This window comes from Pipistrellus kuhlii, unplaced genomic scaffold (assembly GCF_014108245.1).
Source record: "Pipistrellus kuhlii isolate mPipKuh1 unplaced genomic scaffold, mPipKuh1.p scaffold_m20_p_5, whole genome shotgun sequence".
Taxonomy (NCBI): domain Eukaryota; kingdom Metazoa; phylum Chordata; class Mammalia; order Chiroptera; family Vespertilionidae; genus Pipistrellus; species Pipistrellus kuhlii.
This window is the reverse complement of record NW_023425551.1, coordinates 52819708-53072121: the sequence shown is the minus strand read 5'-3', so window position 1 is coordinate 53072121 and position 252414 is coordinate 52819708. Positions and strand designations below refer to the sequence as shown.

The following is a 252414-nucleotide window of genomic DNA, read 5'->3' as shown; positions in this document are numbered from 1 at the left end:
GCAGAGCGCTAAGGACCCGCACGGCCGACCTCTCATGTTCGAGGCATTCTTGCTCACATACTTAGATTTAATGCATTTGCAAATAGTTTGCTACAAAGGAATGTAGGTAATATAAACCCCTGGCTGCAAACGCCCTCTGGCCCTCAGAAAAAGGATTCCTACACAAAGTTTCCAGAGGAGGATGAGAGGAGGAGGGAGGGGACGCCTGGGTCGGGGAAGTCACAAGCTCCTCTAAACACATCCATTCCCAGGGGACACGCAAATGCATCCAAGGGGGCACCTTAGGGGCCTCCCCCCACCCCAACCCCTCCATGACGTCTGCATTGTTTACACTCCTGGTCACCTTAAACTGAACATCCAGTCTCGTAAACGCACCAATGTGTCAAAAATGCGTAAGCTCTCTTTCCAACACGTGCCCTTCAGTAGTGCGTCCAGTTCTTAATACCCCTTGAAATCTGTGAAAGAATGTAAAGGGGGGGGGGGGGAGGTAAAAGATGATATTTATCGACTGGGACAGAGAAGATTGCATTTATTCAGTTTGGCTCTTATTCTCGGGGTTCTATCCTGGGACCCACCCCCCTCAATGTCCCCAGCTACTACTCCCACCTCTTCTCCCTCCGGCTCCGGGGTTCCCGGCGGCTCCAGTGCTTCAGATTTCTTGTCCGACAGCGCGATCTAGCGGTCAGTGCGAGCTCTGGCGTCTGAGTTCAAAGTTACAACCTGGAAGTTAACGGTTGTTTTTGCAAAGTGTGTCATTGATCTGTCTGATACCCAGGACTGACCAAGGCAACAGGTTGAGAGAACCAGTGGGAAGGTGACATAAACTTTCTTTGTGCCCATTAATTAACCGCCTATAGAAATTACTGCCCCAAGGTTGCTGCGAGGTTCTGGTCTGGTCAGGGGTAGACGAGGGATGAGGTGCTGGTTTAGATGACAGCAGGACCTTCACCTTCCAAAAAAGCAGAAGGGGCCCCCTCCTTTGTTTGCTTGGGGTTGACTTAGTCAGCGTTCCTAGCGACCGGTGCCAGTGCTTTCTTTGCATGTTCTTGCTGATTGACCCTGTGGAGAGGGAGAGAGATAACCTGGTCTCAATGTGCCCTGATGGTTGAGCAGCAGTGGCTGTGCGTGGGCTGCAGGCAGAGTGGGCTTTAGGGTCTTGCAGAAGAAAGCCCTCCCAATCCCTTTGAGATAAGGATGTAAAGAGAGGAGGCAGTGACACTAGCCCTATTTCTCGGGCAGAGAAGCAGCGACCAGCAAGGGCCAGGAACACCGCATCTGCATCGTCTCCCTGTGGGCTAAGCAAGTAAAACACCTGTAAAGGCCACGTGGTAGGTGCCTGCGCAGTGCCAAGCGCAAAGCAACTGATACAAAGATAAGCTGAGGCTCTGCCCTCAAAACTCTAAGTAACACATGGGGCACCTGAAGCAACTTCACGTGGACCACCTAAATCTCCCAAGAGCTATGCCTTCAAGTGTTTTAACATTAAAAGTGAGAAGCAGTAGGCAACTAGTCTCTCTGTACGAGCAAAGCTAGGAATCCAGACACCAAGCCATCCCTAAGGAAGGAAGAGGGGTGCAGGGCACCCCCTCTGCCTTCTTGACTGATTCTGAGATTCTTCTAGAAGTTCTATTTCAGTGACACCCACTGGCTTCCATTCAGGTCTTCTCACCTGAACCGAAGCTACCTCTCCCCTCAGAGTGTGAGCAACTGTTTGGCAGAAAAGTGCATCCTATTTATCCTGCTACCCAAGGTGGCTGTTTACATCTTCTGTGACCTCAGCTGCTGGGGTTGCATGAAAAAGCTAGGAAGCTTTAAAAAAAAAATCGCATCTAAAGAAAACATCTTCTTGGGATAAACAATTTAGACTTCATGAAACTCAGGTGCTGCTAGGAGTTGATCATTCAGTGAGCTCTGACTTCCTGAAGCAAAGTGTGAAAGACAAAAGGAAAGAAATCCAGCTACGAGTTAAGAGGGCAACCCTCTGCTATTTCTTCCTTCGTTTCTGTAAGATTCAAGACTGTTCCCGTCAGGCTTACCGCTGCAGGGGACTTGGAATGTGTTTGTGTTGTAACTGTGCGTGTAGCACAAGGTCCAGGATATCTAGTCAGGCACTGCTCTGTGTCAGCAGCTGGTATGTGTGCACTGACATGCACTTTCAGGCTTTTGGAAAATGTGAAAACTCATAGGAATTCATTTTTCAAGATTTGATCTTCGACTCCAAACTTACTACCTAGTGCTCTGCAATGCAGTCAGGATGAAGTCATCGTCATAGGAACTAGGAAAAGAGGTTTCATTGTTCTCAGTCGAAGCGCCTGCGTCTGATGAAGTGTAACCAGACCAAGTCTCCACTTGACAATGAGTTCATCTGCACTAACGGTAATCCAGCTGCATCTGTGGAGCACTGACCTCCGGGCATTCAAAGCAGAGATCCCAGACTTCGGAATGCTCAGAAATCCTGTGTGCGGTGCGCACCCTGGTGGGGAAGAGGGGAAGGGCGGCCATTATCTGATCAGACTCATCGTTAAATCATTTTTAACTTGAGGATTGATTCAGGAAACGCTATTACTCTAATCTTGACGTTCCCTGAAAATATCGGGGAGGTGTTTTTTGTTTGTTTTTTTAAAGGCAAATCAAAAGAATCCCATCCCACTGTGTAGAGTGACCAGAAGTAAACATAAGCAAAAGTCAAATGATTTGAGATGTGGAGACAGTGTAATTGAAAGCTGAAAGATATGAAATGTGAAAAATAACATGGGAGCCCTAGCCCCCATGGTTCAGTGCATAGAGCATCAGCCTGCAGACTGGAGAGTCCCAGGTTCAATTCTGGCCAAGGCACATGCCTGGGTTGCAGACGGACTCCATACCCATTGGGGGTGCAGGAGGCAGCCAATCAATGATTCTCTCTCATCATTGACATTTCTATCTCTCTCCTTCTCCCTTCCTTTTTGAAATCAATAAAGAAATTGGAAGAAGAAGAAGAAGAAGAAGAAGAAGAAGAAGAAGAAGAAGAAGAAGGAGGAGGAAGGAGGAGGAGGAACAGGAGTAGGAGGAAGGAAAGAAAAGGAAGGAAGGAAGGAAGGAAGGAAAGGAAGGAAGGAAGAAGGAGAAGAAAAGAAAGAAAGAAAAAAGAAGAAAGAAAGAAAGAAAGAAGAAAGAAAGAAAGATGGGGGAATACATGGTAGAGAGAAACACAGGAAGCAATCATCTCAATCCACCATTCAGAACATTCCACAGGGGGGCGGAAATCAATTTCTCCCCACACCAATTTCACTATAAACCAGTCTCTCCACAAACCAATGGGGGTGGGGGTGTGGGGAGTGGAGATTGTTATAAAAATATATTTAGGAGCGATGGCAACCAAATAACAACAACAATAAAAGTTGTCAGGAACTCTGAAGGGTCTGAAATTTTATCCTATTCGCAAGCCAATAAATTACCATGGTACCATTGCATGAGTGCTGGCAGAATCCAAAGGAGCCAGAGACATGGGACTGCATTACTCACAGCAGTAGCAGCGGCCAGAGTGCCATCGTTTGTGCTGGTTCCCCAATTCCCACAGCGTGATGCGGAGAGTGCCCCATGACCCTTGCCTACACAGTGAGTTGCATTACAGGAATGGAATCTGAGCTTGGGGAACCCGAGTCTTTTCTAAGGACAGTCAGCTGGCTTGACTTTTGCCCTGAAAGAAAACATTCTCTTTGTTAGCGTGGGCAGTAAACAGACGTGCCCTTTGCTCCGAAGGGAGAAATTATCTCTGTCCTGCAAGGCTGCTCGTCTACAGATACCCCAGAAGAGGACATCTGGGACAAAAAACAGTGAGTGTCTCTGCTCACAGGACGTGCAGAAATGTGAGAGATCCATGGAGAAATGTCTCCCACCAATCAGAGCTGCTGGGTGTGCATGGGAGGGAGAAGGCTGTATGTGAAAGCGGTTCCGGGAGAATTTCCAGAGGAGGAAGATGCCTAAAGGACGAGGAGTGGGCATTCTAAGCCCAAGATTCAAAAGGAGACGCTGGAAAGTGTAGCAGAGGACAGGAAATGTCTTGGGCGATAAATAAAGCAGAGTTGTGTTAGCAGAAAGTTTGTGAACACAACTGGAATAGCTATGGAACCTGGAAGTGGCTGGGTTTCTGGAATTTAATCCTCTAAATATGATAATTTTCAGAATGGATTCCAGACACTGCACGTGGCATTTTACATACAACAACCCATGAAATTTAATTTTCTTGCCATAGATAAGGACTTGAGGCTCTGAGAAGTCAAGTGGTTCGCTGGTAAGTTTGGAATCAGGATCCAAACTCGGAGCTCTCTGCCATCTAAGTCCACGGTCTTTTCACTCCATTGAAATGAATGCCTGTTGCCCCGGCTGGTGTTAAGTGGTTAGTAGGGGTGTCGAACTCAATCAGAGAAGGGGCCAAAATCTAAAATCCAGCCTAAATCACGGGCCGAATGGTTTACTGAACAGTCATAAACTGTCATTGTGATGGAAACGCAGCGGAGTGCAGTGATGACAGCGCAGTGCGGGCCACATTGCAAGGCCTGGCGGGACGGATTTGGCCCGCGGGCCTTGTGTTTGACACATGTGGGTTAGAGCATTGACCCATGCACTGAAGGGTGAAGGGTCCGATTCCCTGTCAGGGGCACATACTTGGGTTGCAGGTTCAATGCCCAGTCCCAACCAGTCGTGTCTCTGGGACACAGCAGCCTGCAAGCAAGCAAGGACCCTGGGAGATGCTGTGCCAGAGCCCGGGTTGGGGACACAGAGGGTCAGATTAAGGTGACAGGAAAGCAGGGAGATGACTGGCTTTAGAAATAACGATGGGAAACCGTCTTAAGGTGACTGAGCAAATTCATGACTGAGAGAATGATGACCCCATGGGGAAAATTAGGGAAGGGGGCAGGCAAGCCAGTTTAAGGGCATGTGACAAAGTGGCTTTATTGCCTTATTGTGTGATCAATACCCTTGGGGTGTTTTTTTCCTAATAAAGAAAATGTATTAGCTAGGGGAGAGTGGGCAAAAGGAGGAGAGATCAACCAAAGGACTTGTATGCATGAATATAAGTCTAACCAATGGACATGAACACCAGTGGGGTGAGGACATGCGTGGGGTGGGGGGGAGGTAATGGGGGTTAATGGAGGGATGAGGGCACAATATAATACTTTAATCAATAAAGAAATTTTTTAAAAAAGAAAACGTATTGGTAACTTCCTATTATATAAATAAAATTAAAATAGTATCTCAGATTCAAATACTGATTTTTTTTTTTTTTAAGAGAGAGATGTACTGTTTTTTGTTTGTTTGTTTTAGGGGGGAGAGTTGCAAACTAAAACACTACAGAAGAGTCACATTTGCACTCTGCCCCCAGCCCTAATGCAAAGGGAAAATGACAGCATTGTTGTTGTTCCTTGGCTCTCCTGCAAGCTTGTTCTCGGGTGGCTGAGCACATAACACTGCCTGTGATACAGCAAGCATCTGGGAAATGCCTAAACATTTCTCCGTCCTCCCCCTGTCTATCTGCTGCCCGAGTGCTGGACTCATCAAGCTGAAAGTACATCAAGTCCTCGCTCACTGTTTAAATCAGGAAAATCCTTTCGACTCTCACACATGGTCTAGGTTTGTTTTTGTTCTTTAAGTATAAGCATAGTTTCATTTATCAAGTGGCCTCTTTTATTTTCTTCTTGCAGCGGGAGCTTTGGAATAAAACCGTTCACTGCCCCCATAATAAAAGGTTCTAGTCTCTGGTGTTAGGAACATGAAAGGCCGTGTTTGCAGCAGGGACATCGTTGGAAAACCAGGTTTTCTCCGATGAAGTCTTGTGCCTTTGCTGCTTTTATTACTACCTCTATAAGAATGAAGCTGGTTTTGAGCTTTTTAGCATGGCCTGATGCTCTTTCAGCTTTTTACACTGGAGCTAAGGTGGTCCCGGCTGATAACTAATGGGCTTCCACACTGTGGCCATGGTGTGGGCTCTGCCGTTGGCTCGGCGATATCCCTCCCACCTCTGCCCCCCTGCAAGCCACCATGTGGCTTGAGGTGAAACTGGCAGGTCTAAGCCGATGAGTCATGCAGCCCTGCCTACACTGAAGAATTGCTCACAGAGACTGTAAACATCTGTACTGGTGTCTGAGCACCACCCTTAGGCCATTTAAATCTGATCCCAGGATGGGGCTGAATACTTCTGATGGCCAAGGAGGGTTGACACAAACGCATCCAAGCCAAGCCCTCTTTGCTGTCCATGGAGTCTGTGCTAAGGGGAGCTGGGAACTCCACTGCCACTAGGAAGTCTGAGAGGGATCGTCCAGAGCTGAAAGGACTGACACCTTCTGGGCTGGTCCTCAAATCAATGGTCGAAATGGGCGTTTACATTTGGGTTCAGTCTCGCCAGCAGTAGTAAGGAACATCAGTATGAGGAAACCAGCAAACTGAGGGAACAGGGTCAGGGTAAGTGGAAGAGCCTTGAGCCTTCAGGACTCTCATTTCTGGGTCCAGCTGGAGGGAATCTGGTTCATTGTTGTCAGTGGCTTTAAAGTTAAATCAGACAAAAGTATGGGACAGTTTTACTTGCTAAATCAGTCAAGATGCTATTTATTTGTTTTCTTAACTAATGTTGATGCTAAAACATATATCCAAAAATAAGGGAAAAAATTTTTGCTTTATTTCTTCTGATGAAAATATTGATGATACTTTTTCTACTGTATTTATACTTAACAGATTCATGGAACACTTTCAGAGAAAGGAATAAAACTGTAAGGTAGGTCTCATTTATTGATGATAGGAAATATCAGAGTGATGGGACTAAAACAAATCTTAGAAATCATCTAACCTGCCAGCTTCCACATTTTTTCATTTATAAAACCTGAGAAGCGGAGCTGTTCAGTAGATGCCATGTTCCTATCAGCAGTGCCAGGACTGGAATCCCGACACCCCACTGCATGGCCGGTCTTCTCTCCACTGTTCGGTACCCTATTCCTGGCCCTGTCATTCATCTTGCAAACCATGTTAGGACTTATTGCCTCATTGTCTCAAGAATGAAACTGGACAAAAGCAGTGGAAGGCGGCCACCTTTCTCAATACATCTGCATCTTCCACATTCTAAAATTAAACCAAATAAAATTGGCCACATGTGCAGCTATACCTGGCCCACTCGGGATTTCCCAGGACAGCTGACAGAGCTGCTGGTAAGGAGATGAGAAGCCTCTGGGCCATTTGTTCCCGCTCTGGGGACAGTAAGGGAGGAAAGTAGTTCCGCTCCTTTTTTTTTTTTTTTTAATATATTTTATTGATTTTTTTACAGAGAGGAAGGGAGAGGAGAGAGATAGAGAGACAGAAACACATGAGAGAGAGACATCGACCAGCTGCCTCCTGCACACCCCACACCAAGGGATGTGCCCGCAACCAATGTACATGCCCTTGACAGGAATCAAACCTGGGACCTTTCAGTCCGCAGACCGACACTTTATCCACTGAGCCAAACCGGTTTTGGTGGTAGCTCCGCTTCTTGCTGCGGGTAGGAAAGCAGCACCAGAGCAGCGTCCGTGTGCTCTGAGTGCCGCTGAAAGGAAAGACCCGGCACCATGGACTCCCTCTCCCAGAGGCCACTGCTGGGAATCAGTGAGAACATGGCCACATCCACGAAAGTGCTTACGACTGGCAACCGACTCCTGCATCAGGAGTGCTCTGCTGCTGGCCACAGAGATCAGAAACACAAGGGACTAAAACAGTCATGGAAGTCCAGAGGTAGGTCATCTGTAGCTGATACAATGGCCTTGTTCCATGGAGTCCTCAGACACTCAGTTCCCTCCGTCTCATTACACCACAGGGGCAGCCTCTGTTTCAAGGTTACCACATGGCCCAAGTTGGTTGCTCCAGCTTAAGACGTGACATAAAAATGTTACCCAGAAGGAAAAAGCAAAGGGCAAACAAAAAGATTGGGGGAGATGGTCACATGGTGATCTTTGTCGGCTTCTGAGGAAGGTTCCCACAAGCTGCTCTTTGATGATTGTGATAACATCCCATTGGCCAGAATTTAATCACATGGGCACATCTTGCTGCAAAGATGGCATGGCAGTGTAGTTTAGTCTGCTCACCCATGTGCCCATCTAAACACCAAGGCAGTGCCTCTGAGGAAGGAGAGAAGGGATGATGGATGATGGCCAGCAGATTTGACCGCTGATAGATAGCATTCCAGTGGTAAATAGCCACCTCTGGTGGACATCTGTGCTGGCCACTTGGTAGCTAAAAAGCAAGCCAAGCCTATTGAAGGTGTCAAATAGTAACTGACATTAGACTTAACAAGACTTTCATTGGAACTTCGACTCATGCCATTCAGTCTGGAGAACAAGCTGCCAAGTACAGAGGAATCTCCTTTGCACGGCTGTCTTCAGAGAGTCCTTAGCTCCTCTTAACTCCTGGCCCTCACACTTCGCACAGTTCTGAGATGGCTTTACTTGAAAGAAAAACCATCCAGTGAGCTAGACAGCTTATGGAAACAGCGGGTCCCCCGAGAACAATGGGGCCATGGAACCCTCATCTGGTGACATCACTGCAGAGACACGTGTTTTCCCTGGAGAGCCACTTACTCCGTTAAAATCTCATTTCATCTTTCCTATCACAGGGGGCACTGAAAGGATTACATGACATCTTTTTTTATAAACAAACATTATGCTGGAACACAGAGAAGGCAAAACAAATGCAGTTATAAATAGAAAGGGAGTATAGGAAAATTTCCAGGAAAATGTAGGCGCTTTACAAATGACTATGACTGAACTTCTGCTGCCAAAGGATGCTTGTGCTTGTCTTAGAGACCACAGCAAAGTCACAGGAGGAGAACTATATCCCCTCAAAAATGAAGAAGGCTCCTTCTAGCATCTCAGATCTCCTTGAACCCCACTTTGAGTTCGTTGAAATGTAATTTGAGTTTTGGGGGGTTTTTTGTTTTGTTTTTTTTGAGACATATCACAGAACCTGAATGGCATGTCCCAGTCACATCTAAAACCTCCCAATTTTGTTCTCTGGGACTAAAATGAACTGCAGTGGAAAGAGATGTATGAAAGTGACACAGATCACCTATTCTACAGTGGGTAGGATGTTTTAAAGGGGCAGGGAAAGAGATCAAGTGAATCTGAAAGACTGATAGGTTAGGTATCGAGTAAAAGTCAAAAGAAGATTTAGCAGAAGGAGATTAAAGGGCAGAAAAGCAGTTTAAAAAAGATTGACCGAATGAAAAAGAACATTCATGCACCATGTATATTGCACTTCACATTACGTCTCAGTGCAATGCCCACAATAATCGCTTGACCCTGGTAGAGTTCATATTGTTTCTTCAGCATCCCAGACAGAAAAATAAAATGCTGATGTTTAGACGGGAGGATACATGATTTGCTTAAAGCCACATGACTAGGAAGTGGCATCCCTGGCTCTCAGATCCAGATGCACGGCCACAGCCGGCGGAGGAGGAGCGGGCTTCCTGCTCAAAGGGCCTTCCCTTCCCACCTGGCTCAGACTCGAGATTCAAAAAATCTCAAACACGTTGTTCTTTAATACACTTTTAACGTTAAACTTACTGAGGCATAACACATGTATAACGAATGTTGGCAAACGTATCAAGTCCTGTAACCACACCACAATAATGATATAGGACATTTCCATCACACACACACACACACACACACACACACACACACACACACACACCGCCAAGTTCTATTTGCTCTTTGCAGTCAATCTCCTACTCCATCCCTAGCTTTTTAGTTTTATAGTTTTGCCAGTGGTAGGCTGTCATATAAATGGAATCATATGTAGTGTATATTCCTTTGTGTCTATCTTTTTCCATAGAGCCTAGTAGTCTGTTCTCGCCCTCAGCATGGCTGTCTGCTCCTCCTGTCTTTTGCTCGTCCCTGGACTTGGACTGCCCATTCTCAGCATGGCTTCCTCGCCCAGCTCTTAGCTACACCTTCACAAAATGGTCCTGATAGGCCTTGATAGAGTGACCATATCAGATCAGCTTCCTGGGGCCTTTGAATCTTAGCATAGTATTGGGGGTGGGGCAGGGAGTGACACTGCCAAGAAGGCATTTCAAGCATTGCTAACTAAAACAGAGGATGAATTGTTTGGGGAGGAATGGGTCTTATTCAACATTTTTTCTACTCTAGCATCCAAAAAAAGCAAAACCTCTGAGCATCTATCCATTTATTTTGTTTTAACTTAGTAATATCTGACAAGTATAAAACTGAAAATCTAATACAAGTATACTTTGATAGTCAATTTAAAAGCACTAATAAACTGAAAAATGCATATACTGCTGGTAGAGTATAAATAAGTACAATTGCTTTGTAAAAGATGAGCATTTTGTTATAAAGTCAAACCCATACTTACCATACAACCCAGAATCCCACTCCTATATATTGATCCAGGAAAAGTGAAAATATATGTTCATATAAAGACCTGTAGATGAATGTTCCTAGTAGCATTATCCATAAGAGTCAAAAACTGAAATCAACTATAATGTCCATCAAATGAATAAATACTTTTAGACTATGCATAGACAAATAGGAAACTATTTAGACATAATACTACTTAGACATGAATAGGTAGAAACTATATGTGCAGCATGAATGGAATTCAGACTACTATGCTCCATGGAAAAAGATACATTTATATGACGGCCCAGCACTGGCAAAACTATAGAGATAGAAATTAGAGCAGTGGTCTCCAGAAGCTAGGGATGGAGTAGGAGATTGACTGCAAAGAGCAAATAGAACTGGGGGGGGGGGGGGGGGGGTATCATTATTGTGGTGTGTGTGATTACAGGACTTTATACATTTGCCAAAATTCATCAAACTGTACAATTTTTAAAAAATATATTTTTATTGATTTCAGAGAGGAAGGGTGAGAGAGAGAGAGAGGGAAAAAAAAAACATAAATGAGGAGAGTGAGTCATTGGTCAGCTGCCTCCTGCACACCCCCTACTGGGGATGAAGCCTGCAACTCAGGCCTGTGCCCTTGACCAGAATCGAACTTGGGACCCTCCAGTCTGCAGGCTGACGCTCTATCCACTGAACCAAACTGGCTAGGGCCAAACTGTACAATTTTTGAAGTTAATTTCATTATATATGTGTTACTCCTCAGTAAATTTAACTTTAAAAGTGTATTAAAAAAGAAAAATGTGTTTGAGATTTTTTGAATCTCAAGTCTGAAAAAAAAAATGTTTAAAAAAGAATTTATGCATCTTTATTAGGACAGGCACTCTGCTGGGATCTAGGAATACGGAGATGAAGGACTTCACGGAGCTTATAGTGCAGCAGAGGGGAGAGGGGAGACAAAGCCACTGCTCCGAGGAGTAAGTGCATTGGTGGAGATACGCACCGTGGGCTGCAGCCACAGTGGAGTGCCTACATTCAGTTTCTGAGAAGGATGATCTCCCAGAAATACTTGAGCTGAGCCAAGATACTGGCAGTCTTAGCCAGATAGGAGAGAAGGAAATCCTTACCTAAGGAAGTAAAAGGTACAAAAAGAGAGAGAGAAGGTTTTAATGGATCCGCTCTAGTTTTGAAAATGAATAATATAATGAATAGGAGAAATTTTAGACAATATGAGCCCTGGCCAGGTGGCTCAGTTGGTTCGAGTGTCACCCCATATACCAAAAGGTTGCAGGTTCAATTCCTAGACAGGACACATACCCAGCTTGTGAGAACCTGTATAAGGGGCAACCAATCTATGTTTCTTTCTCTTAAAATTAATTTTTAATAAAAGCATATCCTAAGGAGAGAATTAAAAACAAAACTTAGACACTGCATCAGAAAATGAATGCCATGGCAGTGAGACATATTAAAATGTGAGTTGTTCTTTCTAAGCAAGTATAGATGATCTTGATAATTCAGAAAACTGAATTCATAAATAAAAAGGACTGTTACATATAAGAACATGCATTCTTTGCTTTAGCATAGTGATTTATCAATTCTTTAGTGACTCAAAGATCAACACAGACTTTAGTGATCTGTTGCATTTCTAATATCTACTTCTTCACTACTTCATGTCCTAACTGTTTACTTCAATTTGTTTGAATAGCCTGACTTCAATTTTCTTCTTCCTATTTTTTTCACTTTTTAAAGAAATATTAAACGCGCAAAAATCTGGTTGTCTGCCATACTATGTCATTGTGGAACACACAGATATTATTTAGCATAATGGGTTCCTTCATAGTACAAAAGTCTCTTCCCAAAGATGCAACAAGAACAGTACAATCTGACCATCTAATAAAAGCATATACGTCGCCTCACAAAATAAGTACCTGCAAGTTACTCCATAATATTCCCATTTCTATTTCATTGGCCAGAACTTAGTCACATGGACATACCCAGCTGGAACGATGAGAAATGCAGTTTTTATTCCAAGCAGTCAAGGGCCAGCTGCTAGAGATGAAAAGAAGGGGAACTGTAGGGTAATCAGGAGTCCCTGAATCAAAGAAGAGATCCCTTATTCCTCAGAGTACTGGGGCCATAGAGATAAGGCATTTTCTAGTTAAAACATGAACTCTAGAATTTACTTATAAAAATTTTCTTCTGATTTGGAGGCATTTAAAAAAAGATTTTTTTTAAATCGAATATAACCCTGGAGCATTGCAGATTACTTTACAAAGTACTAAAGTCAGTTCCTGGCACAGAGTAAGTGCTAGATAAATACTGGCTTTTTGTCATGAAGCCATAAAACTTTATTGCGGCAAAAATGATAGTAATTGAATCTAATCTTCGCCCCCTCTCCCGAACTCTCACTGACAGTCTTGGTAAGCTAGTTAAAAATAAGGAAGTGAATTTGGTACAATAATGCTATACAAAAGCAAAAAGCATTTAATAATATGTAGAGTATCCCCCAAATATGTGTACACACACTGTGATTATAAAAGCAGTGTATATTAAAATACATTTCACTTTCAAAATTGAGCTATCAGCAGTTAAAATGTGTATACATTTTGGGGGGAACAACCTGCATTTCTAAAATGGGGGAAATGTCTTTGATAGAGGTGTGTTTTCTTTTAAAATAGTTTTTCCCATTAAATTCCACCTCTGAGGCCTTCCTTAAAGCTTCCAGGGCAGGTGGCTTATCAAAGGTGCCTCAGGGGCTCTGCCTCTAACAACTGCAGCTTTTTGTGTGAATTCTTTCTTCATTTGCAAAGGTTAATGTTTGTATTCCTGCACATGACAGTGCCAAAACTTTCCAAGCAAAAGTTCTATCTGTATATATGTTTATTTTCTAATTGTTGATCATTAATTTGTTATAACCTGGCACATCTTTTTTCTTTTTTTCTTTTCTTTTTTTTTTTTTAAACAAATTGGTTACATTCTTGATAACAACAACAACAACAAAAATTAGTTGCCTTTTTGGGGCACTTATCCAGTAGTCTTTCCAAAATTTGCACAGCAATATATCAACAAGAACTGGCTTTCTTTTATAAATTCAGGTTTTCATAACCAAGAATGTCACTAAAAACTGGGTGAGAAAATGCATTTAAAGTACAGCTTTCCGTGCACCTTTTGCTCTGAACCACATTTCAAGGATACTATTTTGTTGCATATGTACTGTTCTATTTTGGTAGACATATCCTGATGGCTAATTTTGCAAGACAGACCTGAAAACCTAGATAAGATTGTTGCTCTGTTATTTTATTTTATTAGAAAACATCCTGAGTAATTTCCATAGCATCAAAATACCCTGGGGAGAAAGAGTAATAACTACATGTTTCCATTAATTGCAATGTAATAACAAATAGATACTAGCGAGGACATTTCCATTGGATTTTATTTTTCTAGAAAATTAAATAGAAAACAGCATTGCAATTTACTTAGGAACAAACCGTTCTGAGAACTGAATTCATAACGAGGCCAAAGACTAATCACCTGAATTATTATACAAAGGAAACAAATTTGCCTCCAAACAACCTTAAAAAGGAATCAATCCAATAGAACTTGGACCACTTTAAGAAACGAATTTACCTTCTGGGCACTCTCAGCAAAAATAAAATCTTTCAAGTGTTTCCTTATCCACTAACAGGTGTAAAGCATTAGCAATGTTCCTGACATCTTTGTCTCACAGCTAAGCACAGTCTGAAATCAATAACTCGGGTTTTATTCCATCTCTTCTCCTTCCAAAGACCTCATTATCACAGGAAGTAGCTCCAAGGTCTCCTTCCAAGAATAATCCTTCTCTCAGTCTCCTTTCCAAGTCGCTTATTCTTTCCAAGGTTAGATTGGGACCTGTGGGCAAACTGGAAGCCAAATAACTTAATGCCACCTTCAAACCGCAATTTGTAAATATCTATTCAGCACACAGTGTCAGTGGTATGAAGCTGATGACCTAATAAAAACGCTATGCCCTTCAAAAGAAGTGGCACTGGATAGGACATAGCACTTTAACTTATTTGGAAGTGTTTCTTGAGTTGCGATTTTCTTCATCCCTTCATTTATTGGTGATGAAAAATATGTAACGAACATCACCAGAAATCAAATGCCATACACCTATTGCATGGTGTTTGCCAGGGCTTCCATACAAAATACTGCAGAATGGGTGACTGACATAACGGAAATTTATTTTCTCACTCACAGTTCTAATGGCTGGAAGCCCAAGATTGGAATGTTGAAGGTTTGGTTTCTTCGGAGGCCTCTCTCTTTGGCTTGCAGACAGCTGCCTTCCCACTATGTGCTCACATGGTTGTCTCTCTGTGTGTGCACCTAAGTGGTGTCGTTCTCTGTATCCTAATTTCCTCTTCTGTTCTGTTTTGTTTCTTTTCTTATAGCCATTTTCAGAGACCTTCATGACTTCCGAGTCTTTAAGGCTTGTCACATGGCTTGACTGTTGCCAGCTTTCTCTAAAATTTCTGCAGAAACACATTCAGGTCAGCAGACTCACTGGCTGGCTTCCAGTCTCCTCTTTTTATAAGGACACCAAGTATATTGGACTAGGGCCCATCCTAGGGACTCCACTATAATTTAATTAACTCCGTAAGGCCCTATTTCCAAAATTCGGTGACATTCTGAGGTGCTGGCAAGGAGATTGGTTACCAAATCCTAACAGTAACAACCTGACAAAGCATTTCATACTTCACTTTTGGATTCCAAATTATGTTCTTCTACACCAGAAAATTTGCAGAGACAGAAGGAACAAAAGACTCATTCACTAATTTACTTCTGGCTAACACAGTGTCCTGAGAAAGGGGGGGAGACACACCAGCAAAATAGCCCTTGCTTTTGTTAAGTGCTCATTCTCTCCTGAGCTTCCTTTGGGACTTTTGGAAGGTAACCTCTTGGGAGATACTCAAAAAGCTTTTTAGAAATGTTTTTATCATTCATTCCTTGGAAGCAGCATTATGTCATGTGCATCAGCTATGTCTGGGGCTCTAAATAACAGAAAATCTTTACTAAGAGGAATTTAAACAGCAAGCACATTTGTTATCTAGCAAGAAGTCCAGTGGCCGGCAGTTCCACGTCAGTGAGTTCAGCAGCAAAATGAAGATAGAACCCCATCTGTCCCCTCTGCAGAGTCCGGAGCTGGTTTCTGTCGTCTCCTGGTTGCAAGGTGGATGCCAAGCATCAGCCCCTCACACAAGTGCACTCAGAGGCTGGGAGGGAAGCCTTCATCCTCCGGTTGCTCTGCTCACCAAGGAGGAGAGCTTTGCCCGGATTGCCCTTCTACCTTCTGGTCCTCGAGGGCAGCAGACTATGTCATCTCAGATTTCAAGGCAAACCACCCCAAGGTAGGCTGCTTCCATGTGCCGATGTCTGAGCTGGATGCACATGAGAAGCAACAAATGCAGGGAGAGGCTTTTTCTGAATACGTCTTTTCTGTCAAAGACAGACCCTCCTAAAGGAATTCGATGATCATAAATCTCATCTGGGAGTTTCGTCACCAGGGAAGATTGGTTCTTGTCACAGGAGAAAAGACTAGAAGCCTTTAAGACACCATACCCAGGTAAAACTTGTCACAAACTATCCTACCTCCCATTTATTCTTCTAAGGGCCTGTTTATCTTTCTTAAAAATCATTTACTCTCCCCAAGAGGCCTACATCTCCCCTCCTTTTTTCCTGTTAGGGTGGTATTTTAAGCCTTAAATTCTAATCCACCTCAGGAAGCTAATAATTTTCCCCTGGGTATCTTCCATGTATACATAAGGTAAATTTATTAATAAACTTATTTGTTTTTCCCTGTTATTCTGCCTTTTATTGCAGAGATTTCAGACAAGGACTCAGAAGGGCAGAGGGAAAGTTATTCTTCCTCCCCTACAGTTCCAACTTCCCCTAACCATTCCCATTAATGGGAAATGACATTCATTCTCTCGCTTTTCATGCAAACACACAGCAGAGATGAACACGAGCTAGAGAGAAGTGCTTTCTAACTGTTGGCCTCACAAGGGCACAGCCACTTCAACAAAAATGTAATTTTTTTTTTATATTTTCCCAGAATTTTCATGAGGGAACTTGAGTTTATCCGCATCATTCTTTCCTTGTATTCTGTAATGTTCTCGTGCCATGTTTCAATGATCTATTCTTACATTTAAAAAAAAGTACTCCGCCCGGCTGGTGTGTCAGTTAGTTGAGCGTCATCCCATGAACCAGGAGATCATGGTTCAATTCCCAGTCAGGGCACGTGCCCCCGTTGCAGGCTCGATCCCCAGTAGGGAGTGTGCAGAAAGAAACCAATGGATGTTTCTATCTCTCTCTCTCCCTCTCCCTTTCTCTTCCTGAAATCAATAAAAACATAGTTTTTAAAAATTACCCCTAAACATGGCTTAAAACAATAATAGCTATTTCTTTTGCTCACTGATCTTGGGCTGCATGAACTCCACTGAGCAGTTCTCACTTGGAGAGTGTGCAGTGGCAGCCAGGCAGTAGCTGGGACTAGGTCACCCTGAAGGCTTCTTCACTCAGATCTGGCACCGGAGCTGGAACCACTTACACATCTGCAGGCCAGAACAGCTGGGGCTCCTTGGACATTTCCCTCTCTTTCTCTCTAGGAGGTCTCCCCGCTGGGTGACCTCAGGTGACTTTTTACATGGCAGCTGAGGCTTCATGAGCGAGTGTCCCACGAGAAACTGCGGGAAGCAATGTGGCCTTTTCCAGCCTCGCCTTGGAGGTCACACTGCATCTCTTCAGTCATATTGGTTCATCAAGGCAGCCACAGACCTCCCAGGTTCAGTGGGGGGGGGAACACAGACTCCAACTCTTGACATAGGAGTGTCAAAGAATTGGGGGATGTATTATTTCTACTGTTATCGTTGGAAGTATTACAGATGTCCCCTTTTGCTCCCCGGTTGACGGTGGATAGATTTTAAAGCACCACCTATCCCTTAAAGGTTGGCCCTCCTGTCATCCACTCAGCTGGACCAGCCTTTATTTACCTCTGGGTCCACAGAGCTTGCTTTCCATAGTTATCTGAACCTCCAGTCCCTCATCTCCCATCATTCTCCCTGCGGTAACTCCCACTCTCATTCCACAGGCCTCCTTCCCCAAGATGAACCGTTTACAGGGAGTAGCCATGACCTTTGTGAAAAAGGACCAGGACTTTCAGTGAAGGCCTAGTTATTTTGATAAAGCCAAAATCAATGCAGCTAAGACAAAGACTCTCATAACCAATGTTTCAAACCAATAAACGTATGAATCTTATTTTCTCTCACACATTTGAATCTCCAAAGGAGAAGGAAAATACAGATATCCAACTAGCAATGGAGCAGGTTGTCCTACAGAAACCTGGCTCAAGGCCGCCTGGCTATTAGATGTGTCCAATGGACAAGAGCAGAGAAACAAAAAGCAGGCGGGCCAGTGTGGAAGGCCTTTCTGAGCTGCCTGTTCTTTTATCCCTCTGAAGGTAGAGGATTGATTTTATATTGTTTTGTCCACATAGCAGAAAGGATGAGCATCTGGAATCTTCTCTCTCTCTCTCTCTCTCTCTCTCTCTCTCTCTCTACCCCCCCCTCTCCCCACTCCCACATCTGCTCCACTCCCCACCAAAGCCTCTCCACTCAGTATCAATCAAACTGACCAAATGAGAGCCTGGAGTAATGAGTATTCCTCAAAACAATTTCACACACAAAAATAAAGTTTCCAGCTTAACTATTTGGGAAGAAGGAGGACCTTATATATTTTATACATATTGGTAGAAGGAAAGGAATTCAATGGTGCTCAATTTAGGACACAGAGTCCACTATGTGGAAAGAAATTATTCAAGTTCCAAATATCTTTCAGTTTTAATTTATATTAAATTTATTTTGTGTTCACTAGTTTTGGTTTTGTTTTAAACAGGAAATGTTGAGGGAAATTTTAAGAAGTTATCTTTGTAAGTACACTTGAGAATACAAAACACAAGTTGTACAACTCGCTTTTTATAAAATGGAATGGAGATCTACCATAAAATATAAGTAAAATCTATGCTTATTCTGAATTTTATCATCATAAAATTGAGTTTCTATTTAACTCTGTGACTAAGATAAGGAAAGAGTTTTTAAAAAAAATTGTCTCACTATTTTTTAACATTTTTACTTGTAACCTTGATGTTATAAATATTTGTTTTTAGAAGCTGCATTTGTTGAAGTGTTGTAGGAAACTGTTCATGGCAAGTTGTAAACTCTGTTTTCCAAGGAAGGTTTATTTTATCCACCCACCTTGGACAACTGGTCCATTGATCTTTGACTTTGCAATCTAGTTATCAATAACAAACACACTATGTATAGGGTTTTTTTTTCTTAAGTTAGGAACATGATTGAAAGCATTCCTACTTATAAAAATTTTATTTACAAAAGAACATTAACAGACCAATTTTAAAACACAATGTAGAATCCCGATTTGCCATAACCATGGTCTGGACCATTTTATCAGGTGAGCCCGGGTGGAATCCCCTGCCGCTTTAATTTTATGACATTCAGCCTGGTAGAGGTCAAACTCTGAATAAGAAGCATGAGTGGAAGATGATTGGATGGCCAATCTCAAAAGAAAATAGTCTGGGAAAATGTTAGAAACATGATAGTAAAGGAAGAGAAATAATATAGGGAATTGTGAAAAAAATGTCACAATCCTATTTTGTGAGAATGTAACATTTACATCAACATTGAAACTGAAAACAAAGGAAATCCATAAGTATCTCATGAAGACTCTCAGTACCACCCATCAGATGATGCTCTCCACTTCCAACACGGAGCACTGTAGTTACAATGAAGTTCAAGTACACAGGGGTGAGGGTCATGCTCTAAGATAACAGACTTAATAACTTCTCAAATTGACAAAAGAAAATGGAAGGAGAAGCACTGTTTCAGCTTATAGGAGCCTTGGATATAACAAACAGATATACCCTGTTTCCCCGAAAATAAGACAGTGTCTTATATTAATTTTTGCTCCCAAAGATGTGCTAGGTCTTATTTTCAGGGGATGTCTTATTTTTCCATGAAGAAGAATACGGTACACATTTATTCTTAAATGAAAATAAAGGAAATTTATTACCTGTATACGGTACGGTAGTACGGTAGTTGTCAACACAAACCAGTATCAAGAATTTACTCATTTATTCAATGACAATCATGTCATCTTCTGGAACATCATCATAACAATCCAATTCCTGAATTTCCTGTTGAATTTCCTGTGACTCCATTTCTTTCAGAATCAGTGGACCAAATCTCTCACGTTTAGCCTAGGGGGACATTATTTTTTGGGGATGCCTTATATTTCACTCAGAAGGAAACCTGTAAGTAGGTCTTATTTTCGGAGGATGTCTTATTTTCAGGGAAACACGGTAGTATATGGTCTGTGATAAGAGCCTGACTTGAAAAAACAAAAACAAACAAACAAACAAAAACAGATATTTGGCGGAGGTTAGTTGAGGCAATTGAATATATGGCCAGTATATTGGGAAATAATGTGATAATGCTAGTATGTTACATTGGATAATGTGCTGAAGTATTTTGGAGTGAAATTTCATAAAGTCTACAATTCCAAGTGGCTTAGTGAACAGAAACACGCAGATAAAGCATATGTGCAAGAATATAACAATTTTCTGATACAGATGGTATCTGAAGCAACTGTTGATTACACACATTTTTTTCTAATTTTCCCTGACTTGAATTTCAAATCTAAAGTTTTTTAAAAATATTATTCCTGTCCCCAAATTTTAAATATTATTTAAGTGAGAAGAAAGGCATATTAAAGCTAGCTTAAGAAGGTAGGTCCTGTAACTTCAAACAAGAGTTAGCAAGTATAGTACATTGCTCTTCAGATCTTAAGGGCTCATCACTAAAATAAAAAGAGGAATTTTGGGTACCCAACAGATTTCTGTGCCGGACAGCGCTATGCCATCAGTGCCTTCCTCGTGAGTATCAGGCTGAAAGGACAAGGTGTAGTTACCCTAGAAGCCAAACAAGTCCACCCAAAAGTGTTAAAGACTCTATTAGTTTCAGTGTTTCTGACTCCTAAACTAAACCAAACAAGTGGTCAGAATAAGCCTCTACTATGAAATAACAATGACTAACGTTATAACAGTAATAATAACGGCTAACACTTATCAAGCACTCAGTGAGAGGCAATGACAAATTGGCAGGGACATGGAAAACGATGCTTCAGTAGTAATGACAGATAAGGATGTTCCGTGCCCATTATGAATAGTCTTTCCCTCAGTAGGTGCCATCACCTATACGTGTGAGCGGTGTTACAGGAATTCAGAGGTGATCACTTTTGATTGGCTACAGCTGATATTTTAAATTTAGGTTTACTGAAATATTTAATTTGATGGTAATAAGTGGATGTGACATTTTCCTTCTCCCTACCCAATACTGCCCCCTAGTGGTGCCTTGGCCCCTTAACAGCATCTCTCAAATCCTCAAGGGGGCACAGAAAAAAATGGAAACGCTCCATCAACAAATGGCTACTGAATCTGGATCGAGTTGTGAACATTGATCTCAAGTTGAGCCATTTGAAGTAAAGTCTTTATTTCCTTTTTTTCCCTTTCAGGAAAACGATGCCCTACCATAACAGTATCACATCCTAGGGGCCTAAGCCTTCTATCACAAGTTGCACCGTGAGGGAAGAGGAAAAGGAGACCTTCCACGAGCTCACGGAAGGGCCAGTTCCTGTCCCCAGGCTGCCACTGAGAGCAGCTTCCTTGTAGGATGGAAAGGGAAGAAGAAAGTCACAATTCCCTGACCGTGAATCTAATGGAAACATGGTCCTAAAAACCTTGAAATCTTGAAGCACGCGTCAAATGCCAAAAATCAGGGTCATGTCGAAAGCGGAACTGTTTTCTGTTTTGCAAGAGGTGACAACGTAGGTACACCTTTGGGGACAAGCTCTTCACTTGTTCTGGGAAGCTCCTCCCAAAAGGCCAAGTGACTATTCAAGGACAAAGCTGAGGCTCTAGGACAGCGATGTCCCCCTGGTGTGCCCCGGCTTCCTGCTGTGCTACAGGTTCTTTTGAGACATGCAGTACCAGGCTTTTCAGTCAGGGCACGGACTCTTTTTCTTTAGATCGTCACATAAACAATGCCATTAGCCAACACAACCATAGCCGCCCAGTGTGAATAAGCCAAAATTATATCCATGTTTGTCAGATCGGCAAAAAATTTATATTTGTGGTGTGCCATAGAATTTTAGCAATTATTTTGCGTGTGCAGTGAGGTGGGAAAGGTTGAAAGTTGCTGCTCCAGAATCATGTAAAACGTTGAAAATGCAGCAGGCAGAGTTAAAGCTTTGAATACTTTGTGTTCTATCAACAGAACAAAAATGTCAATTCTTTTCTAAGTACGGGTTGGGCCATTGTGTGCCTAAAAATTATTACTTCTTTTGTGGCACATGAGGTTCTTATGGGAGACATGCTAGCAGAAGCCCAAAGCTGCAATAGCCGTCTTCACCAAAATCTTAGCAAGGCTTTGACTTCCAAAACTGCTGTTTCACCGTCTATGAGGGAGCATAGCTGAGGATGTAACACTGAGAGCAGGGATTGTGTCTGTCTTATTTATGGAGATACATACACCTCACAGCCTAGAAGCTTTCCAGGCTCATAGTAAGCATTTCAATGTTTGTTGAATAAATACATTTAAAAAAGTGCTCCCCTTTCCCTCATACAAACCAGTTCTGCCCTGGGACACAGAGGAAGTAGGCTTGGGAGTATGCAAAGACAGAATCTTGGACAGAGCAGGGCCTGGTGAAGTTGATTTCTCTTAGTGTTGGTGAAGCAGTTTGACAAGAAGGGAAGAAGAAAGGAATATGGAAAAACATGTTCCTTGGCATATAGGATGCACCAATGACTCACAAAAATGAATTAGGACACCTTGAAGGACAGCAGTGTTTGTGGAGGGTAGGTAGGAATCAGAATCATGGTTACTTGGACACTAATGTAAATTGACCTTGACTGGTTCCCAGGTTGGTGAGAACTTCAGCGTAATTAGCACAAGACAGCATTAGCCACTTCTGTCTCCTGAGCAGCTCTTCTCTCTTCTACCATTCTCATATTCTTACCTGTGGAGATTGGGTTCACTTCTTGAAGAGAAATGCTGCAACTGAAAATTATAATGTCTAGTCCTAGGTCATTTCTGTCATCAATTGTTCTTTTTCGTCATTATTGAAAGTAGAAATCTAAGAATAATGCATCAGACTGTTTACAAATTTACCCATTCTTCTCTTAATTCATCTCTCTTTGCAGCAGACATCCCATTTCTCACACAAAACATAACTTAGAAGACATTAGGTTATTGTTGTTTTTTAAAACATATTTTTTATTAATTTCAAAGATGAAGGGAGAGGGAAAGATAGAAACATCAAAGATGAAAAACATTGATTGGCTGCCTCCTGCACACACTCCCAACTGGGGATTGAGTCTGCAACTAGGGCATGTGGCCTGGCTGGCAATCGAACCAAGACCTCTTGGTTCATAAGTCGAAGCTCAACCACGAAGCCACACCGGCCGGCGACATTAGATTACTGTTAAGTAGAGCCTTGTTAGCTCCTCCTGAAACCCTTACTCTTACTCAAGAGGACAATTCCCTTCCCCAAATATTTTTAAACCTTGCTTACTTAAGTATAACATCCTCCTCAGAAGCCATTTTATCTCCACTCTGGTCCATCTTAAATGCAACTGCCTAAATCTTCTGAATTTCTCCAATCATATTTCCTCCTACCCTCAATAGCATCCCATTTAAAAAAAAAAAAATCAAGAAATGCTGAGATTATTCTTCAGATGCCAAAACTACATAAATTTCAGATCCCTTATATTTCAGAATTTCTATTTCTCCTGACACTAAAGCCTTGAACAGGATATTCTGTAATTTACTAATTTCTCTCTTCTACCAGGAAATTTTCCATGTTATTCTTGGGGGGAAAAAACAAAAACAAAAAAACATAACCTTCATGTATGTTTAACACTTACTACTCACCCTTGAATGAACACATTGAGTGCTTGCAGTATATTTTTAGATGTTTAACACTGTAAGTTTATAATACTATGGTATATATTTAACATATGAAAACTTCTCAGAGCATTAGCTCCTTAAATAGAAGCCATGGATTGGCAAGAAGTAAGCTCTGAAACAAGTTGGGCCAATAATGGTACTTTTCAGTTAATGATCCTAGGCCAGCCAAAGCCTTTTCATGAAAATTTTAAAGGTAAAAAAACCACCTCACTTTCAGGTGTGTTCCCTCAAAATCCATAGGTTAAAACCCTGAACCTCAATGTAACTGTACTAGTATTTGAAGATAGGGTCTTTAAGGAGGAATTATGGTTAAATGAGGTCATAAGAGTTGGGCCTTAATCCAATGATATCCCTGTCCTTATAAGAGGAAGAGACACCAGAAATCTATCCCTGGTGTCACAGAATAAAGGCCATGTAGGACTTAGCAAGAAACCAAGAAGAGGGCTTCATCAGGAACCAAAGTGGCTGGCACCTTGATCTGGGACTTGCTACCCTCTAGAACTTTCTCAACATGCTTAATAAATCATCCATAATAAACACCCATTTTCAGCAATTAAAAAGCTTGATTTGGAAACTAATTATCACAAATTTGTTATTTAAGCTGGCTGCTGCCACTTTGAGAAACAGGCATAAGGTATCTTTAAGTGTGGAGGGGGGTCCTACAGACTGTGGACCATATAAGGCTGGCAAAAATCATTTGGTCTGGCCCTGCCAAGGCATTAGGGGTGAGTTAATTAAATGTTTAACCAAATATAGCAGGCTAATTTTTAGGCTGATAATTTTGTATGGTCCATGAATGATGTTATGAGTACCCAAATGGCTCTTGGCAGATAAAAGGTTCCCCACCCCTGCTAAAGACTTAAAAATAAACTGATATTCAAAATTTCTTCTTGAGAAATATATATTTTTGTTTTGTTTTGTTTACTTTTCTATCTTTCAATCTTGTGAAGGGATTCTGCTAGTTGCTCTTTGTCTAGACTTGTATTGTTAAATATCAATAGAGGCAAATAAAAATAAGCCTCCTAGCTCCTCATCCAGGACAAGAACTTCTGGTCTACTTCTTCTTAACCATGCCTTAAAATGGAAAGAAATCTTTTTTTAAAATCATCATGATAACATTAGGATAGATTCAAGGTGGAAAAGTTATGAATCTATTAAGAAGTTCTGTGTTTTCTTACTGAAACAGTCTGAATTGTTCATCGCATACCGATTTCCCAAAGCAGATGCAATTTTAAGAAAAAGCACGAAGGGTGAAGCATACAATATTAATGGCCATAAACATCTCAGCTAAGTGCATTTATTGAGGTAAAATGGCCTGGAAACAGATGTAAGAAGTCAAACAAGGACATCAGCCTGTAATCATCAGGAGAATGCCAAGAGAGCATTTTTGTTAGCAACTCTCCAGAGGGAAGATAATGGCCTCCTACAAAAGGTCAAGAAAGGTCATGTAATCTCCAAGTTCAAGGAAACAATACACAACACACACACACACACAATCACCTATACTCCAAAATCTCCTTTAGCATACTTCACATATGCTTTGAATTCACCGTTTCAACAGGCAGTTTTCAAACAATCTGATTGTAAACACTTAATCATTCCCCCTCCCCCGTGTATTATATACTAGGATAAACTTTTAGAACGTGTCTTGGGTTTTGATTGGTTTTCCTCATTAATGAGATGAGTCCTTCAAAATATATTCTTGACTTTAAAAAGTTTCTTTTAAAAAAAAAATAAGGTCAACCGAAGCCAGTTTGGCTCAGTGGTAGAGCATCGGTCTGCAGACTGAGAGGTCCCAGGTTCAATTCCAGTCAAAGGCATGTACCTTGGTTGCGGGCACATCCCCGGTAGCGGATGTGCAAGAGGCAGCTGGTCGATGTTTCTCCCTCATCGGCGTTTCTAGCTCTCTATCTCTCTCCCTTTCTCTCTGTTAAAAATCAATAAAATATATTTTTTAAAAATAAAAATAAAAATAAGGTCAGTAGCAGCTGTAAAACTATAATTTCAATAGAGATGGGCAATCATAGTGGGTACATAGTCAGTTTCACGGGAGTCAGAAGACAAGAGAGAGAATAAAAAACTGCCAGTCAAAAAGATGAAGATTTACCAAACTTAACCAGTGACACAACAGTACTCAAACAGAATAAAGTCTGTGGGGTGCCAACCAGAAAGGTTGTCCTAAGTAGTTTTATGTTTGTTTGTTTTTTCCTTACCTAGGAGGTAATCTAGGTTTCAAATTAAGACAGATCTGGTGGGGGTGATTTAAAATACAGTTCAAAATAAGTGCTGTTTGATTTACCAATAACTCTATTTCCTCAGCTTCCAATTCTTGATGATAATAGTAACAACTGGCTGGTATAGAATATTCACATGCTAGTTAACATTTAAATATCTTGTTATAGATGTGATGCATAATATGAAACCAGAAGAAATCAATCTAGACCCTGTGCCTAGGGCTGCGGCCATTTGTTGTGCTGGTCTCCGGAAGAGATAACAACCGCTGCTTTCCTCCTCCAGCCCCCTATGCTCCAACGCTGGTCTTTCTGTGAATCAGCCATGCAGTGCAATTTCCCTTCCCCTGAAATGCTTTTCTCCAGACTTTTAGCACAGCTGGCTCCTTTTCTTCTAGTCTCAGTTCCAATGTCACTTTCTCCGAGGCCTTTTCCAGCTTCCACGCCTCTTTTTTCCTGAGCTCATATACTGTTGATTTGTTTACAGCAGTTCCCACCGTAGACCATTATCATGCTTGTAAACTTGTTTCTCTCTACTGACTAGAATGTAAGCTCCACAAAGAAGCTGGTAGGTCAAAATCACAGTTGTGTTCTCACAGCCTAGAACCATGCCTCACACGAAGTAGGCTTTCTGTAAGTGATTGTTGGGTGGATGGATGAGGAGGGGCAAAGTCTAGGTGGTTGATGAAAATCCTCCTTTCACGATCTGACTTTTCATGGCCACCAGCACTAATATCTGCTCTTAGCCTCCACTGTTTCTCTCCTGGACTGCTGCAAGTCTGCCTGCTTCTTTCCTGGGTCCCCTATGGTCCATTTCAACGCATCTGCCAACCTAATCCTCTTTAAAACATGCCTCTCTTTGGTGAGAAACCCTGTAACGGGCTCCCTATGTCACTCAAAGTAAAAGCCAAAGTCCTTACAAACAGCCTACAAGCCCTACTTGGTGTGATCCCTCCTTTCCTGACATCCCCCTCGCTTAGCCAGCAACGACTGCTTTCGCCTTCTTGTTCCTTGAATATGCCAAGCACCACAGGGTATTTTTCTCTAAGCTGTTCCCACTTCCTATAATGTATTTCCTCCTGTATCTGACCAACCAGCTCCCTCACCTAGTCTATTTGACTCTGACCTTCCTATTGAAGCTTATCCTCACGCCTTATTTACTACTGCAACCCATCAGCCCACCCCCATGTCAGCTTTTCCCCCATAGAGCATGTTATCTTCTAACACACTGTACAGTTTATTTTTACATTTTATTAACTGTCTTCCCTGCCACCCTTCACTAAAATGTAAACTCTGAGGGCATTCTTTGTTCACCAATGATTCCCAGGCACCTACAATAGTGTCTGGCACACAGTAAGCATTCGGTATATATTAACATGAATTTGTCATCTTGATCCTATATAATAAAAGCCTAATATGCAAATTGTACCCTCAACTGGGAGTCAGGCTGGGAGTCTGATTGCTCGACCAGTCGCTATGATGCGCACTGACCATCAGGGGGCAGATGCTCCGACTGATAGGTTAGCTTGCTGCTGGCGCTGGTGGGCTAGACTGGAGTCAGGTGTGAGGTGAGAGCTGTCAGGAAACTGCCAGAGTTTGGCCGAGCCCCGGTGGAGGTGGACGGAGGCGGGGCAGGAACCAGGAGGGACTAGGAGGTGTGGGAGGCTAGTACATATGATCCGAGAGCCGTGGACTGCGCAACCCCCCACAGCCTGGGGCATTCTCAGTGCACGATTTATAATTTTCAGAGCTGCTTCTTTTTATTTAATAAGTTTCACTAACTACTCCAGGAGACTGGATAGCACCATTACAGGGGACAGGCCAGGGGACAGGGGGCGGCCTCAGGCTCCCTGGGATTCAGCAGAGAAGGGAGCGGGGCTGAGTCGGAGAAACCAAGTCCAAAACTTGAAAGGAAGCGGGAGGCAGCAAGGTGCAGAGAACGACAGCTGCACAGGGGCCTAGGAAAGCTGCTGGGTGGGGGCAGCCAAGGAACCCGGTGCCTCTCCCACAGGACAGGCTCCACGTCCCTCCCTCCTCCTCTCTGTGACCCTCACCCCAGCTCTCCTCCAAGGCCCCGCCTGGGCTCACCCCACAGCCACACCAACACTGCTTCGCCCACCCTGCCCAGCCCCCTCTTCACAGCCCTCCCCATCCCACACGGCCTTTGGGGAGCTCCACACCAGGAGGAGGAAGAGGGAGGCTGCACTCAGGAGGTCACAAGAGGGGGCAGAGCAGGGCCTGCCAAGTTAGATGGAGGGGAGAGAGGGAGGGAGAGACCCCACAGGACTGGGGACAAGATGGACAGGGAAGGAGGGCCATGCGTAAGTGGCGCCCTTGGTTGAAGCAGAAATCCTGACCCCATTTTACAGACCCCAGCAGTGTGTGTGTGTGTGTGTGTGTGTGTGTGTGTGTGTGTTTGTTTGTGTGTTGGGGGATGGGAGTGAAGACAAAAGAGGGTGTGAGAGGACTGGGTGGAGAGCAGCAACATTTGATTCATGGCCTATTTATTTTTATTAATGTATTTTTATTGATTTCAGAGAGGAAGACAGAAACATCAATGATGAGAGAGAATTGATCTGCTGCCTCCTTCATGACCCCTACTGGGGATTGAGCCCACAACCCAAGAATGTGCCCTTGACCAGAATCAAGCCCAGGACCCTTCAGTCTGCAGGCCATGTGGATAGAGCCAAACCATCTGGGGTGACCCATGGCCTGTTTAAAACCATTGCAGTAGGCTGAGCCGGGTCCTTACCATGATGGTGTTACCTGATAATGAGGGTGTCTCTCCTTATGTTGGGGTAATCGGAACTTCAGCAAAGTAGTCCCGATGGAGCCTGCAAAGGGTTTCCACGCACATGATGCAATTACTTTGTGTGGCAGCTGAAGAGGGTGAGCAGAGCCTTAGGACATGAGGTCTCTAAGACCAGGGGCTGGAGGGAAAGTGTGTGCTGAGCATTCCGCACTGTGAGTTACAATCCTGAATAATAAAAGCTAATATGCAAATTGACCAAAAGGCGGAATGACTAGTCGCTATGATGTGCACTGACCACCAGGGGGCAGATGCTCAGTGGAGGAGCTGCCCCCTGGTGGTCAGTGTGCTCCCACTGGGGGAGCGCTGCTCTGCCAGAAACCAGGCTTATGGTTGGCGAGCCCAGTGAAGGTGGCAGGAGCCCAGTGGAGGGTTCAGGCCTAAACTGGCAGTTGGATATCCCCTGAGGGGTCTCAGATTGGACATGGTGCAGGCTGGGCTGAGGGATACCCCCTCCCCCCCACACACACACACACACAGTGCACAAAATTCGTGCACCAAGCCTCTAGTCTATACATATAGAGGTAATATGCTAATTGCCATTATGGTGTCCCATAACCAATTTGCATGTTGATGTGCACACAGCAGGGAGTGGGCAGCTGGAACCAAGTTTGCAGGGGCCTGAGGAGAGCCTGACAGGAGCCCAGACTACAAAGGAAGAGGAAGTAGCCACAGGAAGCTCTTCCAACCCCCCTGCATGGACACCCTACCCCTGCCACCGCACTCCCAGGGGGATGGGGCGGCTGACTGGATGGGGAGAAGACCCACCCTAAAAACTGGTATTGGTGTGGGCATTCGAAACAATCAGAGCTAGGACCTGAAATGCTTCTAGGTTTTGAGTGCTCATTGTTGGCTTCATTAAGGACAGCAGAGCCAAAAGACTGGTCACCTAGGACAGATGAAATTGTGAACCTGCCCTACCAGCCCTGACCAGCTCATAACCCTACTCTGTGCCAAGTTCATAGGGATGTAAGTGAAAAAACATAGTTCCTGTATCAGAGGTAACAGATGTGCTAACATTTTTTTGCACACTGGGCTTGTGTCAGAAAACATCCTTTATGCTTTATATATATTAGAATGACTATGTGCTCTAGGTATTACTTCATTCAGAGACTGAGGATACAGGCTTAGCAAGTTCAGCTACCCATGGTAATCCAAGGGTGGAAGCTGGTCTTGTAACTCCATCATCTGTGGGATTAACTGCAGTGCTATACTGGTTCCCAGTCTTATCAAAAATTTTAATTAAAACTTGAATTCAAATTAAAAGGAATGAAACTTAATGAAGATGAGTACAGGGCACATGGGGTTCAAAGAGAATGCCACAGGTTCCCACAGAATCTCGGGAGCTTCCCCGGGGTGTGAAGAATGAGTGTGCATGCACCAAGCAGTAGCAGAGCCATCTGGTCAGTGATGAGCGCGCTGAGGTGGGATCTCAAACATAAAGTGGGAGAGACAAATGTTAAATAGGTAACAGAAAGTTATGTAGAGAGCAACATAAAACTGAATAATGGAACTAGAGACGATACTGATCACTCTTTTAAGAAGCTTCACTACAGGGGATGCAAGTCTGTACATGTTTACACACGCTGCTATTATCAGTATACTGAAGCTGAAATTTTGTGCTGCCATTTATTTGTAGTTTTGGGTAAACTGCATACCCTCTTTTCATCTATAAATACGGTTTAACTTCATCTAAAAGAGCTACAGAATATAAACTTTGTGCATAGTACTTTTTTTTTTTTCCCCTGAACCCAGAAAAAGACAGATGCTCATGTATATTATTAGCTACAACTGTGCCGGGCCCCATTTTAAGTGCTTCTCGGGTTTTGTTTTTTCCCCCAACAGCTTATATGCACTATTTCTAAAACTCACTTTTCAGGCGAGAAACAGGCAGGTTAAATGCATCTAAGAGCACATTGACAGTTAAATAGCAGACTCAGGATTTGAACATCCTGACTCCTGAGAATACATGACTCCCAGTAACTGCCCTCTGAAATAATTCCAACATTACCACACTAGACCCAATTCTAATTTTCTGAAAGTCAATAGTGACCCACTCAATATTCTCAATAGCGCCGTTTTATGTTCAAATAGCAGATATCCATGCCACAAAAACTATGTGACATGTTCACTCTTAATGGAGTTGTGCTAGAACTACCTACTTACTGTTATCTAGAAGTTACTAGAGCAATAACAGCTCCACAAACTTTAAAACTACATCCCTCCTAAGCTTCAGTTAAATAATAATCTACTTATTATGAGACCAGTGTTTCTGATCTTTTCCCCTCCAAGACCTAGCAGTTATCATCTTATGTGCCTCAGGCATGGAACAGCTCTGGCCACCGACACAGGCATTAAGTTAGGATGAATTAAGGACTGTATATCTGCTTTGCCCGATTGATATAAGAGCAACACCACACATCAGGTGTCACCTTGGCCGTTGCCAGGGGGTTTGTGCATAGTGCTTTTAAAAAAATTTTTAGAGAATGGGGAGAAAGAGAGCGAGGGAGAAACATTGATTTATCTGTTGTTGTTGCTCCACTTATTTATGCATTCAGTGGCTGATTCTTGTACTTGCCCTGACAGGATCATAACCACAACCTTGGTGTTTTGGGATGACGCTCTAGCCAGCTGAGTTACCTACCTGGCCAGGGCCTGCTTAGTACTAATTTTAACAAAATTTTACTTCCCGCCCTCCCATAGTGTTTGTATTAGTATCTACAGTACAAACATAGAATTCCTTCTATTTAATAACAGAGACTATTCTCAAAGTATAATGTGCGGTAAGATAAAAAGACTAGAATGATGTTGTTTTTATTTCCTAAAGGCTACATTTTCAATATAGTATTTCTTAAGGACTTTGTTCTATAAACTTTCGGTAAATCCTTGAAATCTATCAGTAATAGTAACTACTACCCTGACCAGTTTGACTAAGTGGATAAAACGCCAGCTTGCAGACTGAAGGGTCCCGAGTTTGATTCCGGTCCAGGGCATGTGCCTTGGTTGTGGGCATATCCTCAGTAGGGGGTGTGCAGGAGGCAGCTGATTGGTGTTTCACTCTCATCGATGTTTTTAACTTTCTATCCCTCTCTAAAAAATCAATAAAAATTTAAAAAATAATAGTAACTACTAATGCAAAGTATAGCAGACATTTGCATAGGATTCTATTCAGCAACCCCTCTCCTGCAATCTTGCCCCTTGCCCACCTTCCCATCCCCACCCCTGCTTACAAAGCAGAATTTTAGGATAAAAGACAAATATTTAATCTTAGCAAGAAGAATTTCTAAAGTATCATGAATTTAAACTACTTTTACTTTATCTAAGGTTGCCTTGTTAACAGACCAAACATTTTTGGCATTAAAAAAAAATGTGTTGATATGAAGGTTGTAGAGGGTATAAGTTTTGTCCTTTATTTTTAATATTTTTATTAATTTCAGAGAGAGAAAGGGAGAGGGAGATAGAAACATCAATGAAGACAGAGAATCATTAATTGGCTGCCTTCTGCACACCCCACACTAGGAATCCAGTTCGCAATTTGGGCATGTGCACTGACTGGGAATTGAAGTGTCCTCCTGATTCATAGGTTGACGTTCAACCTCTAAGTCACACCAACAGGGCCGTTTTCCTTTTTTAATATATAACAGTATCTCCCATATGCCATAAAAGCATTTCCATCAGGTTTATGAAATTCTTTGTAAAATGCCATCCTATATAATAAAAGCCTAATATGCTACGTGTCCAGTCATCTGGTTGGCCTTTTCACCAAAGTGTAATGTGCTAATGATATACTAAGGCCGCTTAACTGCTTACTATGACATGCACTGAGCACCATATTTAAAGTATCTAATGTGGCAGACACTCTGGTAGGTGAGCTTGCTGCTGGGGTCTGGCCAATCGGAACTGAGCTCGAGGGGCTGGACACGCCCTGGAGCCCTCCTGTTGCCCCCCTCCCCAGCTGGCCAACCTCCCGCATACCTCCCCAGACATGATGATGCAATGGTGGGGTCTCTTGGCCTGGCCTACACCCTCTCCCAATCCGGGATCTCTCGGGGGATGTCAGAGAGCCAGTTTCAGCCTGATCCTGCAGGCTAGGCTGAGGGACCCCACTGGTGCATGAATTTGTGCACCAGGCCTCTAATTTAAAATATTATCAATGATTGCTTTATAGCTTTGAATCACTGAATTGAACCAGATTCCAGACCATCTTAAGAACTTTCTCAGCATTTAGAAATGTCTAATGCTATTTACTCCAATCCCTTCAAAAGCAGTGTTCTCTGCTGATAGAAATAAGATTTGTGCATTTAAGTGACTGGTTTAATAATATAGCTACTAAGAACCTTTTCCAACCTTAAAGATTCAATACTGAAAAACCTTTCCTTAAGTACCTTTTGAGATGCATTTGTAGCCCAAGTCTCAATGTTTTAATAGGAAAAGGCTAAGTTTGGCTATTTCAAATTTGACTCAATTTTTTAAAATATTGAATACATTACTTTTATCCACTTCATCCAAACACTGAAATTTATTATACAGCCCTAGATCTGATGCATTTAGACTCTAATCTTTAGATAGTTTTAAACATACACCTTGCAGAGATGGCAAAGTCTAACTCCTTAATCTCCTCTGAGAAGGTAACTTTTAAAAATGAACTAAGTATTTAAGGAAAGTTACACTTTTTGTTATGGTTAAAGAAACATAACAGAAACCCATTCTGAGTATGAAAAGAAATAAATACTAAATTATTTCACAGTTATCTACTAAAGCCTAAATCTAAACTGATTACAACCAATATTTAACTATACATTCACATAGCTAATAAAGGAGAGAAAAAAAAAAAAACTTGAACCCCATGTGCCAAAAATAGTCTGCTTCCACTAACCTTGGGTTCTAGCATATCCCAGGATACAGTAGATTGGGGGCAGGACTTCAAGCTCAGTTATAGCTGAAGGTCATTCCAAAGCTGAGCTGCTAAAAATAAAATTTCACTAAAAAAATCACAATGGTACTTTATACAACCTTAATGACAAAAGAGTAATTTTTTTGTTCCTTACCTAAAATTTATAATACTGACCAAAAGCTGAAAATTATTGGTATATGTACATGAAAGTGTGATAAAATAAGACAAAGCATGGTAAAGACTGCTTTATTGGTGGCAGTTAGTACAAGTCAATAAATATTGATCCCAAAGAAGAACTCAGCTATCGTCAGCTTACTGGTCCATAGAGAGCTGAATGAAACTGAACCAGCTCATTGCTGGGAGGATAACTGATGTCAGTCCTGCTTCTTGGGAAATGAAGCCAAAGCCAGCTGATACAAGGCATAAATTGTTCCTAAAAAAATTAAAAAAACAAAAAACAAAAACACAAGAAGAACTTAGAAGAAATTCTAAGATTCAAATGTATAAACCAAATATTCCAGCTAAAAATTTTAAGATAAAGGCAAGGTTGGCAGTAAGACTACTTTAACGGGTACTGGCAAATTTTTTCAAAAATAGGGTGACCCAAGAAAATATATATGCATATTTTGAATAATTACACAGGCAGTGTTTATTAAAATACATTTCATTTTCAAAATTGAACTACTAGCTATTAAACTATGTAAACATTTTTAAGTCACCCTGTATATAATATTTATTCTGGTTTCAATATTACTTAACTTCTACACAAAGTGTTAGAAACAGCACAATAATGTATAATATTTGTCATCTTAAAAACAAAAAATTTTAAGTAAAATTAAGAACATATATAATTTCCATACTTATCTAAGATTGCCTGAGAAAGCTAAGAACAATTAAAACATCAACAAGAGGTAAAAATACACAAGCTTTCCCTAAAATGTATTATCAATGTAAAACTAAGGAACATGATATATAATTTTAAAATAACCAATTTTAATATAAGAATAGCTAATAACTAAAATTCATAACTCTGCTCCTACTATACCAATTTGTGTATTACACTGCTAATACTGAATAATGGATCTGCCCACATAAAAAAAGTCAAAGCACTTCACATATAGTATTAAGTATTGGTCTATACTGGTTTTTTCATAAATAAGGGTGTACAAAATTGAGATGTAAAATGTTTTTATTATGTATCACAAAATATTTAAAAGCCCATTATAGGAGATGGGGTAGAGTAGATGCCTTCGATTCCTCCAAAGGCCTACAGGGCCACCAGTGGCACATGGAAAGCCAATCATCAGACTTTACTGGTACATTTGTTAAAGACATTAAAATGTTCTTATACAATATGTACCAATCACCCCCTTGAATCCTTATAGCAAAGCATTATGATCTCAGATTCTGGCCGAAACCGGTTTGGCTCAGTGGATAGAGCATTGGTCTGTGGACTGAGAGGTCCCAGGTTCGATTTCGGTCAAGGGCATGTACATTGGTTGCGAGCACATCCCCAGTAGAGGGTGTGCAGGAGGCAGCTGATCAATGTCTCTCTCTCATCGATGTTTCTAGCTCTCTATCCCTCTCCCTTTCTCTCTGTAAAAAAATCAATAAAATATATTTAAAAAAAAAAAAAAATCTCAGATTCTGGAGAAAGACTGCCTGTGTTAAAATACTGGCATAGCATGCTATCCACAGACGATGTATTATAAAACTGTATACTTGAAATATACATTATTATTAATGAATGTCATCCCAATGAATTTAATAAGATAATATTTTAAAAATACTGGCATAGTAAAAGCAATGAAATTGTTAGTTATCTTACTATTACTTTCCTATAATTTTCAAATGTCTTACCACCAACTGTAAGAATCATGGTAGCTCTATACAGGAGGGCATCAGCTACCCCACCTTTTAGATGCACTGGAATTCCATTGTCTTCCTAAATTAAAAAAAATAATATTAATAAAAAGACTAACCCATTCATATAAAATTAAATGGCTGTATAAACCCCTAAAATTTAAATTTTAAATTTCAAAATTAAAAAGAACTACAATTTTCCTGATTTTTTCTCTACTACTACTACTGCTACTCCTACCACTACTTTTAAAATAAGAACTTCTAGAGTCAACACTCTTTCTTTTAAAGTTAATTTGAGATCCAAAAAAGATGTTCTTTTCATGGAATATATAAAGTGTCGATATGAAAATGTACTCATTGAGTTTATCAACTTAATTATAAATATTAGTAATCATCACATTTTAGACTCAGTCCAAGAGAAGGTTTTTGGTTTTTTTTTAAATTCTTTAAAATAAAGGGAGAGATTAAAAATGGTGGCAAAGTAACTGGATGCTACATTGACATGCTCCCAGGACCAAACTGGAATTACAACTAAAATACAGGAAAAACTTCCTGAGTAATTAACAGAAGACTCTTTGGAGAAGGGTTGAAAAAAAAAAAAAATCACTCAATCAGAGAATTAAAAGGAAAAAACTGAAAACAGGAGGACAGCTTAAGGGGAGCTGTGGGACAAAGTGAAACGTAAAAAATACTTGAATACCAAGTGTGCACGAATAAAGAGATAGAGGACGTGTTTGAAGAAGTAATGGCAGAAAACTTCCCTAACCTGGTGAAGGAAAAAGTCACATAAACTCAGAAGGCACAGAGAACCCCAAGCAGGCACACACCCAGACACATCATAATTAAAGCGCCAACAATTAAAGGCAAAGAGAGAATCTTAAAAGCAGCAAGAGAAAAGGTTATCTACAAAGGAATTCCCATAAGGCTGACACCTGATTATCAGAAACTTTACAGGCCAGAAGGGAATGGTATGAATTACTCAATGTAAAGGAAAGCAAGGATCTGAAACCAAGATTAGTATATCCAGCAAGGCTATCATTCAAAATAGATGGTCAAATAAAGAGCTTCCCAGGCAAAAAAAAAAAAAAAAAAAAGGCTAAAGGAGTACATCACCCACCACCAAGACAGCATTACAAGAAATGCTAAAAGGGATTGCTGTAAGTCAGGGAATGTTGAGAAGAGCCAGAGACAGAAACCTAGCCATATAGAATTAAAATGGCAATAAATAAGTACCTATCAATAATAAACCTAAATGTAAATGGATTAAATGCTCTAATCAAAAGATGTAGGGTAGCTGAAAGGATACAAAAACTTGACCCAACTATATGCTGTCCACAAGAGACCCATCTCAGAACAAAAGACACACACAAGTTGATAGTGAAAGGATGGGGAAAAAATTTCCAATCAAATGGAAAAGAAAAAAAAGCTGGAGTAGCAATACTCATACCCAACAAAACAGACTTCAAAATGAAAGCCATCAAAACAGACAACAAAGGTCACTACATAATACTAAAGGGACGATTCAACAAGAGGATATAACCGTGGTAAACACATAGGCACCCAATATAGGAGCACCTAAATATATAGAAAAATACTAAACACCCCTACTTCACTAGATAGATCTTCCAGACAAAAATTTAACAAGGAAACAGTGACTCTAAAGGATACACTGGATCAGATTGATTTGATATTTATAGAACATGTCACTCCAAAGCTGCACCCAAAAATTGATGGCTTTTTTGTACACCAACAATGAATTCTCAGAAAAAGAAAATAAGCAAATAATCCCATTTACCATTGCAATAAAAAAATTAAGATACTTAGACAATTAAAATTTGACAAAGGAGGCAAGAGTACACAATGGAATCAAGACAGTCTCTTCAATAAATAGTGTTGAAAAATTGGACAGACACTTGCAAAAAAAAGAAACTAGACAATAACTTACACCATACACAAGAATAAACTTATAATGGATAAAAGACTTAAATGTAAGTCAGGAAACCATAAAAATCCTAGAAGAAACCATAGGCAGTAAAATCTCAGACATCTCTCATAGCAATATGTTTACAGATATATCTTCTAGGGCAAAGGAAACAAAGGAGAAAATAAACAAATGGGATTACATCAAAATAAAAAGCTTTTGCATAGCAAAAGAACCATTAACAAAACAAAATGGGAACCCACTGTATGAGAGAACATATTTGGCAAGGATACATCTGATAAAGGATTAATATCCAAAATATATAAGGAACTCATAAAACTTAACAAAAGGAAGATAAACAATCCAATTAAAAAATGGGCTAACGACCTAAATAGACATTTCCCCAAAGTGGACATACAAATAACCAAGAAACAAAAGAATGCTCAAAGTCACTGATCATTAGAGAGATGAAAATTAAAATGACAATGAGGTATCACCTGTCAGAATGGCTACCATCAACAAATCAACAGGTGACAAGTGTTGGCAAGAATGTGGTGAAAAGGGAACTCTAGTACAGTGTTTCCCAAACTTCTCTCATGATGAGAATCACCTGGTGGAGTTGTTAAAATACAGATTCCTGAATCCCAACTAAGAAGTGCTAAACTAGAATATTTGGGAACACTCTGTATACAATTTTACCTATATGTTCCCAAAAATTCTAGTTTTGGGAACACTCTGTATACAATTTTACCTATATGTTCCCAAAAATTCTAGTTTAGCACTTCTTAGTTGGGATTCAGGAATCTGTGTTTTAACAACTCCACCAGGTGATTCTCATCATGAGAGAAGTTTGGGCAACACTGCTCTAGTACACTGCTGGTGGGAATACAGGCAGGTGCAAGCATGATGGAAAATAGTATGGCGTTTCCTCAAAAAAACAAATATGGAACTGCCATTTGACCCAGTGATCCCACTTCTAGGAATATTGCCTAAAAATCCCGAGACACCAATCAGAAAGAATGTATGCACCGCTATGTTCATAGCGGCGTAATTTACAATAGCTAAGTGCCCATCAGTAGGTGAGTGGATAAAAAGCTGTGGTACATTTATACCATGGAATACTATGCATCAGTAAAAATGAGTAATCTGTTGCCCTTAGAAACAGCATGGAAGGGTCCCAGAGTGTATCATGCTAAGTGAAATAAGCCAGTCAGAAACAGGTTTGGCTCAGTGGTAGAGCGTCGGTCTTCAGACTGAAAGGTCCCGGGTTCGATTCCGGTCAAGGGCATGTACCTTGGTTGCATCCCCAGTAGAGGGTGTGCAAGAGGCAGCTGGTCGATGTTTCTCTCTCATCGACGTTTCTAGCTCTCTATCTCTTTCCTTTCCTCTCTGTAAAAAATCAATAAAATATATATTTTTTTTAAAAAAGATAAGTATCACATGATCTCACTCATGTGTGGAATCTAAGCAACAAAATAAACTGATGAAGATAGTGGATCCCCAGAGACATGGAAGCATGGAACAGAGGGTGGAATCTCAGAGGGAAGGCGGGAGACAGTTGGTGAGTGGGGGTTAATCAACCAAGGACCTTGTTTGCATATATTCATGGCCTATGGACAGACAAAGGGATGGTGAGGGCCTGAGCAGGGGTGGGGGCAGGCTGGAGGGGGTCAATAAGGGGAAAAAGGGGACATGTGTAATACTTTCAACAATAAAGAATTATTTAAAAAATAAGGGAAAGGGGTTTTGGTTTATAACCCTAAATCTATAGCCTTAATGCCTAGTTCAGCACCTGTCATAGAATAGATATTTAATACATTTGTTAAATGTAGCTATTCTATTTTTATGTAGTATAGATGGTCCAACTTTATATTTGCAAAAATCCAAAGATCACATTAAAGAAAACAAAAAATAAAGTAGATTACTTACAAAAGTAAATTATTCTATCCCATCAGAAACCCCTATTAACAGTATGGTGCATAGCCTTAAAAAAATTTTAATGCTTGTACTGTCATATCTAATTTATATACCTACGTGCTTAAAATACAAAATGAAATGTTATATAATGATCTGTCACATACTATTTTTTGCTTATGATATCTTTTTAAAAAGCATTTTCTCTTAGTCTATTTAAATAAACCTCATTCCTTTTAATAGTTACTAGCATTCCACTGTACAAAAATATAATTTAATTAACCAGTCCTCTATTAATGGGTAGATTATTGGGGTGTTTTGATATTAAAATTCCATTATGAATAGCCTTTTTCCTACTTGTAAATATTTATGCTACTATGTTTGTAGGAATGATTCTTAAAAGTGGGAGTCTTAGATGACAGGTTATATAATTTATTTTTAATAATACTTTCAAATATTCTCCAAAACATTTGTATTAATTATACTACTATCTAGCATGTATTATACATTAAACATCAGATTGTACACCTTAAAAAAATCAGGTACAATCTAGACATATAGAATTTTAGTCAATCATATCTCAACCAAACTGGTGGAATGGAAAAAAATATCTCCTATGTTTTCTTCTAATTTTTTTGAGAGGAATTTACATCTGAAATTTATCTTTTAATATATAATATAGAAGGGATGAAACTTTTCTTCCTTTAAAATAGCCAATTTTTCCAATACTTATTATATCACTTTTTTTAATATCTATTTTTTTTAATATATTTTATTGATTTTTTAAAAATATATTTTTATTGATTTTGTACAGAGAGGCAGGGAGAGAGATAGAGAGTTAGAAACATCGATGAGAGTCATCGATCAGCTGCCTCTTGCACACCCCTTACTGGGGATATGCCCTCAACCAAGGTACATGCCCTTGACCGGAATCGAACCCGGGACCTTTCCCCAAGCCGACGCTCTATCCATTGAGCCAAACCGGTTTCGGCTATTTTATTGATTTTTAACAGAGAGAAAGGGAGAGAAATAGAGAGCTAGAAATGTCGATGAGGGAGAATCATCAATCAGCTGCCTCTTGCACACTCCCTACTGGGGATGTGCCCGCAATCAAGGTACATGCCCTTGACCGGAATCGAACCTGGGACCTCAGTCCACAGACCGACGCTCTACCACTGAGCCAAACCGGCTTCAGCTCATTATATCACTTTTTCCACTGATTAAATTCATACATACATATTTATCTTTATTTATATTTTGGGCCCTTCCTTACGTCTATTTGCCTATTCTTGTGCAACTACACAATGTAACTCCTCCAAAGAAAGTGTCTCTGCCCCCTTAATTTATTATGCTTTCTCAAGGGCCTCCTAGATATAGAAAATGCTCAGTTAGCTATCAAATGACAGTTTCTTATTATACTTTTGCTAAATACAACAGACATCTCCAGATTTACTTCCTAGTTTTACCTTTTGGTAATCATACTATTATAAATAAAAATATCTTATAAAATATTTCAGTACCTGAAATAACTTCTGTTTCTCTCGAACTTTATTTTCAATCTGCCTGCGTGAAGCAGTAGTAATGGTCCTCTGGGAAATCTGACGAAGAGCCTGAAATTAAAAATTCATACATATTAAACAGATGTAGGGCTTATAGAAACCTTTAAAACCATCCATGTACAATCTTCACAATTATAGAAGAGGGAAAGTGAGAGTTAAAATCTATCCAATTTGTCAGTAACAAAGTTATAAACCAACATCCAGGATTTCCAATGTGTTGGCCATCCTTTGCTCTTTATACTATACTAGAGGCCTAGTGCACAAAATTAATACCTGGGGGGAAGGAGGGCCCCTCAGCCCAGCCTGCACCCTCTCCAATCTGGGACCCCTAGAAGGATGTCCGACGGTTGGTTTAGGCTCAATCATCAGCAGTTGGACATCCCTCTCATAATCTGGGACCACTGGCTCCTAACTGCTCACATGTCTGCCTGCCTGACTGCCCCTAACTGCCCCCCCCACCCCCCGCCCAAGCTGGCCTGGTCACCCCCAACTGCCCCTCGCCAGTGTAGTCGCCCCCAACTCCCCCCCCCCCCCCCTCACTGTCCTGGTCACTCCTTACAGCTCCCTCCAACAACGTGCCCTTTACTGCCCCCCCCCCCCCCCCCCCCCCCCCCCCCCCCGCTGGCATGGTTAACCCTCACTAAACCCCCTGCCAGCCTGGTCGCCCCCACAGCCTGCTGATCAGTCGTTTGGATGCCCCTCACTAACCCCCCTGCCAGCCTGGTCTCCCCACACAGCCTGTTAGGTTGTCCGTTCAGTTGTTTTGGATGCAACAGTCACTTAGCCTTTTATATATTGATTCTGCAGTCTCCAAAGACCACATTCAAGAAGCAATTCATGCCTGGCCAGTTTGGCTCAGTGGATGGAGCATCAGCCTGTGGACTCAGGGGTCCCGGGTTCCATTCCAGTCAAGGGCATGTACCTTGGTTGTGAGCACATCCCCAGTGGGGAGTGTGCAGGAGGCAGCTGATGGATGTTCCTAACTCTCTATTCCTCTCCCTTCCTCTCTGTAAAAAATCAATAATATATATATAAGCAATTCATGTGAATTTTTGAGCACAAACAAACATGACCTTGACCTTAGTTCAATCAGTATTATGTAATCCTTGAAGAAAGCATACTGATATATTACAAAAATAAAAAATGATAACAAAATACACCAATAGTTAAAATGTTTTCATTTAAAACTCTATCATTTTAAAAATCTATTACGTGATCTCAAAATAAACTAGTAGGGTTCCTAAGATACTTCTCTTTACATTTTTTCCTAAATAGATCTTTAATAATATATAAATCATTTAAAAAGGAGACTTGCATTATATACCCAATTGAATTAAATGAAAACTCCACTTTCTAAAATATATTACAAAACTAAGTAAAACCTTTTTTATTGTTACAAAACATTTGGAGAAATGTTTCCCATGCTCAAAGTCGGTGGAAGGCTGAAGGACACTGCAGAACCGTCTTCAGGAAGCAACGCCGCACGGCCACCACGACTGCTCAAGTCCCATCCAAGACTGGACGATCTGCTTTTCTAGCTGAAATCCGATGCCCACGGAGCTACTGAAACCTACACTCTTTCAGTAATAGAGGAACATCTTTCCGTCTGAGGCGGGGCATCAGAACCGTCCCCCCTGGACCTTGGATTTACTCTCTTCAGAGCTACTAAACTCACCCATCACCCCAGAGTTAAGGGTGGCGAGGGGGAAAAACAAAACAAACAAACAAAAAATGCATATCTAACAATCCTGTGCTCACTTCCCCAGCTTCTCCGCTCTCCCTATGTACCCAGCAGAGACTGGGGCAAAGGGAAAGCAACGTCAGGCAGGAAAAGGACGCGGAGCAAGGTGACCCAAGAAGCCGCCCGCCTCTCCCTCTCAGAACAGGCTTGTGAGTCGGTCGTGGTCCCTTAGCTTCCTCACCCAACGCTCCCACCCCACATCGCGACCACAGGGCGAGGAGCGCCTCACCAGCAGATTCCGCAGCATGTTGGCTCTGTTAGTGCCCACCAACCTCGACTACTAAAAGCCGGGACTGCGGAACGTCACGCAGGAAGCGGAAGTACCTTCTGGGCATGCGCATAAGCCGGGGATCATAAACATTTCCGGTTGGGCGGGGGAGGGCTGGCGCTCCCAACCATAGAGAGCGGAAGAACAGCAAGAGCGGCGGCGACACGGTGACCGCTCTAGCCAGCTGGCTGTTCGGGTTCCCTCGTCTCGTTCCCGGCCGGTCGGACACCTTTTCCCCCCGGCCTGCTGGGGATAGCAAACGACTTTTGAGACCAGAGACGCGGGGAGTTGGGTGTTACTCTCTCTTGTAACTCGCTTGGACGAGATTATTGTGAGACCACGCTATCCTAGAAAGTGTGTGTGGTTTGAACGGGAAGGCGTAAAACTTGGAGCAACCTTTGATCCCGTTTAGAGGCTGAATGAGCACCCCTTTCGCCGAAACTATAAGATGTGAAGGTGGATGATTTTGGGAACAAAAAGGGTAACTCCTCTTACACAGTTTTCTCCTTCGAAGAAACTGTGAGGGCGTTCTTGTTCCTTGGGCTGAGAACACGCTGTGAAGGCCTGCGTCGGGGTACCAGTTTTTACCTTCTTGTACCTCTGGATGCTGCAGAACCCCCATGCAGAAAGGCTCTTCCACGGCGCCCCAAAAGTGTGGAGGATGTTCTCTCATTTCTCTGTGCAAGGGGAAACGCTGACAAGACGGGGAGCTTTTTAATCGGGGACAAGGAATAGGATGGCAAATCTGAATTCAAGTCTTGCTGTCTTAGGTCCAGCAGGGCACTTTCCATAACTGGAGTTGTTGGCCAAAAGAAATCATGGAACAGGTAAGTTGTCAGTGTGTCCTGCACCAAATTTGCTTATATAATGCTATTAATACATTGCAAGCGTCTTCATTCTTTGTGCCCACTTCCTAGTATGTGTACTAGTAAATGTAAAACTGCCCTATACTACAATAAAGATCAATAAAGATCTTTTCACTTTTTTACAAACTCAGTTCTAATTAATCTATTGTCAATACAAATAGGAAGCTGATGACATATGTGTTCTGCATAAGGTGAAATGTGAGGACAAACAATACTACTAAAATTATTCCAATCTTTGGTGCTAGACCCACCAAGTTACCTGTCCCCAGTTCCAGTTCTCTCCACTAAGATTTATAAATAATTCAACTCATCTCTCCCCTGGATTAGGACGGAAAGGACCGGGTTTCTTCCCCCTCTGCATTACATAGTGTAAACAAATCTTGGAGGACAGTTACAGGTACCAATAGCTGGAGCATACAAATGTTTAAAAGTGGATTGTCTATAATTTGAATTTGTTAAACTTGTATGTGCTTTCTTATGTTTTCTTCACTTAGCGAATTAGACTGTAAACTTCTCAGAAGAGATTATGTAAATTTCTTACTAATCCCCTATGACTGCTTAATGAGGGTAAACTGTTAACCAACAGAAAACTGATATAGGGTGACAGATCTAGGACACTTACAGCTCTGTCCAAAAAGAACAAAAGATTCACATAAAATAGATCCTAAAATAGATGCTGATCCTTATTTTCATGTCACTTAATACAGTATAATTTCCCCGTTTACTGGATCATTCCCTCACATGCCCAAATTAAACAAATAAACCTTTGACTTCAGTTATCATCCCATTTATCTTAAAAATAAAACATAGATATACTTGTCTTTCCTTCCACTTCTAATTTTTATTTACTTGTTTCATTTGGGGCAGGCTTTTACTGCTCTTATTAGGATCACCAATGGTTTCTATGTTGCCAAATAAACTGTCAACCTCAATTTTCATCTTCTATGAATAACATTTAACATACTTGGTCACTCCCTCAATGTTTATCTCCAATTTCTTTTTATTTGGAAATAAGCCATAAATACAATACACTAAAACATGTATGTATACTACATTGTCTTAATGAGCCTTCCATATACAATTTCTGTCCTTTTATTTCAGCAGCTGCTACAGTACTTCTGGTTTCCTCATCCTCACAATCTCTAAATTTGAGAATACCAGCTTTTTAAAAAAAACATTAATTCCTTTTGGGATTCCATCTGGCACCACAAAACACCATTTGTGTTCGGACAGCTCTCCACCCTGACCTTTCCCTTTAACTCCAGACACCTCCACTTAGATGTCTAATGGGCATCGCAAAATTACAACCAAAACAAAATTCTTCTTTCCACTCATTTCCAAGTGCTCTCCTCTGAAATTTCCTTCAACTCCCAAGGTATGAGCTGCACCTTCAAAATATAATCAGAGTCTGATCGCTTCTCATTTTACCACTCCAAGCCAACCCATCATCATCTCTTGAATGCATTACTGTAAAAGTCTTTTTAAACTGGCTTCCCTCCTTTCAGCTCTTCCACTCAGTTTATATTCCACACAGCAGTAGTCCTTTTAAGAACTTGTTAGATAATGACTCTGCTTGAAACTATTTTATTTTGGTTATTGATGTATCCCCAGCACCTACACTAAGTAACTGGCACATAGTAAATACTGGATAAATAGTATGCTATACAAAAGAATACACTGAACGTGAAAAATCAAAATCTTTCTTAATACTCATTGTACTCCTAACAGTTTTAAGTCCCAGGGTTCCTTACTTCATTGTCTCCTTGATCTTGCTCTGTAAATTGTGATTACCCTGACAAAAAATATGGCTGAATGTGCCTGAGAACCTATTAAACTTGACTACATCTCCCAGACACACCTGAAATTTGTTAACAAGTCTGTAAATTCATCCTCCTGAAGTAGAATAGTTATTTTCAAAATGGGTTCCTTTCCAAAACGTAGGTCCTTTTTTAATATTGAAAAATTATCAGACATTGCTCTTCTTTTGAAAAATATTTTCTCCAGAGGGTTCTTGAACATTAAAACAGAACTGGCAGCACATATAGATATGTGGTAGGTGATAACTAATTTAGGTGTTGTCGGCAAGATAAATTTGTGGGCATCAGATGTAAAATCACTAAGTGAAAATATTTCACAATTAACTGATAGAAATTACCAAATCACAAAGGGACTCAACCTTTCTCCCCCCCACCCCCCCAAAAAAAAGTCAAACCCTTACTTTGATCCTGTCTTATAGCATCTACAAAAAAGACAAATGCCTGAATAAATTTATGGGAATGTGATGTGTATTTTTTTTTTGAACCATGCTTAATCCACATTCAGTTTTATAAAAACAATATAGAACCAACATCATGTGAACTTTAATGTATCAAAACTAGTTAGCCCTGGCCAGATGGCTCAGTTGGTTGGAGTGTCGTGTCCCATATACCAGGTTTGATTCCCCATCATGCCACTTACCTAGGTTTTGAGTTCAATCTCTGGTCGGAATACGGGAAACAGCCTATCGATCTCACATTTATATTTCTCTCTCTTTTCCTACCTCTATAAAATCAATAAGTGTGTGTCCTCTGCTGAGGATTAAAAACGAAAAACCTACTAGATAAAAGGTAATATTTCTATATAACTCCCTATTTTAATTATGATATAGTTAGGAATCAGGAAACATTTGGTTGTCAATTAACTGCTATACTATTTTACCATTAAATAATTTATCTATCCGAAACCGGTTTGGCTCAGTGGTCTGCGGACTGAAAGGTCCCAGTTTCGATTCTGGTCAAGGGCATGTGCCTTGGTTGCGGGCATATCCCCAGTAGGGGGTGTGCAAGAGGCAGCTGATCGATGACTCTCTCTCATCGATGTTTCTAACTCTCTATCTCTCTCCCTTCTTCTCTGTACAAAATCAATAAAATTATTTTTTTTAAATCAATAAAATATACTTTTAAAAAAAAGTAGACTAAAAAATTAAAATAATAATAATTTATCTAGTTGCAAGCCCCAGTCTTTTCATCATTAAAGAGGTTGATGAAAACCGCTAATCTTTATCTCTGGTTCTAAAAATCCTTATATATGAAAAATACTTTAGGACATCCTATATAATAAAATGCTAATATGCAAATAGACCGAATGACTCATGGAGTGACCAGTTGCTATGATGCACACTTACCACCAGCGGGCAGATGGTCAATGCAGGAGCTGCTCACTGGTGGTATGCTCCCACTGGGGGAGCGCCACTCAGCCAGAAGCCAAACTCACAGCTGGCAAGCACAGTGGCGGTGGTGGGAGCCTCTCCTGCCTCCATGGCAGTGATAAGGAGCTGCGAGCTGAGCAGTAAAGAGCAGCAAGTAGGTGGGCGGTAAGGAGCGAGGGGTATTGGATGGTGAGAGGGATCCCAGACTGCGGGAGGGATTTCTGACCGCCAGCTTAGGCCCGGTTGCCCCAGGGCGATTGGGCCTAAGCCAGCAGGTGGACAGCCCCCAAGGGGTCCCAGACTACAAGAGAGTGAAAGCCAGGCTTAGGGACAACCCCTCTCTTCAGTCAGTGCTCAAATTTCGTGCATTGAGCCTCTAGTATGACTAAGTTCACTCCTTGTTGAATTATAACATACTGAGGGCCTACTATGAATGTAAAATTTTCCAATATGATCAGGAGAAAATGTTGAATCCCTGACGTTCTGGAGCATATACTCTCACTAGGAATATAATATACACATAGTAGTAAGTTATTATGCAGACATATATGACTCTCTGGTAACTGCTGCAGTAAAAGGTTGCTATGGGAAATTCAAGAAAGGTAATGGTCATTGGGAAGGTTATGAAACACACTAGATTTTAGCAGGGTTCAGTACAATTAGAATAAATGGTGTAGAGATTAAAAGGTTTTCCAGACAGGGCAAAATCATGATTAAAAACCTGGATTCAGAGTCAAGCATGATTTACTGCAGAAACTGAAACAGATATTTTAAAGTGATGTATGATGAATTCAGTCTTCTTCCACATTACCCTGGAAGAAAAGCTTGTAACACACAAACAGACAAGTTCCCATTAATGTCACTTAAAATGCATAAAAATTACGTTTTAAAAAATGTTATGAAACATATTTTTGAAATCAATATGATTTTATTAATCAATATCACTATAAAAAATTTTAAGTATTATAAAAAAAAGATTATAAAATGTTATGAAACCACAATGTGCCTCAAGATGTTTCTGGTTTGATAGTGAATTGGCCCTAAGAGTCTTTTCTCCCTCTCACCCTAGTAAAATGAAAGAAAAGAAATTGAAAGGTTATGAGGTATTGATAGATCTTTAGATGAGTCTCAAAGGTATTGTGCTGAGTGAAAGAAGCCAGTTATTGATAGCAACAACACCAGGGCATTATTTTAGGAAGACACTCGGACATAGCAAAATTAATTTCATTCGTTTTTATTAATACAGTACTAATAGAAAGTTATCTTTTAACATAACCAAGGTTACAAATAAACTTACTAGTCAATAAATAATATTCATTTGACTCTCCTCTTGGTTGAATAATTCTCTTCTTGATAATAGTTATTACCAACTTATTTTTAAACTGCCTTTTTCTGTATTATTTCAATGATATTTCTTAGTTTTTACTAATAATTCCTTCAATTGAGAAACTTCACATATCAAAATATTTCCTGCAAGTTAATGCATTCTTCAATGTCTTCTATTTAACTTAGTTATCTTAAAATGAAACATAATCCTTTGAAAGTTGAATATTCCATTGTTTCCAAAAAATGAGCACAAAGCCCACAAGAAAAAGGCCATATAAATGTTCCACATTCTTCATATTTACCAAAAGGAATCTCTTAGAGCTCAACTGGGAGGAAACAGGAGAAACTGAAGCCATCAATGTAGTTATAAAATAGATAAAACTCCAAATGTATTTTAATATTTCATCTTCACCACAGACGAGAAAATGTTGGAAGGGCTCTTCAACACTTCTTTAGCAGCACCTTTGGTCCCTCAATTAGAAAAAGGGATGCGGGATGCAAGTCCTCCTCAAACAGAACAAACTCAATCTGGACAACTAGCAGGAACCCCTCTTCCCCACTAATGTATCCCAGAGGATCAACTGCCATGGGTAAGAGGGTCAATGATCAGAACAAATAATAATATTCTAAAAGATGACAAAACCAAGACTATTTTTAGACAAAGAATACCCTGTGCACTCAGAAATTTCAGGATAATCATATATTAAGTAACTCATGCAAGTGATATTCTACAAATTAAAAGTCACGCTGTACAAAACTTAAGTGTGGCACATTTCTACTATTATGTTATTTTTTGGTTTTGGTTTTTTAAAAAACATATTAATCAAAATTGATATATTTCCCGGACCTTCTAATTTAAAATATAATTAAATTGATAATTACACAGGAGGGACAAAATTACAAATTCTAAATAAGCAGGCAATCTTCTATACAAACATATGAGAAGGAAAAAAAAACAATTTCAATGAGATTAAGCCCTCTAATTAAGACATACATTTTTATGAATGTGAAAAAAATAAGTTTGCATTCAAGAGTAAGTTCTATAGCAAACAAATTACAACATTTATTCAATTAAGAATATTAAAATAATTTCAGTGATAGAACATACAATAGCTTCAACCATATATAATTTTATCATGTACATACTCAAAAATCTCCATAATTTAATAAGGAAATTAAAAAAAAATCCACTTTTTAAAAATATTTCTTAGGCCTAGCCAGGTGACCCATTTGGTTGGAAGCATCATGTTATTCACTAAAAAGTTGTAGGTTCAATTCCCGGTCAGAACACATACGTAGCTTGTGGGTTGGATTCTCAGTCTGGATGTGTGTAGGAGACAATCAAGCAATGTTTTTCTCTCACATGGATGTTTCTCTCTTCTCTCTTTTTTTTCTCTCTCTCTTTCTCAAATAATTAAAAAAAATATATCCTCAGATGAATATATATATATATATATATATATATATATATATATATCTCCAACCAAAACAATTGGTGCATTAATTAAAGAGAGTGTGCATGCACATCCATATTTGACCTATATGCAAAAATTGAATGAAGTATAGAGGAAATAAAAGTTACTATTTTCCAAAATTTCTGCAATGTAATGTTAGTACTTAAGTCAAAACACTTACCTGCAAAGTAAAAAACAGCTTGAGGTATTTCCATGATCACATGTAAAAACATACCAAGTGAATTGGGGTTCCTGACTGCAAATGTTAACCAAATGGAAAGAGGAATTTTAAATTTTCCTACCTGACCTATTCAGACATGAGCATAAGTAAGACTTCAAAGGTGAAATCAAAACTAAGCTTAACAAAGAACTGTACTGGATAAATTAAATACATGGACCACCTCACCAAAGATGTTACTTTACACCTTTACACATGACACATGACAATGATGAAGTGTTTTATTTAGATTTGGTCTTTCTTCATTTCTTCATAACTTTGAATTCCGAAGGTTAGCAAATCATTATACTCATACATCTTGCAATTCCTCTCTTTACACAATAGGCACACATATACAACACATATGTCAATATAATATTTATCAACACAGCATAAACATTTAAGCAGCAGATACATATCACATGATAGAGGCTCTATGCATCATATGGGCTGTCCCATCAAAAAGCAAACATTAGAATGCCATTTCAGTAGTGACAGTGCTGACATGATCAATAAAGATAATTTTATACTCATCATATATTTTCATAAGTCATCCATAGGAAATAAGTAAAGGACAAAGACTGTATTTTTTAAATAAAAAGTTATATGCCAACTTAAAAAATGACATACTAACCAGACATCGGCATTCAAAAGCTAGGCTGAATAGAACTGGCCTTGATGTACATGCGGTAAATTTGTTTTCAGAATATAAAATTAAATGGTAATGTCAGCAGTATTACTACTGTTTCTATATTTATGATTAATTACTAGCAATACAACTCCCAGAAGGAAGGAGATGGATCCAGTGGTGATATAAGCAATCCCCAAAAATGGATTTTTTCCTCCCATCCATGAAATAGTGCTTAAGATCATCCGTTTTCGTCCATCAAAAGAATGTACAGGGTAATCTGAAGAGTGAATAGGAAAACTTTTCCATGTTCAGTGACTTTATTTTTAAAATATACCTTAAAAAGTTAGCATTTAATTGTTTGTAATTCATTGGCACAATTCTATGATACACAGGCACCTTACTCCTATGTTCTGAATCATAAAATAATTGTGTAATATTTATCTTGAAGAACTGGTTTAGCAGATTAAATGTTAGTAGTATAAGCCAATATAGTTTGCAAGAAAACACAACCAAATTTAACAGTTGTATCATTTCTCAGGTACTTGTGCCCTCATTACACAGGAGGGGCAAAATGCCACAAATAAATGACTAGAAGGGTTAATGGAACAGAAGGGGTCTATGTAATATTTTCAACAATAAATATTTAAAATAGAAACTAAAAAAGGAAATACAATGTGAAAAAAATATTTCAAATGAATACTAGTAGCAGTAAATCCTCAAAGAGGAGGTTGACAGACCAAGAGACAAGGAAAAAATGAAGGGATCAGAAGTCTCTGCGAGCTCAAAGAGCATGTGTAGCAAGAATAGTTAGGAGAATATGAGAGGACTCTAAGCACAGGGTAAAAGAGCATTATACTAAAGTCTTAACTTGCTGATTTGGAGTAATGATAAAACTCATGGTGTGACACAGAGAGGTGTTGGCTAAAACAGAGTGGAAGTGAAAGGTGGATTGTTAAAGAGATTTAAGAAATGAGACACCGGTTTATTAGATGAGCATGGACCAGCTCTAAGATTTTACCTACAGGTCAGAAAATGAGACAATTAAGACCTTATGTAAAAGATTTACATTTTCACAAATGTCTTGAATCAAGTACTGGGTCCCATCTTTTTCTCAGGGCTTCTGCAACTCTCCAAATGACCCCAAATGGCAGGCTTAACTCTACTAGTTTTTTAAATCAGTTCACACTGATTGAGGTAGGACTGATTATGAGAGCTCTAACTAACTCAGAGCTCAGAGGAGTATGGTCTCAAACCACTCATGCTAGTATCTCCTGGTATCACAAAGCTAAAAAATGGGCTTCTGCCTTAATTCTAATATCTAGTTCCTACTTTATACCTAGTTTTGATAATTAACCTTTGATATTTTGCAGGTTCATCTTGTCTATCTTCAAAATATCCTGCATTCTCCTGACAGTTCTCCTCTCCATTCCTGGGATGCAAATTCTCAGCTGAGAATTCCTGAGTGCTCACGCCAAAGGCTTATTATACTTTATTGCAGTCTGGAGGCTTCAGGTTTGGATGCTGTGACCAAGTTTTTGAAACTGGGTCCACGTAGGAGCAATTCTGGGCAGACAGAGTCAGTTCAAGTGCCAGTAGAAAGAGCATTATCTTGCTATTGAACGCTGCCCTGTACTTTGGCTACACTGGCCTTCCCATTTAGCTCAATTACAGTCACCCATGTAAAAATATCTAGCTTACAAATAAATCCAGAACCTGCATTTTAAGCAATTTTAAAGCATTATCTTGAGACTGTAGCCAAAGCAAAGGGCTGCTATTCAGTATCAAGATAATGCTCATTCTACTAGCACCTGACTGGGTCTGTCCGCCCAAAATTGCTCCTAGGTGGACCTAGCTTAAAAAACTTGGTAACTTTTAATCTGTCATTAGCAAACATTTAAATGTTAATATTTAAGAAACTTTTCGTTCATAAGATACACAATGAACTAGAGATTTAAAAATGTAAGGACTTTGTTTTGAATAAATGGTAATGCTCAACATTTCCATCTTAGGAAAAGCTGCATCTAGGTTGGTATGGACTGGTCTAAACGAGCTAGGGATGGTGATGGATGGAAAAGTCATGGCCTTTGGGGAGATCAGCTTGACCATGAGCCCCAACTCTTCTACTTATTTCCTGTGTAATCTCAGGCAAGTCACTTAAATGCTCTATGTTCCTGCAGCCTTGTCTATAACATGGAGATGACAATTCATAAAGCTTGAATTTAAGTAAAATAATGGAAAATACTTAGTACAATGCTGACAGTCAGAATGAAATAAATTATATTTATCAACACTGAAAATTACATCTCAGTTATTAATGTGGCAAAAGACAGCTAATAATAAAAATGTCTTGTACTATGAATAGAGCAATAGTTAGAAACAATTATGTTGATATTAGTTAACATATCTGATTTTTAATATGTAAAAATATATATTAAAACAGCTTGTAGCCCAACCACCATGGCTCAGTGGTTGAACGTTGACCTATGAACCAGGAGGTCACAGTTCTATTCCCAGTCAGGGCATATGTCCAGGTTGTGGGCTTGATCCCCAGTAGGGGAGAGTGCAGGAGGCAACGGATCAATAATTCTCTCTCATCATTGATGTTCCTCTCTCTCTCCCTCTCCCTTCCTCTCTCTGAAATAAAAATATATTTTTAAAAATCAGCTTGTGCCACCAACACTTATTTATTAGGTAAATTCACTGGCCTTCCCATTAAGCTCAATTACAATCACCCATGTAAAAATATCTAGCTTACAAGTAAATCCAGAACCAACATTTTAAATAATTTTACCAAATAATATGCTTAAACCCTAGTACGAGGTATATAAAAATTTAAGATATTTCTGGTAGGTATAAAAGATACTACCCCATACATACACTGGTATAAAAATGCAGAGATCAAAACTCAATACAAAGTAGCATACCACATAACTAAGATATGGCTGGATTACACTCCTTTCCAATTCTACGAATCTGTGCCCATGGCCAAAAAAAGGATACTGTATGTGATATTCAAAAAGTAGTCTCCAGCTGGTAACGTTGGATGTAAATTACTTTTCCTCTCTATAAGACGATATAACTTACGAAAAGTAGGCAATGCTGCAGTACGCATCCAAACAATAAAATCTTCATTTATGAACCCATTATTATCTTGGTCAGAATCCAGCAAGTATACTGGTTTAACCCAGTTTACTGGCTTTGTTGTATCTTAAAAAGGAAGGGGTGGGAGTGGGAGAGACAAAATATTCTATTCTATTAAAAGTTTCACTGAAAATTCACACTCTAATAAAACAAAGATATACATTACACAACCAGAATTTTTTTTTATTTTCAAAGGTTTGAATACATTCATATTCTAAGGAAGTCTTACATCAAGAGAGAAACCAATTCCTCATGTAACAACTTAACATAATTACAAAGATTTAATATCTCAATTAAGAGAATACTAAAAGTAAGCTGTTGAGTATAAACCAAAAGGCAGATAATTTAATGCAAAGATATAATGGTATGAAACATTACATTGTGAAATTGAGATATAGAAATAAAAGTAAATTTGGATCTAAAGTTATAATAAGTAACAGGTGTTTGTTAAAAAGAAACTTTGTTGCAGTTTTCAAAGATTATGGATAAAATGCTTATAAGAAAATACTAGAGAAGTTTAAGATTAAAAGTTTACATTTCCTTTAGGATTTCAGTATATTAGAACAGACTACATACTTTTACCTTACTATGTATGAAGCTAAGAAAATTAGCTGTTTTTCAAAAAGCATAAACATCTTCTAAGACTAGAAAGACAGGAAATTGTAGGTACTTTGTTAAAACCTCCAGCTTCTGTCATGTTTTAAATGATATCAGTAATACTTTACCTTTGAATCGTTCTTCCAGGGAGCCTTCTCCAGGGGGGTTTCTAAATTTCACATTTTTATCTGTCCACCAGGCAATACCTTTCTTTTTCAAAGGGATTGCCGCTGAATAAGAGCCATTGACCACCAGAAACAATTCTAATGTATCTAAACATAAGAAAAGAAAGATACTGCTAAATATTGGAAATCCATAATACCCGCTTTACTCTATGAGAAACGAGGATCTGGAATTTGCTCCCAAAAGTGGTGGTAACAGCTTAGGTATATGATGTATATTTGCTCTTGATTATTTATATATGAATTAACAATTAAAAATTTATAATCCCAGATGGATTTTTCTTTCTTCTCAATACAGTTCTAGGTTACTTTCCTACCTGGCTAGCTAGTATGTGATAAAATAAAATGTTTTAATATTAAACCAAATAAAACTATTTGGAAGGTAAATCTGCCTTTTTTTCTTTTAAAACATGCATTCATAAATAGCTAATGGTTTATGCATTTCTCTATCTGCACTGTCCAATATCATAGCCAGTTGTTACATGTCTACAGAGCTTTTGAAATTACAGCTGGTCTAAATGAATGTTTTGTAAATGTATAATATACATCAGTTATCAAAGACTTAGTATTAAAAATAAAATATAAAATATCTCATCAACAACTTTTATATAATGCATATCATTTATATGCTGGAACATTTCATGTTCAAACTGAGCTGTTAAAGTGTACATACATTGTTTTGGGACACCCTGTATTTATCTTAAGGTTGTTGAATTTCTCAATTTCATTTATGTTTACTAGACTATCAAATCTGTAATCCTATATAATAAAAGCATAGTATGCAAATTGTCCCCTCATCTGGGAGTTCGAGCAGGGGGAAAGAAAGGAGGCCTCAGCTGGCAGCTGGCAGCTGGCAGCCACTAGGGACCCTACCAGTGCACAAATTTCATGCACTGGGCCTCTAGTAAGACTACATAATGTTTCCTAATTTTATGTCTATTATCTATACCTTTGTATTTATATCATACCATTAAACATGCTGTTGGCAATAGCTCCACAAGGAGCAATTGGTTTGTCTTCATTTCTTCGATAAGGTTCACATTCCTTACTGGGATTCTGATATTTAGAAGGAAAAAAAGAGAAATTATTGCCCAGGCCTCCAAGAGAACTATGAGCTAGGCTCCTATTGCTGATTAAAAATCCAATCCCTACTTGCTTCTCACTTGCAATGTATACAAAAAGAGACTGTATTGTAAGTAGACTATAAACAATGCTACATTTAAATACTAAAGTACATTCCTTAACATTACTGCATTATCATTTTAATGTAACTTTTCCTTGCATATTTTGTCATACAGGTATATACCAAACTGACATTTTATTTCCATATCAACACAGAAATCATAACCACAAAAAGTTTTCTGACCAAGAAAGATTAAGAAGCAATCTACTATTAATCTACTTGTGACATAATTTAAGGGATCTTAAACTGGAGGTAAAGAGACTAGAGATTCTAGTTCCAGTTGTGTACTACGTGACTTTGGGCAAGTCCCTTAATTTACCTGTGCCTCACTTATAAAATTAACAGGATTAATTCAAAATTTGTGATTCTGGGTTAAATTCCCTGTCAAGTGAAGGAAGAAAGAAAAGAGGGAAGGAAGGAGGGAGAGAGGCAGTTGGCTTAATGCAGATTCCTAGAATATAACAACCTTTTCTAAATTGTGCATTCGGGTATAAGGAAAATGAAAATGCTGGGTAGGCAAAAACCATTGGTCCCTACTGAAGATCTCAAGGAGATATGGCAGTTGCAGTGTTAAATGGAGATTCTACCAAGTAGAGAGATTAGATGTATATATGAGTTGTTTTGGGACTCCAAGGCCACATTAAGTTATTTTGCAAAATAATTTCACATCGATGCTTCTCTCTTCTCTCTCTCTCAAATCAATAAAAACATAAAGTACAAAACAATGAGACTAAAGTATAGGTTGATATCATATTATGAAGTCTTACACACAATGTTATATAACTTGGACTTCAATCTGCCTATTTTTTTAAATCTTTTAAGATTTTTTAAAATCACCTGTCTTAAATTTACAGTTTAGCCCTGGTCAGTGGTTAGAACGTCAGACCATGGACCAAAGGTTCACAGGTTCAATTCCCTGGGCAAAGGCACGTACCTCAGTTGCAAATGCCCTTCCCCATCCCCAGTTGGGGTGTATGCAGAAGGCAACCAGTCAGTGTGTCTCTCTAACATCGATGTTTCTCTCTTTCTGTCTCCCCTCTTCTCCTTTCCTTTCTCTCTCTGAAGATCAATGGAAAAAATATCCTCAGGTGAGGATTGGGAAAAAAAACTCACACATGTTGGTCCAGACCAGGGACCAATAAATGATAGCATGCAGGCAAAATCCAACCTACCACCTGTTTTTATAAATAAAGTTTATTGGAATACAGTTACACCCATTAATTTAAGTATTGTCTATAGTTGCTTCCATTCTACAATGGCAGAGGTGAGTAGCTGCTACAGAAACCATATAAACTACATAGCTCAAAGTATTTATTATCTAGCCCTTTAAAATAAAACATTTCATCCCTAATCTATCAATAGTCTAAAATCTCTGCTTGCAGTTTGTAAAAAAAGAATCAATCTCAGCTTCTTTCACCCTCAGTGAAGTGAGTAGATATCTAAATAAAATAATTATAAATCGACTACCACTTTGGGTCTCTGAACACACACAACCTATGTTCCCAATCAACAAATTGAGAGAAGCCTAGGAAGTTGGTGTCTCAGAGAACATCACCTTCTCTGGATTTGAGTTCTAAAAATTGGATCCCACAGAGTAAATCCCACATAAATTATAAAATATTACAGCCCTAACTTGAATCTTTAAACAGTCTTGCTATTTCTTAAGAACCCAAACATCAGAAACTAGCAATAAAACCAGTAAGGATTGCCTAGGGCAGTGGTCAGCAAACTGCCAAATATCAACAGTACGATGATTGAAATTTCTTTTGAGAGCCAAATTTTTTAAACTTAAACTATATAGGTAGGTACATTATTATTAACTTAATTAGGGTACTACTAAGCTGGCCTTTGCTAAAAATTCAAGGGGCCAAAGAGCTGCATATGGCTTGTGAGCTGCAGTTTGCTGACCACTGCCTTAGGACAGCTATATGTTTACCAGAACCAATCTAATCACATGATCCTAAATCACCTTTTAAGAGATCCATCGTTTCTAAGAGATCCTAGATTGTTCTGGGACTCTGATGGTTTGTTGGACTGGCAACAGTAACATAAATACTTGTACACCAATCACTACTATGAAAAGCTAAACAACAGTCAGAACACTAAGATCCTCTAGTCTGCCGATTCCCAAACCAGGCTGAGCATCAGAAAGGGAGCTTGTTAAAAAGACACATTTTAGAGCTCCGCCGATGCAGAAACTAACTTATCAGACAGAATTCTGGAATCCATATTTTCAAAAAGCTCCTCAGACCTTTTTCAGTAACCCACCCTTTGAACTTCACTACCCAGGCTTCCCACAAGTGAAAAAATGAAGAGCATATATGTTTAATTCTAAAACACAATATCAGAAATTTAAAAAGGTAGCTAATTTAGATATTCTTAGTGTGATAATAATGAATAAACCCAAACAGAACAAATTACATAGCCAGAATGCTAGACTCATCAAAATTCCATTACAAAGAGATTAATAAAGCAAAAATCCCAAGTACACTACTAGAAACAAGCACGTAGTAATTTGTCTTCTGGCTATGAGAAATCATTAATCTTTGTAAATTCCAGGGGGAAAAATTTTTTTTTAACTAAAAACCCTCACTAAACAAACTATAAATGGCAAGTAAAAGTTTAATATATCCTAGCATTATTAAAATTAACATTTCTGGCTGCTCTGCCTGTGGAGTAGCCTTCTCTCTGTTCTACTGCTTTACCAATAAACTCTTTCACTTTAAATTCTTAATTGTTTTTAACATTTCTAATTAAACAATTAGCAGATTGTTTCATATTGTAGAAATCACATTTTCATATTTCATCATTTTACTTACAAGTAAAGCAGTAGGGTCTCCATTTAGTTGACTATCATCTCGAGATTTCACATAACGACGGTGGTTTTGATAGAAATTAGACAGTCCATAATACATAAACACATTGCCCTAGAGGAACAGAAAGGGAAATTTTTTTTCATATAAAACCATTATATATAAAATTGTGTTATGCATACATAAAGGCTACATAATTTTGAACTGTACTATCGATAGTTTAATAAAATTTGTGAAAACTTAAAAAACAGGTACTGGGGTGAACTCTACCAGTATTTGGCAATCTAAAACAACACAAATTGTAAGTAAGGTTAAAGAAAGTATGTTGCAAAAATCCAAGGGTAAATTTTGAAAATATCCTTAAAGACTTCAAAAAAGTGCTATTTAGATTTAAAAGAACACACACACACACTTATTCTGATCTACTTTCAACTTAAAATTTTCTCTAATTCAGATTGGTCTTTACCCAATGAGCATTTATCACCCAAGTAATTCTGAACTTGAGCTGAGTCATAATAAATTTCTTCACAGAATACTACATAATAGGAGCAATTAATAATTAGTCAAGTATCTAAAAGAATGTGTCACTTTGTAAAATTCAAGAAAAATACTTTAATGTATTCAATGGAGCCAACTTGGAAGTTGAGTAAGAACAGTAACCTACATACACTACCATTATTCACAAGATGCCATTTTAAATGTAAGATTTTTTTAGATAGCAAAAACATGAAGCGATTTTCTACTTTCTGATTTCTACCTCTATCATCTATAATCTTATCCTCAATTAAGAGAAATTAAAGAAAAGGAAGGATAATAGTGACAGATGGAAAACTGACTTTGGGTGGTGAACACATAATACAATATACAGATGATGTACTATAGAATTGTACACTTGAAACCTATATAACTTCATTAACCCCAATAAATTCAATAAAATTTTTAAAATTAAATCTAAATAAAAGGAATTAAAGGATGAAAGGAATCCAGAAAAAAGAGAAAGTCAATAACATTTCAAATATGCTTTATTTGATTTGCTATTTTCATACATATATAATCATTTATTTAGAGCTTGATTTTCAAATGTCAAATGTTTGCAAATTCTTTTATTCTATATAAAGAAAATGTTTACATGAAAACTACTGACTTTATTTTTGGTTATGAAAATTATATCACAGCCCTGGCTGGTTTGACTCAATGGTTAGAGGTTCAATTGCCAGTCAAGGGCATATAATTCAGTTGAGGGTTTGCTTCCCATCCCAGGTGGGGGTGTATGCAAGAGACAACCAATAGATGTGTCTCTCTTACATGTCTGTCTCCCTCTCTTTCTCTCTCTCCCCCTCTCTTCCCCTCTTCCTCCCTTCTCTTGCATATATTTCAATCTCTCTACAAAAAAAAAGAAAAAAAATCAATAGAAAAAATATTCTCCAGTGAAGATTTAAAAAAAAAATTATATCACGGAAACAAAGGAAACGTTTAAAAAAAAAAAGTATCATCTCAATTAAGAAGTACAGTAAATTCAACTTACAAATTAAAAAGAAATCATTTTAAATGAATACTGAGACAAAATAACTTACTTGAAGTTCTCTGAAAAGGCTTTAGTGCAATTCAAATGGTTGGCTTGCGAAAGAACACGGAGCCCACAAAAGAATGAATCTGAAGATTATCACCTTTGCAGAAGAAATGTTCTAAAATAACTTACTAATGTAGATTGTAGCTTCTAAGTCATTACAAGTCTCTTTCAATGCTTTAATTCTGCCTATGCTGACAAAAATGACTTAATGCACCTTTATAATTTGTCCATTACATTGAAAAAGAGTAGAATTTCTATGGTGTTTTCAATTTATTTGTTATTTCAGCTTTTGACACTGAAACAAAGTAAAATAATCTGTCTTCTCCCAAATTCATTTTCTTGTTTTTATAAAAAGGCGACATTATTTTCCTTTATGTTAGTGTAAGAGCACCTACAACCACTAGATGGCAATCATCTGCCAGAGACTAAAAAACTCATTACCATCTTTCAGAAAATTCAAGTGCGGAAAAATCTAAGAAGGTGGCATGTATTAAAGCAATTTTGCTCCCTAAAAAATAAAAGAACAACTTTTAAGTTCAATTTTCAGGTAGAGAAGAGCACAAACTGGACTTGCCATTTGTCCTTTATGCTCACTTTCCCAGATTGCTAGGTAAGTATAAGTATAAAAGACAAAGACAGACCACACACACAGAAATGTTGTTCTGCTTATCTACATTATAAAAGGTCAGGGACCATCACAACCTAAAGGCCCAGGTGGACTGAAGGATGGATGAACAGTCACCAGGAAGTGCATGGAGCACCTCTTGGTCCCTCCCCCGAGGCACACAGGCTCCTGTCACAGCAAGGCTGGCAGCAGATGGAAGGGGGGATGGGGGGGTTTGGGCGGAGCAAGACAGGTGCAACAGCTTCGGATCAGGCCCAGAGAGAGGCCCAAATGAGAGAGAGGCGCAGGGCCTGATCCGCAGCCTCCAAGGCATAGAAACTGACTAATCAAAACCAAATCTAGATGAACTGCAAAGGCAGAACTTAAGGTAAGGGCAGAGGATGGGTTTTAAGGGCAACAACTGTTTGGTATAAGGTGTGTAAGAAAGTGGTTCAACTTTTTAATGACCAGTTTGACAGTATAGTGCATATTGCTGGCTATCAGTCCAGATGTAGGATTATGTATTTTTGTCTGTCCAGAGCATCTCCTCCTGCTAAAAAGGCTTCCCTTCCCCCACCCATTTAAGCAATCCTATCATATATAATCTATCTATACTAATAAAAGGGTAATATGCTAATTAGACCGGGTCAACCAGTCATCTTCCAGATGTCCTACTTCCTTTTGGACAAAGCCATAGTGGTGGGGGCCAAGGCAGAGGTAGTTAAGGACAATCAGGCTTGCAGGGGAGGGCAATTGGGGGCGAGATCAGGCCGGCAGGGGAGGGCTGTTGAGGGCAAGATCAGGCAGGGGAGGGCAGTTGGGGGTGACCAGGCAGGTAGGCAGAGAGGTTAGGGGTGATCAGGCAGGCAGGTGAGAGATTAGGAACCAGTGGTCCAAGATTGTAAGAGGATGTCTAACTGCCAATTAGGTGGGATCCCCAATTGGAGAGGGTACAGGCTGGGCTGAGGAAAACTGTCTCCGTGTGCATGAATTTCATGCACCGGGCCTCTAGTCAACATATAAAAGGTCAATAGTTTCACTGTTTGTATTTAATGATTCATATCTATTAGAAAAATAATACTGTAAAATAATGGGTGAATTAGTATGTATGTATTTTGTTGTTGTTGTTAATCCTTGCCTGAGGATATTTTCCCATTGATTTTTAGGGAGATTGGAAGACAGGGGGACAGACGGAGAGAAACACTGATAAGAGAGAAAGACATCGATTGGTTGCCTCCTACCAGGCCAGGGTCTGAGGAGCCTGCAACCGAGATACGTGCCCTTGATCAGGATCACACCCAGGACCCTTTGGTCCACAAGCTGACGCTCTATCCATTGAACCAGATCAGCTAAGGCAGTATTTATTTTCTAAAAACTTGTTTTAATATTAGAAGTGGGCAAAATAATTTGAATAATTTTAAAAATACAAGTGTAGATATAAACCATGATCAAAATTGATTTGTACAATAAGATTTTCTTATAATATAAAATATGTTTTACATTTCGATTATAGAGTGCTATCTAAAATAAAATATCTAAACACATGTCTTTAATTACCAGACAGCATTAATTCAATAGCAAAAAAAAAAAAAAAAAAAAAAAAAAGCTTAGCATAAGAGCATCTACAACCAATTAGTTACGGTGACTTCTCCAAACACACACAAAAAAAATTGTAAAAAAAATTAACATAATACCAACACTTTTTAAAGCATGGCTTCTTAAACACATTACTTGGGAATACAGACCTCAAATGACTGTTCCAGTGTGAAGTTAATTGTACAAATACAAGGTGTCACGTTCCGGGACAAACATTTATTGCAGGGACTGGAAGGGTCTATTCCTGTATAATCAATCTGCAAAAGAAAAAAACAGAACTAAGTACTTCCTTGGAAAAAGTGGATACATTCTAAAATAACTTGCTCTTAAAGAGGAAAGTGAGTCCAATGAAGCAACCTACAGCTCAGGAAAAAAGCTTTTTAAGGTTATCTGTTTATTTTAGAATATTCATACTAAGAAGAAAAGAGGATCTGAAATGAGCCATAAAAAAAATTAAAAAGATAGGCATATGAAGCAGCAAGAAGGTAGAGAGCACAGGCACCTTTCAGGACATTGAGCATAAATACTTTGGATTTGTGGATAATTTTCATGAGACAAGGAAATGAAACCAGGCTAAGAAAATAAACTAGAGCCCATATAACACACAAAGTTTGAATATTGTTTACTGACTGTTTACTAAGGGCCAAATATTATAAACACTTAATACATATCATTTCATTAAAAAATACAATAGTTCTTGCAAAGTTTGTTTTCACTTTCCTTATTTTATAACTAGTGTCCCAGTGCACAGATTCGTGCACATTCAAAGAAAATTAATTAGAAAGTGGCCAGTGAGACTGGGCAAGATGGGCTGGACACTCCCTGGATCCATCCTCCCACAATTCCTCCCTGGCCGGCCACACCTGGGGTGGTGCTGTGGCTTGAAGGGCGTCAGTAGAGTGAGCGAGGTCCCTTCAGCAGGTGGTGTCTCTCAGCCTGGCCTGGGGATTGGACCAAAACTGGCTCTCCAACATCCCCAGAGGGGTTCCTGAATTTCTTGGGTTCTCCTGCATTGAGCACCTATCTCCTGGTGGTCAGTGCAGGTCATAGCTACTGGTCAGATGGACACTTAGCCTTTTATATATATATAGGTAGGAAACTGCCACTTAGGAAGATGTAGCAATTTCCCCAAGATCATCTAGCTAATAATTAGGAGCAAGTATTTGAATCCAGCTCTGCCTTTCTCAAAAATCTATACTCCTGCCACCATATTATGCTCTCTCACACAATGGACATATAACATTCTTTTTAATGTACAAACTCAAGACCTTCAGATTGTAAGAATGAAGAAATATCATTGAGATATAATCATGATTTGTTTTTGTTGTTATGAAACTGCCCAGCTTTGCAACTCTCTCCGAAGTATTGCGGAATTCTCCATTTTGAGAATTTAGTAGGGAGACAGGACTTAGTCTCCCACCACAGAAGCCGAAGGGGTAAATGATTCCTCCTTCTCCCTAATCCCAGGCAGCCAGTACAAAAGCATAAAATCTGGAGCAATTCAATTGAGTCGAGATGATTGAGTCTCCATATAAATCACTAAATCTCGGGAGACAGACCAGAGTGGGTGTGATAAGATTAGTAGCCACAGCAGTAGCAGGGAGAACTCAGCAGCAGCTACAGTTTTAAAAAACTGTTTCTGCTTCCAAACTTCCATTTCTGTCTCCAAACATGCTTCTCTCAACTTCCTATCCATTTTATGTATGACCTACTCAATCTCACTCTAAAAAATTCCTTTCCTGTGTAAGCTATTCCTTTCCTGTGTAAGAAACCAGAGTTGGTTTCTGCTTCTGACAACAAATTCTCTGAAAGCTCAGTCACCTTGAGTGTTAAAAATGTTCTGCAGGAAATTAAGAAGCTGGAGAGATTTCTAAGGAGGCTAACATAACCAAATATTTGTGTAAGAACAGATTTAAAGTGTCTAGGAAATAAAACTTTCATTTCTTCCTTAATGCCCCATCATAAAGTAATCATTCCTTAAGTTAAACTGTAGAGAAGGAGGAAATTCTACCCCCCTAAATTTTTCCAGCTAGTCTAATAATTAAATAAACATGTGATAGATTAAAAAAGAGACAATAACCAAATTTAATACATACCTACACATGTGCACCTACATGAGAGGTTCCAGGAAAGAGAGGGAAGTGAGGTACATATGACATTCTGAGCTAAGGATCACCTAGGGGCTTCAGAGGGAAAGAAGGTCACTGCAGGACAATAAGAACAGAAGATGTTCAGTAATTAGAAGTTTGCCCTGCCATGTAGCTAGGTCATAAAGTTATTTCTGGTTGTAACACTTACTATGGACAAGACCCTAATTTAAAGTCCTTAAGGAAGAGGTAAAAGTTTCTCATTAGCCTGCAGGGTCTTGAGATAATACACATCCCAAAGAGGCAGGTTTTGTAACTTTGAGCCACTGCAAACTAAAACAGGGTGGCTTTTTAGCCCAGGGGACATAGAGCTATGGAGATGGCCATTCCAACCCTATTCTAGAATTCTTAATAAAGGCAGCATTGAAAGTTTTAAGAGACACTGAGGTACAGCAACACTAGTAGCAACAAGGAAATTCATTCAATTGACATTAGGTAGGACAGTCATCAGATAGGCCATGGTTGGCAAACTGTGGCTCGCGGGCCACATGTGGCTCTTTGGCCTCTTGAGTGTGGCTGTTCCACAAAATACCATGGCCTGGGAGAATCTATTCTGAAGAAGTGGCGTTAAAAGAAGTTTAAATTGAAAAAATTTGGCTCTCAAAAGAAATTTCAATCGTTGTACTGTTGATATTTGGCTCATGAGTTTCCGACCACTGAGCGAGGGGAGAGGATGGGCATGGCATTACCCCTGCTCTAGGTGACTAGAGCAGATTCTTCAGTTTTATGAGTCATGTTAGTGTCACCAGTGATACCACAGCAGCAAGCAAAAAAGGGAAGTCTGTAGAGGCTGAGCAATTGTCCACATTCTTGCTTCAGAGGAACTAATGCAAGTTACATTGCTTCCTACTCATGGCTCAAATATAAGGGATAGCACTAAGTTTTCCACAGAGGCTACTGTAATTGTAAAAGTCATTTGTTTAACTCAGGCCCTCATAGGAAAGAAGATGAATGTGGATTATGAGAGTTAGAGGAAATGTATGTAAGAGGGGCACAATGAGGCAACAGGGTGCCCTGGAGTACAGTACAACATTTTAAAAAGTATTTTGAATGCTTCCTTTTTATTAAATACCGTATTTTCGGACCATAAGACTCACTTTTTCCCCCCAAAAGTGGGGGGAAAAAGTCCCTGCGTCTTACGGTCCAAATATAGCCTACACATATACTTTAAAAAAAAAGTTTTTTTACTTGCCCGGCTCTGTGTGCTTGCCTGGCTCTAAAATGGTTCTAAATGCTGCTGTTTACTTTACAGGGTTGATTACATGTGTTTATGACTGTGATGTTGGGTTTTAATGCACATAAAATATTTTTAGGACACTATTTGTTTCAGAATCTTTTTTTCTTCATTTCCCTTCTCTAAAAACTGGTGCGTCTTATGGTCCGAAAAATACGGTAGGTAGTAAACCAATGTAAAAAAAAACTTCCCCTCAAAAATACTCATCAGATAAAGGGGGTGGAGGAAATAAACATCGATATTTAAATTATTTAGACCCTCTTAAAACTTAGCAGTTGACTTTTTAAAAACTGAGTCATTCTGGGTTATGTTATTTTTGAAAATTCATTTTAAAAAATAAAAAGCTAAATTCTAAATTTACAGGTACAAAACAAATGTAATCCTTTATCACCTAGTAAAATTCTATGGGTCATATGAAATCTGTTGTATGCTTATGTAAGTTAGAGACTGAATGGGAAGCATAGACAAGGTTTTTACTCCTAATTCTATGGTAAGCCTCAATTTTATAATTGTAAATATAAATTATCTTTGAAGAAAGAACAGCAATAACAAAGCTTACAATGTCTACTCCATGCTGGAACTGTTCTTAATCTGTTACATAAAGGAAATTGAGATTCAGAGGTTAAAGAACCAAAAAACCAAACACCTGGTATATGACTATATCCATTTCCTAGAGTTTCCCTAACAAAGGACCACAGACTGGATGTCTTAATACAAGAGAAATTTATTATCTCATGGTTGGAGGCTAAAAGTCTGAATTCAAAGTGTCAGCATGGCTACACTCCCTCTGTGGCTCTTGGCAGAACTCTTCCTTGCCTCTTCTAGCTTCCTTAGCATTCCTTGGCTTGCAGCTGCACTGCTCCACTCTGCCTTTGTCGTTACATGATATCTGTCTTCCCATCATCTTCCCTCTATGAGTGTCAGTATCATCTTATAAAAACACCAGTCACATTGGTTCGGAGCCCACCAAAATTACCTTGACTACATCTGCAATGACTCTACTGCCAAATAAAATCACTTCCACAGGAATTAGAAATGAGGATTTCAACATATCTTTTGGGGGAGGAAGGGAGATACAATTCAATACATCACATGATAGAATCATATCCTGTCCAGCTCCAAAGCTGCTGTTCTTTCCATCAGACTGTACTCTTTAATATACTAGAGGCCTGGTGTACAAAATGCATGCACGGGGGGGGGGGGGGGGGGGGGGGGGTGTCCCTCAGCCCAGCCTGCACCCTCTCCAATCTGGGACCCCTCTCACAATCTAGGACTGCTGGCTCCCAACTACTCGCCTGCCTGCCTTCCTGACTGCCCCTAACTGCTTCTGCCTGCCAGCCTGATTGATCCTAACTGCTCTCCTGCCAGCCTGTTTGCCCCTAACTGCCCTACCCTGCAGGCCTGGTCCCCCACAACTGCTCTTCCCTGCAGGTCTGGGTCCCTCCCTGCAGGCCTGGTCGCCCCCAACTTCCATCCTCTGCAGGCCTGGTCCCTCCCAACTGCCCTCCCCTGCTGGCCTGATCGCCCACAACTGCCCTCCCTTGCAGGTCCCTCCCAACTGCCCTCCCCTGCTGGCCATCTTGTGATGGCCATCTTGTGTCCATATGGGGGCAGAATCTTTGACCGCATGGGGGCAGCCATCTTATGTGTTGGAGTGATAGTCAAGCTACCATTTCTGTTTGGATTTATGTATCTTCTATCATTGGAACTTTGTAGCCTTGAGTGGAGGCCGAGGCCAGCAAGGACAGGCGTAAAACTTGACTTCCTCCATTGCCAGAAAAATCCAAGCCTCCCTCCTGCTCTCTATGGCTGCAGCCATCTTGGTTGGGGTTAATTTCTTCTGACACTCAGGACTCAGGCCAGAGTCTGCCATCTTTGTCTTCAATGCAGACTCTGGCCAGTTCATCTTCACTGCTTTGATGCAGACTCTGCTGGAGTATGCCGTCTTTGTCTTCACTGTAGACTCTGGAGTCTGCAGTCTTGTCTTCACTGCAGCACTGTGCTCCTGTAGATCCCTTCAACCCCCCGCCCTCCCTCTTATAGCAGCTGTCCTGCCCTGCCTGGCCACTCCGCACCTGGAGCAGCTGGGCAGCCGCCATCTTTGGCCTCCTAATTTGTATACTCACTCTGACTGGCTGTGGGCATAGCAGAGGTATGGTCAATTTACATGTTTGTCTATTATTAGGTAAGATCAGCAGCAGCATTAGGCATGTTTGTTCACACACTCTTCCTTGAAACAGGTTTCCTGGACACTACTCTCTTTGCTTTTCTCCTACCTCCTGGGCTGCTGCTTTTCAGTTTCCTTTGCTAGTTCCTCATCTCCCTAACCTCTTCAACAGAGTAACTTAGAGCTATATTTGGATGTTCTCTTTTTTTTTTTTTTTTTTCCTATAATCATTCTCTTGAAGGGAGGGTAGTTAGGGGTAATCAGGCCTGCAGGGGTGAGCAGTTAGGGGCAATCAGATTTGCAGGGGAGCGTTTAGGCATCAATCAGGCTGGCAGGGGAGTGGTTAGGGGTTGATCAGGCTGGCTGGCAGAAGTGGTTAGGGGCAATCAGGAAGGCAGGCATTTGGGAGCCAGCAGACCTGGATTGTAAGAGGGATGTCCCAGATTGGAGAGGGTGCAGGCTGGGCTGAGGAACACACATCCCCGTGCACGAATTTTGTGCACCAGGCCTCTAGTCTATAATAATAAAAGTGTAATATGCCAATCAACTGAACAACCAAACAGCAGTATGACCATCCGGAGGACCACTTATGACATGCACTGGTGCCAGGTCAGCCAAGGAGGGTGTGATGCAATTGGTTGGGGGGGCCACATAAGAGGCGATCTGCAGGGCGATCCATAAGAGGGCTCTGCAATCAATTGCCCAAATGAGGGAGGCCCAGGCCACCGGCCAGTAGGGAGATCAATTGAGGTAGGGGGGAGCTCTACAATCATCCCAAAGAAGGAGGCTCAGGTGTGCAGGGCCAGCCAGCAATCGCCCCACAGAGGTAGGCCCAGGCCAGCCAAAGGATTACACTCCACGTCTGATGCCTGCAGAGGGAGGTGACCAGTGGTAGGGGAGGAGGGGACAGCGCTGCACAGATGGCAAGCAGTGGCAGTGGCAGGGCCAACTGCCGGCAGCCGGGGAAAGGAAAACCCCAAAAGGCCCCAATCTAATTTCATGCCCTGAACCTCTAGTTATCAATAAGTGTGCACATCTTTCTTTTCAAAGGAGACTGAGTGAAAAAAGAGAATATAGACCAGCACTTAGAGGAAACAAAACAAAAGGTCAGAGTGCTAGGATTTGAATCATAGCTGTGTGACTAAGCAAATGACTTATTCTCAGATTAACATCCAACCTCTAAAATTAAAATGCAGAGAATAGCAACATTACCCTTATAAGTGTACCTGTATCAAGTGACATGTAAAATTCTTAGCAGACCAAACACTCAAATAATATTGGTCATTATTAAACTTTTAGTATTAAAGTAAATCAAGATAGGATATTTCTCTTTTTTTATTGATTTTTAGAGTGTTAGGAAAGGGGAGAGAGAAACAGCAACCAGCTGCTTCCCACATACCCTTCTAAGGATCAAGCCTGCAACCCAGGCATGAGCTCTGACCAGTAATTATTATTTTTTTAATATATTTTATTGATTTTATGCAGAGAGGAAGGGAGATAGAGAGTTAGAAACATCGATAAGAGAGAGTCATCGATCAGCTGCCTCTTGCACACCCCCTACTGGAGATATGCCCGCAACCAAGGTACATGCCCTTGACCGGAATCGAACCGGGACCCTTCAGTCCCCAAGCCGACGCTCTATCCATTGAGCCAAACCGGTCCCAGCGTGCTCTGACCAGTAATTAAACTGGAAACCTTTCATTGCATGACATCTAACCAATTGAGCCACACTAGCCAGGGCCATTTTTAAGAGAAGAAATTAGAATGCATTTATATGTTGAACAAAGAAGGAAAAAGACAGGCAGAACAAAATTCCTTCTATAACTTTTTAAAAGTCTTAACATCAAAGTCTTATGCCTGATTTGCTTTTCACATACCAAAGAGCACATATCGGCTTTTTACCATGAAATCAAGTTCTTCTCAATACTATAATCAATATTAAAATGTAACCATTATTCAGTGTCTAACTACTAAACTCTGACATCTAGATGACTCAGCTCCCATCCAGCCAACATAACATATTACCACCAGATAAATCTTCCCAAATATAGCCCTGTATTACAAACTATTACGGACCCCTCCCCCCTATTTGTACCACCTTTCTTCCATTATATAAAATTCTCAATTACTATCTAAATACTCCCTTTCTCAGCCTCCCTTATAGCTAGTGTGACTGGTGTTACTAACACCTTGCTGACCAGTCACAAGTATACTTGTGTTTCCACGTCTAAACATTACTGACCGGTCATGAGTTAACTTTTGTCTTTTTTTCAACTCATCAGTCAGTATTTCCAGAGATGTGACAAATAATACATCTAATTCTTTCTATCCATCTTTTATTCTGGCAAAAGATTTTTAAAAGACACTGCAGCAGAGAAGAACACTTGAGCGAATTATGTGCAGACACTTTGATTGGCTGAGTGGCTTTAGTAATCAGTTGGAAGATAGGATTTTGTCAGAAGATAGCAATGAATCTAGCATTAGACCATCATGAAGGCAAAAGAGAAATGTAATAGTATCTGACAGTGAAAGTGATTCTAATGAATGAGGGGAAATGACATTTTACCCGTGTTAGAGAATTATACAAATATTTCAGGTGTAATTGTTCAATTTGAAGACCCACAAAGCTAAAATTTAAGGGTTGCCTAACCTAACCTAATATCCAGGTTGCAATAAAATCTGTTGGGTATAAAAACAAAGTTTTCCCTCCCTTTGAATATATACATCTAGATAGATAGATAGATAGATAAAAGCCTAAGCAACCATTCTGATGGGCTGACTGAACAACTGGTTGATGAGTTGCTATGACATGCACTGACCATCGGAGGGCAGGCACTCAATGCAGGAGCTGCCCCCTAGTGGTCAGTGTGCTCCCACAGCCAACCTTCCACAGTCCCTCCCCCCACATGGCCAACGCGATTGGCCTTGATCACTGGTCAGGCTGAGGGACCCCACCCATGCACAAATTCATGCACCAGGCCTCTAGTAGTATATAAAATCCAAAGGTTTCTATTTGTTTGGATTTCTGGATCATATGGTAGTTTTAGTTTTTAATTTTTTTAGGAACTTCCATACTGTTTTCCATAATGGCTATCCCTATTTATATTCTACAAGGGTGCCCTTTTCTCCATACTCTCACCAACACTTATTATTTCTTGTCTTTTTGACAAGAGGGTAGAACTTAAGTGTTTTCACCACACACACACACACACAAGCAACTATGAAAGGTGATGGATATGTTCATTAGCTTGACTAAGGAGATTTCAATATATGTATATCAAATCATCACAATAAACATTAAATATATACAATTTGTCAATTACACTTCAATAAAGATAGGGAGAAAAAAATAGTTTATACTAAAGATAAACTATCCAAGAAACTTATCCAAGAAACAAAGAGGCTACCAAGTGGGAGAGGAACTACAGTTCTCCTATTTATTAAATGTCAAAAGCATACATAGTACAGTGTAAATTACAGTAAATTGGAAACCTGCCCATCAGCTTAAATACAAAACACAAAGAACCAGAGATAAAACAGAATAGATGTAAATAGATTAAGAATTATATTTCTTAGATTCATTTTGCTACCATTATGAGTGTTCCCCTAAATCAAACTGGCATCTCTTCTTGGTAATCCTAAAAATACATCCTACTCTTAACCTATTCCTAAGAACAGACTGAATTTAATGCAGTGGGAAAGGAGGAATTTGAAGGACATGCAATTTTCACACTGTCCAAGGACTGGAAAACTTCCAGTTTGAATGTCAATCTGTCTTAAAGGAAATCAATAAAAGACCTAAACAGATCACTCAACAAAATGCTGAGTAATAAGGTAAATCATTTTAAGTATTAACACCTTAAGCACCCAGCCTGTTTTGTCTTCTGGACAGAAAGTATAGTGTGAGTCACAGGTGACTGACAAGGTGAGTAATGTGTTAATTAAATTACATTAACAATGGCATTTTAAGTGCCTCTTTGAACTGATCAGTAAACTCTCAGGAATTGGGGGGGTGGGGGGAGGAGGAGGGGGAGTTCCTTTCTAGAGACTCTACTGAATACAAAAGGTAACCTAAGTAAAACTTTCAAAAGCAATTTTCTTTAGTTGCTTAAACTTTATCTGTGACAATGAAATAAAAAAGGATATTACCTGAGCTAAGATTAATGGTAAATTTAGCTAAGGTATTTAAATTTGTACAAAGAAGAAAGAACACAAACAATTGTCAGGGATCATTATACCTAACTAAAAGATTATTGAGGATTAGAAAATATAATTAAATAGTGATATTTTTGTAACGAATGCTAAATTTATCTGTATGTTTCTTTAAAACTTGAAGTTTAGGGCAGGAAAGTATTGTTTGTAAAGGGCCAGAAAGTATTTTAGGCTTTGCAAGCCAAGAGGCAAGGCCGAAGATATTATATAGCCTCTTCTATACCAAAAGAGAAAACAAATTTGTACTAATTTTTATTGATGACATTCAAAATATAATAACAACTGTGTATAATTTTCTGGTAACATAAGAATGGAATTATTTGGGGGTGGGAGGAAACATTTCACATAATTGGGTGTTCAAAGTTCTCTGTCATCAAATCAATGGTAAATGTTCCTCTGTAAAACTATTCTCAGTTCCTGGGCCTTACAAACCGGTCTGGCTAGCCATATTTACTTTGTCATGCCTTGATCTAAGTACTAAAGTTACTTGAGTAACAAATTAAAAAAAATAATCCCAAACCTCTTAATTTCCAAGAGTAGGCTTCTAAGCAACTGCAAGTCATGTGAATATTAAAAATCTTTAAAACTTCTTATCATAAAGTGCTTATTGTTTAGCAATCTACAAAGCAACTTCTACTCAACGCAGAAATGAAATTTAATCATCTTAAAAATCTTGGAATCTAAGAATCCAAGTTGTACAGGAGCAAAAACAATAAAAAAAAAACTGTATTTTTATCAAAAACAAGGGAAATAAATAGGATTAAATATAAAGTAACAAAAATAAGATTTGGAGTTTTCTATCAACCGTGGGAGGGGGTGCTAATCCACCACAATTTAATGAAAATGTATTATGAACACTTTTGGCAGTACATGGTACATTAATGTTTAGTTTTTTAATTTACTCTGAATAATATCCTCATCAAATTCTAACTATATAACTTCACACTGACAAATGCCTTTGGACAGAATACCTATTTTTTTCTAGTTAGCTCGATTCAATTAATATTACCAACAAGAGCCTTATCACTAGAAACACATTGTCTTTGCGGTAGAAAAATCTGCCTGACTCCTACAATTGCCAAATTAAAGAAAATATTCATTTACTGCTGCTAATAACATATGAAGATAGTAAACCTTAGGCCCTAGCTGGGGTTATGAACCTAATTGGGATGGAAGGGAGATATACTGCCTAATATAAGCATTAACATTTAAAAACATCTTTTATACATCTTTGTCAGGTGAGTCCAATGTGCTGTACAACAGTAGTAATTTTTTAGTATAACATTTCTGGAATAATCATAAAGGCCCACTGATTTTTATACTTAAAAAGTTTGGATTTTTATAATACTTTAAGCTGTATTATAAAGGAACTATTGGCAAGATTCCTTTGGCCTAGTGATTTGACTAACACAAAAAACAAATGTTCTTAATTTAAAAAAAAAAAAATGAGGAATAAGCTAAGAGGTGCGAGCAATTTACGGTATGAAAGTAAATGTCGGCAAGAACTTTTCATTGCTCCTTTACTTTAAATAACCCTCAGCATATTGTAAACTAAACTACCCTGTTTCCCCGAAAATAAGACAGTGTCTTATATTAATTTTTTCTCCCAAAGTTGTGCTAGGTCTTATTTTCAGGGGCTGTCTGATCTTTCCATGCACTAGGTCTTATTTTCAGAGAATGTCTTATTTTCAGGGAAACACAGGTAGTATCTAGTAAAGGGCGGAGAGCATGCTGAAGAAAGCATGTATGTTTTGGGAAAGCTCCCTAGGTTTTTCTCATAATAAACTCCGGGCTCAATTCAGAGTCAATTTTCTACATATTTAACAGCCAAATTAAAAAAAGAAAATTGATTAAATTCCCACAGTTTATTTCAGTGTTGATTACAAAATTCCTAATCAGTTCCACTTTTCATTTCCTCTAGTTCCAAAGGTGATGCAATTTGGATATGCAGCATTTTTTAAACATCATATTAAAGTTGGAAGTCATACAATTTTAGAATTACCGTATTTTTCGGACCATAAGACGCACTTTTTTTCCCCCAGAAGTGGGGGGGAAAAGTCCCTGCGTCTTATGGTCCAAATATAGCCTACACATATACTTTAAAAAAAAAGTTTTTTACTTGCCCGGCTCTGTGTGGTCTCTGTGTGCTTGCCCGGCTCTAAAATGGTTCTAAATGCTGCTGTTTACTTTACAGGGTTGATTACATGTGTTTATGACTGTAATGTTGGGTTTTAATGCACATAAAATATTTTAGGACACTATTTGTTTCAGAATCTTTTTTTCTTCATTTCCCTTCTCTAAAAACTGGTGCGTCTTATGGTCCGGAGCGTCTTATGGTCCGGAGCGTCTTATGGTCCGAAAAATACAGTAAGCATCACCTTAGAAATCATCTAGTCTGAATCTTTTGATTCTTCAAATAAAAAATCTGAGACTGAAAAAATATGCTTAGGGTCACTAACAGAGGTGGAACTTCAACTCTAATGCCTTGACTTTTAACTTCAGTGTCCTCTTAACTAGACCAAGCTGCAGTAGACTCTTCAAGCCACTCTAAATCAGAAATATATACATAAGAATTAAGAAATTTCCATGTCACCAACTACTTAGTATAAAGGTGAAGAGCCTTATTTCATTGCAAAAACTAAAAGCTTTAAATAAATATTTATTTTCAGCCGAAACCGGTTTGGCTCAGTGGTAGAGCATCGGTCTGTGGACTGAAAGGTCCCAGGTTCCATTCTGGTCAGGGAATATACTTTGGTTGCGGGCACATCTCCAGTAGGAGGTGTGCAAGAGGCAACTGGTCAATGTTTCTCATCGACGTTTCTAGCTCTCTCTCTCCATTCCTCTCTGTAAAAAATCAATAAAAAAATATATTTTAAAAATATATATTTATTTTCATAGTATAATAAATATTAACAAGAGGTGAGTCTGATAATAAATACCAATCACATAAAATTGCAAATTATTGCCTCTTTCATTATCATCATCTTAAGAAGTTTAAATAAGATGATAAAATATCTAATGTTAAGTTATTTTCTTCTTACCTCCTAACACTGAGTAACAATCCTAACGTAGTGAAGAAACTTAAGGTTGGAAATAAAAGACATCTGGGTTTGGGTTTCTGCCTCAATTTTACAATATTCTTCTAGCTTACCACCAAATGTCAACCTCTCTGTCTCCATTTCTCATCTCCTGATTAAGAATCATAATAATATAGTAGCTATTATACAAACTTAATACCAAGAGTTTTATCTACACTGACTCTAATTCTCATACTTTTAGAAGATAGGCATTATTTATGTATTTTACAGATAAGGAAACTTGAAGCTCAGAGAGACTAAGTTTTCCAAGAAACTGAGCTAGTTAGTGACTAAGACGGAATTTAAACCCAGCTCTGCCTGACCCCAGCCCAGACAGAGCCCATGGTCCTTGCAATACATCACTTTACTTATATCCCTGGTCCTAGTGTAGCTGGGAGAACAAGAAGTACTACATTTGAAGGACTATTAGGGAGATAGAAATGATAAAACAAGTAAAAATGCATACTGAAAAAAACAGACTGATACTTTCTCTAGTTATCAAACTGAAATTTTAGTAAAATATTTAAAAACGATGCTATAGGTACTATTCTCATTACTGATAATCTAGAAGTGTACAATTAAACACTATACAATTAAAAATATATATATTGATTTTGCTTTCGGAGGTAAGGTAAATTAAATTGGAAAACAGGTATTTTTATGCCTATTGCTGTGGTTGAAAAAAAATGACTCTGAAAGCCCCATTAAATAACACGCATAAAATAGAAGGGGAATGACGACAATATAACCTAATAGAAGAAAGAAATCAAGGTGCCAGGCATTACCCCTTCAAACGGATAAACATACCCTCAGATATTCAAGGAAAAAGATGACCAGACACCTAGACAAAGTTTCACATTCTACTATCAACCCATCCTCACCACTGCAGATGGATGCATATCCTATGATCGCTGCTTTGACAATTCAAGATGCTTCCCCAAGTTTCTCTATCCTGCCTTACAGCAGCAAAATACTCAGTCGTCAGTGTACGACTTATTCTGTGACCATTCACTCTTTTTTTTTTTTAAGTTTAAAATCTAGGAAGAACAAAAAAACGAGGGCGAATGGAGGGCATGATTATTAATAAACACAGCCTAAAAGCATACCGCGGAACTGAAGTTTCAGGTTACCTTTTAACCTCTATACGTGCCCTACCACTGAAAGCATCAATTTGCTCGAAACAAAAGGTCCTTGTGCACACTTCGGTCACTTGTCCTAATTGTGACCTGGAACATACAACGTCTTTAGATAAGAAAATCACCTATATACCTCATGCCTGACTCTGGTCCTCCGCCCAACAATGGCCCGGGTGTCCACCTCTCATCATTCATTCCCACACGGGTCACGACCTTCTGACTAGGTCCATCCTCCCAGACTATAATCGCCAGATACAACTTTTTCTTTCTTTCTTTCTCTCCCCCCCCCCTTTCTTTGTTGGTTAAAAATAAAAAATAAAAATAAAAATAGAACCCCTCACGGAGCCACATGAACCGCGCACTACAGGGGCGTTCTCCCTCTGACCCACCCTCCGCCCTAAACGTCCATCCCGCCTCTAATCGCGCGAATCGGAAGAGGAAGCGCGGACAGCACTGCGCGTTGGGAAAGCCGGCGGAGAGAAAGGAGAAACTGAGGCAGCGGGGAGGTGTGGGGAGGCGAGGACCGGGGTCCGCCTCCCGAGGGCCGAGGACGGAGCGGGGGGCCCGGCGGCCGGGAGGGCCCCGCGCCAGGCAGCGCCCCGCCCCGCCCCGCGCCGCCCGCCGCCGCCGCCGCCGCCTCACCTCGATCTCGCGGATGTTGTTGGAGGTGACGAAGATGCCGATGCCGATGGGGATGAAGATGAGGCCGATGATGAAGAAGGTGGGCAGCACCGTGCCGGCCGTCAGGATGGGCTGCCAGGCCGGCAGGCGCTGCTGCTTGAAGGCCGTGTTGTCCGGCCTCCGCGTCTTGGCGGCGCCCCCCGGCGCGCACGGCGGCCCGCCGTCCACCTCATCCTTGGGCATGTAGCTCATCGCCGTGGGCGCCCCGGGCGCGGCTCCGCCGGGCGCTGCTCCGCCGGGCGCTGCTGTGCGGCCCAGGGGCTCGGCCTGCTGACCCGGGCAGTGGAGGCGCAGGCGCCGCTGCGACCTCCGGTGTAGCTGCGGAAGAGGCGGGGCGTCCTTTCGCAGGCGGCCATTGGCCGGAAGCTGGTGTTCGCAGGGGACTCCGGACGGCGGGGGAGAGGGGGAGGAGGGAGAGGACCGAGGGGGTAGGGGAGGGGAGAGGGGAGGAGGGTAGAAAGGTGAGGGGGAGGGCGGAGGCACCGTGCTCATCTGCCCTGTGACGCCAAAGTGAGGGTTCCAAAGCCCGCCCCCACTCCCCCCCAGCGGGAAGCTGCAACGGCGCATGCGCAGCGCCGAGGCCGGGGCGCGCGGCCATTGACGCGTCTCCGCTCCATCGCCGCAGGTTCTGTTCCCACCGGCCTCCCCGCGGCGCCGGTTGCCTTGGCGACGGCCTCGGGGGGCGCGGATGGGACCCGCGCGGCGCGGACCACCCTAGGCGGTCCCGGGGCTGCAGACCAATGGCTTTCGGTGCTGGACACGCTTTGTTGTGTCTCCGAGCCCTCTCGGAAGGCAGGCAGTCGGAGCATTTAAAAGGAAGGAGGCCACACGGTTGGCGCATTGCTTGTGTTTATATATAAAACCTCGAGTTTCTCTAATGAAAATAAATCTCCATTCAAAATGCAAATAAAAACTTAAGAGTGAGATGCTTGCTGGATGACCCTTTTGTCCTAAAGCGACTCGCTTAATCCTATTATTGTGCCTCTACTCGAGCCATGATCACTTTTTTTTTTTTTTCTATTAATGGGCTTATTTTTCACGATCTTCTCTGTGTCCGCGTTTCTCCTTTGCTCGGATCTAAGGAGTCTTTTATAATAAGGTGTAGCTCTTTATTTTACACGGGATGCCAACCAATTGTGGCATTACTGCAAAATGAGATGTTGTGTAGACAGTTTAAAACTGTCAAGTATTTATTTATGGGCAGTTATATTCGTGGTGTATAAAGTGACTAAATCTTGACACCATGGTAATATAAGACCTAATTGAAAAATAATGGTAACCTCTGTTGACTGCATGGAGGGTTTTTTTTTTTCTTTTTCTTCTCTACTTCTTTGTACTTTTTTCTGTATTTTCCAAATGTCTGCAATAACCATAAATTTGTAAAAATCCTTTTAAAAATTATATACAGTCCACATTATATTGGCATCTTTGAAATCCAGACCAGAGAATAAGCCACATCATCTGAAACACAAATACCCAGAGTTTACTTTCTTATAAGACTTTGTCTGCAGTCATATTTTTGGAAGATAATTCAAGAAAAGGGAAACGAAAGAGTGCTTGGGCTCATAATTTACAATTAAATGTATTTTCAAAAATGACTACAAGTCTCAGGATGTGAGCCAATTGAATATATGGAAGATAACTAACTTGCCTGGCTTAGCTCTTAGATAATATCTATTATTTCTCAAATTCTAAGTACTGGTGACAGGACTACACATTTTGTTTTGATCTATTTAAGTTTACTTTCAACCTGACGCTCAAATGGAAAATATTTGTTTATCACAGTTAATGGAGAAGCCATGGGCTCCTTATATTTTGCTGAATTCTGTTGATCATAATGCATAAGCGTAATTTTTTTCCTCCCCATTTCTAACTATATCGTCACACGTACTAAATGTGATCGTTCCTTATGTGACTTGCAATTCTAGCATTTTGTGGAAGTACAGTCAATATTTTGCCCTCAGTTTTTGTTTGTTTTAGTGGTCTGAGTGATCATGATGTATATATCTGCTTCCTTGGTCTTTAGTTTGTCCATAGAAAAGATTATTTAACTCCTTGTCTCTTTTTTTATTAGAAATTCCATTTTGACTTTTTGAGCTGAAAGCTTTCTTAGATTCTTATCTAAAACTTACATTTCAAATGAGAGCCAAATGGATTAAATAAAAGCCTTTTCAAGATCTCATGTCATCCTTCCAGTTCCTTTCCCTTTACTGTTCCTGCCATGACAACATGCTGCTTTACTTCCACATTAGCTCAAGAGACTCAGAATTTCATTGGTTATACACATTGTTTTATGATAGTCCTTCTCAGGTAGTTTTTTAATGAATCTGTTGAAGTAATAATTTTAAAACAAAAATTTTGTTCAACATTCTGGGGCAACAAAAGAGTGGTTGTACTCACAGTGGATTAACAGTATATACATTTTTAAACTGTGGTTGCTAGGAGTGGTTGTGTGTGTGTGCGTGTGTGTGTGTGTTTTGATGACATTAGATAACATTGATGTCATTTAAATGATTATTCATTTGTTGATTCCTGGTTTAAAAAATGTATGTGGCTCAATGATATTGATTAATGCTGACTACCAAGTCAACATAGTAAGTATGCAATGAATACCTGAACCAAAATGTGTAAGTAAATCCGAAATAATAGAGCAGATACAAGTCCATGATCTGAAGAGGTGTATATAAATAGCTTTTGGAGGGGAAGTTTTATAATACATTTTTAAAATAAAATTGCTGTGTTCCAGACACTGAACTAGGTAACCAGAAACATTGAAGAAAAAATAATAATGAATAACTGATAGATCCTCTCTTCCTCCAGTTGATGGATGGACTTAAACCCCACCTGCGGCCAGACATTCCTGAGCTCTGAACCACCAATCAGCACCTGCCAGGCTTGGAGACTGAAGCCTCACTTTCTTGCTGAGAGCCTTTCATTTCTCTGTCTCTTTTTCCTTCTCTTCTCCATCTCATCACATGCACAAACCTTCACAAAAACCTTCACAATTTCAAATTAGCCTTTAAACCTTCTTTGTCCCAAACCACAGTCACCTACCTCAGTTTCACTCTCTCAACCCACAAGGCTGAGCCATTCCTAGGACTCCTCATCTCCTCATCTCCTCTATCTCTAGGAAGAATGCAGGGCAGTTTAAAAACTCAAGCGGCTAGAGGCCTGGCTAGCCTGGGAAAAGCTGCGGAGCCTGTTCCCTCCCTCCCCGCTACCCAGCCTTTTAGAAATATTTAATAGAAGGTCTGAAGCATGGTTATGCATTTTTGAAGGACATAGAAAGAAGGTTTAAACTTTAAAGGCTAATTTGAAAGAATCATACTGCCTTTTGCAAGCATTTAACCAGTACTTTGTATCCACTATGAGGAATATGCAAGTCCTGCATTTAAGAACTTATAATACATGCAGCCCTGGCTGGTGTGGCTCAGTGGTTTAGAGTGTCGGCCCTCGAACCAAAGCATTAAGGGTTGGATTCCTGTTCAATGACACATACTTGAGTTGCAGGTTTGATCCCCAGTCCCAGTTGGGGCACAGGTGGGACGCAACTAATCAATGTGTTTCTCTTGCATCCATGACTCTCTCTCTCCCTCCCTTCCACACTCTGGGGGGGGGGGGGGGGGAATAAATGAAAAAAAATAATCCCCCTGTGAGGATTAACAAGAAGGAGAAGGAAAAGGAGGAGGAGGAAGAGAAGGAGAAGGAGGAGGAGGAGGAGAAGGAGGAGGAGGAGAAGGAGGAGAAGGAGGAGAAGGAGGAGAATGAACTGGGGAGATAACTTTGTATACCAAGGCCAGTCAGTATAAGGCAGAATGGAATAAATGGACTACCGAAGAGAAACAGAAAAAGATTTTCTCATTAGAGGTATTTAGCTCTGAAGAAAATGCTGGAAATAATGCCTGGAGAAACGAAAGGAGGACTTATCTTTTTAAGAATTCATCTCTGAACTCCAGGGAACTGGGTTCCAACCATTCATTATCTGTGGAACCATGCAGTCACTGAGGGGGGCCCTGTTGAGGGGAGGAGGCCTGAGTGTTTGAAATCCTTCATAGGTTCCATGGGATGCATTAGATACAAATTTCAAAAGATTTTAAGGACAGGATATATATATATATATATATATATATATATATATATATATATATATAGAGAGAGAGAGAGAGAGAGAGAGAGAGAGAGAGAGAGAGAGAGAGAGAGCCAACAAGCATGGGGCTCAGGGAAGCAACTGCAGTCTCTACCCTAAGGAAAATCTGCTGCTCGTTAAAGGTGACTTTAGCCCAAGGCTCAAAGGGACAAATCCATTTGAACAAATCTGGTGGAAAGCTTGAGGCTCCATGCTCCTAGGAAGTCATGAAATAAACAATGACTTTTGGCCAGTGCTTTTATTCATTTGATTTTGGGCCAGTGATTTTAAACCATGCACACTGAAGGGCTCCACTCCTCCAAGAACAGAAGCCACAGAGCTGTTCTGTGGGCAAGATCTCTAACATCGGCACTTTCCCTTGGAAAGCATCACTTTGACATCTTCCGTGCCTGCTTTTTTGATATGTGTATATTTAAATAATAAACAGGAGAAACCTATTCCTTTGTCCCAACTAAGGCAAAAATAAGTTAGGTTGGCTATGGCCCACCATCTCTGGCACTAGGCTGATAAAAGAGGTCGGAGCATAACCCCACTATCACCCTCATCCCACTTTGCTAAAACCCTTACCCAACTGCTCCTGTAGAAGCTGAGCTGTGGACTGCTGACAAAACCTCAGGAGTGTTTGCTCTATTAAGTAATCTACCTTTAGAAAGTGGCAAAATAGCTGAAACCATTTTGGCTCAGCGGTAGAGTGTCGGTCTGTGGACTGAAAGGTCCCAGGTTCGATTCTGGTCAAGGGCATGTACATTGGTTGTGGGCATATCCCTGGTAGGGGGTGTGCAAGAGGCAGCTGGTCAATGTTTCTCTCTCATCGATTTTTCTAGCTCTCTATCTCTCTCCCTTCTCTGTAAAAAATCAATAAAAATACATTTAAAAAAAAGTGGCAAAACATTATTTGAATGTTTATTGACAACTAGAGGCCCGGTGCATGAAATTCATGTACTTGGAGGGGGGTCTCTCAGCCTGGCCTGCACCCTCTTACAGTCTGGGAGCCCTCGGAGGATGTCCAATTGATGGCCTAGGCCCGCAGTCAGACCTTCTTAGCACTGCCACAGAGGCAAGAAAGGCTCCCACCATCACTGTTGCATTCACCAGCCTGTGGGAGCACACTAATCACCACAGGACAAGCTCCTGCATTGAGTGTCTGCCCCCTGGTGGTCAGTGCACATCATAGCGACCAGTTGTTCCACCATTTGGTCAATTTGCATATTAGCCTTTTATTATATATTGTAGAATGCCTTTGGGGAGGATAAAAGGGTGAAGGGAACCCATAGCCAGTTTTCATCTCTTGGTGTCTTACAGTTTTTATCTTGTTAAAGAATCAAACCATAATGTAACTCAGAGGAAAAGCATCTCTGATTTTAGCTGGTCTGCTATACTGCTTCTGCTTATTCACAGTGAAAAGTACCAAATTTTTAACAAAATATGAAATGCAGAAGTGAAACTATTTTAAAGCAAATAATTTAAAATAAGGTGGAATGCTCATTTTAAATGATTTTAATTGTATAATATTATGTTCCAACTCAAAAGAAGAATATTGCACAATACTTTTATATCACAATTATTATTTTTCTCACTCTCTGGTGAGATTTTGATAAACAAAGTTGGCTTTGGAAATAACAGAGAATGTCTTAATTGGTTAAATTTCAGTAACCTGTGATGAAATGAAAGCAGGATATCACAATCATACAAAAGATAAGTACATATTCATAAATTCACTTGACTGTAGTGAAAAATAAACTTCTCATGTACTTAATAAAACTTAAAGAAAAAATTGTGAATGCTGTGAAAATAGACTGCAACTCCAAAAATGTTTAATGTACTCTTTTGCTATTGAAAATCCATTACACCTGCAAGACTTCTAAGAATAGCTGATCACATATGAAGAAGCTAACATCTGACATTTTAAAAACAAAATCTAGATTAAATAAATATAAGTTTGTACTGTTAACAAAATCTGTGAATGGTAAGGTAAAATGAACCAAATAACATAAACACACAAAAATAACCCACCAGAAAAAAAAAAATGTATCATGTCATGGCACCTAGAAATATTTCTGTTCAAATGTATGAATCTACAGCATTTTCCCTATGTAACAAACATAATGTCATCATACAGTAAAGAGGAAATGCTGAAAGTTTAAGAAAATGAAATATTGTCTGGGCCAGGTGAATCTGTTGGTTGGAGCATCGTCCTGGCACCAAAACGGTTGCATGTTCTATTCTGTCAGGGCACATACCTAGGTTGTGGGTTCAATTCCAGTCTGGGCACATATGACTGACAGGAAACCAGTGTTTCTTTCTCACATAGATGTCTCTCTCTCTCTCTCTCTCTCTCTCTCTCTCTCTCTCTCTCTTTCAAATCGATAAACATATCCTCAGGTGAGTATTAAAAACATAATAATAGTAAGATAAATAAAACAGTGGTCACTAAGCAACATTAATTGCATGGTATTCCCAATCTTATGAATTTATTACAACAATTTTTATTGTTTTTCCTCTTTGCCTTCTAATTAGTATCTTTAGCAGAGGCAAAGCACTGGAGGTCAAGAGGGAGAAATATGCCTCAGGTGCTAGTTGTGTTTTTTTAAACTTCCTTTATGTGTTTTTGTTAATTTTAGAAATGTTGCTTGTCAGATGCATGAACACACCCTACTTTGCTCTATTTTTTATTTATTTCCAGGAAAATTCAACCACATCATAAAGAGAAAAGACACAAACATATTACAATGTCTGACACAGCATTAATTTTTGCTCTGCTACTGAGTTTTAGAAGCTGGGAATTATTTCAGAATTGTTGGTATCTCCTGTTAATGCTTAAGTTAGATATTCCACACCATGAATTGATTTATGGTTGTCCTAAGATACAATTAATTGTTCACATTTGTGAACATTACAGGTATCTAACCTCTGGAAATTTGCTCTATGCACTATTTTCATTAAACCCTAATATTTTATTAAATACTTGAAAAAAATCTTTGTAGAGGATATACTCAGAAAACACTCCTCTCAAAAAGAAAAGGGTAAAATAATGGATTAGTTTGTAGTATCTTAAACTGAAAACACTGATTATGATCATACATCAGAAAACAGAATTATTCCATTCAAAACTGATTCTCATTCATATTGATGATTGGAGCTTCACTTACACTAAAAGATAGAGAAATTATGCAGCCTACAATGATATCAGACTTGTATGAGGGACAATTTTTTCAATTGAATGTGAATATTGGGCTATGACTATTTATGATCTTGTTTATTTATTCATGAGCTAAGGATATGACTATTTGTTGTTTTCTGTTTGCTGTTAATTTTTAATATTGTGTTCTATTTCAAAACAAGTTTTAAAATTTTTAAATTAATTGTAACCATCTGTCACTTTCATTCCACTTAGGTTTCAACAGAGTCTTATTCATGGCATGGGCAGAGAAAAGCTCAGCATCCATCTAAATGACCAGTTACACTGTCATCCTCACTCAGCATTGCAAGTACCAAACGTCATTATAAACTCAGGAAAAATAAAACTTCAGATCCAAATATACATAAATTACTTGTAGCATTTTAAATTAAAGCCAGGAAATATTTAAAGTCTCATCTTTAGAAGCCTTTTTCAAAATTAGTGTAATAACATTCCCACAAGTTGAGAAAAAGTTATTTGCTTCAAATATAATCTGTGATATATCTGAATATTTTTGCTGTCAAAAATATTGGCAAAAAGGGAACTTAATTGTGAGTGAAATATATATAACAATACTAAATAAAACCCTCCCCTAGTTGAAATGTCATTCAAAAACATTTGCAGAAAACAAAACCCAAAACAACAATTTCTAAAATCTTCACTCAAATACATCTAAGTTTTCTTAATCAGTAATTAAAATCCTGCAGGTTATGTGACACATACACAATCACGCGAGCTAGGGCAAGCCCACTATAGCATTTCTTTTACTTACAAAGGTCAAAACTAATTTTACATAAAATATAGTAATTTCATATATAATACTTATTGACTATAATTTGCTAATTCCACAAGGTATACCTTAATACCTTACAAAGTTACATAGGGGAGGAAATCCAATATCAATTTTTCAATGCAGAGACTTAGTATGGACTCCCCTTAATGGGCATATAAACCTGGGTACAGCCTGTGGTCTGGAGAAATGGGCCAACAGTATTATTTGTGTGGTTTTTAGCTATGCTTGTGACACCCAGAGCATAGTTTCTTTAATCTAAGTAAAGTTACATGATAGATGATTCCTGCCTTCAGAAACTGATGTGTCAAATATTTATTTATCTTAGTTACCTTTTAAAGACTTTATTGACAACATGTCCACATTGACAAAGTCTTTAAGAATAAAAACCCTATATTAAGGCTTTCAAGTAGACTTCAGATGCACATTTTCACATAAATTTAAGTTCAACAGCAGCTGTGACATTGAGATTTAAGTAATTCATGTGCTTTTTATCTTTAAAAAATATATTCTTGCCCTAGCCGATTTGGCTCAGTGGATAGAGCATCATCCTGCAGACAAGGGTCCCAGGTTCGATTCTGGCCAAGGGCACATGCCTGGGTTGCAGGCTCGATCCCCAGTAGGGGGCGTGCAGGAGGCAGCGATCAATGATTCTCTCTCATAACTGATGTTTCTTTCTCTCCCTCTCCCCTCCTCCCTAAAATCAATAAAAATATTAAAAAAAAAAAAAGAATGCATTCTCTAACCTATATGTGATTTTTGAAAAATCTGTCCAACATCTATCTACAAGAAAAAAAATTATCTAGGCATTTCTATTACCATTTTTTAAAAAGATGCTGATACTCTCTAGGTCAGTTTTTATTTTCAGGTTTTCACTTAGGTAGATTGTGAGAACTATCTTGATATCCTTATTCTGAGTCCTGTACATATAAGTAAATAATGCAAACAGAAACATAGTTGAACTACTGGTTGAAGGTGTTTCTATAATCCTTACATGTTAAACTCATACATCTCCTTTTATTTATTTGTTCCATATTAAAATCAATTCATTCAGGGTTTTGGCACAGAACACTAGAAAGAGCAACTTTAAAACTGTCTTTAAGTGTTAAAATTAAACTTTAAACCAGACCATTATCTGTTAGTATTGAACCGTGATCAGAACCACAGCATTGTGCAAGCAACAATAAAAACTCTTCTAGAAGCTCCTGCTTCTGTTTTACCTCTTGAATTTCCCCCAGGAAATATATAGTGTGGTATTTTCTGTTCTTCAGAAATAACAAATTGATCAAATAAAATTATTATAGGTTACTATTGTAAATTCACCAATACCTATGCTTTGAAGAACTGACAGTGTATTCTACGGATATACTATATGTGCCATAGACTATGAAAAAGGAAACACTTTAGGGGAAAAAAATCACATCACAAAGTGTATTATAAAAATAAATTACATAGCATGTGCCCATGGACCTGAAAGCTTTGCAAAAGGAGGAGAAATTGCTTTTGACACAAAGATTAAATTGCTCTTGCAACCTATTTTTATATTATCAGCAATGCCATTTTCAGCTTTTACATTATGTCCTCAAAAAAATTCACTGAAGTAGAAAGTTATTTTCAGTAGTGATCAGTAGCCTGGAGGACCTTAGTGATGATGGAGGGCTGTAGTAATACTATCCATTCAACAAGGATTCAGAGGCAGTACACACACCCAGTATGTGCTTGATTTACCATTTCATCGGGAGTTCATGCGTAACTGGTGAATGATGATGCTTTCTATAAAGAGAAGAAAAACACAGCATTTTCAATTACACTGACACTCAAATCAATAGTTTGTGTGAGGATCAATACCACATCATCTCATTAAAAGACCATAGATGTTAAACAACACAACAAACAAAAACAGGTGCATGAGCCCAATAGCTTTTCCTGCAGTTTTTTACTAATCTTGGGTAACATCTTTGTATTGGCGTAGGTGCTTTCCCTCCAAAATTCTTAAAGCTTTTCAGAAACCAAGTCTAATATTCTAACAATATTAGATCAACGTTACTCAAGCAAAGAACTAAATACAAAGACAGTAATTACTATATATTGTACAAGCCCCATGGTGGGAAACCAGACTATTTCCTAGAAGTAACTCTCTGTTCTGAACAGTATTCATATACTTTTAATTTCTTTTTTTAATGTGTCTGAATTTGAGTTTTAATAAGGAAATATTCATTATATATTCTTTTTTTCTTTTTTTTTAATTTGGCGATATTGGGGGCCAGGCAAGAGCCCACCTCTAGGGGGAGGACTACCACACACTCTGGCCTACATTATCTATTCTTAAGAAGTTAATAAACACAAGTAACTTACTTTTGTCTCTAACTGCTTCTTTTTGCATGATTCCATATATGCTTTTAAATCTAAATTCATTCGTATAAAAGTAAATAAAAAATAGATCAAGATAGCAATTAGAACAGTATGAGCCACATTGTGGGTGTGTGATATTTATATTTATTGATTGATTTTATCTTAATGTATATATCTTCATGAACAAGTATCTCTTTTTTTTCATTCTATCATTCAAGGATTGTTTATTGAGCCCCAATTAGGTGCACATCACTGTGTTAGGCATGGAACTACCTTGGTGAGAAAAATGACAGAGTCTTGTCATTGCTGAGATTATAAAGAGCATAGGAAAGAAATAATTAAGCCTCAAATGGTTCCTCTGTCTGAAAAAAACTATTACCTCCCCATCATATATGACAATGTTGTAAATGTAGAAAATAACATCATGGTTTATCAAGAGGGTGAGAAAAATTCCACTCATTTTCATTTTAATTTTAAATACTGGTTTATTTTTATTTTTACTTGGGTAATTTATATCTAAGCATTAAATAAAGTGCTTTATGTCATATACATGTTGGTTTGTGCTGATTATATTCAATGGGTCAAAAACAAAAGGTTTCTTTTTTTTTTTAAGAGAAGAAATTTACTGAATTGCAAATCACACAAAATAGGTGAGAAATTCTCTTATATTTAGAATCAAAATATCCCTTAGAATATTTACATTTTACAATAAAAAGGATAGCAAAACACAAGATCATGCACAGCTTAAGTATTCAAGTTCCTGAAGAGGCAAAAGGAAAAGGAAACTAATGGTCTACCACAAAGCTGTCATATACAGGGTAACAAGTGCCTTCAGGAAGTGCAGATCAAAGCAGGAAATGTTCTCCTCGGGCTTCTGCTTCTTGGTCAGAAACTGCCCAATAAACTGATTAATATAATCTGATTATGAAGTTGCTTGTCTTTGTGTTGCTTCTCTAGTTTCTTTGAAAACAGTGCAATTTAAAACAAACAGAGTACACATTACTCTCAAATTTGTCATAAAGAACATTCACTAGTGGCAGTAAATATCGCTTTCGTTAACTGACCACTAGGGGGAAATATTTCCATTCCTTTCTTCTATCTATTAAATTTGGGATAAAGCAGGTAAGAAAGCAAAATAAAATAAAATATATAAATGTTTTATGTATTTAATAATATTTAAATATAAAGTTTTTGTAAAGCTTTTAAGACATACGTATGATTTTTTCACTATATTACAATAGAAATCTTTAAGAATCATCCTTATGTTTTTCATTGAAAAACTGTTCTAGCTTTATAATTTTTCAGTGTCTAAAGACATATCAAAATCTTAAGGCAAAAACTTAAAAACACTAATTCAAATATTATGTAGTTAAAAATCACTAAGATTAAAATGCTATTTCCCACTCAACACTTTTTTTTTTTTTTTTTAAATTTCTGTAGCCCTAACTGCTTTGGATCAGTGGATATAGTATAAGCCCTCTGACTGAAGGCTCCCAGGTTTGATTCTAATCAAAGGCATGTACCTTGGTTGCGGGCACCATCCCTGACCCTGGTTGGGCATGCAGAAGGCAACCAATCTATGTGTCTCTCTCACATTGATGTTTCTCTCTCCCTTCCACTCTCTCTAAAAATCAATGGAAAAATATCATTGGAAAAATGGAAAAAAACATGAAAAAAACAACAACATTTCTGTAGTAATTTTCCTAAGAGTGAAAATACATAGTTCTCAAATCTGCATAACACAATTTAAAGCATTTTCCCATTTCCCTCTTTTAAAAAATAGAAAACATAAATTTTATTGAAGTTACAAAGTCAATGAGCAAATCTTACTCCACCTCCTAATCTCAGACTAAGACCAATAATAGGTCATTTAGATCCTCTAAACTAGTGACCTAAGTAATAAGTATAATTCTATAGTAATTTTTTATGAATACCATTTTTCTGACATTCAGAATTTGTAGAGGCAGATTAAGACTAAAGGCCATTATTAATAACCACTTCTATTAACAAATTCAAAATAGCAAAGCACTTAAATTTGGGGCCTTCTGATATGCAGACATTTAATAGCACCATTTCCTTTTGTCTAATTGTAAGAAGGAAAAAAACTTTAACAGAACACACTTGGAGAGATTAGATTTTTATATATGTTTGATATTAACAGTTTACCAAAAACACTTAATGGTGTTTTCTTTTATGTGTTTCTCTCTGGTGTGATCTTTTTTTTATTTTTATTTTTTAAAAGAGCTTTAGGTAACATACTAAATCCATTATTTATTATTATGATACATTGTGAAATGATGTAAAGTATGAATTCATGCTTTTAGTACACTAGCTAAAATACCTTCCATGAAAGGAAGTTTAACGTGTTATCAATTCCTAATGACAGTTGACTCCTGAACTCACTAGCTAGTCATCCTCCTTGGGTGGTATCTCAAAACTACTGGCCAGCCAGATGACGACATCCAAGATGGGATCTGGAAATCTGGGGGAGTCTATCTCTTCAGTGACAGAGTGGGGGCAACCTGGCAGCAAATCCGAATTCTGACTCCTCCCAGGAGAGCTCCTCGGCTGTGGAGGAGGAAAGATGAACTCCTTGGAAAGTCATTGTCTTCCTCCCAAGCAAGGCATATGTTCATGCTCTGCCAAACTCTCTGCAAGGCAGCACATGAGCACTGAATTTTAAAAATCTCCTCTAGTAAATGAGATCAGATCACTTTTATAGCGAGCCTCTCAGCTCACACACAAAAGACAAAACACAAACCTCAGAGGGAAAGTAGGGGAGGGTGGGGGTAAGGGGAAGAGATCAACGAAAGGACTTGTGTGCATGCATATGGGCCTAGCCAGTGGCCATGGACAACAGGGGGGTGGGGGTATGTGTAGGGAGGGGTTTGGGATGGGAATGGGGGGATAAGGACAATTATGTGAGACCATAATCAATAAAATAAAAAAATTAATTTTAAAAAATTAATAGATTTATAAAAAGAGAGAGAGACAAAACATAGCAGAAGTTCTATTTACCACAGGACTTTGTATCCACAAAGGAGGGCTGCTTCAGCCATAAGAAACTGCATACCAAGTTACAGAAAACATTTGCTCTTGAGTTTTGCATCAGTTTGTCTGGCTTATGGCCTGCATCCCAGGTCTCATAGTCCCTATGCCCCAAGGGCTCTGCCTGGAGAGCAAGGCACTCATTTAAAGGCTATCTGTTCTTCCTGCCAACCAGGTACCAACCCCAGCTTTGAAGTTGCTGTCCGAGAGGTGTTTTATCCACCTGCAAAAATGTCCTACATTCTGTACCTTTAAGAAATAAGAGTGCCTAGATATTGTTTACTTTTACAGTTTTCATTTTAATAAACTGCTTCAACATTCAGTCCTATTATGATTGCATTCATAAATTAATCACTTCTGATAAAACATCTGTTTTAAATAGGAAGTCCAATAAACTTCCTCTGTTGACTTGGGCTTGTTCCTTCTTTTGGATTCAGCTCAGCTAATTAAAAATACTTCCGTTAATCAGTTCTGTCATTTTTCTTCAGGAAACTTTTCAACCAGATGATATAAATTCTCTTGGGTTTTCTCAACCACCTAATAGTTATTTACTTCCTTCCAAAACATTTCCCACTCCATCATCAGCCCAAATCACCCCTTTCCTCCTCAGGTCGCACAAGTTACCAATAGTCACAGTCATACCTGGTAACTTTTTCAGGCAAGCTAATCCTTATCCCTCATAGATTACTATTTCCCAGACACAAGCAAATGGGAGCTAGTTCTCCTACATATAACATTAATTATTTTTTAATATAAATTAAATGGTGGAAAAATAGGTAAATATTTGAGCCACAATACCCAGGTTTTACCTTTTTGGAAACAGATGCTTAACTGCCTAGTTTGAGCTATTCTAGTCACACAGAATAGCATGGAAAATAGCATTGTGGGTGAAAATTGAAAAGGACATTGTGCTTTTTAGATAAGCTCATCAATATTCATCAAAGTAAGTATTATTATGAAAACTTTGTCAAGATCCTTTGACAATATTATTTTGGGCATACATATATATATATATATATATATATATATATATATATACACTCATATATATACTTTGCTCACTTGAAGTAGTTTCATATGAAATAATGAATAATGTACTGGGAGAAACTGAAGACCTGGGTTCATCATTTAATAAGATGGTTAGACATCTTTAAGCCTTAGAGTTTTTCTTGTTTTGTTTTTGTTTTCATCATTAATACTAGACGTAATTATCTTCTGGACCTCTAATGTCTCGTTCAGCTCTAACCAGCCCTTGACTCTGTCCATCACATGTTAGTATAAGTAGAAAGGCCAAAACTACTTTTACCAGATAAGCAATTTACCATTAGTTCTTAGGAAAAGTGTTATGGTAGAGTCCTTTTAAGTTTCTTGCTAAACAATAGTGAAGCATATAACATTATGAGTATAAGAAAGAATGCCAGAATCACAAAATTATAACTAAATGCTAAGCCAGACCAAGGTGAGGTGATTTGCCAGAGGTTAGACAGCCATATTCCAGTCTCTGGTATCTAGTCCACTGTTCAGCAATCCATTCTTTCTGGAGATTCACTATTCTAAACCTACACCCTGCTTATTGGTGGTAGTGTTGGGTCCTCTAAAATGACAGCATTTCTGATCTGTTTTAGAGGGTCCTTCATGAATCTAAATAGCATGATAATCACCTCCCCCCAAAAAAATAAACTTCCTCTTTCCTGAGTGTCATTTGTGCTCCTCATTCAAATATGTTTATATTTCACAGTAAGCTCTCAGCCCCCTTCGTTCTCCATGAGTGTGAGGGCTTCAGAGGCAAAAACCTTTCCAGTCCCAGACCCTTGGCTGTTTTGTATTCATCATGTGCCATGGTGCCTCTGCAGGGTAAGAGAAGTAACTTACGCTCTCCAGAATGGCAGTACCTGGATTTCCTCTAATTCCACCATGTCTGTCACCTCTGTGTTCTCACACATGGCATGCCTGCACCCTCCATATCACTCTCTCGGGCTTGCATGGCAGACAAAGGGAAGAAGCAAGAACCTCTCCTTCTTCCCCAACTTTCAGTCATCCTTCAATTGCTGGTTTTCTTTTTCTACAGTAAGTGCCCAGGTTTTACAGCAAAGGACAGGCTTTAAACCCTGAGACAGACTCTGAAAGTATGGTTTGTCTTTCTCGTGGAGTCAATGTTTTTAAAAAGAGACTTTGAACATGGAAGGTCACTTCCACCAGAAAGAAAGGTAGGAGAAAGGACAATCAAGGGAGAAGGAACAAGTAGATCACATCTACCGTGTTTCCCCGAAAATAAAACATCCTTCGAAAATAAGACCTAGTGCATGGAAAGATAAGACATCCCCTGAAAATAAAACATAGCGCAACTTTGGGAGAAAAAATTAATATAAGACACTGTCTTATTTTCGGGAAAACAGGGTAGGAAAGGTGCCTGGCCTGCTATGCAAGCCATCCTCTAGGCATGGGCGGCAGGAGTCCGGACAAGGGAAAGGGTGGGATGCTCAGAAGACTGAGGTAGAGAGCTAGGTCACAAAGAGCACGGAGTGCCATGCCAAGGAGTTGGCAATGTATTCTACAGGAAATGATGAACCTTTACAGGGTTTTCAAATAGAAGTGTGATGTGACCAACTTGAACGTTGGAAAACAAAATGGAAAATGAAGCAGAGAGTTTTCTGGCTGGAGACTATGAAGCCAGTTACGAGAGTATCAGAACAATTCAGACTGAAGAATCTCAGAGGACTGATGAATCTCAGAGGGAAGGGGTGTGGGGGTCAGGAAGAGATTAACCAAATAATTTCTATGTATTACTTATGGACACAGACAGTAGAGTTGTGAAGGTCTGGGGCAGGGCAGAAATTGGTTGGAGGGGGACATGGGGAGAAAAAGGGGGACATCTGTAATACTCTCAATAATAAAGATTTTTTTAAAAAAAATTTCAATTAGCCCATAATAAAGGCACAAAAGATGAAAAAAAATAACTATTCAGATGAAAATTAAAATTGCAACTCAGGCAGTGGTGGGAGAAATGGAGATGTGGGTTCAGCTGCTTGAGGTGTTAGGCGCAGGGGTCCTCAAACTTTTTAAAGTGGGGGCCAGATCACGGTTCCTCAGAGAGCTGGAGGGCCGGACTATATGAACTACTAATTCCTACTGTAACACCTCGGCTGCGCTCACTGCCCAAAAAACCTGGCGGGCCGGATCAGACTCCTCTGTGGGCCGCATGTGGCCCGCGGGCCGTAGTTTGAAGATGCCTGTTAGGGGGTAGAATATGAGAAACTTGCTGAATGAGTTTATTTGATGGATGAAGACCACAGAGGAGCCGTGAATAGCTCCCAGGTTGCTAGCTTGGGTCATTGGGTGGATCAGGAATTCCCTGCTGATGTGGAGAATAATAAGAGGAGAAGACTTGGAAGGGGGTGGAGAAGGTGTTGAGATTACTTTGAGACAAATTGAGTTGGAGACAGTGGCTTGGTAGTTTTCAGCATATAGGTGATAGCTGAAGCCATGGGAGTGCATAAGATAACAAGGACTAGCGGGTAGTGTAGGAAAGTTGCTTTTGATAGAGACAAGGGGACAACAATCCTTAAGATGTAAGCATAAAATGAGGAGCCATCAAGGGAGACTGAGACAGAGCAGCCAGAGAGGTCAAAGGAAAACCAGAAGAGATTAGACATCTTGGTCACAGAGGAAAAAGAACATAACCTCCTTCTGTTTTCACCCTTTCCAGAGACTAGAAATTTATTTCCTGAAAAACCAACCTAAGAAGTTCTGGACCTTCGTAAAGAATTGGCAGCACAGACTGAGTACAGGGGAGTGGAAAAGTTGATACAATGAACTATGAGACTCTCCATCTCCCCTCTCCTGACCTATTCCCAGAGAGGAGAAGGAGAAGGAGAAGGAGAAGGAGAAGGAGGAGGAGGAGGAGGAGGAGGAGGAGGAGGAGGAGGAGGAGGAAGGAGGAAGGAGGAAGGGGAGGGGAGGGGGAGGAGGAGGAGGAGAGAAGAATGAGAGGAGAGAGAGAGAGAGAGAGAGAGAGAGAGAGAGAGAGAGAGAGAGAGAAAGAAAGAGAGAGAGAGAGAGACAGAGAAACAGAAAGAGAAACAGAGAGAAAAAGATGAGCGAGGAAGGAAGAAAGAAGGAAGGAAGGAAAGAGGGAAGGAAGGAAGGAAGGAAGGAAGCAAAAGAAAGTAGTAGAAGATAAGAAATCCAGAAAACAGAGGGTTTGACATGGAAAAGGACAGCAGGACAGCTGTGCAGCAGGCCTAGAGGACAAGCAGACAGAGTAAGCAGGGAAGCAGAGGACTGAACTAGGAAGGCCTCCAGGGAAGAACATGAAACTGATGTGTTTCAAGGTTTGGTTGGTGTTTGGCAGATTTATTGGAGCATTTGGAAAAGGTAAAGATGGATACATAGAAAACCAAGTAGATGAAAAATTAAACAATTATTCATACAAAAAAGGAAAGTGATAAGAAGGAAATAGCTATTTCTTCCCTCTCTTCCTGAAGATATTCAGTAAGAGATCTTAACACCGTACCCTAATGAACACAATAAAATCTACTATCATGCATTAACTTGTCTTCAATGAAAATCTGATAAAAATGCAATACTAACTGAATGTTTAAGCAGGTGACTTAGGAAGGTCATTTTGAAGAAATAATAAATACTCTCAGGGCCATGCCCCATACAGAAACGTTTGTGCTGACCATCATGCATGCTAAATGGTCAGCACATAATTATTCTCAGGAAGGGAATACCAGGGCCTCCTCTGTCCCACCCTGTGAAGACAGAGCCCTGCACGTCCTCTGGGGGGCGTCGTCACATTGAAATCTGTGGATATGATACTCCTCCCCCACCCCCTCTGCTTCCCAGGATGGGACTGAGCAGCAGCTGTACACAGCAGCTCTGGTGAGACGCCTTTTATTTTACTACCTGCTCCGGGACAGGGAAACAACGCTAACCTTTTCATCCCATTCACTCTTATAAAAGCACATTAAACTGCATCTTAAAAACATTATACTCACGAATGGTAGCTGGAGTTGGAGTGCTTTTAATCCTCCACCTCCTGTCCCCAGTGGATTTCATTTGTGATATGTGGTTTAGAACAAAGTTATCCAATAAATGTAGAGTTGATTCTAAAATTACAAAGGTAAACTGCCATGGCAGTTGCTCTTTATCATTTCTGAAAAGTGAATATGTGATGTTCTGCCAGGTTTTCTTAGTAGCTGTGCTTTGCAGGTGGCTCTGTTCCAGGGTCCAGATGTATAAACATCCTGTACATGCACCGCTAAGCCTTTAGGAGTGCTCTCCCTGCAGATGGTATAGACTTCCAGGCAGAAACGGCGAAAGCATGATGTGAGCAGGTAAAAGCAAAACAGCAACAGGGACAATAAGATTATGATAAAAGCCACTGGAAAATGGCAGGAAAAGTCAAAAGGAATGCAGTGTTTCATACTTTTGACACCTTCAGTTGCTTAAATACAGTATGTTATGGTACAGTAGCAATAAATAGCCTAAATGCCATAGAATGTCCTTGATTTTGAAAAGGATTGTGCCCACTTTACAAAAGGGGGGAAATTCCCTTTAAAAAAAATACAAGGCGGTATTCAAAATGAAAAGATCTCTTATGTAAACTTATTCAAAGTCAGATTTCATAAAAATCTTCATTCTCAGTCTCTCTGGTTTTCTACCTTGAAATCCCATTATTATGGCATGTCTCTCATGGTTGCTCAACATTTTAAAATACAGATGCTGAGAACTGAAGAGCCGTAGGCAACAGAGATGGGATTAAAGTGTGTAAGCACTGTGAGGCATTTACCACCATCGTGTGTAATTCAAGTCCAAGTTCAGCAAGGGATAGGAAATCTGATGTGAAAAGAACTTAGAGAAGAGTTCATTTATCATGAAGCATGATGAATCAAGGGCTAAAAACCAATCATCTGGGTTTGTTTTTTGTTATTTTTTTTAATTTACCCACTCTCCACCCCCAAATATCAAGATCAGGATCTATCCAGATATAGTCCTCACAATTCAAAAGTGGAAAAATAACCTGTAACTTTGTAGTTATTGTATTTTTTTTTTTGAAGTTCACCCCATTGAATCAAAAACCTTGACAAATCTGCTGCTTACGTAAGACCTCATATGCTACGCTGCAGGTTGTTAGCCTTGAGCTCATTTGTGGTTATTTGACTATGAAGCAGAGTCTGCTTTAACACGGTTAGTCTCCCCACAAAGACACCTTGCATTTTGCACCCACACACTGCTTCATGCTGATTAAACCATGCTTATATTTAATGAAAATGATACAAACACAAGTAAAAATGACAGGAATAATAATCCCATCTCTACAACACACACACACACACACACACACACACACAATGATGAACTGGTTTTATATTTGATAATAAAGTTCACAGTTAACTGAGGAAAATGTTTCAATTCAATTAAGCTCTGTGTGATGTCATTTTTTTCTTGGCATTAACTTATCAGAATTTACTTCCTGCTATTTCCTACCCATTACAGCCTCTATTGAGCCATAAGGGGCCGTTCGGTGGCTCTATTCAAATCGCTCCAGGATTTAAATCAATTGCGAACTTGAATAGAACAGGAATATGACAATAATGGTTCTAAAACTGTCTATGAAATACTCTAATTATTGTCTATGAAACTCTGGAAATGTTTTTGAGATGGCTAAACCCTCTATCTACCATATACACAGACACACACAAATAAGTAAAACTCTGTTTTAGGACTCTGTATTTCATTTCCATTTTATTTCACATTCAAATTATTTCCTGAAATCATCTCAGAGGCTTTTGTTTTTGCAAAACTTGGAGCTCCAGGCCCTGTGATAACTAGATGTTTCTTCCAGCACGAGAAGCAAATTCAGGATTTGACAGAGGCAAATGGCAATCGTTAAACTACTTCCTATTTCATAATAGAGTTTTTGAAAAATCAATTATTGTGGAACGAGGCTATTAAATGTGATTTGCCATTAAAAAATATGGGAGCAGGCTTTGGAGAGGAGTTTATTCAGCGCCCACATCTCACTGATAAAGAAGCTGAGGTTAGTTGATGGATCCATTTTCTAGAAGCAAAACTGGGACCAGACATCAGGCTCCAGCCTGAGGCCCAGCTTCCTCTATCACGCACACGGCAAACAGTAGTTTCCTTGGTTAGTTCGCCAGCATCAAAACAAATGTACAAAATAGGAAAGACACATGGCTATTAGTAGATTACTTTATAAACAAGATATTCAAAACTTAAATTAGTACAGGTAACGAGTTGGCACGAACGGACGAAGGTTTGTTTTCACCGTAGCAGTAGCATCTGCACAACATACCCCCTCAGCCACTGCCCTCAGCCCTTCCCCCCTCCAAGAGAGGTAGCGCTGCCGGCTGCAGATTTCTTCAGCTCTATTTTCATAGACTGAGTCTCAGCTCGAGGCTCGAATTTGGTCAGATTTCCTGCTCCTGGGGCTGCCACTACAGGCTTTCCTGCTTTCATACCTTTTGACATGGGAATGCGGGTGGGTGTAGGCCGCTGGGATGACCCATCTTGTCCTGACTGTAAGAGAGAGAAAAAACAAACAAACACGGAAACACAAAGGAGATGGTCGTGAGTTTCCCCCTGGATGTGCTCACTCTGAGCAAGAGCAGGACTTTTGCCACAGACGACCCCCTCCCCAAGCTAAATTATCATTAGAAACTTGGAGGCAGTACCTGATCCACTCTGATTGCCTCCTGCTCTCCTCTCCTGAAGAATCTATGCCTAACTTTCTTCTCTTCTCAAGCTCCCACCCCACCCCATCTACCCTTACTGAAGATGACCTTGCCTCCTGTTTCACAGAGAAAATACAGGCCTGGTATAAACTCAGGCAGTTTTATTCCTACTGTCCCCCCAAATTACCTCCGCTTTCTTCAGTCTGCAGGCCAACACTCTACCCACTGAGCCAAACTGGCTAGGGCTCCTCCACTTTCTTATAACTAGTCAGCTCTCCTTTTACCTCCTAGAAATTCAGACTCTTCTCATTTTTTACTGTCACTGATGACCACACCCTCTTTCTTGAAGTGTTTCTAACACTCTCTTGCTATAATTCGTTACTTGAATCTCACCCATCACATCCGCTTGTGATGACTGCTCTTTAATCTCTTGCTGGCTTGGCTCCTTGTTCCAGCGTGGCTGCCTGCAAAATGTGGGCATCGCCATATTCCATTCTTAGCCCTCTCTTAAATTTTTGCTTTCACGCTGAAAATCACCTCAGCTATCACCCCAGGTGTTGACAAGTTCCAGACCATAAGCCTTCAATGCTGTCCTTGAAACAGATCCAGGTTTCCAACGACTTTGCCAAACATTTCCAGGGTCCCTCAAGCATCTCAAATGTAACACCCCCCAAACCTTACTTATCTTCTCCTCCAGACAGTAGTCTTCCCATGTTTCTTATCCTATCCACACATCCGTCCAAGCCAGAAACCTCAGAGCCATCCTTCATACTCAATTTGTCATGAAATCTTCAATCCCGTCTCCAATATAGCTCTGCCCTCATTTTCCCTACCATAGTTCAAGCCCACACCATCTCTAGCCTGGAGAATTGCTACAGTGTCTCTGCCCTCAGCCTCTGCCCCCCTCCAACGTATCCTTTAAACTGTTTTATACACATATCTTTCTAAAACATAAATAGTGTAATGTTTTCAAATTGTTTTTACCCTTTCAACAACCTTTATCTACTCGACGAGATTAAACGCAAATTTCTTAGTAAGACCTGCGCCTCCTCTCTTCACTATCTGCCCCCAGTTAGCCCCTCCTTGCATTCTGTCGCCATGCCTCACTGCTGCTCCACAGTGGGGCTGCTCGCCCTTCCCCAAACACCGCAGGCTCCTCCACACTGCTCTACCTTGGCACCTCTGTTCTCACTACAGGCACCGTCCCTTCTTGGAAATCCTTGTCTGTGAAAGCCTCCTTCTCTGTGCAGCCTTCTCTAGTGCTTCCTGTGTACGCCCTTCTACCAAAGAACCAGAAGGTAGGTTCCAATCCTCACTCTCCTGCTTAGCTGAGAACTTCTAAAGGCCCTCTTCGCAGTCAGCACCTAATCCAGTGGCTAACCTGTAGCTAGTACGCAATTAATTCAATACCTCAATCATAAATGAACAAATAAACTAGCCTCGCTATTTGATTTCCCAATCTTCTTGTTCTTAATTTAATGGGATCAGATATACCTGAAGTAGGTGGGCCATTATTCAGGTCTTAGAAATCTTAGCTGTTTTGAAATCCTATTTGTCTTTGGGGTTTAATTGGTCGGCACAAATGTTGCTACAGAAGGAAGGCCATCTTGATCTGACCCTTAAAATGAGAATAAGATGTTCCAGCAGAGAAACCTGCTCGCAATTACAACTGACACCTCCATTGTCTCTTTATAAAAATTCAAGCTATACTCTGTATTGCCCAAAAGCAATATTGAATTTTGACAAGGACGAGCAATTCTGAATGCAATTCAGCTTGTACAGAACTAGTAATGAAAAGCTTTGCTGGCAAAGCAATTACTGATTCACATATGGAACTCTGTCTTGAGTCTATGCTTGTACACAGAGAATTAAAAGTAAATTGTATTGAAGATATGGGGAAATAAACCATAGCCTCTATATTTAAGTAAATAGCTTTCTTAAGAGTTTCAAATATATATTGCAGAATTTGTTCAGAGTCTAGGAATCATAATTTCTAGTTTGCTTAAATTAAAATCTAAATAGTGCATGATCTTCTATAATTTCACTTACCAATTTGTCCCCAATAAATGAAGACAGTCACTGGAAGCATTTTGAAAACTAGAGTTTATTTTTAAGTTCTGAATTTTATACTTTGGACACACTTTTTTAGCCTTCCAGCTGTCTATTAAGTAATATTTGTCAAGCACCTGCTCTCTGCAAGACACTATTAATATAGTATTTAGACATATAAACTCACTTCTATTTTACTTCAAATTTTTTAATATTAAAATCTTTTAATTTCATTTTTTGAAAGCAAGTATGACTATGATCATACATAATCACATATTGAATAGTGTAGCTTATAGAAATATAACCTGGGAACAGTTTAAATTTTTCTGGCATAATGACCATTTCCCCCAGTCTCCATTTTAAAAAGCATTTTAAACATTAAAAAAATCAAATTTTAAACATTATTACTGTATGCTGACATTGCAAAGAGGCCATCTTTGAAAGTATTTTGGAGGGTCTCCATAATCTACATGAAAAATTTCCCCTCAAAATTAACTCATATCTAGCCTAGTGGCTTTGTTGGTTGAAGCATTGTCCAGTACACCAGAATGTGCTGGGTTTGATTGCCAGTCAGGGCACATACCTAGTTTGTGAGTTCAATCCCTGGTCTGGGAACATATGGGAGGCAACTGTTCAATGTTTCTGTCTCTCTCTCTCTCTTCTTTCCTGTTTCTCTAAAATCAATAAACTTATCCTCAGATGAATATGTAAAAAAAAAAAAGCTCAATTTACTAAACTATTAGGCCACTTTTTATTTTCATTTCCTGGTGTAGCTAGTCCTCTAGGAAATATCTGCTAGTGGGTTCAGGTGGAGCGAGAGGCATCTGCTTTTGTTTCATTTGGGTTATTCTCACCCTCACTTCCTGCTCCCTCTCTCGCCCTGCATATTCGAACCTCTTCTACTCACCACCGACTGAGTTCCTCGCGTGGATGCAGTTGTGACTGGAGTGATGGTGATAGTGCTTGTCACCTTGTTTGCACCAGGCCGCGAGGAGAGGTGGTTCCTGGGAGAGCGGAGGACGGTGCCGGTGGAGACCTCCTTTTCCGCGGTCACGCTGACAGGTCGGACCGTGATCACTGGACTCGCTCCTTCTGCGGAAGCCCCGGGGGACCGTTTAAACTGAGAACCTAAGTGAATGTGAATTTTATTGTCTTCTGTGGTTATGATGTTGGCATTGGAGTTGTATTTCCGTACTGGCGTTGGAACAGTCTGTTTCTCTGGGGTGACTTTGAGGACAGTCCTTCCCATGGGCATCTCCTGGGCATCGGGCATCTCCGCCGGGGCAGCTGATGTAGACACTGTCATTATCTGAATGGGGGAGGTGGGCCTGTCCACAAACCCACCTCTTCCACTGTCCGGGGTTTTCTCTCTGGAGTATGTGGTAATAGTGACCGGGGACATGGCTCGTTCTGGGCCGAGAATACCATCTCCGCTTTTGGTTTTTTGAGACATAACATTTGGTGATGGAATAATGGTTATCCTTGGCTTCTGATTCCCTAACGTAGGAATGACAGTGGTGCTGGAGAAAAATTCTTCGGATGTAGGGCTTGTTATCTCCAGCGTGGCAGTGCTGTTCTCGTGGTCAGGTGTCACTCGGATATGCAGGGGCTGGCCCTGCTTTGGTGAAAGAACCAGTTCTCCCGGGTGCCCTGGACTGGAATTTGCTCGGGGCCCTTTCTCTGGAGCAATCGAGGGCCCGTTTTCCCGTTTCCTCATCCAGGGAATCCACGACTTTCTCATGGTGAGCTCATTTGCTGCAGGAGGATACCTGTCGAGAACGGAGGATCGTTCCATGGGTTTTTTCAATCCCACCTGTCGAAGGTTGCTCATGATATGATTTTCTTCTTGAAAGGATTTCCGGATAAATACTGCTGGTGTTTCCTCCTCTGCTGCCTCGCTGCTGACAGCATCGGTCTGCACTCCAGTGGAGGTCACGGGAATATCCACCATTCTTCTCCCATTCATACTGGGTCTTAGCGCTCGGCTGTAACGCTTAGAAAGCTCCAGCTCCTTGGTCAGACTGAGGACCTCCTGTCCCATGTTTTTGTTCTTATTTTCTTCCTCCATAAATCTTTGTTGAAGGACAGAATAGTCCACTTGGAGCTGAGAAAGCTGATCTTCTTTGTTCATTAATTCATGAATCTTCTCTTTAAGAGCTTGCACTTCGGCTTTTAAGTCCCGACTCTTAGCCTCTTCCAACCGAAACCTATGTCTCAGCTCAGCTTCCTGGCTCACAGCCTCACCTTTCTCGATGGCTTTGTTCTTGGCAATCTGGTGTTTTATCTCCTCCAGTTGCTGAGAAAGGAAATTGGCCTTATCTTGCTCAGTTCTAAATTTCTGCTCTAGCTGGTCATACTCATCCTCCGTCTTCATCAAATCCCCTTCGATTACCTCCAGCTGTTGGAGACGTTGCTTCAGTCTCTCAATTTCAAGGTTTAGTTCCTTCATCTTGTTGTCTTCTGGGCAGGTGAGCTCAGGTGCTTTTCGAGACCTTCCTCTTGTTATTTCTCTCTCCACTTCCTCTATCCCATCAAGTCTCTTCTTTAATAGGTCAACACTGCAGCTTAATTCAGATGACTTTTCTTCTTCACTTTTCAGTTTGCCTACTAACTCGTCCCTCTCTTTCGTCAAATTGTATACTCTTTCCTCCATTTCAGATTTCAGTTTTAAAAGCTTCTTACTTTCTTCGATTAGTTTTTCGGTTACATCCATAACCTTTCCTTGTTCCACCTTAAAATTTTTATTGAGTCCATCCACTTTTCTCTCTTCTTGCTTTATTTTTTCCATCATATTTTTCCTTTCATCGACCAGCATCACAGTAAATGACTTCAGCTTGGTAAGATCATCTTTTAGGCTTAATTCGGCCTTTTCCAATCTACTCTCGGAACATTCCAGTTCTTTGACTCGGCTCTTGACAACCTCCAATTCATTTAGCAGATCTTTGGTTAAGTTCTTTTCTTTCTCTAGATTTAAATGTAGCTGGGTGCATTCAGATTTACTCTTGCTAAATGCTTCTTCCAATTTCTCCAGTTCAGACATTCTCTTCTGTAACTTCTCAACTTCAATTTTGAGCTCCCTACTATGATGTTCTTCCTCTTGTAATTTCTTCCTCAATTCCCTGCACTGGGATTCTGTTTTAGTGATCTCCTCATCTTTACCCTCCATTTCAAGCACGCGCTTCCGCAGATTTTCCACTTCCGCCATGAGGCTGGAGTTGCCACATTCCCCTTTGGCAATTTTATCTCTTAATTCCTGAAGTTCTTCCTCTGCCTTTTGAAGATTTTTGTTGGTCTCTTCTAGCTCCTCAATTCTTTGCGTTAAGCCAACCAGCTTGAGTCTAAGTTGCCTGTTGTGAGACTCTTGATTAGCCAACTTAGCATTCATCTCTTCATGCTCTTGGGAAAACCTCGAAGCCTTGTGTTCGAAATCCACTTCCAACTTAAGCAATTTCTGCCTGTCTTCTTTGGATTTGGAAGTAATGGCTCTGAGTTTCTCTTCTTCTTCCCTCAGCTTCTGAGTGAGGTCCTGCACTTTCTGGCTTTGCAGGCCAAGTTGCTCAATATGCATTTGTCTCTCATCCACCAGCATGAGTGCAAAGGACTTCAGTTTCACAAGCTCATCTCTTAGCTTATTGAGCCTCTTAGCATTTTCCTTTTCTTTACGGGCTTGGTAAGCCTTTTCTTGTTCAAGCAGCTTTTTCAACCTATAAAACAAAATACATTAAAATGTTAAATTTTATTATATAGTACTTTTTCTATTTATATGGATTATATTTATTAAAAATACTAAATGATTAAAGCAAATAGGTTTGTCTTAGATGTTAAATAAAAATTAAAATGCTATTACAATTAAGTTCCTTATCAATTGCTGCAATATTAAGGTTTAAGAAACAGTCATAAATGAAACTAATCAGAAGTCAGAATATTAGTTACCCTTAGAGAGGTGTAGCGACTAGAAGTGGGCATGAAGAGGTACTGTTTCTGTTTCATGATTTACCGTATTTTTCGGACCATAAGACGCTCCGGACCATAAGACGCACCAGTTTTTAGAGAAGGGAAATGAAGAAAAAAAGATTCTGAAACAAATAGTGTCCTAAAATATTTTATGTGCATTAAAACCCAACATCACAGTCATAAACACATGTAATCAACCCTGTAAAGTAAACAGCAGCATTTAGAACCATTTTAGAGCCGGGCAAGCACACAGAGACCACACAGAGCCGGGCAAGTAAAAAAACTTTTTTTTTAAAGTATATGTGTAGGCTATATTTGGACCATAAGACGCAGGGACTTTTCCCCCCCACTTCCGGGAGAAAAAAAGTGCGTCTTATGGTCCGAAAAAAACGGTATGTGTTGGTTACACAGGATTGTTCAGCTTATAAAATTTCTGTAAGCTGAACATTATGATATGAGTGCTTTTCTGGATATGTATTACACTTCAATACCATCATCACTGGTAATACTTAGGTAATGCAAGAATAATGACTGGCCGAAACCGGTTTGGCTCAGTGGGTAGAGTGTTGGCCTGCGGACTGGAAGGTCCCAAGTTCGATTCCGGTCAAGGGCATGTACCTTGGTTGCAGGCACATCCCCAGTAGGAGGTGTGTAGGAAGCAGCTGATCGATGTTTCTCTCTATCCCGCTCTCTTCCTCTCTATTAAAAATCAATAAAATATATTTTTTTAAAAAGAATAATGACTGTTTATATAGTGCTTTCTATGTTCTTTATGCTAGAAATTGTTTTATCGTATGAGCCATGTACTACTACTATCATCCCCATAAGGAAAATGAGACAAGGCACCTGCCACAGGTCACAGTCAGTAAGGGACAAAGTGAGGATTCAAACTCAGGCAGAAGGGTCTCAGAATCCTAACTCCTCACCTCTGCTCAGATGACTTCAAAAAAGAAACTTACTTTAAAAAAAAAAAAAAAACTTTATTTTTATTATTGACACGATTAAGAAATTTTCTTTAAATGAAAAAGGAGGCCCAGAAAAGAAGCTTCGAATTTTCTTATTTCATATGTGACTATCACCTGATAGGGACAAATCAAGACCAGCTATCTGACAGAAAGTTCATCTATATAAACTGATTTTAGTTAATACCACAACTGGCACTGGATTTTGTCTCAATTTTCTGATTTAAAGTTTTTTTAAAGTAGAGAACTAGGTTAGGTAGGAAATCTGAATTATTCTTATACAAATATGTGGCAGCCACAGGAATTATTATGAAATACATTATCTCTATTGTGTTTATGTATAACTTTAAAAACTTGAAATATAAATATGCCAGCGTACCTGTTTGCCATGCTTATGTTGGTCAGTTAATTTGCACCAATTTTTTAAAATAAATCTTTATTGTTCAGATTATTACAGTTGTTCCTCTTTTATTCCCCCATAGCTTCCCTCCACTTGGTTCCCATCCCACCCTCTGCCCTTACCCTCCACCCCCACTGTCCTCACCCATAGGTGTACGATTTTTGTCCAGTCTCTTCCCGCACCCCCCACACCCTCTTCCCCCTGAGAATTGTCAGTCCACTCCCTTTCTATGCCCCTGATTCTATTATATTCACCAGTTTATTCTGTTCCTCAGATTTTTTATTCACTTTATTTTTAGATTCACTTGTTGATAGATATGTATTTGTTCATAATTTTTATGTTTACCTTTTGCTTCTTCTTCCTCTTCTTAAAGAATATCCTTCAGCATTTCATATAATACTGGTTTGGCGGTGATGAATTCCTTTAGCTTTTTCTTATCTGTGAAGCTCTTTTTCTAACCTTCAATTCTGAATGATAGCTTTACTGGGTAGAGTAATCTTGGTTGTAGGTTCTGCTATTCATCACTTTGAATATTTCTTGCCATTCCCATCTGGCCTGCATAGTTTCTGTTGAGAAATCAGCTGACATTTGTATGGGTACTCCCTTGTAGGTAACTAAATGTTTTTCTCTTGCTGCTTTTAAGGTTCTCTCTTTGTCTTTTGCTCTTGGCATTTTAATTATGATGTGTCTTGGTGTGGTCCTCTTTGGATTCCTTTTGTTTGCACTTCCTGGACTTATAAGTCTATTTCTTTCTGCACTTCCTGGACTTGTAAGTCTATTTCTTTCACCAGGTGGGGGAAGTTTTCTGTCATTATTTCTTCAAATGGGTTTTCAATATCTTGCTCTCTCTCTTCTTCTAGCACCCCCATAATTCGAATGTTGATTTGCTTCAAGTTGTCCCAGAGGCTCCTTCTACTATCTTTACATTTTTGGATTCTTTTTTCTTTTGGCTTTTCTGGTTGGGTGCCTTTTGCTTCTTTGTATTTCAAATCTTTGACTTGATTCTTGCGATCCTCTCGTCTGCTTTTGGATCTCTGAATGTTATTCTTCAGTCAGTGTATGCTTAATATCTAGTTGGTCCTTTTTCATATCCTTGAGAGTCTCACTAAATTTATTGGCAGTTTCTAGAAGATTCTTGAGTAAACTTATAACCATGGCTTTGAACTCCATATCCAGTCATTTGCTTTCCTCCATTTCTCTCATTTGTGACCTGTTTCTTTTTTTCCACATTTTGGTTGCTTCCCTGTGTTGATAGAGTGGCTTTGTGTGCTAGGTGTCTTAAAGGGCCTAGTGGCTCAGCCTCCCCAGTTACATGAGGTGGACACTCTTGGTGCACCCCTTTGTGGGCTGTGTGCACTGTCTTGTTGTAGTTTTAAGCCTTGGTTGTTGTTGGTATGACTGGGAGGAATTGACCTGCAGGTCAATTGGCTGTGAGGATCAGTTGTGTCTACGATAGGAGAACTTCTGTGCTGGGGAAACCCTTATGGGGCAGGACTTGCTTCAGTGGGGCTTTGGTGCTCACTGAGTCTGCCCCCTGAGTGTGTCCCTTATGGATCTGAGGAGTTGTAATCTGGATGGTCTTACTCTGACCACTGGGTACACTGGCTCTTGGATCTCCAAGGAGGTGCAAATTTATCCTCTGCCTGAGGCCATCCAGTAGGAGCTATGGAGAGATATGCAGATTCCTCTTCTTTGTTTGGGATTTGGAGGTGCCCAGATGAGGCCCCCCGCTGTGAAGAAATGCAAGCTGCTGTGGAGCGTTGGGCCTTCTTTTGGAAGTTCTAGGACTCTCTGATCAGCTGGAGTTTGTTAGGTAATTTTAGATTGCAAAGGGCCAGGCCATTCATATGCAAAAGCCTCTGTACACAGCTGGGGTGGAGTTGTAAATTGGGTGGGGCGTGGTCTCAGGGAATCGACAGGGCAGAGCAAACAGCAATGGCTGACCATCAGCCCTGCCCTAAGAGGCCCCGGGTCTCAGTGTCCACGGTAATTGCTGCAAGCACCTCTGAGAAAAAGCCACCCTCATATTCCGGCCCAATGCCAGACAACCCAGTTTCTCCCCCTATGAGTCTGGGTCCACAGAATCTTACCCAGAACTGGAGTTCAGAGCAGTCGGGAGCTTGTGTCTTCCACCCTATTGAAAAAGACAACTGTGTCCTTAGTTGCCAGCCTGCTTCCACACTTGGGTGCCTCTGTACTTCACTTCCTCTGAGTCTCAGTGTGCTTTTCTCTTTCCTCTAGTTGTAGAATTTCCACTCATCTAGCCTTCCTATGGTTCTGGATGATGTCTGTTTTGTCTTTTAGTTGTAGTTTTGAAGTGGTTGTGCGAGGCAGCAAGTTAGGTGTTTACCTATGACACCATCTTGGTTTCTCCTTGCACCATTTTTAAAAAAAAATATATTTTACTGATTTTTTACAGAGAGGAAGGGAGAGGGATAGAGAGCTAGAAACATTGATGAGAGAGAAATATCGACCAGCTGCCTCCTGCACACCCCCTACTGGAGATGTGCCCACAACCAATGTACATACCCTTGATCGGAATCAAACCTGGGACCTTTCAGTCTGCAGACCGACAGTCTACCCACTGAGCCAAACCGGTTTTGGCTCCTTGCACCAATTTTTTTTTTTTAAATATATTTTATTGATTTTCCATATAGAGGAAGGAAGAGGGATAGAGAGCTAGAAATGTCGATGAGAGAGAAACATCGACCAGCTGCCTACTGCACACCCCCCTGCTGGGGATGTACCCGCAACCAGTGTACATGCCCCTGACCGGAATAGAACCCGGGACCTTTCAGTCCGCAGACCGACACTCTATCCACTGAGCCAAACCGGATTCAGCCTCCTTGCACCAATTTTTAATAGTTATTGACAACTACCCATAAAGAAGTTAAAATAAAAATCATATTCATCACGGATGTAAGAATGCATTTTAGTAATTTATGTTTATAAGAGAGGCAAGTTATAAACAACCACTAATATGTACTTGCTTAAGTATATTTTTTAAAATATATGTTGTGCCTTATTTATTCTTAATGACTTATTTCATGTTTATGACTAATAGCTAATCAGCTGTTAGCCAAGTAAACAGAAGTTAATAGTCTCACATTGCATTGTGTAAGAAATGATGGACATACATATAGAAGCTCTTTATAATCAAAGCCAGTGTCAGATAATTACTATAAAAATACTTCTGATGATGTCATTAAGATTTTTTAATAGCATTTATTTTTAGAAACCATATCCTGTGACTAAGTGTCTATTAACTAAATACATAACTTCTAAAATCCAGTATGACTTTATTCCTAAAATAGGAGAAAAATATTGTTTTCAAATCCTATGGACTTGCTTGAGCAATACTGTAATGGCTTCACTAAATTTGGTTCTTACATGTATAAAAGGGCATTTTGTTGATCATCTTCTCTTTTATTTGGGGCCAAAACAACTGAAGTAATGTCACAGAACTATAAAGTATGAGAGACTTTAGGGGATGTTTGCAAATTCCTTTACCTAAACCAGATTGTCAGAAATGGATTCACTGAGACCATCAATGCTTTCAACTTTAAAATTAAATTTAAAACTTCTCAAGGTATTTGTTTGAGTATTCTATGCCTCTCTGGTATTTGAAGCAGTGGTTTGAAGTGGTTAACCATCTTAATTCTAGCTCTGCCAGTTTCCTAACTGGGTTACATCCGGCCAGTCACTGAAACTCTCTAACCCTGTTTTATCACCTCTTATCCACTCTCCTCTCTGCCCAACTTGCCATTCTTCAACCACATGCTGATTCTAAAAATATTAGCATAAAAAGGAAATAAACCAGAAGACCAAGAAAAGAAGATGAATTAGTACCTGATTCTTATCAGCAGCTGAAGGCAGAGAGTCAAGTATCCTGAAACCAAATTTATTCTTGGCAAGTTCTTTATTTTCTGCAAGCATTTTATCTTATTTAGAGGACAAAGGGAAGATAAATAAATGATCTAATAGATTTTTTTAAAAATCCTCTTGCCTTTCTTAATAACTATTAAATATATTCTTTACTTTTCTTTTAACCTAAATAAAACTATTTTCTAACTTGTAAGTGTTTCATTTATGAACATGTTAGGAAATTCAATTGTTTCAACTAGAAGACTTAAAAATGTAGGCACAAATGTTCTAGTTGTTTATGGTGCATACATTTGTCAAGACTCCTCATATATTCAAAATTGGTGAATGTTATTAAATATAAATTATATATCCATAAAAAATCATAGTAAGAAAAGTAATTAAAAAAAAAAGTTTTGGAAAGTATTCCAAGATATCAAATAAAGAAAGTTGTAAACAAATATTATGAAAGAGTGTTAAATACTTAGTCTTCATTTCATTTTTATTTTTATAACAACTTTTTGAGCAAGATATTTTATGTGCCATTTTATAAATAAGGAAGTTGATTTAATCAATGAAGCAGGACTAAAAGAGAAGGTTGGGATTTTGGACCAGATCTGTTTGACCATAAACAATGCACTTTTAACAACAATGCTCTTCCTCAAATAGATATTGCTGGAATGATTCAAATTTTTAAGACATTGTGCTTATTTAGCTTAAACTTTATCTTGCTTGATTCATTCTATCCTTATGGAATTGTGAAGGTCCTCCTTGGACTCTGTCTTATCACCCAATAGATCAACTTACATCTGAAAATTAAAGCATTCAAGCATTGGGTCAATGGCAAAATGACCCCAATCACTACTAAAAAAAAGACAGGTCAGTGCACAGAGGCCTTCAAACACTCTCAAGATCTCCCTCCTGCTGGCACCAACCTATTCAGTAGCATGGACATTGTCATTCAATTAGCTATGAACCCACTGGGCTGTTATTCCTTATCTCTTTTGAGCTCCCAAATCCTCCCCAAGAACCTGTTTTGACCAGATCTTCCTCGTGTCAATCAACTACAACAAAATTCTTCCAGATACTGGGGCCCAAAATCTAGACATATTGGAGTCCTCTCCTCCCACATCCCCACATTCAATTCTTCAGCAGATTTTGTCTACTCTACCTCCAAGCCAGAGAAAGACAAGTACCATATGATTTCACACATATGTAGACTCTAGAACAAAATGAACTCACAAGCAAAATAGAAATAGATCAAGCTCCTATAAGTAATTGCTACTTTATAAGAAAGACAGGGGCAAGAAACATACTAAATGACATTGTGATGACACAATTAGAAAAAAACCCACAAAATATAGGAAACTATATAGGATAAAAAAAAAAACTAGTAGTTGTGTGTTTTTCCCCAAAAAATAAACTGCAACAAAAAAAGAGTGGGGGAGGGAAAGTTAGACTAAAAGAAATTAGAAAACATATCTACTAACTGTAATCTATTTGGGTTCTTATTCAAATATTTTTTAAAATGAGACAGTTGGAAAAATTATGTTAAAAAAAGAATTTTGGTAATATATTTTTAAAATCTTTATTTTTTAGAAATACATATTGAAATATTTATGAGTAAAATGTTATGTATGGAATTTATATCAAAATAATTCAGGGGTGTGGGGACAGGTGAAATCAGACTTGTCATGAATTGATTAATTATAAAAATTAAGTGATGGTTCATTAAATGAGGGTTCATTATACTATTTTCTTAATTTTTAAAAAAATATATATTTTATTGATTTTTTTTACAGAGAGGAAGGGAGAGAGATAGAGAGCCAGAAACGTCATGAGAGAGAAACATCGACCAGCTGCCTCTTGCACACCCCCTACAGGGGATGTGCCCGCAACCAATGTACATGCCCTTGACCGGAATTGAACCCGGGACCTTTCAGTCCGCAGACCGACGCTCTACCACTGAGCCAAACCGGTTTCGGCTATTTTCTTAATTTTTTGTTTTTTTTTTTTCTTTTGTTAATTCTCAATGCAGGATACTTTTTTCATTGATTTTGTTTTTTAGAGGAGAAGAAAGAGAGAGAGAAAAAAAAACAACCAAAACAAAACATGGATGTGAAAAATACAGATTTATTGGTTGCCTCCTGCACCCTGACCTGGGCTGGGGATCAAACATGCAACCCAGGTACGTGCCCTTGACCAGGAATCAAACCCACGACCCTCCAGTTTGCAGGCCAGTGCTCTAACTACTGAGCCATGCTGGCCAGGGCCTAGTCTCTTTATTTTTGTAAATGTTTGAAGTTTTCCAAGGTAAAGTTTTAAATCCTCTTTTGTAATCTTTAGCTTCTCTCCCCACTCTCTCTACTCTGTCTACTCCCCAAGTCTCAGCAACTTTGGTATCTGCTTATATTTTTACTTTCCTTTCAGGGCCACGCGACTCTCACATCTGACTGTGATTGTGGGTGATTCTTTTGTTCCTTTCCAAGTTTATGAAATTAAGATTGCTAGAGATTGTTTTCTTCCCCACTGGGATCGACTTGATGCTTTGTCAAATTTATCCTAGGGAAGGCATCTTCACACTGTTCTGTTCACAGATATTTGTTAATATATCTTTCCTTTTAGAGTATAAGGACACATTTTTTTCTGTTGGGAAACAGGGGAAGTGAGGGTTTCTTTAACCTTATCCAGGTTCCACCCTTGAGATAAACACCTTCTCTAGAACAGTTGTCAATCAGGGCCACATCTCTATTCATTCTCACTTCTCTTCCTTGAAAAGCAAACCACAGATTCACAGGTTCTTTACCCCAACGTTCCTGACACTCCCATTTCTTCAATCATTTCTCCAAATTTATCAGCATTAGCCCTAGAGCAGCAATTTTCTCTCTGCTTCCTTTAGATGTTGCCACTTGTCACCATGTCGGTCTCATTTTGAAACTCTTGCTGACATCATCTTAAGGACGACTAGGTTTGTTTCTTAGCCAGACTATGCTAATATCCTTCTCATTATTTCCCTTCCTTTTCACTATATTTATTCTCCTTCAGCACTCCCTATGTGTATGCCTTCCTTTCTGTCTTTCAAGAGAAAAGGCAGGTAAAAACTAGCATGGGTATGATAGCAATTAAAGATGAATGACCCTGAAAAGAGTCAAGCTTGCATGCAGTTAGAAGTTTTGAATCACAATGCATTTTTTCCCAACGAGAGTATAGGGCAGAGCTAAGCAGCTTGGTAACATGACAGGACATGGTTTCACCAAATGATTCAGAAAGAAGTGCTACTTTTCCATAAATCACCTCAGTTCCTCACGATGGAGACTAGTACAATAATTATCCAGAATTAACCTAATATCCCCAGTATACTGCACAGGGCTAGGATTAGGGTGTGGTGGATAAGGCTGGGTCATACAGCTACAGAGTAAGATCCCATTCTCATTTGAAATTTTTATGTTTTGTCCAGTATGGGGTTTTTGCACTAATTTTTATTTTTATTTTTTTAAAAAATAATGCATTGAAATATTGTATATCTTGATTAGTGAGTTTTTTATGAATCCCCTTAAATTTTGTGTCCAAGATAAGAGCCGCCTTTGCCTCACCCTAGTCCCAGCCTGAGCACTGAATGCTGGGTAATCGTCTTATACATATGAAAAAGAGAGTGGATCCTTCATAATAGACGCAAACTTTTGAGCAGTATTACAGAGTGTCTGATTTCAAACGTTTTGACCCTGGTCCAGAGTAGTGGGGCGAGGTCTATCTCACCTATTCTCACAATAAAAAAGAACTTGGTGATAAAAACTGAAAGAGAATAAAATAAAAATCAGGAAACTTTTTGCCAGCAGTTTTCATAAACTGCTTTTACTTCATAAGAGAAGACCCTACAGTTAAACACACGATTATCTATACATATAAAGAGGTAATATGCTAATTGACAGTTGTGGTGTCCCAGTAACAACCAATTTGCATACTGACAGACCAGCAGGTTCATATGCAGCTGCGGGGCACTGTGAGGTTTGCTTTCCTGCCCCTGGTGCCGGAGTCCTCTTTTTCCCCGGGTGCATGCACCCGACAAACACCCCCGGGACACGGCGCCCCATTCAAGAGCACCAGCCCCACCTCTGAGGTGGGGGGAGCCGAGGGGTGACACTGCATGGCAGAAGGCCGGTTCTTGGAGCACGGTCAGCAGACATCAACCGCGGTGGGGAGGGGGAGGTGCACATTGGCCGTGACCCCCGGGAGGAGTCACACACACAAATCGAGAGGGTATAGACCCAACACCACAAAGGAAGGGCCCAGAGAGAGTGCACAGGTGACCTTCATACCACAGGGAAGCCGCCCTGGCTTTCTCCAGCCGTCCATTCATTCATCTTCCTGGTCTGACCCGGATGGGGGCTCCCAACTTGGGTGAAACCTCCCCACCCCTGCCCCCAGGACAAGCCAGGCCTGACTGTGCCTGGGCAAGCACTCCCGTCACCTGCGAATTCCGGAGAGCAGCTGGAGGCATGGGAGCGAGCGGGCATGGTGGGGGGTGGAAAAGGCCTAAGCGTCCCTCCCTCTCCAGCACTTAATGGGAGAAAAGCCTTACATGCACATGTTTGCACACGAGTGTGCACATAACGCAGTGGTCCCCACGATGGACACCAGCCCGGCCAGCTGGGCCCTCCCCCAACTCAGAGATGGGAGGCGCGGGCCACAGTAGGCAAGACACAGCTGCACCGTCACTGGGCCCCTCAAAGCCAAGCTTGCCCAAGGGCCCAAACAGAGGCGGCTGCAGGTTCCAGAGAGGAAAGCAATCAGTACTGAGGACAAAAAGCATAGAGTTTATAATTAGCCTGTAAAAAAGAGTAAAAGAGTGAGGGGGGAGCAGGGAAGATGAGGAAGAAGGGAAGGAGGGAGGGAAGAACTTTCAACCACCAGTCAGTAGAGAACAGAGCTAAAGAAGGAAAGAGGAAGTGTGAGTGAACTGTAGGAGCGATAATGAAAATCAAGTATAGTTGTGGACAGATTTTAAAAGTAGGAGTCAGAAAAGAAAAAAGATAAGTGATCGTGATAATTAGGCAAATAGATATTAAAACAGTGGAGGTAAGTAGAGAAGAGTGTATGAGAAAGGTAGGATGAGAGAGAAAGAGGGAGGGAAGAAATGTTTTAAAGGGGAGCTGGTAGATCTTAAAAGGAGAATGGGAAGAAAGAAGAAATGGGGCAGGGAGCAAAGCAGGTCCGAGGGAGGAAGTGAAGGAAAAAATTAAGGTAGGAAGAAAAGAAAAGTGGAGGAAGGGCGGGGGGTAAAGATAAAGGAAAGAAGGAATGTGGGGAGGGAGGGAGGATAGGAGAAAGATGGCAAGAAGATTGATGGAACAGAAGTAGGAGATAAAGCGGAAAGTTTATAAATGAGTCAGTAGGAAAAAGTGTGACATAGAAAAATTGTGTGAGAGGGAAAAGCCAATATGGAAGTCAAATACAATTGTATGTGAAGGGGATAAGATTTAAAAAAAATAGTTATAGAGGTGACCAGGCCAGCTGGGGAGAGTAGTGAGGGGGATCAGGCTGGCAGGGGAGAGCACTTAGGGAGATCAGGCCAGCAGGCAGGCAGATGAGCAGTTAGGAGCCAAAGGTCTTGGATTGCGAGAGGGATGTTGGACATCCCCCAAAAGCTCCCACATTGAAGAGGGTACAGGTTGGGCTGAGGAGACACCCTCCCTCCCAGTGTATGAATTTCATGCACCAGGCCTCTAGTATATTATAATACTATGTTTTATACATTTTAAAATAATCTAGCAATCTTATCACAGTTACTTTGATACTATAATCCAAGTAGCTGAAATACACACATACACACACACACACACACACACACACCCCAGGCAAATTATCACAAATGAAAGTTTTAGTCTTCATCAGATTCTGAGGGGATTAGATATGTTTCTGCTCTAGATCAGGCACACTGATGATGTACCTTGAAGTCCAGTTGTTGAAAATTACAAACCAAAGATATTCATTGTGGACCCTCTGTGGCTTAACCCAACAATCCACAACACAATTGATATTGAAGTTTCAACAATACCAATCTATCTTTAAAGTCACAAATGGTAGCAAATGAAAACTGCAGGGTAGATAACAAATTCTCTTCATGAAGATTTGAGGATTTTCTACTGCCAGGTGAGCACATACTCAGTGAGTGTTTGCCAACATTTGGAGGTGGCCTCTGTAAAACACCGAATTCATCTTTAAGAAAAGCTAGTCACATGCGAATATAAAAAACCAAATGCCACGTTTAAAAAGAAAGCACTTAGGAAATTACTAGTAAATAGCTCTTAGTCATAATAATTAAAGTCTAGGGAATTGTTTGTCATTTGCTCCTAAAACCATAGAAACAATTATTTTTTTTTCCCCTGATAGTTTGCTGCCCATCAGGAGACACCTAATTGAGAATCATTGCTTAAGAAGGAGTCCTGTGATCACAAACTCTAGTATGAAGCTCTCTGACTCACACAGAAATATAACCATGACACATTAAGTCACTCAATAATTCAACAAAAACAGGTTGAATAATTCTCCCTGCTCCCCTCCCCACCACCATTGTCAAATACATTGCTAAATACAATGCCTAGAGGTCAGCCTCCTGGAGCAGAGAGCAAATTTGGTGTGGTGGTATTAGGTACTCAGAATAAAAAAATAAATTACAACATTATATAAAAAATGCCATTTATGCTTAGAATATAGTCTACCAAGAGACAAACACACATGGGGATGTGAATGGAAGAAGTAATTGCTCAAGACTTCTGCAATGTTTGCTCCCAAATGGTTCCCTTACCTCTCCAGTTCCTCTCTCCACCACACCAAATTTGCTCTCTGCTCCAGGAGGCTGACCTCTAGGCATTGTATTTAGCAAGGTCCTCTGGCTTCCAGTTTGGTTTAATCAATAGCAGGCACTGATAGTAGATTGGAGAGCGGGAAATTGATTCCCTCCTGAGTCCTGGATATTTGGTTTCATTCCTCTATGAGGGGCCATACTTCCTGCTAGGCAGCCCTCTCCTTATATCGGGCTACAGCTACTCTTGAGAGTTCTGGTAACTACTCCCTCTCTTCCCGTCAATGGGCGGTAAGAAGTACACAGGCCCACACTCCACCGGCGACCCACCCTGACACCAATTACTAGGACTCTATGGAACTGCAGTGTCTCTTAGCTTCCCAACACTCCAGCCACACATATACAAAGCACACCGCTTGAGTCATCTTGAGTTTTTGCTGTAACCCTGAATAGATCATGCAATGCATAAATTTCAGGGCTCAGAACCACTTCCCTTCTCTACACCCAACAGGCAACTTTATATGCATCATGATTTCTCCTAAGACAGAGCTGGAGCTTGGGATAACAGGACAAATCCAAGAAGAGAAGAAACACAGATAGTAATGATTGAGAGTGGGTCAATAAGGAATTGAGGAAAAAGAATTGTTGTGGTAAGGAGCAGAAACAAGAATACATGTGAAGCTGAAGAGAGAATGAGGGTAGGCAAGATGGTATCCCTCCTCTCCCCCAGACCAGACCCGAGATTTCACCTGTCCCCGCTTTTAGGCAGGGCAGCAGGAAAGGGCCTTGGGTCCCATGGCAAGATCCTGAACCCAGGCTCTCTACCCTTTTCATTTAGCACTGCAGGGTTTTTAGAGCTAGAAAATTTCTGGTTGATAAAGGAAAAAGATCACAAGTACTGAAAGCTGGATGGGAATAGTCAGGAGGTAAAGAAATGGATCAAATATAAAATCATATCTAATAATCTGTGTAGAAAACTAATCTCTAGTAACTACATTATTCCAATAATTTTCATTGGCAAAAAACATATGTATATTTTTGACACATGTATAATAAGTTCAAATTTATCCTTCAGTGTTCAGTGTAGTAATTCAGAATAGGTGCTAAAGACAGGCTTTCTGATTTGAGTCTAGTTCTGCACCTACTGACTGGGAAAGTTTCTTAATTTCTCTCTTCCTCAGTTTCCTCCTCTGCAAAAGTGGGATAATAATAATACAGTATCTCTTCCCAGGGTCATAGTCAGAATCCCATGAATTATCATATGTACAGGGCTAAATACTCAATAAATGTTAAGATACTACTATTAATAATAATCCTAAATTGAAACTTACTGCCAATTTGTATATTTTTTCCAATGATGAGAATAAATTCTTCAAAAAAATAGGGAGAGAAGTGTATCTACTGGTATAATGAAAAATAACATTTTATTCTTGAAGCATGAAGATGCTTATCTTGTGGGCATGGGTGAGTAGTTTCTATGTACCATAATATGCCTTTTACTGTGTTTTCATATTTCTAAGTTATCCAAAGTACTTTCCAAACACTCTCAGATTGATCAGATGCAATATGTTTAAAAACAGTAGGAAGAAGATATTATTTCTTTTTTTATATGGTTTATAAAGAATTAGCCAGATGAATAAATTTACTTAACAATTTTCATGAGGAGCAGAAAAAGCCAGGAACCAGAAAAATGTGCCACCTAAATGGGTGGCTTGGGCATTTGCTTCCCTCACTCTAACACAGAGACCTTTCCTATCCCAGTCCCAAAGAATGTGTCACCCAGGTTCATCACACCCAATTTTCTGGTCAACTCCTGCGCCTTATCCCTGGGACCCTCTCTCTCAGAAAAGAAGCTAAACAGTGGGGGAGGGTTTTTTTTTTGGGGGGGGGGCATTCACTAGGGAAGCCATGGAGCAGGGAGGATATCTGAGGCAGGTGGGTTTTTAGGTCCCTGTAACAGTGTGAGGGTGTCCTTCCACACACACACTCACAGAGAGGCCTCTCTTCTGTGGCTGCACTTGTCACACAGAACATGAGAGGAGGAGCTGGGATCATGAATCAGATTTCCTGAGACTGTTCAAGCAAGTAGAAACAATCCATAAAGGTATAAATAAACCTCACTTTACTTGGGAAACATGCATTTATTGAGTGCTGGGAAAAAGTCATATTTTAAACTTCTATAGTATGGGGGCTCACAATATAAAAATAAATCCTTTTCTAAAGTCTTTTGTTAAGATGTTACAAAACATCTTAACAAAAGATGTTTTTTGTTGTTGTTTGTTTTTGTCTCTTGGTCAAATTTGTTTTCATAAATAATATTTGTTTAAAATAAGATATACATGAAATAAGTCACAAATTAGCTTCAGTACATAAATCACTGATATTAGCGCACTTATTTACTTAGAAAAATAACCCTCTCCCTCTTTCAAATGGCAATAGAATTTATTGCGATTATATCTAAAGGGCTTTAAAAAGGTTTTATATATAAGCATAGTACATGAAATGTCATTATGTACCTTTAAAATTATGTTAGCATGTATCTAATGATTATTTTATCCAGCTTTGGAACAACTTTAAATCTAATGCTAAAAATAAAACATCAAAACAATAAACAAAACTCCAAGAACCGAGACTTCTTTTTGTATTGATCCTGACTATTGTTAATCTGGGAGGGATGGGGGAGAGGGCGGATATGAGTGCCCTCTGCTGTGGAAGGACACTTAGTTTTACAGTCCACAGAAGCTCATCCAGCCACATGATTTTCATCACAGTTGAACTCAAGATTTTTGTTGTTTAAACAGAGACAAAACAATCAATGCTACACAAAATTAAGTCGACACAAATAAAAACCATACCATCTGCCCTTTTGTCCAAATTTCTATAAAACGGGTCCTGTGAATCTAAAATCACTCTATTAAAATTTGGTTTTGGCCAAGTGAAGTTCTTTTTGTAAAAGAAACTACCCTCCAGCCCTACTGAGCGCTAAATACAAGCTATTTGTTTTTGATACACCCTGCTGAATTCAGACAATGTTTCTATGGCATTTTGAAAAATTACTAAAATTGAACTTTTTGCACAATTGTTGGAGTCCAAACTCGAATCCCATTCTCACTTTGAAATCAAACCTACTCTTTGCTTTCTTCTTCTCCTCATCACTGCCACACTGTTTCAGAACAGACACAGCTGTCTTTGGCTCTCTATGCATTCTAATTCATCGCCAACTTTTCACAAGCTTTCTCCACATATGCAAAGAGAGATCTGCAGCAAATCCACACCAGGACAACAAAGAAAACCTTAACAAGAGTATTTTTACTTCCCATTAGTTGTTGATCATCAAGTAATCATGAAGTAGAAGATACATTTACAGTCCACGAAAGGCTGCTTTGCTAAAAGCCTTCCAAACACATTAAAACTGACAGCAGCAAGGTAAGAAATTTTTCCTTTCTTATTTACACAAACTCCCCAAGTTTCTGTGGAATCAATTACTTTTCACCTCTAGAGAAGAACAGGAGCATGCCTCCCACCACAAGGTGCATCTTGGCCAGTTCCAAGCAAGGATTCCGAGATAACAAGTCAAGTCAGAATAAGCTGATCACTTTCAAGGGCTGTCACCATCCACACTCAGTAAAACCTATAGCTGAAAACTGAAAGACTGTCGAGTTCTCACAGCCCCCGTCAGATTAGTCAGGGCTCTGCAAATGTCCAAACCCAGCTTCCAAGATGCTCTTTGCAGTAAGACTTAGAAATGAGTTGACTGCCAAGTAAGCCTATTAACAAATGAAATGCGCATGGACCGGGAGTAACTAACAGTTGCTTAAATCAAAGCAGATCTTGACTTCCTTACCTTAACACTAGGAAGCATGGGAGCTTTAGTTTTTGTTTTTGTTTTTTATAAGGGGGGCACTGAAGTTGGTTCCACAGCAGCAGGCCCTGCTCTGCCCCCTACTCCGCAGGGAATTAACCGTCACATTCCAGCCCTGTCATCAGGACAATGAAAGGTGGATGTTGTTCAAAACAGCTTGGGACCAATAACTGATGATGTCATCCCTCCCTTATATGGTTCATTATTGTGCAGATTTACTTTGGTCTGTGAAAAGGGGTGGAGCTGCCCAGAACTGGAAGGGAAGGCAGCTCAGCTCTTAAGAAGCAAAACAATGAACAGGAATTATGCTCTATACTGAGACAAATGCATGGGGAGAAGGCTCAAGTTGAAGAGGAATGAGATTAAAAAAAAAAAAAAAAAAAAGATATGCATAAAATGTCAAATGGGCCTCACTCCTGATTTTTCAAACTAGCTAAAACTCTGCCCAGTTGTATTCAGCGCACGCTGGAATTTCAATAGGGAGCCCACTCCTCATCTATGATTCAGCCCACAGGAAGGGATTCACGGTTCAACCACTGTGCTGGTTAATTTATGTGTTATCTAAATGAAAACACACACTGTGGGCTACAGAATGGCAAATGCCCTTTAGTTGAAGAGTCGATGCGTCTTTAAAGAATTTTTTTTTTTTGCCTAAATGTCTTTTTTAAAAGTGTGTGTCTTTTTGTTATTTATAATAAAGTAAATATCAATCTTTCATATTCCACATAAACAAAAAGTTTTATGGGAGTCCACCTATTTTTTAGATAAGAGGTTTTAAGACCAAAAAACGAGAAAAACCACTGTGGTTCAACCCCAGCAGAGACTGGTACATTTCTTGCTTGGACCACATAAGGTCCCGTCACAAATACCTCCTGTGTACAGCCCTGGCTGGGCTGAAGGTTTTGTCCTTTAGAGCCCAGGAAGCTGGTTTGTGGTGACCTGTTGCATTTGGACTCATTAGCTTGTTTTTCTCCACCACCCTCCCCCCCATTTTATTTCTTTTTTTCTTATTTCTTTACTCTTTTCAATCTTCTTCTTCTTCTTCTTCTTCTTCTTCTTCTTCTTCTTCTTCTTCTTCTTCTTCTTTTCTTTCCTTTTCTTTTCTTTTCTTTCTTTTTTTATTACTACTTCCTTTTTCTTATTGTTTTCTCGTCTCATTTTTTCTCACATTTAAAATTTTGTTTTTCTCAATTTTTCTTTTATTTGTTCTGTTCTCACTTTTAGATATTTTCTTTGCTCTTTTAATATTTTTTAGTTAGTACTGTTAGTATTGGTATAGTTAGTATAGTTAGCATTGTTTAATAGTATTATTAATTAGCATTGTTAGTACAGTTTGTATAGTTAGTATTGATATAGTTAGTATAGTTAGCATTATTTATTAGTATTGATTATTAACATAGTTAGTATAAGTTACCCTAGCTAGTGTAGTCATATTGTTTGCTAGCATAGTTACTAAGCAGAATTAGCACTGACAGTATTGTTAGTTAGCGTAGTTAGCAAGTCAAGGCTACAGATGACACATGGTGGGCCCACAATAAATCATTAATATATTTGTGCACAGTTTATTCACTTTGATGATGGTAGATACTTTACAATAAAGCAAATTTGTGGCCTGCCTAAAAACAGACTAAAAACCGACGTTAAAAGGGGAATGGAACCCAATGGACACGGACACTGGGGGGGTGGGAGCTTGTCCTGAGGGGGCTAGAGTGGTGGTTGTGGGGTCAATGGGGGGAAAAGAAGGATGTAATACTTTAAATAATTATAAAAAGAGAGAGAGAATGGTTTGGGGTTGGAGATCAGGATTGATTATCAGTGGCATATTGCATGCAAGGTGTTTCTGGTGCTTCAAGCTTGAGTTAGCGTCCCTGGCAGGCACTGTTTATGTTCAAAACCATATCAAATCAATATTTAAAGACAAATGATAATAGCAAAAGGAAATATTTTATCACCTTTGAAAATTCTTTAAAACAAATGCCATACATGTCAGATGTGTTTTTTTGTTCCCTGCTTAATATCACTAAATAGTTACATTCAAAATTAACAAGGCCCTTCTATTAAGACCCTCTTAAAATAACTGTGTTTAGCATAATTAGTTAAGATCCCTTAGATAACTGACATTACCTATTAGGAGCTTCTTGGAACCTAGAAAAGATGTTTAAATGGGTGATAGAACCCTCCTTAGAGTCACAGTAACCAGAAATGTCCCAACTATTAGAAAGACAGGGACCACATCTTTGTGTCTTTCTGTCTTTAGAATGTATTTTCTATTCATTCTTTTTTTTTTAAATTTAATTTCAGCCTTATTGAGTATAATTGACAAATAAAACTGTAAGGTACTTAAAGTATACTCTGTAGTGACTGATATACATTGAGAAAGGACCCGCCCCCATCTAGTAAAGTAACACACCATCTCACCTTAGGTTCTACTCCCTTAATACATTTCAGTTATCCAATATAGTGTTATCAACTATAGTCACCATGGTTCGCGTTAGATCCTCAGGCCTTATTCATCTTATGCCTAAATGTTTGTATTTATTATTTTTTCTCTATTCCCCAACTCCTGGCAACAAATACCTTTCTAATTTCTGTTTCTATGAGTTTGACTTTTTGTTTTTTTTAGATTCCACATATCAGTGATACCATACAGTATTTGTCCTTCTCTGTCTGGTTTTTCTCACTTAACACAATGCCCTCAAGGTCCATTCACACTGTTGCAAATGGCAACTTTCTTTCTTTCACATGGCTGAATAATATTCAATTGTATACATAAACCACATCTTTATTTACCCATTGATGGACAATTAGATTGTTTCCATATCTTGGCTATTATGAATAATACTGCAACAGATATCTCTTTGATATCATTTCCTTTGAACATATTCCCAAAAATGGGATTACTGGATCATTTGGTAGTTCTATTTTTAATTTTTTGAGAAACCTACATACTGTTTTCCAAATTGATCAGGAAAAGAGGAGATAAAAAGGACATGTTTCCTGAAGACTTCTGAGAAAGATCTTGTTTAGCATATGGTGAGTGGGAAATTTCTCAATATGTGGGTGATCACTGATGTTGCCAATTCAATGTGCTTTAATCTCAGAAGACTTTTTTTTTTTTTTTTTTTTTGCAGCAAAAATGGTTATGTTCCATAACTGTGCGAAGTGGATGCATTAGGGTGGTCTGGAATAGACAGGCAAGGAGAGGAAAGGCATAGGATATGCTGCAACCACTGTACTTGCATTCCTTACTTGGGGCAGGATAATGTTCTTCCAGGATCTCCCTGTAGGTTTGGTAATGGTGGATTAAGTCTGGGCAGTAGTTCTTCACACAATTATGCCTCCTTCCTGGGAGTAATATAATCCAGAATTTCTGAACTGTTAAAAATTCCAGAAGTCAGGCAAATCTCTGAGCACTGGAAAACTGAGCAAATCAGAAAGTACTGGGGGGATGGATAGTGGGTGTAGACAAGAGGGCACAGTAAGGACACTTCCATAATTAGAATACAAGATTTGATGACCTTGTAATAAATGACAAAGGCTAGGTAGGCCAAAACATTCTGTCTTCTAACAACACAATGGATGTGGAGCAGTCACAATTCACCAATTTTCTTTACATTTCAGATCAGACATGCACTTCCTTAAGCATTTAAAAATAAAATAAATAAAAAGTAATTTTCAGTAAACTTATAGGACATTAGGAGTTGTGCAAAAAAATAAAAATAAAGAAAATCATTAAGGCATAGCATTTCTGAACTTCAGAGGAATAAGCGAAGATTAAGTAAAATTGACCTCTAGTTTGTTTGCAGTTAAAGCTCACATTTCAGCCCCTGAATATTATTTGAATAGTTTCTTGGCTACGAATTCACATTCAAGAGCTGGATATGTTATGCATAGAGCATGAAAGACCCAAACTTTGATTAATCTTTTCTGTTCAAACTTTTCACCACCACAAGCATGAAGTACTTTCCAAACACAAGCATTCTTGGAAGAGAATATACACTCAGTCAAGGAGCCAGAAAGGAGCAATCTCCAAACACTGAAAACACCACCTCCCCAAGTCCAAGTCCTTCCCTGGAGTCCAGGATTTGTAATGCTAATCTGAGCACCTTCTTCCGTCCTGGAAATATCAGAGTAATGGAGTTATTCTCTAAGGTGGTAGAGACAACACATTTCTCCAGCAATTTCCTGTCTTAACTCTTTCTTGGTGTTTGAATTTGTGCAAAACCATTTGCCTGGTGTTTATTGTGATAACAAAAGGCTGCCAATTTAGGACAGCATTCCCAAACTTTTTCATTTCAGAAGAATAATCTCACTTATTACGTTTGAATACCTGATTCTGTCCATGATGCTGAAACAACCCATCAGCTCATTTAAAAACTTGATTCAACTAGTTTGGAATGTGGGAAACAAAAACTCACAATCAGTTGTTGGAAATTTTCATTCTTAATCCAGTTGTTTTTGCAAACTGAATTCAGTTGTTTTCTATGGAACTTATACTAGTACATCTCACTAATGCTTCAATTAATTTTTTTAAAGATGTAGGATACTTTGATTTTGTATTTTCTGGCATACAGAGTGCCTGTCAGCATTGATAAACTGTCTGGCATTACAACTGCCTGGATCATAATTCATAGTATCAGTGTATTGATATATCAAAAAGAATTTTAAAAAGTAATTTGTCAGTACAAGGCACTTGTTGATCACTGTATTTCATTTGGGTAGACACTGAGGCTGAAATTATTGACTTAAAATTTGCCTGTTGAAGTACCATTATTTCCAGATGATTCTGGCTTGTTATTTCCTAATGATTTTCATTGTTCTTAAAACTTCCCATCTGCTCTAGTGCCTAAGGGCTCTCTGGTTAACAATAAAAATAAGCATGAATTTTTATTTGCATACATATGCTGCATCAATAACAATCAATGTTTTATCTAAAAAATATAAAGTAAATCTGCACTAGACTAACTAAAGAAGTGAATTTGTATCTGGACTCCACTTAACCCACAATAACTTGTATGAAAAATACATGCATTAAAATAACCCCTTAATTTGGTACACTATTATGGTAGGTACAATTCTTTAGTCTAGCTTTAGTCCAAACTGGGTTTAAACTTATATTCTTTTGAAGATATAAAATGTGTTGTGTCAATTCAATTATAATTTGTTTTAATATACAAATTATAGAAATACTATATAAAATAGCAATATTTATCACCTCCACAGTAAAGTTACCACAGTAGTTTTTCTTCAAAAGGATTCCCATAGTTATCACGCAATTTACTTCCCATAAAATTTTATGTGGCTAAAATAATAATATTGCTTTTTTAATAGAAAGTCATCATTTTCCAGCTATATATCTTATAGTTATATTTTATTTTTCAAATATAATTTTTTGTTACATAGAACTTATCAATCCTTTGGAAACTTAAAAAGTCAATGCTAAATCTTCCCTTAGCATAAACCACAATTGTCATATTGATGGTTCTCCTGGAATGGTAGAAACCACATAAGACCAGAGGGAAATAATGCTAACTAAAACATGGCCAGTTGTCCCCCATGTTTACAAATAAATTATCTGCACTATACATAAAAACAACTATAATAATAGCCATTACTAAGGGCCTCAACTTTTTAAACTGAGATGGAACACCATATCAAAAGTATGGTAGCAACCATACTTAGGTAAAAACTGCTGTTTGAATTTTAACCCTGCTATTCTGGCTTCTGCACTCACTTACTTGCTTAAACAATAGGAAAGTTACCTCAGATTCCAGATTGAGACCTGGAAACTCGCAAAGGCAACTTTCCTGTGCCTGTGGACCAGGACCACAGGAGATTGATTCCCATTGACTCAGTAGCTCCAGGAGTTGAAACTGCAGATAACCTTTAAAGATTAACCGCTCAGGTCTGCTTCCGTACTATCTGCTTTCGCAAAATAGTTCCACATTCCAACGTCAAGCAGGATTTGGCTTGGAAAGACCCTGCAGGCTGTTCCCAGCCTTTAGATTTAGAATTTAGAACAAAGGAAAATTTTTGTGGTTTAGACCTTTAAAAGGACTGCCTACACCTGGAATGGCAGGGTCTTGAGTGTAGACTCCACCTGCATGTAGTGCTCTCACGGCAGTCCTGGCCAGTTCAATAAATCCTTGCCTGCTTTTTTTAAAAATCAATTAGCAGCCTCCAATGGTCTTATTTTGACTCCAGGGTTCAACCCCACAATATCTACTTTAAATTTCCATATCTACTATAATCTGTTTCCAGAATTTCTATCAACTTTATTGATCTTCTATCCATATACCAACATTTTACTTACTGTAACTTTTAAGTGAGTTTTGTTTCTGGTAGAAAGTATATATACTACTTTTCATTTTTAAAATTTGACTCTTCATACTTTTTCATAGTTAACTATGAAAACATATTCATATTTTTATATGAACTTTAGAATCACTTCATTTAGTTCCTATATTTAAAAAAAAAGGTATTCTTATTAGGATCAAACTTATAGATTAATAGGGTGAGAGTTTATATTTAATATAATTTATATTATTTTTATATTTAAAATAGGAAAACTTGATTTTTATTATCGATTCTATATAGTTTTATACCTTGACAACTCACTTTATTTAATTTTCTAATTGTTTTTTTCCAGTTTTTTCTGAGTCCATCTACAATCTAAATATAATATCAACTATGCTGAAATAATAGAATTTACTTTTTCAATACTTTGCATTTTTTCAAAATGTCTTAGTTTGATAAAATATTAATTGTAATTTAGTGAAACTTGCAGTCTTCTTAGTGTATAATACACAGATTAGCAGAGGAAATGATCAACTTGGGTTGTTTGTAAAGGGTTTATATTCATTAACTCATGAACATAAATGACTCTATGAGATAGGTACTCAGTTATTCGTATACTATAGTCAAAGAAACCAAGAACCAGAAGGATTAGATAACATGTCCAAGGTTACAGACTAGTAAGTGGCAGAGACAGAAATTGAATTCAGAGCTATCTGGCTTCAAATGAAATGCAGGAGACTGAGAAAACAATAGTCTCAGGTTACAGATTTTGAGGGAGGTTCAGCACTGAGCCGCTCGCAGGCATCTTCAAACTACGGCCCGCGGGCCACATGCGGCCCGCAGAGGAGTCTGATCCGGCCCGCCAGGTTTTTTGGGCAGTGAGCGCAGCCAAGGTGTTACAGTAGGAATTAGTAGTTCATATAGTCCGGCCCTCCAGCTCTCTGAGGGACCGTGATCTGGCCCCCACTTTAAAAAGTTTGAGGACCCCTGCCTAGAGTAATCCAAAGGAGTTAACTGCAGTTGAAGAGGTTAGACTTAGCTCTGAAGATCACAAAACATTGTAAGCACACCACCAGATCTCTGGGATAAGCCACAAAACCACTTTATTTCTCCTTAGTACATACATGTGTGGATTATTTTACCAATATATGCAGGGAACACAATGATTTTCATTTTTCTGTATCCCTTATAATTTATCTTATGGACTCCCATTCCACTTTGTCTTAGTTTATTCTGAGTAAGCTCAATCAAGTCCGGTTCCACTTAGTAAACTTAAAGAATCTTGAGTCAAGACAGAGTCCCTGAGTTAATTTTAGGGCTTCAGAACCCTGGTTCTGGAGTTGGAACTAAGTTCTGGGGTCACCAGGAAGGTGGGTGGGAGGTCATCTAGTCATCATCCTTCCATACTACCATCCTCTGAGAGGCACATGGTGGTCTCTGGTCTCTGCTGTCAATTTACTCAGGTTGCTGATCCAAGTGGCTCACAGTTCTGTCCTCTTGTCCAGCCCTGTCTCATCTATTCCCATGGCCTTTTAGGGATCTGGGGAAAGTCTAAATACACTTTTAGTGTTGCTGAAGATATTGAAGCTATGTCAAAACATATCAGACACTGATTTTTACTCTATTTCTTCTGAATTATAAGAGGGAGAACCCTTATAACAAGTTTTTCCATGCCCTTAGCTATGGATTGCACCGTGTCCTTCAAAATTCATATGTCAAAAATCTAACCCCCCCTACCTCCACCCCAATGTGACTATATTTGGTGGTACAGCTTTTTGAATGTAAAAATGGTTAAATGAAGTCATAAAGGGAGAGTCCTAATCCAATAGGTCTTATAAAATAGTTCTCCATGTACATGTATGAAGGAAAAGCTACATGAGGACACAGCAATAAGGTGGCCATCTGGAAGCCAGGAAGAGAGGCCATTTCACTTTTGGGTTTGTATCTTGAAGAAACACAAAACACTAATTTGAAAGGATATATGCACCCCTAAGCTCATGGCAGCATTATTTATAGTAGCCAAGATATGGGAGCAACTCAAGTGCCATCAGTAGATGAGTAGAAAAAAAAGTTATGATACATACATAGAATGGAATATTACTCAGCTGTAAAAAAGAATAAAATCTTACCACGTGTGACAGTATGAATGAGCCTAAAGGGTATTATGCTAAATGAAATAAGTCAGAGAGAGAAAAAGAAATACCATTTGATTTCACTTATACGTGAAATCTAAAGAACAAAGTAAACCAATAAACAAAATAGAAATAGACTCATAGATACACAGAACAGACTGATAGTTGTCAGAGGTGAGAGGTGTAGGGGGTTGGGTGAAAAAAAAAGTGAAGGAATTAAGAAGTGTGAATTGGTAGTTACAAAACAGTGATAGGGATGTAAAGTACAGCCTGGGGAATACCATCAACAATATTTTGATAAGTATGTAAGGTGCTAATTGAGTACTTGAACTATCAGGGGATCATTTTGTATGTGATTACATAACCAATTTGTTGTAGACTTGAGACTAACATAAATTAATATAGAATATAAACTGTAACTGAAAAAATATTTTTTTAAATCAGAAAAAAATAAATAAAATGAGTTCAATCAGCCTGGGCTGAATTGTGGATTTTCTTGGTGGTCAGAGCTTGCTCTCCCCAGCCTAGCAGTCCCTACCACTCATGCAATGTGTGTCGAAAATTTGGATCTGCTTCATTCGGTCAAAGCCTTGGCCCTGGAAGCATTAGAATTGTGAACTTTGACTATGACAGATGTCAACATCTGGTCTAATTGATGGTGACCAGTATTTAAAGAGTCATATGACAAAAAGAATGACAGTTATATGAATGAAGCTTCCTCTGTCTCTACGAAGATGACTCTTCAGTGTATCAAGTGCTGAAAGTTTCAGGAACTGTCTGACAATTTCCTGAAATCTTCCTGAAAGAGAACACCTAAATGATTTGTTCAGATGATAGAGAGACTGGTAACCTGACCAATCCCCTTTACTGGGTTCTCACTTAAATTCCAAATACCATCTTCCATTCTCACTTCTCTTAGACTTTTCCATAGTAGGAAGTATCAAATAACAGGACCGAGGCTTTCTTAATATATTAAAATCTTAAACAGCAAAGTGTCTTTCTTGCACATTGTCTCTCAAACTCTCTTTTTCAAAATTTGTTTTCTTTCTTGTGGCCAGTTTTCTTTTCTTCTTATTATTATTCCACCTCTTTGTATAATATTAAAGTCCTTCCTGGTTCAGGTTCTGTTGTTGTTCTTAAAGTCCAAATACATTGAATCTAATTAACTAAGACTCTCAACTAGGTTAAGCCTAAGATCTAGAAAACATCTTTATCATCCTTAAGTACAATTAAAATGCAACCATAACTGACATTTAAATATAATCTAATAGCCTCTGAAGTTGTATAGGCGGCACATAGCATCACTACATGATGCTGAATCATCAAATATGACTTAATTGGATATTGTGATATATTTTTAGAAGTTTAAGGAAAGTAAAATACATCTGAGAAATATTTTCCTTAACAGTAAAAGTAAATGAATTCATATCAAAACCTTTGGTTAATCAAAACATTTTATTGATCACATATCTGTTTTCCTAGGCATAGCTGTTCAAGTTCTATTACTAAGACATGGAAGAGTCTTAGATGAAAGGCTACTAACTCAATGACTTTGAGAATGTGGTCACTAAGAAGCTTGAGGAAAAGATCTACTTCAGACCCAGATTTTTGTACAGGTGGGATCTAGTGAAAGGAACCTCAAGCCATTTTTTTCATGGGCTAATTGCTATTTAATCCATTGAGTGTTTAGTTAAGGATGAGTGACATGCTCCTAGTTACTACAGTGTTGATAGTAGATATATTAATATCCTGGGTCTTTTAGGAGGATCAACTCTCCTTAAACTCCAAACATCCAACCCTAGGAAGCTGTGCTTGAGTCACTCATTGCCTGGTCCCTTTAAGTAAGATGTAACATCACTTTTTTTTTTTTTTTAATTACTCCCACCTACCCCATCCCCCAACACAAACATCCAAGCTGTGTTATAGGGGTAGTGTCACCAACTCAGCCTCCTTCATCTCAATTGCATTTTCCAGTAGGAAGTGTACAGTGCAAAGGTAAGAGAAATTGAAAGGTATAGTTTGATCCTAGTGTTCTTTCAGAAAAATCAACTGTAAAACATTCTTTCTGTGATTGAGACTCTGAATTATAACCACTCTCCTTTCTTAAAAACTTTATTCCCAGCAATTATTTTTTTATCAGTAGGATACTGGGAGTGAAAGGAATTTTAGAGACAGGACAGGCAGGTTTAGGGAAAAAGGGGTGGGAGGCCCATGGGAGACAAATGCATATGTGAAGGGCAGAGATAGCTCCAAGAGGCCAGAATGCTTATCTTACTTTCACAGAGGATAGAAGAATGTTGCAAGATGAAGGGAAGATAAAGAAGGGGGCATCATGTGGGCTTTGAACTTTGAAACTGATACTCTGCAGAAAAATGGCCAATTAGGTAAACACAGGGACATACATTAAGGAAGGGTCCAATTAGAAAGGGCCATGTTCAAAAAAAGAAGCTACCAGCATACTATATAAACTAGAGACAAAGTGACTCAGAAAAGATTTAAATTTAGATTTTTTCCCCATTTTAGAAAAAGAGAGCAGGCTTTTCTTTTAGAGAGAGCAGGACCCCTCCCCAAGCAGAGTTGGCATATGCTTCCAGTAAACTTCCATAATTTTACTAAAGAAGCCTTTTAGTCCATGAATTTATTATTCAAACTCTGTAGGACAAGAACCTGCAAGGAAAGTCTGCTCGCCAAACTCCACAAACAATAGTAGGTGGCATATCTCATGACCATGTCTGTGATTTTGAGTCCTGAACAGAATGGTTGCGGTCTAAGAAGTCACTAAGAGAAGGCATCTTTTCTTCTAACATGCATTAAGGAAATGAGGTGTTCATTTTAAACAGAACATAGAATTTAGAAGCAGAAATTTATTTATATTTATTTATTTATTTATTTATTTATTTATTTATTCATTCATTTATTTATTTATACTGTGAGAAGCTCGGTTCAAACATTGATTCTTTCAATTAACTGTTGGCAGTGGACCTTGGTGGAAGGAATGTAACCTGTCTGCTTTCCTTTCCTTTCTACAATATGCTAGACACATACACATCTTGCTTAATCCTTTGTACAAGGATTAAGCAAGATGTGTATGTGTCTAGCATATTGGGGAGGTCAACAAAATATCTAACTCTGCTACCAAACGCCATCTAGCAGAGCGCTAACATAGAGAGAGGTTCAGTTGTTTTCTGCTGATATGCTCTGCCTATTGCTTGATAAGACGTGATCATTTACACATCAACAGCAATCTTTTTCTACAGAGTGATTTATTGCGATCCTCTAAGCTACCAGTGAGAAAAATCAATTTCATTGTCATATTTTAGAGATAAGTCATCTAAATTCAAGAAACTTCAGGAAATTATGCCCAGGAAACAGATGTGAATCTTTTTCTATAAAGCGAGCCAAGGATATTTCCCAAGATCCAAGGCAACTAGAGCCAGTTTACAAACATATGCTCTGTCTGACTGGTCATTCCCCTACATAGGCAAAGATAATAGTTCAGCCTGTCCCAAGGGACACCAGGCAAATACCCAATTCCCTGCCCACTGACCTAAACAATAACAAAATGGGGCTCGAAAGCTTCCCCTCTGTTCCAGCTCCTGCTCCTGCATTCTCTGCTTCCCAAGTTCAGAAATTTCTCTTGAGATGCTGAATTGTACTTAAAACAACACACACACATTATACTTGGAAGGCTTGCTGCAATATTATATGATGATGTAATTATTTATGCAGTTTCAGCTGAGTCTATAGAATCCAAAAGCTTTAAAATCCATATCTACAGTTATAGATTTAGACAGCACTCTCTAATAGCATTTACACACCTAAACACACATTCATTCCCCTCAAATATTTAAGCTCAAGACCATTTTTTGATGTCACTGTGCTCTCTCTAGTCTGACATTCTTGAAGTAGTGCTAGTGAAGCTTAAGATTAAAATCACAAGTCTTGCAGTTCAGACAAGGAATAAAGTATAAGCTCTAAAGGTACTTTCATGCATCCGGATTATGCCTTTAAAGATCAAGTTGGTTTAAAATAGGAACCAAACAGAATATAACATTTACAGAGAGCTTTTCTTTACCCAATCTTAATTAATGCAATAAAGGATATTTTCATCTTTATTATTAACAATGCCAGGTAAGCCATTGCAGTTTTCTGTGCTATTTTCTCCTTTTAATTTGGGAATATGACTATTGATAAAATAAACATGCAGCAAATGATGGTAATAAATTATGATTACAGTCTGTTGACTTAGTATAAAGGAAGCCCAGAAAAATATCTTGCCCATTTTAGGCACTTACTCTGTGGGATTTTTATTCAAGAGGAGTTAAACAACTCCTGAAAGGTGACAAGTAGTTTCTGCTTCTATAGTGTTTACACTTGCATTGTCCAGGTCAGTGATCCTAACAAGGAGTTACTCGAAGGAAGGCTTTATGTAGCCTTCCCATAACCATCACCTGCCTTGCATCAAAACTACCCCAAGCAGCCTAAACCGGTTTGGCTCAGTGGATAGAGCGTTGGCCTGTGGACTGAAGGGTCCCAGGTTCAATTCTGGTCAAGGGCATGTACCTTGGATGCGGGCACATCCCCAGTGGGGGGTGCGCAGGAGGCAGCTGATCGATGTTTATCTCTCATCAATGTTTCTAGCTCTCTATTCCTTTCTCTTCCTCTCTGTAAAAAAATAAATAAATAAATAATAATTAAAAAAAATAATATATATACACACACACACACACACACACACTACCCCAAGCAGAATGCAGCTGAAGTAGAACACTGTACATCTAGTCACACTTGGCTCCAAAACAAGTCCCCAGGCTGCTTCTCCAACAGATGCCATCTCAAAGCTTCTCCTATCTCGACTGTCTAGAGACACCACTGGTCCTAATATGGCTGTGTTGATATCTTCACAATAAGCACCACTCTGCCTTTTAAAGATGTTGTGTCATAGTTTGGACATAAGAGCATGGAGGTGGGGAGCCACACACACACACAAAAAGAAAACATAAAACAAGCCATTTTGTACAAAAGACTCCTTTGCATAAAAGTGCTAGACCAGTGACCTGCTTTTATGGGCCTTAATTTCTCCACCTGCAGAATGAGGGACTTGAAATGGCTGATCTCAGAGTTCCTTCGCAATGCTCAGAGCTTCAGATTCCTGGGTTCATCAGACATCTGAATCTGGATTGCTTATCAACACCTGCTACTGATCTTGTATGCCTGGGTTCTTTTTGTTACCTTTAACCACTTTTCTGGATGTGAGAACCCCTTACAGAGCAACATAATTACAGAGAATGGAGCCCAGATGCTACCTTCCATAGAGTCTTCTGGCTCTGGCCCCCTCCCCCATCACCCCATCCCCACCAAATGCAAAGCTGTCTGGGGTGGAGAAAGACTGCGGAGTCACAGCCCAGTGCAAGAAGAGGAGTAGAGGGGTGATTATAAGAAGCAAACTACTTAGGCTTTTCTCAAGTCTCACTTCCTTCTTTTACTCACGCTCACAGAAGAAGCAAAGTTAAATGTTTTGAAGGAAAATTCTTGGCTCTGGTTCTCTCTCTCTCTCTCTCTACACACACACACACACACACACACACACACACACACACACACATACACACACACACAGGACTTTTGCAGAGAAGGGAAATGGGGTGCAAAACAAAGAAGCAAACAAAGGACTTGGAACGGGCTGTGGCTAGTGCTGAGAAACGCTGGTTCTTTAGGAGTTGCAGCTCCGCTTTCCCTGTAGGTGTCAGGGCGCCGGCCACGTGGCCTGGCAGAGGCTGCCAGCGCACCTGGGCCCCCAGGAACTAGGCGCCAGGCCCGGGCTGAGGTCTTTGCGGGGAGGACCTACCTTGCCATGTGGCCCATGGGAAAGCCAGCCGGTCAGGAAACTGCAGGCCCCCTTAAGTAGAACTAATTATGACCGCTTACTTCAAAAAGAGGATTTAACTCAAAGCAGATCTAGCAGGGCAGTTTCCAAAAAGCAGCAAGAATCCCAAGCTTCATTGCCCCTGAATGCCACAGACCAGTCAGCGTGGACGCCTCAGACTGCAGAGAAATTCAGAGATGCCAACTCAAGTTACCAACATCCTAGCAGGTGTTTAATTTAATAAAACAAGGGTGTCAGGGTGTGCCCACAGTGATATACACACTGGCGGGCAGTCAGGGAACTGATGGGGGAGGACATTGACAGTAAAAAATATATAACAGTCAAGTATAACCTGCTGAGTCAAAAACATACTATTTCAAAACCTTAAAGTGGTTAGATATTTAAGTGAAAGTCAAAGCTGTTTAGTGACTTCTTATCTAAAACATGAAAATTTGGTGACATATCCCAGTTGTGCTGATCAAAGTGCAAAAAGCATCTTGGGATAATTTTTTTAAAAATTTACTTTGATTTAAAAAGCCATCTGCATAGCAATTTGCTCAAAAGATTAGTTTGTTGTAGTTGTCTTAGTAAAATTACCTCCAAAAAAAAAAAAAAAAGGGAGGGGGGAAGTTGTTGTAATTGTTTATCTAGAGTTAATTGAGCAACATGGAATTAGTAGATAAACACATCTGGCTTATTGTACAACTGACATAAAAGTACTGTTTGAACTAGAAAGCTCTCCACCCCCTGTTATCATTTCCATTGCTCTCACAGAACATAGAAATTAGGAAAGCAAAACGGAAAGCAAAAGAGACCGCCTGGATAAGTACCATCTCTCCATCCACACACCTCATTTAAACCAACGCCTCTACGTGAACTGGTGCCACTTTAGGCATTGAACTGGGGTGTAACATTTTAGAAAAGGCATATTGGTTCTGAAGGAAACAATTTACAAAGTGATCAGAAGATATCTAATCCACACAGATGTTCCTTAAAATAATTTGATTTCAAAGTTTAAAAACAAAACAAAACAATATCCAACAAGTTGGTACTCTTTTGCTTGACCACATTCTGCCACAAAATATGTAATGAGGGTCTGTTGTAGATACATGTAATTTATATTCTCATTAGGACCTTGTTTGCAATACCTATGCTTCAGTTGGAAAGTTTACAAAGGTTGAGGAGATGGAGTTTATTCTCACTGTTTGGTTGCCAACATGTCAGATCAGACAATCTGTTTGTTCAAACGTGAAGCTGATACACCTGAGTGTACAGAAGTGGAAAACAGGCTTCAGAAACCATCAGTTGAGGGTATTGCACAGCCATTGTTCATTCTCTTGTCCATTTTTGGTTCCCCAAGGAACAGGCCAAGTCTAATAATAAGTAAGCATTACCAATACTTTTTTTTTTTTTTTTTTTTTTAAAGCTAACACCAACCTACTCTGTTTCATGTTGTATTTCCTCTCTTATTGTGATAGTTTTTTCTGGTAAGTAAACTAATCCGGGAAGACCAGATCTCTTTTTGGTAACTAAGTAGATAATAAAGCAGGGATTGGTAAAGCTGTTCCTGAGTGGCCCTCAATTTGCAAGTCCTATACACAGAAGCAGACACCCTCAGTAACTCAAGTCATCAGGATTCAAGTCATTGTATTCAAAGCTTGTGAAATTCACAGACTTAACTACTCAGCCATGGGAAGGAAGAAAAGGAAGAAAATACGCTAAAAAGAAGATGCCAAAATAAAATGGGATAGCATAGAGTTTGTCGATCTGGAGTTGTCTTCAAAGGCTGAAATCCCTGAGAAAAAAGACCTGCAAGGGTAGGTAAGCAAGGCTTGCCCTAGCCAGTTTGTCTCAGTGGATGGAGCATCGACCTGCAGACTGAAAGGTCCTGGGTTCAATTGCAGTCAAGGGCACATGCCTGCGTTGCGGGCTCAGTCTCTGGCAGGGAGTGTGCAGGAGGCAGTTGATCAATGATTGTCTCTCATCATTAATGTTTTGATCTTTCTTTCCCTCACCCTTCCTCTCTAAAAGCGATAAAAATATATTTAAAACAAATACATTTAGATAAGCAAGGCTCAACACACTGAGTTTTTGTTTTGTTTTGATTTTTTTTTATATTGTCTTAAGAGTTTTGAAAAGAAAAATAGGTAGTTCAAGTCATTGAGTAATTTATATATAACCATATATTACGATTTTTTATACTGGTATTAAGAATAAATAGGGCCCTCGCTGGTTTGGCTCAATGGATAGAGCATCAGCCTGTGGACTGAAGAGTTCCTGGTTCGATTCACAGTCAAGGGCACATGCTTGGGTTGCAGGCTTGATTCCCAGTAGGGGAGTGCTGAAGGCTGCCAACTGATGACTCTCTCTCATCAGTGATGTTTCTATCTCTCTCCCTCTCCCTTCCTCTCTGAAATCAATTTAAAAATATTTTTAAAAGAATGAATAGGTTTCATTTTAAACTAAATTTTAAAAGTTGCCTTCCTGAATAAATGTATTTCAGTCCCAAAGAGAGCAAGTAGATTATGTCAAACAGAAGGCAATTAGTAGAGAGGCTTTTCAAGTAGGTGCTTCACGGAACAAGTTCAAATAGAAACTTCCCAAGTTGGCTTATAGTATTTGGCTTTCAACATCTTAGTGCGGATGTAGAGTCCTACTTACAGGCACCCTCAAACATATTCCCGTGAATAGTTCCAGGTAAAAGTCTGTCTCCCTCTCTAGGACCAGAAACCATTCAGAAATTGGAAGGAGCTGGGCACCCCTCCGTGGTGTCACTGGAACAAAGTCTGGGCCCTGCCTGAAGTGACCAGGAGGAGGGCTGCGGGCACCTGCAGTGGCAGGGACGCGTGCGCTGCTCACCTCTCCCGCTCCTGCTCCAGCAGGTTGGTGAAGTCGTCGCTCTTGTTCATGTAGTCCGTGTGCTTGTGCTTCTCGTTCTCTAACTCGTACACCGTGCGCCTGTGGCACTTCTCCGCCAGCAGCAGTTGCTCTAACATGCGCCGGTAGGTTTCCTTCTGTTTTTCCTCAAGTCTGTCCAGCTGAGTAAGCAAACACGGAAAAGAGGTTGATATTTTACTTCATTTGTATATGATTCTAAATAATTTGTTTACATTGGCCTCATAATTTACTACCTGGAGGGGAGAGCGTTTCCCCCATTCATTCCTTCATTTTCTCTGGGCCACCTGGCTTTATAAACTGGTCAATAGGAAGACTGCAGTAACTTCCGGCCTTCTGGCCCTTCTCCTGTGAACACGTGTACGGCTCCTACACTCTCAGGAGAACAAACTCTTTCACTATTTTCATGAGATGCTACAAAACCCTCTGGTCAGAAAGAAAGAGGATAATATCCCTCCTGATTGCAGAAAAAAATAAGAGCTCAGCATGGACATGTACCAAACTTCTCCCCTCAAAGGTTATTATCAGCATCACAATCTTTTTTTAAGGTTTGCAATTAAAGCATTTCTAGGAAAAGTATAAAAAGACCTATGGTCCTTTTTCCAAGAGATGGTAAATATAGGGAGGCTTTCAGAACCTGTAGAGAGCACGTTTCTCAGACTAAAAGAGGTCTTATCAAATATTTTTACAGGGCTTTGTGCCTATTTCTCTGGCCAGGCTATACGATCTTAAGGGGTCATCTTTTTACCATCTTTTTAAATTCCTAGCTCCCAGCACAGTGCCTAGAACAAAGTAAGGGTTTGGTAAATGTTTGCTAAATTGGATCAAATCTTATAATAATTGGTAGTTCCCAATCCTGCTCTCCTCTTCAAATTCTAGTCCAGGGTTTCCCAACCTCAGGTCTACTGACATTTTAGGCCAAATATTTATTTACTTTGGGGGGTTGTCCTGTGCATGGACAGTAGTATCCATGTCAGTAGTATCACCATGAGTTGTGATAAAACTATTCCCAGACATTGCCAAATATACCCAGTGGGGAAAATTGCTAACCCTCCTCCCATGGAGAGCCACAGCTTTAGATATGTTGAATATGACATATTTAAAATGCATTCTCAATCCCACAACCAACTCCCTAAAACCCAAGAGGGTAGCTCCACAGGGCAAGGGCATCAGAGCTGCTCCTGCTGGGCTTTCCATGTTTGCCTTTCATTGTAAGAAGGACCCAAGGATCTCTTTACAGTTGCATAGAGTTTGTTGGATAATTTCTAGGGTCCAAAATAAAGGAGATACTGCACCCATAATACTCAGTGCCTTCTGCCTAAATCTCCTAAAAGCAAGTGGCCAGAGAGACTGGTGAAGAAGTCCATGTTAACTGGAGGCTGATAATATCTGAGATCATTAGGGTTGGCAAATTGTATCTTTATTGGTTCTGGGAAATTTCTGTCATCTTAACGGGACAGTTTGTAGAAGAGATTTTTCTCATAGCTTCATATTACAACACATTCTCCCCAAGGACTCTCCCATTCTTTTACAAATATGATGTTCACCATATTTTTTGGAATTTGCCAAGCATTGCTGAAACATCCTCCTCCTCATCATCATCCGTCTCGTCATCATCAGAAATGTAGAGGGAGCCGAAACCGGTTTAGCTCAATGGATAGAGCGTCGGCTTGGGGACTGAAGAAATGTAGAGGGAGCGACTCCTTTTCCTTTTTCCTTTATGATAAAGTAAGACTCTCCATGCCTTTTGAAAGTATTGGAAAGAGCAGCCTCTGTCCACTTCTTCACACCCTCCCCCACTCCTCACTAAGGAAGGAGGGGTGACTTATTTGAAGGTTGTGCTTGGGATTATGAACTGGAAAGGAGCAGCTCAACCTTCTCATTTCTTATTCTTTACTCTGCCTGCCACAAAATGATATATATGTGTTCTGTAGGCCCAACTCTCTCTCAAGTGGTTTTTCCAAAGTCTAGGAGGGAAACCATAGAAAATCTGCTGAGGTCATTTATTTATCTGCATCAATAATAAAGCTAAATATTTGAAGTCATCTGTCAGACTTTTGTAGTTATTCCTCAATCCACTTTGGAGGGGCAGATGGGAGCTTTATTAATTTGATAGTTGAATGAGATATCCAGACAGACATTTTAAGGTCATCTGGAGAGAAAAAAACAGCACATATTGTTATTAAATGTTCTGGAGCAGCCTGGACAGGAGGTGGGCCTTAGCCTTAATGTGTTCTATCCATGTGGGTCTTTGGAGCAGCTACAGTCCTGGGGAGAGGACACTGGAGTTGCTCAGCTTGTCCCCAGCACTGATTACATAATCAGTGAGTGCTATTGAGTAACCCAGCTGTGCCTAATTTGGTATGGATATTTGAGTGAGTAGCAATTTTTTGGCCTGAGGTGTAGCATGGCTTCTAGGAACTCTTTAAGAGCTCATGGTCCCAGGAGGTTAATGGAACAGTGAGGTATTGGGATTTTTGCCTCATGAAGTTGGAAGTAGGACTCCTGGCCCTGGATAATATGAACTTGATTGCTAAGCCTGAAGGCTTCAGAGACCAAAAAATCTGTAGATAATGGAAGATAAATATTTCCTCTTCTAGTATTCTATTTCTCTCACAAGCAGGACCTCACCATTTTGGCATCATTAGGAAACTTAGCTTCCGTCCTTTTCTTTACCTCCTCACTCACTCCTCACCAAGGAAGAATAACTCTTTAGTTTTTTGAGTTGAGGAGAGAAAGGAACCAAGATTCATGCCCAGCTTAGCCAGTTCCAAAAGGACAACCCTCAGGGTGGGTGGTTTTCTAGTCTGCCCTTCTGTCTCTAAGGTAGGAGCATTTGGGTTAGGTCTACTATCTGAAGGCGGGTCAGAACTCCTTTATTTGTGTACTGTCCACAAAGCTTGTGCACTGGTGCCAGTGGTTCTGGATAAGTACGTGTGCTCTGCAGACCTACCTCCCCTTTGAGGGGTCATTCCAAGCTGTAACTTGGGAGAAAAGAATCAGGAAGCTCAAATGATACCATTTATCCAAGCTGAGTTCTCCAATCCAGGTGATTATAACAATAACATAAAACATATTTTGACTTCTATTTGTCATTTCCTCCTCAAATCCCTCCAAGTTTTGGAACTAATTAATTGTGTGAGCAATTATCACCCTCAGATCCAAGCAAATACCAATGGTTATATTTGTTGAGTACCTAGCTTGTACCAGACATTATGTTAAGAGTTTTACAGGCATTGCTTCCTTTAATTGTATTATATGTGTACTGTTGTTTCTCCCACTCGACAGAGCAGGAAATTGAGGCTTAAGGAGCTGAAATGACATGACCAAGGCCACAGGCAGCTAGTAACTATGGGTCTCAAAACAAGAAAGTGGAGCCAGCCTGTTGACTGCATCCTATCATCTCTTAGCATGTTAGGAAAAGATGAGAACAGAGCTTCCGTTTATCTTTGTTGCAGAAAATAGAAAATTGTAAGACCATCAATCTGTTGTAAATACTGTCTGAAGCAGATCTTGTCTGAGATCTGTCAAAGTGGCCTGTGCAAAGGCTCGACTAGCTAAATTATAATACACTGCTTCAGACTTTAAATTTCTGGGTTCTTTTTCATTTATAATAGTTATTTCACATATATGAATTTTTTTACATGAATTCTGAAGAGTCAATATGGCTAGATCCATCAACTGGTTCCCTAATTCAGCATCAAACTCTACTACAATGTGACAGTATTTTTAACATGTAGTAAAATATGTAATTAATAATAATAGCCAATAGTTCCTAATACAATCTCATATATAATTATTAAATATAGCCCTAATAGATTTTATCTTAAAGAATTGCTTTAAGCATTTCTTTGGGATTTTGCCTCCACCATTGTATTTAAGTTACTCATATGATATCATTTTAATTATCACAGAGTTGATTAGACATAAGATACCAAAACACAGTGGCTATAAGCCCATAAGTATCAATAATAAAAATCAATGTAATTTTAGGTTATCAATTTGGTAATGATCTTGACAACTCAATGCTAAAACCGATAAGCACTTCACATTTTACACACATAATCTCTTAGAGAAATGAAAGAATAACAGACTATAAGAGCATGTATCTATCATAATCACATGAAAAATACCATTTCAGGCTTTAAGTGTATCCCAGGAAACGCTTCTAAAATTCTTATCATTGAAATGTATCTACAATGATTCACGAGCTGCTTAATTTAGCTTCATTCTACATTCATGTATCACAAAAATGTTGCCTTCGAAAGAAAACATCACAGCATGTACAATGCAAAGACGTTAAGCTATCACTCTGAGGCTCCCTTCGGAGGGGATTGCTGGTGCCGTATTTTTACCTCTGAAATTGGTTTCTCATAGACATCCTCTCCGATGGATTTTTCCTGGGCGAGGATGGCGTCCCGGTGCAGGACCCGCAGCACTCTCTCGGGCTCCGCAGACCCGTAGTGAGCCTCCAGAACCTCCGGCTTGGTTTTCTCCGTCCTCAGCATGTGGATCACATCTTCCCTGGCCTGTGGTGGCGAGTGCAGCAGGGTCAGACGGTTGGCAACATAAATCACATGCCGGGCTCTCAAAATCAGCACGGCGCTCGCTGAACACATCCCCCACCTCTCGGGGCGATTGGCAAAATCACTGCGTCTTCTGTTCTTAATTTCCACCAAAAGCAGATTGGTAAGCGTATACTCTGCTTCAGGTTGCTAGGAAGCAGGAAGGCAGCAAAGGATGTGTGCTAATATTAACTACATAAAAATTGCTTTTTCTAAGTAGCAATGATTCTAAGAGGGGGTAGGACTGATGCCGGGATACCTACCCCCTGTTAGTGCAGAGAAGATCAATGACAATTTAAAGTTCTCTAGTTTTTTAATTTATGCTCACTGTTAATATGTAAACCCGATTTAAAATGAAACGCTGCTCTTCCCATTCTAGTTATAACTCCATGTGTAATTAACAACAACAGCCTGTACTAGTGATTTCCTGTTTCCCATCAAGTGATTTATTTTGCACAGAAACACATGGTTGAGAATTCACATGTTGCTGGACTGGGCTTTTCAAACGAATGCATTCACACTGAAGGTGAAATTTAACTCCTTTAGCATACAGACCGCAAATCAGATAAGTTAGGTTGATATGGTCAGAGTTGTTTTGTTCTTGTTTTTTAGCAAAACTTTAGCATCATGTTGAAACTCTTGAGAAAATCACATACTTATAGGTTTTAAATCATACTGACTATGGTCCCCATCACATAAGGCAAATACATCTGGATGTACTTTCTACCGGTTAGTAGTGATTATCTCTCTGGTCATAATGACACTTGCTGACACTTGCTAAATGTACTTCCATCTGGTTATATACTTGCTTCTCCAGTAATGGGGATGGGTTTGAAGTATCCTGACTACATTTTAAATTATACTAAAGAATAAACTGGTTGGCCATGGAGTTCAGACTGTGACAATAGAATAGTTTCTCCTTGTGTAATGCTCAGTATTGAAGTTATAAACTTCCTGATATTCTAAACATGGAGGTGCTGACTAGTTAGCCCTGACATAGCACCATTATACAGTTGGTCATTCTTGAGGTCCTTCACTTTTATTGCTAATTCATAGTCTCCAAAAAACTCTAATTCCAGATGGTCAAAGACTAATTTATTACAGAAACGTCAATGGATTGGAATTTGCAGATTTTCCCATGTTGTTTCTGCCACATATAATGTGCTCATTTCAAGACAAAAAATGGAAAATGTTCATTTTGAAGAACCTAGTGGTTTGGAATTAGTGAGAATGTCAAAGTCACAAATACTCCAATGGAAAGGCACTGTGTCTCCGTGTAGGGCAAAAGGACATAAACACAGATGCAGTGTCTTCGTGCAAGTGAGAAAAGGTGCCAGGAGATACCGCCCAGAGCCAGAGTGCAGCTTGCCTCCCGAGCAAAGAGTGGGCTGTGTTTCAGCCCCTATTTATTCCCTCTGCCAGGCACCTTTGTGCAAGGCATAACTCCATATCTCTATATGGTGGCCCTGTGGAGAGGGGCCTAAGGTATGCTGATCATTATTGGTCTTCAGGCAGGAAGTGCTCCCTGTTTATCACACAGGTGTATATATTGCAATAGATAGCATCTTCTAAAACAATGGTTCTCAAACCTGACTGTATCACCTAGGGAACTTTAAAAAATTCCAATGCCCGAACTATCCCAGACCAATCACATTCAAAACTTTAGAAGAAGGAACTAAGCATTAGTACTTTTTAAAGATCTTCAGGTGATTCCAGAGTTGAGAGCACTGTTCCACACTAGTCAGTTAAGAGACCTAGCAGCCATACTGAATACAAATCCTTGGCATTATCTAAGCAAACTTCCCCGTTCCTGTGCATCTCCCATCTTCAAGTGCATTTCTTTTGCTTTGGCCAAAGGGAAATGAGTTGTCTTAAGAGAAAAATAAATAAATAAAAGAAACATAGGCCTGTGAATTCATGGAATGGCAGGAAGAAAAATTTGGAATTGCATTTGGAAGTGAGAAAGAAATGGTGACAAAGGAAGATTGTGACCTAAAAGTCTCCATAACAAACAACTGTCTCTTTTCTATATTTAAATCAGATGAACAAGGTTATGGATTGGATGAAAAAGGCAAAAGGGTTAAGAAGTACAAACTGATAGTTACAAAATAGTGAAAGGGATGTAAAGTACAGCATAGTATATAGTCAATAATATAGTCAATAATATTGTAATAACTAGGTATAGTATCAAATGAGTACTAGACCTATAGGAAGGATCACTTTGTAATTTATGTAGCTTACGTGCTGTACTGAAACTAATATAAGACTGAATGTCAACTATAATTTAAATTTTTTAAAATTCTTAAATCAGATAAAGGCTCACATTTTAAGAACAGACATAGAATGTACTGTTTTTGGTATAATAAATTGAGATGCTGACTCATCATAAAATGTAAATATTTCAAGTCATCAGTTCCTCTGCTCTCTGAAATAGACTATAGTAGACTAGAGTCCTGGTGCACGGATTTGTGCACCAGTGGGGTCCCTCAGCCTGGCATGTGGGAATAGGGCCAAAACTGGCTATGTGACATCCCCCAAGGGGTCCCGGATTGTGAGAGGGCAGTTCTCGGATGACACACCCCAGAATTGGGCTCCCTCCTCTCTGGTTCTGTGTACATCACTAGAGAACCACAGCTGCCAGTCACTGCAGCTCAGCAGCTCCTGCACTGAGCACCTGCCCCTTGGTGGTCAGTGTGCATCATAGCTACTGGTCAGATGATCGAACGGTCAGACGGTCGCTTAGGTGTATACACACACACACACACACACACACGTATATATATATATATATATGTAGACACGCAATACATATACATACATACACACATGTACACGTGTGTATATATACATGTATACACGCAATACATATACATTTATACACGTGTATACACATGTATATGTGTATGTATATGTATATGTATGTACATGTGTATATATATATATAGAGAGAGAGAGAGAGAGAGAGAGAGAGACTGACTAGAGGCCCAGTGTACAAAATTCATGCACAGGTGTGATTCCTAGGCCTGGCTGGCAATTGAAGCATGAGCATCTGGCATGGAAGGGCAGATCCTAGCTGACCCTGGGCTCTGAGCAGCATCTGGGTCCCCGGGCCCCCATGTGCCCCCTCCACCTGAGTCACAGTGTCTGAGTCCCCACACAGAGATGAGGTGAGCACAGCTAGATGCCACAGGCCAGGGAACAGCATGGGTCTCTGGGCCACCCAGTGGCACCGCACAGAAGCCAGGCAGGCAGCACATTCTCTTCTGACCAGCCTTGCACACAGGCTCCTACACGAACCCAGGGGAAGCCCAAACTGGCCTCTGCAGCTATGGCTTGGCTCACCCGGAAGCAGCCATGCAGGCGTGGGGCAGGCTCCTCTCCTCCTCATGGGTGCCTGGCACTTCCCTGGCTACCCCGGGGTCCCAGTGGAGGGTAGCAGTGGGAGTGAGAGGAAGCTCAGCAGACACCCCACATTCTCACTGCACCTCCATCCCCATCACCTCCTGCCAGGTAGCCAGTAAGAGGTCACAGTGCATCACTGACATCCGCCATGTTCCGAGCTGCCCCCTAGTGGTCAGCACACATCAGAGTAAATGGTCGAACTCCCAGTCTCAAAGTTGAATGACCACCCGAGAGGACAATTTGCACATTAAGCTTTTACTCTATATAGATGATTAGTAAAGGAACAGAATAAACACAGAACTCAAAATCTTCAGGAAAAATTTTTTTACTGAAGCTTAGAAAATAGATTCGATCATATTCTTGAGTAATTTAGAAAAAAGTTAAAACACCAAAAGAAAGTGGCTTAAAAAATAGGCACTAAAACATTGTCTTGAGACTAGAGCTGCTTTTATTCATTCATTCTCTCTCTTTCTTCCTTGCTTATATGTATTTTCTAAATCTTTTACAGTGAACAATCTTTAATTTTTTTTAAAGAGAAACAAAGTTATACTTTATGAAGAAAGGAGAATATAAATGAAGCAAAGGTAAATAATGAAACAGAAAGTGCTTTTTTTTTTGTCATACCAAATTCTGAGAAAGCTGCCTTCATTCTGTTTATAGACAAGCCTGTGATAGTGCCTCTGGGGTTTAGCACAAAGAAGGATGTAACACCAAATCTGCTCAAATGATGATTCTATACTTTTTCTGATATTGTCTTGATTCCTTTTATAATTATTTCAAACATAGCAGTGAAGCCACAGATACAACAGTCACTAGATAAGTGTACTAAAAACAGAGTGGTATAAAGATCATAGGTTTTCCCACCTAATATTTATTCTGATTAGTTATATTCTGACTAGAACAACAAAGAAATCACAGTAGAACTATTCCCATATGGCATTTCCACAAATGACATCTCTGAAAAAAAAAAATGTTTATCTCTAATTGTGGATTGAGGTAATCAGAGAATGACTCTCAAATGTAAATCAAATAATCTTGAGTGTATAAATTGTCATGCTAGTTAGCATAAACTTACATGATCTGAGCATAGAGAAAATTAAATAAAGCTATCGGGCAAATAAAAATTTGAATTAACATGGAAATAATATTTACAGCATGGAATAATAGAGTGAGCCCGGCTTTGAAAAAACTCAGAATTTGTTTCCAGTCCCAGCTGTGCTGCGTAATTTGTACAAGTTGCTGACATTACTTTGACCTAATTTTATTGTCTGTGAAATAGGATTATAACTTCCTTAAACAATTGTTCTTAGGATGAAATCAGATATCAGTATATAAAATACCTAGTATAGAACTTGGCACACAGTAGATGCCAAGTCAATAATAACAATTTAGTTTCTATTAGGTCCCCATCATTAGATACCTTTTTGCTGCAAAAAAAAGAAATTTTATAAGATACTAGAGGCCCGGTCCGTTGGCCTGGCTGGCGATAGGGACCAATCGGGGCAGTCTCGCCCAGTCCTGATCACGGCTGAATGGGACCGGCCTGCCGAAAGGAGGGACAGTGGGAGGTTGGCTGTGGGAGCACACTGATCACCAGGGGAAAGCTCCTGCACTGAGCGCCTGACCCCTGGTGGTCAGTGTGCATCACAGTGATCGGGCAACTGGTCCTTCAGTAGACATGTGGTAATGGTTGCTTAGGCTTTTATAAATATAGATATTTTTCCCTAACAAAATATAACTCTTAAATCTGACATAGTTTAACAGCGTAGACACTTTACAATTTGCCAAAAAGGAATTTTTAAATCAGAACACTCTCTTTCCAAAAGTTACTTACTCTCCCTGTTTCAGTTTCCTTGTCTACAATGTAGAGACACTGACCCCTTTATATCACAGGGAAATTCAAGGCTCTAACAAGATAATGTAAATAATGAGCTTTTAAAACTGAAAATAGGTAGCTATTTCAGATTAAAAGTTTAAGCTATTACAACTAAGCTACAGAACAAACATTATTCAGTAAATATTGTTGGTATTTATCTTCTTGACCAAATCTTCCTATTCTATTTGAAGAAAATAGCTTCTTTCTTTTCAATTGATGTGAGACACCTATTTCTTTTCTCCCTAAAAAAAAGTGCTTATGCTTGAACTTATTGTAATATGATATTGCTACATACACTTCACATTTCATTCTTAGTTTAACAACCATAGACTAATTACCAAAGAAAAAGATGCTATGGTGGTGTAACACTGTGCATTATATATTTAGAACTACACTATTCATCATGAACTTACTAAAAGCTTTATAATTGATATAATAATTATAATAATGAATGAAAACAAGTGTTACTATAAATTACTGTTAAGTAAAATGGTTTAATATGCTAAACCAAGCATTGATATTGTGGTACCTATTTAGTTAATGGGTTAAGATGGTGGCATTGGTAAACACAGTACTCAAATCCTCCCACAACCACATCAAAATTACAACTGAACTATAGCACGATGATTATTCAGAACCACCTGAAATCTGGCTAGATGGAAGTCCTACGATTAGGGAATTAAAGAAGAAGCCACGTTAAGACTGGTAGGTGAGGCAGAGACACGATATGGGTCCTATTCCCACATATAGCAGATAAAAATCAGGAGAGATATCTTAGCTGTGGAGGTAACCCCTAAAGAGTAAGGGGTCCAAGCCCCCAAACCAGGCCTCCCAGCCCAAGATTCCTGTGCCAGGAGGAGAAGTCCCCAAACTTCTGGCTGTAAGAACCAATGGGTAGCCCTGGCCGTGCAGCTCAGTTAGTTAGAGCATCACCCCAGTATGCAAAGGTTGTGTATTCAATCAACCAATGAATGCAACAGTAAGTGGAACAACAAGTCAATGTTTCTCTCTCTTTCCTCTCTTTAAAAAAATCAACAAATTAAACTAAAAAGTAAAAAACAAAAAACAAAAAAAACACACAGCAGGATTGTGGCTCAGTGAGACGGAGGGCTGCTGAAGTCCCAGGCAGTTCCTCTTAAAGGGCCTGACATGGACTTACTGGAATTCACTCCCTCTGAGCTCCAGGAACCAGGAACATACAGGGAGGAACTGAATTGTCTGCCATCAGGGCAAGAACTGTTGTGGGGGGTATAAGGGAGTAAGGGTGGGCATGGGGAGGGGGGCTATTTATGTGTCTCTCACATCGATATTTCTCTCTTCCTCTCTCCCCTCCCTATTTCTCTTCCACTCTCTTTAAATAAATAAATAAATAAATAAATAAATAAATGGAAAACATATCCTTGGGTGAGGATTAACAACAACAAAAATGATAACTATAGATCACAACAAATTTTTACAATACTTTAAAAATATAATTCAATCTATATAAATAGGATCCTACATTTTGGGGACAAAACCACTTTACAACTCTACTTTGAAAACCTTGTTAATTTTTGTATAAAAATAATTCAAAATGTAAGAAAGTTCCTGTCCTCAAACATTACTATTTTTCGCACAGAAGCTTTATCAGAAGCAAACGGTTAAAGTTCTTGGATTCTGGGAGCTGCTCAGTAGCTGCAAAGTGAAGAATACATTAAGAGGACTCAAGAAAAGGGAGAGAAAGTGGGGTGGAGACGTTGAAGGAGACGAGTCTTAATAAAAATCTTTAGTCCTGATGATGGAGGATAATAAATATGAGACAGGGGTAAGTGTATAGACACAGACACAGAGGCATCACACCCCTCTCTTCTTTTCTACATGGTTCCTCTATGTGCCAAGGGGGACACCGGGAAGTCAAGAGCAAAAGTGTCCCTGCAGAACTGAAGGTGGACCAGGTGGAGCAAGGGGTTGTCTCAAATGGCTGCATGAGGAGCTGATTCAAAACATGTGGGGGCAGCAAAGAGCTACTCTGCAAAGCCCAGGCCCAACAGATGAGTATGCTTCGTCTTTTAAAGTCAGGGCAGGGTATCTAGGGTTTGCTGGGAGTTAGGGATGGAGGAACAGGATAAGACACAGGTGGAGGCCACCCAGTAGCATAGTTCAAAAGAGGGCTAAACCCAGTCATGCACTGTATTTAGTATTGGGGATATAATTTCATCCTTAGGGATTATAGTCTACAGACATATAGACAAATAATTGAAAAGACATTTACACTATCACATGATAAGCCTTAGGACGAAGGAGTTACAGAGACCTGAACCGAACTAGAGATTTCCTGGGGGAAGTGACTCAAAATCTCACAAGTACTTGAGCCGAGAAATAGAGAAGTAGTTAGGGCTAGAGTGTTCTTGTCCAAGAGAAGACTAGGCGAAGGCCAACAGGTTTAGATGCTGGGGCTACATGAGGCTAGAGTGATAACCAATGGGTGATGCATGAAAAGCCACGTGAACCACTGAACGGCAGTGAGTTTGCATTTTATCATGGAGCAGCAAGAAGCTTTAGCATTGTTAAACAGTAGGACAGTGACATAGTCAGATTTGTGTGGCAGATCATTCACCTACTGGGTTAAAAAAGTAGAAATTCTGAATCGGTTGGTGCAGCCCAGAAATTTGAGAAGGTGGGGCGAGGCCAGCTCTTGACTCCATTTTGTACTGTGGGGCAACTCCCGACTCCATTTTGTGTAACTGGATCCTAGCCCTAACCCAACCAATCAGGGTCAGCCAAAGCAGTGACATCACCACCCCTATAAAACCCATTGATATGTTAAAAAGTGGGACCGAGCTCGGACTAGTCCGAAATAAATACAGGCTTTCTGCAATTGCATCGGACTCGGCTCCCTGGTAGTCTTTGGGGATCATGAAACCTGGGCACAACAAAATTGAGATTTAAAATATCTGTGCAGGTGATTCTACCGTAAAGCAGAACCGACCTTGGAAACCACAGCTTTAAGACAGATAAACCAATTCACCACCATGAGCACTTAAAGCATTGGCTACATTCGCTCAAGGTTCCCAGCAGGGTGTGGATTCCTAGAGACTGCCTCACCCCAGAGGCTTCTCCTGTTCTCACTGTCTTATCAGTCCCACTGATCCTTCTTCACAGAGGAATCACAGTCACTTCAGTTCAGAAGGGCTCTGGGAAACTTGGAAGTGTTTGCCAGTTCTGGGAAATAAGGGTGGCCAACTGTCCCAGTTTGCCTGGGACTAAGAAGAGAGGGATCCCATAAAGTAGGGCTTTTGAAAAGCAGAACAGTCCCAGGCAAAGTGGAATGAACTGGTCACCCTAGGGAAAACACCAAATGGACAGAAGACTAGATATTCCAAAATGCCCCTGCATCTAGCTAGGCAGCCATAGTGGGTTTAGTGTTCTCAGGATCCGAGTTTCACTGACATATTTCCAAAACTTAGCTTTCTTTAAAGGCAAAATGCTATCAATCATGATTATGCCAGGTGACAATTTAAACTGTTTTCTAAACTTGTGGATTTTTTTTTTAATTTTTTTTTTTGGCGGGGAAGGGGGAGACTCAAAATGAGTAGAAGAGAATGCTTAGTTTTGTTTTTGTTTTTTAAATATATGTTTTTATTGATTTCAGATATTAAGGGAGAGGGAGAGAGAGATAGCAACATCAATGATGAGAGAGAATCATTGATCAGCTGCCTCCTGAACACCCCCTACTGGGGATTGAGTCGCAACCCAGGCATAAGCCCTTGAGTGGAATTGAACCCGGGAAACCGCCTATTGTCAGCAGAGAGGTGTGGACAAGGATCCCGGAAGGCTGGTGACCCTTGAGCCCTGGCAAAGGTCAGAGCTGTGCACCCACTGTTTAGTCAAGACAATGGTAGCTGAGACAGTCATGTAAATCCTTACTGATAAGACAGTCTGCCTGTTACTGGAAATTGCCTGCCCTAAGAGCTATAGGTGTATCCCAAATTGAATAAAAGGATGGCGAGGCCTGAGCCGGAGTCTTTCTTCTTGAGTTGGGCTCCCACCTGGTCCCCCAACATTTCCAAATTATTATTTCTTGTCTCATCTCTTTCATTTGTGTGCGGTCCTCTTCCAGAGCCTGAACCCTGAACCACATGGGACGTGGGTCTTCACACGTCGGTTTGCAGGCTGATGCTCTATCCACTGAGCCAAACTGGCGAGGGCTAGAATGCTTAGTTCTTATCTCATGTGTCATAGCTACACAGGGTGCATCCTCCTGAAGCATTCAGATTATTTAAAGACTTAGGGTGGGGTGGTAGTTTAAAATTCTCTCAATACATGAATGCAATTTTAATACTCACTTGAATGTTTAGGGGGGAAAACACAAGATTAACAAAACATTTGCTTGAGGCAGATAGCTTGGCACAGATTCTTCAATGATGCCTCCATGACCCCCAATATGGTGGTCCACTCACCCAGATTTGGAGGGAACGCATTCAGTTGGGAAGTTAGAGAAGCCTGCCCCTACTGTCTGACACTGCATACCTCGAACAAGGCAATTCTCTGCCAATGGCTGCTGACCTTAAATGGTGGGAGCATTTGGAGGAAAGAATAAGTCTATTTCTATGCTTGGGGAAGAACAGGATGTCACAGTTCCTAAACACAATACTTCCTTTGTATTATTCAGTTCACTCCCTAAATATGGCCTTATTGCTGCAGTGAGCCAAGGGATCCTAGAAAAGGTGACCTAGGAAGACCAATGCATGCTCATCTGAGAATGCTTTCCCATTCTGGAAACTCAATGTTCTGTACCTGTTTAAATAAAGTGATTTATTAGTTTACTTGTCTGTTTCTTTATTAAGCTGTGAGCTGCTTTGAGGACGGGGTGGGGGGTGGGTAGGCTGTGTCTACACTGTTTACTAAACAAGTGTTTGCCCACATGATAGGCACTCAGTAAATATTTGGTGAAATAAAGAGAAGTGAAATAAATGATGTGAAGTCAGAGAGGCATAAACCAGCTCTGAAATCCTCAGGACAATCTTAACTGCTTAGCCTTGTTTAAAAGATCTAAATAATTACATTTTGTTAACTTCCATTCTTTCATCTGACATTCTTGTCTACAATTTAGGAGTCACTTTGTTCTTCTTAAGTTTATTCCAAAAGAAACTATGTAAACGGAGTAAGAAAAAAAATAGTACATTCCAGAATGTTGTCATAAGAAATAAACTTATCTTTAAATCTCAGACAAATTGAATTATCCTATTTATCCAAGTTAGGTAAAAATGAAATTATAAATGTGCTGCATGAAAAAAAAAAAAAAAAAGCTATGTAGTTTATGGTGGTATTAGCTATTACTATAGAAATAAAACCCATATTTTCTCCCAAATTTTAGAATACAAAGTTAACATGACTAGAACACAACATATGAGGAGAAGATGCGGCATGGTTAGTTTAATGGATCATTGAAGCTAAAAATGTGTCTTTTGGTTTCTTTGGAGAAATTTCTTTCCTCAACTATATAAATGGTCAATAGCAGCCTAACAGTCTTTATACAGCTTGTTCATTAAAGACCATTCTTTTCTAGCATTTCAGACTGAAAATCATCCAAAAGAAATCTTTTCTTAAAATATCACAGACAGATGCTATTTTTCATGTTAAAACTTGCTTTTATTATCACTTTGATGCTTGAATTTTTTAAAGTAAAATTCCTCAAAATCCCAATTGTTATAATAATGTAACTCCTCTAATGTGTGATATAATTATTGCATGAAATGTTTGCTGTATGAAAACCCCCAATACTCTGTAACTTCCAAAATTAATGAACACCCCAATATCTTGATGCAAAAGCTCTGAGCGCTTAAAGTGTAAACGCCCTTCTCCTAGCATAAGGCATACCGTCTGGCCCACACTTATAAGGACACAAGTTGTTTACCACGATCTATATAACCCCGGGACCAGCTTCAGTTGAGGTCTCCTGCCCAATAGAGGAGGACTCCACGTCGCTCAGAGAGACAAGCCCCTGCTTGCTCTGTTGTGTGAGCCTGAACCAACTGTGGCCGCCTGCCTATCTCTGTTTTCGTCCTGTGTCCTTCAGTGTGCATTGCTGGGTGGCCTTTGCTGGAGCCTAGGACACAGTAGGGATAGGTAAATAAACCCTGTGTGATTGCATACTAACTCTGTCTTGTGTGTCATGTGTTCTAGTTCCGCTCAGCTATCTAAACATTGAAGTACCAGGGGATAGGTCATTATTGCTGACTGCTAGTCACCTGAGTTTATCCCACGAAGTCTAGACAGATAATCATAATTGGGACATCAATGGTATTTTTTTATAGAAATAAAAAAATCCATCCTAAAATGCATGTGGAATTTCAAGAGACCTTAAAAAGCCAAAACAATCTTGCAAAAGAATAAAGTTTGAGATTTCAAAACTTATTACAAAGCTACAATAATTAAAACAGTGTGTTACTGTGATACATCAAACATACAGACCAGTGGAATATATTATTAAGCCCACAAATAAACTCTAGAATATATGATCAAATTATTTTTCAATAAGCATGCCAAGACCATTTAATGGAGAAAGGACAATCTTTTTAACAAATTATACTGGGGGAACTGGATATCCACATGCAAAAGAATGAAAGGTAAGAACCTGATACCATATAAAAAATTAACTCAAAATGAATCAGACCTAAATTTAAGAGCTAAAATGCTTAGAAGAAAAGATGGGGGGGGCGGGGAGGGGGACTTCATGACACTGGATTTGGCAATGATTTCTTGGATATGACACCAAAAGCACAGACAACAAAAAGAAAAAAATAAGTAAATTGAACTATATCCAAATTTAAGACTTCTGTGTATCAAAGAACACAATCAATGGAGTGAAAAGCAAACCACAGAATGGGAGAAAATATTTGCAAACCATCTATACCCAGGCTATATAAAGAACACCTACCACTCAGCCACAACAGAAAAAAACCCAACCTAAATAAAAAATGGGTAAAAGACTTAAATAGACATTTCTCCTAAGAAAATATACAAATGGCCAACAAGCACATAAAAGAATGTACTCAACTTCACTAATCATTAGGGAAATGCCAATCTAAAGCACAGTAAGATACCACTTCTTACTCATTAGAATGGTTATCATCCAAAAAAACAGAAAATAAGTATTGGCAAGGTTGTGGAGACATTGGAATGCTCGTGTCAGGTGCTCAAACCTCAGAGGGAAGGTAGGGGAGGGTGGGGGTAGGGGAAGGAGATGAACCAAAGGACTTGTATGCATGCATATAAACATAAGCAATGGACGCAGACAACAGGGGGTGAAGGTGAAGGCAGGAATGGGGGGATCATAGGGGTGGGGTAAGGACTCATTTGTAACACCTTAATCAATAAAGGGGGCGGAGGGGGGGAAGGGAATGTTGACATGCTGCAATGGGATGAGCCTGGAAGGTAACTATACTGAGGGAAACCAGCTAGTCACAAAAGGACAACTGCTATATCATTCTACTTATATTTCCTGTAAGTACTTAGAATAGTTAACTTCACAGCGATAAAAGGTAGAATGGCGGTTTTAAGGGTATAATTATCTCCAATCTTTTGCTTAGAGATTACCGCTTAAAAAAAAAGATTCCACGTAATAAATCATAAAAGCGCAGTCATATTTTTCTAGTGGTTAGCTGAAAGTCACAGTCATCCATGGATTTGAACACGCTTTCATTACTTACATGGTTTTCTTCGTTTTTCTTTTTTACACACATTGGGATATTAATAGTACAACAGCTGCTGTGTCCTGGATTTGAAATTAGATACGGTCACAGGGTCCCCCATGCAGTGCTATGATTTTACAGTGTGTAATTTCTTAAATTCCAAAAGACGACAACCTTGGTGTCCTGAGCTAATAAAGACCTTGGGCAGAGCCCTGAAACTGCCCACCCCCTGTCTGTGATCAGTTTTCTGTGAACCAGCTGAGAAGCTGAATTCCTTAAAACATGAGACCAGCCATTGCTAAGGCACAACAGTTTTCTGTGAACCAGCTGAGAAGCTGAATTCCTTAAAACATGAGAGCAGCCATTGCTAAGGCACAACAAGGTGATTATTTTCTCACTAGAGTTGTTTATCCAGGTCCGTAAATTTAATCCCATCAACATAAACCAGCTAGACCGATCCAGGACAGATAAAACACCCGTACCAGATCTGGTACCAGACATCTCTCTCTGTACAGACGTCTCTGGTATATACAACTCTGCTTATTCCGTTAAATTTTCCTCACCTCCTTCCTTTTCCCCAGGATTGTCTCCTTTTCAGATGGCCCCTGAAAGCTTTTTCAAGCACCAATGAAATCCTTCCATGTAATCCTGTCTGGAGGATTGACTAGCAGGCTGACCCTGCCACACGCGATTTGCATGAGGAATCAAGGCTCTTCCTGAGAAAGAACCCATCCCGAGGGAGGAAGGGCACCATTCTGCTGAAGGACAATGGAGCTGGGTCAGAGGGGAAGGGTGAGTCTGAGGGCAGCACAGTGTCTGTCACTCAGACTCCCCTCCAGCCCACCCACCCCCTACACCCACGCCTGAGTCCCAGTATGAAGGACTGCCATAAAAGACTCAAATAATAACTGGGGGAATTGGTATATTAGAATCCAAGACGTCCATCCTCAGTAGAAGGGGACAGGCAGGAAAGGGCAGCCCTCTGGGTATCTTGCATCACGCTCTCCGTGTAGACACCCGCCTGAGCAGCCCTCAAGTAGACACCAACAGGCATACACAGGAGAGGGAGCTGTGCTGGCCGTGCTTCCAGCAGGGGCTTGCAGGGGCAGCAGTCATTACCACCATGGGTTGCAGCAGGAAAAAGGGCCAAATGCCAAATGCCAAATGGTAGCCCAGTGAACAAATGTGGGTCATCCTCTGAGGACTTCCAGCCTGTTCCCACAGAACAGGTGGGGGCAGAGGCAGGAGAGGAAAAAGACAACTTAGTTTCTTTTTATCTATCTATCTATCTATCTATCTATCTATCTATCTATCTATCTATTTATTTATTTTACCTGACTGGTGAGGGCTGAATAATATGAGTAATACTTTTCCAAAGGAGAAAATATTTCAATCAAAGAAGATAAGACTATATCGTCTAGATAGAATTATACATGGTGTGGCCCACATAACATTGAATTCCTTTGGGATTTGTTGTGTGTATTCACTTCAGCCCCTGACCTAAGGGAATTCTATATTTATAACATACATTTGGCCAACTTAAAAGAAGTAGGGTTCAATTTCTTTAACAAGAATATAAGAAAATATCAGCCATGATGAACTTACAGGGAATGTGATACTTATTATTTACTTTTATAATTAATCAAGGGTTAGTACTTTAAATATTAATGCTTTTTTAATTTTAAGGATTTGGGAATAAGAACATCCTGACATGACTTATAAAATCCCTCCCCTCTTAAAAAACATAATGTACATAAGTTAATGTTTTGAGAACTCCTGGTGGTCATCTAAGTATCGATTTTTCTGGTGTACTCAAGATGTGTATTGTTATGTGGCTCCTTAACCTACTTGCACTCTATCTTTCTCTTTAAACAAGTTTCTGATGTTTACTCAGAGCTAGTTTCTTGCTTATTTTTACTCGTCCTAAAGGGAAGTTATGTGCAGAAAGAGCATGTGCTTGGGATACTTGAGTTAGAAGCACGCATCAGTACTCCCACTAGTGTGACCTTGAATCAGTGAGGTAGGTTCTCTGACCTCAGTTTCTTCATCTGTGAAATGGGCATAGCAGTAGCTACCTTATAGGTTTTACATGGGCTAATGTATACAGGTTCCTGAAAAATGTTAGTTGTTCTGTGCTTTGAGAGTCAAGTAGGTAAACTATGGCTCTGCCATTCACTATAGCTCTGGGCTGGTTAGTGCTGAACTTCAGTTTCCCCACCTGCAGAAAAATGAAATGCATGTGAAGTGACTAATGTGATGCCCAGAATACTGTCGATGGCCCATCAGAGTCAATTTCCTCTTTTCTCATAGGAGTGAGTTGGCTGATGTGGAACTGCTGGATCTACTGGGCAACCTAACCAAACGGCTTTCCACAGCCTGACTCAGAAGGTCAAAGGCTAAGGTTTTCCTCATCCCCGTTGCTCTCAGTATCCTGCAACTGCCCAAACCAAATCTGAGGTTCCTGTACCACAAACCCAACAGACACGGGCAACACAGGTCGGCTTGCTTTGTGCTTCTGAGCCTCCTGCACTGTTTATTGATGTGATTTGAAGGTGCAGCTCCCCCACTAATTCAAGAATTTGGACCACACCGTTTAATCTAGAATCTGTAGTTTTTCATCGCCACTGTCAAAAGATTGTATCGCAGCAGAAGTGACTTACCATTTTTTTCCTAAAGTTTTCTGAGTATTCTATTTAAAACCTGGTATCAGTAAGAAACTACATTAAAGCGCACATATTGTGCCTCACACATGCTGGGTGCAGGCATTATCTGTAAGTGAAGGTGCAACCGAAGTTAAGCCCTTCGATTTAGGGAAATAAAGTAAAAGTAAGTTCAAAAGAGGTTTGATAATTTTTAAATTGCATCTTTGATGCTTAATAAAATTTCTACCAGTGCATCCACTTGGAATGTTCTTTTTTAAGGAAATGAGATCCCTGAAAAGCCATAAAACTTCTATACTATTTGTTATTTGCCAACTGCTTTTTATGAGCAATATATGGCCTTCTGGTGCCATGTCACAATTTGAGATGCCTAATCTACCCTTTCAAAGAGAAAATGTGGTTGATTATATCCACACCTGCAGTTATTTTTCTTTTTCACTATACTGTACCAGAGGTGGGGCACATTCAAAAAAATTTTAAATAAGAAAATCTCACGTATACTAGTATTGTTACCTACATGCTGGTATTCAAGAGCTATGTAGTCCTCTGGAATTTGAGAATGGGCATGACGGGTATTTCTGATGCCTGACATGTCCCTGTACTCAGCACTTTGTAATCACCATTGGCCTTTTTCTCCCTGAGAGCTCAGTGAGGGCAGAAGCCTCTTGCTCTCATCTGTGTCCTTAAACCCTAATACAGTGATTGGCATAAGTAAATGCTCAATAAACATTACTTGTATAAATAAAGTGTGTCTGTGTTGTGTGTATATATTCTACTTATCCAACAACAATTTCCTCTGTTTTCCTTTTCTAAGCATGTACATTTTCTCCTTTGAGGAGAATAGCTTTTGAAAAATCTACCTTCTACATTTCACTAGAGAAAGCTTAGATCCCAAAAGATATTGGCTTAGTACTTTCATGAATGTTCATGAAATTCTTATCAAATGTCTCCTTGACTTCAGGTTCCTTATTGTATATAAGGAAAAAATAGAAATCTAATACAGTTAATTCCCATTACCTGCAATAGTTATTTTCTGTAAAGTTACCAAAAACATTGAATTTAATAATACTGAATGAATCATTGCTCCAGAGAGAAATAAGGTTCCCACAAGCCTCTCATCATGACATTTTCATCAACTAATCAAGACATAACTTCATTTTAAGTGTTTTTCTGTTTAAAGACAAGTGAGTGAATGAATGAATGAATGAATGAATATACATGGGTGGTTATCTGACTTCTGGATGAGGGAAAACTTTCTCTAAAATGACAAAAAAGATTAGACCTTCTACAAGAAATATATATCTCTATTTATGATATTTACATATCATAAATAAAATATTTTTAACAGTTACAAGAGATATACTAGTAGAGTAATTAACCTCAGTTATAAGGAATTTATGTACTAGGTGTACCCATTAATAATGAGGGGTTTTTTTCAATAGATGGAGTTACACATATGTTGATATATATGTGATTTGATATGTATGCTATTTTGTTGTATTGACAACAAGCTTCAAAACTTCATATGTCAAATTTTCTGAAGGTGTTAACACCATAGATATTTTTACACTTAAAAATATTGAATTTCATGCCAAAAAAAAGAGCATTTGCAGGAAGTTTTAATTCATTATTTTTAAGAAAAGTGCTGCTGAAAGTTATCGTATACTTCGGGAATCTTATGATGAACATACTCCAACTCAAGATACTTGTGAATGCTGGTTTAAACACTTTAAAAATGATGAATTCAATGTGAAAGACAAAGAATGTCCAGGTCAACCAAAAAGTCTGAAGACCAGCAATTACAAGCATGATTGGATGAATTGTGTCAAACTCAAAAACAACTTACAGAAAGATTACACATTGCTCAGCAAACAATTTCTGATTGTTTACAAGCAATGAGAAAGTTTTAAAGGAAGGAAAATGGGTGCCACATCAACTGAACAAAAGACAAATGGAAAACTGAAAAGTCATCAGTAAAATGTTGCTTCAACAGCACAAAAAAAGTCTGTTTTGCATTGAATTGTGACTAGTAATGAAAAGTGAATTTATTTTGAGAATCCCTCCCAAATGCACAAAATTATGGGTTGATCCAGGTCAACCATCAACATCAACTGCAAGGCCAAATTGCTTCGGAAAGAAGACAATGCTCTGTGTTTGGTGCAATCGGGAAGGTGTGGTGTATTATGAGCTTCAAAAACCAGGTGAAACTGCTAATACTGATCACTACTGACTACAAATAATCAATTTGAACCACGCTTTGATTGTGAAATGACCAGACTTGGCCAGAAGACATGGCAAAGTAATTTTGCTTCATGATGACGCACCATCATACACTTCAAAACCAGTTAAAGACACATTAAAAGATCTTGCCTGGGAAGTATTAAACCACCAGCTGTATTCACCAGACCTTGCTCCTTCAGATTACCACTTGTTCCGATCGATAGCACACACACTTTCTCAGCAGCACTTCAAAACGTATGAAGTGGAAAAGTTGGTCTCTGAGTGGTTTGCCTCAAAACAAGAGAAGTTCTTTTGGGACAGTATCCACAATTTACCTGAAAGATGGGGGAAATGTATAGCCAGCAATAAACATTACTTTGAATAAAGCACTTTTGATGTTTCTCTTGTAATTATCATTGTTTTCTTTGGATTACAAAATCCGCATTATTAACTGGTTAAGAGTTAATTCGCATTATTAACCAGTTAGGCATTAATCCACATTTTTTTAAAATATTTTTTTTATTGATTTTTTTACAGAGAGGAAGGGAGAGGGATAGAGAGTTAGAAACATCGATGAGAGAGTCATCGATCAGCTGCCTACTAGGGATGTGCCCGCAACCACGGTACATGCTTTTGACGGGAATTGAACCGGGATCCTTCAGTCCGCAGGCTGATGCTCTATCCACTGAGCCAAACCGGTTTCAGCATTAATCCACATTTTAAATTCGGCAAATAATAGGGCTGAAAGGGGATGGTCAGAGCCAACCTACTCATTTCACAGAAGCAGAGACTGAGTCCCTGAAGTGATTTACCAATAATGCAGATTTTGTAATAAAAAACAAAACACACACGATAATTTTCAAGAGAAACATAAAAAATGCTTTATTCCAAGTAATATCCATCGCTGGCTATTTATTTCCCCTATCTTTCAGGTAATTTGTGGATACTGTCCCAATAGAACTTCTCTTGTTTTGAGGCAAACCACTCAGAGACCAACTTTTCCACTTCTTTGTATGTTTTGAAGTGCTGCTCAGAAAGTGTGTGTGCCATCAATCAGAACAAGTGGTAATCTGGAGAAGCAATACAACAAAATAGCATACATATAAAATCATATATGTATAACTCCATCTACTGAAAATAATCTGCATTATTAACCAGTACACCTAGTATATCAGTAAGAAAAATCCTAAGGTTCAATAGAAAAATGTACAAAAGGTATAAATAGATAATTCACTTATATATAACATGTTCATTGGGAAATAGTTCAATTTAACTAACAACTAAAGAAATGTAAATAAAAGCAATAATGAGGTACCATTGCTCACCCCTAAAACAGGACAGAATTTAGAACTATAAGAGTTTAACTAATGGGAATTCTCATAATTTTGTTGGAAAGTCATATGAATTCTGGAAAATAATTTGGCAATAGATGCACATAAAAGACCTTTAAAATATTCATATCTTTTGATTGAGAAGTTTAACAAGAAGGACAAAGATTAGTACCAAGTATGTTCATTACAATGCTGTTTATAACGGTAAAAAATTAGAAACAACCTAAACATTCAGTAACAAGGATATATTTGAGTAAAACATAATATTTCCATAGGATAAAATATTTACAGACTTTAAAAATTATGTTTTAAGGGATGTTAAATGATGTAGGAAAAGCTTATTAACAAACTAGAGGCCTGATGCACAAAGATTCATGCAAGAATGGGTCTTCCTTTCCCTGGCTGCTGGCACTGCCTTCGCTTGGGAGGGAGCCGCCTTTCCACCTTCCCATGATGCTTAGAGGCCTAGAGCGGCTGGGACAGTGCGGAACGCCTGTGTTGTCACCACAACACAAGCATCCCACCCTGTCCCCAGCTGCTCTGCACCTGTATATGCAAATTAACCTGCCATCTTTGTTAGGTTAATTTACATACTCACTCATGATTGGCTGGTGGGTGTTATGAAGGCACAGACAATTCCATGATGCTCCTTTATTAGTGTAGATACATATTCAAATTTGTATGTACACTTTCTTGCAATTATGTTTCTCAAAATTTTTCAGTTTTAGTTTCCCAAAGAGATTTTCTTAGATATGTTTTTTATAGTGGCCCCTCTTATGCAATTTTAATACCTCAGATATTGTATATCTGTTTGTTTACTGTGACCTTTTTTGAGGGTCGAAAATCATTGTAACATCTGAAATTTCTTTAACTCCATCTAAGAACAAGTTTTTACACAGTTGGGAACAAAAGCACCCTCATTGAGAATGCATGGTATAAATAACCTATATTGAATTGGTTTTGCTTTGATAAATCAGATAAGATATTTTTTAAAAGAGAGTTCTGAAATGGGTAATTTCAAGTTAGAGGAATAAATCTCTAATGGCAGAATTTCTGTGCCTTTGATATCTGAAATGTTGAAACATTGATCTTTCTATCATTCCTAAAATTGTGTGTGTAGGTAAACATCTAACCTAATGAATACGCCTGGCTCTCTAAGTGCAATATATAAAACAAACATATTTTGTGATGAGGACAGGGCTGAATTTAGTAACCACTACTTACCTTGCACCCTAGTGTGAATAAAATTCTTTTCAGGGGTATTATTTAGCTGATTTCTCAATTCCATTTTATAAATTTTTTTAAAAGTCTCAAAGAGCCAAAACCTGTTTGGCTCAGTGGTAGAGTGTTGGTCTGCGGACTGAAAGGTCCCAGGTTCGATTCTGGTCAAGGGCATGTACATTAGTTGTGGGTACATCCCCAGTGGGGGTTGTGCAGGAGGCAGCTGGTCGATGTTTCTCTCTCATCGACGTTTCTAGCTCTCTATCTCTCTCCCTTCCTCTCTGTAAAAAATCAATAAAATATATTTTCAATAGCTTGTCCAAGGTCACATGATTCATTGGAAACAGGGTTATTGGACTTCAAAATATTTCCATTAGCAATTGCTGTGGGGTTCAGTAACAGTTTTCTGTGAAAATATGATACAAGTACAAAGCAAAGGAAGCAATGAAATTTGCTGGGTAATGTTTCCTGTACTAACATTCAACCACAAATGGTACCGCCACCAACTGGTCCACTTTCCCCATACAACATAGCTTCATTGGCTTGCCATGATCTTGCCAACATTTTTTAGCAGTGTCATCTCATTAGTAACTTCCCTAAAAACGCTGCACTTCTATCTTCAGGCCAGAGCATGTGAGGCGGAGAACCCCCTCCTGCACACTCACTTCTCTGACTCTCCAAGACCCCTTGCCAAGACACTGCTGCTGGAAGACAGCCCCAGAGCATGACTTCTGCAATGCACTTTGAAGTAGATAAAATATGCACTCATGGACATCTGTCTGTTATTTCCTGCACTCACAGCTTTGTTCTCCTTTATTGCCAGAGAACTCCATGGATGATGTCACTTCTCTCTGAAGAGAACAGGCCATCGGAGCTTTTCACTGACATAATTAATTATCTGTAGCTTGATTCTGAGCCAGAAAATTCTCAAGGCACAGCCCCCAAAAGAATTAACTCTACTGTGCTTGCTATTCTTAAACTTTTAAAGAGACAGGGTACCAAATCTTTTTTTTCCTCAGACACTGATAATGGTAGTTTTGTTTAGTGATATCAAGTAACAGAAAGTGAACTGGGACACTATTCTATGATTTCACAAGGAAGACCTTCGCTTCAATGGGCAGCAAACTCTAAAGGTCGCTGCAGTTCAAGTATACAAAGCAGAGCTTTTAGGGCTTAGTCTCAGTGCTACAGGAATGCATCACAATTACTGAATGGACTCTTTGGGGGATCTTGTGAATCTGCTGCCAGAAAAAAAAATGAGATCTCAACCAACGCTAACCATGTTAAATTATCTACAAGGTGAAAAGCTTTAGTCTACCAGCAACAAAAGTCTAAAACATGAATATATTTAAATTTTATAAGCTATAAGAAATTGCCAGAGCCAAAACCGGTTTGGCTCAGTGGATATAGCGTCAGCCTGCGGACTCAAGGGTCCCAGGTTCGATTCCGGTCAAAGGCATATACCTTGGTTGTGGGCACATTCCCAGTGGGGAGAGTGCAGGATGCAGCTGATTGATGTTTCTCTCTCATTGATGTTTCTAACTCTATATCCCTCTTCCTTCCTCTCTGTAAAAAATCAATAAAATATTTTTAAAAAATTGCCAGAATGTTAACTATGTATTTTGAGAGTTTTCACCTATGTCTTTATATAGGTCTGAAGCAAATTAGCCAGCTCATCAGAAAATGTCACCTTCTACTCTGCTAGGTTTCAAGGTTGTGTTAATGAGTTATTATTTCTCTCTTTATAACTGGGGCTCAATGGGGAATGATGAACACTGTGGATGTCTTAAAGTAGAGGAGGAGCCCTGAGGAATCAGGGCACTTGAGTTCCAGTCCTGCTCTTCACTAGGTGAGTGGTAAGGTAATCTCTCAGCTTTTTCAAGTCTGGTGGAAATTTCAATAGCCTATCTAACATAACGGATTAACTAAGACTCTAGATTTGAATGTGCATAGAAATATTGTTCACCTCTCCCAAAAGAAATTGCTATTTATGGCTTCTGCTGCTGCTTTGATTCTGAATAAATTTGTATAAATTGCACTCTCTTTGGATTACTTTTGTTGGATAAATTTTCTCTTTAGATCTACTCTGGATATTTTTAAAGGTTTAAAATTATAATGTAATAAATATTGATTATTAAAAAAGTCAACATTACAGAATCAACATTTTTAAAAGGTAAAATTATATGCCATAGCTCCAAATTCCACTCTCCAGGGCTAATTCTATTAAAAAACGTAAAAGTGAAAATTTTTCATAAATTTTAATGATCTCTCTCTCTCTCTCTCTCTCTTTCTTTCCTTCTCTCTCTCTCTTCCTCCCTCCCCTCCCCCCCAATATTATTGATAGTAACTGGAAATGTGCAAAGTGCTTTGCAAACATTATCAGATTTCAACCTCATAATAACCTTATCAGATAGGTACTATTATTATTATCATTTTGTAAATGAGGGATCTGAAGCAGGCACAAAAAAATTCAGTGATTTGCCCAAAGTAACACAACTAATAAATGGTGGTGTCAGGATGCAAATCTAGGCAGAACTGGGGTTATACTATATAAAGTCTCCATATATATATATATCAATATAGAATATCTCAAGTACATATCACTTTATTTTTACTCAAATGTAATGTAAAGCTCAAGAAGAATGAAATACATTTAATACTAATGTTAATTTCACCAGCTCTCAGGATTATGACTTATTTGTTTTTCAATAAATTGACCGGTTGTCTCTATTTTTTAAGTTTATCTCTCTCAATTTAGTCTTTTTCTGTTTTCCTTTTCTTCTTACTTGAATCTTTAACCCAAATTTTGATAAAAATCAAATACTGAACAATTTATTTAATTCCAAAGGAGCAATCAAATAATTCTGTTGGACTAGAATTTTACATTGTTGAATTTGTTTGAAATAAGGATCTCTACTGTGATTTTCCCTGTAGTGATTAAATAAAATCTTTGATTTGTCCTGTTCCCTTCTTTAGATGAAAGTTGAAGGGCATAGCTGCTGCTTCTCTTTTCACTGGTACCAGTATACACCATACATGGAACAGTAGTTATCTCCTTCCTTGTTCCTTCCTTCTTTCATTTAGCAGCTGTATGTGAAATTGCTATTCTTCTGGTTGTTGTGATGGATCCCAAATGAGTAGGACACAATCGTGTGCTTGTATACATTATAATCCAGTGGAAATGGGATTTTGGAATGTAATCCCTATACCTATTGGTTCATCAAGCCACCTTTTGAAAGAAAAGATGAGAAAAAAGTCCCAGAGCTTGGAAGAGCACAGGGAAGTCATTAACATTAGTTCTAGTTTTTTGACCAACCTAAATGACTCCAAGCCTTAGCAGAACATATGATTCGTGGAATCATAAATATTTAGAGTATGAAAAAAACTTAAACAATTTAATTTACTGTTAAGGAAACAAGTTTCAGAAAAGTCAGTGATTTGTCCAAAGGTTTGTAAAACTAATTGGTTGTTGATTATATGTTAGAGCTCAGGTCTCCTGATTCTCAGAACAGAGATCTCTCCATTATACTAAATCTCTAGTAAATAAATTGCAACAATCCATATGCTAATTAATTAGTTTTTTAAATGTGAAATGAGCAATTTTTTATGCCAGGACAATTTAAAAAAAATAAATATTTGAATGCCATTGGGCATATTTGAAGGAATCCTGACATGTCATTAAATCAATGTCCTAAAAAAAGAAATTGACATTTCACTGAAATTTGTGTATGCAAATACATTATTTGTAAAAATAAATAAATAAATAAATAAATAGTCTATTAGCAATAGAAATGCAGTTGTTGAGATCAAAATTTGTAATTCAATATTTTTACCTAATTTTTAGATCAGTGCATATGTAAAGCATTATTTGCAAGCATAATTTTTCCCCATATGCAGTTCCTATAGTCAACCAAGTTTTTTACAATCTTCTTGAGAGAAGATGTTGAACAAACTTGATTTTGTTATAAGCTTATCAGCAACTACTGCCAATAATCAGTCATCATTTAAAGTGGGATCACACTGGTTAAGCAGGTTATATATCATTGTCTCATTACTTGCAGGCCCTTAGGATTTTTTTTTTATGACAGCCTAAGCTTGAACTTTATCAGAAAGTATGACACTGGTTCTGGTTTTTAAAAATCTCTGTTTTACTATCTTGTATAATATTCCCAGTGCATCAGCTTTTTCATAATAAATGACTAAGAACCACTGGCCAACACTCATATTAATAGCTGGAAACTTTCAGGGAAAGTGCTTTCTTGATTATAGTAGAGTCTTGATTATAGTAGAGTATAAAATGGCTCATGGTCCCCTTAGTTATTTCAAACTCCTGCTGCTTATTTGTGGTTACCAAGTTGCCAAATATTATTATTTCAGACAATTGATATGCATTGACCTCTACTGAGTTTTTGTGGTTAGGCACCTTAACTGAGCTGTCATTATCTTGCTTCATCGTCCAAAAGGCAATGGTCAGATGAAAGCATGGTGAAGATGACTCAATAGAAGAGGCAGGTGGATGAGATCAGACAATCCGTGTTGCCAGATTTCTCAATGCTGAACTCATCATTTTATGTTCAACAGTGGCTGGTCTTGAATAATATTATGGGAATATCCCTAGATTTCCTTCCAATTTCTCCAGGACCTTCAAGGCCAATAAACATGAAACCAGAATGCCCTCTTTTTGCAGCTACTCTTCATACATGCTTAATCCCAGGGGCTAATTTAGCAAGGCACCATGGAACTATAACAACATAGGCTCACTCTTTCCAGCTCAAGTTCTAGTGGCCATGGCACAGATGATGTCATATTCATGGAGGTCATTTCTGAAGACTTACATCCCTAGACGACTTAACCATAGCTAAACCATTTGAACCTGACGAGTCTAACATTTCTTTTTCTAGCTCTGGTTCCTAAGAACTCAACAAAGCCATAAATAAAGAAAACAATTGTGTATTCTCAATACTGCAGCTTTTAAAACAAAGGTATTTGGCCCTTGGTATAAGTACAAAACCCAGAGAAAACTCAGACCCCTCACCTCTGAAACTCAAATTGCATTTGGCCCTGACGTCATCTTTCCTAAACTTTTATCTCACCCATCCCCATCTCCTGAAATTCTTTCACTGTGCTCTCTGAAACTCACATTCAAAGACAAGCCCGTTCTAAGATCACAAACTCTTCTGGAAATGTTCCCATCACCCCCTTGCTCTAAGGCAGTGATTTTCAAATTTTACTGAACATTGGAATCATGTAAAATTTATTTTAAAAAATACTGAAGCCCATTTCCTACTTCCAGAGGTTGTTATTTGATTGGTCTGGAGTGTGGCACAAGCATTTGCAGACAACTTTGAGAACCACCTCCCTGACTCTCTTCTAGAACACTGCTACCCCAAGAGCTCACCCTTCTCTGTACCAGAGGGCCTGGAGGTGGAGTAGATTTCCACCTTGCTTTGCATCACTGCTTTTGGATCATTCTCTCTCCCTCTTCCCTAAAATGTCCTAGCTTTGAATCTCATGACAATATCAGTTTTCATCCTTTCTTTTTGTATCCAGGTACCATTCAAATCCCTGGGATCATTCACTTTTCTTTCTTTCTTGAAGACATTAACTCCTGGATTGCTATTACTCCCTCTAAATTCTGTCAAATTTCTTGGTGATTTCAATATTACCTTATATTCTGCTATCATGATCTCCCAATTCCCTGAACTTCTCTCTTGTAAAAATTCTCTCCTTCAAACTACTTCAGCCTTGGTCATTATTCTATGGACATATACCAAAAATTGCAACCAACTAAAATTTCAACTCTCAACTATATCTCCCATATTTCCAGCTCACTTCCTTTAGAACCCCAACTCTAACAATGCTTTGATGGCAGCAGAATCTGCAATTCATTGATTTTAATATATTTTCACTGGCCTTCATGTGAAATATATTTTCCCTATTCCCATGTGCTCATTTTCCTTCTCACCCACCTTCAATTTTAATAACATACACCCTCAATTTCATGTCTTTTCTCTCCCTTGCTTATATTTACTTGGTCAAACCAAAGCCTTGGTTAAAGCCAACTATTGGTTAAATCCCATCTCAAATGATTATACTCACAGGTAAAGAAAACATATCATGCCAACTGATGTCACTTTAAATTCATGATCACTAACCTTAACTGGGTTGGTAATGCTACAAATAAATCACACTATATTCTTCTATTCCACACTCTCATATATTATTAGTTTATAAGTTCTCTGTTATCAAATCTTCCCTCTTGCTATCTAGCATTTCCCTTAAGATTAGGAACAAGACAGAGATGTCCATTTTCACCACTCTTATTCAATACAGTACTGCAAGTCCTAGCCACAGCCATCAGATGAGAAGAAGAAATAAAAGGTATCCAAATTGGGAAGGGAAAAAAACCTGTCATTATTTGCAGGTGACATGATATTATATATATAATAGAGAACCTTAAAGATTTTACAAAACAAAACAAAAAAAAACAAAAAAACTACTAGAACTGATAAATGGATTCAGAAATGTAGCCGGATACAAAATAAATATTCAGAAGTAGATTGCATTTTTATACACCAATAATGAACTATCAGAAAGGAAAACTAAGAAAATAATCCCATTTACAACTACATAAAAAATAATACCAAAGAATAAATTTAATTAAGGAGGTAAAATACATGTGCTCAGAAAATTATAAGACATAGAACAAAGAAATTAAAGAAGATAGAAATTGGAAGTATATACCAAGCTCATTGATAGAGAGAATTAACACCATTAAAAATGTCCATACTATCCAAAGCAATCTATATATTCTATTCAATTCCTGTAAAAATATCAATGGCATAATTCACAGAACTAGAATAAATAATCCAAAAATTTGCTTGGAATCACAAAAGACTTGAATAGCCACAGCAGTCTTAAGAAAGAAAAACAAAGTTGAAGATACCACATTACTTGATATCAAACTATACCACAAGACTATAGTAATCGAAACAGCATGGTATGGGTATAAAAACAGATCAATGAAAAAATAGAGATCTCAAACCCATATGGTCAATTAATATATGACAAAGGAGACAAGAAGACAAGATGGAGGATAGACAGTCTATTCAGTAAGTGGTATTGAGAAAACTGAACAGATACTTGCAAAAACTGAAACTAGACTACCTTCTTACACTGTATACAAGAATGAACTAAAAATGGATTAAAGATTAAATGTAAGATTGATACCATAAAATTCCTAGAAGATAACATCTTACATAATAAAAGAGAAATATGCAAATTAACCATCACTCTGCTATGCCCACAGCTAATCAGAGTGAGTATGCAAATTAACCCAACAAAGATGGAGGTTAATTTGCATATGCAGGCACAGAGATGAGTGAAACCTGCTTTGAGAGGAAGTGGGGCGGCGGAGGGAGCTACTGGAGTGGTACTCCAGACAGAAGTGGGGACGTGCCGGCTGCAAGGCCTCAGGTGGCCAGGGAGCAGGGACATGCCTGCTCCCAGTCAGCTGGAAGTGAAGCCAGGGGCCTATTCTTGCACGAATATTGTGCAATGGGCCTCTAGTAGATAATAAAATCTCTAACATTTTTCTTAGCAATATTTTTTCTGGTATAACTCCTCAAGCAAGGGAAACAAAGGGGAAAAATACATAGGACTACCTCAAACTAAAAAGTTTTGGCACAGCAAAAAGTACCACCAAGAAAACAACCAACTGAATGTGAGAAGATATTTGGCAATGATACATCTGATAAGGGATTAATATGCAAAAATTATTTTTTTAAAAAAACCTCATACAATTCAATTAAGAAGTACAGATTAGTAGTTACAAAATAGTCACAGGGATGCAAAGTACAACATATGGAATATAGTCAATAATATTGTAATAAGAAGGCATATCTGATGTCTGAAAAGACCAATGGCAGAACAGTGTATATAATATGCTCTATTTGTATAAAATATAATTTTTTACATATTTTTTCTAGTTTTTCAACCATATGTGTGAATGAGCTATTCAAATTTTTATATAAAACATTTGTAAGTTAACTAAATATTGTGATAATCATTTATAATATATACAATTATTGAATCATTACATTGTTCACCTGAAATTAATGTTATGTGTCAATTATACCTCAATAATCCTATATAATAAAAGGCTAATATGCAAATAAACCAAACAGCGGAATGACCAGTGCATGTAGGCTGTAGGCTTCCTCTCTCAGACCAGATGCAGGTGGTTAGTTGTAAGTTCTCACATGTGTGTTCCCCCCTCCTGTCCCTCCCTCAGTTTCACTGCCTCATTGTAATGATCTTCACAGATATCACTGTTGTTTAACTACGGCAGAGAGGGGATCAACAACCTGGCCATTCCTATTGATTTGCACCAAACATGCACTGACCACTGGGGGAAGACACTCAATGCAGGAGCTCTCCCCTGGTGGTCAGTACACTCCCACAGGGGGAGGGCTGCTCAGCCAGAAGCTGGGCTCATGGCTGGTGAGCTCGGCGGTGGTGGCAGGAGCCTCTTCCACTTGCTTATGTGGGAGCCTCTCCCGTTTTCTCAGCAGCACTAAAAATGTCTGACTGATGTCTTGCGGGGAGTGGGCCAAAGCCATCAGTGAGACATCCCCTGAGGACTCCCCGATTACAAGAGAGCACAGGCTGGTCTGAGGGACACCCCTCCCCGCAGAGTGCACAAATTTTGTGCACTGGGCTTCTAGTAAAAAACATGAAAGATAATGAAACTGTTGTTTTAAATCACACAAAAAAATATTTTTAACAATACATTTTTAAAAAAATATATCAGTACCCCTATAATTATATTTTCATGTTTGGACTCAGATTTATCCTACATTTCCCTTGTCTTATAATTACAGCATGATTTCTGAATATGTAATTACAATAATACTCCACCTTGGAACAGAATGATACTCTATCAAAATATAAAAACACCTGGACAGGACGGAAGTCCTCTAACATGAACTCCTTAAGCAAACACGTGAGCATGTCCTGACAGGTAATGGAAAAAGCTTTTAAGCACGAGCCAAACAGTAGGTGTTTGGAAGAAGAATTGCCTCCCTGCCTAATGACCTTCACTTGATGTAGAAACAGCATAAAAAATAAAGTAGGACAGAAGTCAATGAATACAATCAATGCACTGGCTCTCATCAGCCCACCTTGAATGTGTGGAATGTTAGGGCCTTTTGTTTTAAAACATTTGCATAATACATAATGAAAGAGAATACCCGCCCCACCCTGTAGGAGGCTCTCAACACCATTTAAGACAGGAAATGCTCAGGAGATTGCAAACAAGCCAGGCTGACAAGACACGGATTGGGGTAATTCACTGATAGATGAGGCGGGAGAGGTGAGCAGCCTGCAGTCCATAAAAGCCTCTCAGAGCGACAGGGAGCCTCTGAGTGTTCTAAGCAGAGGAAAGATGTAGTCAATGTGTACTTTAAAAAAAGCTAACTCTTGCTGTCATGTAGAGCATTACTGGTAACAAAACTGTGGGGAGGGCATACCAGGTAGGAGGCTATTGCAAGAAAACATGTGCAAGGCGGTAAGGATGCCTGAAATGAGGCAGTGAGAGTGGACTCTGGGCTTCTTCTCCCACCACCACCACCACCACCACCCTTGCATTCCCTCCACTAACTAGCTGGCATTCCATAACTGTCTGCCAATTATTCCCTTGTCAATTAAGCAAACTGTCATATGGCAGAAAATCAATATGAATGGCCAGGTTGTTGATCCCCTCTCTGCCGTAGTTAAACAACAGTGATATCTGTGAAGATCATTACAATGAGGCAGTGAAACTGAGGAAGGGACAGGAGGGGGGGTCACACACGTGAGAACTTACAACTAACCACCTGCATCTGGTCTGAGAGAGGAAGCCTACAGCCTGCATCTCCCACTGAAGCAATCACACTCCGGAGAGAAGGAAATGAATGTTCAGAGTTTTTTGTGCTTAACTCTTCAGAGACCCTGGAAGTGTCTCCAGCTCAGAACATGTAAGTCTCTTTTCAGGAGAGGTCTTTGCCAGGTATTTTGCAGTCAGCATACCTGGCACTTCAAGGCTGACATGTTATGCCACAGCCGCCTATAAACAAGTCATGCCAGATATCGCAAAGAGAAGATATATCCAGGGCTTAAGTACTGTATGCAACTGTGATCTTATCTGAGGTCAAATGATTGTCTTTGTCAATTCAAAGCCCAGAATTTACATTCCATTAAAGAAAAAAAAAAAATAAGTGTGCACATTCTGATTGTTTCAGAACACAGTTCATATTATACTTGTTTTCAGGTTTTAAAAAAACCTGAAAACAAGTGTAATTTTTTTTTTACTAATTAAAAAAATCATATATATGATTTTTCTAATTAGCAAAAAAAATTATATACATATATATTAGGTAACATACACACACACATATAACATATAAAACATTTTTCAGTGCTAGGGCTATAATATGTTGATACAGGGCAGATCCATTTACATTTAAAAAACAGTAACACCACTACTCAAGGGAGATTCACTTTCATTGGTGCAAGTGTTGCTTTTCAGCCCTTGAGACCATTTTCTTCATCTGCTTAGGAGCATACAAACCTTTGGTTTATCGCGATTTACTTCATAAATCAGCTATTCCCCAGAGAACCATGAACTTGCAAATGTGTTCTCATTATTACTACCTTTAAAAAGCAGGGGGAGAGCAGGGTCTGCTAAAATGTGTGCACATTGTGTTTGGTTTCCTCTCAGGCTCTTGATCAGGAAACGTTTAACGTGGGACAAAGTAGTATTAGTGATTAATGGCTGCTGTTCAGAAAGGTCCATAGAAGTTCTTTCCTGCCAATACAAATATATACATTGTTGAAGAACAAGACTGTGTCCACAGATAGCATTACACGCTAGGCAAACAGATCCAAATGACAATGGTCTTTGTGAATCAAAGTTTACACCCTTTCTTTCGATTATGTACTATATCACAGGAAAATAATTTTCACAATCTTCACCAGTGCCCTGCTTTCTCTTTTAAATATAGATGGTTTGGATAAAACTATTTCTCTGTTGACAGCCATGTAACATGACTCTCTTTGAGCTCTCTCTCTTAAAAAAAAAATTAATATGAGAGAGAGAGAGAGAGAGAGAGAGAGAGAGAGAGAGAGAGAGAGAGATTTTGTCATTTCACTTATTTATCATTAATTGGTTAATTCTTTGTATGCATCCTGACCAGGGATAGAACCCACATATCAGAACAACATTCTAACCAACTGATCTACCCAGCCAGGTTGTCTTTGAGAGCTCTATATGTTTTGAGACTGGTCTATGATTGGTTGATGTGATGCTCATCAGGTCAGATTTTGCAGTCAGCATACCTGGCATTTCAAGGCTGACATGTTATGCCACAACCGCCTATAAACAAGTCATGTCAGATATTGCAAAGAGAAGAAATAGCCAGGGCTTCAGTGCTGTATGCAACTGTGATCTTATCTGAGGTCAAATGATTGTCTTTGTCAATTCAAAGGCCAAAATTTACATTCCATTAAAGAAGAGAAAAAAATAAGTGTGCACATTCTGATTGTTTCAGAACACAGTTCATATTATACTTGTTTTCAGGTTTTAAAAAAAGCTAACCTGGACCAGTTAGCTTTGCAAAGAAAATAGTCTACACATTGTCTGCGCTTAAAAACCCCATTTGCAAACCTCAGGTCACAGGTCACACAAGGTGAACAAGCCCTCATCACCACTGTTCCAGGGAACGTCTCCTGAAGGTCACTGAGGCCAAAACAAGGGAAGGTCATGAGGAAGAAAGTACCTAAAAAGGGCCATTCTTTATCTACTAAGTTTTTGCCCAGGGACTTTCCCGAGTGCCATTGAACTGTTCAGAAGAGAGAAGGGAATAAAGAAGAGGTTAGAAGCTGGCCCTGGAATTTGTAAACATTGTCAAGTTGCTAGCAATTGTAAGCAGTGCTGTTACAGTGACATCATCAATTTAAACCTACCATGGTGTAGTGATGCTGTTCTGCATTTTACTCTTAAAAAACAACATGTAATAATGACCAAAACGTTGTATATGAATAGTGTGAACCAGAAAGAAGCACTTGACTTAGATGAAGCACAATCTCCCTGACCCCTTCTGCTAGCTCCTCCATGATCTGTATCTCTAGCTTGTCAGGGACCTGGAAAGTTTTTACATAAAAGTAGCAAGATTGATCAAATCTCCTAGGGTTCTTTAGACATGGAATTATTGTCTCATCAAGGTCTCTGTTTCCCAGGGAATTGGGACATTAAAAATTTAGGACATTTTTCATAATCTTTTTCTGACTACATGCCTACTCCCCACTCTCTCTCCATCCTATTCAGTTACCTATAGCCTCACATAGGTACATTCTTCTCTACCATTTTCTACATTGTTTGACTATTTTTAAAAAATATATTTTTATTGATTTCAGAGAGCAAGGGAGATAGAAACATCAATGATCAGAGAGAATCATTGATCAGCTGCCTCCTGCATGCCCCCTACTAGGGATTAAGGCTATACAACCCAGGCAGGCATGAGTCCTGATGGGGAATCGAACCCTAACCTCCAGGTTCATAGGTTGATGCTCAATCACTGAGCCACACCGGTTGGGCTTGTTTGACTATTTTAAACAAAATTTCTATTTGTCCGTGTCTTTCTTTTCAAGAACTATTTTAAATTACAAACTCCTAGTAGACAGACCAGATAGATGCTTTTAGAAAATTACTTTGTAATTCCATTTGGTTAATATAAAATTTTTTTAAAAAATAATAAATAAACAGAAAGTGGATTACTGTTTAAATTTTTTCCTAAAAGTGCTGCCTGTTGAATCCAGAAGTGGCTTGGCAGAACCTTCAGCCTAGTGACCAACAGTGAGGATGTTCCAAGGAAACATCAGGTGACGGTACACATCCTGGCTTTGTCCTCTGCCTGTTACCTTCCCCCTGCACCACTTTGTGAATTTTCTCACTGGATGTGTTAGGCCAAGATTAGTGGCAGAGCTATCTCTCAACCTGGGACTAGATGGTACCTGCCCTGAAGACAGTCATTATAATCTCCTTATTGCCGGGTGAAATGATAGCATGTCTGGAATTTTCTTTAAAATGCTTTGGCCTCGCCTCTTCTACCATTCCTTCAGATCCCAGCCCTGCCACCTTTCTCTACCTACAGAATTCTCAAAAGTGAATTCTGGCCAAGCTCCTGGACACCAGCCATCTGTCATTAGCACTATTCCTTTGTCACTTCACCTTTTAGTCCATCGCCTTAACCACTCGGCCACGACTACCTCTTGTCACTTCACCTTTTAAATGTCAGCTCAATAAATGACATGTTCTCACTTTTCACCCGCCAGCTTTGCAGCAGCTCTGAGGACTGGGAATGTCCCCTTCCTGAGACTCTCTCCTCCCGGTGCCCCTGACACATCACGGCTCTGATCTGTTTTCCTTTCTCTTTAACCATGTCCTCTCGTCTTCCTTGGTCTTTTCTTTTCTCCCCTCCTACCATGGGTGTTTTCTAAGGGTCTGTGTTCCGACTTGACTTTTTCCTGTTGTTCTCTATCTTTCAGATGAGTACCATGTTGTTTCTCTATCTCTGTGTTGTTGATTTGGTAGTCACTAGCCACATGTGGGTATTTAAATTTAAGTTAATTATCATTAAAAATTTAAATCCAGTTCCTCAGCCATATTAGCCATATTTCACATGCTCACAAGTCCCACATAGCTACTGACTATCATATAGGACAGTACAGATGTAGAATATTTCTTTCTTCATAGAAAGTTGCTTGGGATAGCACAGGTCTGGATCTTACTTCTCCAAGTCCTTCTGAAATTACAAAGCTTTATGCCTCAATTATACTCCATTTACCAAATATATATCATAACAGTTATCAATACAACCCCTAATTTTACATAAAAATGGTTCCTTGTAACAAGAGAACATGCCCCCAAAACTGGGAAACAGGTAAGTTGGATATTTAGATATAGTTTTGTTTACTAAAATAATAAAGGTCATTTTCACTAAACAAAAAATACAAGTTATAGTCATTTGGCAGGGGGTAGAGGGCTGTCTCCATCTTTCACATAATACCTATATAAGTATTTTCCATTATTCAGGGATTCATAAAATAATAAATAGACTTACTTTTTGGAACATTCTTTATTAATATATATTTTTTAAATTTCTTGATAAAAGTAAGATTTTCCCCTATCGTGCCCATGATACATTATTCTCACTGCAGAGAAGCCAACTTTCTGATTCTGCCTGATCAGTGACACCAAAGAAAGCTCTTTGCCAAAACAATGACAATACTACCAGACACATGAAATTCTGAAGCATCAGATTCAACAACAAATAAGATCTGGTCCTGGTTTTAACCAGAAAGCAACCTGTCTCTTTCCTAAACTTAGCAAAGACATACCATTCTCAGCACGCTGACAATTTGGGTGGTGTGAGGGTTCACTGGGCAGCCTCGCTCAGGGTGACCTCAGCCTGAGATTCTAAAGATGGAGCATATTAAGGGCAGGTGAGTCATCAATTCTAAAAGCCATAGAGAGTAGCTAAAAGCTTCATTCTTCAGAAGTACAGAGATTCACAGAAAGCCTTACCATGTGACAAACAGAACTCACTTAGGAAAAAAAGCCATTTCTAAAGAAAAAAATGATAAATGGCAGTCCTTTAGTATAACCCTACTGTGCTTGGCTGTACCAGGTAATTCCGTCTGAACTGATCATCACATCCCCAATGGAGGATTTTTTTCATTTTTAAAAATATTGAATTTATTGGGGTGACAATGGTTAATAAAATTATAGAGGTCTCAGGTGTACAATCCGAGCACATCATCTGTAATATGTATTGCATGTTCACCACCCAAAGTCAAGTTTCCTTCCATCAACCTTTACCCTCTTCTACCTCTCCCCAACTCCCTTTCCCTTAGGTAATCACTATACTGTTGTCTGTCCATGAGGTTTTGTCTTGTGTGTGTGTTTGTTTTTTTTGCTTAATCCCTTCACCTTTTTCTCCCAGTCCCCCTATCTCCTACCCTCTGACAGTTCTCAGTCTGTTCTCTATATCTATGAGTCTGTTTCTATTTTGTTAGTTTATTTTGTTCATTAGATTCCACATGTAAGTGAAATTGTATGGTACTTATCTTTCTCTGACTGGCTTATTTCACTTAGCATAATATCTCCAGGTATATCCATGCTATCCCAAAAGATAAGATTTCCTTTGTTTTTACTGCTGAGTAGTATTTCATTGTGTAAATGTACCATAGCTTTCTTTTCCACTCATCATGGCATCTGTTGTTAAATGACAGATAAGCAGAATCATAGCAGAGAAGTAGGGATAACCTTGTAAATATTTGGGACCATTATTATTAATTCAATAGCATTATACATACTATACTCTGATACTTTATATAGTTCAGAGTCTTTTGCAGACATTAAGAATGTCATGTTAAGGAATTCTAAAGATGAACTTTCATAGCTAAGGGGGTGTCATCAGTTAATAAGTAGGTTTTTCAAGCCAGTCAGAGCAATATAAATTTCAGAGAGGGTTAGAGAACTCTTAAATTCCTAAGAACAGAATGACATGATCAGAGAAACACTTCAGAAAAAAAGTTCTGGAAGCAGTTATCTACTGACCTTCTGGTCCTCAGCCCTCAGATTTATTAAATGAAACAGACTTGTTCTCAGCTCCAAGAAGCATCATCCTCCGAAGCTTTAACATTGATATAGGAAATTTAGCCAATATCTTAACTGTACCATTCCTCAATTTCATTAATTCTACTTGCCTCACTTCTACACCCCGGGACCACACCCAAGACCTTGCATTAGTTAAAACTACAGCACACAGAAAATAAAAGTGCAGCCGAAACTGGCTTGGCTCAGTGGATAGAGCGTTGGCCTGCGGACTGAGGGGTCCCGGGTTCGATTCTGGTCATGGGCATGTACATTGGTTGCGGGCATATCCCCAGTGTAGGAGGCAACTAGTCAATGTTTCTCTCTCTTCGATGTTTCTAGCTCTCTGTCACTCTCCCTTTCTCTCTGTAAAAAAAATCAATAAAATATATATATATTGAAAAATGAAAAATGAAAACGCAAATAGCCCAGATTCAAGCCTCTCCAGCCCTCTCGTGCCCTTCCCCCATGGCCCTGCTCATTCCTCCCTATATCTCTTTCTTGCTCGGCATTGTCTCCATTTCTTTCACTTCTGCCACTTGGACAACTGCAACCCTAGATTTCGTGCTATATAATATATCTAAACAGACTGTGCCACTGCAAACACATGGTTCTCTGCTGGCTGAATCCTAAACTCCACTCATTAACACTCCTATTTACCCACAACCACTTTCCCGTAGCATTCCCCCTGCAGCACACCAGAATTATGAGCACATCAAAATTACGTGGCACAGGTCTCATTTTCAGCAGAACATAACTTTGTCTTTTTCTTGCTGAAAAAGCTGAAGCTTTAGGGAGATTTCCTTCAACTGCCCACTGCTCTGTTATAAACGTTATCTTCATCCCCACCCGTTCTTTCTCTTTCTCTCTGTCACAGAAGATGAAGGGCCTCTCTTCTTTTCAAGGGCAAACCCAAGGTCACCCCCAAAACCATACCTTTCATTCCATCCTGCCTTCTCCAAGACTCTGCTTGGTCAAAAACCTTTGCTCTTTCTTCTATCCTTGACTCTGCTCCTTTCGGGTCCTATAACCCCTTAACCTATAAACACAGTCAAGTTTCTCTCATTTTTCAAAACTCTCCCTTCACCTGAGTTTCCCTCTAGCTACTATCCTATCTTTGTCCTCCTTTCTTATCCAAAGCTCTCCAAACAGCATCTGTAAAATAATGATCATAACAACCCATTATTATATAGTCAGGAACTAAATCAAGATTCAAAGTCAACACTAATAAGGTCAACTACCAAACCTTTCGAGTTCTACACTTCCCCACAGGACTTGGCATTCAAGACACACTGTTTTAGCCTTTTACTTTTTCATAATCCCATTTTTCACTTAAAATTTAAAGGTAGAGAAAAGCAACATGGTGATTTCAAAGCAGGTGGTCAACAAATGTGTACTAAGGACATATGCCATGCCAAACAATTTATTGCTTTGTTTAAAAAAAAAAAATAAGGGAGGAAGGATATTTGGCTATGTCATACAAAACAAAACAACAACAGTAAACAGGAAAATTTAATAACTCTTATAAATTTTTTTTTCTAAATTCCTGGATTTTCAACAGAAACATGTTCCTCTAATTCTCTAACTTCCCTTCACTTCTCAAACCAATAAAAATAAGCTTAAACTCATTGAAACTGCTCTGGCAAATGTTCCCAATGAGCTTCAGATTAAAAAATTCAATAAACACCCTTCTGTTATAACCAACTGAGATTTTAAAAAATATATATTTTTTATTGATTTTTTTTTTTTTTTTTTTTTTTTTTTTTTTTACAGAGAGGGATAGAGAGTTAGAAACATCAATGAGAGCCAAAACAGGTTTGGCTCAGTGGATAGAGTGTCAGCCTACAAACTGAAGGGTCCCGGGTTCGATTCCGATCAAGGGCATGTACCTTAGTTGTGGGCACATCCCCATTAGGGGGTGTGCAAGAGGCAGCTGATTGATGTTTCTCTCTTATTGATGTTTCTAACTCTCTATCCCTCTCCCTTCCTCTCTGTAAAAAAATCAATAAAATATATTTTTTAAAAAAAGAAAGAAAGAGAAAGAAAGAAAGAAAGAAAGAAAGAAAGAAAGAAAGAAAGATCGATGAGAGAGAATCATCGATCAGCTGCCTCTTGCACACACATACACACACACACACACACACACACACACACACACTGGGGATGTGCCCGTAACCAAGGTACATGCCCTTGACCAGAATCGAACCTGGGACCTTTCAGTCCAAAGGTTGATGCTCTATCCACTAAGCCAAACTGGTTTTGGCCTAACTGACATTTTTTGCTGAAATGCCTGACACACCCCTCCCTTCTTCTTGACAATCTTGACTCTCTTGGCTTCTGCATCATTCCACTCCCTTGGGATCCTCATACCTTCTAACCATTGTTTTTTAGATGTTTTGTTTATAGTCTCCAATAGTGGCATAGTTTTACTTCCACCAAATACTTCTCCACTGAGTCGGATTGTTCACTGATGAACATTACCCACACTTTCCCACCCAGTCTGTGTTTGATTCTGTTCATGCTGCCTCTGCACTAATCTCTACCCATCCAAACCTAACCATTTCTTCAAGGATCAATTCTTCAATGAAGCTTGTATTCAGTTCTTGAAATTTTCATAATCTTTCCCTCCTTTGTACTCCCAAAATTTGCATTTCAATTATCCTATAGAATATTAATTCCTATACATTCTCATCTATACTATCAGGTCACAAACTTTCTTCATGACTGCTGGAATAATCAGTGCCTAACGCCATGCTTGGCACATAGTAGGAACTCATCAAATAATGAGTATTATTATTATTCTTCACTTTTGCATTCCTCAGACTTCTAGCACAGCAACATTTTGTAAATACTGTATGGTCAATCAATTAAGTAATGCCCTAAGAATGAATGAACTCTTATTGAGAAAGAAGAGCAGATAGAGGGCTCAACTATAGTAGGTGGTAGAGCGGAAAAGAATAACTAGTGAACAATATTAAAGAAAATGGCTAGGAACCCCAGAAGGAGAGAAAAGAGAAAACTTTTAACTACCTGCAGGCATATTATCTATTCCATAAATGATCTCTGAAATGCAACACCTTCTTCTGCCTGTCTCCCAGGATAAAGGTAGATTTCTCAATGTATGGATGACTCTGTCTCTATCTCAGGTTGGAAAATACAAAGTTATGGTATCCGGCCTTCTCTGAGCCTCCTTTTACACAGGTGAAAGAGAACTAACTAAAAGGATAAAGGGAAAAATTATGAAACCCGTTTGAGGTTAGTTTTTTAAAAAAAATATTTTCAAGTGGAATATATCAAGAAAATTTACTACATAAAATAGCTTTTTTTTTTTTTTCCGCATTAAGAAAAAGAAAGAATTAGGATCCTGTGTTGTCGTTGTTATTTTAATCCTCACCTGGGGACATGCTTATTGATTTTAGAGAGAGGAGAAAGAGGGGGAGAGAGAAGAGTGAGAGAGAAACACCGATCTATTGTCTTCCTATAAATTCTGACCTAGAATCAAACCCATAACCCAGGTATGTGCCCTGACCAGGAATCGAACCCACAATCTTTCAGTGTACAGAGCGATGCTCCAACCAACTGAGCCACACCAGCCAAGGCAGGATCCTGTTTTTTAATCATTTTATAAGAATATCCTTCTGCCAAGTTTTCCTGAATTATGTTTTTTTTTTATTTCAGTACCATTTCCTTTGAACTTTAGTCATTTTCAGTACAGCCAAATTGAATAACTTCTTTAAAGTGCTATTTTTGGACAAATACACAGGGAAATTAATCATGGTGTCTAAATAATGGTCTGGGTGTTCTATTTTATTATTTTCAGCTTAGTCTGGGAAATATGTGACCAGTTTTTCACCCAGAGAGTAAAAATGTTCCAATTTATTGAAAAGCATTTGTTATTGGAAGCAGTCAATGACACAAAACTATTCCTGCTATTTCTATGCTGGCAATGCCAGCCAGTCACTGTACTGAAACAACAAGCTTTTGTCTACAAGGGTCATGATATCACCAGTTCAGGACAAGACACCTTAAAATGCAAAGGTTCCTGGGAAGGACAGCTCTGTTTCTAATACATGTCTGTTAGAGGTGCACTTCAAGAGTTCCCTGGATATCTGGGCAGCAAATTTGCAAATTTTTGCAAGGTGCCAATGCTAACAATAAAGGTCATGTTGTTTATAATGTTGGTTCAACAAATTCCCACTTAGAGAAGAATAGATTCCCTAGGTGGCAGGCCTCTAGAACCAGAAAATCTACAGAACTATTTCTAATGTCCAGAACCTTGGATACAGAGTTGGAGAGAATGAAGAGATCAACAGGGAGTCTGAGAAAGAGAAATTAGCATAAAAAGCCTGTGTGGACCTCACCTCCTCCTTGTCCCCAAGTCACTTCAAGGTACATCTCCTACAGGCAGACTGACGTTATTCTAACCTCTGAGCAATACCAGTCAGGGCCTAATGTTATTCTTATCTCCCCAATATTATAAGCCATTTTCTCTGTGTGTCACCCTACTTCTTTAAAAAAAAAAAAATGTTTGTTTCTTTTTTAATTTTAGAGATGGGAAGGGAGAGGGACAGTGATATAGAATGAGAGAGAGATGAGAGAGATACATGAATTGGCTGCCTCCTGCACCATCTACTAAGGTGTGACTTGAAAACAAGGGACACCACTGGGGATCCAGCCGCAACCTGGGTATGTGCCCTGACTGGAAATTGAACTGTGACCTCCTGGTTCATGGGCCAACATTTAATCACTGAGCCACCCTGGCTGGGCCACCCTACTTCTTTTGTTTAGCAGCTCCAGTCCCCCAAGGCTAGGCTGTTGCACAACTTCAGGGCAAAACCCTCATAGAGTAGTGCATATGAAGCCCCCCAGTTGGTATACTACCCAGCCCATGGCCATATGGCACTGCTATCTTCCCATTTTTCTCACTCCCAGATCACAACCAAACGTCATGGCTATTCCATCTCCATGATGTGAAACATTTCTCTTAACTCTATTTCTCTTACCTAAAATGATTTCATCTTTTCACAGAATGGCTTTGGCCTCAAAGTTCACATTAGACTGCTTGAAAGAAATTCTAAAGTGAAGAACAAATATAAAAAAAAAAACACCCTTGAACATCTCTAAAGTGTAAATGATACAGATGGGCATTGGACTGAGAGACAGAACAGTAGGCTGACACACAGAGAAGAGAGCTTATAATATTGGGGAGATAAGACAGAGAATTTAGGTCGAGAGCAAATGAAACTAAAGTGCTGAGCAACCCTGGCAACTCACATACATTGAGTGTCAGTTTCACATATATAGAATAATAGAGGTAAGTAAGATATCTCAAAATGCCTGTGGGTCCCAATATTTTATAGAATCTTGGAACACCACCTTCAGAGGAAGGGTATATGAGTCATGTATAAAGGAAGAGTGATAGGTGGACTGTGAAAGTCTAGGAGACAACACACTAAATGCTCAGACATGTCCAGCCAAATGGCATACTAGTATAGGCCTGAGCTGAGATAACTTGCTTCACAAGGCATATCCCTGCCTTTCCTCTCAGTACAAAATCTTTATATAGATTTGTTTTCTTATCTTTAGTCTGGCAAACCTGGCACATAGCTGCCACATTTTTACCAGCTTACTCATGATTCCTAATGCTAACTGCCTCCCACTCTTAACTGCAACACCCTCCCCCTCCCACCCATGTGATAATGCTAATGAAGTACAGGTGTTGGCTACAAGAACAAATATTGCCAGCTCTAAATATAGGAACATCCTCATTTTTAACAAGTCTAATATTGCGCAATCTGCATTTACAAGTGCACATACCTACATATGTATGTGAGCACATGTAAGTATGTGGAGGATGAATTATTTGCTTTGCAAATGAATGCACCATGAAATTCCTTAAAATATCAGGTGTTTCATGTCTCTTTTTGTTCACCAACTCCCCCACAAGTATCTTCCACTTTTTACTTACTTATTTCTACTCAGAAATACATTTATTGTGTAAGCTAAGGTATCCTATACTCATAAAAATTAATGGAGAGCAAAATGTATTTCTTTGGAGTTTTCTTGCTAATTTCTTCGATGTCCTAGGTCTGTGGGTCTATACAGGAGTGGGGCAAAAGTAAGTTTTCAGTTGTGAGTACATGAAACACAGAGTTTTTTCTATTGTTATTTATTAATTACTGTATTAGTTTCCAAGCAAACAACTGTAAACCTATGTGTGCCTCACCCTGTGTTTGAAAGCCCAGGCTATGGATTCATATCTGACAATATGATGAACATAAAAGCCACATGAACCTTAAATGCCTTTCAGAATCCACCATGATATAACAGCCTTCTACAGAAATTAGAGCCTGGAAGAGCCACCAGCTCCACACAGGCCACCCTGCCTGGAGAGAAGTGACATTGTTTTGTGATTTCAAAAGCAGCCATTGTACCCTCCACTCAGGTCAACGTCTGCTGGGGGCAGCTTAAAAAGCTGAACTAATTTGCTCTGCCTCCTTACACAATAAATGTTAATAGGCAAAACATTAACCACATTTCTGAGTGGAGAAGCTATTTTTAGTAATGGTGGTGCTCTGGAAAATGTCATCTTTCAGTGGGAAATGCAAATATGATTTTCATCCAAAGGTAAATGGTAATACCAATCAGGTTTGTTTGTTGGTTTGTTTAAATTTGAGTTTTGTAATGTTTTCTATTTCTCTTCACCCCAGGGGTTTCCTTATCTATGTGCACACACAGATGAGAACAGGAACAGATTAGGGTAGGTTGAAAATAATACCTCTGATGCTAACAGCTCCAAACAAAGGTTTATCTCAAACAATCATCAGTACTCCCCTAGTATCCAACCTTTTTCATCTCATGGCACACATAAAGTCATTACTTAAATTCTGCTGCATGCCAAAAAATATAGTTTTTGTCAACCTACAAAAAATAGTTATAATTTTGATTCATTTACACTGAAGAGCTATTGTTTGTGTTGGCTGTTGTCATTTTTTCACTTGACAATCTTAAAGGAACAGAGGTCAATGATCCTGACTAAATATGATCATTTATATCATATAATAAAAGATATTATATGTTTTTAAAAAATTCTTCCAGCACACGGGTTGAAAATCATTGCCCTGGAGCCTAACAAAAACAAAAAGGAAAATAGCATCTCCACTCTTAAGTCATCTTCTCCTCCACCCCACTCCCCACCCAACACCTCACCCAACACAGACCAGAAAAAGAAGTTATGGTTTCCCCACTTTCAGAAATAAAACTGTCTAGAGCTCAGGTACTCAGAAAATCCTAACTCCCTCTTGGGTCCTTAAGAATAAACACTGAATGGGGGACATGGCTCAGTAGCTACAGAAGGTTGATGAGAACAAGCTGTGGAAAGAGCACTGGACTAAGAAGGAGGAGGCCTAAGCTGAAATCTGGATGAACCCCTAACTAACCCATCTGGACCTCAGTTTCCTCATTATAAAATACCAGTGACCCAGTGCACAGATTTGTGCACATTGAAAGGAAATTAATTTGAAGGTGGCCGGTGGGGCAGGATTGAACAAAATAGTCCTGACATGCCCTGGAGCCAACCTCCCATGGTCCCTCCCTGGCGGGCCACATTTGGAGTGGCGCCATGGCTCAAAGGGTATCTGTGGAGTAAGGTCCTGGAATGTGAAAGGGCACTCTGCAAAGTTACTGTCATACAGGGTGTGGAATGCAAATATAAATGTGCAATAAAACAGATTTGTGGCTGACAGTGCCCCAGCAACAACATAACCCCCGCCAAAGGTGGAATTGGGCTCCCTTCTCTCTGGTTTTGGAGTGAGTCACCTGAGAACCGCTGCTGCAAAGTCACTGCTGCTTAGCAGCTCCTGTGTTGAGCGTCTGCCCCCTGGCGGCTAGTGCACATCACAGCTACCAGCTGGACGAACACTTAGCATATTAGCATTATATATATATAGATAATGATACCTGCATTTTTATTGATATTGAATGAGATTATAGACTTCAAAATACTTTGTGAAAGTAGTAGGTCTTCACAACGCAATGTTTTGCTTAGTTTTGTGCATCTCAAATCCTATAACATTAAGCTGAAACTTATAAAAATAAGAAAAGTGTAAGGCTGTTTTAAACAAAGCCTTCTTTCTCTTTCCCTCCCTTCCTCCCTCTTTCTTCCCTCTATCTCTTGATCTCTCTTTTGCTCTACCTTCTGGAAAAAATCAAAAGTGGCACTTGATCTTGGTCTTCTAATCATCATGAATTTTCTGACTTTTAACCACAGTCAAAGGGTAAATTAAATAAGCTACCTAATTAAATTAGATTACCTACTACTAAGTATAGAGACCTGTGTTAAATTATTACCAAACTCATATCATGAAGAAATTTTCTGCTTCTAGAGAAGCTTGAAATCAGCTATTCATTTATTTTTTTTTTACTCAACAAATATCTATTCAGTGCAAACTGATGCCAGACAGTAGGATTTAAAAATGAATAAGAAAACCATAGCCCTTTTCCCCATGAAGTTAGTAATTCAGTGAGACAGACAGGTTCACAGCCTCTTATTTTATAGCTTAGAAACTAGAAACACAATAGTTTAGAAAATTTGACTCTACCTGCAACTCTCCTTCCATTATACTGAGTAGCTGGATGAGGTCTTCTTTGGATAACTCCAAGGATTTCTTATTCTTTTTTTCACTTTCTCCAGATGGTTTTAGGTGTCGTTTGACAGTTCCTGAGGCCATGACATCATCTTCCTTTCTATTTGATTTGTTCTTCTTTTTTGCTTCTTCTGAGAGACTTTTATCCTCAGCATTGCTTATGATGGAGGGTTTGGGGCAGGAGATGTGCCCGTTGGATGAACTTTCACCACCCTGGTTTCGGGATCTCATTCCCACCTAACACAAAGAAAGATTAGATGTTTTTACCACCATTGAAATTATATTTTCTCTAACTACTTAAAAACTTGTTGCAGCTTTACAACATCACCAATAAAGAAAAAGAAAAAAAAGATCAGTTCCAGTTAGCTTCTTTATAGTTTTAATTAATGTACTATTTAAATCTTCAGAAAAATGCCTTGATGGTCTTCAAGAAAAAGTGAAAATGTGATTATAACCTGACAAATATCTCAAACCAAATGATCGAGGTCAACATCAACAGTAATAAGTTGTGTGTATAGTATGTATCTTTGGTTGGAGGTGATAAGCAAGGCATTTCACCTTTGTGGTCTTGCTCCCTTAAAACATTACCCAAGTTTAATAATGAGAAAAACATCAGACAGATCCCAAATGAGAGACACTCTATAAAATTTGTGACCAATAATCTTTGAAACTATCAAGGCAATAATAAAACAAAAACAACAACAGAAAGGAAAATCAGAAAAACCATCACAGCCAAGAGGAGACTAAGGACACATGACAACTAAATGTACTGTAATATGGCATCCAGAGTGGGATCCTGCAACAGCAAAGTGACATTAGGGGAAAATCAAGGAACTCTGCAGTATGTACTTGAGTCAATTATAATGTATCAATATTGGTTTACTAATTATGATGAATGTATCAGACTAATGTAAGATGCTAATTATAGAGGAAACGGGGTGTGGAGTATTTGGGAACTCCCAGTATTATCTTTGCAACAATTCTGTTAATCTAAAGTTGTAAAATAAAACTTTTTATTTTTAAGTGATTCTAACTCCATCAGAAAACTCAAACTTCAAACCCTGCCAGGAACCAAATAAAAGTCACAACTGCAGTGAAATTCACAAAGGCTGGAGAGGGGCTGGAATAGAGAGAGGGAACGGGAAAGCAAAGGGGAGAGGGTGGTGATAGGGAATTCTATTTTTCCATAGCCTCTTTTTTTTTTTTTTCAAAAGCAGGTTGTTGGCTTTTGTTTTCTTAACGTCGCTCATTTACAATAATGTGGGTAAAAGCACAAAGAATTGGGAGAAAACAGAACAACTACAAAATCAAATTTTTAAACAGTATATTTTGAGGCAAAATAAAGAAGAAAAAACAACAAAGCAGCAGCTAGCTTGTCCTGTGGGAAGCACCTTTGAGTCATTCCATGAGGAATGTTTTACAGATGACCTGTCAGTCCCTGAGCAAAAGAACTGAACCAACAGGTATGTTGTAAACATTGTGGACTCAAAAGCTAGGATTTGAAATGCTTGAAGAGAGCTCTAATATCCCAGGGGCTGGGCTACAAATTTTGCCTACACCCTTAAATATCGAAGGTTAGTGCAAGGGGTTATTTAGAACTCACAGTATAAATAGTCCTGTCTCTGAACAGCTAAGCAGCAAGATTTTCATGACTCATTCCAGATAAACTACATGGATGTTGTTTTCTGAAAGTAAATTTCCTTTATGAACCCAATCATATTTAAAAAACTAAGGAGAGCTTTTCAAAACTCTTGATTCATAATAGAAAAATAAATACAGTGTGGTGTTTCCTTTCAGATAGCAAATATTCAATTCTTCCAACAAATCTTGAAATCTACATTCATGCTTCTTTTTTGAAGTGAACTCGTGTGTGTGTGTGTGTGTGTGTGTGTGTGTGTGTGTGTGTGTGTGTGTGTGTGTGTGTGTGTGTGTGTGAGAGAGAGAGAGAGAGAGAGAGAGAGAGAGAGAGAGAGAGAGAGAGAATTTTCTACAGCACCCTAACTATGAACAACATAAACACAGAAAGGTGGTCCTTAACCCTGGCACCCTGTTTTCTGGTTAATTCAGTGATTTGTCCTCGGAGTTTTAGAGCATCTTTTGTGCTTTGATGATGAACAAAGAAAAGATGTTTCTTTGTAATGGGAGCCAGAGCCCTTCAGAGCAGACCTACTGTATTTCATCACAGCTTGTTTGTGGGCAGAGTGGGCTGCTTTCAGCCCCAAGCCAGAGAAAAAAGAGTTGATGAATAGAAAGTTTCAGATTTAACTCTGACCTGTTACACATCACAGCTAAGACACATGAGCTTCCCAAATTGAATTGTGACTCCCTATGACTCTATACCACATGTGAATTCCTTTTATCTGAAATAACTTTCTCTATAAGATCTTAAGGCTCTTTGGAATGGCACAGCAAATATTGATTTGACAACTTCAGCTTAGATCATGGGTTAATAGAAATTCCAGAAGATGGTTCTCAAAGCATAGGAAGTGAGGGATGATGTATTAAACTTAATTATACTTAGCTTTAATCAGACATAACATTTGTATTGGACTGTAGCATATGTTTATGTCTTGTTTCCCTGGATTTTATGCATCTCATAATATCTACAACACTAGACTATTCCTAAAATAGAATAAAAAATAACTATCTGTATGTGACATGAATTTATTTAATTAATTGTATTTGCAAACATGAAGGAAATGGTATTTTCTTATACCTACTCTATATTTAGTTCTTTGTAAAAATTTTAGTCTATATTAGTACTTCAAAATAAATTTTAGTATAGCATTAATAGTTTTTTACAAGATTATATTAATTCATTGATGAACATTAATTATTGAATTAATTAATTACAGAATTGATCCATTACAGAAAAAAACACATTTAGAATTATCTAATTATATTATATCAGGTCAAAATATTGAGTTCCCTATTTTCCTCTGCCTTAATTTACTTTGGCTGATGGAAAATCTCTTATGCTAGATCCATGATGTTAATGTCTTAGCAAATATTTTTCCACTGTGACACTGAAATTTCACATTCATTGCTTTCCTCTGACATCTGCACATGGATGCTGGTCCTTTTTTGATAAGCCAAATGGTGTTTACTATCTTTATCTCCACAACAAAGTCAGCAATCAACACCTGTTCTATCTGAGGAATGCGAAAGCACTCAGAAATAACAAACTAGACAAGTAATGTTTTAGGAAGAAATTTGACAACATGTGAGGTAGAAAAACATAGTTTCTCAATAGTGTAACCAAGTCTATCATCAATAATGTCCACATTAAGCCATCTTTATATATTTTGTAAGGAGAAAATATCCAGACAATAGAGAACTTCCATGTATCACATCTAGAAGCATTCATACTCTCTCTTATTATAATAGTTCTCACTTATTATTTCTGAAGTATTACATAGTATGTTAAGCATTTTACATACAACATCTAATTTAAGTTAATACTCATATCAACCCTATGATGTGAGATTTTAAAGATGAGATCACTAAGGTTTAAAGAAATTCAATATATTTTTCTGGATTACAAAGCTATTCCTAGTGAATAGGAGAACTAGGATTTGAATGCAGGTCTGATTCCAAGTACCTACTCACTGTAGGGCTTTCCCTTAAATTCTTAATCCATTGTATGCCATAAGCATCTGTAGACACAAGTGGAGGACCTTCCCCTCATGGCATACGCATCTATAAAAGAAAATATGTTTTCCCTAAGTGGCAACCCTGACCAACTTTAAAATCATTTTTCATGAGAATTTTCAGCTGAAAATATTCAAGAACACCCAAATTGTGAGTAATATATTTATTTTCATTATAATATTCATTGCAATTTGATTTTTAAATTAAATTCAAAATATCATAGTTTCCATTTTGGTCGTGTGGTAGTTAACTGGTTAAACACATACAAATTAGAGGGGAGGACTATCCTGTACATTAGATGATCCAGATAAATCTACAAATGCTTACTAAGGCAATATTTTTTCACTTCACATTAGAGTTGGAGAAATCAATGTCTTCCTCCACATGCAAAACTCACACAGCAATTGAAATTACAGGCAGTCCTCGGGTTACGTCGGACTCAGTGTACATCATTTCATGATTATATCGCCATCTCCCATCTATACTAATAAAAGGGTAATATGCTAATTTTTCTGGAAAAAGCCACGGTGGTGGGGGCCAAAACAGAGGTGGTTAGGGGTGATCAGGCCAGCAGAGGAGAGTGGTTAGGGGCAATCAGGCAGGCAGGTGAGCGGTTAGGAGCCAGCAGTCCCGGATTGTGAGAGGGAAGTCAGACATCCCCTAAGGGGTCCCAAATTGGAGAGGGTACAGGCCAAGCTGAGGGCCTCCTCGCACCCTGCCCCATGCACAGATTTTGTTCACCAGGCCTCTAGTTGATTTACAAAAAAGTTCCATTATTTCGACTTATATACATATGTGCCTTATGTTTTTTTTATTATTTACCACAAGTGAAGGTCAGGAATTGTTCTCTTTACTTTAATTTTTTTTTTTTTTTTTTTTTTTTTTTACTGTTTCCACTTCATTACTGCTGTGTATATGTTCCATGTGAGTGACATAGGTCCTTATGTAGGTGGGTTCTGACTTATGGTGAAAAATCACATTATGAAACGCCATAAGAACGAATCTCCGACATAACCTGAGGACCTCCTGTAGTTTGCTAAGTAAAAATACTTTTTCTAAAGTCATTAACCTACTCCACCTGGCCTGTGTGGCTCAATGGTTAAATGTTGACCTATGAACTAGAAGGTCACAGTTTGATTCCCAGTCAGGTTGTAGGCTTAGTCTCCAGTGTGGGGTGTGCAGGCGGCAGCCGATCAGTGATTCTCTCTCATCATTGATGTTTCTATTTCTCCCTCATTCTCCCTTCCTCCCTGAAATCAATAAAAATACATATCTTAAGTCTACTGGAGAAGGAACCTCGTCAACTATTAAGGATACAAATTATAAAAACAAGATTCAAAGTCTAAACAGGGACCATCATAGACTTATTGTGTGAAAAGCCCCAGAGCGGAACAATAGTAAACATTACATCAGAGTTGGCCAAATCCTGTCCATTGTGCTGAGAGGAATTGCAGACAGGTAACCAAAAAGGCATCTGGCACTCCTTAGGCTTAATAGTTGATCGCATGGCTGCAAGTTTTAGACACATAAGGTAATAAACTTTCTGAAGGAAGCCAAGAATGCCTTTGCTTCGTCTTAGTGCAGACCCTTCAAAGAAGGTTCTCCTCAAGACAAAGGTTTAAATAAACCAGAGAATCACATCAGATTTTGTAATGTGTGTGTTTTTATTCATTGTAATTTGGGGCACAGATTCTTCTCTTAATAAGCAAATTATCCTAACATAATTTACAAAGTACACTTACTTTTCCTTTCATAGTAATTAGTTAGCAATACTTTGCATGGAATTTGCTGATGAGGGTGTAAAGAAAAGAAAGACTAAATGTTATTCCAGACCTTCTTCTTCCATCTGTGATCATCTCTCTTCCATTCTCTACCCCCCAACCCCAGAAATTGGGCAATAACTAACGGTCAGATGAATGATATAGGATATCATTCCTAGGAGGAATCAGAAAGTGTTTATGAAGACATTGGTTTCTTTATGATGAACTAACAAGTATTTCTACAGCAGTTGAACAAGTAGAAAGAAAAGGATAAATACATAGCGGGCATGAGTCAGTGGTTGAGTGTGGACCTATGAACCAGGAAGTTGCAGTTCGATTCTCAGTCAGGATACATGTCCAGGTTGTGGGCTCATCCCTGGTGGGGGGCGTGCAGGAAGCAGCTGATCAATGATTCTCTCCCATCACTGATGTTTCTATCTCTCTCTCTCTCCCTCTTCCTTCCTCTCTGAAATCAATACAAATATAATGATAAAGAAGTCTACAGCTATTAAATACCCACTCTAGTTCCCATCTTCGTTAGTTCCCGCAAATTGTGACCTTGATTTTCCCCACCACTTTCTTTATTTTAAAATTTATTTATTGTCTAAAGTTTTACATATTTCCCCAGCATTTTCACTCCTGCTCTCACTTTTTAGATTTGTCTTTTCATGCTATAATTCAATGTAGGTCACAACACTCCCATTTCTACCAACAGAACTTCTTTTCTGCATGAATTAGGTTTTGGCAGCTTTCCTATGATTCTCAAGTATCCAACCCTTGTCTGTTCCTGCTTTTATTTTATCTATATACTTTTTCAAGAACCTACATAGTGCACAGGGTGAAATGTTGCGATCATTTTATTTATATAACTTCTATTTTTAAATTACTTTATAGAATTAGAAGGAAAAAACTATAGTACATAATAAAAAGGAAAGCACACAATTACAGAAAAGCCTACTTTTGACAAAAGGCCTGCTGCAAGTGAGGCTTCCAGAACATTATTAGCAAGGAACTGTCCTAATTCTTTCTTTTAAACATAAATGACAATACCCAAAGCACCCAAAACTAAATGCAAAAGGAAACATCTGTTCTAGTTTTATGTGAATTTTAAAATGCTAAAGACCAATCAAATCAACTAGTTCATTCTCCACCAATGTCAGATTATTCCCTCTGCGCATCTTATTTGTTCGGGTTACTCTAGTTATAAATATCCCAACTCGTGAAATGTTCAAGTATTCCTCATGAGATTATTACTCATTCTAATAGCAAAGACTGTTCACAAGTGTTATTGTGTTTGCCCTTAAATTTCCTTTGTAACTTTAAAAAATATTCTTCATTCTGCCCTGGCTGGTTTGGCTCAGTGGATAGAGTGTCAGCCTGCAGACTGAAGGGTCCCAGGTTTGATTCCAGTCAAGGGCATGTACCTTGATTGCAGGCACATCCCCAGTAGGGGGTGAGCAGGAGGCAGCTGATAGATGTTTCTTTCGCATTTATGTTTCTAACTCTCTATCCCTCTTCCTTCCTCTCTGTGAAAAATCAATAAAATATGTTTTTAAAAATAAAATAAAAATATTCTTCATCTTACTTATGCAAAAGCCATGTTGACTTTTTTTCTTCAATCCTCATTATCTAATAGTCATAAAACTCTCAAAATAACCAGAGTTTTTGTTTATTTGAAGCATTTTTATTCTACTAGGACAGGTCAACTATTCAGACCAACTGAAATTTCTTCTAAGTAATTTTATGAAAGTTAGAATTCAAGAAAGGGATTTTCTTGAAGTCACTGCGAAGTTGTGATCAAATGTTTAAGGTACCCCTTTTCACTTTGCCTATTGGGCTGGTATGTCTTTACTAGTCATTCAAATGGGGCAAAGGCAATATCCTTTTAAAACCCAATCAAAATAGGTGTTTAACTTGTATCCTGTCAGAGGTAACAAATTGGGGGAAGGGGGTTTCTAGGAAAATATTATAATTGTGGCAAGTTAGAAAAATGTTATTCTACCCTAGTCTAAATCCATGATTAAATATCTTATGAAATTAGCTTTAATATCCTTAGATAACAGCAGACCTAGAAAAGATTTCTAGAAAAATAAAAAACAAAACAAAACAAAAACCACACAACAACAACAAACAAGAGAAAAGATCAGGGAACTACCAAAAAGTAAAAAAAATAAAAATCTTTTAAAGTTAGAAACCTAGGTCTAAATGAGAGTACCATTTGAGGGTTTTAAAACTTTGAATGTGCCAAAACTGGTCTGGCTCAATGGATAGAGCATCGGCCTGCAGACTAAAAGGTCCCAGGTTCGATTCCGGTCAAAGGGCAAAATCTTGGTTGCGGGCACATCCCCAAGTAGGGGGTGTGCAAGAGGCAGCTGATTGACGATTCTCTCTCATCGATGTTTCTAACTCTCTATCCCTCTCTCTTCCTCTCTGTAAAAAATCAATAAAATATATTTTTTTTAAAAACAACTTTGAATGTAAAATAAATGACCTTTTTTAAACCAACATTTTGATAAAAAGGGATATTAGTTTACCTCTTTATATTCATTTTTAGCATCTATAACATGGTGGTGGTTTTTCTTGTTATTTTCCATCGCAGAAATAAGACTACTGTCAATTGTAATAAAGAGAAAAGCACTTAACTATCTAGAAATATACTATTATGTAAAGTAATGACAAAATAACAACTTTTTCTGGCATTTTCAACATCAATGATTCATCCTTTAACCTCAAATACATTTTAAATTTTGTTTTATTTATGATACTTTATTTTTTGTAATTCTGATGCCACTGTCCACTAGACATAGTATATAATTGATGGTCATTGATTACATAAAAAGAGTAAGGCTCTCAAATTTAAGTTTTCCAATAAATTTTACCTATAGTCTTTCTGTTTGAGCACTATAATTTTTTCAAACAATTTAATAGTACCTGTGGCCACAGGTCATCATTTAATTTGAATTCTAAATATTTGTGTTGTTTTTTCTTCATCTAACAAAGAGGACATCTCTGGAAAATCACCAGATTTCTGGTTTGCCAGGACTAGATTTCCTTCTTATATTTCATCACTTATAAAAAGGCCCAACCCCAGAATTATATAAGAATCAGTCATTTCCTCCCACAAACAAGAGACCTTTTGTAGCCAGAAGGTAAATACCTTAGACTTTATCTCAACAGTATATATTTGATCAATTATTCTTAAATATTACTTTTATTCACAATAATAGTTGTTGACGTTCACTACAAAGCTTATTATGCTCTGAGCACTGGGTTAAGTACACATATCTAGAGTACCATCTCATGAAATCCTCATTACAATGCATAAAGCAGGTACTATAATTATTCTTCTTATAAAGGACTAGGGGTCTGGTACACAAAGATTCGTCCATGGGGCAGGGGGTTGGGGGGGCTCAACCTGACCTGCACCCTCTCCAACATGGAAGCCCTCAGGGATCCTTCTCCAATCCAGGAGTTTCTGTCTGTTTTTGTAATCATATGAGCGAATTTTTTTTTTTTTTCATATGAGCAAATTGTTGCTTACAGAATAACAGAGGCTTTTTTTTTTTTCTTTGCTTCATTAGGGAAGATTTCCTGGAAGTTTTAGGATATCTTCCCTTTAATTTTTCCTAGACACTCTGATTTTACTCTCACCTTTGCTTTCCCTCCACCCCCCACCGCAACAGTAACCTGCTCCAGGCTCACTTTGCTCTAGACTAGGAGATCCGTCTGCCACCAGAACTACAATTCCCAGCATTCCTGGTGCTCCCCATGCTCTGGTCTTCTGCTTCTGGTCCTGGGGCTGCCATCAGAACTACTATTCCCAGCATTCCTGGTGCTCCCAGCTCTCCTGGTTTTCCCTTCCTGCTTTGTCTCTATCCCACTGCCTCACACTCTGCCAAGTCCTCCAAGCAGCTCCACTTTCTGCCTAGCACCTGTGCATGTGAATTAAACTGCCATCTTTGTTGGGTTAATTTGCATACTCACTCCTGATTGGCTTGTGAGCGTAGCAGAGGTATGGTCAATTTTACATGTTTCTCTTTTATTACATAGGATTATATAGGATAAGACAAGTGAGGCTTAGAGAGATTTATTTATTTGTCCAAAACAATACGGCCAGTACCTGGAAAGCTTGAACTAGAATTTTGGGTTTTCCACGTGCATGGAGAAATCTGGGTGGAAGCTTTTACCACCATATCAGAACTACTGCAATACCAAAGAATTCACAGGTACTGTTTCATGGGGCTAAAATACATTTAGGCACAGAGTGTAGCATCCACCAGTAGATTCTTTCCTCTAACTTCTACCTGTGTAACCCCACAGTCTTAGAAGAACCTTATTCTTCTAAGACCACAATCTCTTTCCCATGCTCCTCTCACCCTGCCTTTCTACTTCTCAGAGCTTGAGATTTTCAAGGAGCTAAAGAATAACTTTGCCATTGCAGTTCTGACTTTTGACATTTTCGGAATTGGCAAAGTCACTAAGACTTCAGGCATATAACAACTGCTACTCGACTGGATATAAATTGAACTGATTTTTTCAATTAGGCAAATTGAGAAAAAATTCTACTTTGTGCAGAAGCTGATTTTATTCTAGTGAGCCAACTGCACAAAATTACCTGTTGGGGGAAAATGTTTGTCTTTATGTTGCAAATATTCTCAAATAATTTGATTGCATTTTCAAGAAATGTGAGGAAAATCACAACTGCTGGTCAATATTAACAAGATGGATTAATCTCCTCAAGGAAAAAGACGTGCAGTGGTTTGGCTGATACCACGGCTTCATGCTGACAGGGGAGAAAATGAAATACTGCACATAACTGTGTGCTGACGATGACTTCATGCATTCTAATTGCCTGCACATAGGCCAATTGTATTCAGGTGTCCTTTAAATGCCTCTTCCTTTAAATCTCTAGACCATTTCTTAACATGAAAGAACAACTTAAAACCACTTGTAATGTATGGGGTCATGGGTTGTGTCTATTTTGAACTCCTCCTGACTCATGTCTTTTCTAACAGTCCCCGAGCATCCCTTGGATTAGATCAGAGTATGGGGAGTCTAAATTAAAAACAGAGCCTAAGCTACTTTACAACCAGGCAAGGAGTAAAGGAAAACATATTCCTATTGAAACACATTCTAGGAAAGCAACTGAAGACACAAGGTCACCAAAAATGTCTATCTGGTTTTTAAAGATGCTGTGTGAAGGGGCTGTAAGCTCCATGTCTTTCAACCAATCTTCATAACCTTGGTTGCTCTGCATGCAAAAGCTGGCAAGAACTGTAAAGAGAACTTTGAGCTTAGCTCATTAAGGTGCATTGGGAATTTAATTTATCTAAAATGTCATGCTACCACAATGCACAAGTTTCAGACTCAGGGTGTGGGCAGGAAGTATGTAAAAAGATGAGTCACCATCATTTGGAATAATTTTTTCTAACCTAATGATCCATAGCCCACCTCTCTTTTCCACCCTCTAGTCATACCACCCAACCCACAGTGGACCTTAAGGTGACCCATGACCTCATACATCAAAATCCTTGGAATTTTTTCCCTAACATGCTGAATCCTCCTGGAACTGTTTGCTATTAACTCCAAGGAATTAAGAGAGCTATGCTCCCACCTCTAACCCCATAGTCACTTCTTTTGGAAGCTAGCACAAGTTACTTAACCTCTCCAACTCATAGTTTTTTCTTCTGTAAAATAATAAGAAGAAGAATACCTGTTCTACCCACTATGTGTATGTGGAATCATAATGCCTCTTCTACTCTCTGTGTGTACGTAAAAGTATTTACTAGCAGTAGTAATGCAGGGAGCATTAATCAGTGGCAGATTAACTATGGGGTCATCAAACACCACTCAACACCCAATACCATCAGAGACAAAGACACTTTATTTTCAACTGTGATGTCTAGAACAGAGTCAGCAAACTTTTTCCGTAAAGGGATAAGTAAATATTTAATATTTTGGACTTTGGAACTCATGTGGTCTCTGTTGCATCTATTCAACTATGCTTTTGTAGCATGAACACAGCCATAGACAATACACAAACAAATAGGTGTGGGTGGATTTGACCCCTGGCCCTTAGTTTGCCAACCCTGATTTAGACAGTGTGACTAACATGATTGATGGGTGCATTTAAAGTGGGAGAAGTGGCCGAAACCCATTTGGCTCAGTGGATAGAGCGTCAGTCTATGGACTAAAATGTCCCAGGTTCGATTCTAGTCAAGGGCATGTACCTTGGTTGCGGGCACATCCCCAGTAGGGGGTGTGCAAGAAGCAGCTGATCCATGATTCTCTCTCATCGATGTTTCTAACTCTCTATCCCTCTCTCTTCCTCTCTGAAAAAAATCAATAAAATATATTTTAAAAATAAAAATAAAAATAAAGTGGGAGAAGTGGAAATGGTTCCTGTCAATCCCACCCTCTCACACCCAGTGGCTAAAAATGAGGGGAAAGGGGAATTATGCAGTAGCTATACTATCTGCCCACCTATCCTATTCTTCTCTTCCAGATAAGTTGAGGGAGGATATAAATAAAAAGGGTTCCTTCACAAAGTTTGAGGGATCTAAGGTGAAAGAACCTGACATGCTAATGTTTCAGAGTAGGATTTCCACTGGCATTAGTCACACCATAGGAAATGCAGATAAACAACAGACTTAGCAGCAACTGTCTGTACAAAGTGGGTGGTGGAGACTGATGTTCACCAAGTATTTGGAAAACATACAGAAGTGACCATGTGCCCAGCAAGGTTGAAGGTAGCTAGGAGAGGCAGCGACATGCTGGCAGAAGAGTCACCCAGGCAGAGGGCTTCCACACAGACCAGGAAAGCTGGGAGAAACCGAAGGAAAGCTACACTTCAGGAAACACGCAGCACCCGTGAGAGTTATGGTAAGGTTCCAAGAGAGCAGGAGAGGCAGGGCCATGGCAATTATTGTACTTTCACGGGGAGCCAGGCAGGGAGATGACAACAGAGAATGCAGGTAGGACAGGTTTCAGAGGTTGCACAGGGCCCACACTCGGTTAAATGCTCTGCTGTTGCTGCCTTGAAATTCTTTTTTTTTTTTCCTTTCCTTTATTGAATTTGAGAGAGAAGAAGGGAAAGGAATAGAGAAATAGAAACATCGATGAGAGTAAAACATTGATGAGAGTGCACACCCCCTACTGAAGATCAAGCCTGCAACCCGGGCATGTGACCTGACTGGGAATCAAACCAGTGACCTCTTGGTTCCCGAGTGGACGCATGACTGCTAAACCACATCAGTTGGGTGCTGTCTTGAAATTCTTAATTATTTTGTAACTAAAGGCCCTGCGTTTCCCTTATTTTGTGGCCAGTCCTGGCAGCAGTACAGCCGGCAATCTCAACCAGATACTGGAGGTGCTCCCTCCCTGTTAGTTCCACCAGGAACTAAGCTGTCCTCCTCCCTTCCCCACAGATGAAGCACAATTCGTATGTGAAGTGAATAGCTTGGGAGGAGGGAGAGACTGAAATAGAATTCTGATTTGTCCTAGGACTGTCATACATGTATTGAATTTAACTGGGGGGGAAATTACGAGATAAAATTGAACTTACAGGAAATGTCCAGATTAATTTCTCTACCTCAAGTGGGGACTATAGAAAAGGGATATTGAAGAGGTAACTAAAGAGCAAAGTTGAATTCAGTTATAAAGAAATAAAATATTAGGATTATGCCCTTGAGTTTTATGGGATGGGAAACATAACACTGGTTACAATTTTATAAACCGTAAAGTACTATAAGACTTTCAGGCAATAGATGTAAAGCAGTTTTCCTTTAAGTTGCTCTTGTTCCTACTCCAGCTTTGAAAAAGAAATAAGACTCATACTGGGCCTGGAAGCAACCCAAGTTCAGGGACTTTCCAACAATGCAGTGATTGCACAGGACGTCTGAGAGGGGGGTGGTTGATGAGGAGTTTGATAAGAGGGAAAGATACAAGTCTGTCCATTGTCTTTCTCTGGCCCTCATTCCTCTCTTTTAGGAGCCTTTCCTTTTCCCCCCACCTATGCCTTTCACTAAAATGATAAAAATGAGACCCCAGTGATCTCATTCTACTCCACCAGGGCCTTCACAGCCCAGACTTGCCTGAAGTGTACCCTAAGCCCAAACATGACCCCTCACCCACCTATTGAACTCTCACTCTTCCAGAATCTCAGGACGGTGTTAAGAAATCAACCTGGCTAAATTTAAATCACTTAGTATCATGACTGTCCTAACTCCATATTCCTTAGTCTGTTATTAACCCTAGTGAATGAAGTTAACCCTTTACTAACTCTAGTGCTTGAAATTAAAATAGAAGTAGCCATTTGTAAGAGAGGTTGGGTTGAAGGTAGGGCGAGGACAAGATTTCTTTGACTCAAACCACTAGGCTTTTCTTCTATGTATGATACAATAAGCCATGAGAGAGGGAGGGTAAGAAATCTGGGAACATGTTTTTTTTCTCCTCTTCCCTCTGAACGTGCTGAATTCCAAAACCCCCTTTTCTCCACTATCCTATTTTGTGTCTTAGTCCAATATTTCTTTTTGGAGAGCCAAGCTGAACTCAGGGTTTACAGAGCAGATGTGTCTTGGCTCCTAAAACCTGGTCGGAGGGTCGGAGAGCAGGAAGACTGGGGTTCCACCTGCCTGCCGGGGCTGCAGGAGCACATTGCAGATTGAGAAACTCCTCACACTTCAGAGTCCATCAGAATCACCTGGAGGGCTTAGACGCACCCAGGTTGTCAGGCCCCACCCCCAGCTTTTCCGATTCCATGGGTCTGGGGTGGCGCCTAAGAGTCTGCATTTCTAACAAGTTCCCAGGTGATGCTAATGCGGTCAGTCCTAGACCCCCACACTGAGGACCAACAGTAGGGCAAGGCAGGACCAAGATGCAGAAGATTGCAGAGAAGCCTCAGCATGTCTACAAGTTCAACTGGAAACTCTGTTTTTCTCATCACTTAACCGAGAAATACTAGGCTCAGCTGAAAAAGATTATATTAGTTGTAACTGTTTGCATGACTGATTACAGGCCTACTTATTACTCATACTCCAGCCAGAGCCCTGTTTGAGGGGATAGACTTGTAGGTTACAAAATAATGCCCTATAGGCCAAAACCTCTTCGCAGATATGGTGTGTGTGTGTGTGTGTGTGTGTGTGTGTGTGTGTAGCAGACACATTTTATCAGAAGTTTTTACAAAATATCTAGATTGTTCAGATTTTATTGAAGAAAAAAATCAGAAGATCTGACACTATTGAGCCTATCTTGCTATGTAATGGCATTTAGCTTGAGTTGAGTCATGGCTGGCCCATTTAAATGGAACATGTACTCGCTAGTTCATCATTCATCCTTAACCACTCTCCATGACCTATGAACATTGAGATCCAAGAATCAATTGCCATTTATTTATTACTACACTTGCACTATGTTTTTCCTCTAGAAATTCCTCTCTGTACCTAAGGAGAAAAACAAAAGCTACATCAAAAGTTTTGTGTAACAAGAAGAAAAAAAAAAAGGAGAGAATATTTAATAATGACTCCCCCTGGTGGGTTTAATATGCAAACACTCCAGCAGCTTCACCTGGTTATTACCCACCTGTCTTTGGACATTTGAGTTTGGGTCCTGTCTGGACAAGACTGGATGGCGGGCAGAAATGCATGGGGGAGGGAGTAGAGATGAGAAGCAGACTCTACGTGCTGGATGGTCAAAGAAACTCCCAGAAAGGAATTGTCCAAAAGAAAAAAGCTGCAGTCTGTCACAAACTTGATTCAAGGACATTGTCACATTGCAAGGGAAGAGGGAATATTGTGCAAAGGAGAGAATATGATGCTGAAGATGCCTCCATGGATGGACATGTAGCCAAAGCTGAAGCTGGAAGGGCCTGCAATAAAGACACAAATGGAAACAAACCAGGAAAGGCTAAGAAGCTGGGGCTTTGCTTTGCAAACTGGCCATGCCGTAGGAGGGGGAGGATTTGTGGCACTCTGTCTGGTCTATGTTGGAACCAGCAGAGGTGGCAGAGGCATCAAGAGATCTTCAAGCCAGGTCAGGGGCAAAGCCTCATTTGGAGAGCCTAATAGTCACCACTTCCTAAATTAATCTGAGAAAGGTGGAGAGGACATTCTGCAATGGTTTCGCTAGAAACCACACTGATCTTTTACTATTTGCCCCCTGGTTTTCTGAACTTGAAAACTGTGGGTTTTATTTCATTCCACAAACTTTTTGTGCACCACTACTCCAAATAACAAGCATACAAGAACCATGGTGGTGCAAGCAATCACAAAATACAATAGTAATAGTAGTAGTAATAATAATAAAATATGTTCTTCCCTCAAGTATGTCATAGTCCAAGAGGAGGCAGCATCAAGATGATGGAGTAGAGAGACTCTGAACACATGTCCTCTCACAAACACATCAAAATGACAACAAAATATATAGAATAACTATGGCAGGGAGCCACCTGAAGAGTAGCTGAACAGAATTCCTACAACTAAGGCTATAAAGAAGGAGCCACATGGAGACAGGCTGGGGAACAGATATGACTCTGGTTAAGATTCACACCCAGTGTGGTGACTCACAAATAGGAGGAATATCTAAACCACATTGATTCTCCTGAGAAGTAAGGGGGTCTAAGCCCCCACCAGACTTCTCAGCCCAGGGCACATATGCCCGGAAGAGGAGTCCCTAAAATATCTTACTTTGTAAAACATCAAGGATTATGTCCAAGAGAGATAAAAGACTTTGGGAGATGATACTATTGTTTAAAAATATTTTAAATATGTTTTTATTAATTTCAGAGAGAAAGGGATAGGAGAGAGAGAGAGAGAGAGAGAGAGAGAGAGAGAGAGAGAGAGAGAGATTAATGATGAGAGAGAATCACTGTTTAGCTGTCTTCTACACAACCCTACTAAGGATCAAGCCTGCAACTCGGGCATGTGCCCTGACCAAGAATCAAGCTGTTCATAAGTCGATGCTCAACCACAGAGCCACACAGACTAGGCACTGATGCTGTTCTTAAAGGGCTTTTGCACAAATTCACTTGTTTCAGGTTCCAAAGTGGAAGCAGCAGTTTGAGAAGTACCTGGGTCATATGGGGAGGAATTAAGCTGACTAACTTTAGGACAAGGGCCTAAACTCTTTCTGGGGATGGAAGCACCACTCTTCCTTGGTTTCCTTTTTTGTAGTTGTTGTTGTGCTTCAAACTGGCTTGCTAGGCACAGCAGAAATCAAGTCAGTCACTCTCCAATAACCTAGCTAACACTGTACACCCCACCCCGGTGTTCCCCTGAGATTCTGCCCACTCTGCTAGCCCATGCTGGAGCCCCTTCTAAGTGACTCCAAACCCTGCATGCAAGTGGTGGCTAGCCTTGGTTTGCATCACAGTCTTTCCAAAATGCCTTCAAGTCCAGCACAAGCAGCAGCTGACCTCAGCTTGCAGCACAGTCCTTTCCAAATGCTCCCAAGCTCAGCATAGGAGGCAGCTGGCCTCAGCTTGCATTACAGTCTTTTCCAAATGCTCCCAAGCTCAGCACAGGTGGCAGTCAGCCTTGGCTTGCATTGCAGACTTTCCCAAGAGTCCCCAAGCCCAGCGAAAGTGGCAGCTGACCTTGGCTCACTTCATAATCTCTCCCAAGTGGTCACAAGCCTCACAAAAACAGCAACTACACCAGAGCTCTACACAAGCAGCTCCCCAATCAACACACACAATGGGAAGTCTCAGTTGGCCCCAGAGCCCCGCCAAGGAGATTCCTCTTCACATAGATCATTCACAGTCATATGGTCAGTCCTCACAACCAGTCAGCCTGAGGACCAAACTCACCTACCACTGCACCTGCAATTACAGCCCAACTGCTACAGGAGGGCACACACAACCCACACAGGGGATACCTGTGGAGCACTGGGCCCTGATGACCAGGGAGGATTGGTGCACTAGTCCCATAGGACACCTTCTATTTAAGATCACTCTTTCTTTAAAGACCAGGAGATGTAGCAGAGCTATCTAATACATACAGATAAACATAAATAAGGAGGTGGAGGAGTATGTTCCAAGTTAAATAAAAGGACAAAACCCCAGAAAAACAACTAAACAAAACATAGGCAAACAATCTACCAGATAGGGTTCAAAACAATGGTTTTAAAGATGCACAATAAAATTGGGAAAGGAATAAATCAACTCAGTGAAAACTTCATAAATGACCAGAAAATAAAAAGACCAAGTCAGAACTGAATAACACATTCACTGGGGAAAAAAAAAAAATAAAAAAAAAAAAATAATAAAATATATATATATATATATATATATATATATATATATATATATAATTCAGTTATATATATTAGAGGGATTCAAAAGCATATTTGGTGATGCAGAAGAATAAATCATCAGTCAGGAAGACAAGGTAATAAAATCACCCAACTGGTATAGCAAAAAGAAAAATTTTAAACATTAGGATAATTTAAGGCACCTCTGGGAAGATCAAGCATACCAACATTTGCATCGTTGGGATTCCAAAAGAAGAGAGAGAGAAAGTGGCACAAAACCTACTTAAAGAAATGAAAGCTGAAAAATTCCCTAACCTGATGAAGGAAACAGACATCTAAGTCCAGGAAGCAAAGAGAGTCTCAAACAAGATGAATCCAAAAAACCCACACCAAAATACATTGTAATAAAAAACCACAAGTTAAAGATGAAGAGAAAAACCTTAAAGTATCAAGAAAAAAGCAGCTTGTTACATACAAGGGAATTCCCATAAGACTATCAGGTAATTTTCAGCAGAAATTTTGCAGACCAAAAGGAATGGCACAATATATTCAAAGTAATAAAAGGAAAACAAAACAAACAAAACAAAACAAAACAACAACAAAAAGAATACTCCACCAAGCAAAATTATGGTACAGAATTGAAGGAGAAGTAGTTTCCCAGACAAGTAAAAGCTAAAGGAGTTCATTACCGCTAAACCAGCACTACCATAAAATTTAAAGGAACGTTTTTAAGAGGAAAAGGAAATGCCAACACTAAAAATAATAAAATGTCAGAAAGGAAAATAATGTACTGATAAAGACACAGTGGAATGACCAATTGTAAAGCTAGTAGGAAGGTTAAAAGTTAAATGTAGTAAGGTCATATGTAACCACAATCATAAATTAAGGAATATGCACACACGCACACAAATGTGAAATATGATATTATTAACATAAATGTGAGGTTGTGAGTAAAAAATGAGTGCTTTTAAAATGCATTTGAACATAAACAACCATCAACTTAAATAGATTTCTATAAACAAAGCTTGGTATAGATGAATCTGATGGTAACCACAAACCAAAACCTATAATAGAAACACAAAAAATAAAGAGAAAGGAATCCAAGCAAATCAGAAAATATATATATATCATCAATACACAAGAGAATAGAGCAGGAGAAGAAGAAAGGAACAGAGAAGAACTGCAAAATCAAATAGGAAACAATTAATAAAATGACAATCACTATAAACCTATCAATAATTACTTCAATATAAGTAGACTGAATGCTCCAGTCAAAAGACATAAGGTGGCTGGATGGATTGGGGGGGGGGTGGAATACAAGACTTGTGCCTATGCTGCCTACTAATACTCATTTCAGATAGAAAGGCATGCACAGATTGAAAATGATAAGATGGAAAAAGACATGCAAATGGAAACAAAAGAAAAAGCTGGGATAAGTGATACTGATATCAAACAAAATAGACTATAAAACAAAGATTTTAACAAGAGACACCTAACAGCATTACATAATGATTAAAAAAAAAATCAATCCAACAGAAGGGTATAACACTTGTAAACATCTACACAACCCAATATAGGAGCACCTAAATACATAAAGCAAATATTAATATAAATAAAGGGAGAGATTGATAGCAATACAATAATAGTAGGAGATTTTAACATCCCACTTACATCAATAGATAGATCATCTAGACAGTCCACAAGAAAACAGTAGCCTTACATAAAACATTAGAACAAAGAAACAATAGATATTTACAGAACATTTCACCCCGAAACATATGCATTCTTTTCAAGAGCACATGAAACATTTTCCAAAATAGATCACATGTTAGGTCACAAAACAAGTCTCAATTTCAGAAGATTGAACAAAAATGTAACCACTTATCCCAATATTTGTATATTAATTTATAAATAAGTATTAGAATAAGTTCTTAATGTATTAGGCATATTATAAATTATATCTAACAGTAGAAAAAACTAAATACATAAATATTAATAAACATAATAAATAAATATAATGGAAGCTTATACCTAATGATTTCCCTTGTGACAATTGTTCTATAAAACAGACATTTAAACAGGTTTAAAAGTTAGAAGGAAGCTTGAGAAATGCCTTAAAAGCAGTCTTGGATCTGAGGATTAACTAGACCTGGTCTGAATAACTCCTGAGCTCATAAAACCTGAAAACATACAAAGACAAATGGCTATAGATTACACAGAGGGGCACGCTTTGAGGAATGAGTATTTCTCAGATCATGGTCCTCCAATTGGACCCCAGGGAATGATTAAGCTCTTTCCAGGCTGAGAGAAGAGCATAATCAAAAGCACATAGCTGTTCGGTGGCCTGATGTAGACTTAGGAGAAGTTCAAAATAGAGGGCGAGTGCAGCAAAATACGAATTATGTGTATCACAAAACATAATGGATTAACTCAGGCAAGCTGCAATTTACAATAAGACTACATTCTGCGTTTGCATGTCCAGCCTTCAGTTTGTCTCTCACTGTGATCCTTTCACATCAGAAAAACAACAACAGTGAACCTTGGTGGCCATGATGGTAGCTAAATAGTGGGAACAAGAGTAAAGGAAGGTCAAGGAATGTTCTATAGTTAGGCATGGAGAAAGTACAAAACACAGGTTATTTTTAATTTTGGCTTTGTTCCTATAATTTTAATGTCTAAAAAGGAAAATGTACATAAATAGTAAAGTCTGTTTCTCATGTAGCCATGAGAAAAAAATACTTTCCCAGTAATTCAATACTACTTTCTTATTTTGTTGACATTTCGTTTTCATCAGCTGCCACTCAAGCCAACAAAAATGCCCAAAGTGAGTATTTTCCAAATTTGTACCCAGGGAGGGTGTCCTCTACCTTCCTCCCCCTTGGTTTCTGTCCTCCTCTGTTCTTAGGATACTAGCATGACTCACCATGCTCAGAACACAAATTGAAGATTGCTTTTCTAGGAGTAGTGATGTGTTTGCCTTCAGTCATCCATATTCTCTCATCTTATGACATTTGTGGCCAAAGACAAAGGTTTGCCAGACAGCTGACAAACCAGAGTAGAGAGGTGGCAAAGCCTGTGAACAAAAAGTTTTCCCCAACACCCCGCACAGCCAGTAGTCCCAAGGAGAGAATAGCCTGCTTTACTGGACTCCTAGGCCAACTAAACATCCCTGTCTTCTCTATACCTCTGCTCTAAGGAAATGTTCCCAATGACTAGTGGGAAAATATAAAACAGGCGCAAGCACACACACACACACACACACACACACACACACACTCTCTCAAAACCTCAGAAGATCCAAGAACTACTTTTTTAAAATATTGCACAATACATTATGCAAAAGATACTGACGTAAGAATTGTATGAAAATAGAGTTTCTCTTCTAAGGATTATAAATAGCTGGATTTTGCTCAAACAAAGGTCCTGGCCAGAACCACAGAATTAGAGGTTTTCTACTTCTCTACAGCTTTCACTTAGATTAGAAACCAATCATGCCCTACATTTGGTAGGCTGTTTAGATCTTACCAAATCAGCCCCACTATTTTCATTAAATAGTTTTGTCACTTATATATTTTCTAGAGGTCCAATGCATCAGTTCCTGCACTGGTGGGTCCCTCGGCCTGGCCTGCCCCCTCTCACAATCTGGGACCCCTCAGGAGATGTCGGAGAGCCAGTTTGGCCTGATCCCCACATGCCCAATCCAGACAGGAGGCAGCCCAATCCTGTGCATTGAGCTTCTGTCTTCTGGTGGTCAATATGCATCATAGCGACCAATTGACCAGTTGCATTTGCTTAGAAACAATGCTTCTGTCATCTATTGGCTCCTCCTGGATGGAGCTTTAAATGGTGGCTCATAGAGATTATAAAACCAATGAAGCCCTGCCCTCAAGCTATCTCTTGATGATTGCACAAGTGAAGAATTCATCTCTTTCTTACTCACTGAGGGCTGTCATCTTGTGCTCATAACATGTCAGAGGTTTAGGGAAGTTTCTCTGGACCCCGGCAGAAAGCCTTTGGGGATAGGTTAAGAAGGACTCTCCAGGCCTCCGGGAGGTTAACAGAAGCCCAGATATCCCATTTTCAGATTCCCATGGGGTAAATACCCCCATCGTGGCCAATTGCAAGCTACCAACATGACATCACTGAGTGCAGAACTGAGAAGAGATGTGCATCGTCAGCTCCTGCAGGCCAGTGCCAGTTGGCTCCAGCGCGCCCCTGAGAAAGGGCCAAGTAACTGCCTCAGCCCTTGCTCGCCCTTCTCCACGCAGACAGAATCGTGTTGCAGACATTTCCCTGCATAGGAAGGCAGAGGTAGGAAAGACAGATACAGCAAATAAACCTAGCATCGCCTGCTGCTTCCTTCACATCTCCCTCCCTCCGTCTGACAAGGATAAAGCCAAGCCTCAGTCCCCAGTACCGTGGTGTTTCTAAGCAGAGAGAAAGAGAAAGAAGTCAGAAGGAAAGAATTCCCCTTCTTAAAGTATGTGACAATAAGTGAGGGAGGAAATGTATGAGTTTGTATGGACAAACAAAGCAAATGGCCTCTGTAAGGAAAACAAGCTGGAGTTTGAACTGAAGTCAATGTTTTGTTCTTGTTTTCTTGTCTTTTATTAGAAATAAAGCTTAGTTCATAAGGGTATTGGCTTTCTCATCTTCCTCACACTCCTTGTTACAGCAGTCCTCCTGGCCAGAGATGCCTCATGGGAGAGCCTGGGTCTGGGATATTTTAGTAACAGTTACTGATATGTTGATACAGTCAGGGATCTCTCTGTGCTCACTGTGAAGTAACTGCCTCGAATACAGTCCAAAAAGATGATGTCAAAGATATATACAAACAAACACTGACCTTGAACATTTCTAATGCCTCTCTAATGGAACAAGCAGAGCAATGCTCATTGTCATGAGCTTCGTGATCTGCTAAGAACATATTTGAGATGGGGAAGAATTGTTAAGAATCACGTATTAAACCAATGTCATTCCAATAAATTCAACTGAAAAGTTAAAAAAGAAGAAAGAGAAATTTTTTTTTTTTTAATTAAGGGGGGACTGGATAAAAGATGAAGAGATTAGCCAAAGAACATCTATACACAGCCCATGGACACAAGTAACAGTGTGGTGAAGGCCAGAAAAGGGGGTTGGGGGAGGGGGAACTGGGTGGAGGTGGGCAAAGATGGGGGAGAAATGGGGGACATCTGTACTAGTGCCAACAATAAAAATATATTAAAATAATAATAAAATAAAATAAAAAAGAACCAAGAATTAGATACCAGTAATGTTGGCTAATTAATTTAATAAATTAATTTATTGAAAATAAAGCTTTTAGAGACAAGTCCTTGTGTCTTAGCTATGTTGCACTGTAACAATTCCTGCTTACCTGTTATATGCTATTATTGTGGCCCAGTGACAAGTCCAAAGACAACCAGTTTTAACTTCATGAACTCTAGAATATGTCACTTCTAGCCCTACCTGGTTTGGCTCAGTGGTTAGAGTGTCAGCCCACGGACTGAGGAGTTGTGAGTTCAATTCCGGGTCAAGGGCATGTACTTGGGAGCAAGTGTGGAGGCAGCCAACTGATGTGTCTATCAGATCATTTTGTTGTTGTTGTTTTTTCTCTCTCTCTCTGCCCGCCTTCTCTCTCTGCCCCTCCTCCACCCTTCCACTCTCTTGAAATCAATGGAAAAAATATCCTCAGGTGAAGATTAAAAAAACAAAAAAAAAAAGAAAATGCCACTTCCAGCTATGCTTAGTTGTATGCCTGCTTTGTCTTAGGCTATGTATAAATAGTGAAGCTATAAACAATATACTATTATGACTTTTGTCATTCACTGAACTATGGATAAATCCAACATCTGGAATTTATCCTTTGAAGCAAGACTATTCAGAGCGTATGATGAGGGTATTCAGTTCCAGGGACTTTGCTTTTCTGTTCTCACTCTCCTTTATTCCACAGAGCTTTGATTAGAAAGCTTTAGATAAATTTAACCCAAGTAAGGAATAAAAATGGAAACAGAAATTATACTTATTTTTATCTGCATATTACAGCTTTGATGTACTTACCATTTCATCTATCCCCCGGGAATCATAAACTGCTTGAGGGCAAAAACTGTCTAATTCACTTTTACAACCTCTGCAGCAATTAGCACAGGGCTTGCACAAAATGTATGAGTAACACATCTTTGTGTAATTGGTTAAACTATAGGGGGAAAAGGCAGAGTGTGAGAAAATATGATGAACACCAGCATGTTTTTCTTGATCTCCTGGGAAAGATGGCCTGTTCTGGCTCAAATAAATAAAGAATGGAGAACAATAGAGTCTGATCTCTTTTTTTTTTTTAGAAATTATAAAGGCCCTCTAGAAGTTGCTTCTCCTTGTGGACTCTTTATTAAGAAGATACAGAATTACACGATTTTCCAAATATCACCAAGAAATCAGGAAAGCCAAAAAGTGACTAAAAGAAACTAGATAAATGTTGAATGACTCCAATAGGAAAGCTCTGCCAAAGATGAGGGTTATAAACAGGCTGCTAACTTGATAGGCCAATATTACATTCTCCCCAAATAACCTCTTATGAAATGTCTCCAGACCTCTGAATTCTCACCCTCAGCATGTTAACATAGAGGTCCTACATCATAGCAATTCCCCCAGGTTGTTGGAAGGAGGAAATCTAAGCTACTAAATGCGCTGAGAAATGTTTAAAGGGATAGTAAGCAACTATAGTCATGACTGGAATATGCAAACCATGTTTTCTGTTTCTCAATAGCTGCAATGTGCAAGCATAGTAGAAGCCTTTCACATATGCAGGATGGAAAACACAGAATAATGAAGAATAATTTATTCTTTTTCTAAAACTTACTTTTTTCCATTACAGTTGATATTGGAAAGCTACTCAACACTGTAGAATATACCCGCCCCTGGGGATTAGTCAAGCAGCTCAGATTTGAAAAGGATTTATTTAAGTAAACGGATGATCAATTTATAAGGTACTAAAAAGAATTTAGAAAGTATTTATGCACAACACTAGCGTTTGAATATAAAGTCCTAGTGTGAGAGCAACTGCCATACTCTTCCGAAAGGATTGTTGGGGACCTGCTATAGACTGAATGTTTGTGTTTCTCCCAAATTCTTATGTTAAAATCCTAAGGCCCAAGAAGGCAACTCCCTTGTAGGTAATTGTGTTTTTTCTCATGGCTTTTAATAGTCATCTTAAAATTAAATTTGACTTACACATACCGTTACTGTAGGTGTGTATTTGTAGATAATCAAAATTTATAAGTTCAAATCCAATGATATTTTAGATAAAAATATTAAGGAAAATAATATAATTTGTACTCTCCTCCGAGTTTGTTTGATTGGAATTTTACCTGCAATTTTGTTATTAGTATCACCTCAGAGCTGGTTACTGATGAAAGAGAACCAGACTAGCTCAGAGGGTATTCCATTGACTTTCAATCCAGCATAAGATTGGAGCTGAGACAGATTGGGATGGGACCACCAGAGGGCACCTGCAGCAGTCCCTGGGGTCTGACTTCTACCCCACACCTGAATCCTCTCTCCTCCCACCTCTGCAGCTACCCGGTGTCAGCCTTCTGACCCATATTCTGCAGAGCTCCCAGAAAAAAATATATTTAATACAAACGTCTCTTTGTGTCAATCCTCTGCTCAAGATTCTTAAGTCACTTGCTATTACCCAAAAGTAAGCTCCATAGTCCTACATGGCCTAGACCCTGTCAAGCTCTCTACATGCTCTTCTCTCCCTCCCCCTCAAAGAGCCAAGCCCAACTAAGCTCTGTTCTCTGAACACATCGCCTTTGTCCAGGCCTCTGGACCTCTCTCCTTTTCCTCCCCACCAGGCGTCCCTCTCTTCCTTCAAGTGTCAATTTAAGCATTATTTTTTTCTCCCCTGGTTCCCTTAAGAAAACTTAGCTGCTACTTTTTTTTACTTTCCCTGAATGTTGTTCACATATAACTATGGCAACTACCATGTTTATTTGTCTATCTGTGAGCTTCTTGAAAGCAGGAACCAAGATTTTAAATCTTTTTAATTTCTGCATCTAATACAGTACCTGGAATATTTTATACAACTGGATATATTTGCTAAATATTGAACAAATGGACCTGCTGAGTTCTCATAACCTATATAGCTGCAGATTCCATTATGCAAAGTCGTAAAACTGTTTCTGTTACCCCTTCAATTAATTAACAGCATTTTTTGCACATCTTTCTTTTCAATACATTTTGCTCTCTTCATTTCTTCTCTCAGGACAGTCCATCTTTTTATGCTTAATACCTACTAACAAAACCAAACTATCTGATCCTATCAACATAAGATCATTATTTTGCTGAGTCTTAAAAATATAAAACTTTCCTAGTATCCATAGCATATTTGTTATGCAATTTAGAGGGCGATCATGCCACAGAATACTTTTAGAACTAATTTCAAAATACACAATCAGCCCTAGCCAGTTTGGCTCAGTTTGGCTCAGAGCATCAATCAGCCTGTGAATCAAAGGGTCCCAGGCTTAATTCCAGTCAAGGGCACATACCTATGTTGCAGCCTTGATTGGGGCTCCTGTGGAAGCCAACCAATCAGTGTTTCTCTCTTTCTGTGTCTTCCGTCCCTTCCACTCTCTCTAAAAATCAATGGAAAAATAACCTCGGGTGAGGATTAACAACAACAACAAATACACAGACTGGATAGATTTCAAAGATACAACTTTGCAAGAAATTTTTCTAAAATTTTCATTTTCTGAAGCTGTGGACATAGATTTTTATGGGAATAAGGCCCCCACCTTTTTCCATTCATCATTTCAATCTCTCTCTTCACAGCCAATGGCATGCTCTCTGCTAACCACTACGGCAAAACAGCATTCACAGCTGCCATCATTATGAAATATAACAAACTCATATACTTGATGAGCCAAAGCCCAAAATCTCTACAGTGACACAACCATGTCATTATTAAGTGAATGCTATGGATGTAACCACTACCAATCTTGGTAAAATTCTCTCTCTTGTATGGTTAGCCCAAAACTTAAATGAACTAACTGGCATTACACAATCATTCACAGAGAAAACAGTGGCTGTAGAGAATGGTGTGCTCTCTGTGAACGGGACTCTGCACCTCGGTGGTTTCAGGTCGACGGTGGCTTCTTCAGTGGTAACCATTTAGTTTACCTGGGTTTGCATCTCTTGACTTTCACTTGGACAAACCTGAAAGCTCCAGCCAGCCAGAACTGCCAACTTTTGCATAGTTTTCTTCCCACAACCATCAATCTCTCCCTGGCAATAAAAGGAGACTAAACCTTGGTTTGCCCCAGTGTCACCTGGATAGATGATGAATCTTTCACTGAATTCCAGCCAAGGATGACGTACCCTCGCTGAGTAAATCTGGTGTACAACATCCTACCAGTTCTATGATTTGGGGCGTTGGATTCTCCACACACAATGTGGCACATTTTCTGGACTGGCGAATGGAACCAGTCGCTTCTAAAAGCTGGTGCCAAGCATCTGCCCAATGATTTAAAACACCTTTTCTTTAGTTTTCTTTAATATTCAGTATTCATTTCCTTGGTTAACATGGGTGTCTTATCCAATGAATTTCACCAAACCTCAGCGAAGAGACAACTTTCCTCCAAAAAAGTAGCATATTATTCTGAGGACATGTTTAGCCAAAACCGAAAAATAAGTGATTGTGAAACAAAGTTGCTATATCTGGCCTACAGAATTGTGTAGCATTAAGAGTCCATACATGTTTTTTTTTTGTTTGTTTGTTTTTGTTTTTTAGCTAATGTGAGGTTTCAATATAGGTAGGAAGATAGAAGAGAACATGGCTATAGACATAAAAAAAATAGATTTGGGGGGTAAGAGATCAACCAAAGAACTTATAAGCATAACCCATGGACACAGACAGTAGGGGGTGAAGGCATGTGCTGGCGGGTGGGAGTGGCTGGAAAGAGGTGATTGGGGGAAAAGGAGACATATGTAATACTTTAAACAATAAAAAATTTAAAAAATAGATTTTTAGCTTTTTTAAAGAATTACTTTTTTTTTTCTGCAAGAAACACTGGTTATTAACTTAATCCCTAAAATTCATTTGCAATTTGTCATCTTCCTTTGCTTTTAATTGAGAGAGCATTTCAGTGAAAACTTCAGTTCTCCGTGCATGTTGGCTTGAGCCAAGAACTGGTTTTTCAAATCTCAGGAGAACTCTAGATAAGGTCAATGTCACTAAGGGAAACTGTGCAGGGAGTCCAGAGGTTCCACTCGCCATTGCAAGGGGAAAGAGCAGTGCTTTCCACCACTGGGTTTGTAGACATAAGATTTGCTTTACCAAGCTGAGATTATTTAAAATATTTTTATAGCAGAATAAAAGGTGGAGGTTAGTTATCTAGGGCCGTGGTCGGCAAACTGTGGCTCACGAGCCACATGTAGCTCTTTGACCCCTTAAGTATGGCTCTTCCACAAAATACCATCACTTGGATGAGTCTATTTTGAAGAAGTGGCATTAGAAGAAGCATAAGTTTTAAAAATTTGGCTCTTGCTGAAACCGGTTTGGCTCAGTGGTAGAGCATTGGTCTGCAGACTGAAAGGTCCCGGGTTCGATTCCGGTCAGGGGCATGTACATTGGTTGCAGGCACATCCCCGCTAGGGGGTGTGCAAGGGGCAGCTGGTCGATGTTTCTCTCTCATAGACGTTTCTAGTTCTCTATCTCTCTCCCTTCCTCTCTGTAAAAAATCAATAAAATATATTTTTTAAAAATTGGCTCTCAAAAGAAATTTCAATCATTGTACTGTTGATATTTGGTTCTGTTGACAAATGAGTTTGCTGACAACTGGTCTAGGGAATATACAATAGAATAGTGAATTTTGAAAGCTAATGATAAGGACTAAAAGGAGCTTAAGTTATTTTTGCTTTGCAGGTGTATGGGTTTCTGATCAAGGAAGCTTTGGAAAGATCTTTCTACTTTTTGTTAGTCCTAAAGGATATTTTTTCTATTGATTTTTAAAGACGGTGGAAGAGGAGAGAGAGAGAGAGAGAGAGAGAGAGAGAGAGAGAGAGAGAGAGAGAGAGAGAGAGAGAGAGAAAGAGAGGGGAAGGGAGAGAGAGAAACATCAATATGAAAGAGATACATTGATTGGTTGCCTCCCACACACGCCCTGACCAGGGCCAGGCTGCCAGGGAATGAGCCTGCAACCAAGGTACATGTCCTTAACCAGAATCAAACCCAGAACCCTTTAGTTTGTGGCTAAAGCTCTATCCACTGAGCCAAACCATCTAGGGCTGAGCCATTTTATATGCAATGCAAATCCATAATAAGTGACATTGGTGCTGATAGTAATGAAGGTAGAAACAATGACAAAGAATAACTTATTAATTTTTTTTCTTACCATAAATTTCACAACTTAAAATAGCATTTATTTCTTAGGTCATCGTTTCTATGGGCCAGAAATCTGGGTACCATGTTGTTTAGCTGGGTCCTTTGTTTATTCTCACAAGGATAAGATCAAGGTCTCCACAGAGCTGCAGTCCTTCCTGGAGGCTCAGCAGAAGAATCTGCTTCCAGACTCGCGCAGGTTGTTGGCAGAAGTCAGCTCCTTGAAGTTGTGCGGTTGGGATCCCTGTCTCTTTGCTGGATGTCAACTGGAAGGCTCTGACCTCCCAGAAGCCTGCCTTTGATTCTTACATGTGACTTCCTATATCTCGGAACCAGGAGCAGTGCATTGACTCCTTCTCACACTGAGAATCTCACTAACTTCTTCTGCTGTTTTTCTCTTGCCTCCCACAGGAGAAAATTCTCTGCTTTTAAAAATGCATGAGACTAGGTCCACCTGAATAATCTAGGATAGTCTCCCCATCTTAAGGTCTATCACCTTAATTACACCTGAAAAGTTTCTTTGGTCATGTCATATTACATATTCATGGGAGACAGGACTGAGGTGTAGACATCTTTAGGGGGCCCTTCTGCCTACCACAGATAGTGATAACAAGGAACAACTGTATGAAATACTCCAGACTGAAATTATGGATTCAAGTCAAGAAACCTAATTGGATTCTATGAGCCCCAATGTTTTTTTCTTCTTATGACAAACATTTCTACCATTAGCCTGATTTCCTGATGACCAGATCTAGAACACGTTGACAATCTTTTGCTTGACGACGTTTTTCATTAGCAGAAACCATTTTTAGCCATGATGGAGTTGTCTCCTAATTTACCCAAGTTCCATTTGGGTTGGTTCATCTTTGTCCTAACATCTGTCAGACACCGAGAAAGCCAAGGAATACGAGGAGTTTGTTTTGGGGGTTGGGGAGAGAGAAAACTGAGCTATGTATTACCTCATAACACCCTAAATTATGCAACTTCTCCGCAGGACAGGATCAGATCTGCAGTGAATAGAAAGAGCACCTGGGATGTGGGAGCAGCAGAAAGAAAGCTGCCGGGCCTCTTTGGGAATGGAAAGAACAGAGTGGTCAAGAACTAATCCTGTGGTACCACCAACAGACCTTCAAGAGATTGTGGGGGAGAGGGGGCCCATGCCAAATTCATATGACAGTCAGCTCTTTTAATGCTTGTACAGTGCCACTTATTCATCTGAGGAGGCAAAGGAAATGCTTTCAACCCGGATGCCAGACACAGAAAGCAGCCCAGGTTTTACGCCCCTCCCTGCCAAGGACAGGGTGCCACTCAACCTCATCTTTGTCCATGAGGTGAACCAGCTGCCCAAGCCCGCGAATGACATCACATCATGAGGGATGAAGAAAACAAGTTTTGTTAGCATGAAATATATCCAAAGCCCATTTCCACTGCAATGACCAAGCACCCGTGTTAATGGAAAGGAAAATGACTAAAGAAAAAAACCAACTATGTAGTTAATATTGAATTTTGTGGGACAACCAAATTAGAAAATGTACGCCAAGATGCTTTGTAAATGCTATTACAACTCTCCATTGCAACTCCTTTATCTCACCAGTGGGAAACTGACAACAGAATAGCTTGATTTTCTCAAGACCATGTCATTCTGTTGCTCAAGAACTTTCAAGGAGATGTCCATTGCCCACTAGAAAAAATTGAAATCTCTTAGACTTTCATTCAAGGCTTTTTATCTGTTGATACAGATTACATTTCAAATGAAAATACTACCGTATTTTTCGGACCATAAGACGCACTTTTTTCCCCTCAGAAGTGGGGGGAAAAAGTCCCTGCGTCTTATGGTCCAAATATAGCCTACACATATACTTTAAAAAAAAAGTTTTTTACTTGCCCGGCTCTGTGTGGTCTCTGTGTGCTTGCCCGGCTCTAAAATGGTTCTAAATGCTGCTGTTTACTTTACAGGGTTGATTACATGTGTTTATGACTGTGATGTTGGGTTTTAATGCACATAAAATATTTTAGGACACTATTTGTTTCAGAATCTTTTTTTCTTCATTTTCCTTCTCTAAAAACTGGTGCTACTTATGGTCCGGTGCGTCTTATGGTCCGAAAATTAATTATTCAACAGCTACCAAGGTCAAGATAGTTAGGCACTATGGGCATAAGCAGAGTCACAAAATATATTCTATTTCTTAAAATCTGTTCCTACTTCCCACAGGAACATTAACCACAATTAAACTTATCTCCTTACAATACTCCAAACTTAGCCTTGATTTCTCCACTTTGGCATACTGATTGGCATTTTTATTCATTCCATCTCCTTCACCTAAATGCTTTCCACCATCACCACCTTTTTCTTTCAAATTCTTACCCATCCCCCCAGTCCCAGCTCAAATGCTACCTCTTTTAGGAAGTCTCCCACACTCTACTAGGCCAGTGCTTCTCAACTAGGGCATTTTTTCTCTGCGGGGACATATGGCAATGTCTGAAGACATTTTTTATTACCACAACAGGTAGGAGATGCTATTGGCTTCCCTGAGTAAAGACCAAATATCCTGCCAAACATCCCACAATGCAGTGTGCACAGCCCCCCATAACAAAGACTTCTTCAGTCCAAAATGTCAGTAATGCTAAAGGTGAGCCAGTGTACCAGAAGAAAGTGGAATTAACCCTAAACACCAAATATGTAAATAATCTTTTGGCATTTTGCTATCTTTTCTCTATCTGCATGTTTTTTTGTTTTGTTTTGTTTTGTTTTTTTTGCTTGTTTGTTTGTTTTTGCTCAGTGATTTGAAATTTCATAAGAGAGAACAATTTTATGCTCTTTAGCATCTCCTTCAATGTTAGATTCCATGCCTATAGCAAGCATTGAGAGCTCTATTGATCACAGTGATAAAATATTTTTCTATTCTTCAGTACCAATGAGCATTGCAGGTTATAGTATTATTGCCACATTTCACCCCTCACACTACATCCACAAGGGTCCCTTATTTTCATGCTGCATCTTCAAACCCCCTGCTTTCAGAAAGATAGGAAGTCCCAATTAGAAAAAAATGCCAGAATCCTAAAATGGTGAGATGCATCTGGCTCAAGTGGAAAAAAAAGTGTGTCAGGTTCAGCACAACACAATATGTACCTAAATCTCCATTCCATTTGGTTATCCAGTCTCCTGGATGCACACTCTATTACAGTCATCCTCTCTCTACATACAAAGTAGCTTTACAGTTGTGAGTAGATAAAACACAATTTATTCTTGTAATAGTATTCATTAATTAATGTATTATTTTCCATACAAATGACTGTAAACCTACTTTTGCCACACCCTGTATAACTTCTTAAGAGCTTAGAGTAAAAAGGAAGAATCAGGTACCTCTGACAATCACTCTGCTTTCACTGATGGCTGACATGGGATAAAATATCCTTTAAAAAAAAAAAAAGAGTAAGTCAGTGTTAAAAACTCTAAATGGCTTCAGAAAGATTATCCTTCACACTACAGCTGTATGAAATTCAAAATGAGTTCAATGAAGTTATAACTTCCCATTAGTGTCTACTTCTACACTGATGCTTTAAAAAATATCTCATTTTCTCAATCAAAATCTTCTCTCTCTTTTCTATTTTGTCAAGGCATCCAGCATATGCTCAATCAACAAAAATGTCTGACACCCCTATCCTAATGTTAAAAAATATTCTTTTAGAACAGATATTTCTATGAATGCACAATTAACCAAATAGAAATATATTCAGAAAACTCCAGGAATAAGAGAACTACATTAGTAAATTCACCTGAAACAGTGTTTTTCAATGGGGGAGGGAGAGAAAATGAGTTTGCTTTCCAGTTAGGGTTTCCAGATTTAGCAAATACAATTACAGGATGCTCAGTTAGATATGAATTTCAGGTAAAGAACAAAAACATTTTTTATAAGCACTTCATATAAAATTATTGATTTAATTCCCACAACTTTAAAAGGTTGGTGTGGAAACCACAGCTTAGATAGCTTACACAGACTGCCCCATGACATGAAGCTGGGAAGAGGTGACTCCAGGTTTGATTTTAGAGCCCAATGACCTAAGCATTCTAATATTTACCAAGTCAAAACATACCTTTTAACATGATCAAAATAATATAATTTTTTAAAGTATAAATATGTCCCATTTAATATTTGGGGCATGGTTATATTTTAAAATGATTCATTCTTTGTCTGATATTCAAATTTAACTGAGCAGTCTGTATTTTATCTGGCAACTTATCCCCAGAGGGACATTTGGCAATGTCTAGAGACATTCTGGGGTGTCAAAACTAGGGATAATGCCAGAAAAGGCCAGGAACACTGCTAAACATCCTACCTTGCACAGGACAGCCCACCACAGCAAAGAATTATCCAGGCCAGGATGTCAATAATGTTGAAGTTGAGAAATCCTATCACCTTTGAGCACATCTAATCTGCCCTCTTCTTTTAATCAGAGAGTCAGAGAAGGCCTAGGGGAGTTAAAATAATATGCTCTAAGCCTAACAGCTTATTAGTTTCCAACTTGGTAGACTTGGAGGCAAACCCAGAAACAGTTGCATTTTTGTGTGGCCCGGAAATGTCACCTACTAAAGCAGATGCACTTACACTATCCAAGAGTGTACTCCTTCAGACTTCTCCAGGAGAGAACATCAATCAACCCCTGGGTGGCCTCAGGCTAGGAGGAAGTGAAGGTATAGAGCTCGGGAGAAAATTTTTGTTCAAATATTTTTTCAAGCCTTTTTCCTTAACCGTATTTTATTTATAGGAAAGGAAGGGAAGAGTGAGGAGGCTGGCTTGGAATGAGTTCCGATCATGTCTCCTCATCCTTATTTCCACTTTTTTCTTTGACCTACAAAGATATGCTGTCTGAAGTCTTCAGGAGAGCTTACCTTTCCTCATTCTAGGACCTTCCTGCTCCCAGATGTGGGAAACTGCCTAAGCAGAAACCAACCCGAAGACCTTTTTAAGTATTACAAAAGAAAAGGAAGGCATTGATGAAACCTACTAGAGATTATTATTTGGGGGGTGGCCAAATGTCAGAGGCCTGTGAAATAACACGGAGTGGTGTACTGAAAATGTATTCATACGTCAATTCTCGCCACATAAGGTTTGCTTGGAGGCCCCAGAGCAAGCAACATGGCTCATCTCGGTAAAGAGCTAGCCAAGATAATCTAATGACCTAAGAATCTAATGACACTATGCGCTGTCTGTGATCCTGCCTGGTTTTATTTCAACAGACCAATTTTTATTGCCTCTCTTCTGTGAGTGTCGGCAATGATTCCCTGCTACTGCTTACTGAGATTTTTCTTAAATTATGAGTTGAGGTTTTTTTTAAATACAGTTTTTTAAAAATATTCCTTCAGCATGTGATTAATTATTAATATGAATTCTTGGCAGGACTGGATCAAAGAGAAATAATCACTTTAATTACATCCTCTAACTAAAGAAATCCTCATCCTACTAAAAGAATTTTTACATAAAACATAAAAATGAATTTGTGAAGAGCATATTCTATTGGAGATTTTGGGAAAGAGTTTCTCACTTCTTTCTTTGAGCCCTTTAGTTTCTGGATTGTGGGGAGCCTAGAGAATCTGAGGGCAGTTGCCATATAGTGGCAATGGCAGGGTCACCCGCCAAACCGAAGCACATTGGCTCAGTTAGAACAATTACCAGCTATAAAAAATTGGTTTGTCCATCCTGGCATGTACAAAATTAATATAAATCCTGCTGATAACAAAAATAATTGAAAATAAGAGCAAACATTTATGGATTTAAAAATATATATGCATATATACCTATATATATATGTGTGTGTGTGTGTGTGTCTATATGTATGTATGTATGTATGTATATCAATATATACATATATATACATATATATATATCAATCTCTCTCTCTCTCTCTCTCTCTCTATATATATATATATATATATATATACACACACACCGTATATAGCTATGCACAGAAGCTACTTCAAAAAAATCTCTTTCCTCCCTCACTCTCAACTCTAAAAAATTATCTCTAAAACTCAAGCCAAGCCTACTACCCAGGCTTTGTCTTTACTCTCCTGTCACCATAGCTCTCTGGAGTGCAGAAGTGGGTCAGTTCCATAAAGACTGCCACCTCCCTTTACTCATTTAACCTTTCTAGGCACCTTTCTAGCAACTCCTCTACCACCTGCAGCAGGACCACATGCCCAAGAGCCATTAAAATAGAAAAGGGAGGGTCCTGGAGATTGGACAATGGGGGTTAAAGAAAGTAGCTATGTGAACATTTATTTATTTTTCATTGTCACATGACTTCATCTGTACGTGAGATCTTAACAGTGGCAACAGAATAAAAAATGAGTGCACTGTATGTGAGAAATGTCAAGTCAAAATACTTGGCACTTGGTAGGAAGTAAACAAATGAAACTGACGAGAAAAAGACTGTGAGCAAAGAGCCTTACTGCTGAAGTGTCTGCACTGAGTACCATGACCTGGAACATGTGCATATCTTAGAATTGCTGCTCTTAGTGCACAACTCAAGCTCATTAATATGCCCCCTTTGTGTCCCATCCCTTCTTTTCTAAATTATAACCTCATGGAAAGAGGAATTTAATGTATTCAACATAACCGCTTCTTGGCACTTAGCATCCAATGTGCAGAATAAACATCTAATCATTGAGTTATCTTGTTCAATTATAACCGAATTGGTTCCTCTGTGTGTGTGTGTGTGTGTGTGTAGGGGGTGGCTGGGGTGTGAGTGGATCATAGGGGTGAGCTTAAAGAGAAAGAAACATAACTAGCTAATTATGCCCAAGTATAAAGGCAGTAAAACACCTTTAATACATATATATATGTATGTATTAAAGGTGTTTTACTACCTTTATACTTGAGCATAAAGGTAGTTATGACATATATATATATATATATATATATATATATATATATATATATCCCGCTTTGGATTATTATTAAGAAAGCAAATCAGCTGGAAATACATAGACTGAATAAACAATTCTTCTGAAACTTCCAAAAGTTAGTGCTCTGGATATCATAGAACAAGTGTCTTTGTACATTCCATGGGCCACTTTAATATATATGACCTGGAAAATAGCCAAACAGCTTCAACAAAGAGAAATATTATTAAAAACATTATGGAAGTGACATAGTTAAACCCAGAATAAGCTATCTAATGTTTCTTATCTTAGTTTATGCATAGAAATTCCTTCAGATTTCATAATCCTAATTCAGAATTAGTGAACTTTTTCCTTATCGTGTTACTTCCCTAACCAGAGTTGTTTATAAGAGGTCATATTTCTGTAAGAAGGTGCTAATTTAGTTGTTCACATTAGGGGTTGGTATTTATTTAAGGGGTTAAAAGCAAGGTAGAGAAAGGAGGAAATAGTTGAAAAAAATTGCTATGCTTCTGTGGCTTTTTAAAAATTCATGTTATGAATTAAAACCATGGAAAACTATCATGATGTCTAAATATTTAAAAGGAAATATTATGCTTCACAGAGGTCATTTTGGCACCGATGTTGGACTGTTTCATGTCTGCCCTTAAGAATCTAAGACATCAGACCCTTGATGTCATCCTTTTAAGATTATAAAGCTCCACCATTTTGATTAACTTGTTTTTATAGGACTCGGGCCTGAAGCTCAAATACTTATGTTTAACTATTTCCTTCTATTAAATTAACAGCAATATTTTTCTTTCATATAACTTAAAAAGAAATTTTTCAAGCTGCAGTGATAAATAAAATATATTAAAAATGCAGTAATTTAAGTTTAACTGCTAAAAATATCATGCAGCTGGGAAGGGGGAAAAAACACCAACATATGTCCTAACATGGCATTAACAAAAAATGCTAAGTGCTTTCTGCAAAAATCACAGAAAACTCCTGTGCCCTAAGCATCCATGCCCTTGGGGAAACATTTCCTTTTTTAAAGCAAAAGTTAATGCCTGAACATTTTGTGAAAGTTTGCAAAGCCAAATTTTGGACAGGTCTTCTCCTAGCTCATGCTAAGAACAAAATGATGACATTTTTATTCCACTTCACGGCCAGCCACTTCACACCTTCTGATGTGCAAAAACTTTTACAGTTCATTAACCGAGAACGTATTTGCTTACCTATCAATACCACCATTTCCCTCCCAGACAGTTCCAAATATCAACTGCCTGTCCAGTAGCCTACTCAACTTCTTTAACAGATATCCTAAACTCAACATGTTCAAAACTCAGTGCCTGGTCTTCCTTTACACTGCTCCCCGACCTTCCCTACCTCTGTTAATGGTAACTCCATGCTCCTAGGTGCTAGACTGAAGACTCTGGAGTTACACCTGACGACTCCCTTTCTCCAATGCCCACGTCGAGTTCGTCAAGAAATCCTACAGTTGTACTTACAAAATATTCAATAGATCGGGATCTGACCATTTCTCCCCACTACCACTGCTGCCACCCTTGACCTAGACCATCATCTTCCACCAGCCTCCAGCCGTCTTCTTGCTTCTGTCCTTCTCCCCACACAATGTCTTCTAAAAACAGAAGCTAGACTGAACCTTTTAAAACTTTAGTGGGGTCATGTTCCTTCTCCGCTCCAAACTCTCTTGCAGTAAAAGTCAAAACTCTTACGAAGACCTAGAGGATCTTACCAGATATGTCACTCTGTTGCCTCTCAGACTTCTCCAACTGCCCTCCTCGCTCACTCTGCTCAGCCACACACCTTGCTATTCCTCAAACATGACCCTCATGTCTGTAACTTGGGCCTGTGCCCTAGCTGTTTTCCCTGCCTTGAGTGCTCATTGCCCAGATATCCAAATGGCTTACTGTCCACTTTTCTCAAGTCTTTCTTGAATCTCCCCCTCATTGAGGCATATTTAAAATTATAATCTTCATATCTCTATTTAAAATTATAATCCTCCTTCGCCAAAACCGGTTTGGCTCAGTAGTAGAGCGTCTGTCTGCGGACTGAAAGGTCCCAGGTTCGATTCCGGTCAAGGGCATGTACATTGGTTGCAGGCACATCCCCGGTAGGGGGTGTGCAAGAGGCAGCTGGTCGATGTTTCTCTCATTGACATTTCTAGCTCTCTGTCTCCCTTCCTCTCTGTAAGAAAAATCAATAAAATATATATTTTTTAAAAATTATAATCCTCATTTCTCTACCCACACCCAGCACTCCTGATTCCTCTTACTCTGCTTTGTACTTTATTTTTCATATTTATCACCCAAAAACTTGTAATGTAATTAATTTATCTATTATGCTTATCTATACTAATAAAAGAGTAATATGCTAATTAAACCAGGAGACCTTCCAGAGACCTTCCAAATGTCCTTCCGGACAAAGCCATGGTGGCAAGGCTGAGGCAGAGGCGGTTAGGGGTGATCAAGCCAGAGCGGGGTTGGGCAGTTGGGGGCAAGCAGGCCATCAGGGAGAGTGGGCAGTTTGGGTTGATCAGACCTGCAGGCAGAATGGTTAGGGGCAATCAGGCAGGCAGGCAGATGAGCGGTTAGGAGCCAACAGTCCCACATTGCAAAAGCGATGTCTGAGTGCCGTTTTAGGCTCCTGAGGGGTCCCAGATTGAAGAGGATGCAGGTTGAGCTGAGGAATACCCACCCCATGCATGGATTTCATGCACCAGGCCATAAGTTACTTATAATATCCCCCACCTCTGGCATGTAAGTTCCACAAGGAAAATGATCTTTGTTAAGATCATTCATATATCCCAAGCATCTGAAGTAGTACCTAGCACATACATGGTAAGCACTTGATAAATACCTGTTGAGTTAATGAATGAAATAAAGAATGTTGTACATTATCAGATAGTAGGGATTCACTGCTCATCTTCATACATGTATCCATTCGTATATCCATTCACCAACAATTTTATCAATTACCAAGTACTTACTATGTATGCTAAGCATGTCAAACTCATAGCCTGTGGGCGGCATGCCTCATTTATTTGGCCCATGTTAGCCTTTGAGTTTGACATGCTTGATGTACGCAGTATGTGCCCATACCCCATTATCCATTTAGACAACTGACAACTAAAATGTGGGATCCCACTTGGTGAGATGAAACTATTGGGATGGAAAGCAACTAAATTGAGAGTATCCAATTCAACACGGTTTGATGGAACATTCTGCAATGACAGAAATAGTCTAGTAGTATATCTCTGCTCTCTAGTACAGTAGCCACTAGTCACACAAAGTATTGGGCACTTGAAATGCAACTTGTATAACAGAAGTCCTGAATTTTTTATGTTAATTAATTTAAATTTCAATGGCTATATGTGGCTAGTGGGTACTAGGCTGAAGAGCACAGCCCTATTTCACTACTTTTTGTTTCTCACAAAAGATAATTAATAGCCAGTTACCATCTCTTATTAACTATCTTTTCTGTGGTTTGTGAATGTGTCTTCTTTCACAATTATCATAACTTTGTCAGCTACTATAAAGTTTTTTTTTATTATATCAACCAATTTATAAAATATAAAACCTTCATAATTGACCTTCTAAATCCAATAGCATATTTTACCTACTTCACTATTTGTGTGATATAATTTCTTTTACTGATAAACTTTACATTGCAGTTTTATTGAGGCAAAACTGATGAACATATTTCAAGTGAATAATTTGATGAGTGTTGACATAAATATCCATCCAAGGAACCATCACCATACACAATGTAATTTAAAGTTAAAACGACCAGAGCCACTGCTGACCCATAGAATACCTTTATATAAATTGGGGGAAATGCAGCTCCTGTCCAGCAGAAGTTTTCCTTTGCCAAGATATACAGTGTAGTGAAATGCAGTGAGCTCAGATGTCCTCTCTGACCTACCTCCTTGCTGGTGCCTTCAAATAGCGAACAACATATGCAACCATAAATGGCAATCCTGAAAACTGGCCTCGGAAACTCATTTTTAAAACATCTCCTAAGGTTCTGAAGAGTAGACTTCAGTTTCTATTTCAGGGTGGGAGACTGAGGATAGATTTTAGCCTCCTCTTCCCACTGCAGAACCTGAAATGTTTAGAAAGATCTTTTTAATGCATATAACTAGAAAGTAATATCAACCCTTTGAGAACTATAAACTTTGAGGAAACACTGGAAGACAGAAAGCAGATGGAATGAGAATGAAGATTTAAAACCACAGCTCAAAAGAAATATAGCAGAGTTCTGCCAAAAATGTTAGGAATGGATACCAAATAAAAGAGGGAGGCGGGGGCAGCAAGCTGTGTGGTTGTTAGAGTACAATAGCGAGAACAGCCAAGAAGGTTGATGTTTGCACATCCCCTCTACCAACGTAGGTCACATTTTGTGCCAAAGAACAGCAACAGGAGTTGATGCTTCCAGCTGGAAGCAACAGGTATGGGAGCTTAGGTCAAAGAAACAAAGCAGAATGCTGGATGCTGGGGTGGCCGGAGCTATCCAGGAGGAATGAGACGTCCCCTCAGCCACCAGAAGCTAGCCTCTGCGGCACCCTGCTCAGCGGAGGCCCTGTCCCTCTCATGTGGTTTGAAAACAGGCTGAACAACAAGTGTTGGCAATGATGTGGAGAAAAGGGAACACTCGTTTGCTGTTGGTGGGAATGCAGACTGGTGCAGCCACTGTCGAAAGCAGCACGGAGTTATCTCAGAAAATTAAAAATGGAACTGCCTTATGACCCAGTGATTCCACTCTTGGAATTTATCTGAAGAAATCCAAAAGAATATATGCTCCCCTACATTCATTGCAGCATTATTTACAATAGCCGATATTTGGAAGCAGCCCAAGTGTCCATCGGTATGAGTTGATAAAAAAAAGCTGTGATGTATTTGCACGATGGAATACCACTCGGCCATAAAATGAAAGAAAATCTTACCTTTTGTGACAGCATGGATGGATCTTGAGAATATTATGCATAGTGAAATAAGCTAGTCAGAAAAAGACCAGTAACATATGATTTCACTCATATGTGGGATTTAATAGACAAACTGAAAACAAGCAAAATAGAGGCAGATTCATAGATAGAGAGCAGGCAGACAGCTCTGGTGGGGCGGGGGTTGTAGAAGGATTGAGCAAAAGAGGGGGGGAAAGGGAGAAAGAACTCATGGACACGAACAACAGAGTAGTGATTGGGGGGTGGGGGAGTGGAACTGGAAGAGGGTATTGGGAGATAAATGGTAATGGAAAAAATAAAATAAACAGACTGAAATACAACTTCCAGCAACCAACCCTGCCTCAATCTCTAAGCAGGTACAGGAACACATAGAACAAAACAGCCTAATAAGCAGTCTCAGCTATCAGACAAACACTGAGGAATCACTAAGCATTGGAGGAAGGCCAATACCATTTAAAAAAAAAAAAAAAAAAAAAGACAAGACAGATGCCCAGCTGGCGTGGCTCAGTGGTTGCGCGTCGACATATGAACCAGAAAGGCATATGCCTGGGTTGTGGGCTCAATCCCCAGTGTGGGGTGTGCAAGAGGCAACCAATCAATAATTCTCATCATTGACATTTCTATCTCCTCTCCCTCTCCCTTCCTCTCTGAAATAAATAAAAATATTTTTTGAATGACAAGTGCTTGTAAGAATGTAGAGAAAAGGGACACCTAGTACACTGAGGGTGGTAATGCAAACTGATGCAGCCATTATGGAAAATAGTATGGAGTTTCCTCAAAAAATTAACTATGGAACTGATGTTTGACCCATAGATCCCACTTCTAGGAGTATATTCTAAAAAAACTGAAGCACCAGTCAGAAAGAATATATGCACTCCTATATTCATAGCAGCACAATTTACAATAGCTAAGATCTGGAAATAGCCCAAGTGTCCATCAGTAAATGAGTGAACTAAAAGTTGTGGTACAGTGCTCGCTTTGGCAGCACATATACTAAAAAAGTTGTGGTACATTTATACCATGGAATACTATACAGTAGTAAAAAAAGAAAGATCTCTTACCCTTTGAGACAGCATGGAGGGACCTGGAGAGTATTATGCTAAGTGAAATAAGGCAGTCAGAGGAAGACAAGTATCACATGATCTCATTCGTATGTGGAATATAATGAAGAAAATAAACTTATGAATAAAATAGATCCAGAGACATAGAAGCATGGAACAGACTGACAAATCTCAGAGGGAAGGTGGGGGTGGAAGGGTGGGTGGGTGAGAAAAGATCAACCCAAGAATTTGTATGTATATATGCATACCCCATGGACACAGACAATAGTGTGGGGAAGGCCTGGGGCGGGGGAGAAAGGCGAGACTAGAAGGGATCAATGGGAGGAAAAAACGGGGACATATGTATTACCGGTACTTCCAACAATAAATTTTTTTTAAAAAGGAAAGAAAAACAATAGCAAGAATAAGAGTTAATAAATAATTTAAATAAATGAGAAAGCAACCTAATTGAAAAAAAAATGGGCCAAAGACAAACTGCTAATTCACAGAAGAAATAATAAAAATGGTCAAGATTTATATAAACTGGTGCTTAACCTCACTTTAACAAATGAACTTCAAAATCAGTGAGTATACTCAAACACAGCTGGAGGAAAGATAGGTACAAACGACCACTCACGAGGTCGTTTTCCATAACCCATCACCCTAAAATTCTACTGTTAATATCTACCCCAGGGAGACACTTATATCGTGTGCCAAAAAATCAGTACAAGGATCTTCATTGCAATGTGATTTGTAACAGTGAAAAATTAAAAGCAACTTAAATATTTATAAAAATAGAATGGCTAAATAAATAATTGTGCACTTTTTTATGGAAAAACCACGTTGCAATGTTCTAAAATGAAGTATATTCTATGTACTGACATGAGAAATTATCTAAGCTAGATTACTAAATGAACTAATGGGTGTGTCATTTATGTTAAAATATATACACACATTGATGTATTTTGTATACCCATGGAGAAAAGTCTGGACACATACATTACAGTGACTATTTCTAGAGAGAGGACTAACATAGGAGTCATTGCAGAAGGGGATAATCAAAGACAAAATCAGTCTAATATGTTAAGTTTTAATTTTTTAATAAAAAGAATCAATTACTAAAGTAATTATTTATTATTTTTAATGTACAACTTATTTTTAATATATGTCGTAAGTCGTAAGTGTAGAAGTGATGAAGTTATAATAAAGTACTCCAAGCAAAGTTGCTTTAAACTGGTGAAATCAATGAGACAACAGACTTTATAATGGACACAGACAATAGTATGGGGAAGGCCTACGCTATTTCTTCCTTTATTTAAGCTATTTCTGCCTTCCATCCTTCCATTCATAGTACTAAAGAATCCAAAGAAGCTGTATGTCACACCATATTCTTTACTCTTTGATCTTAAAAAAAGAAAATAAGAAAAGAATATTGGGTGGGGCTTTAATTTTTGTGGCTGTTTTTGGATGAAGTTTGAATTACCCACCCAGGATGCTGTGACATAAGTGCTCTTTGATTTCTATTATGATTACTATGTTAACAAGAATCACTCTCCTAATGCAATCATAACATTTGAATGTTCATTTAACAAAATAGTTTTTCTCAAGTTTTCATTCAATATTTACAGAGAAAAAAAATTATAATTTAAGAATTATCCATTTATTGTACCTGGAGAACATTATGCTAAGTGAAATAAGCCAGTCAGAGAAAGACAAATACCATATGATTTCACATATAAGTAGAATTTAATGAACAAATTCAACTACCAAAAATAGAGACAGAGTCATAGGTAGAGAGCAGGCAGAGGATTCTGGTGGGGTGTTGGGTGTGTGGAGGGATTGAGCAAAAAAGAAAAAAGAGAGAACTCATGGACAAATGTGGTGATTGTGGGGTTGAGGGAGGAGCAGGTGGAGGTGGAAGAGGGCATAGAGTGGATAAATGGTGATGGGGGAAAAATTTAAACATATTTTTTAAGTAAAATTTAAAAAGGATTACCCACTTTTTAGAATTTTGATTCCCACATTGACTGTTTTGTGATACGGTTTAAAGGACAAACTGAATTTGGCTTTGAGTGTGAAATGTAAAACTGTGAAGAATGTAAACATTTATTTCTTGATAACCACAAATGGCCTATGATTAAGACAGAACCTGATAATTTAAGGAAAATTAGCTTGTCTAAGTGAGAACAGAGAATAATTCATGAATGTGCTAATTTTTCTTTCTCCTTCCCCATTAGTCTACATTGGTCGTTAGCTATGACATGTACAAACCAGTAGGAAAACATTAACTATGGTTAATGGACTGAATAGATTTATTTAAGAGGAAATATTTAAAGAAGCGAAAGCATCAAATTATCTCCACAACACATAAATTGGTCACAAAGACATAACATAAAGTGCGTCATAAATCTTACTGCCCCATTGAGATTGAAAGAAACAGCATGTTTCCAAATCCCAAAGTCTCTAAGCAGTATTTTTATCTTCCTTTTCTCATCACCTACTTCAATATTTTTCTACCTTTTAATTGAGGCCTATCCTCTGGGGGAATACTGTGAGCACAGTAGAGCATAGGCCTTTTCAGTCAATAGAGTGTGGATGTAAAATCAGGTCTAGCTACTTTCAATCTGACTAAATTTGAGGTCAGGTGTTGTTTTTCAACTTTATAGAAGAGCCCTATGGAAGGATTATTTCTGAATTTGCTTTGCTACTCCCAAGGTGCTATTTATAATAAACATTGTAGGTCCTTAAAAATAAGTGTCAAATAAATGAATAATAAAAGCAAAATCCAAATTAAAATGGCTAAATATTCCATGGGATTTTAAGAAAAAGAAATTTATTAGTAATGGAAAAGTAATAAGTAGAAAGTTGATTTTAAAAATTAAAATGGAAGCCCCGAGCTCATTATATTTCACTACAGGAAAATAATGGCACCTCTCTTGGAAGCAACTTCTATTTATAACAAACAAAAGCCAATACAATTTAGAAAGAATTGACTCCAAGGTGCTTTCCCTGCCTTAATACAACAGTTTCTCAAACAATTTTAATCACCATAAGGACCTTTAGATATGAAGGTGATTCAATTTCTGAAAGATCTCAATAAGGACAAGCAAAGGTACAGAAATCCTCCTTCAGGAGAGTATTATACTCATTGGATACTTAAAGAAGATAATATCAGATAAAGTATAATTGATGCCTATTTTAATTTAAAATTTCCGATCAAATATATCTTAAATATAAATCAATATTATATGAATTATAAATCACACACAATCTGGGCTGATCAGCATAAGCAGTTCTAGAGAAGCATGTGAAGAGTTGATGTCACTAAAAGTGGTTAGCTTTCCACAGGAAGAATTTTACTTCATAACCTAATCACAAGGGAAATCTGGCACAAAAAAAACAATGGAGCCCTAGCTGGTTTGGCTCAGTGGATAGAGCGTAGGTTCACGGACTGAAGGGTCCTGGGTTCAATTCCAGTCAAGGGCACATACCTTGATTGCAGGTTCTCTGGCCCTTGGTTGAGGTGTCTGCAGGAGGCAACCAATCAGATGTGTCTTTCTCACATCCATGTTTCTCTGTCTCTCCCTCTCCCTTCTACTCTCTAAAAATCAATGGAAAAATATCCTTGGGTGAGGATTAACAATATAAACAAAAAATATATATTAATTAAATTAAAATAAGACAAATGTCTTGGAAAAACAAAAACAAGAAACAATGGATGGCTCAGAGCTAACTTAACTGCTCTCCTGAAATCAGATTGCTGTCCTTGTTGTGTGTATGGTGGAAGGGCATCCTCCATCATTCCACTATTGCCTAGAATGGACAACTTGGCACATTATTACACATGTGTCACATACAGTACATATAATATATTGATATAATATAATATATTATTAAAATAATGAAAATATTTTCTGAGTTTTAACAAGTTGAAATGTCTTTGTATAGGGCTTACTTTTTGGACTCTGAATAATATCTTTGTGGATAATTTTTTTATTTCATAGTGAATTCTGTATACAACTCAAAACTATCCAGTATTTAAAAATTCATGAAGTAAAAAATTATTTAATGAGCTACCAACCTGATTTCTAAAATCTGAATTTCAAATAAAGCCAAATTTTGGATAGCAAGAAGTTAGACCATGTCATAAGGAAGAATTCAAAATTAGCATGATTATTTCTATAAAATGGGAGTAATAGTTGTTATGCCATGCACATAAAGCACCTAGCATAGTTTCTGGCATGTTGGAAGCACTCAATAAAGTAACAATTATTATTATTATTCTTTCATTTTTTTCTATAGCCAATAACTATAATAGTTATGTTAAAAACAACATTAATGCACTAATGATTATCATATTCACATGATGAAGACAAATACACAGAAAATTGCTTCTGTAATTAGGTCCAGATCATATACAACAAAGAAGGTTATATGTAACCTTCAGTATGGTGTGAACCAAATTTAAACAAATAAATCAACCACTATTAGTGAGGAAACTAATGAGTAAACACAAGTAATTATATATGATCATTTTATAGACAGTTTTCATGAACATTTTACAAAATGGTGTCCAATCCATTCCACCTACATAAGTTAAGGCTCTCCTTTTAAATAAAACATTTTATGGAAAATTTCTGGAATTTAGTTGAGCATATTATGTAACCAAGATTCTGACCTTTAAAAAATATATATTAAAAACTCTTTGCAATCACTGTATTCACTTCAAATTCTTCCAATCTCTTAGTGTAGTAGGCACTATTCCCCTTTAAGGCACCAAATTCCAAAGTAGAAAAAAATACCAAAAATTGAGAGTAGAGTCAAGTCAGACCACCTTCCTATTCCCAAGCATCCGGTTTGACCTCCACGTGGAGTGGTAATTTGTACTCCAAATGCTGCTCTGTTGTACAACAATCTAGAGGAAACGGCAGCACCTTCCTCCAAGGCGGATATTTCTCAGAGAATGATTAGGGTTAGCAGCTTCGACTGGAAATTGATAGCAAATCCTGAAGTTGAAGGCAAATTGCTGATAGCTAATTACCCTTTGTGAATAATAACTTTATAACATTAATAAAGGTATCTTGATTTGTGTAGCTTTCATGTATATTAATGTTGTAGGATGCTCTAAGACTGGCTGAAGCAGAGGAAATCACAGAAAGAGGGTTCTGAAAAGAAGAAATTAAGAGAGAAGGAGGAATAAGCCCCGAAAAGCATGGGAAGTTGATTAGAAAGCCTGATGGTAAAGGCCTCCATGTGATGAGGGGACAAAACTTGCACATAGTAAGGCCTGAACTCAGGTAGAAAAAAAAGAGGGGAAAAATAATTTCCATGAACACAGTGTGAGGGAGACCAGCAGGGATAATAAGAAAGCAGGGCATGAGAATATCATTGGCTGATTGTTTAAAGAACAGAGAGCTGCAAATGGGCGCTGTGATGGCCTCATTGATTCTTGTATTAGTTAGATTACTTGGCCTAGCAATCACCAAATAGAAGTTGGAAATAAAGCACAGTTGCTGCTGTTATTCAAATTTACATTCTAATTAACAGAATTATATGTAACTAGACCCAGCGTGCGAAATCGTGTAAGACTCAGACCCACCGCGCCAGGAGACCCATCAATGCACTTCCTGGTCGTTACGGCATTATGGCCACTGGCCTTTTATAATATAGATGTTTGAGGTCATTCCTCTTTATCCATGGGTATGAGAGAAGTAAAGGGAACTCACTTGCCTCTGCCCAGTGTATGCAAAAGAAGATTGGAAGAACAAACAAAGTGATAAAGCACCAGGACTCATCTCAGCACAATCTTTATGGAGCCAAACAGCAAAAGATGACCTTGGTGTCCAGCTTGTTTAAAATGCTCAGTGACTACCTTACCCTGGGCAAAATTTCAGGAGTGGCTCCTTCCAAAAAAGGGCTTCCCCAGAAGAAAACACAAGATGTTAGCACACAGGTCTTGGGGGAGACTTTGTGTATATTAATGTTGTAGGAAGGATCCCTGCATCCCCTACATGTACAAAATGTCCCTGCTCTCAGACAAATGAGAAGCAGCTGGGCGCCATACACAGCACGTCACAGGCTACGAGACCCTCATAAGGCACATGCACACATTCCTTGGAATAACAGACAGAACTGATGAATAGTGAGCTGCTGGTGCTCTGAAAGGCCCAAAGACATGAGGAGACAGAGAAACCATGAGCTCTTACACACAGGTATCTTGGGAAATAACCCATGACAGGTAATGTTCTGGATCCTAGGGAACTATGCAACACAATTCTGTGGCTTGTCTATAAGTTCATATAACTGAATTAATAAACTATTTGACCTTGAGGGGGGAAAAAACTGCCTGGTTCAGCTTCCTCATTTCTCATTAAAAGGGGCTGGTGTCAATCATCTCTTAAATCCATCAACATCTGAAAGTGTTATGGTAAAACAATTATTTCACAGTCACTCTTCAACTTAGCAGATTGCCCAAAACTTGAAGCTTAGTCTCCCTTTTTTGGATTACTTTAATCACATAAGCCAGAATTTTCAACTGGTGTGCTGGGGCACACTGGTGTGCTACAAGAAATTCTAAAACATACAATACCTGACTTTTTAGATAGGGACACTGATCTCTTTTCCCTTAGATCACATGTGTCAAACACAAGGCCCGCGGGCCAAATCCGTCCCGCCAGGCCTTGCAATGTGGCCCGCACCGCGCTGTCATCACTGCACTCCGCTGCGTTTCCATCACAATGACAGTTTATGACTGTTCAGTAAACCATTCGGCCCACGATTTAGGCTGGATTTTAGATTTTGGCCCCTTCTCTGATTGAGTTCGACACCCCTACCTTAGATTGTCAAATGAAAAAATGACAAGAACCAACACAATAGCCATTCAGTGTGAATGAATCAAATTATACCTATTTTTTTGACAGATTGTCAAAGAATATATATATTTTGGCATGCCACAGATTTTAATTTTTTAGCAACTTTAGTAATTTTAAAATTTTAGTTTACGTGTGCCATGATATGAAAAAAGTTGAAAATTGCTGCAATAAGCCTGATGATCCTGAGTAGTTCTATAAAGTAGTGATCAAATGCAAGAAATTCCTTGCTCCAATGACCAATTTAATACACCTGCCCTGTGATCCCTTATCCTCATGATTCGGTCATAAATATATGCATTTTGGTTATCAGATTGTTTCAATAACAACATTACTCAGGAAATACATTCCCATCAGATGTACTTGGCACTTCAATGATTAAGCAAAATGGACTATGCAGCCTTGTTTCAACAATTGTAATCAAGCAAGGTCCCTCCTGGGAAATCTTATTAAGTTACTGAGGAAGAAGTACGTAGACTTTATTTAAAAAAATAAGAACCACTAAGTCTGCCAAACTTTCAGAAGTCAATAGACAATATTTGAGAACAATGGGAGGAAAAGAACAGAATGCATTCTCAAAAACATCATGTGTTATGTGTTATGACTCTTCTATTTTTCAAAATGAAAGTGGCCTTATTATTCCTCTGATTATAAAGATTTTTACCACATATTGTCAAATTGCTTTTCAGGAAGCTTGTCCTAGTGGGTTTTCCCACCAGCAGTATACAAGGTGGGGCAAAACTAGGTTGATAGTTGTGAGTACATGAAACAGTTTATTCTTTTATTCTTTTATTATTACTTATTATTGTATTGTTTTCCATATGAACAACAACTACTTTGGCCTCACTTTGTATAGTGTCCATCTCCTCACATAATAGGTATTGAATTCTTTTGAGTCTTTGTCAATGTGTTAGAGGAAATAATACTTATAATTTGAACTTTTAATTATCAGTGAGGTTGAATACTTTTTCCACTTATTACAAATTATTTATGTCATTTGTCCATTTTTCTATTGTTGGGTCTTTTTTAAATATATTTTTATTGATTTCAGAGAGGAAGGGAGAGGGAGAGAGAGAGATAGAAACATCAATGATAAGAGAGAATCATTGATTGGTTGCCACCTGCACACCCCTTACTAGGGACCAAACCCACAACCCAGGCATGTGCCCTTGACTGGAATCGGACCTGGGACTCTTCAGTCTACAGGCCAATGTTCTATCCATTGATCCAAACCAGCTTGGGCTGTTGTGTCTTTTTTGCTTTATTTGTTTAAAAGAGCTCTTTATATTAAGAATATTTGTTCTTGATTATTTTTGTCACAAATATCATTGTCCAGATTGCTGTTTGCATTTTAACTTTATTCATGAGGGTGTGTTTTTTTTTTTTTCTGTTTAAAACATTCATCCAGTTTTTATGAAGTCAGTATTTCATTGTGTCAAATATTTTAGTCTCTTGTTTTACTCCTTTTTTTTAACTTGCTTAGGAGGATTTTTCCTACCCATCTATATATTTTTTCAAGTATTTCATTTTTTTATCACTTGACTTTCTGATACATCTAGGATGTATTTCAGTATAAGGTGTGATGTAGACTTTATTTCATTTTTCTAGTTAATTCACCTCATTGATCAAAAAATCCATGTTTACTCCTCTGATTTGAAGTATCTCCTTCCTAACACTAAATTCTAATATGTAGGTGTCTATTTTTCTGGACTTCTTTCTATTTTTCCATGATCTCCTCATCTGATATGAACTGATTCTGACACCACTATCAAAGTGTTTCAATGAATCTGATTTCAAAATTCCTTTTAATATGTGGTAAGGCAATGTTTCCAACTTATGCTTCAAAACTTTCCTGGCTATTCACACAGGTTTCTTGCTCCAGCAGCAATTAGGCACTTGAAGTGAAGTGCTGAATTTACATAAGTATTTTTTAAAGTGCACAAACTTCTAAAAATCCTAAAGCAAATAATTTTATAGGAATATTTATCACCCCTTTTAGACATATTAAGAGTGGTCACTGTTTTGAAAAAATACTCAGAGTACAGGTGGTGCTGAGGATCAGGAATTTCCTTGCCCACAAGATATATATTTGCCTGGCTCATTATGACCACTACAGATTTAAGTATGATGAAAATATATGTATATAGCACATCCTCTTCATCACATTATTCTTAAAAACATTAAAAGTATAATGTCAGTAGAAAAAATGCAATTCACAAGTTCCTCACCATTTTTAAAGCTATGTGGGCTTGTAACAAAACAGTTACTTTCAATCACATTCATTTTGTTTCATTCCCCTAGACCTTTTTATAAGTCTCTATCTCAATTTCAACTTCTGCAGTCCCCCGTCCCCACGGCAGGAGTCACTTCATCCCAACAAAGATCTGTGACCCAATCACTGACCACCCAAAGCCAGGTGAGTGCTCCCACAATACCATGTATTATCTAGTCACATGGCATTGAATTCCAATCTCGAGCTTGGTACCGGTCACACATGGATCTCAATAAGTATTCAGTGAATGGGTGAATGCTGCATACTAAATGTGAAGCAGGAGGGACACAGAGCACTCCGGCCCAGGACTCTCGGATTTATAATAGTATCCTCTCAGTTGTTTTGATCGCGCATTATAATTTCGGCATCTCACACACAGTCTCTAGAACTCTTCTTCCTCCGGAACTGTCCTGTCTCTGAAACCCACCTCCCTGCTCTCCTTCCTGGTCCTGCTGACTGGATTGCCCAAACCCTGGCTCCCAACTTGTTCTAAACAGCCATGCTCCATCTGCCTGGCAAGATACCCCAAAACCTCACATTAGTCTCTCAGATGCCAGCTGCTAACTGGGACCATTCTTTGTCATCTAATGCCATAACATTTGAATCCTGTGTTCTACCTGCTCCCAGTTCAGCCCCACTCCAGCTATATGAATGCGGCTTGACTGATTGAGCCCAGCTTGTTCTTCAAGATGAGCAGATTAAGCAGATCTCACTCTATAATCAGTTGCTTCCACTCAGCTCAAATCCTTTCAAATCCTCACACAATCGTAGTTGAAGTCCAACTCCTGTGAAAGTGTCTGGAAACAGATTGACATAATAATCCAAATATAAATCAAATTGTGGGATTTTAACCATACATTCATACTACATGGAAAAACTAGAACACTGTTTTTTCTCAAGTCTCTCCCTCAAAAAAATAAAAAAAAAAAAAAAAAATCTTTGCTTTCCGAGAAACCACAAGTCACTTTCATCTGGTTTTCCCCCTTGTTTTCTCCTCTGTTTGAGCTCAGCATTTCACGTGTTCATTTTGGTGAGATTCCATCACAATACATCACCAGGAACACATGTGTTCCGCTGGGACTTGATTCCCTGGAAGATGTGAATGGTGATGTAAATAACGGCATTACTGGAATTTGGAGAAATTGATGCGGGAAAGAAAGTGAAATAAGGCAAAATCAAGCAACTATAATCAATATTTCCTTTGGGGGGGGCGGTCATGTTGGTAGTATTGAGGCTGATAGGGAATTTTTATGGGGTTCATCAGCTGGGGCTGTCAGCAGAAACATTAATTAAATGGCAGCTGTTGCTTTACCCCTTGTAGGGGAGTGGAGCAATCCTAACTCCAAAATAGATTTCCGAGGATGAGAACACTTCCAACTAAACAACCACAATCAGAGCCTGGATGTGTTCTTTTCATGAGCTTTGTGGTGCCCATGAGTGAAAAGATGAGGGACAAATATTTGCAATTAGACTGTGTCAATAGTTATGGTTTATGCCACTGTATTTAAAGTAAAAGTTCTAGTCTGCTATTGAAAATGTATGTTTATCCTGCCAATCATAGCTACAGAGCCCAGCTTTCACTCACTTAGCTATGCACTGATTATTCTCTGATTCTCTAATGAGCATTTAAAATGCTTGCTGATTTTTAATTTGTATTGTTTTAAAAGCGATATGTGACCATTAAAGGTTTCAGAACATTGGGAGGCAGATAAATAATCACTTATGGTCACTGATTATTTTCCCCATATTTATTTATTTATTTTTAAATGATGTTCAGTCAAATCAATAAAAAGCAGTTAACTGTGTTTACTTTCTCAATTCCAGGATATTTAATGGATTCGATTTAACAAATTCCAATTTTTAGTCAAGCAGATAACCCACTTGGTGAGAACTCAGAGCACCAAGACCAGATGCCACAAGACCCCTGATTTATTGAGCATTTGTTTTGTGCAATGTGGTTTGTAAAATAGTCTCAAGGCATACCAGAATCTATTTATCATATTAATTTCTTAATTTACATGTAAATATTTATTATACAATAGAATAATTATAATAATCTCTCACTTTTTGTTTCATTTCTATTGCTTAGAAAAATCTGTGCTACAGTATTTGCCATTGGTGATTTTGATCTCAGTAAAGTTCATGTAACTAGAAAATGCAAATAGACTTTCCCCTAAGTGTGAAAACGCCTGCTCTGTAGCACTTCAGACTTAGAGGACCAATCAGGAAATTAATTCTATACATGCTACCTAAAAATGTAGACTTTACAGGTCTTCAGAGTACAATGACCCACTGGCCAGGCAGTTCCATGGAACAGACCAGCTTATTTCCAACACACCTGCAGTTAGAGGAGAAGCAAAGTGATTAATCCCTTCCTGTTGTTGCTAATATCATGAAAGTTAGAGCTGGTATGAAAGTCCAGACAGGGGAATCCCAGGAAAAATATGAACCCAGCCAAACTCACAGGACTAGGGGAAAGCCAAGGTTCTAAATAGGAGAGTAAAGTTTACAGTTACAGCGTAACTTGGGGAGATGACAAGAAAATGAAGCACCTTGGAGCAATATCTAAGAAAACAAGTTGCTTCCAACTGGCCCACTTATTCAGAAAATAGAAAAGAAGGCAAGGACCCATTCTCTAGGCTAGCAGATAACCCAGTTTTGGGAATTCAGAGCGCCAGGGCCAGATGCCACAAGACCCATGATATTGAAACAGGGAAACAGCTGCCACTCAATACCTTATATCTCAGAGTTGCCCCCAGAACAGCAAAGTGATTAAAAGATTAAGAGTACAAATTGAGAGTCCAATTGGACTCAAATCCCAGATCTGCCACCTGCTTGTTGGGGGAGGAGGTGTGGACAATTCTCTAGGCCTTCTTACCTGTAAATGTTGAGACCAAGACAGAATGAGCTCCATGAGAGCTCAGAGTCTAGAGATTTTCACCTTCTCAGTTCCCTGATGGGTTTGAATAGCTCTAGTAGGTCCAAAACTATATGATTCTCAACAGTGTGAAACTCAGAGCCTCCCTTCCTCCTGGAAATTAGTCCAGTGCAGAGGTGTTAAGAGGAACTAGGAGCACTTACAGAATGTCTTTGATAATCTTTGAATGGATATGATAAACTGTTAATATCTTCCCTTTAAGAGGCATTAGCTAATATTAGTGTGGAAATTTTTACTAAGTTTGGTTGCCAAGAGAAATTTCGAATAATTGAAGAGAAAAAAATATATACTGCCAGAAGCCAACTAGTGAAGCCCTTTGTCTCCAAAGGATATAGCACTAATTCTTTCCCTCCTTTGATACTGTTACACCTGTTTACATAAAGACAGAAGAAGACAAAATGGAAATTCTGAGTTTATTTGTTGTAAGAAAATCAGGAGAGATCATGTGAAAGAAACAAACAGCCTGGATGAAATGTAATACATCACTACCTCTATTTTGGATTAAATAAGTCTATGCTACAGAGCAAAGAGTGTTTTTTGCTTCAGGAAGACATTCAGCCTGTCAGGTAAGTAGAGGTGCAAGTCCTTGCATAGACCAGTAATGAGTGTATATAAGTGTGTTGGGAGAATTGGCAGGTATGCTAGTATAGTTGTGACAAGATTCTGTTTTCAATTCTTGGAACAGAATTTCTCAAGAGATTAGAGGTTCATTTTGTTATGTGTTCACTTCACATGAAAAATTCATCTTCCTGGGATATTCAGTCCCACCACCTGAGATATTTGATACACTGGAAAAGTAGAGTATTTATGGCCACTGTCATAAGAAAAAGCAAAGCATTATCTACTCCATCAAAATTTTATTAGAATTGCTCTTTTACTCCAGACACTTGCAAAAGTTAAATGCTGTAACTGTAAAAAGAAACTCAAAAATTCCAATTATATCCAAATGTTGGACATTAAAGGTAAATCTTGGTTAATAATGATAAAATAATTAAATAAAATACCTCATGTTATTACTCCACAGTAGTAAACCACTAGCTAAAAAGTATGAGTAATTTTCCTTAAATTATAGCAAGCTCTATTTTGTGTGTATGGGGGGAGAGGGAGGGTGTTGGTTGTTAGCAGTGTTTTCTATGGAACAACATGCTGCCAGATTGACAACTCACTGCATAACAATGTCTTTGGGAGCCAATAAGAGCTCTTACCTGGAATGAGACCTTCTGTCCCCTGCCTCACTGTCTGCTCCAACCAATATATATACACCACCAAAGGCTACTTCAAGGAATATTGCTACCAACAGCTGGAATAAGTATTTTGTATTTGACTAGTTCTTGAGCCTACTTAAACCAAATGCTTATGACCAAGGCAGAGATCTGCAAAGCATTATTTCTAATGTTACAATAGAAGGTAGCGTTCTAAGTTGTCAACAAAACCCCAATGGTATAATGGTATCAAATGATCTAGCTATAGCAGTAGCCATACTAGCTCATAAATTCAAATGCTCCATGGCATCCTCTCCCAGGGAATCAATGTGGATACCAGGAGCCAACGCAGCAATGTGCAAACCAAGAACATCAATGACTGTGGAAGAATAGCTTTGCACCCCAGTACCCTAGGCGTAGCTCTTTCTGAGTGGCCCAACTCTGCTGGCCACTGAAGCTTCTGGGGCCATGTTGGAACCCTGGAGAAGGGCCCAAATCTGCCTTTTGACCCTGAATCTCTTTGTTATTTGATCTTTGAATCTCTTCAGACTACAGGGACAGCTGATCCCCTGCAGTGTCACATTCTACACCTTTCACTAAAACATCTCACATCATCTGGGTGAAGATCTTCTTTGAACAACTGCTTACACTACAAGAAAGTGGTTGAAAGTACGGGCTAAATAAAGTCAAGCTGCCTGAGTCTGAATTTCACATCTACCACTGGGCAGTAACCATCTATAAGGCTCATTTTTCTAATCCATAAAACAGAGATAAAAATAGTGCCTCATAGGGCTGTTATGCAAAGTAAATAAAATCATCCATGTAAAGTACTTGGCACAATGCCTGGTGCAGTATAATCTCCGGCATATGCTAGCTATTAGTATCACTTATACATACTAAATAATTTTATATAACTCTCTAATATATGTATTATGTAAATAGTATATATTATACTACATATATTATATGTAGCTATTATTACCATTATATTGTCTATTATATTATTATATAAGAATTGGGCTCCAGAAGTCCCAGTCATTAGTAGGAACATTTGGTGTCCTGGGCAATCATCTGTGGAATAAACAGGATATAGAAGGTGAGGGTATGTTACTGAGAGTGGAGGGGCCCCTACCAGAGCAGCTGGCTTCCTTACGGACCAGAGAAACAACAGGCTGTGACCAAAGCAGTTGTTTTGGTGATGTCCAAACCAGAAGATGATACAGCATGTGAAAATTAAAGTCGTGCTCAAGGCCCCTCCCTCATCCAAATGCCAGGCTGCTCTTCAAGCATGTGTCACTAAACAGTTAACGAACACAAAGAGCCTTGGATACCTCCAGTGTCACATTTCAAGACTTACAGGATAACTAGGAAAAATCTGAGCTGGCAAAACTCATCCTGGCTCCCCTGGCAAGCAGACCATCTTTGTTTTCCATGAGTGTGTGTTGTCGTCACAGTAACTGCAAGGCTCCAAAGACAGGCCCATGGTGTCATTTCCTCCTGCACTTAGGCTGCCACACTGAAATAGCATTATGAACTCAGTAAGGCCTCTTTCTTTCCTGTTATGCTGTAGTGCCTCCGTCAAAGGAGCAGGCCCTCAGCTGAGTTACTTAGGACACAAGTACATGAAAGAGATATAAGGAAAAACAAAGTCATTGATGTGGATTACTGTGTTGCCTGTGACGAATGGGTGAGAAAGTGTGTGGGTATGGGTGTGAGAGTGTGTGTTGTGTGTATGTGTGTGTGAAAGCCTTATTTTTGCAAAGCTGTCTTAAATAAACAAAGCAAGTTGGCAATAACTTGATTATCTTGGTGATGTCAGCAGTCCACTGTTTTCAATCAGATTGTCTTTTGGCTTTAAATCTTTAGCAAATCGTTTTTTAAAGAATGCATTTGGCCAACGCTAATATGTCCATTTCATGGCTTTTTTACACCTTTTCCTTACAGAGATAAGCAGCAGGTAATGTATTACTTCAGCGTAACTTGGGGAGATTGCAAGAACAAAACAAACAAAAAAACTGTTTTCAAGTGTAGACATATAAGGTCTTTGGCTAGTGAAGCAACAATCATCATTTTCTTTTTCTTTTTTTCTTTTTTTTAAATCGTTTTTCTCTGTTGTTGTTTTTTTAAATATATTTTATTGATTTTTCACAGAAAGGAAGGGAGAAGGGTAAATAGTTAGAAACATCGATGAGAGAGAATCATCGACCAGCTGCCTCCTGCACACCCCCTACTGGGGATGTGCCTGCAACCAATGTACATGCCCTTGACCGGAATTGAACCTAGGACCTTTCAGTCCACAGGCTGACGCTCTATCCACTGAGCCAAACCGGTTTTGGCAACAATCATCATTTTCATCTATGTTTTAGTAAAGGAATAGGTGGCAGCATTTAAACAAGAAAAAAAAAACAAAAAACAAAACAAAACAAAACAGAAAATCCCTGAACTTTCAGTACTCAAAGTCAGATCACTTGAGATAACTTCTGCATTAACTTTAAAAATTATTTTTAGCCTGCCTTTCACAGACCTCAGAAACACATAAATCACCGAATATTATGAACATGGACACTATTTCCCAAAAAGGAAAAGCAGCACCAACCTTCTTTTGACTTATCAGTGCTGCTGTGGCTTTCACAAAGCTCTCAGGGCCTGGGGTGCTGGTTAATGTCGTGTTTCTTCATCTCTCTGCTGGGACTTTCTCAAATTCTGCAATCAGCTGGCTACAGCCAACTCTAGCTGCTCAACTCATGCTTTGCTTTCCCTTTTCTAAGTCCTTCCAGAGCTCACTGCATGGCCTTTGAAATTAAACTGCCACCGGGAAAGGGGTATCCCACTTGCAACTTCTTCCCTTCTCTGAGGGCTGAGGAGTAGGCCTGGCCATTTAAGGAGAAAGAACATAATGCCCTACATTTTCTTATGCTTCTTGTATTTTTGCCCTAGAACCTTTAAAATGTATTTGGTAAATGCAGGAATAAAACTGTTTCCTTCATTTCTTCCTTGTCCTTTCTCCCGTTCCTCTCTCCTTCCTTCCTTCCCTCCTTCTTCCTTTCCACAACAGGGTTTTCATTCAAGAATGGCAGTTGTAAAACTCAGTCTGCCTTATCTTTTAGAAACTCATTCTTTCAAGTGAAAAAAATAAAGCAAAAAGGACAGGTCTAAACTATCACTACCCTGCATAAGACTGGTTGGCACTAAAGCTACTAAGAAACTTTCCTGCTTCTAAGAGTGTTTCATATACATTTGTTAAATTAAACATTTAGAACAGCCATCACCCCATAATATATACACATGTATTTATGATATAACACTTTCTGTTCATCTTGGATTATACTTTCTTGTCATGTTTAAGAAGAATGAATAGGATTAAGGGCAGTGAATAGCAAGAATTCATTTCCTTTTGGTAAGGTTAAATCTAGCATGAGATTACCTTTTTTGGTCTTTGTTTTTATCTGTTACTAGGTTAGTAAAACAAACAAAACATTGAAGGGAAGATATAAAGAGAGATAAATTTAATTAATATATTCTTCCATAGAGGAAGAAGTTTCTACTGCCCAGTGGAGACACCCAAGCACCATGTATAAGCACACTTTTTCTCCAAATACAAATACAGAATCATAGTATAGTTCTTGCTGTTGGTGATTTCTTAACCTTTTTAAAAACGATACTGTGAGATAGCAGACTGCTGAGTGATAAGGGAAGGTTTGAAATATAAATTCCATACTAAATTATTGGCTGGCATTCAAACTATGTCTGCTTAGAGTACCCAGGAGCAAAGTATGTCCCACACAGGATTCCAAATTTAAACAATACATTCCTCTGTGTTCTATGATCTATGAACTTGGGTTCACAGATTATCTGTATCCAAGAATTTTGTGTGCAACAAAGACTAAAATAAACAGATAACAACTTTTATGGTGTGGTAATAAAATCATAATAGCTTAAATTTATTGAAAAGTCTACCAGGAAACTATAAGTTTCATTAACTCATTTAACCTTCAAAACAACTCTATGAGGAAGATAGCATTATTATACTTGTTGTGTAGATGAGAACACTGAGACACAGAGAGTAATTTTTGCCCAGGGTTACAGTGAGCTGAAATCTGAGTCCAGGCCTCTGAGACTAGCCTTTCCTACTTCCTCCTCCAACAAACATGTCCTTGTTGCTATATCATCAAGTCAGATTTGGGGAAACAAGATGTGTTCTGTTGATATATGTATATTAAAAGTCATTAATAGCCGAAACCGGTTTGGCTCAGTGGATAGAGCGTCGGTCTGTGGACCAAAAGGTCCTGGGTTCGATTCCAGTCAAGGGCATGTACATTGGTTGAGGGCACATCTCCAGGAGGGGGTGTGCAGGAGGCACTGGTCGATGATTCTCTCTCATCGATGTTTCTCCCTTCCTCTCTGTGAAAAATCAATAAAATATATTTTTAAAAAAGGTAATTAATACATAAACAAATTTATGCTGCAGTTTTTAATGTCATTTTTCTAACAAGCTGTTAGCAATTTTTCCCCCTCTTAAACCTTTCTGCTGAAATAGATCTCAATTGAAGTTTATCCACTCACTTCTCATGATGCTGCTTTTCTAAAACCCAGATGTTTAAAAAAAAAAAATGAGACATTAATGAAAATGTGGATTAAACAAACTCTATAAAATCCCATTTGTTAGGGCACTGTTTTATGAATACTAATCTTCAACAAAAAAAAAACAATTAGCATCAGTTTAGAATGTGTATTTCACCACAAAGTTTTACTTCTAAGGAATAAGTAAAAGTTATAACCACAGGAAAACCACTGCTAAATGAATTATTTTCAATATTTCACAAATTTCATTAGGAAAACCCCATTGTGATTTTTGCCGAGCACCCATTTAGAATAATTTTAACCTCCTTAGCTGTCTTAAAATATAAAGATAATGCTTTTCTTTTGATGGACACACGAAAAATTGCTTCAAAGTCATGATTCTTGCTTTATCTCACATAGTAATGCTATAGGTTCCATGAGTGATTAAAAATAAAACTCAGGCCTGGCCAGTGTGGCTCAGTGGTTGAGCATCAAACCATAAACCAGGGAGGTCACAGTTCAGTTCTCCATTAGGGCACATGCTTGGGTTGTGGGTTCAATACCTATAAGGAGAATGTAGGAGGCAGCCAATCAATAATTCTCTCTCATCCTTGATATTCCTATCTCTCTCTCTTCCTCTCCCTTCCTTTCTCTGAAATCAATAAAAACATATTTTTAAAAATAATAATAAACTCAGAAATGTGTTTTTTAAATATCTAGGGAAAAATAGAAAATATATTTTAAGTATTTTAATGCTCAAGGCCATTCTAGTTCATCAAGACCATCAAATAGAAGGGGCCATAGTTTAAATAGTACCAAAGGTAACTATAAATGGGATCTGGTGCCCTAGCCAGTTTGGCTCAGTGAATAGGGCATCAGCCTGCTGACTGAAGGGTCCTGGGTTCGATTCCAGTCAAGGGCATATGTCTGGGTTGTGGGCTCAATCCCCAGTAGGGGGTGTGCAGGAGGCAGCCAATCAATGATTCTCTCTCATCATTGATGTTTCTCTCTCTCTCCCTTTCCCTTCCTCTCTGAAATCAATAAAAATATATTTTTAAAAAGGAAGGAAGGAAGGAAGGAAGGAAGGAAGGAAGGAAGGAAGGAAGGGAGGGAGGAGGGAGGGAGGGAGGGAGGGAGGGAGGGAGGGAGGGAGGGAGGGAGAGAGAGGAGAGAGAGAGAGAGAGAGAGAGAGAGAGAGAGAGAGAGAGAGAGAAAGAAAGAAAGAAAGAAAGAAAGAAAGAAAGAAAGAAAGAAAGAAAGAAAGAAAGAAAAGAAAAGAAAGAAAGAAAGAAAGAAAGAAAGAAAGAAAGAAAAGAAAGAAAGAGGATCTGGTACCAAAAGATGACAAAAGTAAAATATATTTTAAAGTCTAGGTGCATACACAGGGCATGCATGTATATCTACTGTCTTTATATATCCCCCTTTCTATTTCATTTGCAAGAGATATCATCTCCACAACCAGGTACATGAGCCTAATTACAATTACTTGTAACTTTTCTGGGCATGAGAAAACTCTGAAGCCTTCCTAGAAACTTTCTGAGGTAAAAAGTTTTTAACTATTATTACAGTTCTTTTTCTTGATTTTATACTTATTAATACTTCCTTACATATTCGTCATCATGAATCAAGAGCCAAACTGTTAATAAAACATCTACAATGTGTATGGGGTTATAAAGCTTCAAAGCCAAGTGATGCTTAGGACAATGCTTCAGACCTAATCATCTTCTAAAACTGTAGAGATTTTAAAAAAGCAAATCCTGCTCCAGAGTACCCTAATTCTAGCAGAGCACCATACTGTCTAAACTAAGAAGGCATCACTTCTAAAAGGCATGATCCTGGAAATCATTGTGAACGTGGAAGACACTGATCTGGGTTTTAAAAGTAAACAAGGCCTCTGCAGGAGAGGGAGCGGAAGGTGTTCAGCTGTGGGAATGAAATGGGCAGGGGTAGAACACTGTGTGTGTGTTTGGAGAATGGCCCCAAAATGAAATATTTGAAGCAAAGAGACAGACACTTGTTGAGCAGTGGGAGCTGAGACTAGAAAAGTTAAGTACGTGCCAGATGATGAAAGGTTTTCAAAATACCCAGCCTAGGTGTTTGGCAGCAACAATGAGTCCCAGAAGATAACAGGAGAGTAAAGAGGCAAGCATAACAATGCCTTAGGAAAATGAACCCCATGGTCATGGGCAAGATGGTCTGGATGAGGGGTGGGAAGGGAGCACCAGCATTACAATCCAGACTGAGGGTGAGGGGAGCAGGCCTTAGTGTGGCGGGAGACATGATAATGTCTAACAACTCTTACGGTAAAGGGGGTAGGAGGATTCCAAAATAACACAGAAATGTGAACTTGAATGCACAGGAGGACAGAATCTGAATGGTTTGTGGGGTCTGACTGTTCACATGCCAGAGGAAAGTACAAGGGCTAACATGAACTGCTTTAAATTCTCAAGTGTAAACTTACAGCCATAAAAATGGTATTCAAAGTGTCAATTTATCAGGAAACATGGCTTTCACTCAGGGCCAAACACTGCACTCAGTTACCTACACACTGTTCTACTGACTCCACAAGGAATTGTATGCCTAGAACTAATGGTGGATTAGTTAATACATCTGATAAGGGGTTACTATCCAAAATATATAAATAATTTATAAAACTCAACACCCCAAAAAAACAAAAACAATCCAATTGAAAAATTGGCAAAGGACATAAATAGTCACTTCTCCAAAGAGGACACACAGAAGGCCAATAGACATATGAAAAAAATAATATCACTAATCATCAGAGAGATTCAAATTAAAGCCACAATGAGAGCACCTCACACCTTTCAGAATGGCTATGTCAATAAATCAACAAACAACAAGTGTTTTGGAGAAAAGAGAATCCTCTTGCACTGCAGATGGGAATGCAGAATGGTGTAGCCACTGTGGAAAGTAGAATGGAGTTACCTCAAAATATTAAAAATTGAACTGCCTTATGATCCAGTGATTCCATTTCTGTATATATATCTGAAGAAACCAGAAACAATAATTCAAACATATGCATCCCTATGTTCATTGCAACATTATTTACAATAGCCAAGATTTGGAAGCAGCACAAGTGTCCATCTGTGTATGAATGGATAAAAAAACAAACAAAACAAAAAAACTGGGGTACATTTACACAATGGAATATTACCCGGCCATAGAAAAGAAGGAAATCTTACTCTTCTCAACAGCATGGAGGAACCTGGAGAGTACTATGTTAAGTAAAATAAGCCAGTCAGAGAAAGAAAAGCACCGTATGATTTCACACACATGTGGAATCAAATGAAAAAAACAAACAAACAAACAAAATAGAAACAGACTCATAAGTAGAGACCAGACTGACAGCTGTCAGAGAGGACAGGGGTTATAGGGCTGGGTGAAAAGGGTGAAGGAATTATGAAAAAAAATATCTCATAGACACAAACAACAGTATGGTGATTACCAGAGGGAAAAGGGGATGCAAGGAGAGGTTATAGGAGGAATAAATGCTGATGGAAGGAGACTTGACTTGGGATGGTGAACACACAATACAATAAACAGAGGATGTATTATAGAATCATACACCTGAAACCTATATAATTTTATTAACCAATGTCACCCCAATAAGTCAATACATTTCTTAATAAAATAAAATGACATCATAGGGACTTACTTACAACTTCCGCAATCTTAAACTGCCTTGCCTCAGATAATATTTTTAAGAAATGGGTTTTGTTCTTAGATGTATATTTGTAAGCCAACAATGTGACCCTTCCTAAGATAAAAACAAGAAAAATGTAGATCATTTCGTTCTGACTTTTCAAAACTCAAGAAGAAGATACTTCATCTCACTAAGGTACCAGGAGTTTCATTCTCTGATACCCAAGGTTACGGAGTGCATTGTACACTATTACTAATATTTAGCTTATTCACTTTTTAAAGTAGTCATTTAATCAGAATTATGAAACATAATACCTACTATGTACCAAATGTATGCACTATTTCATTTTCCTGAACATACAATATATAAGCTTTAATTCCTTTTTTTTTTTTTAAATAGGAACAACTACTGAAAAGTTTGATACCTTCTTATTTGTCAACAATGTGTTCAAAACTGATCTTGGATAAATTCTTTCTTTAAATTGACAAAATAGACTCAAATAATTCCTTGTAAAATATTCATCTGCATCTTCTTTGATGTCATCCTTAGATTAGAATATTCATTCAAATTATATATCTTTAAACTAAAGGAACAAATTTCTTACATAAATCCAACCCAACAACAGACAACAGGTGTCAACTGTAACCACATCACCAATGTACCCCATAACTTTTGTTAGATCCCATATGAAATTGACAACTCTAATCAATTCTGAGAAAAAAATGCATGGCAATTCATGGAAGGAGCGAGAATATACTAACAGTTGAAAGAAGGACTTCCTTCAGTGTTTGATAAATACACTACACACACACATTTGCACAACTCAAGAAAGGATTTTTTCATTTTTCCAAATCAATGCAACCTCAGTTTTAAAAATCAAAATCTGTTTTACCTATGTACAAGCAATTCCTCAATTTGTGGTTTGTTTGGTTTTTTTCTTTAAAAATAAAACGCAAATAATATTCTCCTGAGTGGTTTGTATTCTGTAACTGCAAAAGCAGTGATTTAACACCCGGGCATGTTTTGTGCCTCGTCAGAAGCACTTGGGGTGGCTGCTGTAACGTAACGAGGTCAGAGCCAGCACAAGGTGTACCGGTGTAATCAGAGAATCAGGCAAAGGGAAACGCAGATAGCAGCGAGTCAAAAGTACAGCAATACCAACACCCTGTGGGACTTCCCTCCCCTTTACCACACAAGCTGTTCAGTTCGTTTCAATAAATGAAACTAGTTCTTTGGCTTCTAGGGAAAACATCCCTTCTGTTGGTTAGCCATCCTAACTGTGAAAGGAGCTGTGAAACCGTCCCTTGTCATAGTTCTGTTACCTGCCAAAGAATGATAACTGGGCAGAGATATGTCGATGGCCGCTAAAACATCATAATCTTTGTGTTTAAAAAAGGAACTGGTGCCATGTCTGAGAAAGACATGGTGTTTCTAGTTCCTTTGAAAATAATTCCCAGTGATTATCCTAATGCCCCCATGTGCTATCCCATCGTGGAACAGCAAGAATCACAGGAAACAGACCACACAGGATCGCAGAGGACTCTCTTCCTAGGGAAGCAGAAATTTCTTTAAAGAATGAAAAGTAACTATCTGTTTTCGCTCTTACCTGATGGCAGCTCGCTTAACCCGGTGGGGATGTCCTTGATAGAAGTAGCTTATCCTGTGAAGAACCACCCAGTGGCTTGTCCCACAGCCCAAGAGGGAGACTGGAGTCCTGGAACACTATCCAGCAGCCCAAAAGAATACAGAGGGAAAAGCTTTTCCCACTTGCTCTCCCAGGACTAGCCAATAGCTGAAGTCATGCAGGAAACAGTGGAGAGAGAGGAAGGAGAGAGCAGCTTCTTCGCCCTGAAATCCCAGTCGGTCCGCAGACACTGGACTCTGTTGCAGATCTCCCACCCAGACTTTTGTTTAAAAGTTTTTTTTAACTGTTGCTAGGTGTTGTTGGGCTCCGAGATTAGGTTTCTGGACTCTGCTCCCCGCACAGCACCGGCAGGGCAGGGACTCTGTCGGGGCGCTGGCTCTCGCGGGCTATATTTAACCAGTGTTCTCAGCAAGTCAAGCCTGTCAACAGCTGAGAAGTTTGGAGCCGGCTCTGCTCTGCTCGGTTCCTCGGCAGCTGGGTTATCAGTGGATACAGCTCTGCTGCTCGCCTGGGGAAGGATTGCGGGGGAAACCGGCGGCCGTCCCTTTTAAGGGCTGCTGCTCCTTACCCAGAGGGAATTACTCAGCTGGAGCTCTCAGAGACAGACCGGGAGCTGGGACCTAGGTTTTCCAGGCGGAAAAGCATCCAACAGCCACCGTGGTCTTAAGCAGAGCGTGTTACCAATACAATATTCTTCCTTCCCCGTTAGGCTTTCTGAGATAAATGTTCCTACTTAAAAAAAAAAAAAAAAGAAAAGAAAAGAAAAGAAAAAGAAAAAGAAAAAGCTCTTATGTAAACGTGTATCCCAACTGTTGGAAACACTCACAGTAAGAGATTATTTCCAGATTGGTGTGTTGTTTTGTTTTTATATTGATGTGTTATATTCCTAGCTAGGTGACTGACTTAGCCAGGCATATCAGACTTGACCGGCGTATATGCCCGAATATTATAAACGTCAGGTTGCCATAAAGGAATGTCTGTAACATTGTTTTTGGAAAGGCGTAAAGTGGTAGGAAGGAAATCTTAGCACGCTCACTCCGGTCATTCATTCAAATTGAGACCTGGAGAACACCCCAGGAAAACGTGGGGGGC

At 39.1% G+C, this 252414-nt stretch overlaps 3 protein-coding genes and 2 non-coding genes across 8 annotated transcripts; 1 reads left to right on the top strand and 4 right to left on the bottom strand.

The window, feature by feature from the left end:
- Positions 1-14780: 14780 nt before the first annotated feature.
- LOC118706245 lies at positions 14781-14911 on the bottom strand. The gene has a single exon (XR_004983963.1). It is a non-coding gene; the product is annotated as a small nucleolar RNA SNORA33 (small nucleolar RNA).
- An 18684-nt stretch (positions 14912-33595) lies between these two features.
- Positions 33596-42747, bottom strand: LOC118705212 (cytochrome c oxidase subunit 7A2, mitochondrial). Of its 2 annotated transcripts, none has more exons than XM_036413663.2 (4): positions 42593-42747; positions 40584-40673; positions 35226-35310; positions 33596-33798 (listed from the first exon to the last, which is right to left on the bottom strand). In XM_036413663.2, the coding sequence occupies exons 1-4, from the start codon at positions 42608-42610 to the stop codon at positions 33740-33742; spliced, it is 252 nt and encodes an 83-aa protein (XP_036269556.1). In that variant the 5' UTR covers positions 42611-42747; the 3' UTR covers positions 33596-33739. The 2 variants fall into 2 exon arrangements, with proteins under 2 accessions (XP_036269556.1, XP_036269555.1); XM_036413662.1 differs by lacking the exon at positions 42593-42747 and adding an exon at positions 40821-40862.
- A 5155-nt stretch (positions 42748-47902) lies between these two features.
- On the bottom strand, positions 47903-77151 carry TMEM30A (transmembrane protein 30A). Of its 2 annotated transcripts, XM_036413659.2 has the most exons (7): positions 76614-77151; positions 62148-62255; positions 58235-58342; positions 55201-55288; positions 54179-54322; positions 53313-53519; positions 47903-50589 (listed from the first exon to the last, which is right to left on the bottom strand). In XM_036413659.2, exons 1-7 carry the CDS (start codon positions 77142-77144, stop codon positions 50396-50398), a joined length of 1380 nt encoding a protein of 459 aa, XP_036269552.1. In that variant the 5' UTR covers positions 77145-77151; the 3' UTR covers positions 47903-50395. The 2 variants fall into 2 exon arrangements, with proteins under 2 accessions (XP_036269552.1, XP_036269554.1); XM_036413661.2 differs by lacking the exon at positions 54179-54322.
- An 8445-nt stretch (positions 77152-85596) lies between these two features.
- FILIP1 (filamin A interacting protein 1) lies at positions 85597-251843 on the bottom strand. Of its 2 annotated transcripts, XM_036414196.2 has the most exons (7): positions 251284-251842; positions 186190-186471; positions 141303-141476; positions 136912-137090; positions 100824-103620; positions 97655-97712; positions 85597-86540 (listed from the first exon to the last, which is right to left on the bottom strand). In XM_036414196.2, the coding sequence occupies exons 2-7, from the start codon at positions 186463-186465 to the stop codon at positions 86500-86502; spliced, it is 3525 nt and encodes a 1174-aa protein (XP_036270089.1). In that variant the 5' UTR covers positions 186466-186471; positions 251284-251842; the 3' UTR covers positions 85597-86499. The 2 variants fall into 2 exon arrangements, with proteins under 2 accessions (XP_036270089.1, XP_036270086.1); XM_036414193.2 differs by lacking the exon at positions 85597-86540 and having other exon boundaries at positions 96890-97712; positions 251284-251843.
- LOC118706247 lies at positions 193456-193584 on the top strand. Its single transcript, XR_004983965.1, has one exon. It is a non-coding gene; the product is annotated as a small nucleolar RNA SNORA27 (small nucleolar RNA).
- Positions 251844-252414: the final 571 nt, after the last annotated feature.

Excerpts from the sequence above, each read along its gene's own strand:
- FILIP1 (XM_036414193.2), bottom strand. The coding sequence starts at position 186,465 with ATGAGATCCCGAAACCAGGGTGGTGAAAGTTCATCCAACGGGCACATC. Across the intron at positions 141,477-186,189 it reads TAATGGAAGGAGAGTTGCAG|GCCAGGGAAGATGTGATCCA; the intron begins GTAGAGTCAAAT and ends TCGCCACCACAG. Across the intron at positions 97,713-100,823 it reads CGCGAGGAACTCAGTCGGTG|TCAGGACAAGATGGGTCATC; the intron begins GTGAGTAGAAGA and ends TCTCTCTTACAG.
- LOC118705212 (XM_036413662.1), bottom strand. The coding sequence starts at position 40,847 with ATGGCCAACACATTGGAAATCCTGGAT. Across the intron at positions 40,674-40,820 it reads ACACATTGGAAATCCTGGAT|GCTCTTCGTCAGATTTCCCA; the intron begins GTTGGTTTATAA and ends TTTTAATTTCAG. Across the intron at positions 33,799-35,225 it reads CATGATTCTTACAGTTGGTG|GAACAATTTATGCCTTGTAT; the intron begins GTAAGACATTTG and ends TAATTTTTTTAG.
- TMEM30A (XM_036413659.2), bottom strand. The coding sequence starts at position 77,144 with ATGAGCACGGTGCCTCCGCCCTCCCCCTCACCTTTCTACCCTCCTCCC. Across the intron at positions 58,343-62,147 it reads CACTGGAACAGTCATTTGAG|GGCAATGTGTTTATGTATTA; the intron begins GTCTGTATTCCC and ends CTGTTCCTCTAG. Across the intron at positions 53,520-54,178 it reads CCTGGAAGAACGATTCAAAG|ATACAACAAAGCCAGTAAAC; the intron begins GTAAAGTATTAC and ends TTCCTTTTTAAG.